At 40.3% G+C, this 262,386-nt stretch overlaps 1 protein-coding gene across 5 annotated transcripts; it reads left to right on the forward strand.

Moving 5' to 3' along the window:
* Positions 1-2,858: 2,858 nt before the first annotated feature.
* Positions 2,859-225,172, forward strand: SLC35F4 (solute carrier family 35 member F4). 5 transcript variants are annotated; one of them, XM_074365468.1, is made up of 8 exons: positions 2,859-3,236; positions 196,110-196,295; positions 200,532-200,829; positions 205,406-205,625; positions 214,656-214,781; positions 216,648-216,840; positions 222,305-222,394; positions 224,726-225,172. In XM_074365468.1, exons 1-8 carry the CDS (start codon positions 3,134-3,136, stop codon positions 224,965-224,967), a joined length of 1,458 nt encoding a protein of 485 aa, XP_074221569.1. In that variant the 5' UTR covers positions 2,859-3,133; the 3' UTR covers positions 224,968-225,172. The 5 variants fall into 5 exon arrangements, with proteins under 5 accessions (XP_074221569.1, XP_074221572.1, XP_010960670.1 ...); XM_010962368.3 differs by lacking the exon at positions 2,859-3,236 and adding an exon at positions 76,452-76,613; XM_074365470.1 differs by lacking the exon at positions 2,859-3,236 and adding an exon at positions 96,157-96,391.
* The last annotated feature ends 37,214 nt before the right edge of the window (positions 225,173-262,386 follow it).

Here is a 262,386-nt window from a genome sequence, read left to right on the forward strand (position 1 = left end):
ATCCAGCAGTCCCACTCCTGGGCCTATATTTGGAGGAAAATATAGTTTGAAAAGACACTTGTACCCCAGTGTTCATAGCAGTGCTACTTTAAATAGCCAAGACGTGGAAACAACCAAAGTGTCCATCAACAGATGACTGGATAAAGAAGATGTGGTATATATACATACAATGGAATACTATTTGGCCATAAAAAAGAATAAAATAATGCCATTTGCAGCAACATGGATGGACCTGGAGATTGTCAATCTAAGAGAAATCAATTAGAAAGAGAAAGAAAAATACCCTATGATATTGCTTATATGTGGAATCTTAAAAAAAAAAAAAAAAGGACACAGGTGAACTTATCTACAAAACAGAAACAGACTCACAGACTTAGGGAACAAACTTATGGTTACCAGGGCTTAAAGGGGGTGGGAAGGGATAAATTAGGAATTCAAAATTTGCACCTCTTGGGGGAGTGATGGAAATGTTAACTGTCTTGATTGTGGTGGTGGGTTCATTGATGTATATACATCTATCAAAATTCATCAAATTGTACATCTGAAATATGTGTAGTTTACTGTACAAGAATCATGCCATAATAAACGTGTCAAAAAATAAAATGATGTTTGAAAAGTTAAATCATTTTTTATGCATCAAAGAGTACTTATCACTAGCAGAAATATACTTTTTGTTGTTGATCAATTCATAACTGTAGAATTTTAATTCCATTAAAAGGATATCCTAGCTTACAGCATCTGCTTTCATTTACTGTTTTAGTCACTGTATTACTGGAGATTACAGAGATATTTGTAAATGCTCTGCTATTTTAAAATTAATTTCCAGGTCTGCCTGAGAAGTTTTATAAGTTCTTTTAGGAAACATAGACTTTTATGGGTATAGTATTTACATTATTTAAATTTATGCTGAACTTGCTGTTTGTATGAATGATGAGATCCAGTAAATACATTTCTACTTACCTCTCTGGAAATTTCTGAAAACAAAGCAAAACTAGGAAGAAGGCCACAACTTACAGAAGTGTAATTTAGAATTTAAGTACATTAATTATGATAAATTATAAACATAAATAGGACAAAACCACTTGTCTTTAAAATCTGTGCATATTCATATTCCTATTACATTAGAAGGTTTTTGCATGAGTTTCTTAATTTCTCTCTTGTTGAATTTATATATCAATATGCTATGGATTACCATATTATTAAACACATACTAGAAGTAATATAGGCAAGTTTATTTCATAGAACCTTCAAACAAAAGGAGCATCTTAAATTAATGTGATCAATCCATTTTACCATGCACAATGCATACATTTTATATAAGATGTGTCACAGAAATAAAAATAATTGAAGTAACAAAAGTGTTGATAATTGCTTCAGGGTGGGACAGGCCATGAAGTATAAAGACACAATCCTTTCATTTTTGCTTTAAATAGTCAGCTCCCCACAATTGCAGTAGGATTGCTTTTTCCTTTAAGTTCACTTTGACCTTTCGGTTCTTTCTGCCCTTCCATCTTTCCTGGCCTGGAAAGCAGGTGTGGGAGGAAATTGGGTTTCTTTATGAATTCTCCCAGCCACAGTCATCTCAGATTCACTCCACTCTCAAGATCCTATGCTAGACTTTGTGCCTGTATGAAAACCCTTAACATATTGTGAAATTTGATACTGTATTTTCATATGCTTAAACCTAATTCATCTTTTTAAAAGTTTGCGTATTTCTTCCCCCTTAAGGATCCATACACAGTGTGAAAAATGCGTGAAGGCAGAATGGTGTGGTAGGTTCTTTGGAGGTTTCTGAGGGGGTACTGTAGGCAACTTGCTTTTGTCCTCCCCGCCCCCTCCTCCAGCTTTAGAAATGTGAAATCTGGTAGAGGTGTCTTAAACTGGTTCTGGATGGCAGGTGGATAGAAGCTGCCATCATCTAAGCTGATGACCTCACACTTCACCCTCACTCCCACGCACCCTTTCTGAGATGTAACTTTGAGGATTATTTTTGCAGGAGGCTGTGACTATGAACTGTGAATAGAGGAATCATTCCCACTGCTCACTGACTCTAACTTGGTGACTCTCGCCAGAGCATTAGAGTCATACCTGAGGGGAGGTGTTCACTCTGAACACACAGCTTCAAGGACGTTCTAGACTCAGATGGAAGGTCTCTAGACTGTGGCTGAAACTTTCACCCGTCCAGATATTTAGAGTTTGAAGGGCTTCCCCCTGATGTTTTTGGCAATAAAGGAGAAAATCATTTCTTCTCGGGGCATTTGAAATTGGCGAAATAAACATGCTGCGCGCAGCTGCGGCTCCTAAGCTTTTGATGATTTCACTGGGAGGATGGAGGTTTCGGCCGGACATGGACTGTCAGACTTGGAGGCTTGATCTCTTAAAGTCTTTCTGTCCACAATACCTGAATAATCACTTCAAGTACCACCTGCTGGTGCCTTCCCCCCTCCCCCTTTTCTTTTCTTAAAAAAAGACTCCTCGTCGTCTAGGCAAGTTGAGAGAACTGAATAACGCCTGGGAACGCTTGCAGATCGGCAGACCCCCGGTGGTTTAGACGCTAAGCGTAGACGAAGCCTTGGGGGCGCCCCCAAGGTGTCATCTCCCCGAGCGACAGTGTGCACATTTCCCATTAACAGCCCTTGGCTCCGCTTGGGTCTCTCCCACCGTCAACCCTCCTTCCTGAGCCCGTGAGAGCATCTCATCTTCTCTTCTCCCACGCCCTGGACCGCGCATCCTTTCTGTCAGGTGGGGTTGGGGGATGTCTACACTTCAGGGAAGGGGCGCAAAAGGGTTAATGATGAGAGTCGGCTGCCAGGTGGGGCCGCCCCCGGCCGCGGTTGGCGTCGGAGGTGAGGGGGCGCTGTTCGGGCAGCAGTGCGCGGGGTGGCGGGCGGGAGAGCTGCCAGGCTGACGGAGAGGCCGGCCCGAGTGGGGGCCCTCTCCGCCGCCGCCGCCGCCGCCGCTGTGATGCGGAGCCAGTCCTGCGCCGGGCGGTGGAGTCAGAGCCCGGGCGCGGGAGCACGAGCTTCAACATCAGCACCGGCGGCGGCGGCGGCGGCGGCACCTGCACCAGCTCCCGGGCCCCGCGCTGCGCTCTTCGTCCCGCCGCGCCCGGGGCCGCCGCCCCGCGCTCTCTATGGATGTCAAGGCGGCCCCCAACGGGGTGGCCACCATCGAGGACCGGATCCTGCGGATCACTGGCTACTATGGTTATTACCCGGGTTACTCCAGTCAGAAAAGTAAGACGCCGTGGGGCTGCCTTGTTCTAGGCGCCGGAGGGGGTGACATGCGGGAGGGCGCGCCGTCCGGACACCTGCAGCCCTGCCTGCGTGGCTAACGCCAATCGCCGGGCAGTGGGGCCACCGGGGCTAAAAGTATGATCCTGTCCTCGGTGCTGAACCGTAAGAGAGAACGGGTGTCCGGACTGCCGGCGCCTAGGAGTTTGGAAACAGTAGCAGCCTTGTGGGCAGAAGCGCAGAAGGGACCGGGTAAGCACTCCTGACGGCCGTTGGCCGGCTCACCCCGAGCTTATTTACGACCGAGGAGGCTAACATGGCTGTTTACTTAGCGGCAAGTCAGCCCTTGGGGCTGCACTCTCCCAAAGCCCCTACTGGGTGCCAGGCTGCAGGCTAGACGCTGGGGACACAGGCTGGATAGGTTCGGGGATGGGGCTGGCAGGGGCAGCCGACCCAGACGTGGGTCTCGGCGCTGCTTGGGTCAGCTTGTTCACTCCAGGCTGTTCAGACGTTGCCAGCGCGGGAATTACTCCTGTTAAAATGTCTTTGGGAGGTTCTCCACCCTGGGCAGAGAACCTGTTCAGGTCTCGAGTCCCGGAGCTTGGAGCCAGAGACCCTTGAAAAGATTGGGGGTGGGGTGGGTGAGGGGGGCGGCGCGACCCGGCCACCCGCCCCCGCTGCCCGCCGCACGTCGCGGCCACCTCTGAGCCAGAGCAGGCTGCTCTGTTCGGTACTGGCTTTCTTCCGGGAGGTCATGCGGTACGAATGCTTTCACGTTTTTGGAGCAGTTTTGCTGGGAGAGCGATCAGGCGCACTCTACTCTGTCTCCCTCCCCCAACACACAAACCCACTGGCTATATCTGTTGGGATTAGATCTGCCAGAGACCCAAGTGAAGCTCGTTTTCCTCTGAATACGGGGAGTAGCTGCGGTTTAATTCCCATGCAGGTGGGATTTCGCTTTTTCTGTATCAGTGCATTTCTGTCGCAAGAGATGGAGCTTAATTGATGTCTTTACTGTTATTTTTAACCAGAAGCTTTGGAAGCTCCTAGATGCATTTCTGATTGATAGTTTTCTGTGGCATTTGAGGTACAATCAACATTACAGTTTCTCTGAAGCAGGTAATCCCTGACACATAGAGGAAAAGACACTTTTTTTTTTCATGCAACTTTCTCCCCCACTACACTCCCTCTCTATTGAGCTTTCTTCCATGGGCTGTCCTTACATAGATGTTTTCTAGTTTAATATTTAATTTGGCTTCAGGAAGGGCCTATCTGATTTGGATGGTTTCTGTCTAGCTGTTTTTAGCATTAGAGACTTACATTACTCATTTTCTATACAAAAGTAATTATATAGTGTTAGAATTTTCTAGAAAGAAAATAACATGCTGTGGAATGTGGTTTGAAGTCTTTGTACTATAGATTCAAAACTTCTTTTTTTTTTTCTATTGGCAAAGGGTTTCTTTTTCAACCCTAGAAACTTAAGCAAAGGCACTAGTATACAATGTGAAGATTTCACCTTTGAATATTTTCATTAGGAACCATGGGATGGCAGTTGCTTAGAGAATGTAGAAGCTGTGAAATTACAAGACTCAGGGTGGTATACCATTATAATTTTATAACAATGGGACTTTGGTTAATAAAGAACAAACCAAGAAGACTACTGGCAAAGTGACATTTTAAATAAAGACACATTCGTATATTCTTTTCGTACTTGCTGAAACAGCTGCACATGTTTCATTTGCCATGCAATAGCAGGACCAAAAGAGAGAAGAGCTTTGACTAAGACAGTCACTGAGGTTAGAAGGGATAAAGATGCACTTGGCATAGTTATTTGTGATGGGCACTTAGCTAACTTCAGGCCGCAGAGTTGAAGGCAGAGAATCTCATGAGGACAGAGAATGATGTGATGGTCAAATAACTTTCAGGATGTTTATGCTTTCAGAGGTAGAAAGGGATTGCCATTTCTCAAAGTGAGAGACTAGGAGAAGAGAGAGCTGGAAGAGGACCAGGCTGCTGAGCACCATGAAATAATCCTGCCCTTAACGCAGGCTTCAACTAGTAAACAAACACACTGAAGCAAACCAGTACAATATGGTCAATTGATTTAGCTGTTAGCGGGAATGAGCAACAGCTTGGGGGAGGTTGGGAAAGATATATTTCGGAAGAGGCTGTGGTGAGGAATAGGTAATGTGTGAAGGCAAGGTGACTTTCCCATTTTCTGAATGGTCATGTCTGAGGCCTTAAAGATGAGATGGTCTCTATATTTATGGCATTTACCTTTCTTGAGGGAGGTGGGGACTCACCACTGACAATATGCATTAATAATCAACCTCATGTTAATGCATCCTGCTGCCACTTCTACCAATCAGGAAGATGAGTACCTGGTTCAGAACAAATTCTAGTAGTCAGGCTGATACAAAAAGGAAATGTATATTGTAAACATAATCAGACACATATAATGTACATTTATAAACATTAATATAAAAGATATATATGCATTATATATAATACATAAAATATATGCATTATATATAAAATATAAGTATATATACATTATATATAAAAGATATGTAAATATCTCTGTATCCATATCTATAAATATAGATAGATACAGAGATACAGAAATGATTAGAGCATTTGTCTAACCTCAAGTTGCTTACGGTCTAGTAGGGGAAATAGATTCATTCATTCAACAAGTGCTAATTGAGCACCTCTTATGTGCCAGGAATACATCAGTGAACAAAACAGACAAAAGTATTATCCTTTTTAGAGCTTAAGTTCTAGTGGGAAGAGACAGACAGTAGCAAAGGAAGAAAGAAAGAAAGAAAGAAAGAAAGAAAGAAAGAAAGAAAGAAAGAAAGAGTAATATTTCAAGGTGATGGCTGCTTTAACAAAAATATCAACAGAGTTAAAAGGCTAAGAAATTCTGAGGGGGCTAGCAATTGTGGCAATTTAAATAGGGTGGTCAGGTAAGGTCTCACTGAGGGGGTCACAACTGAGAAAAGACCTGAAGGATGTGAGGGACTTAGCTGTGTAGACATTGGGAGAAAGATGGTTGAGGCAAAGGGAACAGCCCGTGCAAAACTCAGGAGGAGTGAGCCGAGTGTGCTAGAGAAAGAATGAAGAGGCCTGCATGACTGGAGTGGGGTGAGTAACTGGGAGAGTGGTTGGAGATGAGGTCACATGAAGTAGGACCTAACAGGCCATTGTACATCCTTTGGCTTGTACTCTGAATGAAATTGTGAGCCTTTGCAGGGTTGGCAGAAGAGTGATGTGACTTGATTTACCGTTCAAAAGGATAAATCTGGCTGCTCTACTGGGGGAGGGATGGAAGCAGAGAGACTAGTTAGTATGTTATTGTAATAACCTAGGTGGGAGATGATGGTGGCTTGAACCAGAGTGGTAATAGCAGGAGTGGTGAGAGGTGGTCAAATTCTCGATATTCCTAATGGTTGGATGTGGTATGTGTAAGAAAGGAATAAAAAATCATTCCATCTCTTCTGGTGTGACCAAGTTTGAGTTGCCAACAGCTAAAGTGTGGAAAGCTTCAAGGTAGAGAAGTTTAGGGGATGGGGGAGGGGGTAGGGTAACATTTTGTGAAGGTTAAATGTAACTGGAGATGTAGAATAATCCTGGAGTTCCAAGGAGATGCCTGGTTGGAGGTATAAATTAGGGATTTTCCAGCATTTGGATGTTATTTATAGCCTAAGACTAAAGAGAACTCCAAGGAATCAATGCATACAGAGAAGAACAAGTCCTGAACTCTGGGGCGTTAAGAGGGTAAGGAGGAGAGGGGCATGTCATACCCTGGAAGCCAGTGAAGAGTTTCAGAGGGAAGGGATTAGCTGAGTCCAGTGCTCTGAAAGGTCAAGTAAAATGAAGACTGATAACTGACCATGAATTTGGTAACTGAGTGTCATTGGCTATCTTGACAAGAATAGGTAAGGTGGCATAAAATGGATTAGAATGTGCTTAAGCAAGAATTAGAAGGAGGAATTGGAACTGTGAGTACAGACAACTCTTTGATGATTTTTGTGTAAAGGGGAGCAGAGGAAGTGGCAATAGTGGGGTAAAGAAATTGTTTTTTTAAAGATCTTTTTTAAAAATTGTTTTTAACAGCGTGTTTATGTGCACATGAGAATGATTCAATAGGGAAAGAAAAATCAATGATATTGGAGAGAGAAGGGTATCAAGTCGAGTGCACAAAGGAGGGGACGTCACTTTGGATAAGAACATGGATATAGGGCAGAGGGTGTGGATGAAGGGCCTGGAAGGTGGATAACCGAGATGGTGGCAGTCTGTTGAGGTTCTCTTCCGGTTGTTTTTGTTTTCTCCATATAGGAAGCCAGGTTATCAACTGAGAGTGAGGATAGAAGAGGAGGCGGTAGAGATTGGAGGAGAGAGAAGATTTGATTAGTTCAATAGGGAGAGTGAAGGGACTGGGGAAGTACAGTAGTGTTGTCTGGCTGCTTTAAAGGGCTATTTAGTTTCTGGTCACAAATTTAAAGTGAGACCAGTCAGTAGGTTATTATCCCATTGACATAGTGGAGGCATGGAGCAAGTGAAGAGAAGGATTTAACCAGAGTTTCAGATTATCCAGTGGGTCTAATAAAATAATAGGGGCAAAGAAGTTGTGAATGTATACAAGGAAGTTATCATTATAATGACTGACCATAGAATTTAAAGCTGGTAAATGAAGAAGAGAGGAAACCAAAGTGATTAAGAAGAGTGAAAAGGTGGTAGGATCAATTGATTGGAAATCTCAGTGCGATCAAAGGCTAATGGATGTTAGCTGGGAGATAAGAGGTGGTGGTCAGAGAGGGTTGTATTGCTATATGAGGCCATTCATTCCATAAGTTAAGTCAAAAGATAAATTCATTTACATGTAATTGCATTTCATTATTGGTGTTTTTTGGGTGAGCCTTCTTTATGTTTTTGAATAAGGAGGCAGTATATTGATGTGTAGTGAATTAAACTCTAGGGGCTTGGAAATTGATTCTGGTTAAACCTGCCAGCAGTTTGGCTCTGAGACCTGGGACACCTCTCTGTGGACATCAGTTTCCTGGTTTGTAAAAAAGAGGGTAGAAGTCACTGTCTTAGAACAGCCATGCAGTAGGTGGGCTTTGACAGCTTTCAAAAAAGCCCCACGCACCCTCCATGGAGGAGTCTCATTCCGTAAACTCTAGTGCTTACTTTGCCTCTTCACCCCACGTTCCATCTACGAGGCTGGCCAGTTTTCTCTCTTTGTTCTGTGCCTGTCGTACTTGTGGGGCTTTTGTTTTGTCTATACCCCATGGTTGACCAGAATCTGTGCTTGTTTTCTATCAGTAGCTGCAAATTTATATTAGAACTTCTCCTTGCTCTGATCCCAGCTCTGACCATCTTATCTCCAAAAAGAAGTCTACCAACTTCTGGCTCTCCGGCTCTCTGAATTCTCTGACTACTGCTATGACTTAGCATTTCTCAAGGTTCCAGCCTCAACTGTCTCTCCCCTACTTTACTTTCGGTGAGCAAGCTCATTTAATTTCACGGCTTCCCCATCTTTGATGTGTCTGTACGTCTAGGTCCACTTTTTCTGAACCCAGACCCATATTTCAAACTTTCTACTAGAATTCTTACCTGAATGTCCTCCAGGCATGTCACACATAAAACTAAATTCATCATTCTGTCCTTAAAATGTGCCTTTTCCTTCTTATTATGCTTTTAAGCTTCCAATGACTGTATCTAACCAATTGCCTGGAAACCTGGAGTTATCCTCAAGCTCTGCCCTTCCCCCTTCTCCTATATTCAGTTAACAAGTCCTATCTATTTTACCTCAAATATGTGGTTTTCATCCCTACTATCACTGCATTAGTTCTATTCATCATATCTTTCCCCCAGCCTTAAATCTTTTTAATCCAGTAGGCACACCTTAACAACATTTAATTCCCTACAATGCAGATCTGTTCCTCTCACATCCCTGATCAAATGCCTGGCATAAACCTTCATTTTCTGTGGAATAAAATCCAAATTCCTTAGCATGCCCCAATCTGAGCCCAGCTTACATTCTTCTATTTTTGCACACGTTTCCCCCTCTAATTACCAAAGTCATGCGTGCTTAGGGCAGAAAATCTGGAAGGCAGAAAAGCAAAGAGAGATTAAAACGAAATTATTCATAATTCCACCACGCAGAGGTGATTAGTGTTAACATTTTGGCTAACACTGTCCTTTCAGTCTTCTCTATATCCATAGACATATGCAAATGCCTTTTATTTCATACTAAACATTTCTCTCATTGCTCTATGTATTTTAATAACTTAAATTTAATGTATGCATAGTCTTCCACATATTTAAACACCTTAATCTACTTAAGTTGTTGAATTTTTAGTCCAGTTTTTCTTTTTAACTTCATATCCCATATGGCCTCCACAAACCCCAATCATAGTCTCATCAAACAGCTCATTGTTGTAAGAACATTATTGTCCCCATGTTCTTCTGGTCCTCAGTGCCTTTTATACTATGACCTGAGTGGCTTCCTCTCCCCGTGTCTCCTTCATCACTCTTTGGAAGCTCCTATTTATCTTTAAAGGCCGAGTTTCAATGCGCTGTCCTCTGTAAAGCTTCCTAATTGCCCCAGGCTGGGTTAATCCTCCTTCCGTGCTCGTGTAATGCTGTGTCCTCACCTCTGCTCCAGCATTTAGCACACTATTTTGGGCTGTTTACTTTTCACAAGACTGTCTCACCCACAGAGCTTGGGGAGGGCAGGGACTTACCTTTATTTATTTTTATCTTAGGCCAAGCGAAAGCGTACTAGAGTACATTCTGGGTGCTCAATAAAGTTTATCGTCCTAATGAATGAATGATTATAGTTTCCGTTGGAGAAATTGGAGGGTTGATTATTGTCACACAGAAAAAGAAAGAGTACGTGGTGGTAGTGATGGGAAGGGAAGAAAAAACTCACCAGCTATGAATGAATCAAACAGATGTGCCTATTCAGAGAATGAGAATACATCAAATCATGTTTTATGATCACTTTACCTTTTAATTATAGCTTCTGCATTTGCATCATTATTGCCATTATAATGTTTTCTGTACTTGAATGGGGAGAAAAGGCATTTAAAAAAATAAAATAGTATAAAGTTATTAGAATTATAGGAATTAAATCTGGTTCCTGCCCACCTTGTGAAGTGGTTACTATTGGTCTTCATGGTACGGAATTAATATAACACGTTAGCACTCTAACTAAGTCATAAAATTGTCTCATACTGGTGAAATGAATGCAATAAATATTTCTCCCAGTTTCTATTCTGTTTATACCTTGATAATAAGCTTTATGCTTCTTTGTATACGATTGATTGGTAGTGTTTTATAGAGTTATAAATAATTACCATTGATATATAGTAAGAAGTCTTTGTAACATAGTTTTAAATGATAGCTTATAAGGCCTATGTTGGTACTGAATATCATTGTATATGTTATTAATGTTGCATAATGTGGTAGCTTCTACAGTGTTTATTCTGAGGTGTACTTTTATTTAAGATACAAATTTACATATAAACTCAATATTTGTATTATAAAATACTACTACTACTAATAGCTAACACGTGGGTTTAACATTAAGTTTCAGACATGCTTTCTTTAGAAAACCTATCTATGACCTGTTTGAGGCCGTGAGGTCTAATGCCAACACCACAAGACCCTGCTTTGCTTCTTGTTAGCCTTTTAAACATGCATAACTAACTTAACCTCTCAGATCAACAATTTTGTTCCTGTAAAATGGAAATAATAATAGTTGCTTCACAGGTCATTGGATTGGGAGGCTTATGTAAGATAATGTATATAGAGTATCTGGCACAATGCCCAGCTCAATGTATGGAAGCTGTTCTGATCATGGAGGAAACCAGTAGAATGCGCTTCATGATTTCAAGAACTCTGCTCACTTTTTTCTTGTAAATAAATGGTTTACCACTTACTTTTTTTTCATATCCAACATAGTGCTTCAAATTGTTATTGAAAGCTGTGTTACAGTAATGTTAAAGATAGTTTACAAATTAGCCAAGTCCACAGTGGTTTTTATTTTTGGGTGTTGCCTTCCACTTCTTATCCATTTCTGGCTTACCCGGATAGCCCCTGGGATAGTTTAAAATGGGCTGGAGCCATTTGTGATGAGGTTATTCCCAACTGGCTGATCCAAAAGAGAGGAGACAAATCTAGGGCCTACCAATGACAGTACTGGTCTGCATATCTGGAGATGCAGACACCCAGACATCAAAGTCGAGGGGAGTGCAGGATTTAGGGGGTTAGGAGAATGGGGGCAGAGAGTAGGGGAGGGTGAGGGTGGAATCCCAGGTGAAGATGGGTAGCATGAGATGGGGTGGGGTTATGTAGGATTGGGAGGGCAAATAGGTGGAGAAGAACTGAAGGCTGAGGACTGATTTGGGACCAGTCTATTGGAAGTTTCATTGTTCCTTTTATATGTTGAGTCTTAAAGGGGCAGTTGCTTTTTGAGCTATTTTATACAATGGCAAACATTACAGATATGGTATTTTATGTTCTGCTTTTAAAAAAGACATCATTATGTCAAACACACATTTACATAGTCTTTGAAGTTATAATTTCGTTATGTTATGAAGTGTTTACTTAAAGACACAGAGAAATACAGAGAAAAAGGAAAATAATCCTGTCATCACAATATGACTACTGTTATTTTGGTTAATTTCCTTCCAATCTTTGTAATACATACAGGGCTTCACTTCTTGATTTGTTGACAAACATATAAACTACAGTATAGTCTTAATTCTGATATATACAATTTTGTACCCTGCTTCTTTCCCACTTGACATTTTAGGATAAGCGTTTTTCATTTTGCCGTATTTTGTCTGCTTGGAGAGGCTGGAATTAGACTCCCTTTCAGAGATCTTGGCTTAAAGAGTTTGGGCAAGCTGGTCCTCAGTTATTTGAGACTAAATGAAATGGAGAGACCTGGGGTGTTAGTGAGGGCTTGTTTGGTTTCCAGTCGCAGGGCTCCACTTGAACTGGCTTAAGCAAAAATGCAAGTGATTGGAAGGATGTTGGGAGTCTGCCAGGGATCTGAAGTGCAGGGGTAAGGTGGGATAAGCCAGCATCCAGTCCCAGAGGGTTGTGGGGGAATACGGAGCCCTCTTTCTCTGCCTTTCATTTCTTTTTTCTGGCACATGTTCTCCATTCTTGTCTCTCGCTGCAGGCTGGCTTTCTCTATTCCTTGTCCAAATGGTTGGAAATAGCTTCTGCAAGCAGTTCCAGTATTTACATGTCCTCTATTCAAGAGAGCAGACAGATTGAGCAAGACTCTCTTACTTCTAAATCCAGATTCGGAGAAAGGGACTCTTTGGCCCAATTTGTATCGAGTGCACACCCTTGATCCTATTGAGTGTGGTAGTGTGGGGCGGGGTCAAGTTATGCAATCATGGCTGCCAGAGGCTTTCTCTTCTAACCCTACTGACTGTAGGACAAGAGGTAGTTTCCAGAAAAAAGGATCGATTGGCAGGACAGTCAACTTAATAGCTATTTGGTTCACGGGGCTTTGCATAAGAAGTTTTTCATATTAAATCATAGGCTTCAATCAAGATCCAATTTTTTTTTCTTCTGGTTCTGACAGTCCCTAGCATGTATCTAGATGATATTTGGGGAGGTTATAGATAGTGTATTCCTACAAAATGAGAAAATCCAAGTGTTTGTTTAGAGTATAAGTCCCTAGGGAGTTCTGTTTAAAAGTACTCAACCAGCTCTGCAGACTGCTTATTAAGTTTTATTGAAGTGCTTCTGGTTACATCACATTTGGAAGATATATTTCTTTTTCTAGGTCAGACAGGGCAACACACCAGCTCCTTCAGACTCAAGGTATAGTAACTGAGGATGACATTTAACATCGTGTATTTTAAACAGGGATTGAAAATTACACTAGTCTGCAGTCTGAGATCTTCTATATTTAGTTCCGGGTTAATGCCAAGATGGCACTAGTGAGGGTCAATAATGGGTTTATGGTCCTGAAAACCAGACATACTAAGAACTCTTTCTTTCTTGTGAAAATTAAGACCTAAGGGTGTTAGAGCCGACAGGGTTTTGCTACTGATGCCTTGCTGCAAGTATGTGACTTTGGTATCTATCTTGTGCTTTTGTTCACACTTAGGTTTAATCTAGGCATTCTAGAGGAAAGATGCAGATTGAATGAGCTGGGAACCATTTGGAGCACCATCTTCCCTGCTGGAGTTAGGGTGGCAGATTCTAAAGAAATGTATACATCTAAAATGAATTATTACTTCCCAGGGACATTTTAGAACAAATACATTTAGAAATTGAGAACTTTTTCTTTCTTCTTAATTAAAAAAAAAAAAAAACAAAACAACTATGGGCACCCAAAGTGGGACTTCTTGTCTTACTCCTTTCTTGTCCACATCCACGTAACAATCATCGTGATCTTTTAAAAGAATTAATTGGATCATGTCATTCCTTTGGCTAAAGTCTCTAGTGGCTTCCCATATTTCTTGGAAAACTATCAAACCCTCAACCCAGCCTATGAGGTCCTATGTGGCTGGGGTCTTCTGAAGGCCCCACTCTTCCATGCCCTCCTGAGGCTTTGGTCACACTGGCATGTTCTCCAGGTCCTTTTCTTCCTCCAGGCTGCTGAACGAGGGCTTCTCTCTTCCTGGTGCTGTAACCGGCTGGCTCCTCGCCATCCCTCAGGTCTCATGTTGAGTGCCACTGCCTCAGGGAGGCCTTTCCAGCTTTGCACCCCTCTCATCTAGAGTGCTTTTCCTTTACAGCACTTAACTGCGAACTGCAACTGCAATTTATGTTGATTCTTGTGACGGTTTAATGTCCTGGCCACTAGTCTCTTAGCTCCCTAAGGGAAGGGATGGATCTGTTTTGTTCAGCACTGTGAACCCACCACACAGAACAGTGCCTGTTCACTCTATAAATATTTGTTGAGTGATGAAATCTCATTAAAAATTTAGAGTAGACTTAAAACATTTTTTATTTGGAATGATTTTAGACTTACAGAAAAGTTGCAAAGATAATTCAGAGAGTTCCTGTGTACCTCTCACCCAGTTTCCCCTATTTTTATCACTTTACATTACCAGTGTGTATTTGTCAGAACTGAGAAACCAATATTGGTACATTAACATTAATTACACTCTAGGCTTTATTTGGATTTCGCCGGTTCTCCCATTAAGGTTCTCCTTCTATTCCAGGATCCAAGCCAGTGTATTGCATTGCACTTAGTTGTTATGTTTCTTAGTAGGCTTTTCATGCACTGAACTTGAAAAGACGGTTTCAATTTTGTAGGAACTTCCTAGCCAATTTTTTAGGGTTTGGATTAGATCACATTTGAAAATTTAATTACTAGTTTTCAAGGTGATATTGGATTAAATTCATGTTAGAAATGACCTGTGACTTGACATGGTAATTACATACTATCTTAGAGGACTGTTCTATAGTGTAGAATGGTAGTTTTTAGTGTTTCTGCTTTTTAACATTTTGGAGGGATGCAGAAATCTTTGAAAATCTAAATAAAACTATAAATTATCCCCTCCCCCCCAAATGTACATATACACCAGACATTTTCACACAGTTCATTTTGTTACACTGGAAATATATTACTTCACAGGGACAGACTATAAAAATGATAATTCCAATGAATTGTATCTGTTTTTCTGTTTTATGAGGATGCATGCAAAATGTAATGATAATATCTAGAAAAACTGAAATAACTTTTGTTAACTAAAATAAAGATGAATTTCAGTATTATTTAAAAGTGAATTTTAGTGAGAAAGTGCTCATAGTTTGGATTGACTAAAAAGCTGAAATTTTGTAGTGGTTTTAGGCATGGGAAGATGCAGCTCATCTTTGCTATCCAGCTGACTGCAACTTGATTAAAATATTAACACTTTCTAGAAACTCTGATTTACAAGAATACAATGTAGCAAATGAAATCAGAGATCTGTAGCTTATTTTGCAGGAAGAGGTGGATTTGTATCAAGAAACATCAGATGTCTTGAAGACTTTTCAGTCTGAATTAATGTCACATCATTTTATTTGTACTCAAGTCATTGAGGTCATCTTAAAATTTTTTTTTATTGAAGTGTAGTTTCAATTTTAGTTTCAGGTATACAGCAAAGTGATTCAGTTATACATAAACATATATATAGATTTTTTCTTTTCAGATTCTTTTCCATTATATGTTATTACAAGAAATTGAATATAGTTCCTTGTGCTATACAGTAGGTCCTGGTTGTTTATCTATTTTACCTATAGTGTGTCTGTTAATCCCTAACCCCTAATTTATCCCTCTGTGCCCTTTTCCCTTTGGTAACCATAATTTGTTTTCTATGTCCATGAGTCTGCCCTTGGTTTGTAAATAGAATTTTTATCCTTTTTTTAGATTCCACATATAAGTGATATCATATGATATTTGTCTTTCTCTGTCTGACTTATTTCACTCAATATGATAATACTTAAGTCCATCCATGTTGCTGCAAATGGCATTATTTCATTTTTTAAAGCTGAGTAATATTCTCTTGTATATATATACTGCATCTTCTTTATCCAGTCTCTGTTGATGGACATTTAGGTTGTTTCCATGTCTTAGCTACTGTAAATAGTGCTTCTATGAACATTGTGGTGCATGTATATTTTCTAATTAGAGTTCCCTCTGGATATATGCCCAGGAGTGGGATTGCTGGATCATATGGTAAGTCTGTTTTAAGTTTTTAAAGGAACCCCTATACTGTCCTCCATAACGGCTGCACCAATTTTCATTCCCACCAACGGTGTAGAAGGGTTCCTTTTTCTCCACACCCTCTCCAGCATTTATTTTGTAGACTTCTGAATGATGGCCATTCTGACTGGTGTGAGGTGATACCTCATTGTAGCTTTGACTCATGTCATCTTCAAACAGTGACAGTTTTACTTCTTTTCCAATTTCAATTCCTTTTATTTCTTTTTTTTCTCTGATGGCTGTGGCTAGGACTTCCAAAATTATGCTGAATAAAAGTGGTGAGAGTGGACATCCTTGTCTTTTTCCTGATCTTAGAGGAAATGCTTTTAGCTTTTCACCATTGAGAATAATGTTAGCTGTGGGTTTGTCATATATGGCCTTTATTATAATGAGATATGTTCCCTTTATGCCCACTTTCTGGAGAGTTTTTATTGTAAATGGATGTTGATCTTTATCAAAAGCTTTTTCTGCATCTGTTGAAATGATCATATAGTTTTTATTCTTCAGTTTGTTAATGGAGTGTATCACATTGATTGATTTACAGATATTGAAAAATCCTTGCATCCTTGGGATAAATCCTACTTGATCATGGTATATGATCTTTTGAATGTATTATTGGAGTCAATTTGCTAGTATTTTGTTGAGGATTTTTGCATCTATATTCATAAGTGATATTGGCCTGTAATTTTCTTTTTGTGTGTGATTTTTTTGTCTGATTTTGGTATCAGGGTGATGGTGGCCCAATAGAATGAATTTGGCAGTGTTTCTTCCTCTGCAATTTTTTAGAATCATCTCAGAAGGATAGGCAATAATTCTTCTCTAAATGTTTGGTAGAATTCCCCTGTGGAGCCCTCTGATCCTGAACTTTTTGTTTGTTGGAAGTTTTAAAATTACTGATTCCATTTCAGTGCTGGTATTGGTCTGTTCATATTTTCTATTTCTTCACTGAGGTAAGACCTGCATCATCCATGCTGCCTTTGTCAGCAAAGAAGGAATGATGAATCCATATTTCAATTTTAAGGTTGTCTGAGCAGAATCAGCCTTCAAACAGATCTTGCAGTGTATCTAGGTACTTCCAGATTACTTGTCTACATAGACATTTTATGACATGTCACTCTGGATCCTTATTTTCCTGAGGAGCTCTGCTTCCAAAAGAACTTGTGGTTTTTCAGCTGCATTATGATAGTGACTTTAAAGCTTTCAATGAAAAATTGTATCATGTTCAAATCTATAAAATGAGCCAAGTGAGAAATGAACTTCTCCTTACTGAACAACCAAGGATGGGCTTCACTTTTCCCTCAAAGGTGAGACAAATATCGTTCAAAGACTTCAAGTCAAGATTGCTGAAAAGACATTAACGTCCAAGAAGTCAAAGAGAACACATTCTCTTCACCGTCCCTGAGGGAATTGACTTTCAAGGCAATAGGAAAGGGTTCTTGTTGGATCATTGGTCATATTTCAGGTGTACTGTGTGCAGCAAGATTCACTGAGACGCAAAGTTGCTTTCATCACCAAAGCAGCACAGCCTGCTTTCCTCCCCATGGGCAGTTTGTTGGACATTGCAAACTTTCACGTTTCCTAAAAAGTTCACGGAGTAGGTATTCTCCGTAGATGACACTCATATACATATAATAGAAAACCAGGAGTTGGAAGCATTATTAGATACGCGGTTATTTGCCAAAGGGAAATAGCATAGCTGCTATTATCTCCAATGTTTCCATCAAAATTATGGCAAAAGAGCAAATTTCAGGAGAGGGCTTTATTTAATAAAGGCCCTGCTTCCATTTTTATCCCCTCCCGCAGACCACAAACTAGTTTATTCTTTTCCAAGGCACACTGGTTACCAAAGTCTCCTCAGGATGAAGTTGGCAGCAAGAAAACTCACTTATATTGGCTTAAGCAATGAGGAAATGTATTCTCTTTTCCAGCAGGAAGTTGAGAGGGAGGGTGGCTGAATGAATGGCTTATGCTGAGATGAAGTACCCAGATTCTACTCTGCTCTTTCCTGTTTTCCATCTCTGCCTGTGTGCTGTTCTTTGTAGGATATTTTCTTAACTTTATTTTAAACTCATTTATTAAGTTTTTTACTTAAAGTTCCATTTAAAATCGTAATAGCTCTCCTTTGTTTTCCTAATATTTCTTTTAAAAATATAGCATCTTGTTTTTGTTTTATGGGTAGAATAGCTTCTCTTATTATTCCCTGAGGATATTACTGATACTTTTTTGGAAGTTTTCTTCTCTTGAATGGGTCATTTCCTCCAAATTGCATTACTTTTAAAATCAAATTTACTATTGTTAGCCAATATTCTTGGATGTTTTGTGATTTCTGTGTATCTGCATATATTCTAGAGTGGAGAAACTTTTGGGAAGTTGTGAGAATGGTTGAGGATGTCAGGATCTTTAAAGGGTCTTACCGCACTTTCAAGTGAACGGGTTAGACTACTACATTTTCATGGGTGACATGAGATTTTGGGGTCAGATATAAAGGATATTATTACTCACAATTCAGCAGGCAGCCTGAGCTTCATGCTCACAGTGGTTCTCTTTGCTCCAAAAGTTTCACAGGGACAGCACAGAGCAAGCAAGATGGATCCATACTATGCAGTAGGTTTGTGTCATAGCTGAGGACTCCTGAGCTTAGGAAATTCCAATCATTTATAATGATCTACAGGTAAACCTACCCAGTCTTTGCTCCAGAGGGAGACATTAGCAAGCAAACCTATTCTAGAGGGAGAAAAGCATCACTATACAGGGTCTTGAAAAAAGTAGTCCAGAACAAAAAGCTGTCAGGTCCTGTCGAAGATGTTCAGAAATGGAAGAGAGACCCATGGAGAGTTATCTCCCAGCTGGGGCTTGTCTATTATGACTTTACTGCCAAATAGCCAGGCTGTTTCCTTGGGAAACTTCAGTTTCATTTTTGTTACGATCTGTTCCTTTGCATCATAGAAGGCTTCTCTAATCTCCCAAGTGGCTGCTGGCATTCTGGGAACCAAGTGGGAAGGAAGCCTGGGCATCTCAGTGAGCAGTATGTACAGGTTAACCTTACTCCTCCCTGGTTTTGGTGTGATACCCCAGTCTGCAAGCGTGCCTGGTGTCCCTGCAGACTTTTATTTGGGCCTCTCCAGAAAATAAAGCTCGGGCTTTTGCCAGAGTGAAGGGAGGCCTAGCTAAATGCTCTACAGAGTCGGGGTGGGGATTAAGAAGTCATTAGGCTTCTTAAACAGACTTAACCAAGGCTACTGATTTTAGCCTCATTGTCATCTCTCTTACTTTAGTAACTGGTGTGTTTGGAAAATTCTGTGTTGTAAATTGGACTAATACCCACTTTTTCTACCCTCAATTTAGGTTTCCTCTTTCCAGCTTCTACAATTTTGTTACTTGTTTTCTCTCCTGATTTTTTTTGTGGAGTTATACCTTTAAAAATTCACTTATTATCATATTAGTGGAATTTTCTGAATGAACAAATAGATATATGTATATTCAATCTGCCATCTTTACCAGGAAGGATTATTGTACTTTCTATTTCTATTCTTTGAAATCTTCCAACTTAAACTTGACCTACCATAAACCAAGATAAATATCATATTCATAGTGGCAGAGTACATTATCCTTACTTTTTCCCAGTGGGAAGCTAGTTTAAGATGTCATAGCATGGGGGCAAGTAATATTGTGCATTATCTGTTTCTTGATCTGGATGCTGCTTTCATGGATGTGTTTATGAAAATATCCAGCACATTATATTGCAATAAAAAGTTTACATTAAAAATTATACATAACATGACTGTATATCAGAGTATTCCAGTTCACTTTTACCCTTGTTTTTAATATAACATTGAATTACAACTTTAAACTGTTTTTCAAAATTTCAAAGTAACATAAGTAATTACTCTTGTGCATTCCCAGTTCACTCACCCCTAGGTGCATTCACTAATCTCTTAACAGTATGAGGAAAGTGGTTCTCAAATCCTTTGATAGATATTAGGAACACCTGGGGAAAAAAAAATCCCAGTGCCAAGGCTGCATTCCATCCCAGTTAAAACAGATTCTCTGGGATGGAGACCCAGGTATCAGTACTTTTTCAAGCTCCCCAAGAGAGTCCAATGAACAGCCAGGTCTGTGGACACAGGTCTAGGGCAATGCTTCTCAAACTATCTGTGGCGAAGAACCAGTTTGTGTTTTTAAATTCCCTGCTCATCACAGATCAAAATTCTTGCAGAATCACCAGAAATGAACTAATAGAAAAGATCATCGTGCAAACATTGCAGCAGTGTCAACTTGTAATGTCAAGCTTTCTCAATGCTTACTCTTTTAAAAAAAAGTTCATTTCTTTTTTGTGACTTAAAAATAATGAACTTATTTTTTTAATGGAAGTACTGGAGATTGAACCCAGGACTCATGTATGCCAAGCATGTGTGCTACCACTGAGCTATTACCCTCCCCTCCATGGTTACTCTTGATGTCTCTATTTGTCTTGCCACAGACTAATCATAGTTCATGATCAGTACCAGTCCGCAGAGAACATTTGGGTAGCAATGACTACTCAAAACTCTGGAATACCCTCTCTCTATCCTAGCACAAGCTGGGTATCCATATCCTCTCCTCTCTGTGCAAAGAGTCTTTTTGGATATGGAGGAGGATTTGGACCAGGGCCTGTAGTGTGTGCTCCTACCCATTCTCCACATCACTGACATGCTGCATCCACTCAGATGCATTTCTGGGCTCTGAAAGCATGGGGGAAGACTGTTGTTAATAACTCACGATTTTGTTTGAGATTTTTCAAGTATTATTTCCCCTCAACTATATTCATTCAAGAAAAACTCTTGACTACTAAAATCTTATTAGAGTGTGATCTCAGGTATATTTGTACTGGATCTAATCTGTAAGGTCTATGTGCAAGTGAATTTCAGGGGAAAATCCACTGACTCTCTGAAAGAAAAATTCACTTTGCTCTTAGTGATTTTGCACCTTAAACTAAGTGCAGTGAAAACTCTCCTGTTACTTGGGCTGGAACCTGTAAAGGACAAGTGGAGTTTCCCTTTCAGGGGGTTTCCAGTTGTGTTTGTAGGACTAGATGAGACGAAGAGGGCTGCCATAATCTGCTACCCTTGGACACTTGGCCCCGTAGTCTGGCAAGGTGGACATTTACTCCCATCAGTTTATGAAGCACGGAATGGAGAACAAGATTTGGGATTGGTGGGACCATCATTCAAGGGAGGAGGTCAGAATGACTCAGATGAATCTTCTGTTGAGGACATCTCATCCCCTTCCCTTTGAGAGGTTATTCTGCTGGTGATGCAGTTGAATTCTGGTTGAAATATATTATCTTATTACCATGGTTCAAGATGTCACTGATTGTTTTTTTGTCCTTTCTAAACGTTGGTTCACCTGTTTGAGAGAATATGACACAATTATGCTTGTGAGAGAACCAAAGGTCACACCAGATGTTAATTCCACTCTCACTCCCTTGTGTGGTCTTTAATAAAGCTGTCTTCATGGCCTTACTACTCATCTGGACCTCTGTTACATTCTGATTATATTTTCTGGGAGTGTAGAATTTCACGGCAGCTTCCCCAGGTGTGACTTAGGTCTGTCCCCCAGAAAGGAAGCAGAAAGGAGACAGGGGATCTGCTCTGGGCTTGGGTCCCTTCCCAGCTCAGGTTTGGCTACTTGATAAGGGATAGAGGTTAAAGTGTCTAACAACTTGGGTATAGAGGTCTACCTTCTTCAGAGTTTTACACTCTGGGTAAAGCTCTCTCATGTGCTTTCTGGCACATGAAAATTTACTCGGGAAGAAAATCAGGAACAGAAATCTTAGCCTGTGCCATAACTTAAGAAGGATTTAGTTATCCTGTGGCTTTTAATTGAAAATTATACACAAATGTGTACTATGTACAGCCATGGTGGGACTGTAACCAATGTAAGGCTGAACTGTGTGCAGAGTAATCTTTGAGGACTGAATAAAGATGAAATGTTTATGAGACAAACACTCTGAATGAAATAGCAGGAGCCTTAACTTACAGCACACACAGGATTCAGGCTATGACTTCTGAATATGCTATGGCTGCTGTGTGATGTGACAGCTGTATAGCACTTTTCCACTCGACGAGGCAATTACATATTTAATTTCATGAAAACTCACAACCTCTTTGTGAAGTGGGTGTTATTATTGCAGTGTTACAGATGAGGAAATTGAGGTGTGGAGAGACAACCTTGCCCAAGGGCACAGCTGCTGGGTGTCAGGGTTTGAGTTCGATCCCAGAGCTGTCTGCTTCCAAAACCCATACTCTCCACTAGAGAGAGTAACAAAAAGTCAAAATGGTGACATTCAGATCATTCAGTGACCCAGCATCCCCACCTCCTCCTGAAATCATGGAAGAAGACGATAAACTTGACTTCATTTTTAGCAGTGCCCTTCACTCGCAAAGTACAGCTCAGGACCTAAGCGAGGCTTCTCCCTTTCCCTCAAGTCTGAATTTCACCTCGAATGGATGCTGTGCTTGGAGGCTGTTTTTAAAAAGACGAGGAGAGATTGAACAAGATGGCTTTGAGAATCAGGCCAGGGTGTGTGTGTGTGTGTGCACACGCGCACGCTCACCTGGGGTGTGTAAGAAAAAGAGGTGGGAGGGCACGTGGGGCTAGACACCTTTACTAGATTCAGTTGGTATCTGGAACGCTACGCTCTTCTAGGGAAGGAGGAAGGGCAGTGGAGAGAGGGGAGGAGATGGCTTCCCCACTGAGCTGGGCGTTTCAAGCTCCTGGCTCCATCAAGATTTTACCTGGATATTTGAGGGGCTATCTTTTTGGTCACACTGAGGAACCCATGCTCCTGGAATATAGCTTTTCTTCTTGAGAAGGATTCTCTATTTCTTACATCGTAAGTTAAAAAGAAATAAGCCTTAATAAAGGGGATGGAAGAAGAGAATGTTGTCCATTCCTGTGGCAAAGTATAGATCTCTGTAGCTTTGAGTCCTCTGTGCCTGACACGGTACCTGAGAACAGTATTTATGGATTTTTAACCATACATTATCCTTAGCTGTCAGTATTTGCTCTAATAGCTAATGAAATTTCTCTAGTTTTAACTTAAATCATTGGAATAATTAAAACTGTTGCTGTTGTCATTTTCGGAAAATGGAACATAATATTGACTCTGAGGGGCTATTTATAGTCCCACTTTTTGTTTTTTCCCTTATTGAGGTTTCTACAAGATTTGATGCAGACCCCTTCTGGTGGCCTTGGAAATGCAAGTGTGGGTGTAGTGATGCCTCATTCCAGCTGGCATTTGAGCATCATTAGATTCACCCATCTTCCTGGCAAACCATGCTTGTTGCCAAATTTTCTGCATGAATGTCTTTAGATGGATGGACCTTTCCAAGAGTCTCCACTGTGGCATTAATAACATCAGTGGGGTTTTAAAAAAATGTTAAACCAATTGTATTTATGCTTAATGGATAACTGTTTACCTTTTAATATGATATTCCTACCTATTCCTATCTCCAGTAAGTGTGCATACGGTCTCCAGTAGAAACCAAAACCAAAAGCTGAATTTAGGAGAAGCTACCAGGAGGTTATAACATCCTGCAGAGCTTTTGAAGTTGTTACGGAGTTTTGAGTATCTTGCAGAAATATTATATTCTAATTCATTTGATAATCTGACAGGTGAAGAGTACAAAGTTAGCTTTTAAATTATTTATTATTTATTATTATTATTTTATTTTTTATTATGAGAAATTTTCTAGATACACTGGCAAAAAACTCTAATGAGGAGAAACTGAACTTCAAATCCCTTCTGCTCCAGCCTTTTAGATCTTTATTTTGGGTACTCTGTTTTGAGGAGTTGCTGGTTGCTTAGGTGAGACGATTTTTTGTTCTTCAGAATACTCAGAAACTGAAATCTATGAACTTGTTGAGCTGATTTAGGGAGAGCAAGATTTGGCTCTGCCCTCAGGATGCTTGACCAAGGAGAAATAACAGATCGCCTTTCTTTGCACCCAGGATTGAAACTTTTTGACATGAGCGTATCCTTTTATCCTGCTCCTTTCAGGTTTAGCGGGCTTGACTCTTTGCCCTGTTTCGGAATGCTCTTCTGTGACACCATCTATGGAAGGGGCATGTGAATATGTGAAGGAAACAACTGTTTTGTGATTTTTTTTTTTAATGGCCTAGACAAGCCATCAGTCATGTTAGTTACTTACAGTTTTTAGCTTGGTTATTTTTCCACCCTTTTCCACGTTCTCAGAATGAGGAGTCTGTAGCCCAGCATTTCTGTTATAGAGAGGAATGAGAGAAATGCTACAGTATATAGAATTACCTATTGCGAAGAATGTGCTCTAACCAGAAAATAGATCTTTATTACTGCCAGCATCTAATAGGGACACAGCAATAACTTGGTATTCCAAATATCTCCTTTATGTAATTTCTAAATATCAAGATGCCTGACATTCTGTACACAATTTCCAAGCATTTAGCTGTTTTTTAAAAAAAATTCTAGTTTTCCATCCTTTTTGTTTCAGTAGAGTCACATTGCAGAATTTCAAGATAATAGGAGATATCTTGTGAAACATGGTTACTACTCAAATGATCTTTTTGGCTCCTTGTCCCTGTTGATTGATAATCTCCACAGCTGGATTTAACCATGTGGCCCTCACCTGTAGATTTTCCCTTTGCCATGATCCCTGGCACGGGTCCTCTATCTTTCGGGGGCTGGGGACTGGAGGGAACTGAGAAGCGGTAGGCCAGTGGCTCCCAGGTTCAGTGCCCTGTAAGTCTTACTCTGATTCCCGTGTCCATTCCAAGTACGAGGTCTTGCCTGTTTCCATTTAACTGAGCCCCTTCCATATCCCAGTGATGGTAAGTGGGTCTGGGTCTCTGAGACCCCACTGCCTCGATCTGTTTTTGGTTTTCTGCCTTGTATTCTAGAGAGGGGCGCTTTGCCTTAAACCTTGACTAACATATTCTTAGGGACTGGAGATCTGTCAATGAACCCAGCCCCTTTGCCTGGTCCCCACTACCTGTTGCCTGGTTTTTCAGATTGCAGAACGCTCACCTTGCATCTTCTATCACCTGGGGTCAAACATCCCTTGACTTCTCACTCAGCCCTGTGCTCTGATTGGTATCCAGATATTAGCCATACCTGCACAGCTAGTCGTTCCTACTTTGTGTACTGCTGTTAGTTGATAATATGGTTTCTTAAGTATTTTCTTTTTCAAAACTTAGTAACAAATAAGATTTCTAGACTGTAGATGAGTTCATTTGGGACAAGGAGTGTCTCCCTCTTTTGTTTATCATGGTACCCCCAGTGCCTGAAATAGCACTTAATTTGTAAAATTAAATACAAGAAGAACAAATGAAATCATTGTTTAGATGAAAGATTCTTTTTTTTTTAACTGTAATTATCTTTATTTGGTTGAAAACAAAAAAAGTAAGCAATCATACTCGATAAAATATATAGAATCCTGGTTGAATTTCAAAGCAAGAGAGAGTTTAAGTTTCTTATATTAATTTTTAACCATTTTAACAACTTACAGAAAAGTGATTTCCAGGTTAACAGTTTAGTCCTCCAAATCCAGAATGAGATGTTTCATTCTCCTTGTAACTGCAAATCTTAATCTTGTCCTCTTTTCCCCATTTTTAAAAATTGAAGTATGTTGATTTACAATTTTGCATTAGTTTCTGGTGTACAGCATAGTGATTCAACTATATATACGTATATATACTTTTTATTACAGGTTACTATAAGCCATTAAATATAGTTCCCTGTGCTATACAGTAGGCCCTTGTTGTTTATCTATTCTGTGCATAGCAGTTTGTTAGATGAGAGATTCTTAATGTAAAGATGTATGCATGGACACGTGTGTGTTTTTCTGAAAATCTTCGAGTTTCTTTAGATTCTCAGCGGCACTTATGGCCTTCAAAAATGGAAATAATCACAGTCTTAAAATGTGCAGGAAAGAAAGGAATACATGACTTACCCTTTTGAAAAGACTCATTCTTTCAGGGCGTTTGAATATTCTATATCATCATATTGAAAAATATCAATACCAAGTGATGCTCAGATGGTCTTAAGTGATATGTATAGGGTTTCTCTTTGGGGATGAATAATAAAGTGGACTGATGGTTAACCTTTAGCTCCTGGAAATGAATGAGAATGAGCAGCACTCAGATTAGGAGAGCCCTCTGACCCGTGGGAATCGAAGTCCACTTTCTTAAAGCTTCGTTGATGTGTTTCAATAATTATAGCTTATATATTTTTGCCTCCCCAGAAACACTCAATTTTCTGATAGTGAAATCTTTACCTTATTAAGTTGCTGTGTAACAAAGCTTGTTGTTCACTCTATTTTAAGCCTATTTGGTATCATCTCTGTGACAAATTCTATCCCTTGGAGCTTGAGTAAATACACTGTTACTTTGGAGTGTGTGAGTAGTGATTTATGTTGTATGTGACTGAGGACACAGCAGCAGGCATATAGGTGGCGCCTGATTCAATATTAACTGAATGAAAGAATATCATTAGGTTTGGGAGGTAGTGTAGTGAAGTGGCTAAAAACAGCATTTATTTTGGATCAATGCACTCTCGGGTATGAATTCCAGCTCTTCTGTCTCATTTATGACTTTAGAAATAGGAATATTAAAAGTCTTTTTCTCTCTGGATTACATGAGAATTAAATCAGATAATATGAGTGAAAAAAATTAGCACAGTGCCTGGGGGGCAGAGTAGGCACTCAATAAAAGGTAGCTATTAAACTTATTATTATCATTACCATCATTATTGGATCACTTGTCTGGATTGCTCGTAAGAGAGCAGACTAAGGTGCATGTGTGTGTATTTCATTTAGATCTTAGGTAATAAGTCTGGGAGCATGTTTTAGACTATTGAATATCTATCAAGTTCTTAACGATGGCTATACATCAAGATTGCCTGTGGAATATTTAAGAAATACAGACGCTTGGCTCCAATTCATGTCCTTGGGGCTGGGTCCAGGGCATATATATTTTTAAAAAGCCCAACAGGTGATTGTGAGGCACAGGCTCTTTCAAGAATCATTGCCATGGATATTATATAAAGAGTGACTGAAAAATTTGAGATGCAGAGGGAGTGAAACTTTCTAATATTTGACCTAGTTGGGGGCTAGATGGAAACAGAGAAGTGCTGGGGAGTGATGAGCCTGGGCTTGGGAGTCCCAGGTACTAATTCAGCCCATCTGCTTACGAGCTCTGAGGATGCTAGACAGTAAGCCTTGGAGGTCAGGAGCCACACCTGTCTTTTGTCTATCCCTAGACTGACCTTGAATGGGCTATTTAACCTCTCTAATCCTCCTGTGTTCTCATCTGAGAGTTAATTTAGATAATTTATGGGCCCCTGTATAATTTATGGATAATAGGTGCTCAACAAATTGTTCCTGTCCTGTGTGTGTGTGTATGTGTGTGTGTGTGTACATCCTGCATCCTCAAAAGTGACCCCTTGTTGAAGGAGATCATTGAGAAGACGTGATCGCTGGTTGACCCATAAGTTAAACTCAGGCAATTGGCAGTTCATCCCCGCCGCCTCCCCCTGGAAGGCACGTTCTGACCACCATTCCTACAGCAGGGGCTGTTTTCAAGAACACAGCCTTGAGATAGTAGTGTGCTGTTGAGACCATCTGGACTGTGCACATGACTGAGCCCAGTTAAGGTCTTCATAAAAACAAGATTCAGGCATGTGGGTGTGGAGAGCTATTGTCTTGACACCCAAGACAAGCCTCCCATGTAAATTCCCTTGCTGATCAAACCTGCCACCTTCCAATCTGGGGCCGGCTGCCTCTCTATTGGGTCTCTCCTGGCTCTCCGTGTGCAAGGACTGGTTTCACATTTTCCCTGGGACATTCCCAAGCTTGTAGCCCAACAGCCCTTGCTGTGTTTCTAATTCTTTGATTCATGCTGTTCTGCCACTCAAATTCTGTATTCCAGCCAGAAAGATTTATTCTCTAATCCTGAACTTGTCCCGTATTTTTCTGCTTTTTATTTAGAACTTTTCTCTACGTGTGCATATCTCCATAAAGTTTCCCCTGACTCACTCAAAGTAAGGTGACCACCCTTTTAAAAACATTCTCATTGTTACATTAATTTTGGCACTTCATCATGTGCTATATGTGTCTTTTTTTTTTTCTATTATTAGACTGATCTCTCAAGTCTTTTATTGTTGTGTAACTCTCCTAGCATTTATATACATAGCTCCTCAGCTAGACTGCTTTTAAACAAGCGTTGGACCTTGAAGGCAGGGACAATATTAAAGTGTATTACACAGAGCGAGAGTTCAATGAAGATGCACTGATTTGGAAAAAAAAAAATTGCTTGACACTATTTTCTTTTGATGCCTTCATTTTCTTTAATGGGTTTTTGATCAAGGTGTTTTTGTTGAATCTTTGACATACATATTGCTGGCTCCAACTGGAAGATAATTGGAGCACATAGAATGTGTAGGGAATATTCTAAATTTGGGGGCTCCTTGGGGTATAAGACGTAGGAGACATCCTCCCACTTCTTTGTTTGCCTACCTTGTGAATTCCCATTTGCTCTTGAAGCCTCACTCTGTCCTCCCCACCTTCTCAGAACCTCCCCAGCATAGAAGATATTTGAGTGCATGTGTGTAGGGTTGCGGGTGAGAAATATTCTGGGAAATGTCATATTTTGGCATTTCTTGAAGGCTTGGTGATTTAGTCACAGAGAGCACTCGTAGGGAAGGTGGATCTGGGATCTGGCACTGTAGCCCCTTCTGGGGAAGAGTGGCTTTGGAGAGGTGGGGATTGGTTTGGGAAACAGTAAAGTTCAAGAAATGAAGTGGTGGGATGCGAGGGCCATCTGGCTGTGACATCAGTCACCTCGCTGATTCGGCTGATCTGGTCAGCTACGTAGTGTCCCCTTCCTCTCTCTGCATTCATGGGCATCCCCTGCCCCTGAAGCTGTGAGATCAGTCAAAGAAAACCTTCATCAAGAGAGGAGGTCTGTTCTTTGGTCAAGGGCATATGAGTGTGTGCATTACCTCACTAGAGCATTAGGTGAGCTCCTCTTCAAGAACCAAACAGGTTCTCAAGAAGTCATGGGGTAACTCAATAAGTTGGGTTATCCAGTAAGGGGCTCTCCTTCCCTTCTTTGTAGCTCCCTTCTGTTCTTGCTGCTGCTGGAACAATTTCCTCAAATTATGAATTCCTTCAAGTCCAGGATTCTTAGATGGTTCCCTATTCCCTACAGCGCTGTGTCCCAGAATGTGGGGAATATTTCTGGTGAAATGTAAGAGGATTAAGGCGGTAAGTAGGCATGGCATTAAATTATCTAAAGTTACATAGTGAGGAACTTATTCCTTTAAAAATTCTCTTTCAATCCTTCTGCTTTTGACAAAGAGGAAGTATAAGACTAATCTAACACTTCTAATCTCCATTTCAATAAGGAGAAAAGGCCTTAAACCAAGTCTTCCTAATACAAGCAGACCATGCCATAATTTTAATAATATTATCTCCTTTAAAAAATTTATGGGAAATGATTTCAGTTTTTCATATCTGGCAGTGATATAAAATTTTAATGTCCTGGCCATTATTAACTTTCTTGGATGTGATAATGGTGTTTTTAAAAAGCCCTTTTAAATAATCATTGAGAATTCCCACAGATTAATGTCAGACACCAGACCCCAGATCCTGGAAGCTCAGAGAACACCAAGAGTGAACCCTAAGTTAAACTGCAGATTCTGGGTGATTATGATACGTCAGTGTATGATCATCCTTGGTGAAAATGTACATTCTGGGGAGTAATAATGGGGGGGTCATGCAGGTGTGGGAGCAGAAGGCATTTAGGAAATTTCTGTACCTTCCTCTCAATTTTGTTGTAAACCTTAAACTACTCTAAAAAAAAAAAAAGGTCTTAAAATAAGTCGCATATGAAATGACATAGTATCTGTGATCTGCTTCTCACGGATGAGTCAATTCAGCTGTGTGTTGGCTGGTGGAGGTGGGCTGGTGAGGGGAGTACAGAGGGAACAAGGTTAGACGTGGGCTGATCTCTTGTGCTGGGTACAAGTAGGTTTATTTTACTATTATCTCTGCTTTTGTTTATATTTGAAAATTTCTATAAGATGTTTAAAAGTTAAAGGAGTATTTCAATGTTAAATAAATTGATTCATATAGAAAATAAGTCGTTTACAGAAAAGCTAAGTCAAATAACATAGATGGTATGTGAATAAAATATTAGTCAAATTACTGAAGTCCACAGAATACTGGCCTACTGGAAAGAGTTCAAGTTTCACATTGGAGGATCTAAGGCCTTTTCTATCAGAATCCTCTCCTACCTCTTTTCTTGCCACTCCAGACACAACATCAGGTTACTGGGAGTTTCCTGGTGTGTCATGCTCTCACACACCTGTGTTTTTGTTTTCTTATTATTGAAGTGTAGTCAGTTTACAATGTGTCAATTTCTGGTGTACAGCATAATGTTTCAGTCATACATATATGTACATATGTTCCTTTTCAAATTCTTTTTCATTATAGGTTACTACAGGATATTGAATATAGTTCCCTGTGCTAGACAGAAGAAACTTATTGTTTATCTATTTTATACATAATAGTATCAGCAAACTCAAACTCCCAGTTTATCCCTTCCCGCCCTGTTTCCCCCTGGTAGCCATAAGTTTGTTTTCTATGTCTGAGTCTGTTTTTGTTTTGTAAATAAGTTCATTTGTATCATATTTTAGATTCCAAATATAAACGATATTATATAATATTTGTCTTTCTCTGTCTAACTTACTTCTCTTAGAGTGATGATCTCCAGATCCATCCATGTTGCTGCAAATGGCATTATTTTATTCTTTTTTTTTTTTTTTTATAACTGAGCAGTATTCCATTGGGTATATATACCACAACTTCTTTATCCAGTCATCTTTCAATGGACATTTAGGTTGTTTCCATGTCTTGGCTATTGTAAATAGCACTGCAAATAGTGCTGCTTCAACATTGGGATGCATGTATCTTTTTGAATTAGAGTTCCCTCTGGATACATGCCCAGGAGTGGGATTGCTGGATCTTAGGGTAAGTCTGTTTTTAGCTTTTTAAGGAATCTCCATACTACTTCCCATAATGGCTACACTACATTCCCACCAGCAGTGAAAGATGATCCCCTTTTCTCCACATCCTCTCCAACATTTATCATTTGTGGACTTTTGAATGATGGCCATTCTGACTGCACACACTATGTCTTGATGCAGACTGTTCTGTCCCTCAGAATTCCATCCACACATGTTTGCTTGGAAAATTCCTGCTCGTTCTTTAACTCTCAGCCAAAATAATGGAAAGGAAAAGAAAGGAACATTCTCAGAGGCCCTGAAGGAAGAATTGAAATCACTCGGGACTAGCTGTGACATGATACCAGGAAAAGAAGGGGCCAAGTGTAACTCCAAGGTTTTAATGGTGGAATGATGGCAACTTTGACTGACCACGTTAGCTGCAAGGGGGAGGTATTCTTGACAGATCATTGGTAAGTGAGGTTTTAGGCATGTCAAATTTGGGGTGTCCTCCAGGATTCTAGGGTGTGGATAGCCGAAAGTGGGCAGGTGTCATTTCTCTCCAACCAACTCTTGAGTGTTCAGTAGATAATTACATGGCAGAAATATTGTTGAATCTTTGTGTGCCCCTTTCTCTTTCCTGTCAGTCATATTTTGGGTATTATGCTGACAGACAGTGAGGCGGGAGAGGGTGTGAAATGCAGATTGGTCATTTGCTGCTTTTTAGGGGTGTTGACAAAGACTTGGAGGATGGGACAGTTAGAAACTATTAGTTTATGTACACGTTTCCAGTGTTACTGAATTTTAATCTGACTTTAGATTGCTGAGAGGCTGCTGTAGTTAACGTGGCTTCACCATGGCTTGTGTACTGCAGGTGCTATCTGGAGACATCCTACAGGACCTATCTGGACTTTGTGTCTTCTGAATAACTTGATCTTTTATGAGGAGCAGCAGTATCATTACAACACCTGAGGGAGATAGGGTGGGTCCTTAACCCAAGTGTAAGTCATCCATAGGGATGGTGAGTTACACTGTTCTGTTTTCAAGTTTCTGCAGCAAAGAGCAGCTTTTATACTGCTCTGTTAACACTTCAGCCATTCTACTTCGGGTTTTTTTGTTTGTTTGTTTGTTTGTTTTTTTGAGAAACAGCTCATTGTATGGACTTGATTTGATCTAATTTTAGTTGGAGCAAATATTATGTTGTTCCTCCATTGTGTGTGGACTTTCCATTAATAAAATGATGGAGTCATTGTGCCACGGCCCTTTCTAACACCCATCTAATTGTCTCCTCTTCCTTCATTGGCAGCAGAGACTGGGCGTCAGCTCTACTGAGATGTATTTTGCAATTGCTGTCATTTTATTTTGTAGGCAAGGAGCATGTTTTTCTGTGTATTTAAAACTGAGAAATACGCGATTACCACTTTGGGCCTCCTTGTGAGCACAGGATTTGACACAATTTGCACTCTATAATTTATGACATTTTTGTAGCTAGTTAGGGCTTGCACAAAACAGAGAGAACAAATCTACATGGAAGAAAGAAAATAGAAAAAGTGAATACATCCAGGTACTGCAGTTATTCAGTGACGTGCCAAGTCTTGCAGTAGTTTGTTTTATTTGAAACAGACTTTACTTCTCAGGACCCACTTGTTCTTAATTTTCAGCAATTCAATCCTTTTGACGCTGACACTTTGTAGTCTAAAGTTCTAAGTTGTCGTGACTGGGGACTTGTTCTCTGGGAAAGTGTTTCTTAAAATGCTAGGTTGGTCTTGTCTTACTTGGATTTGGGGGTTTGCCTCTACTGTTTTTTATAAGTTGGAAACTTTTAATGATGTGTGGTATTTTTTGTGTGTCATTTAATTCAGCACAAGATTTTGTAAATAGATTCAGATTTATTTTAACATATGAAAAGAGAGGGAACAAAAAGATCCTCATAGTAAAATTAAATGCTTTTTCAAACTGAGGCTGTTGCTTGGTTTGTGTTCTTGTTTAATGTGCATTTTTATTGTTTGGTGTGAAGCAAGTGTTCATAAAGGTGATTTGTGAATGTATGAAAAAATAATAAGAGACCGCAATCAGAATCGTGCATACAGTCTCTACGGTATATTTAAATACACTCAACAGCTGCCCTAACGAGCAAATTTAGCATTTATCCAAATTGGAAAGCCACTGAGAGTTTAGCTGTGGGCATGGTTGGAGTCTGTCTGTATTAGAATATTCATTTAACGTAGATTGTTGCTCCAGCATATCCCCCTGGATGGTGTGAATGCCTGTCAAAGGAGGAGTGCAATTCTCATTTTTGGGGATGCATCCGAGTCCACTTAGGGGAGCTTTTTCACAATACAAATCTCCCAGGCCTTCATCCCTGGAGATTCTGAGTCAGTTGTTCTGGGGCAGAGCCCAGGCACCTGCGTTTTGATTCATCAGAATCACCTGGGGAGCTTTCACAGCACACTGGTACCTTCACAGGACGCTGGTACCTGGGCTCCCTCCCAGAACACTGAGTCACATCCTCTGGAGGTGCGAGGCCTGGGAAATCAGTGCTGATGTTCACAAAAGAATGAAAAAACCTGACTCACTTAGCAGGGATGGTTCTTGACAAAGATTATTGAATTTTGCAGGACATTCGGAGCTAGGCATAGGGTTGGGGTTTCTCATGGTCATGGGAGACCATGAAAGAAGGTGAGAATTCTGTCTGTTTCCAGTGAGATTGCCCTGATACTAGGATGATGATGATGATGATGTTGATTTTGATGATGGTGATAATAATAATAATAATAACAATAACATAGTAGCTATAAGTGTTATATCAGCCTGGCTTCTATTAGCTCTAAGTGGAGGACTTTTGTGCCTGTATGTCTTTATGCATACATGATTTTTGTCTGTTTAATTAACATCATTCAGTAGATGTCTGCTCTCATGTTCCTAACGTATTCATCATTAACTAAGTGAACAAATTCTCCAACAATTATGGGTTCTTGGAGAGAATAAAAATACACTGGGTCTGTGTCAGCAGTGCTCACAGAAACCAACACCTGATATATTTCATAAATTTTCAGAAGGGTATATTTTGCTATGAAATGTGAAATTCCTTAATCAGTGAGTGGAATTTTATAGATTAATTTCCATTTCAGCATGCTATTTTCAGTGGCCATAACAGCATGTTCACTGCTGTCAGAGATGTATGGATAACCTGGGCTTCCTTTTCTCTCACCCCATTTGTAGACCAAGACCATGCCAAAATTGGAGTTGGTAAAACATTGGGTTAGGAAGGTCAGGACTTGAGTTCTAGTATTGTCTCTTTCTATTTATTAGTTTTGTGACCTTGGACAGGCCACTAGAAGGCTCTGGGTCTCCTTTTCCTCATGTATAAAAGATAATAATTTGTCTGCAAATGGAAGACTAGACCTGTTAAACTCTTGAAGCCCATTCCAGCTGCAAGTTCCTGAACTGAGTCTGCAGAGGGAAGAGGAGTGACTAAGGCAAGGTCAAGTCCAGTCGGGTGGGCTGGGAGGGAGTGGGCTTCTACAGGAAGGCTGTATATCCCTCCTCGTGCTGTCTTTCAAACCTTGGTCACCTCTCCAGCCTTGTCCTGGTTGCTGTGGTTTTCCATGTCTTCTGGTTTGTAGATTGATGGATTTACTAAATCATGTGTGATAAAGCCTCAGTGGGACTCCTGAGTCATTTGTGAGGGATTAAAGACAATTTTACAGAGTTGTTTGCTGGATTGGAGAGTTGCAGGGCTAAAAAACATGAACTCGTTAAGACATGGATATACATTTATGATTAGGAAGAATTTTAATGAAACATTCATGATTATTTCTTGCATTTCTCTGGAAAAATAAATTCAATCACAGTAGGGTTTTTTCACACAATTGCTTTATTAGAATGCATTCCTCTGCCTGGGTAATATAAAGGTATAGTTAATGTTTCTTCTATTTTGCAAAGATATTATTGGACCCACAAATATGCTCTGGTCTCTTGAGAAGAAAAAAGCTTCAAGATTTTCACTCTTTAAATTACTGAAGTAAAGGGAAATGATTACATTGTAATATCTCCACCTGCTGCTTGCAGATACCACAGAAAACAAGAACACTAGGTGGCTTATTTGCCATGGTGGTTTGTGATGCATAGACCTGCCGCCAGACTGCAAGCCGTGCTGGTCTCTTACGAACTGTCTACTCTGGGTCATTTCACGTTGCCCCTCCCCCCTCCACTCGCCACCTCTCCACCCTCCTCTGAGACCTGGGGTGCTGAGCTGTATGACTGTATCTTCCAGTGTCTTAGTCCGCTTGGGCTGCTGTAATGAAATACCATAGGCATTTACTTCTCACAGTTCTGGAGGCTGGGAAGTCCAAGATCAATGTGCCAGGCAGTTCTGTTTCTGGTGAGGGCTCTTCCCTGGCTTGCAGATGGCTGTCTGCTTGCTGTACTTTACATAGTTGAGAGATAGAGGGCTCTGGTCTCCTCCTCTTCTTGAAAGGGCACTAATCTCATCCTGGAGGCTCCACCCTCATGATGTCATTTAAACCCAAGTATCTCCTAAAGGGCCTACCCCCTAATACCACCCTACTGGTTAGAGCTTCAACATGTGGACTGGGGGAGGGGGGACACATTCAGTGTATAGTGACCAGGCTCTCTTGCCCTGCCCTGTGGAATCAAGCTGGGTTTGTTTAATGGAAGGGTTGGAGGAGAGTGAAGAGAGGATGTCTTCCGCTGCATCTGCCTTTAGGTATCCTCTACTCTCTCCAGCATTTGGTCCCTCTCCTTTTCCCCTTTAGGCCTAGGGGTTGTCGTAGCTCCATCAAGCTGTCCTACTGTCCTCCTGCCAGTCTTGACTCTGCCCTACTCCTTTGTAAACAGCCACTTGTTGAACCTTCCTCCACTCCCCACTTTAGAGCACAGTTGAGTTCCTGTTGGGACCCTGACTGATTCACTGCCTGAAGAGTTGAATCCAGAGGATCACTGGAGAACATCCACGTGACACCCGTACTCTGTTCCTTGCATTTGGCATTAATATTTATTTCTTTTATTTCTTTTTTTTTTTGTGGGGGAGTAGTTAGGTTTATTTATTTGATGGATGTACTGGGGATTGAACCCAGGACCTCGTGCATGCTAGGCATGTACTCTAGCACTGAGCTATACTCTCCCCCACTTGCTTCTTTATTTAGTCAGAGGAAATGGCTACTGAAATGATTTGGCTGAGAAGCCACAAGCTTCCTTGATTTAAACATACATCTCCATCTATTTTCTTGTTTAAAAAAAATAGTCATTGTATGATAGGGGTGTGACAAGATGAACATTTTATATTTTCTGAGCGGGTGATAAGTTACCATAAACATGATGGAAAGAAATTTGGCAGATTGTAGTAAAAGCCTTCAAAATATTTAACTGGTTGACCCAGCAATTCTACTTCTAGCAACCCATCCGAAGGAGATAATTGGAAGTGCAATGATAAGTACACAAATAATCCTGCAGTATTTTTAAATATAATAATTTATAGCAATATAAATAACTAACTGCTCAGCAGCATGGAAATGGGTTCATAAATTAAAGTGCCTCTATAGAGTTACTATACCATGCAGTCTTTAAGTTTATGAAGAAGTTATATAACATGAAAACAAAATCACAATATAAAATTCCACACACAAGATGAACTCAACTATTTCAATGTATATGTGTATGTACGTGTGGGTATAAACATATCTATGTGTCTGTATCTATATCTATGAATCCATCTATAGAGAAGAAATCAGAAAGAAAAACTACACGTTGAAAAATCTTCAGCATTTTCCCTTTGGCAGAGAGATGATGAATGACTTTGATTTTTCTTCTTGTTAGTTTCCATATTCTACAAATGTATATTCCGTTAAAGTAAATACTACTTTTCTGTAGTTAAGCACATACATTATTAAAAGTAAGAAAGTATATATATATTTTAACATGAAACCATCAGTAAAACAAGGGATATTTTAAAATAGTGTAGCCTGGTCATGATGCTATTGAGTAATCTTCTTTGGTGGCAAAACTGAGGAGCTGAGAGGTGGCATCCAAGCCTTTGGGACCAGGGACCCAGCTCTAATCCTGCTGAGGCTGGGTTCATACCCTAGAGGGGAGCATCTTGGGTGGCTGCCTTTTCTCACCTTCTTTCTTCCCTTGCCAGAGAGACCTGCTGGTATATTGTATTTTTCTACTTATTTCCAAAGAGGGGAATTTGCTCTGCCCTCATCTACCTAATGTGTTGGTTTTATTTCTGTATCTCTTATGGGAATTCAATCCCCCCCTTCTTTCTCTCTTGCCATAACTTTTTCTTTGCTAGGCATGGGTTTTTAAAATATTCTTTCAGATCAGGCTATGGGAAATTGATTTTTTCTGCTCATTCACCCTCATAATTATGCAAAACCTGATCTGACCTCCTAGTTTTCTGTGTCCTATGGACTTTCAGACATGGAGATACATAGATTTATAGGAGGCAGGGCCATCCTTATGGTTTACACACAGCTTGTGTGCCTAAGAGCTCTCCGGGTAAGATAAAGAGCTCTCCAGTGGAGAGACTGATGCACTGTACAGTTTCAGTGGTCAATACCTTGGTGTTCTGTCAGGTAAGCAGCTGTTACTTTGAAGCTAGAGTGCAGGTCCAGAAGGAATGAGGCACAACTGAAGCTTAGATGGAAAAGGAGGGAGAAGATGCTAAGGACATTGGGATCCTACTCCAGGCCTTACTTGAATATGAACTTCTAGCCCAGCAGGTTAAATCTGAGGAGGAAGCACTTGGAAAGGGGAGTGGTGAGATGTCAAAGATGAGTTCTGCCTGTTTTTCATGCTGCCTGGTACCAGAAATCATGGCTGGAGAGCAACCAGAATTGGGTGCTGTCTGGTTTAGTTAACATGGCATAACATGGTAACAGTCATCATTATAACTTCCATTTATTGAGCATTTGCTATGTGCCAGGCTGTGCTGAGAATTTATATACATTATGTCTTTTAATCCTCTCAGTGATGCTGCAAAGTAGATTTTATAACTCCTGCTTTGTGGGTGAGGAAACTGAGGCTCTGAGAAATGGAGGAACTTGTCTGGGCCATAGTAAGCGATCAAGCTGAGTTTCAAATGCAGACCCTGTGTGGTGGCTTACTATGAAGTGGGCATCCCTCAGTGGGGGTCCTGGGTTTGAGTCCCAGCTCTGATTGTAACAGTGACCTTTCACCAAAATTAACATCTCCAGTGATCAGATTCCTGGACAAGAACTCATCATTTTCACATAATTTACATTGCATTAGATGCATTAGAGTTTGTAAAATGCTTTCTAATAAATCCTCTAATTTTATCTTCATAGCAGTTCTGAGCAATATCTAACATAATACCTGTTATATAAACTTGCTTTATGATTAGACCTATAAAATTGATTCAGAGAAACCTTGGTAATCTCTGTACATACAGAGAAATTGCTTTGATGACAAGATCTTTAGCTCGACCTGTTCAGCCTGCTTACAAACCTGGACCCAGAGGAAAAATAAGAAAAGAGAGTCCCGTGACTGTTAACAGAGGTAGACACTCCATTGAAGCTGGAGCTTTAGGGTCCTTCACTTGCCTGGGCCCCTTCCAAGGCCCTGGGAGTGGCCCCCAAATGAATCCCCTCTTGCATGTTTCTCTTCATTCATTGCAAGTGGTGTTGGAAGTTTTGGGATCCACTTAAGGAGAAGGTGAGTTGGGGATTCATTTGGTTTGGATTTAACTACATCTTTTTCTTCTTCTTTTGTTTAGTTGAAGTTTAATAGTCAGTTACAATATGTCAATTTCTGGTGTACAGCATAATGTTTCAGTCATACATATACATATATATAATCGTTTTCATATTCTGTTTCATTATAGATTACTACAAGATGTTGAATATAGTTCCCAGTGCTATACAGAAGAAACTTGTTTATTTTGTATTTAGTAGTTAATAGGATTTAACTACTTCTTATTTTTTGTATATATGTTCCAGCTTCTTTGTTTCTGTTAAACTGCTTCTTCCCCCACCATGCCCTTCCCCCAACCCTTTATTTCAAAATTCTCACTGGTAATCAAGGTTCCTGTCAAATGTACTTCCCTTGAGAAGGCTTCCCCGACTACCCGCCTGGGAAGTCATCCTCGCTCACCTTCCTTCCCACAGGGCTTTGTAGCCATCTCTCCTTTCACTTGTAGCACTCATTTGCTGCCCATGGGATTTTTTTTCCCTCATGACTCCAATAGACTATAAATGCCTTCAGCATCCTTCCACACCCCCCTTTTATAATCCCTTCACTCTGTGGTTATACTTTCTAATATCATCTCTTTCTTCAGACCATAAATGCACTGAGAGCAGGCATCCAGCCTTCTCCAGCTTTTTATCCTCCTCCAATACCTTACTGAGTCCTTGCACACAGAAATCTTTTAGCAAGTCTTTGTCAGATTAATAAATACTCTTTTAAGCTTTAATGTTCAAAGGAAAAATAGAAATAGAGAAAAGTGTTATTTATTATAACATCAAATTGTTTTTTCACAAAATTATGTGCTTAGCCAAGGTCACTATGTTATTTATCTATTGCTATGTATTAAATTGTCCCCAAAACGTAGGGCTAAGACAACAACATTCAAGACAACAACATATATTATCTCACAGTTTCTTTGGGTCAGACATACAAGTGATACTTAGCTGGGCCTTCTTACTCTGGGTCTCCCACAAGGCTACAGTCACCTCAAGGCTCACCTTCCTAGCTCACCTGCATGGTTGTTGGCAGGATTGTTTCCAAGTAGGCTATTGAACGGAGGCCTCAGGTCCTCATGAGTGGTTGGCCTGAGGCTTCCTGTGGTCCCTTGCCACATGGGCCTCTCCACAGGACATCTTACAACATGGCTGCTTGTTTCAGCAGATCAAGCAAGCGACAGAACAAAAGAGAAAGAGCAAGTTGAAATCACAGTCTTTTATCAACCAAGTCTGGAAGTGAATTACACACCTTTGCTGGTATTCTATTTATTAGAATCAAGTTACTAGGTCAAACCCATACTCAGGGGAGAGGGAACTACACAAAGATGTGACTGCCAGGAGGCTGGGGTCACTGGGCCATTCTAAAAGGCTATGCTTTGGGTAGATAACTGTAGCCGTGTATGTTGCAACATTTTGTAACATATAGTTAAGTTATTGCCAGCTCTCCTATGAAGAATGGCTTTTGGAAATGAGAATACAGCAAAGTAAAGAAGAAAAGATAGAAAAAATAGTTTGAGGGTGGGTCATCTGGATCTTGAATGTCAAATTAAGGAATTCAGATCTTACCATAAAGGCAATGGGAGTCACAAATACATTTGAGCACAAGGCTGGCCCAGTTACAGCTGTGCCTAAAAGTTCAATGAAAAAGTTGTGTTGTGTCTAAAAGTTCAAATGAATTGGAGGGAAAACACACGGGAGATGGGGAGATTTGTTCCCCTGCAACTGCAGTCAGCTGGGTGGGAGGCAATGAAAGGAGGAGAAGATACCAGGGCTGTTGTGGAAGAAGAGTGGCAGTACTTAGTATCTATAAGGAGTATGGAGGTCAGAGTTGGTTTTTTGAAAAAAATCGACAAAATCAACAAATGCTTAACTAGATTAAGGAAAAAGAGAAGACTCAAATAAAATTAGAACTGAAAATGGAGATGTTAAAACAGATGCCTCAGAAATAAAGTGTGTTATGGACAATTATATGTGAATAAATTGGATAACCTCGCGACATGGATAAATTCCTAGAAACGTAAAACCTACCAAGACTCAATCAAGAAGAAATAGAAAGCCTGAACAGAATAATAAATAAGATGACTGAAGTAGTAAACAAAAACCTTCCAGCAAAGAAAAGCCCAGGACCAGATGACTTCACTGCTGAATTCTAACAAGCAAAGAGTTAATGACAATCCTTCTCAAACGCTCCCAAAAAACAGAAGTAGAGGAAGTACTTTCAAACTAATTTTATGAGGCCAGCATCAGCTGATGCCAAAGCCAAGGACACCACAAGAAGAGAAAACTACAGGTGAATGTTTCTGATGAACATGAATACCAAAATAATCAACAAGATACTAGCAAACCAAATTCAAACACACCAAAAAAGTTACATGCCATGATCAAGTGGAATCTACCCTTGGGATGCAAGTGTAGTTTAATGCACACAAATAAATTACTGTGATAGACCATGTGAACAGAAGGAAAGATGAAAACCACATGGTCATCTCAAGAGATGCACACTAAAATCTTTGACAAAATTTAATATGCATTCAAGATAAAATTTCTCAACAAATAGGTATAAACAGAAATTTATTCAACACAATAAAGGCAAGTTGTGAAAAGCCAACAGCTAACATGATAATCAATGGTGAAAAAACTGAAAACCCTTCCTCTAAGATCCAGTGCAAGGCAAGGATGCCCACTCTCACCACTTCTACTCAGCAAAGTAATGGAAGTACTAACAAGAGCAACTCAAGAAGAAAAACAAGTAAAAGGCATCCAAATTTGAAAGGAAGGACTAAAATTATCTCTGTTTGCAGATGACATGATTCTATATGTAGAAGACCCTGAGACTCCACAAAAATTTTTTTAGAACTGATATACAAATTCAGTAAAGTTGCAGGATAGAGAATCAACATGCAAAAACCAGTTGCATTTCTTTAAACCAACAGTGATTGATCCAAAAAGGAAATAAAGAGAACAATTTCATTTATGATGGGTTGCATGGTAGCTTGTATATTTCTTTTTTTATTGAAAAGAATAAAATAAAATATTTAGGAATACATTTAACCAAGGGGTGAATTATCTGTACACTGAAAACTATAAAACATGGATGAAAGGAATTGAAGAAGACACAAGTAAATGGAAAGATGTCTCATGTTCAAGGATCAGAAGAATTAATATTGTTAAAAAGGCCATACTATCCAAAATGATAAACCGATTCAACGTAATCTCTATCAAAATTCCAATGACATTTTTCACAGAAATAGAGAAAACACTTCTGAAACTCATATGCAGCCATAGAAGACCCCAAATAGCCAAAACAATCTTACAAAAGTAGTACAGAGTTAGAAGCATCACACTTCCTGATTCCAAATCATGTTACAGAGCTGTATGAATCAAAATTATATGATGTTGGCATAGGGACAGACACGCAGACCAATGGAACAGAATAGAGTGCCCAGAAATAAACCAAAATATATACAGTCAACTCTTTTCAACAAGGATGCCAAAAAATACTGTCCCCATGGAGCAGAGGACAGTCTCTTGAATAAATGAGAATGGGAAAACTGGATATCCACGTGCAAAAGAAATAGCCTTTTCCCATCTTTCTTTTCTTTTTTCTTTTCTTTTCTTTTCTTCCTTTTTCTTTCTTTCTTTTCTTTCTTTCTTTCTTTCTTTCTTTCTTTCTTTCTTTCTGTTGACATATAGTCGGTTTACAATGTGTTAATTTCTGGTGTACAGCATAGTGATTCAGTTTTATTTATATATATCTATATATATATAGGTAGATATATAGATACATAGATATTCCTTTTTATATTCTTTTTCATTATAGGCTATTACAAGATATTTAATATAGTTCCCTATGGTATGCAGTAGGACTTTGTTGTTTATTTTATATATAGTAGTTAGTGTCTGCAAACCCCAAACTCCCAATTTATCCTTCCCTCCCTCGGGGGAGCCATAAGTTTGTTTTCAGTGTCTATGAGTCTGTTTCTGTTTTGTAAGTAAGTCCATTTGTCTTTTTTTTTTTTTTTTATATTCCACATATGAGTGATATCGTATGATATTTTTCTTTCTTTTTCTGGTTTACTTCACTTAGTATGACGATCTCCATGTACTTTAGAGGAAACAGTTCCCCCCACTGCCAGAGTCACACCATCTTTCTTGCTTGCTGACCTGTCCTGCCCTCCTTGTGGCATTAAGCTTTAGACCTGCTTTACATCGCTTTGCACAACTCTGTCAGCTTGTATTCTGTCAAAAGAAAATAAAGTAGCTTTCCTCAGCAGTAGTATATCTATATTTTTTATGTTAGTAAAATGTAGTGGTGCTGCAAGCTAGCGACAGCAGCACACCTGTTGAGAGTCAGCCCACCCCATCACCACCTCCTACAAGCACACTCTGCTCCTGCTAGAGCGCTTCGGCTCAGCGTAACCCCTCTCTGGTTATCTTCTCCTTCTTCTGAAATCCTAAGTACAATTTCAAGATCTGGTCTAATTTTCATTTCCTACCCAAGCTCTCCTACTGGCTCCTGCCCCTCTGGGTGGTCTCCTGCTCTGAATTACTCTACCATCTTTTCCCTGTGTAACTCACGTGGTGCCTGCATGTCAAAGACTGTGTGTACATCCCTTCTTGGACACAATCACAATTCCCTGGATGGCCTGGTCTGTAGATTACATTTTGTACCCACAGCACCTCACATACTGCTTTTGTGCATAGCGAGTGCCCAGAAATCTGAATCTGAGGGCATTTTCCACTTATTGAAGATGGTACAGAGACATTTCCCTCAATGAGGCATTACCAGGAGGGCTGTTTAAGAACAACTAGTTGTGTAATACAGCTACGAAGTGTCCTGTGGTTGAGCTTGAGCTATGGGAAAATGGTTATTATTGTTGTTACATAATAGTGTCTCCTTTTCAAGATACTCTTGTGGAGCTCTGCTCACCTTGCTTTACTCAAATGGAATTGCTAAATTCTACCCTCTGGCTCACCTCCAGCTGTCCAGAGAACTTTGCTGTTTTCTGGAAGAGCAGTCCCCCAACTCGCCCTCCCCTCAGTTCTCTGGATCACCAGCAATGTGTGGAAGAAGCTGGCTGCCCAGGGGAGGAGTGGTTTTGGGCAACATTCTGTGAAACAATGGATTCCTTGTGAATATTTAAGAATTTGGCAGGAGGCACAGACTTCTTCTATGGGATTAAAAAAAAATTGGTTTGAAAGAATTCTGGGGGGATGTGTGGGAGGGTTAGAGGTCTATTACTGTCATAGAAGTGTAGTCTTTTTAAAATTTAAATATGGCCATTGCATGAATTTTCTAATCCCCCTCGATTTTCTTATCACCTGAGAATTTGGTCCAGTATGTCTACTGGATTGCCAAGTATTGTTATTTAGAATACACTCTTTCTGTTGGTGTTCAGATTCCTTACAAAATAGGCTGTGCTCGTAGCTTTTTCTAGTGTGGTGGCTTCAGTCCTGGTCATATCATACATGTATCATACTATGTAGGGAGCTTTAAAAAATTCTCCACCCAAATGTAATTTGGTGCAGCCACTATGGAAAACAGTATGGAGATTCCTTTAAAAACTAAAAATTCACTTGCCCTATGATCCAGCAATCCCATTCCTGGGCATATATCCAGAGGGACCTCTAATTCGAAAAGATACATGCATCACAATGTTAAAGCAGCACTATACACAGTAGCCGAGACATGGAAGCAGCCTAAATGTCCATCAACAGATGATTGGATAAAGAAGATGTAGTGTATATACACAATGGAATACTACTCAGCCATAAAAAGGAGTGAAATGATGCCATTTTCAGCAACACGGATGGACCTAGAGATTATCATAGGGAATAGATAAATTAGGAGTTTGGGATTAGCAGATACAGACTACTATATATAAAATAGATAAACAACAAGGTCCTACTGTATAGCACAGGGAATAATATTTAATACCTTGTAATAACTTAGAATGAAAAAGAATGTACATGTGTATAACTGAATCACTATGCACACCAGAAATTAACACATTATAAATCAACTATACTTCAATCAAAAAAAAAAAAAAAAAGAAAGAAAAGAAAAGAAAAAAATATTCTCTACCCTTTCCCAGACCAATTAAATGAAAATCTCTGGCATTTGGTTCAGGGCATGGGTATTTTTTAAAAAGCTCGCACAAGATTCAATGTCCACCTCAGGTAGAGAACCCCTGCTCTAGCTGGTTCCCTGTGATCTCAGCTGGAATTTGTGGGAAAGTGCCTGCTTGGTGGTGAGCGGCTGTATTGATTTCTGCCTGATTCGGTAATTACTTCTGCATTTCCTTTCTACAGAAATTATATGAGAAGAAACTTGGGAGAAGACATAATTAGAAGGGTTTGGGAGTCATCAAAGGGCTCCTTCCTGACCAAAGCAAATCTACATGCAGGTTATTAGCTGAAAGCCTAATGATGTCTTACGCTTCGTTTCATGCTTTGTAAAAATCACCCTTGCATTTTGAAAGGTGGTATGTCCAGTGCCTGCTTAAAAAGCTGTTTATTTGCTATTTTCACAAAAAGGTAAAGTCTGGGGGGAGAGACTACCTTATAAGTGTATATTAGACAATGCAGTTAACAGAAAAATCACTGAATTGAGCCCCATTTGGGGGATCTCACATAGGATTGTTACTTTTTCTCTCAAACATCATCAGTGGACAACCACCCACTACTTGCTGCTGAATTCTGTGTCCTCCTGCCTGTCATTTTTATAGACATCTGGAGAAATACTTGATGAAGATAGAAAATAACTGTCTCATGAGAAAAAGCAGTAATTATTTTCTTGTTACTGAACATGCTCTAAAGCTTGTAAAATTGTATTTTATTGCTTGGTGAATTGATCCCATCCAAGAAGCTGTTCTACAGGGGTACATAGGGAGTGTCAAACCCCTCTGATTGCTGTTATTTCTTTCCTTTTTTTTTTTTTTTTTCTGGACTCTTTTAAAAGAAGCACAGCCGGTATCAGAACAGACCCAGTCTACGCTATTAATTGTACTGGCTCTTAACACCCCACTTAGCTTCGTTTACTGTTCACTCTGCTTCCTGCTTTCTCCCTTTTAACATAGTCAAACAATTACGTCCTGTACATTTTTAAACCTTAAACTTTGTTTATTTTGTCTTTTATTTTTTTGCTTGGATGGTCTTAGTATTCTCCTGAAACCTGCTTCTCCCACTATCTTTCTCTTCTGTATAAATGTCAACTCCATCCTTTCCAGTTGCTTGGACCTAAGACTTTGGGATGGTCAAGATCTCACCTGCAAGCTCTCCACAAGGACTCTTAGCTTGACCTTCAAAATATATCTCGAATCTCATCCTTCTCATTCAGTTCCACCCATTCCAAGTCATCTCTTCTCTCTCCTGGAATAGAGCTGTACCCTCCCGACCGAGACTCTCCTTCTGCCCTTCAGTCTCAGTCTACTCCTAGCACAGCAGCCAGAGGGATCCTCTTACATATTAAGTAAGATTATATCATTCTTAAGCCCTACATATTCCAATAGCTTTCTGTTCCACTCAACGGGAAAGGCATGGTCCTTATAATAGCCTCTAATGCTCTGAATAATTTGGCACTTCTGTGACCATATTTTCTACTACTTTCTCCCTTGGTCACTCAGCTCCATCCAGCCACACTGACTTTTTACCCTTCCTAGAACAAACCAGACTCTCTTTTACCTCTGAACCTTTGTAAGGGGTGTTTCCTCTGTCTGGAGCACTCTTGCCCTAGGTCTCTCTATGCCAGACTCCTCTTTTGGGTCTCAGGTATTCAGCTTCCTGATAAACCCAATTACAAATTAAAATTGCAACCCCTTCAACATCCTTCCCTTCCACTTTTTCCCCAAAGCACTTATCATCATCAAACATATTATATGCTGTCTATCTGTCTGCGTGCGTGCCTTCCTATCTATCTATCTATCCATCCATCCGTCCATCCATCCATCAATCTATCTATCTATCCATCCATCTGTCCATCCATGTATTTATCATTTCTGCCTCTTTTGTAATCATCCACCCACCTACCATCTCTCTGTGTCCTCCAGCTGGACCGAGCTCTGGGAAAGCAGGGATCTCGGTCACTGCTGTGTTGCCGGGGTCTAGAACAGCGCTGACACTGTGGATGCTCAGGACTCCTTGACTGAACATTGAATGAAGGAATCATGTATGCTAATTTCCATCAGCATACTAGTGATTTGGCTTCTGACCTAATTACTAAACTTTTATGATACATACAAACTGAATTCCAGATTTTAAGAGTAATGTTTTGTTGATTGATTACAAATCTTTCAGGAGAGAAAAGTTCTTCCAGTAGGCTAGTAAAGATCATCTGAAAGCATCAAATGGTCCTCCAGACTTCCATGAATTATTGCCATTTGTTACAATATTGTTCTTTCTTTCCCCTGATTCTGGAGAATATGACATTAAATCAGCTGAAATTCCATACTGAGAAATGACTACAGGGTAGAGAAAAATTTCAAAAAGTACAAGGAAACAAAGCAGTAAAGGATACAACATTGAGAACATTATCCCTCTGAAGGGTGAGATGAGTGATTTTTATTTTTCTTTGTCTGTAGTTTAAAAACTTTATTCAATGAATATAAATATTTGAAATGACTACTAACTAAACTAATTTTTAAAAAATAAAATGGGAAAAGATACCATGTTTTAACAACACGTTTTCAGTTTCCATATATAAACATGTATCTATTGAGAGCTGAATCGATGTAGCGCCAGATTGCAAGCTGCCCAGAGCTCCCAAGCCTTTTAAAACAAGAGGCTCAGAGTCATTAGTTCATCCAGTCATTCGCTTTTGAGAAATATTAATTCAGTACCTCCTAGGTCAGGCACTGTGTCAGGCACTGGGGATAGAGCAGCAAACAAGACAGCAGGGTCCTTCAGGGCCTCTACATTGTTTAAATTTATGCCAGTTCCCTAGAGCATGATGCCAATATGCTACTCAGTGTAATAGGAGAACTACAGATTTTGCTAAGAGCTGTGAGGGTGGGGCAAGTTGTCGCAAGACCAGTGAGGTGTCATCTAAGCTGAGGTCTGAGGAGTGAGGCCGAGGCAGCTTCACAAGAGTGTTCCAGGCAGAGGGGAAGATAAAGCAGGCCAGGGAGTTTGGACCATAGTAAGTAAGGAGCAGAATTCAATGCCAGAAAGGCAGGTGGGGCCGAGTCGTGGAGGACTGGGCTGTGGGAAGGAGTGTGGATAGCACGCGAAGAGCAGTGGGGCTGTGGGCAGTTTTCACAAGGGCCTCGTCTCCTGTTGGTCACACCGTCTGACTTTGTTTTAAGGTCTCTCTGGGCCCTGAAGAGTGGTAATGTAAAGGGATACAAGTGGAAAGAGAATAACCTGTTGGAAGGTTTTAGTCAAAGGCCAGGAAGGGGATGAAAGTGTAGATGGGTATCTTAAATCCTAACTAGCTAGATGTAGGACACGTTTTGGAGGTACTGCTGAGACCTTGCTGGTAGATTAGACGTGGTGGGTGTGGGAGGTCTGAGGGTTGAGAGGTGAGGAGGTGGGGGTGGGTGAAGGATAAAGGTTAAACTAGGGATGACTCCTCAGTCTTTGATGGAGCAACTGGGTGCATAGGGAAGATCGAGGGGAGAAGGAGGCTTTGAAGGAATTAAAATAATTTTATTTTGATCACGTTATGTTTGAAATGCCTATTTCCATCCCACTGGAAATATCAAATAGCCAAAAATATGAGCCTAGAGTTAACAAAAGAAGTCTAGACTAGAAATTCAGACTTGGAGTACATCAGTGTAGGGGCTTTTTTCATGTCAGCGTATGGATTCATGGGAGCATGTAGGAGATGAACTGCAGATTCAGAGCAGACAAGGCAGGGACAAAGCCTGGAGGCAAGCAGACTTCAGAGATTTGGCAAAAGAGGAGATAGCAGCAAAACTGATGGAGAAAAAAATGGACCTTGAGGTAAGAGGAAAGTCAGGGGTGTGTGTTATTGTGGGAGCCAAGAGACAATAATGTTTAAAGGATGCGGGATTGCTGAAATGTGTGCAGGATTACTTTGAAGTCAAGTAAGATAACGACAGGTGTGTGGCCATCAGACTTCGTGCCTTGGTCAGGGTCTCAGTGAAGTGGTGACAAACCACATCAAGCAGCCTAGATGTTGTTCTTACCTTCATCTCACACAGCCCAGGGCTCACCCGAGTTCCAGGTGCTTTGCTGAGTCCACTCAGATAGCCCAGGTGGGTTACTCCTCTGATTCCTTGAGGATCTCCCTCTCTGAGGAATTTGAGGAGTAATAAAGGACAAAATCCAAAAAGAGAGCATGACATGTGCTCAACAGGGCCTGGACATCTCCGGCACTACTCTAGTGTGTTACAACTTCCTGGCTGGAAGATACTTAGGACCAGTGAAATAAAGGTAGCCAAAAACTCTCTGATATTCCTTGTGGCAAGAGGTGGGGGGTCCTGTTACCCTTTCCTTGAAACTGTGGGTCTCTATGGCTGCACTGACAGAATTCAGCAGAAGAAAAGTGGTGGTGGGCCAGTTTTCAGTCCTGGCTTTAGGAGACTAGCACCTTCCTGGGTCTCAGAACACTTGCATTAGGAGCCCTTTGATGTTATGTAAGGAATGTGACGACCCTGCTGGAGAGCTTCCATGCAGAGAAACTAAGACTACCAGGGGGACAAGAGGGGCCCAGCCCCTTCCAGGCATGTGAATGCAGCTGTCTTGTATCCTTACATCAGCCCAGCTATTAGCTGAATACCATTGAATGTCCTCATTTGATGTTTGTGGGGTAGAATTCCTAGCCCACAAAGTCAAAAGGTACAGAATAACATGCTTATTGTTTTTAGCCATGACATTTTAGGGTAGCTTGTCATGTAGCAAGATATAAGTAGAACCCTAGGAGGCCCCTTGAGCATTTAGGTCAGTTGTCCTTAAGCAGAAAACCTACTGACTTTTGCACAAGAACAATACTGTTTTTTTGTTGCTATTTGAATTATCCATTTTTATTTGCTGCTAGTCACATCTTTTTTTTTAGTGTATAAGAGGTAAAAAAAGGAAAATATACTTAAGAAACTGTTCGATAGCTAATAGAATTTTTAAGTGAACGTAGAGAATAATCTAGTTTACCTTCCTCCCATAGGTCTGCTGTGTCCAACTCCTTACACCTGCAGTACAATCACTGATGTTCATAATGCTGACCTTGATTTTCTGTACTTTGATTTGGAATCTTATTTTAGTGTTAAGCATTGCATAGGTGATACTGCAGGGCAATGATATAATCCATGGGAAAGTGCCAAGAGACCCAGTTAAAGGGTGGAAAGCTTATTTCATTTCAGAAGACACAGAAATTTACCTCTAGGCAGGTAACCACACAAATCAGTATACCAGGCTCCCAGACAGGGGCAGGCTTTCCAGCTCCCCAAGTTCCCCATGGGAACTTCAGAGAAGCATCGGCATGGCCTGAGGATGTCACTAGGTTCATACTTGGGTTTTGTTTTCCCCTTGGTTTGTGTCCTCTTGGCCAGGGTAGGACTACGGTGAGGGGAGGGAGGTGGTCAGGGCACAAAACTTAAGGAGGCACTCACTCTCAGGGGCATGCAACTGCAGAGTGGGTGCCTGAGTGTTAGCACCTCTTTAGATTTTACACCCTGCCCTCTCGCTCACCTCACTCAAGTCCAGTCCCAGCTCCCAGCCTCTCCCAACTGTTCTAGGTTTCCTATACGCTACCCACTCCCCATCATGTCCATGTAACTGGTGCAGAACAGCTCGAGTGTATTTCTGAGTGATAGCTTCACCACCAGGTGAAACTGAGGTCAATTTCCCAGACAGCTCTGGATGCTATGAGCAGAACCAGGCTTTAGGTTTGCTGAAAGTCTATTTCTGCACATTAATTTTTTTAATATTATAGTTGACTGGACTGTTTGATTTAACCAGCCCTCCCAAACATGGTGGAAGACAGAGTTAACTATACTTGAGATGCTCATGGTTGTTCACAGATAACCTTTAGTTGACAGGACAAGTTATTCAGTGAACTTCCCTGGAAAGTTCGTTTCTCCAGGCCCTTTAATATCTTGCTTTAGTTTTACAAAATGCCCTTGTTACCTGCTGTTGCCTGCAGTCAGTATGGTGCATGAACACACCCTTCATCTTATTCTTTAAACCTATTGGTTTTTTAAAATTTGCTTTTTCCCAGTGCTAGACTGAGCTATAAAGTGAATTTCAATACCAGATTGTAGTCACTACTTGCTAAAAGAGACACCTTTAGAGTCTGGATTCTAGTATAATTTTGGTGTACTATCATAAAATCTTAAAGCCTGGGAAGAGGTTGCATGTATGACTTTGAAACTGTGGCTGAAATAGCATTGTTAACCTTCGATTTAAAATTTAAAAAAAAGTCTTTTTATTTTGAGGAGCAAACCAGGTATGTGACGGATCAGGCAACAGTGGGAATCAGGAGTAATTAAGTTAAAAAATGTGAAGTAGGAAATATATAAAAAATGAAATAGGATTAATAACAGATATGGTTAATCAAGCTGAAAGAATTAAGGTCACATTAACGAATAAGATGTTTTATTAGCTTTATGGTGTAGCAAGTTTTCTCTTTCTGTTAATACACATTTGCAAGGCATTAGCTATAGCTATTAGAAATCTCAGTCCTTTCTCTACTTTAGGTTTATATCTTTGCTGAGTGTTCTTATTACTTCAATCCATTTAAATTTGAGAGACCGATGATCTTTATAGAAGCCAGTGCCTCGTGATGAGATCTGACACTAAAAATACCATTCTCAGGGGCTTACTCATTTTACACGCTAAAACCCAAGAAGTTTTATGTTACCGAAAAGGAAGTTTTCTATGCTTTCTATTCACACTCATTTGATAAATACTTTCAAAAGGGAAAAAACATAAAGTAGTTTGGGCTTCTGCATTATAGATACTCTGAAGAGAACAATTAATTGAAGTTCAGAATAAAACATTAATTACTGAGATGTCTATAAAGGTGAGTCACCTCTGATCATTGGTAAGAAACATACCTTGCATTGGCTTATAATTTATCTCACCTATTGGCTTTGCTTTCTGTGCTATAGAGAATTCCAACTCGAATTACATACAGTACACCACTTTTCCCTTGCATACCCAGTATCACACTTTGCCCTCAACTGCTGCCCTAAAAACTCTTCAGCCTACCCTTGATTACTTTATTTAAAACAAAGGGCACAGATGATGTGAAGATGCATGTAACTGATTAATAATAATAAGCCTATACTGAAAGTTGTCTATGTCATAAGCTAAACACTAGGCTGGTCTTTTATTTTCTTACAATTCCTTTAAAAAATTTTATTGAGGTATGATTGACATAGAACATTACATTCGTTTCAGTTGTACAACATAATGAGTCAATATTTGTATGTATTGCAAATTAATCACAATAGGTCTTGTTAACACCCCTCACTATACAGTTACAAAATTTTTTTCTTGTGATGAATATTTTTAAGATTTACTCTCTTAGCAACTTTAAAATGTGCAGTACAGGATTATTAACTATAGTCACCATGCTGTACGTTACATCCTCATGACTTCCTTTACGATTTCTTTGTGCGTGTGTTTGTGTGTATAGTTTTTCCAGAAATCTTTTCTTACCAAAAGGTCATAAACATTCTATATTTTCTTGTAAAATTTTCAAGTTTTGTTTTTTCATATATAGACCTAGAATTAATTTTTATTTATGATATAGTATGGACATTCAAATTTATTATTTTTCTCACACAGATAATCAGTTGTTCCAGTATATTTACTGAAATATTCATCTACATATTCTCCCAGTTACTTACAATTAAACCCCTCCCATACATCAGATTTTCAGTGAGGCATGTGTCTGTTTTGGAGTCCTCCATCCCATTAGATAACTTTCTAACTGTCCCCCCAATACCACAGTCTTAATTACTATAAGTTTATAAGAAATATTATCTGGTAGCATTAGTTCTCCTCCCTAGTTCTTCATAAAAATTACAGAATCAACTTATCAAATTTTATGAACAACTTTATGATATTTTCATTGGAATTGCATTTGGTTCACGGATTAACTAGGAGATTCTCATTTTGAACAGTTTATCTCTTTGTTTATTCATGTGTTTTAAATTTCCCCATAACGTTTTGTAATTCTCTCCATGTAAAATATCTTTACACACTTCATTGTGAATGAAATATTTAAATTTTATTTTCTAATCCAATATTATCCGTATAAAGGAATGTTACTGATTTTAGAATGTGGATCTTGTGTTTCACAACTTGGCCAATCTTTTTATCAGTTCTAGTAATTTATTCACAGATTTTCTTGGATTTTCTATATTAATAATCATAGCATGTACAATAAGGGACAATTTTGTCTCTTTCTTCCCAAGTCTTATTCCTCTCAATGTTTTTCTTGATTTAATGTACTGGCTAGGATGTCCACAGGATACTGATTTTCTGTCTTAATAGTAGGGATCCTTGCCTTGGAATTGAATTTAAAGGGAATGTTTCTAAAGTTTTACTATTAAATATGATGTTGCCATATGTTTTTGGTAAAAATATTATCAGGTAATCAGCAAAATTGCTGCAATCCTATGAAAGGTGTAAAACAGCAGGGTTACTGGAACAAGCTGTGGTCCTCACTTTGCAGTTGGTCTTGAGGCTGTAATTGATATTCATCACACCATTCTCGAGTTTGTTCATGCTGAGTCAGTTTTTAAGTCAATGACCCACATCTTCATCCCTTAGCGATCTAAGCCTTTGTCTATTTTTATTTTTATTTTTAACACCTGTGGACCGTAGTGGCTGAGATTTCCCTCTTAGTATGATCACAAGGCACAGAAATACCCCCAGGGAATTCCCTGGTTTCCAGACACTCCCCTTTCTGCTCCTGTTGTATGGTATCAATCCTAGACCTTCATCATGATCAGGGTCAAAAAACTCCCACCTTGATGGTGATCCTTTCTTTGGCTGCTACTAGTCCACTGGAATGAGGAGCTGGTATGACTGACTGGTTGTCGCAGCATCTGGTTCACACTGTGTCCTCCGGTAGAAGCGTCTCCTTCCCTGTGAACCAGGAGGTTCATGAGCTGATGCTAAGTTCACTGAGGTGAATGGTGACAGGGCCCAGTCCTACCTCCACCTGCTGGTGTCAGACCCATGCATTTCTAGTTATTAGAGGTGATGCCCCCTGATTGCCACCATAGCCTTGATGCCATGAGGGTAATTATTTTGACTTTGATGGTTAAATGCTACCATTCGGCCCCTGCCATCTTCAGATCCCATCAACACCACAGACATAGTGATGTTAAAGTCAGGAACCCTGTTCCATCCACCCCCTCCCGTTGATTTTAACCTACAGAGGGCAACCATTGCTTAGCTTCTCAGTGAGTCTGGTGTGCCTCTCACCTGCGTGTTCTGCCTTTGGCCTTTGCTGGAGAATACACTCAGGTGGTGCTTTCTCCTGCCTCACTTAAATCCATTCTAATATTTTCACTCCTCAGAGCCCTCTAATTCCTCCGTCAACACTCTGCTAGGACAATTCCAATACTCCACCTCATTTACTATAGACCACTGTCATGTTCAGTCTCCAAGGGGCCATGCCAGGCACATTTGGGGACCAGTCTCGGGGGATTTTGTAAGACTATTAAGCTCCCAAATCACAGGAAAAGGCTCTCATACCAATCAGTTCTTCTCCATCACAGCTGTATTTTTTGTTTCCTGATTCAAAACCTCAGAGATTCATTGTCAAATGTATTCTCCATTCTCCGGGTTCCTGCTTGCACACATGGCAGGCCCTGCAATTCTAAGAGCATGTTTCCTTGTTCCTACCAGAGCAGGGACTCATTTCTTTCCTTGGGCTGTGGTGCAACCTACTATGAAGGTGATGAGGGAAGATTGGTTATCTCTTAAGTGGGACAAGCTTAACCATGTGATTCACCTGTCTCAGGTGAGGTCTTAGCAGATCTTCAGGTGTGAAAAGGCTGTTCTCTAGAAAGGGGGAGAGTGCTACTTCTTCTAGGATGAGGAAACTCAAAGGATTCTAGGGGCACTAGGTTGTCAGGTCTTTCTACACCCAAGTCTCAAGGACTCACTCTGATCCCATCAGGTCTTTGCTTTAGACATCAGAGTCACATCAAATATCTCTTGTAGCTCTGTGTTTTTACTGGTAAATCCTGAACCTAATTTTCAACATAATTTGCCCTGTGGATGCAGCTGAAGCCAGTCAACCCCACCATTCTTATTATTCCCCCTCCCAACATACTGTTCAAGTGTGGAAACCAATAGTTCACTTTTCACCTGTATCTCATTTCCATCTTCTACAAGGGAGGCATATGATAGCAATGCTGATCATTGGTGAGCCATTAGTTCCAGAGCCCCATCCTGAGGGCTTCCTATAGCAGATCCTGATACCAATGCTCGTAGGTTAATTTCTTCCAGAAAGTGGAGCCTGCATACAGGCTTGCACTTAGGAAGTGGTAGCTGAGAGGTGGTTCCATGGAGCTGATGTGAGAATTTCAAAAGAATGAGAGGAGGGAAAGGCAAAAATAAGGTTTATTATCAAGGGGCCACTGCTGTGGGCAACTGGAACACAGTCATCCAGTCCTTCCACACAGTCAATAGAATGCAACTGAACTTGTGCACCGACACACGGAAGGGTAGAGCATTTTTCCATAAACATCCACCCCCGGTGCCTCAGAGATCACGGACTCTGTACTTACATGACCCTTAAAGTGAGTGTCTCCTTACCTTTTGTGCTCTAGGCACCTTACTTATCACATCCTTACCCCAGCCCTGCCTCCCAGTCTGTTAATATATCAAGTTAAGTATCTAGAAAGCAGGTATTTAAAAAAAAATTAATACATCAATGAATTCAGTGCAAGAAATTTACACCTACTAAATGTTAAAAGATACTACATGTTTCCCGGTTTTGAGGTGGTAAACAGATGCTTTGTTCAGGGGTCGGAGTGATGGATGCCCAGTCAGGCAGGCCCTGAGCTAGGTTCTGAATGGTGGCAATGTGAAATACAGGGAGAGTCATCTTCTGCATGACTGGGAGGGCTGAGAGAGTTGGGCTAGATCCTGAGCTGGTGTCTGAATTTCGGTACTTGACTTGGTTTTGCGAAGTAACCATCAGCAGGCAATAGTACCTTCTGCAGTGTAGCCATTTGGAACCATATAATGAGAAGCAAAGCAAAGATATTACAGGGCGCTATGAGGTTTGTGAAAATGGCATTCTACATGCATGGGGCTTAATAACTGTTGACAGAGAGACCATCATTGTGATTCTCCCTGGATGGCAAGGATGTGAAGTGTGACATCCAGCACATCCTGTTTGAGAAAAGGTAAGATGTGGCCTGAAGAGCAAGCTGTGGGTGAGATGCAAATGTCCTGCATTCGGCTGTGCCGGGATCTTACTTCTTCTCTTGACAACGTGGCTTTTTATTGTTTCTTCTTCTTCTTTTTTTTAATTGCTTCTTTATTGAGAGGTTTTGCCTTTGCTTTGCCCTTCTTTTCCCCTCTTTTTCCAACAGTCTTTTCCTTTATCACGTGTTGACTTCTCACCACTCTCTTTTTTTCATTTCTTCTTAATTTTTTTAAAATTGAAGTATAGTTAATTTACAATGTTGGGTTAATTTCTGGTGTAAAGCATAGCAATTCAGTTATACATATATTTATATATATTCCTTTTCATATTCTTTTTCATTATAGGCTACTACAAGGTACTGAATATAGTTCACTGTGCTATACAATAGGACCTTGTTGTTTATCTATTGTATATATAGTAGTTAGTATCTGCAAATCCTAATAAATCCCTCCACCCTCCCTCTCCCCCTCAGTCCTCAGTATCCATAGCTTGTTTTCGGTGTCTGTGAATCTATTTCTGTTTTGTAAATAAATTCATTTGCATCCTTTTTTTAGATTCCACTTATAAGTGATATCATATGGTATTTTTCTTTCTGTCTGACTTACTTCATTTAGTATGACGATCTCTAGGTCCACCCATGTTGCTGCTGCAAATGGCATTATTTTATTCTTTTTTATTGCTGAGTAGCATTCCATTGTATTCATATACCACAACTTCTTTATCCAGTCATCTGTCGATGGACATTTAGGTTACTTCCATGTCTTGGCTATTGTAAATAGTTCTGCTGTGAACAGTCTTCGTGAGCATAGACAGAGAAGTGTAGAAAGAGGGAAATTTAAGAAGTAAAAAAGAAAGAATTAGGCCTATATCTGGAGGAAACAAATTCTTTTTTACTTCTTAGATTTCCCTCCTTCTACATTTTTCCTTTGTCTATACTCATGAGGAGCAGTGTAAGAAAAATAAGTTATTGCTGGAAAGAGTGGTAACATTGCTGTTCTCTGCTAGTCAAGCATCCTGAGAGATGTAGTCGTATTTAGAGGGGATTAAGGTGAGGGAAGAAAAAGGTGTAATGAGTGCGGAGTAGGGGCTCCTCTGGGGGCTGTCATTAAGCAGATGCTGCCTGGATAGGCAGCAAGCTAAGGAGGCCACAACTAGACAAACATCAAAGGTAGAAATATGAAGGGTGACCTCTCAAGAATTGGGGCATAAGTTTTCCAATTATATTTCTTATGCACTTTGATGTTTTAGAGTTTGTCCCAGCCCTTGAGGAACAGTTAAATGCTGATACGTGGAGAGAAGTGTGACAAGAACCACAAATTTGATTTCCTGCACAGGAGTTAGGTGCCAATTGCCAATATCAAAGGCAAGACCCATACTATATATGGCAAAGTGTGTGCCTCTTTAATAAACATCATGGTGATGATTCAAGAAGCGAACTGTATAAATGGTTTAAACAACTTAATGATCCTAATTGAATCCAGATGTCTTAGGAGGTTGGGTGTTGACTGATGAAATTAATTTTGGTAGCATTCTAAATTGTCACTGAGATATTGGTCTCTGTACTTTTGATATTATTCTAAACCAGGGGTTGACAAACTTTCTCTGAAGAGGACCAGATGGTAAATATGTTTGGCTTTGTAGGCTATTTTGTCTCTTTTGAGACTAGTAAACTCTACAGTTATAGTGTGAGGAAGGCAGTCACAAATAATATGTAAATGAATGGGTGCGACTGTGTTCAATGAAATTTTACTTATGAAATAAGAGGTAGGGTGAATTTGGCTCACAAGCTGTAGGCTGTCGACCTTCTCTAAATTGTCACCAAGATGCTGGTTTTTGGCAAAGTACTCCTCAATCACATTGGTTTTGTAGAACAGGAATTTTCACAGTTTCCATGACAAGTATCTCTGGGGGTGGGACGGATGGTGCATGAAAGAAAATGTAGTCTCATTTAATTTCTGTTCACTCCCTCATGTTCTGGCCCAATTCCACCCCCACACCAGTGGTCCAGTAGGGGGACATAGCATCCTGTGCTCCACATGGACCTAAAACCACCTGTATACATTGGAAAACCATTGACTAAAAGCGTTATGGCACAAAATTCAGCAATTTTTTTTTTTTTTTTGCCCTGAGTCATAGCAACAAATAACATTTAATTTGTTACTTCATTAAATAACATTTGATTTAATGCACTCAGAGTTGGTGAAGAGTTAACAAAAATAATAACAATGATGATAGTACTCATAATGGGAAGTGCTCCTAGCCATGGATTCTTTGTCTTAGGGGAAGCAACAAGACTGAGTTTGCAAACAGCAATTCTGTTTTTTGGTACCCTTTCTTTACGTAGGAACGCTTCTGCCTTAGTGTTTAAAGAAGTCTTGCACAGAGCTGTTCAGAGTTTCATTTAGGTCTTCAGTTTTGCCATTCTGAGCTTCCTATTCTTAAACTTAGAGCAGAGAAATCGGTGTATGTCATTGCCTCTGCCAACAAAAATTTTGCAGTTAAGAGTAATTGTTTTAAGGACTAGCCATAAATCTTTATTAAATATATTTGATTGACTTAATCACACACTTATTAATAGCCTGATACTAAAAAAGGCCTCTGACCACCGCTGGGGGCTATCAAAATGCGAGAGAGACATTCTCCGCTTCAGGATTTACAGTCTATAATCATTAGTGAATATCTGAAGTTTACCAGGTGCTTACAACTGCCCCCTGGGCTTCTCTGGGCCAGGCAAGGCTTAGGGGTAACTGTAATATAAATAACACCTACAGTTAAAAACTGGATAGCTCTAATTCCCACCACTAATGCTAGGCTTCTAGCCCCTATTCAAAGTGTCCCATGATGATTTACTGGAGAGTGCTTTGACCCCAGGGCACTTACCACCGTGGGGGGATTATCAGTTCCGTCCTCCTTTCCCCCTCCCTGTGGTGTGGCTGCTTGCTGAGCCAGCCGTGACTGTCTCCCTGCTTCCAGCTACAACCAGCTGTGCCGTTCCCCTCTGCCCGGGGCTGTCCTGTGTGGTGAAAGCCACCAGTACCGCCATCTTACTGGGGCATCTGCACACTGGACTAAACTGTTCTTTATAAAATACTGATGTTATAAAATATCGTTGTTTGGCACGACACTGTGTGCCGCACGGTGAGAAAAGCTGCACTTCAGAGCGCTTTCTGAGAGGAAGCGGGGTGGGCTCCTTCTGGGTTGGAGCTGGGCCAGGGTATGGAGGGGCGGTTTTGCATGATGGTAGAAAACAAGGATTGTGGATCTAACTGCCTGGGCTGGACCTGGCCCTGACAATCAGGCTGTGTAATCTTGGGCAAGTTGCTTAGCCTCTCTGTGCTTTGGTTTCTTGGTCTGTGAAATAATAACAATGATAATATTTGCATTTCATAAGCTTGCTGTGAGAATCAAGTGAGCCGATCAATTAGAGCACTGAGAACAGCAGCTGGCAGGCAGGGAGCATGATACAGGTGCTGCTTGCTCTCACCGTGGTTATTATTGTCCCTTTAGCTCTCAGGGAGCATGGACAGGGTCTGGGTCTGAGGACCTCTAAGCAGTTTCATTATGTCATAGGATTATAATGTACATGTGTCATTATCTCTAACAGCCATGACTTGAGGAAAGTCTGTAGGCCCAGCTTTTACACGGGTCTCTTTCAAACCTCTGAAAGACTGTGAGTTGTTTCTATTTTTGCGTCCATTTTATAGATTATAAAACTGAGGTTAACAAACTGGCCCTGACTCATACACTTAGAAAATGTCAGAACCTGGATTCCAACCCAAAGTCATCGGGCCCAGGACACTTGACCATTGGGTGACGTGCCCCACTCTTTTCTCCAGGGGGTGGGAGAGATACCCCCATGGGGACAACCCCTTCTCCCCATTCTTTATCTCACTTTGTCATCTACTTCCCAAGTTCTGCTACCTGCTCTGCCCCAGGTCTCTCAAATGTTTGTGAATCCATTTTGTAAGTATCTCCCCAAGCTGCCCCTTTTCAAGGACTTAGTCAAAGTCCAGTGGGGTGATGCTAGTGGGCCAGGCTGCTGGAGTTGTGATGCTCTCTTCCTTTAGCCTCATTGGTAGTTTGAAGATGCTTAGTGGTTCTAGGTAAGTGGATCCCTAAAGGAAGGAGGGGAGAGGAAGGGTACAGTTGGGCTCCAGCTGGGCTCTAATTCTATCTGTGCTGCAGATTTGTACTTGCTTAAGATCTTGACATGGAAAAGAGTCCAGCAAACATTACACCACAGAAGCTATATTTAGGCAGTTTTAACAGGATAGCATGGCTCCACTGTATCCCTTAGGGACCCACCAGGGGATACACATTAGTGATTAGCAAGGTCAAGTGTTACCTTGTTACTCCACAAGCAGGCAGTTGGAATAGCAGGGCTTCTTCTCAAAAATTAATTTCTGCATCAAGTTCACAAGAAACTCAGATACTTGACTTACTATTATTTTAATTTGAGAGCATTTACTGCAGCCTTAACTCACTGTCATATGACCTTCGCCTGCCTTGTAAGAGCCTCTGCCTCAGGAGTCATGTGAGTCACGTACCACGTCGCCATGTCTGATGGAACTGTAGCCTCTCGTTTCTGCTTTGCAATGTCCTGTGCTTCTTCCACAGTTCCCTACTTCTGTATTTCTTTTCTTCACATCTTCCTTCCCCACCATTTTTCTCCCTAAAAAAAATAAATAAAACAGCTGTGAAGTTGCTTTAAAAGTTAAAGAGCTTTATGGACCTTTGGTGCCTGCAAAATACTGTGTGTCTTCATGCCTGTGGGGGGCCTTCAGGTGGTGGGAGGGTTATGTGTTGAGTACCTGTTAAATGCCAGGCAGTGCCTAAGGCCTCTTGGTATATATTTTATTGAAATCTCATAACGACCTTGCAAGACTGTTACTCTTATCCTTATTCCAAAAATGAGACTGTTCAGGCTTAGAAAGATTATGTAACTTGCTCTGAACCACACAGCAAGGAAATGGAGAATCTGGAAGTGTACTCACACCCTGAAATCTTTGCTGTTTCCACCTTATTTTTCCTCCCCTTTCTAAGCTACAGTACTGACCTATGGTGGGAAATAAGGAAGAATTATCCAATTCAGCTGATAAATGATACAAACTTGAATTTGGAGAAGCTCATGCTTGAGTTGTAATCCTAGATCCCCAGTCAAACTTCACGGAGTCCTCCCTACAGTTTAGCTCTGCCAGGGCCTCTGCTAATCCCACTGCCCTCTACTTTGAACTCAGTAAGTTTCTGGAAAATATCTGTTTTATTGTCTCCAAAACTGGAATTTGGGACAGAAGTTTCTCTTAATAAGTCAGTTTATCACTGGACAGTGTAAGAATCGCTAATACTATGCAAATTTATGCAAAGCATCTATCTGCCTTAGAGGAGATTTAAAGTAAGATGGGGCCACACCTTCCAGATGGGTAGTCTGAATGGTCACTTCGACGTCCACATGGGGTGGGATGAGCCTTTTTCTTTGAGCCTCACTGAAACTTGTGGAGTTCAGAGTCCTTGACCCCATGCTAAGGTCTGGCTCTTTTGCAGTGTTTTCTGAAACACCGCCTAGACCGTGAACAGACTGACCAAGGCCAGAGAGACAGAGCTATCATTTTTCAATTGGAAAAACTGCTTACTGTGGACAGTCTTAGAGCTGTCAGGCATTCAGAGACTTTGTTGCAGAAAGGCATGGGTTCACGTGAATCCAGGCAAAAGACATCAGCTGTTGATGCTAAGAAAGGTGAAAGCAGAGGGTAAAACTGAGGATAGTCAGCAGTGGTGGCAAGAGAAACGTTTGAGGAGCTCTGTGCTCCATAATCTCCATCCGCCTCCCTAAACTGTTTAAACAACAAACAGGCAAAAGGTGAAAATCATTCAACTAATTTTTTCGACCTTGTTACTCAAAGTGCAGTTGGTTGCCTGCAGACTATCAGCGTCACCTGGGAGCTTGTTAGAAAAGCAGCCGCTCGGGACCCGCCCCAGGTGTACTGAGTCAGAATCCTGCTCAGGTGGCTGCGCAGGCCCGCGCAGCTCGCTGAAGTGCGGGCGCCCGGCAGCCCTTGCGCGTCCTGGTCTGAGGGGCCCGCGGCGAGGCCTCCGCGCGCGGCCCCCGAGCAAGCGAAACTGGAGGAAGCACCAAAAAAAAAAAAAAAGAAGAAAAAAGGTTAGACTTAATTTTATCACCCAGATTCTATTTTTATTTACCTTAATGGGCTTTGCTGGTGACACTATGTTAAGGATAAGTGAATTAAGGGCTCAAAATTGAAACGGTGTTGTGAGTAGGTTTTCTCCGGGGAAAGCTGTGTTGTGCTTCCACCGAAACTAAGCAAGAGGAGGCAGTAGGGACCCAGAGGCTTAAAATGTGACCCTGTGGGTAGAAGCGCGTGGTAGCTTGCTGGCTGCCACCCCGTCACCCATCCCCACTGGGAAAACAAAGGAGCCAGAGGGGGAGGATGGTGGGTGCTCTGGCGGAGGCTCAGAGCCGCTGCCCCGGCCGCGTGACCTTGCTTCCCCGCTGATGCGCTGCGCGTCCTAGGGACTAGGTGTGGGACCAATGGCCGGGAATACTTTTAATGGGGTTCACCCAGGGTGAGGAGACCATGGCAGTAAAAGGCTGTGAGGTGACATTGGTGGGGTTGGGCGTGGGGTGGGGCGGGGAATAGGGGGCAGACGCTTTGGGTGTTTGGGAATGGGCTGCCAAGCGAGAGGCGTTGCTGCGCAGATGGGGTTGCAGTCAGAGAGCCCTCGAAGGGCGTCTCCAGGGAACCCATAAAGATGCCCACAGTGGAAATGTCAGCTCTTAGTGTCCAACACCAGAAAGAACGGCACAGTCTTACTATAACATTTGTCAAGTAGGAGTTTTCTCGCCCCTTTATTTCTTTCCTCTTACAGCTTCAGACCTGGGTGGGACACAGGTTGGAAATAGCCGATAATTTCTGGGAGAAAGAATTTAAAACAGAAGATGTTAACCAGACTCCCCTCCCCTGAGGTGGGGGAGAGGCTTTCTGCTGGTCCAGTGTAGGGGAGGGCTGTGGGTGGGAGACGTCTGAAGGATGACTGATCTGTTAATTACTGTATCTGACTAGACACTTTGAAATACTGAATTGGGATTGCAGTTGGGATTTTAGATGCTGGCTCATTGTCTAGGCATGACTGCAGATTTAAGAGAAGGACCAGACTGGGCTTAAAGAGATAGTGGGGAAAAAAAGGTTTTGTGATTAAACCCCACAAATTCTCCATATTCATTGTGCCAGTTACAGTGAAAAATTAGCAGAAAAAGAAACGCCAGTAAGTTCAGAGCAGAATTAGCTAGAAGATGACTTGGTGCGACGCAGCCTTTGATTATTTTTGTCACTGCCTGGAAACACATTTTTTATGGAACGACCAAACTGCGTAGAGATGGCCAGGGCCTTGTGCATCAGCATTTACCAGGGAGTGGTCATTTTAAGGGATACAGAGAGAAATCACTTTCAAATAATAAGACTTAAACATTTGTTTTACTGTATTATATTAATCAGAATAAACTAAATGCTGTGAAACTTGCTCAAAATCAAAGTGAATTCAGACAGTAAAAGGCTATTTTTCACCTCACTTCATTATCCAGTGTGGGCTTTGGCGGGGGTGGCTCCTCTGTTTCATAGTCATTCAGGGACTCAGACTCTTTCTGTTGGCAGCTTTAGGTTCCTCTGGTCCTTGAGTCGGCTTCCTTTAGCCACAGAAGGACAAAGAGAGGGCATTCAGGATCACGGAAGGTGCCATGAGTCACCTCTATTGACATTCCATTAGCTAGAGTCTGTTGTGTGACCCCACCTAACTGCAAGGGGTGCTGGGAAATGAGTAGTAGCTTTGTGACCAGGAGGCAGAGGAAATGGGGTAGGGGAGGGACTCCACACTGTCTGTCTTCTCGGATACTTTATGAAAAGAACAGTCTATCAAAGCCCTGATTTCACAGACACAGTATTACTGCTTGGGTTAAAACTAAAGCGGTAGAGCCAAGAACTGTAATTCATTTTCTGCTGACCACATGAATCACTTGAAGGCAGGTTCCTGTGGGGAAAGAGGTGGGGCGGGCAGTAAAAATCACTACAGATAAGGACATTGAAGAATGTTGTGGGGAAAAATGCCATTATGAAAACTCAGAGTGATCCAAGTCTATTCAACCTCTGTAGCTTTCTGCTTAGGTCATAGCAAAAGAGGAGCAAAAATGAATTAAAACACTCTTTCCCTTCAGGAAATTTTGCTCTAATTAATAAAAGCTTCATTTTTGTTGTTGGTTTACCATTAACAGTTATTTCTTGCAAGAGAAAAATAGAATTTTCTGGAGTGGATTTGTATAAATCCCTGGTTATTCTTTATTTCATTTTCATTTTTAAATTTAAAATTTATTATTGACTGATTATTTACAGTTACTTCTTGTGCAAGAAAGATAGAACTTTTAGGTGTAAATTTTTGTTACTCAATTTATGCTTTGCGTTTCATTTTTGGTTTTATATTGTGAGAGTCTTTTCTTTTCACTGCCTTTGTCTTTATGGTCACTTTCTGTATTTGCGGTGGGTCAGAACTGACTTTGAGCCAGGACACCTGGAGCGGAGCCCAGTCTGCCCCTCATTAGCTGCCTGACTTTGAGCAAATTTCCTACTCTCTCTGTGTCTCCATTTTTCTCATTTAAAAAATGACAGCGATAACAGTACCTACCTCATAAGACTGTGAGAGAATTCAGTAAGTTAAAATTTAGAAAGCGCCTATAATGTTGTCTGGCATATATAAGCCCTGTGTGTGTTTTTGGTGTTAATCTTTGACAAGTGATACTCATTTTCCTTTTGCAGTAGTTTTTACTTGAGATTAAAAACAAGGAGCCTTTCAAAAGAGAAACATTAATAAATAATAGCACAAGTCGTGGTGGAGTCCAGTGGCTGGAACTGTAATGTTGGTAGGCAGATCAAGTGTGGACTCGCTGTCTCATGTGATGATTGATCGCTTTCTTATAAATCAAGCAGTAGACTGGACTTAGAGATTTCGCAGATCAGTCAGCAGTGAATGAAAGCCCTTTCCTGAGAGTAAGTATAGTTATTTGCTGTACTTATTGGAGCAAAACTACCCTTAAACTGAAGAGGCTTGGTTTCTGGACAAACTGAGGTATAAAACAGTGCAAAGACAAGGACCAGTTATCTCCTGTTTACTGTCAGAAGCCACGAGGAAGCGAGGCTTTGGCTATACAGGCCTCCTGCATTGCTAAGAGCTGTGAACCCCTTAGTTAGGCAGAGCCGCCCCGCCGCCCCGCCGCCCCAGGTGCTACTGGCTGGTGCAGAAATCTGGAGGAGGAGGAGGAGGATGTTGCCTACCCAGGGGAGACGCTGGGCATATGGAGGAGCAGAGGGAACTTGTGCTCCACATGAGCAGGTGCACTTCCAGGAGAAAGAAGAGTAGAAGTCACCAGTCCCCGTTGTCACTCTTCCTCAGGGGTCAAGAGTGTGCATAGGAAAAATTTCTTTTCACGGAGGGGAAAAGCTGTCTCTCTCTAATAAAGCCCTAAACTGTTAGGGTGCTGTCTTGTTTGGTCTCCTTTGTAATCTTATGACTTACAATGTGTGCACTACTCTTCCTATTATGAATTAACTACGTGTGGCATCACTCACTGAAGTCTCCTCCACGAGTTTATTGTTCTTCCACTAATCCTGGTGCGGTCTGCTTCTCCACCCACAGACAGCTAGGGGCACGTTAAGGTATTTTCTCTTTATGGGAATTAGAAACTGTAGTGGAGCCTCTGCTTTAAAAAAAGGAATCAATTCATGGATGATCTTAGTTGCTATGGTGTAACTAGTGTGTGTGTGTGCGTGTGTGTGTGTGTGTGTGTGTTGGAATAGATAAGAGGTAATTTTCCTACGTCTTGGCACTTGTAAATCATAAGCGAATTTATATATTAAGCAAACTCCTGAAATTGTTCCTGAACCTTCCTAGAAATTTAGGTAAATCTTTGAAGTGGGACATAGTAGTCTTCCATTGTTAATTATACAAAATGCTGCCAATAATCTATTCTCCATATCTTTTAAAGATTTGCTTGTATTACTTATGACATGACTATTAATTTTTAATGTTTCTAAATTTTCAGTGCCCAAAATTATCAACTAGTAATAGCATGTGTAATTTCCTAAAGCTGAAAAAAAACAATAGCATAGTTATTTATGCTTGTTCGGTTAAACTTATCATTATCAGACAATGAAATAGCATGTCATATTTTTACAAACTGTTTAACAATAGTTATTAGTAGCAATTCCTCACAAAGCCAGGGAAGTAGTTGTTTTTTTTTTTTTTTTCTTTTTAAAAGTTTGCTACGGAAATGAAAACACTATTCCTGTTTACAAGATTACTTTTGTAACATGGAAGTTTTAACTTAAAAAAGGAGACACTGTCTTTATTTAGGCCAGTGGTAAGATTTATTTTCAGGATTCCAATGACATACTCAGAAACATCCATAAACTGGTAAGTATCTAGCACGATCATATTTTACTCTGTGTAGCCTTAGGAAAATGATTCCACACTGCTATTTTCTACTTGTCTTTGAAAAAAATAGAGATCATGATAGTCTCTTAGTGTCTTTGCTCTCTGGAATAGAGTATGCTAATTATTCTTTTGAGATAATAATGTGTATAATTTATTTGAATATAACTTTTGAGGTAGGCCAGTTCATTCTGTTGCAATAATTACAAATTTGGAGATATGATTGGTGTGTCTTTAGGACATGGTATTCCCATGTCCTGTGTAATCCCAAAATGCCCCGGTCTTGCAATGATAAAATGTCAGCTTCATTTTTAATGACCATGTTGTAAGGCACTGTCAACTCTCGTAGATACTGTGTGATTTCACTGGTTAACATTAGGCTTAAAACAAATGCAGCTGTAGTTTTAGGTGTGGGGCCAAATATTTATGTTGTTGGTAATTAACAAAACTTTTGAAGATTAAATATAAATACGTAAATTCTATTGCAATATTAGTTTGCATTTCCCCTTTTTTGGAAAGGAAGTGGAATAAGACAGAATAAAGTATACCAAAAAGGAAAACAATATTTTAAAAGAATAAAGTTGTAATTTAGGAAAAGTAATTTCAAGAGATTTTATTTGAATAATGTATTTTCAATACCAAAAATATGGAAGATGTAGTAAAAAAGAAAAAGTTACTCACTCAAATGTTCTATCACTTAAAGACAATGTGTTAACAATTCTGAGAATACTCCAAATCAGGTTTTCTAGTGCACTTTCTTTTTACATTGTTATGATTATACTATAAATACTATTTTGTGGTGCTGCTTGTTTTGTATAATATTATAGCATAAGCAATTTATAGATTGTCACAAACTTTTTAATGAACTTTTGTTTTCATTGGCTATATAATTATTATCAAATGGTATAAAATAACAGATAACTCACTCTTAGTGTGATTGGTGCTCTGATATTTACTGAGTTTGGGGAGTTTATCCTCTCTGTTTCATTTATTCTCTGGCCCTCTCTGCTCAGTCTGCTAAAGAAAACTAAGGCTTTGGTGCATTTACTGTAAAAGTTCTAAAGTTATCTGAGCAGCATTTCTGTCTCCAACAGAAAGAGCAGCATGAAACTCAGATGCAACATGGTAACTGCATTATTATAAGACAAATAAATGTGCACATTTCTCTGTGAAGTTGATTTGTTTACACTCAGTAGCTTCTGGATCCTAGGAGAAACTGAAACATTGTCTCTTGAGAAGGTGTGTGCTTTGGGCAACAAAAACTAAAATGAACTAGTGGGACTACCTTAAACTGAAGAGCTTCTGCACAGCAAAGAAAACAATCAATAAATTGAAAAGGCAACCTAAAAATTGGGGAAAATATTCAAAAACCATGTCTAATAAGAGATTATTATATAAAATACATAAATAACTCATACAACTCAACAGCAGAAAAGTAAATTATCCAACTTATTGGATAAAGAATCTGAATAGACATTTTTCCAAAGACATTTAAATAGCCAACAGGTATATAAAAAGATGCTCAGCATCACTAATCATCAGGGAAATGCAAATCAAAACCACAATATCACCTCACACCTCTTAGAATGGCTATTATTGAAAAGACAAGAAATAACAAATTTTGGAGAAGTTGTGGAGAAACGGGAACACTTGTGTACTATTCGTGGAAATGTAGGTGTAGTCAGTATGGAAACAGTATGGTGGTTCCTCAAAAAATTACAAATAGAGCTACCATATGATCCAGCAATCCTACTCTAGGTATATATCAGAAGTAACTGAAATCAGTATCTCAGAAAGGTACCTCCATGCCCATGTTCATTGCAGTATTATTCATAATAGCCAAGATACAGAAACAACCTAAGTGTCTGTCAATGGATGAATGGATAAAAATGTGGTATATAAATACAATGGAATACTATTCAGCCATGAGAAGGAAGGAAATCTTGCCATTTGTGACAACACGGATGGACCTTGAGGGCATTATGTTAAGTGAGGTAAGTCCAACAAAGAAAGACAAATATTGTATGATCTTATTTAAATGTGGAATCTAAAAAAGTCAGACTCATAAAAACAGTAGAATGGTGTTTACCAGAGGCTGGTGGGTGGAGGAATTGGTGAGATGTTTAAGATGATGTTTACAGCTAGTAGATAAGTATAGTGAATATAGTCAACAATACAGAATTATAAACTTCCAAGTTGCTCAGAGACTAGATATTAATTGTTCTTATCACAAAAAGAAATGGTAACTGTGTAATATGATTGAGGCATTAGCTACCCACTTAGGTAGGAATCATACTGCACTATATAAATGTATCAAACCAACATGTACACTTTAAACGTATACAATGTTACATGTCAATTACATGTCAATTAAAAAAATTTAAACCCCATTTACAAAGAAAAAAAAAGTATGTGTACTTGACAGTCCCACAGCTTATATAAATGTCTGCAGTATCCCCAGGCTTAGTACAATGTGAAGACAGTATGTGGTAGTTTATGAAAACCAGTTAATCTAAATGAAGTTTCAGGAGTTTTTAGATTTTTCCTCAATTTTAGCTGTTTCCTAGTAAAAGTTTAACTTTGTTATTAAGCTACCCACTTAGGATTGTTAATTAGGATCCTTTTAAGTTGAGAGTAGAAGGTCCTGTTGTGATTTGTGTGCAGTTTTCAAAATGATGTTACTGTCAGTCATTTTTACCCATTTGTGACCATGTTGGAGGCACTTGGGTCCAGGTTCTGTGATTCCTATATAGACAGTTAGGTGTTTATCCTCTCATGTTCTCTAGGTGTTTTCTTCGTTCTCCACATGTTCTTTCCTTGCAGGATTTATCAGTCAGGTTTTCTTGTTAATGATGCTATGTAATGACCTCAAAATCTCAGAGGCTTATGACAATGTACTTTTCCTTGCTCATGCGTCGATGGTGTTCCCCTGGACTCAGTTAGCATCAGGTTGTATTCAGGACTGCTCTGTGCATCTCTTTCAGGGTTCAGGCTGAATGAACAGTGGCTACCTGTAGTGTATTTCCTTGTGGCAATGGCAGAAGTGCAGGAAGGCAGTCCAAATGCACAAACACATTTCAAGTCTGCTTGTAGTACCTTTATTAATATCCCATTGACAAAAGTGAGTTGCATGGACAAGTCCAGGGTCAAGGGGTGGGGCAGTATATTCCACATATGATCAGAATGTGGCAAGAACATAAACTACTACTCCAGGAGAGTGACAAATTGAGACCAATAATTATATTGACTACACAGTGTTTAATATGTTATACTTGAGGCTTAGGTATTTTTTCCCCTCTATTGGTTTCCATTTTTATAAGGCAATTGGTCTTTTCTTGCATTTTTAAGTGCCTTTTTCGTCATAGACTCTTTCTTCCAGATAGCTTTACGTAAGTTTTTTGGGCATGGAATACTTTGCTGCTACTCCTCATAGAATGTTTGTGTTGGAAGGTGCCTTAGTGTTTCAGTTCTGTCATTTAGTAAATCAGAAAACTGAAGTCCAGAGAGGTTAGATGACTGATGTAAGAACACAAGGCTAGCCAGTGACAATGTATTTTAATGTGCAGGGTGAGGAGCAGGACATACTACAGTTCCTTTTTCCTTTTGACCCTTACGTCCTACCTCATCCCGTGCCAGTTCCCAGTGCCCCTTCCCAGGAGGCGTCCAGCTGGCCTGCCTACACTGGAAATACTAAAGCCAGAATAATAGATGGTCTGGGGCAGGCAGAGCATGAGTGAGTCCTGCCCGCAAGTTGGCTGGCAGGCAGCATCTACCCCCACCCTCCCCTCTTTCCCCAGCAGACGTCACAGAGCACCCAACTGCTGGGCTCTGAGCGAGAGGCACAGATCTTCTGAATGCCAGGTTGACAATCTCAGTGAGGACGTGTTTTGAAATGGTCTCATGAATCCTTGCAATTGCTGCGAGATTGTAGCAAGGTATTTTGTGTGGAAATTTGGATGTGGTTTGGAAAGCCTTTCTGTGTGGGAAAGAGTCAGGAAATTAGGAAGTTGGAGATGATTTGTGTAGGTGTAAGTGTACATGAATGTGCTTCCATATTTTAACTGAGCGGCAAGAACACATCTACCTTGTCAGTGTGAATAAAATTGTTAATAGTTTCATTTGTGTCGCCTATCCTTTGAGATTCCCAGTGAAACTGAGTACTTCATCAACATCAGATAATGTTTTTTAACTCTGTGTGTGTGTGTGTGTGTGTGTGTGTGTGTGTGTGTGTGTGTGTAAGCCCCTCAGCTTGATGCTTAACTGCTTCATTGGCTTCCTTCCATCTGCTGTGGCCAGGAGCCAGCTGTGTCTACTTATTTCATTCTGCACATATGGTGCTTTAGAATGACACTATTTACATGAAAGAAAAAAAAAAACACCAGTTTTTGGAAGAACCAAAATTCAGTTGGTTGTTTTTCTGCTGCCTGAGAGGTTCCTTCCATTACCAATCTGTTCTTAATGCTTCTGTTTATGTTTTTGATATGTTACATTGATGTCAATTTGAAACAATTTGCATAGATAAGAGGATAATACTTATCATTTCTAACTTGGACTGAAAAAAAAAAAGTTACATAAAAATTAAAATTCCCAGATCAGAATTAGTTTATTCTGCAGTTGAGGTGATCAAGAAAAGGCTTGAGAACCTGATTAAAATAACAAATGATGACTGTCAAGAATGAAAACCTGCAATACAAGGGTAGAGACTTTTACTCTGCAGAAATACAAAGCTAAGTATTTTTATTATTAATTTTATAATTACAAGTTCACTGCAGAAATATCTTTGTACTGTAATTTATGTGTCATTTTCAATACTGTCATTGTTTAGAAATCGACTGCATGTTTTCTTGTGTTCCTTTTTCAAAGGGGTGAGATTTGGTCTTTTCCATCGAGTGGCTTCTAGCCCAGTTGGTTTCTTAGTGACTTTCCTGCTGCTGTTTCTCACAGGATCTGTAGTGCTGTGTCATGGATGATTTGAGATTTGTTATTGTATTGGATCACCACATGGCCAGATGGTTAAGTGACTAGAATGTGTAAAGTTGGCCAGAAACCTTGATAACTTCACTGTGGTCAGCTGGGTCATTGAAAGTAAACATAGTGGCAAGCAAGCTCTTGAATCTTTTTTTTCCTTTCCTTCTTGGGGCCTCAGTGAATGCTTCATAAAAGAATGAAGTCTTTGAGCTTCTTTTATTTATTTATTTTTTGGAGGGGGAGGGGTAATTAGGTTTATTTATTTGGCTTTAGAGGAGGTACTGGGGTTGAACCCAGGACCTCATGCATGCTGCACATGCACTCTACCACTTGAACTATACCCCCCCCCCCCCCCCCCCCGTGAACTTCTTTTAGACTATCTAAGAGAAACTTGAGGGCTGAGTACACACATGAAAACCATGGACAAAATATGTAAGTTTGTTTGCCAAGATTTTTCTATTGATCCAAACCTGGCAAATAACTCTAAACTGTATCCATACATCCAAACTGACTAGGGAAGGATATGGTTACATTTAATGGAAATATTAACAACTAACATTTATTGAGCACTTAACAAAATGCCAAGATCTTGATAAGCATACATCATCTCATTTAAACCCTGGTAACAACCCTCTGAGGCAAGCAGCTCATTTTCTCTGTTAACACATGAGGGAAGTTTGATTTCCAGAAATAAAGCAACTTGCTCCAGGTTATACAGCTAGTGAGTAGTGGAACATGAATTCAAAACCCAGTTCTCTGAATTCCACCAATATCTTCAAGACTTCTGGTCTTTTCATTAACCTCTGATGCCAAAAAGTATGATAGTTGAATCCTTAAAAGGTCACTTTTTTCAGAAGTATGTTTCATCTGTGCATCTGAAGCACAAAATCTTGACAAGTTTTATTTATATATTATTTGAAGGGTACTGCAGTCGTAACATTTTCAGAACGTGCCCAAAGAGGCCTTTTTGTCCCAGGTGCAATGGCCAGAATGATGAATGAAATGGGAAGTCTTAATAAAGTCCAAGCCCAAAGGGTGAGTTACAGTGGACCAAGTGGACCCACAGATCTGGTGACATGGTCCTGGCTGCTGTAAAGAAGAAAGCTGGAAAAGAATATTTGTGAAATGAGCATAGAAAAGGAAAAACAAATGTGATTTTTCTCAGATACACCTTTCTCACTATTAACTGCATTGTGTTCTGTTAATCAGAGCTCCCTGCACATGTTCTTGGGATGTGGGAAGTTTAGCAGTAGATGGGCCTGTAGAGAATTCTCTTCCCTGATTTTCATACAACTTCTATTTTTTTAAAGTAATTTCTATACCTTGGTTTTGTTGGGTGCTTTAAAAATAAAAACAGCAATTTTTAAACTATGGCCTCATTTCATCTTCGGGGAGAGCAGGCAGAGGAGTTTCACACTGAAGTGGCTGGGTCATCTAGCACCAAGGAGGGAAGAACGAGCCCTAGGCCAGGAGTCAGGGAGCTGCCAGCAATGTCGTCTAGGTTAAATCGTCACATCTGGCATCAACACAGAAATATTTCATGTTGTGTAATCATGCAGGCAACTGAGGCCTAATTTTTCAATCATCAGAACATTTAAACTACTTGCAATCATTTGGCTAAATATGATTGACTCCCACAAATTAATCATTTTGATTACATTTCTAATCAATGTTTTTCTAGTTACTCCGCTGGTGCTAGGGGTGGTTAAACTGACCTTGATAACCGAAGGTAGTTTGATAAACATTTGTTACTTTGTTACTCTCTCACGCACAGGTGACCTCTCAAAGATTACTGGGGTTTATTGGTTTTACTTGAATTGCTTTGTCTTCAGAACTCTGTTCTTTTTAAGATTTTCGTCTTTCAATCCTTAGGGAAGATGGGTTCTGGGAAATTTGTTTCCTGGTGGCATGAGCTGAACACATGGCTTCTGTGACTAGTGCTACTGATTTCTCAGGGCCCAGAGGTAGTACTGGCTTCTGAGAAATCCCATTAGAGACTCTGGGACAACACGACAGTGAGTGTATGAAATCTGCTGTCACAAAGTAACTGGCGATTGCCACAGACACTTAAGGAATTGTTAGTCATTTTCACCTGTCAGGTCATGTTAGGGGGATTGTTTTTCTAGAGGTTCTTTTGCCATAATTTCTATTAAGAAAAGACAATTCTTTATACAAGCTATTTTTTTTTTTTTTAAGTTGAGTAACCAGCATCAGTGGTGGAAAAGCTATTGCTAAATATGCTAGGCTGGCTTTCCTAATAAAAAGTGTCCCTTAACTGTGGCAGAGAGGAAAGGCACAAGCCTTGGAAATGTTGCGGAAAAATGTGTTACAGCTTGGTGTTACAGCTCAGTTGTGACAGCAACCTGGATCTGGGCAAGAGACCAAGCAGCACTTGGAGAGTTGGAGAACTCAGGTTTATTACCCCAGCAGGCCCAGACGAGTCAACACTTCAAGCTCTGGACCCCATCTGTAGGTTTACACAGGCCTTTTATAGGCTGCCACTTTTACACTTTGCAACATCATATGCAAATAAAGTACAACTGAAGTTGACCAACCAGGAACAAGCTTTGTAGAAATAGACCAATCAGGAGTGAGCTCCATGCAAATGAAGTACTACAAATGGACCAATCAGAAGTTAGGGAAGTGGACCAATCAGAAATGAGAGTAATAACCAATCAGGAGTGAAGGAAATAACCAATCAGAAGTGAGCTCAGGGAACCAATAGAATTCTAGGTGTAAGTTAGCTGCTTTAGAGGCAAAAAGTGAGATAGAGCCTCTGGGCCAGGGAACCAGACAGTGCTGGGAGGAGAGCAGCAGCCCTGCCTAGGGGTCCTGCCGGTCTTTTTATGGGGCTTCCCACCTCAATAGAAGGCACACATGGATGTGAATGCTGGCTTCCTCTCTTACTAACTCTAAGGCTTTCTGGTTACTGGCTTCGTCCTGTACTCACTGGAAGACCTCAACAGGGTTGCTGCCTGTTGTATCATCTGTATCAACCCTCCCTGCAGGGTTGGTAGGTTATTTATGGTGTATGTGTGCAATGTATGTGCCTAGTCCACAGCGAGTGCTCAGTAAAACTAGTTGATATTTAACATACGCGATTGTCTTCAAGGAGGACAGTTGTCTTCAGGGAAGCACAAATTGTCTGGTTTTCATCCCAGAAATTATTGCTTGAATTTGGCTTTGAATATTACATTTACTTACATGATCTGGAAGAAAAAAAATGAGAAAAATGTCCCCCATCCTGGTAATTCACTGTTGGTGGCATTTTGCTTCCTGATAGTGAAAAAGGTGGCTGAGAGCATGTGTAGTAGAGCGTGTTACATAAGTCTCAAGTGCTTTTCTTTAGTTTTGCAACACAGTTTTTCCTACTTCTATGTGTAATTATGGGGATAGCTAGTGATTGGAGAAGGGGTTATAAAGCCAAAGACAACACATGCTATGCGAAGTGAAATTAATTATAAGACCGTACTGTGTAGCACAGGTGCACATAGGAAAACATAATTACATAATTTTAAAACTACTGGACGGTTGTATAAAGTGACAATCTGTAGTTTCAGGAAAACAGTAGGTAGCAGGATTTATGTATATGGAACTAACCTTTAGCCTTCTGTTCTATGTTGACGAGAAATATCCCCCTACCAGTTTCTCTACACATGTTACTGCAGTATTTGTGCAATTCCATTACGGTTTCATAGCACCTTTGGTCTGAAGTGACTTGCAGGCTGGGAAGCATGTTTTCAGCCCCACTCATGGGAAGCCAGAGGAGTCTGAGATTGCTCGTTAGAAATTGGTTTCTAGAGTTATCAAATGGAACTATGGTTTATGGACACAAATGGAAGTGAAGGGGGTGAGGTGAGGTTTCCAGTCAGGTAACTTTGCTATTAATAAGTGCAGAATGAGGGAAAAAAATCTGATGGAATCTGACTTGGAGAAACTAAAGTTGGGAGCAAAGTCATTAGAAGAATATGAGATAGAATTATACTCTCCAGAAGACTCCATTGATGCTATAAAAGCAGTTGGAGGCCCTGAAATGACACTGGAATTGTTTATGAAATGTGGAGTAATCTGTGAGGAATCCATGGGGGGAGAGCCTGATTTGAAATTTAAAGTTGGCCGGTGAAGTTTTGAGCATGTGAAAAACTAGTGCCTCTGTTTTTCACACTAAGAAATTTGAAGTGAAGAAATCCTATCCCCTAGAGTATGCAGGACGAAACAGTTTTTGGTTTCAGTCTTTCCCATGGCTTTATTTTAATTTTATTTTTAAAATTGAAGTATAGTCTGACTTCCCTTGGTTGTAAATGCACCATTGTAGACACAACAACCAGGTTTTACTATTCTGTACTGTGACCTACAGGATAATAAGTTGGCCTAAAAGTTCCAAGCGTTCACTGGATTGTGAAGCATCCCAGGACTCATATTCATTTGCTGGCCATGGAGAAAGGTACCTAAGAGATGTGATATGACAGTCCTTGTTAGTCACATATATGCAAATTCTCTTCCCATTAGCCCTACCCGGTGCCAGATTCCCCCACTTCAGTTTGGGGTGCTTGGAGAGCTTGCAAGGAAGAGAGAGACTTAACCCAAGAGGTTAAGCTTGTCTTGGCCTTTTTTCCCACCTCTCAGGATGCGTGATTTTATTCTTTGTTTTCCTGGGAACTTTGATCATGGGTTATGAGACGACCCTAATCTCAACGATAATAACTAAGTAGGAAATACAATATTCCTGGCTTCTTAATTGTAAAAGCCGAAAAAGCCATGCCCAGCATCCCCCACCCGCCCCCACACCCAGGGATGTCCCAGAACATCCCCTAAGTGCTGTAAGTTGGCCAATGACCACATGGCCCAATACCCAGACAGATGTCCTGTCACTGAGCCCTTGCACTGCCACCACTTGTCAGATGGGAAGAGCCTTGTGACCCTGTGCCCTTCCCTTTGAATTGCTCTCTGAAGTGCACTTGGGTGCCACTGCTGAGAGACATTCAATAGGCTGTCTGCTGACTAGTGCAGGCTTCCATTTCACTGTTCCAAATGGATCACCTGGGACCCCACCCGCTCTGTCGTCTGCAGAACTTATCTCTGGGTTAGTGCTTTTATAGTTTTATTTTTTTTCCCTGTGGGGTTGTTGTTGTTGTTGTTGTTGTTGTTGTTATTATTGTTGTTATGGTACTTTCTCTTAATTCAGAACTGGGGCCCTTGACAAAGGAGGCAGATGGTGTTTTTAAATGATTAATGCAAAGCATCAGTAAAATATTGAAAATATAGCTGCTCTTTTTTCAAAAAAAGGCTCACCCTTAGGCTATGGGAAATTATGGTCAAAATCCATTTAAAACTTATATTACATCAGGTCTTGTAAAGAAACAGGCAGAAAATTCATTTTCACTGCTTTCAAAACCCTACTTAGAGTGCTGTTACAGAATCTCTAAGCACCCAGGCAGCACCGGATCAGGTACCCTTAGTCCACGTTTCTGTAATTTTCACAGGGGTCTTGTAGTGGGTGATGACGTGGCCCTTCCAGCACCGGCTTAGTTATTCTGGTTGAGTGCCTGCCTGCCTGCCCTTGTGGTTCTGTGCAGCCTTTGTTCAGAGGTGATGTTTCTTACTAGAATCCACGAATTCACCTTCCAAAATGAAAAGGGCGGGTTTCCATTCGCTAAATGTTAAAAGAAATAGGTAACATGTTGGATGTGTGACACCGAAATTATGGAATTATTTTATGAAGTTTGGCCTGATTGCATCTGCTTGTTATTTCTATGGAAGGATGTTGAACATTCTGGCGTGTACTCTTGAGAGCATAAATTCACCTGGTTTGCATAGAGGCCCTTTGAAGGAAAACATGCACATTAGGTCCTATGACTGAGCTCAAAGAAACCATGAAATAAAGGATGGGTGCCTGGCCCTGTGGGTGAGTTGGGCCCATGACTGTTCTTGCTAATGGAAGCCCAGCTGGGCTGCTAGAGTCTATTATAAAGTACGGAGGCAGGGCAGCAGAATGGCTTGGGAGGAAACGTTGTGGGTTTTTCCTACCAGGGTTGCTCTGAAGTATTAAGGCTGATGTCAGTATTCTTGGGATGGTTTAACTGCCCTCCTCTCTGAAGTCAGGGGTGATATTTTCTACAAACTTAGGATTCTTTGGAGTAACTGGAAAATGAGAACCAAGTCTCTTTCTTCTAGAAGTATCCGCATGGTTGAGATACTTAGGTTTCTTTTTCCCTCTGTATAATTTATGGTGATTGCAGAACCAAACAAATGGAGAAAAATTGTGATAAGCCATCGATGCATGAGATGCTTTGAGAATTTTAGGAGGGTTTCATGGGGGATTGACTACTGCATGAGCATTGCTGACCAAAAATAAAAAGTTAACTTTGTGAATCCCCTTCCCCAGTTCATCACTGTTTACTGTTCTATGGGCCTTGCTGTTTTAAAGTTTTAGAGAACATCACTGCATTGTTGGGGAGATGTTTCTTCCTTTTCTTGCCTCTTTAACAAAAAAATAGGACTCTCGCTACATTCTCTTAGAAACAAGTTTCCTCTGGAGTTGGACTAAGACTCTAAATTGGGAAGGCAAATTTGTTTAAAAAATATGTCTATCCCTAAATCTTACTGGATAAATGGGAAAGCAGCATTTTAGTGTAGGTAAAGCCAACAGAATATCCTAAAGTATTCACTGTTTCACCCTTTTTTTGGTATTGTCTTTGTCTGGTTTTGATAGCAAGATAAAACTGACTTCGCAAAGTGAGTTGGGAGGTGTTTGTTCATCTTCTGTTTTCTGGAAGAGATTGTGTAAAATCAGTGTTAAATTTTTCTCTAAGTGCTTGGTAGAATTCTCCAGTGAAACCGTCGAGGCCTAAAGAGCTCTTTCTCTAGAGCTTTTAAATTATGAATCCAATTTCTTTAGTGGTAATAGGACTATTTGTATTATCTGTTTTATCCTGGTTATTAGTTTGTAATTTTCAAGGAATTGATCTATTTCTTCTAAGTTGTTGAACTTACATGCATAAAGCTTCTGTTATGTCGCCCTTTTATCCTTGTAGTGGCTGTAGGATCAGCACTGAGAGTCTGCTTCATACTGATACTGGTGACTTGGGTCCTTTCTCTATATTTTTGTCTGTCTTGCTAGAGGCTTATACATTTTATTGATTTATTTTTAAAGAACCAACTTTTTGTTTCATTGATTTTTCTGTTTACCTATTTTCAATTTCATTTACTTCTGCTATTATCTTTGTTATTTCCGTCTTGTATACTTTGGGTTTATTTTGCTCTCCTTTTCTAGTTTCTTGATCCATTCAAGACCTTTCTGTATTTCTAATGTAAGCTTTTTAGTACAGTAAATTACTCTCTCAGCACTGCTTTGCTGCATTCTCCATGTTTTGCTATGTTGTTTTATCATTTCTGTTCTAAGTATTTTTAAAATTTCCTTTGAGACTTTGTTTTTGCCCCACGGATTATGTAAAAGTGTGTTGTTTCATTTCCACACGTTTAAGGATTGGCCTTTTCTTTCTGTTAGTGGTTTTCAGTTCAGTTCTATTTATGATCAGAGAATACACATTGTGGTCAGATTTCAGTTCTTTTAAATTTGTTAGGTTTGCCTTATGGCCATGGTCATGGACTATTTTAGTGAATGTTCTGTGGATGATTTAAAAAAAATGTATTCTGCTGTTACTGACTGTAGTACTTTATCTGTGGCCATTAAATCATGTCAGTTGATTGTGTTTTTCAGATCTTCTACATCTTTGCTGATTTTGTGTCTCATAGTTCAGTCAGTTGGTTAGAGGACAGTGTTAGGTCCCCAGCTGTAACTGTGGATTTGTCTGTTTCTCCTTTCAGCTCTGTCAGCTTTTGTGTCATGTTTTTTAAGGCTGTGTTGTTGGATGAATACATGTGTAAGATCAATATGTCTTCCTGGTGGACGGATCCTTCAGTCATTACGTAGTGCCCTTGTCTCTAGTAATTTGTTTTTCTCTGAAGTCTGCCTTATTGGACATTAATATAGTCAGTCCTGCTCTTCAAAATTAAAGTTTGCATGGTATACCTTTTCCTAACCTTTTACTTTTGACCTATATGTTGTTGAATTTAAGGTAAATTTCTTACAAACAGCATATAGACGAGTTGTGTTTTATTATCCACTCTGCCAATTTTTTTTGATTGGTGTATTTAGGCTATTTATATTTGAAGTAATTATTAGTATGTTAGAACTTAAGTTGGGAAGGCAATTTTCATTTTTATTTTCTATCTAATATTCTCTTATTCTGCCTAAACTTTTTGCTGTACTAGAGCCTCTGTGAAGGGAAGAAGCTATTATCATAGGACCTTGGCCTCTCGAACCTGTGACTTCAAAGTAAATTTGAATTTCCTTTTAAGTACCCAATCATCTGATTATCACGCACTGTGCTCACATGTGTCCCCCAGTTATTTCTAAGCTCTCTTGTGTGCTGTCTCATGCTCAGGAATGAGTTTCCATGCTTTTGGGCTCTTGCCTAACCTGTCTTGGCTGCTGGTGACTCTTACCATATCTCCACTGTGCTGCACACAACTATCTTTGGTTATGTCATTCTGAGCTAAGAGAAGGGAGTCCTGCTCTTCCTTTTGTCTTAAATGTGGGACATGTTCTTCCCACCAGTTTCCTCCAGCGAAACAGTGACCAAGCCAAAACTTTCTGTGAACACCTGGTTAAGTTTTCAGAACTATGGGAGGGAAGGATAGCCATAGGGTAGCCAAAAATTACTACACAAAGTTGCAATTTCCTCAGAATACTGTTCATGACTGCCCTGAGTGCATGTGCACATTGTGTCCTGAATTAAGGGCATCTAGCCCAGGAGATACACAGAGGTTGAAATCTAGTCCACTCTCAGATCATCTTGTTTTGTATTTTGGCTGGGGCTGCAACTACTTGGAAGGGTCCCCTTTTTAAAAATCATACAAAAGCAGTGCGTGGGTTTAAAGTGACCCTGGTGGGCCCTTGCTAATACCCCTCCCTACCCAACAACTGGCCTCATTCAGTGCCTCAGAAAGCGCCTACCGCCCATTGTCCAGAGAGCCCTGGGCAACCAGATCTTTGTTAGGTTTAAGTCTGTTGCTGCCTGTAAGTTCTCAGACTTTTAAAGACCATACTCTTTTTTCTATCAAACACATCAAACACATTGACAAAAAAATATATCCCATGTTAATTTAATATTAACTGAATGAAAGGATTTTTGTAAGTTTCCTTTGGAAATTATTTGCAACTCATTTTATTTATGATTGGCAATGATTTCTTGGCAATTGTACATGTTCGAGAATTCTTGCAAAATGAGATAATCTGACCAATTATTTCCAAATGTAATGACATTTTAATGAATGGTAATTTTAACAATTAGTGCTGTTGACACAATGTTACATTTTGTAAGCATTTAATTAAACATCTATTAATATTGATTTAGCAGTTTTCTTATTTTAGAGCCAATAATTTCCCCCAAACTTTCAAACATTTTTATACATACATTTTAAAATGCTTGTGTCTGCAGTTCCCAGTGCAGAATGGGCTTTGTGGGCAACTGCCTCACAGTCCAGATCTGACTGCTAAGATCCTGTAGAGAGGTTATCTTTACCTCATCTGTACGGCCTGCTTTGCTTTTGTTTTTGTTTTTGATTGAACTATAGTTAATTTACAATATCCTATTAGTTTCTGATATACAGCATAGTGATTCAGTCGTATATATATAATCTTTTCATTTTTTTTCATTATAGATTATTATACGATATTGACTATAGTTCCCTGGGCTATACCCTAGGACCTTGTTGTCAATCTGTTTTATAAATAGTAGTTTGTATCTGCTAATCCCCAAATCCTAATTTATACCACCTCCAATTTCCGCTTTGGTAATCGTAAGTTTATTTTCTGTGTCTGTGAGTCTGTTACTGTTTTGTAAATAAATTCATTTGTATCATTTTTTAGATTCCACATATAAATGATATCATATAATATTTGTCTTTCTCTGTCTGACTTACTTCACTTAGTGTGATAATCCCTAGGTCCATCCGTGTTGCTGCAAATGACATTATTTTATTCTTTTTTATGCTTGAATAGTATTCCATTGTATGTATACACCACAACTTCTTTATCCAGTCATCTGACGATGCACATTTAGGTTGCTTCCATGTCCTGGCTGTTGTAAATAGTGCTGCTCTGAACATTGGGGTGCGTGATTCTAGTTCCAGTTTATCAACTCTTTGAGGTCAGGGACATAGCCTGTCACCAATGCCTAGAATAGTGCCTGGCACATAGTTGGCACACAGTACATATTTGTACATATTTAAATAGTTTTATAATAGTCATTTAAAATATTCCTGAGGATTTCTGGTAATTTTTTTTTCCTTTTAAAAATGGCTTCAAGTTTGAGAATCACTGCTTTAAAGATAATATTACCTACAAAGCTATCACTCTGCTCACCTATGAGACAGAACTTTGCATTGTTATAAGGAACCTCGGCTCCTTGGAGTGGCAGGCTCAAAACCGCCCAGTTTTTAGAAAGGGGTCTTTGCAATACTTTGGCCTAACTGAAAGTCCATTGGCTTTCCTAGCTCTAAACCAAAAGTTAATTTACCACAAAGGATAATCAAATGTCTACAGTTTCCTAAAGTGGCATCAAACTATTTGCAACCTTTAAATGGTACATTTTTCAGTTTTCACTTGTGTCGGGCTTTAAAAAACCCTAGAACTCAATAATAGTCAGGGTCACTTTGACAAAAAGGCAATTTAGAATTCTTGAAAAGAGGGGAAAGTTTAAGTTAAGAAATGCTTCAAAGACTTCTCATTAATTTCAAATATTTATGCTGAAAATTACTGTTCTGTACATGAGCTATGAACTTGTAGCTTCTTTAGATCGTGTCCAAGAGGACGATTTGAAACAGCTAGAATTTTAGTTTACTTTTGCTTATGCACAATGATTTAGGTAGATCAACTTGCAGATGAGACAAAGTAAGAGAGTCTTGTTCTTAGAACCACGTGGTAGGGAGACCAGAAGGATATGTGTTTTAGTCATTCATTGCCCCATGACAAACCATCCTAAAGTCTAGTGACTTAAAATAACAATTTATTATTACTCTTATGACTTTGTGGGTTGACTGGGTTTGGCTGGGAGATACTTGCTTGTGATCTCTCATGCAATTTTGCTCAAATAGGAGTGGGGTAGGGCTGGAGTCATTTGAAGGCTCAGATAGGTAAACAACAAAATGACTCAGTTACGTGATTGACAATTGGCTGGGAACTCTCTTAAAGCAGTTGACTAGAGTTATTGACATGTAGCCTCTCCATGCGGCTTGTGCTTCTGGGTGCATAGTGGTTGGGTTCGCAATAGGAGCATCCCAATAGTAAGTGTTCAAAGACTTCTTATGCCCTAACCCCAAAATCACAGAATGTCACTTCCTCCATGTTCTGTTGGCGAGGTAAGTCACTAAGACCGGCCTAGGTTCCATGGAAAGGTAATTAGATACCACCTCGTGATAAGAGTGTGCCAAGGTTACATCCAAAGCAGTAAATGAGATGAGAAATAGCATTGTGTCTGTTGAGATAACTTCCTTTGGAAAATACAAGTTACAGTAGCATGGAATGGTAGAGAAGATGTGTATTCAGAAAGTGGTATCATTAACCATTAAAGGATTATAAATCTGTACTTCGCAAACCTGAAGTGGGAACATTAATAATATATACTTGGAATAATATAAACTATACTTAGAATAATATATATGATATGTTATAGTTCATACTCTTAATATTTGTATAGCACTTTCTGTGCTTCTGGCACTAATTTAAGATTTTTGTAGGTATCAGGTCATTTAATCCTCATAACAACCCAATAGATATTATCATAAATTTATAGAAAATGAACCTGATGCAGAGAAAAGTTGAGTCGCTTGCCCAGAGTTACAAAGCCAGTAAAGAACAGCTATTCTGGCTCTAGAGTTTGCACTCTCAATCACGATGCAATCCTGCCTCTAAATATTTGATACTCTTTTTATCTTAAATTTGTTTAAATTGAAGTATAGTCAGTTACAATGTGTCAATTTCTGGTGTACAGCACAATGTCCCAGTCATTCATATATATATATATATATATATTCGTTTTCATATTCTTTTTCATTAAAGGTTATTATATGATATTGAATATAGTTCCTTATGCTATAAGAAGAAATTTGTCTTTATCTATTTTTATATATAGTGGCTAACATTTGCAAATCTCAAACTCCCAAATTTATCACTTCCCACCACTTTCCCCCAGTAACTATAAGATTGTTTACTATGTCTGTGAGTCTGTTTCTGTCTTGTAGATGAGTTCTAAGTTAAAAACTTATTCTCTAATGTGCCTTATTAGTTGTATTAAGGAGAATAGATATCTTTCTTTACACACTTTTTTGTCCACAAATGAGCTAGAGAAAGTAGGAGTGGCAAGGTATCTCCTGAAGTTGGGTATTTTGATATTAGCAGAAAGTGTTATCAAAGTATAAATTCCAAAAAAGTTAAAAGCATGACTTACACAAATATAAAATGAACATATTTCGAAAACTTCTGTAACACATTTATGATAGAACTAGCAAGATGGGAAAGTTGATGCAAAGAGGACTGGAGAAGCACTGAAGTGTTTACATTAAATGAAAGGAAGGATGTTTGAATAAGACTAATAATTTAGATTCCAAAAGTGGCTAATATTCTACAAGACAGTAGAACTACAACTTTGGGGTTCTCTTTTTTCCTTTTTTTATTGAGTTATAGTCAGTTTATAATGTCGTGTCAATTTCTGGTGTATGGCACAATTTTTCAGTCATACATGAATATGCATATATTCATTTTCATGTTTTTCACTGTGAACTACTACAAGGTCTTGTATATATTTCCCTGTGCTATACAGTATAAACTTGTTTATCTATTCTATGTATACCTCTCAATATCTACATATCTCAAATTCCAAGTCTATCGCTTCCTACCCCTCTCCCCTCTGGCAACCACAAGTTTGTATTCTATTTCTCTGAGTCTGTTTTTGTTTTATATTTAAGTTCACTTGTCTTCTTCTTTTCCTTCTCCTCCTCCTCCTTCTTCCCCTTAACCTCCCCCTTCCCCTCCTCCTCTTCCTCCTTCTTTTTTTGTTTTCAGATTCCTCATATGAGTGGTATCATATGGTATTTTTCATTTTCTGCCTTACTTCACTTAGACATTCTCCAGGGACATCCATGTTGCTACAAATGGCATTATGTTGTCATTTTTTATGGCTGAATACTAGTCTGTTGTATAAATATACCACATCTTCTTTATCTAGTCATCTGTCAATGGATGTTTAGGTTGTTTCCATGTCTTGGCTATTGTAAACAGTGCTGCTGTGAACATTGGGGTTCAGGTGTCTTTTTGAATTAGGGTTCATTCTGGATATATGCCCAGGAGTGGGATTACTGGGTCATATGGTAAGTCTGTTTTTAGTCTTTTGAGGCATCTCCGTACTGTTTTCCACAATTGCTGCACCAAACTGCATTCCCACCAGCAGTGTAGAAGGGTTCCCTTTTCTCCACAGCCTCTCCAGCATTTGTCATTTGTGGACTTTTGAATGATGGCCATTCTGACTGGTGTGAGGTGGTACCTCATTGTAGTTTTGATTTGTATTTCTCTGATAACTAGTGATATTGAGCATTTTTTCATGTGCCTATTGGTCATTCGTATGTCTTCATTTGAGAATTGCTTGTTTAGGTCTTAGATATAAAATATTTGTATCATTGGAATAATTCATTTTATTGCTATGAGACAAGTTACATCACTATTTTCTGCAATTAATTTCTCCCTTTACAGAACTGTGAATTATCCTAATCAATAGCAAGTAGCAAAGTGAAGGAAAGGGAACCCTCCTACACTGTTGGTGGGAATGCAATTTGGTGTAGCCACTATGGAAAACAGTATGGAGGTACCTCAAAAGACTAAAAATAGACTTACCATATGATCCAGCAATCCCATTCCTAGGCATATATCCAGAGGGAACCTTATTTCAAAAAGACACATGCACCCCAATCTTCATAGCAGCACTGTTTACAATAGCCAAGACATGGAAACAACCTAAATGTCTGTCGACAGATGACTGGATAAAGAAGATGTGGTATATTTATACAATGGAATACTACTTAGCCATGAAAAAGAATAAAATAATGTCATTTGCAGAAACATGGATGGCCCTAGAGAATCTCATTCTAAGTGAAGTAAGCCAGAAAGAGAAATAAAAATACCACATGATATCACTCATATATAAAAATCTAAAAAAAAAAAGACAAATGAACTTATTTACCAAACAGAAACAGACTCCCAGAGATAGAAAACAAACTTATGGTTACCAGTGGGGAAAGAGGGTGGGAAGGGATAAATTGGAAGTTTTAGATTTGCAGATACTGACTGGTGTATAGAAAATAGATAAACAAGTCTATATTTATAGCACAGGGAACTATATTTGATGTCTTGTAGTAGCTTCTGGTGAAAAAGAATATGAAAACGAATAAGTGTATATCCACGTATGACTGAAGCATTGTGCCGTACACCAGCAATTGACACAATATTGTAAACTGACTGTACTTCAATTAAAAAAAAATAGCAAAAAAAAGCAAGTAGCAAAGTGAACAAAGGTAAAAATCCATAGAAAATCAGATAACCCTTGGGCAGTGCCAAATAATGCCTAGTACTACAGGGGTGGTTCTTAGTAATCCCTTTGTCCCATGTCCAAGTCTTGGATAAGTTTTTTTAACAGAATAAGAATGAAAGTTCCCAAAAGACAGATACAGTGGGCTTTAGTTTTATTTGCTGTCTGGCATCTTCACGTATTCTCTTTGTCTAGGAAAACCATCAGTGGGTGAGTCTTGGAAAGAAGCAGGGTTTCATGCTTTCTCTGAAAGCCAACAGCAAAGCTGCAAGTGCATAAATTAGATGTGCCCAACTGGATACTCTTGCCTGAGACTTTGAAACTTGAGCGAGTGATATGAAGAAGTAATGCTGGCTTGAATTCATTTTACTAGTCGTAAGAGTTTGGCCAGCTGTGTCAGCAAAGACACCCCCCCCCCCCCAGGTTGTTCTCATGGCATGCCTTAGCAGTGGGGTCTAACCTCCCAAATATCTTGCTTTCAACCTACTTTCCTAGCTAGATACTACAGCTTTTGTATCAGTTCTGTGAGCCTCCCAATATCCTTTTAAATAAGTTTCATTTTTTCTTACGTAGCAGGAAATGGTTTCTGTTGCTGAGAGTCAAGAAGAGGGAAGTGTTTGTACACAGTCACACTCACCAGGGTTAACCAACATTTGTGCAGTTTTCTTCCCCTGCTGAAATAGTTCTCTTTGCAAGATGCTTTGTGCTCATCTGTGATGCATTTTTGTGCTTTAAGGGAAAATTCCCTTAGTCTTTGGTTACAAATATGGGCTGATCGTAGGTGTTTTCTATTTTTTTAAAAATCTGCCTTACTGATTCCATGTGAGTATGAGAATTAGTTATGTGATGATGAATATATAAAAGTCTGTACAAAATAGATACTTTAATGTACAATGGACAACTTTAATGTTTTATAAATCAGTATACATCAGAAATTAGTAATAATTTAAAAATGAAGAAGTAATAATTTACTCTTCCTGAAAATTAACTTTCCAAACAAAGTCTTCATTATCCAGACTTTTAAAATGATCTTTTAAAGTTTTCTTGGTTATAGCCACCACCAGTCTTTACCTATCCCTGAGCCATTTTACACCTTTGTAGGATTAATGAAATCACATTAGGATTTTCTAGAAAGTAAACAGTTTCTCCCACCAGGAGAACTCACACATATGTATATGTCAAAAATGGTAGAACACCTGCTTTTGGCCAGAATGAAATAATGAGGACCAGATTTATCCTTCTGCCTGAAATGGTTAAAACTTGGATAAAATATGTGCTACTGCTGTTTTCAAGATGCTGGATTTCAGACAATAAAGAATAGTGATTCCCTCAAAGATGGAAAATAAATGGATCAGGTACCACAATCATCTCAGCTTATTGCCTGGAGAGAATTTCTTGTCTGCAGTGCAAGAAGAGGAGATGGAGGAGAAGCAGTTAAGAATCTAGAGAATTGGGAGAAAATAATTTGGCTAGATTTCAAAGGGTAGAGTTCCAGAGAGGAGAGACCTATATAGAGAGAAGACTCAAGAGATCTGCAGATAATTCCATTTGCGTTTTCAACAAATTACATACATGTGAGGAAAATCCCCAGGGCCAGGGAAAGAGTCTTCCAAAAGGATTACAAGTGTCTGAGGCTCCCACAGGACTGGGAATAGTGTCTGTTCATACCAGCCAGACAGGAAACTCTCCTAATTCATGGGGCACTGGGAGAGTACTCAGAAGGGTCTTGCCTCACTAGTAGGAAATGATTAACCCTAGGCTAAATCCTGTTCTGGTCCTTCCTAAGACATCTTAAAAGCAAAACTCCCAACACAGGGGGAAAAAAAAGATCAAACAGTTTCCAAGTATCTGAACTATGTCCCAGGGAAAAGACTCAAGTATATTTGTACTTATACAAAAATATCCATCACCCAATATAAATAAAAAACAACTATAAAATTCACACAAACCACAAGAGACCCCCCAGTAGCCAAAGCAACCTTAGAAAGAACAGAGCTTGAGGCATAACACTTTCTGATTTCAAAATATATTACGAAGCTACAGTGATTAAAAGTATGCTACTTAAAATCTACTTTAATATACGGGTACAAATAGGTTAAAAGTAAAAGTATGTATTCAAGTACAAATATACTTGAGGTTTGAGGGTGTATGGGGACCAGAGCAATGGGTACCTGCATGTGGTGTAGAGCTTTCTGAAGGCCCGTGATAGTGGGATTTGAAAAGACCATGGCCTGAGGTATCCGGGGAAAAGAAGAGGGAAAACCCTACTCACGCACATCTACTCAGAGGATGCAGAGGAATACGTCTCCTCGGTTCCCTGTAAAGGCTCATGGGAGCTGATAGTCAAGAATCATGGGGCTGTCCAGGTACTGCCCGGCCAAGTGTTGGGGAGACCCAACCAGGAGAAAGGGTCTGGAGTCTTCCGTGATAGTGGGGGTTTGGGTGCAACTGAACACAGTCCCAAGAAGATTGTGTGTGCCACTGTGCAGAGACCACCTCTTCATCAGATGCTGCCAGTATTAGAAATATTCCATGTTCCACAGTACATATGGCCCTGTCATGTAAGCAAAGTCTCTTTTCTCTCCCCCGCTGCCTCAAGACTAAGGCAAAGCCACTGGTGGGGGTCCCAAAGTCTAAAAGGAGGAGTGAAGACAATGCTTGGCTACGTGCAGTGCTCAGAGAGAGGGAGCCCTGGTTATGTGACTGCCCCTTGCCATGGAGCTTTTACCTGCTTCCCAAAGTCACACACCCCTGTGCTCTGCTTCTGTGGTAGCCACAGCAGGATCCAAACATGCTTTCCTGTGATATCAGTGTTTATTAAACAAACCAGGACATGGCCACTTCAGATCCTGATGGGTAAAGGCCATACTGGACTCCCTATGCGACACAGGGCTTTCCATCTTAATGCTGAGTGTCCAGCCAGCCAGGGCTGAGTGCTGGACTCTAGGTGCCTGTACCATCCTCCAAAGAGCTGGATCTGGAGTGATGGAGGGATAAGCTTAATAAGGTTGGGGACTCCTCTTTTGGGAGAGCAAGTTACTTTTCTAGGTGAACTTGTAAGTCAGCAAATTGTCATGAAAAAGGATTAGAAATCAGACCAATAAAACCAAAACCATGAAAATGTAAGAAATTTTCTTCGGAATCCTCCACCCCCCCCACCCCCCACCCCCAACAAACTTCATCTCTCTAGAGTTGCTTTTTAGGGATGGCACTGACTCCATCAGAAAAGTGGAAGTGATGGCAGTAGAGAGGTGAGCTCTTCTGGAAGCCTAGAGTAGGAAGGTCTAATTAGCAATCTTGCTTCCCTACCCAAGTATCTGAGAAAAGTAATGGATTGCCTGGTTGTGAGGGAAAAAAAATATACACACATCAGATCACACACATGGGACATGTTTTTCAAGTGCTTAGTTTTAGGACCTCAGGATTCAGTGTTCCATGTTGACTTATTAAAAATTTGATGAAGGCCAAATTCTGTGCCTCAAAAAATTACAAATGCCCCATAAGTGTTATATGAGATTTTCATTGTGAGCATACAATTTTTTATATGTCCACTCTCATTTTTGAAAACTCACATCCTTCTATTTTTATCCTTTTCCTTATAATGTAGTTCAGTTTTCTTTGTATACAATCTCATTTTGCCTTCACCTGCAAGAAGCCTAAATTAAATATTAAACCAAAAATAAAAACCTAGTCCAGAAGCTGTAGGCATTCATAACTTTAAGTGAAATGATTTTTTTCCACTGTTGCCTTTTCTAAGATACTCAGCTCAAGTAAATCTCCACTTACGCAAAACAGGTAATGACTTGAAAACAGCAGGGTGGGACATTTGTAGACAGTCGTAACGAAAGGGAAAAGTTTCTAAATGAGCATTAGTCTGAAGGTCATCACACTTGGTTATGAGAACTTACTTGTCTTAGTACCAGGCATCTGAGCCTCTCTGCACCTCAGTTTTCTTATCTGTAAAGTGGAGATATTTACTACTAATTACATGGAGACGTTAATACATTATATATTTATTTATTTAGAGGTTAAGAACATCGAGTTTGCCTGCTTTTTAGCCATGTTACCCTTACCCAGAGAAACTGTCTTAACCTTCTTAAGCTTTGATTCCTTCTTATGAAAAATGGGGATAATTATATGTACGTCATGTAGTTTGTTTTTTTTTAAATATTTTTATTGATTTATAATCATTTTACAATGTTGTGTCAAATTCCAGTGTTCACAATTTTTCAGTTATTCATGGACATATACACACTCATTGTCACATTTTTTTCTCTGTGAGTTATCATAACATTTTGTGTATATTTCCCTGTGCTATACAGTGTAGTCTATTCTACAATTTTGAAATCCCAGTCTATCCCTTCCCACCCTCCACCCCCCTGGCAACCACAAGTCTGTATTCTCTGTCTGTGAGTCTATTTCTGTCCTTTATTTACGCTTTGTTTTTGTTTGTTTGTTTGTTTTTGTTTTTTAGATTCCACATATGAGCGATCTCATATGGTATTTTTCTTTCTCTTTCTGGCTTACTTCACTTAGAATGACATTCTCCAGGAGCATCCATGTTGCTGCAAATGGCATTATGTTGTCGGTTTTTATGGCTGAGTAGTATTCCATTGTATAAATATACCACCTCTTCTTTATCCAGTCACCTGTTGATGGACATTTAGGCTGTTTCCATGTTTTGGCTATTGTAAATAGTGCTGCTATGAACATTGGGGTGCAGGTGTCATCCTGAAGTAGATTTCCTTCTGGATACAAGCCCAGGAGTGGGATTCCTGGGTCATATGGTAAGTCTAGTCCTAGTCTTTTGAGGAATCTCCACACTGTTTTCCATAGTGGCTGCACCCAACTGCATTCCCACCAGCAGTGTAGGAGGGTTCCCCTTTCTCCATAGCCTCTCCAGCATTTGTCATTTGTGGATTTTTGAATGACGGCCATTCTGACTGGTGTGAGGTGATACCTCATTGTAGTTTTGATTTGCATTTCTCTGATAATTAGTGATATGGAGCATTTTTTCATGTGCTTTTTGATCATTTGTATGTCTTCCTTGGAGAATTGCTTGTTTAGGTCTTCTGCCCATTTTTGGATTGGGTTGTTTATTTTTTTCTTATTGAGTTGTATGAGCTGCTTATGTATTCTGGAGATCAAGCCTTTGTCAGTTTCACTTGCAAAAATTTTCTCCCATTTCGTAGGTTTTCTTCTTGTTTTATTTCTGGTTTCCTTTGCTGTGCAGAAGCTTGTAAGTTTCATTAGGTCCCATTTGTTTATTCTTGCTTTTATTTCTTCTAGGAGAAAATTTTTGAAATGTATGTCAGATAATGTTTTGCCTATGTTTTCCTCTAGGAGGTTTATTGTATCTTATGTTTAAGTCTTCAATCCATTTTGAGTTGATTTTTGTATATGGTGTAAGGGAGTGTTCTAGCTTCATTGTTTTACATGCTGCTGTCCAGTTTTCCCAACACCATTTGCTGAAGAGACTGTCTTTATTCCACCGTATATTCTTGCCTCCTTTGTCAAAGATGAGTTGACCAAAAGTTTGTGGGTTCATTTCTGGGCTCTCTATTCTATTCCATTGGTCTGTATGTCTGTTTTGGTACCAATACCATGCTGTCTTGATGACTGTAGCTCTATAGTATTGTCTGATGTCTGGGAGAGTTATTCCTCCAGCCTCTTTCTTTCTCTTCAGTAATGCTTTGGCAATTCTAGGTCTTTGATGGTTCCATATGAATTTTATTATGATTTTTTCTAGTTCTGTGAAATATGTCCTGGGTAATTGGATACGGATTGCATTAAATCTGTAGATTGCCTTGGGCAGTGTGACCATTTTAACAATATTGATTCTTCCAATCCAAGAGCATGGAATATCTTTCCATTTTTTAAAGTCTTCTTTAATTTCCTTCATCAATGGTTTATAGTTTTCTGTGTATAATTCTTTCACCTCCTTGGTTAGATTTATTCCCAGATATTTTATTACTTTGGGTGCTATTTTAAAGGGAATTGTTTCTTTACTTTCTTCTGTTGATTTATCGTTAGTGTAAAGAAATGCAACTGATTTTTGAACGTTAATTTTGTAACCTGCTACCTTGCTGAATTCTTCAATCAGCTCTAGTAGCTTTTGTGTGGACCTTTTAGGGTTTTCTATATATAGTAACATGTCATCAGCATATAATGACACTTTTACCTCTTCTTTTCCAATTTGGATCCCTTTTATTTCTTTCTCTTGCCTGACTGCTGTGGCTAGGACTTCCAGGACTATGTTGAATAGGAGTGGTGATAGTGGGCAGCCTTGTCTTGTCCCAGATTTTAGTGGGAAGCTTTTGAGTTTTTCACCGTTGAGTACTATGCTGGCTGTAGGTTTGTCATATATAGCTTTTATTATGTTGAGATATGTTCCCTCTATACCCACTTTGGCGAGAGTTTTTATCATAAATGGGTGTTGAATTTTATCAAATGCTTTTTCTGCATCGATTGAGATGATCATGTGGTTTTTGTCCTTTCTCTTGTTGATGTGATGTATTACACTGATTGATTTGCGTATGTTGAACCAGCCTTGTGTCCCTGGGATGAACCCCACTTGGTCATGATGTATAATCTTTTTTATGTGTTGTTGGGTTCTATTTGCTAAAATTTTGGTGAGGATTTTGGCGTCTATGTTCATCAGTGATATTGGCCTATAATTCTCTTTTTTTGTAGTGTCTTTGCCTGGTTTTGGTATCAGGGTGATGGTGGCTTCATAGAATGAGTTTGGGAGTATTCCCTCCTTTTCAATCGTCTGGAAGAGTTTGAGAAGGACTGGTATGAGTTCTTCTTTGTGTTTGGTAGAATTCCCCGGTGAAGCCGTCCGGTCCTGGACTTTTATTTGTAGGGAGGTTTTTAATTGCTATTTCTATTTCCTTTCTAGTGATCGGATTGTTCAAGTGTTCAGATTCTTCTTGATTCAGTTTTGGTGGACAGTATGTTTCCAGAAACTTGTCCATCTCCTCTAGGTTATCCAGTTTGGTTCCATATAGTTTTTCATAATATTCTCGTATGATATTCTGTATTTCTATTTTGTTTGTTGTAATTTCTCCATTTTCCTTTCTTATTTTGCTAATTTGTGCTCTCTCTTTTTTTCTTCTTTGTGAGTTTGGCCAGAGGTTTGTCGATTTTATTTACTTTTTCAAAAAACCAGCTTTTGGTTTGGTTGATTTTTTCTATGGTCTTGTAAATCTCTATTGTATTTAATTCCTCTCTGATCTTTATTATTTCCTTCCTTCTGCTGCTTTTTGGGGCTTTTTGTTCTTCTTTTTCTAATTCATTCAGGTGGTGGGTTAAATTGTTTATTTGAGATTGTTCTTCTTTTTTGAGGAAGGCCTGTATCGCTATAAACTTCCCTCTTAGCACTGCCTTTGCTGTGTCCCATAGGTTTTGAGTGGTTGTGCTTTCATTATCATTTGTCTCAAGGTATTTTTTAATTTCAGCTTTGATTTCCTCATTGATCCATTGTTTTTTAAATAACATATTGTTTAATCTCCATGCTTTCCTTTTTTTCTCCTTTGTTTCTCTGTTGTTGATTTCCAGTTTCATGGCATTGTGGTCAGTAAAGATGCTTGAGATAATTTCTATCTTCTAAAAATTGTTGAGGTTTCTTTTGTGCCCAAGTACCTGATCGATCCTGGAAAATGTTCCATGTGCACTTGAAAAGAATGTATATCCTATTTTTGGGGGGTGTAATGCTCTGAAAATATCCACCAAATCTAGTTTTTCTATTGTAGTATTTAATTTCTCTGTTGCCTTGTTTATTTTCTGTCTGGAAGATCTGTCTAGTGATGTTAATGCAGTGTTAAAATCTCCAACTATGATTGTATTCCCATCAATATCCCCCTTTATCTCTGTTAGTAATTCTTGTATGTACTTAGGTGCTCCTATATTGGGTGCATATATATTAACGAGTGTAATATCCTCATCTTGTATCACTCCTTTAATCATTATAAAATGTCCTTCTTTATCGTTCTTTATGGCCTTTGTTTTAAAGTCTATTTTGTCTGAAATCAGTACTGCAACACCTGCTTTTTTGGCTTTTCCATTTGCATGGAATATCCTTTTCCATCCTTTCACTCTCAATCTATATGTGTCCTTCTCCCTAAAGTGGGTCTCTTGTATGCAGCATATTGAAGGTTCTTGCTTTATTATCCAGTCTGCCACTCTGTGTCTTTTGACTGGAGCATTTAGTCCATTAACATTTACAGTAATTAATGATAGATGTGTGTTTATTGCCATTTTGAACTTATCTTTGCAGTTGAATTGGTATATCCTCTTTGTTCCTTTCTTCTTCCTTTTGTGGTTTGGTAATTTTCCTTTGTATTATCATGGATTTTATTTAATTTTTGTGACTCCTTTGTAAATTTTTGGCTTGTGGTTACCCTTTTTTGTAAATCTGTCAACCCATTACTATAACTGTTTTTATTAAACTGATAGTAACATGATCTCAAACCCATCCTACTGTTAAAAAAATTTTAAAAAGAAAGAAAAAGATATTCTATATTTCCCTGCCTCCCTCTCCCACTCTCAGTGATTTGTATGTCTTCTTTTATAATTTCATGTTTACTTTATTTGTAATTCATGAGTTATCACCTTTCCAGTTGTGTGTTTCTCATTTCTGTAGCATCCTGCTGCTTTTCTATTTAGAATAGCCCTTTCAATATTTCTTTTAGCATGGGTTTAGTGTTGCTAAACTCTTGCAGCTTTTTTTTGTCTGTGAAACTCTATTTCTCCTTCTATCCTCAAGGATAGCCTTGCTGGATAAAGGATCCTAGGCTGCATCTTTTTTTCATTCAGGGCTTTGAATATATCTTGCCACTCCCTTCTGGCCTGTAGTGTTTGTGTAGAGAAATCAGCTGAGAGCCTTATGGGGGTTCCCTTGTAACTTACTCTTTGCTTTTCTCTTGCTGCCTTTAGAATCATTTCTTTATCCTTGACTCTGGCCATCTTGATTATGATATGTCTTGGTGTGGGTCTATTTGGGTTCTTCCTGTTTGGGACCCTCTGAGCTTCCTGTACTTGGATATCTGATTCCTTCTTTAAGTTTGGGAAGTTTTCAGTCATGATTTCTTCAAAAGCCTTTTCAGTCCCCTTTGATCTTTCTTCTCCTTCTGGGACCCCTATTATGCGAAGATTGGGACGCTTTATATTATCCCATAGGTCCCTTATGCTATTTTCATTATTTTTTATTTGTTTCTCTTGTAGTTCTTCTGAATGGGTGCTTTCTATTGCCCCGTCTTCTAGATCACTAATTCGTTCCTCTGCATTATCTAGTCGGCTTTGCACAGCTATTAGATCATTCCTCATCTCTGTCAATGAGTTTACCCATTCTACTTGGCTCTTCTTTATAGCTTCAATTTCATTTTTGACATATTTTATATCTCTAAACACTCTCTCTTTTAATTCCTTCAGCAATTCGATCACTCCTTTTTTGAAATCTTGATCTAGTAGGCTATCGATGTCTATTTTGTTGATCTTTCTTTCAGGGGATTTCTCTTGTTCTTTTAATTGGGAAAGGTTTTTCTGCTTCTTCATCTTGCTCATACCTCTTTGGCACTGTGGTTTATGGAGTATCAGTTGTTTATTTTGGTCCTTAAGGATTTTATCTATCTGATGCCTATTTAGGAATAGAACTTAGGAAAAAAAGAAAAAAAATAAGAGAGAGAGAGAAAGAATTTTAAAAGAAGGGAGAAAGAGGGTTTGAAAACAGTGTATAATGAATAATAGAAGAGTGAGTTGAAGCAGAGTATTAATTGGGTTGAGACGTCCTTTTAAAACCTTTACAAAAAAAGGAGGGGGGAGATGAATAGATGTATTTGAAACCTGTGTCTAATCAATAGCAGGACATCAAAACCCAAGAGAAATAGAAATGAATTAAGAAGTAAAGATTAAGAGAGTAATATAAAATAGAACAGGTAAAAACAGATTTAAAAAAAAAGGGGGGGGGGATTTGTCGGTGTTCTCCTGGAGTCTGTGTGCTTTTAATGTGAAGTCTTTCTGTCTTCGTCCTGTTTTGGAAGCTCAGCTTGCTGTTTTCAGAGGCCCTCCGTTGGCGCCCTCTTCTGTGCTGCTCCCAGCACCTGTCGGCAAGCAGATCGCGCCTCCTCTTAACACTGGGTCAGATGCAGCTCTCCTCTGCTGTGGGCGGGCGGGTCGCTGCCCCTCCGGATGCCGCAGTCAGATGTTGCAGACTGGCCAGGTAGGAGGGCGGGTCGTGCCCCCTCCCAGCACCTCGGTCAGGGGCTGTGTTCCTGCCCGAAAGGGGTGGGGGGCGGCGCTCTCCCTCTACCTGCACCGCCGGTAGTTCTGCTCTCTGTGCGGCTGCGCGCTCAGCCCTGGTCGGCGCTCCGCAGGTGGGCTCGGGGAAGACCTGTCCCTGCTCCGAGCCAAAACCCAGCTCCTTGTTTGTCTTTGTGGAGCAAGTTCTCTGAGGGACCAGGACGGAAGGATCCTACCTGCCCCGGGCTGCAGGCCAGTCTCAGTCTGGCCTTTGAGGCTGCTAAGTCCTTCGGTGCGGATGCAGGTTTCGCCCCCGCCCCCGCCTGAGTGCTCAGCGCGGAGGATATGGCGGCTGTGCCTGAGCCCCGCCTCTCTTCCCCCGAAAACTTTCCGCGGGTTTTCAGAGATGGGGGTGTGCGCCCTTCCCCCGAGAGCACATCAACCTTGCTGTTTTATGGAGGGCCCAGGTTGTTCTGCCCTGTGCACCCACAGCCTCGGCGCGCAGCCCCTTGCTTTCCCCCGGGGCTGCCTCCGTGCAGCCACTTCCGTCCTCCGCCCGGCTTGTGCAGCCTGGCCCTGCCCGCCGCTGCCGGCCCGCATCTCAGGCTGGGTGTCGGGGGGACGCTCTGTGCCCGTTTAACTTAGTTCTGTTAGTCAAGGGCTGCTCTGTACAGATCCGAGCCTCGGAGGCTCCCCCTCCGTCCCGCTGGCCTCAGTTGGAGAGGGGAGACCCAGCGAGCGAGCGCCAGTCCTCCTTTGCCGCTCCCTCCCCGCGGGACCCGTCCCGTGCTGCTTTGCCTTTTGTTCTTTCTTTTTTCCTTTTCTCCTACCAGATTTTTTTGCGTCTTTCTTTTGAAGAGGGCGATGTTCTGTCAGAGTTCCACAGGTGCTCTGGTTGGCTGAGTGGGTCTGTAGATGTGGGTCTTGGTGTATTTGTGGGAGAGGGTGACCTGCGAGCGTCCTTCTACTCCGCCATCTTCTCCTTCTCTATGTCATGTAGTTTTATGAGTTAAATGTATAAAGCCCCTTGCGCCATGTTTGACACATAAGTTTTGAATATATTATAGCTGCTCTAATGAGGTTGTGGATCTTCCAAATCGTATGTATTAGGTAAACGGAGATAGGGGAAAGCCAAGCAGGTGAGACAATGAACATCAGATTCCAAATCAGGGGCTGAAAACAAAAGCAAGCTGCAGGAGGGATCGACAATAATAACGAAAGAAACGGCCGGGAAATTGAAACCATAGCTCTCATACAGATGCTACTGCAAGTCATGTGTGAGGCCTGGGAGTTTTGAGTTCCACTTCCTCCCCTCCCAGTTTCTTCAGGTAAATGTGCTGAGCATGGACGCTCTGTGAGGGAACGTGTTGTGGTGGTTGGTGTTACGGCCATGGTGGTCTGGGGAGGCCTTGGTGTGTCACCCAGGGAGACAGTCTTGGGCTCTGTAAGGCCTGGGCAGCTTTGGAGAGGCTGGCTGATCAACTATGTCTGCCCAATGTCCAGTTGGGAAGCAAAGTGCGTCTATCCACTATAAATTCATCAGTTGCAAAACCTGGTGCTTTTCAAACTATCTGTAGGTAAGGACCAGTTCTTTTCTTCATAATCCATCACTAACCGGTACGTGGTCCTGCCACACATGACTGGCCTGTGACTTGAGCCCCATGGGATTCATGCGAGTCTGCATTCTGAAAGTAGCTTCTATTGTCTTCAAGGGGTTAAATCCACTGACCACTACTTGGATGTCACAGCGATGTCGAATTGCTACGATCTTTCTAAATGTTTACTCTCAATTTCTATACTTACTTTGTCATAGGCTGATAACAGATACTTTGAGTGGTGCTGCCTTATCCTACTGTAATTTTACATGCAAACAAAAATGGTAACAATGCAAAATTTTAATGAAGATAAAAATTTCTGTCACAAAAATAGGAAATTTAGAGTGTTCGTATCAGTCTAACCCAACTGTCCTCTGTTTTGTATCTAAATCCTCTTGGCATTTGAGGAAAGAGTTTGAATAGTGATGTCAGGCATACAGACATACCTGTGTTTTAATCCCAGCACAGCTGCTTACCAGCTGTGTATCTGTTGGCAAGATATTTCCCTGAAATTCTTCATCTGTAGAATGTGGACCTTTAGACCTACAGCACAGAATTATGGTGAGGATTAAATACCTTGTGTTGATGAAGTACTGGTGCAGTGCCCAGGTAGGAACTAGCAAAGAGGACTGTTTCATATTGCCTATTTGGGAATTTACAGTCTAAACTGCAATGTTAGTTGACTCTAGATTCAACCGTGTGACTATACACATTGCCTCTCTCCCCAACATCCAAAATAGGCTTTCCATTTGAGCTTGGACTAGATTCATTATATTAACTTTTTTTAAATTGAAGTATAGTCAGTTATGATGTGTCAGTTTCTGGTGTACAGCATAATGTCCCAGGCATGCATATATATACATATATTTATTTTCATGTTCTTTTTCATTAAAGGTTATTACAAGATATTGAATATAGTTCCCTGTGCTATACAGAAGAAACTTGTTTTTTTATCTATTTTTATACATAGTGGTTATTATTTGCAAACCTCAGACTCCCAACTGTATCCCTTCCCACCCCCTTTTACCCCAGTAACTGTAAGATTCACAGACATAGACTCATTATATTTAGATGCAACAATTCTGACTGCATCTTCACTGAAAGTTCTGAATCTCTGCAGGCCTAGTTGTAAGTAAAAGATATACTGTAGCCAGAATACTGAAGCATGACAAAGGCTCTCAAAAGTTAGTATTAATAAAAAAAATTCCTTGGGCAGCTTATTAAAATGCAAATTCTCAGACCCAGCCTGCAGCATCTCTGACTCAGCTGTTCTTGAGTGAGGCCCTAGGATTTATAAGCAACACCAAGCCCTCCTGCCCCCAGATGATTTTGATGCAGGTGGTTCATGAATCATACCTTTAATAAAAGCCCACTGTGTCTGTGAAAGACTAGCATGAGAGATCCTTGTAATGAAACTGTCCTGTATCTTGATTGTGGCTGTGGTCACACAAATCCACACATGTGATAAAATTGTATAGAACTAACACACACATGCACACACATAAGGTCTAGACTATACTGTCCTGGAGAAGTAACCTCAGTTTTCAGATGTATTTAGAATTTGGGGCTTCAATAGTTTATATTCCTGATTTTTCTATTCTTCCAGAGAAAAACTCAGTTTTCTTTAATAAACCAACCAGTCAATTGCTGGGTTGGTCAGACTGGCTTCATTTGAGTGCTTTGATGTTATGATGTGGAGTTCTACAGCTTGAGCCTAAAAATAACATGCTTTCAATTTTCCGTGTGCAGGCACTCCATCACTTTGAGTTAAGTGGATAGATTAAATGCACTGTTTAAGTTCACTAGGGAAACCAAATGCTCCTAAAAGTGGATCGCTTTCTTCACTGAAATAGACTTTTGTTTTTGAAGCTTATGCTAGACACTCTTAGCTATCAATAATTTAATTCAAACGAAGAGTGTTCAAAGATTTGGGGTCTCTACCTACAGCAACTGTCATTTTCATGTGGATGCTTCGACTTGCAGTATAATTAACTTTTATAATTATGAAAAAGGTGGTCAGAGTTGGATATTTAATGAGATCAAAGAATCATTATAAATGTTTTTCGACAGCTCAGTATTGTGGTTAGGTAGAAGAATAGAACTCTAATCTTTTCAAGTTAAGTGTTGAAATTTAAGGATGGAGTGATTTCATGAAGTGGAAATGGCTTCGAAATAGTCCAGGAACAGGGGAAGTAGACGGGGGTATTGGTGGAGCAAGGCTGGCCGTGGGTCGCTCATTTTTGAAGTTGGGTGTTAGGTACGCTGAGGATCCAGTATACTATTTTTTCCCCCTTTTATATTCTATTTGATATATTTCATATGAAAATGTTAAAGAAAAAGATAGTCAAAATTAGAAGCAAGCTTAGTGATGTGTATAAGACAAAGTCCGATCTTTTGGTATATGTATTGGAAATGTGGGCTACACCAGTAGGTACTTCCCATTTTCATCCAAGGGCGTGAAACATTTCTCACTGAGGTGGAAGGCCCTGTCTCTCTTTAGCAGATCCCTGATGGCATGCTGTCCAGCACGGCCCAGAGCAGTAAGCATTTACCCTCTAAAGTTCTCGGCTTTACGACTCTTTTTATTGGAGTGTATCATAATGGCAGGCCTTTACTCTGAAAGAACCTTCAGAAGAGCAAGACAAATACTTTAGGGGGCATTACTGCTCACGTGTTTATTTCCTTTCTGTTTTACTTTATTCCCCAAGACTCTGAATATCCTAATAGAATGGATAATATCTTTTTTAAAAATAGGTCAGTTATTTAATAAAGTGGATTATCTCCAAAGCTTCCATGCTTAGGCCTTCTTTCAGGTTCCTTTCCCTGAGAAGGGCAGGGGGTAGATGGCAAGTGGGCACCCCAGCTGGCTGGTGCAGAGCCCAGGAAACGAGCTTAGACTTAGCCATGGCCCACATGCTCTAGACTGTACCTTCACCCCTTCCTAACAACCCCCTTGTATTTTTAAGGCACATCTTCTGTATCCTTGCATTTCTAGATAACGAGTGGTACTTGCATTATATCTATCCCTTGAGTCATTTTGGAATGACCTAAAGCTTTGGAAGACAAAGCAACCAACTCACCCCCTCCCTCCACAACACACACACACATATAAAACCTCACAAAACAAAGGAACAAAACACTTGAGTCACCAAACCTTATTCTCCAGCAAGCATTCCTTGTAGGCCTCCAGGGCATAGAGTTTAGGCAGCTTAAAGGGCTTCAGCTTATTTGGAGACAAAATGCTATTGGAAAAAATAGGAAAACAACAATTAAGTAACTTACCCACAGCACTGAAATAAATGGCCCAAAATATGCCAGTAAGTACTTGGAAAGTGCAATATATGACTACTAATCATAGTTTTAAAAGGTTTCTTAAAAATGGAGTTCTGTAGTTTTTTTTATAAATTATCCCAAATAGTTACGGTAGTCTCACAGAAGCCAGGTTATTGTTGTCTTGCATTTTAGATGAAAAATAACAATAACTGCTGTTTGCTGAGACCCTGCCCTGTGCTAGGGGCCCCACGTCCATTATTTTTTCTTGTCACACTGGAAATGTCAGGTGGGAATTCCTACCTCTGATTTACAGATGAGGAAACTCTGTGAGGCTGGGGAATGTAATAAACGGCATAGGCATGCTTCACACCCAGCCCTGGCCTGAGAACCCCATGCTACTGTCTACTAAACATCACTCCTCAAACCATTCCTGCTGGGCCCGGTCTGCAGTGCAACCCACAGAGGACAGTTTGATCTAGAAAAAGAAGATCTTTGGAGTCTGGCTTTTTTTCTTACAATAGCATTCGATACTACCTGTTCTAGGGTGCAAAGCCCAAGGTTGCTTGTGAAAACTGTGCACTTGCCAGTTAGACCCAGGAATTGTGTGATTAAGACAAATAATTACCCAAATCAGTGGTGCATTGTATTACTCTTACCACACAAAGAAAACTTCCCAGAATCAAAGGAGAGGGGAGAGAAATGTAATTAGCAATGTGTTAAACCTTGGTGTCCTAAGAGGTCCTTCTGTTCCCTGGGTCCCTAAGAGCATGGAATGGAGCTTTTCAGTGCAGACCCCTCTGGTGGATGGTGGTGGGGTGTCTCATGGAGACTTGGCAACACCTCGAAGTCTAAATGATTGCATTAACACCTGGGGCACCCTGAGAACCCTCTGTCCCAAGAGTCTATTCCCCATCCTGCTCTCAGAAGCCAGAAGCCCCACCTCTGGGCAGGGTGCATAAGCCATGAGTACCAGGACATCTGTGTAAGAAGAGACAATGACAAAGGAAACTTGATCATATTATTTTTAAAAGTTGCAAAGTAAGAGTGGAAGTCATTTCTTTGTGTCTAGCCTGGAAGAAAGCTGTCCACAACACAGCTCCAGGAATTCTCATATATTCCGTCACTGACAGCAACCTTAAATATGATACATATGAAAATTCAAGCATTTGTGAAACAAAGCCTGTCAATGTATACTAACGAATTTGGGATGATGAAGCTAGTGGAATGAGACAGACATCCAGTGATTATGAGAAATAAGTTATTTTGGCTGAAAGCAGGCTAATTAAATCTGCCTATTTTTTTTTAAACCACCTTTGCCTGGAATAATTATACCGGAACACGGGAAACCCAGAAGATGCTAGAACAGTGTGTGGCACCATCCAGCTAGGCAGGCAGAGTCGAGACCTGGTGCCGACAAGAACCCACACACAGTAGGGAAGTCGGATCAATGGAGGAAGCAGCAGATGGAGGCCAAGGTCCAGGTGTCTGGGTCCTGGAAGTCCCTGAGAGTCCACAGGGATGGGGAGCCAGGTGGACTTGCCCAGAAGAAAGGCTGTCTTAGCAGTCGGATTATTGGTGACTTCCTTTCCTGGGACACAGGCCATTTTACTTTGTGTCCAGATTTACACTTCCTGTGATACTGAGATGGATGTGGCCCATGTAAACAGGAGGTCAACAGAAATCTGTGAAGTCGGTAAATGAATGCAGGTGAGATGGTAACTGTCCCTCAGGAGTCAAATACATCTCACTGTCCTCCAAGGTTGGGATGTACCGGCATTTCTGGAGTAGGAAACTAATGTCATAGATTACCCAAACTTCATTTGCAGACATAAAATTGCAGACACCTCTCAGAACTTTTTATGTGGAAATTAGTTACATATATTTTTTCCTTGTTCAATGTTTCAGCATGTTTAAATCGTAGCCCTACTAGAATTTCTTTTCACCAGGCAACTCTAGTCCTTGCTGGTCCTTCCTCATTTATGAATATTGTAATCTAATAAGCCTTATCTCTATTTACTTTGGAGCTGAAGATCCAATTAGTTGCATTTGGAAAAGATTAATTCAACCGCTCTACCCTTAGAGGCAGTGAACACCAAGCTTCTGCACATCTGTGGTTTTGTTCCCATTGTTCTGCTACATTCTGCTGGATTGTTAGCATTTCATCACTCTTTGAGGCAGCCCAATGTAGCATAGCTTACAGTAATAAAATGTGCATTATGATACTAGTGGAGAGTTGAGCGGGAGTATAATATGTCAGAATCTGAGGTCTGAACTTGAGTATTTCAAAACCGGGAGCTTTGGCAGGTGATGCTAGCTACTCATGCATTTAACCTCTGACAGCTAACTGGGTCACTTGACCATTACTGCATCCTTGCTATTAACTCCTCTCCCGTTATCTGTTCACAGTTCTGGATGTTGCTAAGTGCCTTGTGGCTTTAAGTGCCATAATTCACAGTGTGGAGTCAGGAGATCTATCATCAGTTAACCCCAGAAAGGGAGGAAGAAAATAAACTGAGGAATCTGAGCAGGTGAAGAACAGGGAGTAGGTTGGAGGAAATTCAATCTACAGCCACAATACATCATCCCAGATATTCCTCATCACTGACTGTAACCGATCTGGGAGATCGACAGCCAGACGGTCAATAGAAGCACATATTACTTTGGACATTAGGTAGAATTGTTCCATAAGGAGTGCATTCCAGTGCAGAGATGAATGGGGTCCCACTTCCCTCCTCCTCCCTCTCCCCTTCCTCTCTCTCTCTCTCTCACACACACACACGTCATCTTATGGTATCTTTTACTAGAGCAAAATGTAAATCTAATTCACAAACTAGTAAGAACACCAAGTAAGCATCTGACACCTTGAAATATCTTCACAAAATCTTTTAAGAAGGAAGATACTAATCATTGCTTTATAGAAAAATATCTTTATGGTGTTTGTCACTATAACTTAGTACAATGACCATGGAGCCAAGTTTTGGCTCTTAAAGCTTTATAATAACTTCATGATTCTATTTTTTCCAAATGAAATTTTGAAAACTTAGGGCACGTTCTCATTTATGTTCTAGTCCCTTAAAATGTCCCACTGGTTAGCAGTAGCCAAAATTTGGGGAGAAATACTAGTATTTTACCATTTTATTTTATCAGAGACATCTAAAATGCTTTCTGCACATCTTGTGGGCAATGGCATTATTGCCATGCAGAGAGAGAAACAAGAGTCAGGTTCACAGTCAGATCACAGCTTGTTGCAATCAGAGAGGTCAGAGCTCCGGGTTTCTGAGCACCAGTCCAGGGATGATCTACCCACTTGCTGTTCAGTTGTCTCTTGGCTTCTGTCAGGACATGTTGAACGTGGGAGAGGCTGTTCTGTGCTTGTGGCGACATCGTGGGGGTGCACTGATGGGTCACTGTGCCGTCCCAATTAAGTCCTCCACCTGTGGATCTCCAAGATTCTACTGCGAGGACCCTCTGAGCATGGCAGTTGCTGGTATTTTAAGGGATTGAACTTTTTTTCCTACATTATTCTTATTTGGAAGAAAAAATTGTTACTGTGAAAAAAATAGACTTTTTTTCTTCCTCAAACTTCTACTTGCTGGTGAGAATAAAAAGGACTATTAATGCAGCTGGAACACGGAGAGATGGGTTGTAATTCTTCGCAAAGGCTTAGTTTCTGACTCTGAGGAGGTCACAGCCAGAGGCACTGTGCTGCACCGGGGCTTTAGAGAAGCCAGCTTAGTTCTGAGAAAGACAAGACACTTAATTTGACAACATTGTTTAGAACCCTCTATGGTTGCTTGTTTTGAAAGACGGATGTAACATTCCTCCCCGACTTTTTGTGCAGTGTGGCTTTGCTGTTTCTCCCATTAAGAGGCGGAGTCTGTTTCCCTACCCCTTGAATAATGGCTGGTCTTTCAACTTGTTTTGATCGATAGAGCGCGATAGCAAGAATGTTTTACAACTTCTAAAGCCTTAAGAGGCCTTGCAGTTTTGGCTTGAGACCACTTAGGACAAGGACACTGCCCTGAGGCAGTCATGCTAGGCAAGCCCGGCTGGCCTACTGGCCTAAGTTTACCATTGAAATTCTTTGTACCAGTAACCCACAAACTGGTTGTTTTGACTTACAGCAGCATGTTACAAATGACTTTTTTTTTTTTTAAGTATTAATAATATTAACTCCTTTCATTCATCTGGAATAATACTAAATTAGTAGGTGGAATTAGCAGTCTGGAGTGATTAATTTGGTATAAGTTTCTTTGAATTGTCAGTTTTGTCTGGAGTTTTAAAAGCTTAAGCTCATCTACATTTCAAATTATTTGTATCTCTGAAAAAATAGTTAACAGGTAAAAATGAGAGGGTGAGAGGCCAAGTGAAGAAGAACCGAGCAAAGCACCTGGCTGACAACCAGCATCAATTGCTAGATATGAGTGAAGCCATCTTGAACCTTCTGGCCCCACCAACTCTCCAGCTGAGTGCAGCTGCATGAGTGAGCACAGGTGGAACCAGCAAAGGAACTGCCTGGCTCACCTGCAGAATCATGAGAAAAAAGAAAGTGTTGTTTTAAGCCAGCAAGTTTTGGGCCCATTTGTTATGCAGCATAGCCTAACCAAAACACTCTCAATCCATAATTTTAATATTTAGGCTTTAAATAGAGTATTTTGACTTTGATGGCTATAGGACTGTGAAAAGAGGGAAAGCAGAACACAGTATTCTAGAAGACAAACATCTACAACAAAGTCACCAAAGCTTTATGCATCATAAATGAAAAATCTAATCCAGAGATTCTCAAATGCTCCTCCATCATGTTGTATATGTCACAGATATCAGTACTTGTCATGTAGCAGGTATTTCTAGGAAAGAGTTAAAAAACAAAGAAATCCATGCTGGTTACATATAGAATAATAATAATGCCTCATGGAGCAGTTAGAAATTATCCACACTGAGAGTAAGTACTGATTGACAGAGCAAGCTATTACTCAGAGCGATGCTGATTATGGGCACAAGGCTATATGAGGACTTATAACGAAGGTTCTTAGGCAGTGAAGTCACCTGGGAGTCATTAATTTGACATATGATACTGCTGGATCTGATTATTAAGCTAGTGAGAGGAAGGGTAATTAAGAAATTATCTACTTCAGGATTTTTTTCATTTCCTTTTAATGGGGTTCTCATTCTTTCTATTAAAAGCTTTTCTTTATCTAAATCTCATATTTTCTCTGTGGCATAAAGATGTACTGAAGAAAAGGACTGCTTTAGTTATATGGCTATATCTCTCTGGAGTGATTTGCCCTGTGTTGTCCCAGCTTAATATACTGATATGAACATGCTGTATCCTCCAATCCTTTTTACACGCAGATTGTCTAGGGAAAAATCTAGCCATGGGAAAAACTCTGCCAATTTAACATTACAGTAAATGTTACCTCATAGTAAGACAGTGACTCAAAAATTATACATATATGTGACTTCATTCAGTAAAATACTTCTGTATCTTTTGACTTTAAATGATTCTTATTGTTTCTAAAAAGATTTTTCTTATATGAGGATCTTGGGTAAGGAGATCTTGAATTGAGTGAAGATATAGTTGATTAAATAACTATCTCTAAGTTCCCTTCAAAGTATTGTTTGGATTCTAAAAATAGCTAGCTGGGTTAAAAAATAAAGATGGTAGCCATGGAATAGAGTGAGGCTAAACAGTTATTTTGGAAACAAAATTAAAAATTCTGTCCCTTAGAGCATATTGAGATTGTGGTCCACATCCTACGCTATATCATGCCTAGACTGTAAATTCATAATCACTGAAGCTGGTTGAAGAGTATTTGAAAGTTCACTGTACTAGCCTCTTTTTTTGTATGTGTTTGAAATTTTCCATAACTAAAAGGTTAAAAATGTTTAAAATCCATTGTTTGTAGTATAATATTGAAAATTTCCCCTTAATCTTATCTATATATCAATGGAAAATGTGTCCCAGTATTTTAAAACACATACCACTTTTAAAAAAATTTACAGAAAATTTATTTTAACATAGTTCTATTCTCTATTCCTGTCTTTTAAAAAATTTTTTTAAATTGAAGTACAGTTGGTTACATTGTGTCAATTTCTGGTGTACAGCACAATGTCCCAATCATGCATATACATACATATATTAATTTTCATATTTTTCATTAAAGGTTATTACAAGATACTAAACTTAGTTCCCTATGCTATACAGAAGAAACTTTCTTTAAAATCTATTTTTGTATATAGTGGCTAACATTTGCAAATCTGACTCCCAAATTTATCCCTTCGCACCCCCTTTCCCTAGTAACCATAAAATTGTTTACTATGTCTGAGCATCTGTTTCTGTAAAATATACCACTTTTGAAAATACTTACAAGCTTTTGTATGGCAAAGGAAATCATAAGCAAAACAAAAAGACAGCTATGGAATGGGAGAAAATATTTGCAAAAGATGAAACTGACAAGGGCTTAATTTCCATAATATGTAAACAGCTCATACAACTTAATAAGAAAAAGAAAGAAACCCAATCCAAAAATGGGCAGAAGACCTAAACAAGCAGTTCTCCAATGAAGACATACAAATGGCCAACAGGCACATGAAAAAATGCTCAGTATTGCTAATTATAAGAGAAATGAAACCTCAATTTAATTTGACTATCACTTCACACCAGTCAGAGTGACTGTCATTCAAAAGTCCATATAACGATAAATGCTGGAGAGGATGTGGAGAAAAGGGAACACTCCTACACTGCTGGTGGGAATGTAGTTTGGTGCAGCCATTATAGAAAACAGTATAGAGATTCCTCAAAAAACTAAAAAGAGACTTACCCTATGATCCAGCAATCCCACTCCTAGGCTATATCCAGAGGCAACTTTAATTCGAAAAGACACATGCACCCCAATGTTCATGGCAGCACTATTTACAATAGCCAAGACATGGAAACAACCTAAATGTCCATTGACAGATGGCTGGATAAAGAAGTTGTGGTGTATTTATACAATGGAATACCACTCAACCATAGAAAAGAATAAAATAATGCCATTTGTAGCAACATGGATGGACCTGGAGATTGTCATTCTAAGTGAAGTAAGCCAGAAAGAAAGAAAAATACCATGAAATATCACTCATATGTGGAATCTAAAAAAAAAAAAAAAGAGTTTATTTACAATAAATGTAGATACTAACTAGTATATATAAAATAAACAAGTTTCTTCTGTATAGCACAGGGAACTACATTCAATATCTTGTAGTAACCTATAATGAAAAAGAATATGAAAACAAATATATGCATGTATATGTATGACTGAACTATTATACTGTACACCAAAAACTGACACAAGATTTTAAACTGACTATACTTCAATTTAAAAAAAAGAAAGAAAATATGGGTTTTTTTCAACCAACATATGCCTCTAAATTCGATCTTGCTTCTTTTGTGTTTCTGGGCTGCCCCTCCCCCCCCAAACTTCCTAAATTCACTGGTTGGTTAAATATCTCTTTACTTATCTTTAGGTATATAAGCTGATTTTGTAGTTGTGAGCAGTTTTTTTTTTTTTTTAAAGAAAACTGACACTCCCTTATAGCAGAAATGTATTTTTAAAGTCCATACTAAGATTTCTGAATATAGAACTTTTATTTTCAAAGTGTATTCCTTTCAAATCCATAGGCTGAAGAGCTAGGATTCTGACATCACCTACACAAACCTATAACATGGCATTTGGACTGAGGCCCAAGAGAAACAGCGGCAAAGCCAAAGCAGCGTAGCTCCTGATGTTAGCAATTTCCGGTGATAAATTATTTATGTTCTACGAATCTGGAGGCTGGGGCTTTTTTTTTCTTTCCATATTTGTATACTAATACATGAACCCATTGCCCTTTCTGTCACCTTTGGTTCTGAAGCTCACTTCATATTCTGTTTTCCACAAACTTTAGCACCTTTCATTCAAACAACAGATGGCTTATTTTCAAAATGTAATGTGAATTTTGAAATGAATTTTTAAATTTTCCACACAGCCTGTGAAAATGGTTTTTGTGTGTTAGAAAAAAAATTTATGTTGGATTTTATCTGCCTGCATGGATGTTCTGATGTATAATGTTTTGGATGACTCTTTATTTGTACATAAGTTTTCCTTCCAGTTAAGGAAGATGAGAGATTTCCATTGCATTCCCATAACCCAACTTCGCTCAGTCTGGGCTTTCTTCATCTCAACTTGTAAAACCTGTTGCTCTGACAGAAGCTCTTCAACTCTATTTGTAATGCCATCTGCCTGGTTACTACAACTGAAAGGCTCAACTTCTGTTTCCAAAGAGTTGTTGGCTCAACATATTGATTTATAAATCTTAGGATGAAGAACATGTACATAGAGCAGTATGATTGAACATTTAGCTTGTCTTAATTACCCCCAACCAGAAATTTTTACTCCCACAGCATTTTGGAACTAAAAAGTTTTCCTTGTCATATGAACTATTATCTTCTATCATATAAATCTTGACTTTACTGCCCTTGTTTATTTTCCTTTAGATTCTAAGATCAGTCTTTCAAATAATTTGTCAAATGGAACCTGCAATTAAATTATGTCACCACAAAGAGGCGTACATGCTTTAATCATGACTATAGTAAGGCCTGAGCATAGAGGTGCTTTTTTTGCCTGAGATACGTTTTTCCTCGTCATTTTACCACTTTGTCCACCTTCTGTTATTTTTCAAAAAGTGAAATTCAAAATGGGAAAATTTAATATTATGAAACTACTAAACACTGAATTTAAATACACATAGAGAAAGATTTGAAAAGTCAACATCTAGAAATAGATAATTCCTTTTTCACTGATCTTAACTGTTAGATCTTGAATTTTTGTTGAATCCTGGTCTTAGCCTCAGACTTGCATGTGTTGCTTTTTTATAACTCATCTTAAATTTTACTTGGAATTGAAATGTTCTCTCTTCTTCTAAAAGGCTCTAGGTTCAATGATTTTAACCCCAAGTTAATCCTAGCATGACAATAAAACTTCATCAGCTGTTTTACCCAAATCTCAGCAGACCTGTAACTTCCCCCTGCTTTTGCCATGAGTAGGAATGTTTGCTGTATCTTGCAAAGATTGAAGGCAGTGCTCAAAACACAGATTAAGAAAGGTAGGTATTAAGTCTCAGGAGCAGGAACTGTGACTGCCTGATGGTCTTGGACAAGTTGGCTGCTGGGATCATTGGACCCAACTATATGTCTTCCCCTGGCTGCCGTAGGGTGAGAGAAACAGCCTCTGGTGGAAGAAATGCCAGAGTCTGCTTTAATGTCCACAGTGGAAGGGCAGGTGCTTGGGTTGACCCTCTGACCTGGACCTCTCCTGGTAGGAGAGAGGTGATTCCATAAAAGGCATCAGAGTACTTTTAATGCTTGGTGGTCATAACATGACAGGTGTTCATGACAGCTGTGGAATGTTTAGTAGGGAACCACTGCTGTGCTGTCTCCAAACACGGGGGCATGACTTGGCATCCATTTATTACAGAAGAGACTGTGTAAAGTAGAAAAGTGACCCCTCTCCTGGGGATTCTCATTTCCAGGTTCTGACCTGGGCTCTGCGGTGGGTCCTTGAATAGACCCAAAACTCTGGGTTGTTGTCCTTTCTGCAGTAAAATGAAGAGGTAGTGCTAAAGAAGAGAGATCTCTTCTCTCTTGTCAAGATCTCCCCTTCTATGAATCTAAGAGAAAATGTCCCCTACCCAAAAGACATCTCCCACTGCTACTTTAAATAGAATATTTTCCCTAAGCAGCTCTTCCATAACTGTCACCACTGCACCTAACATAAGCTGCATTCTGAAGAGCTTTGTATCTTTCACCATGCAGTAGGGCGTTTTGATCTGAAATTTAAAATTCTTTTAAAAGGGTGTTGGTGTCTTATGTGTATCTGTTGGCTAAACTTATAGTTGCAGCTGCAGTGTTTTTGGACAGACTTATGAGATAAATTTAGATACCTACCGCTGCAGAAGCATGTGGATCTAAATAATGAAACAGGGAGAAATGAAATAATGCACACTCGTATTGCTACCATTTTTCAGAGTTGCCCGTAGCTCAGACAGTGACATTTTTATTAAGCTTAGATTATTCACACAGAGGAGTTCCTCATAAGAACTAACCAAAATAAAAGTCACCTCCCTTATTTCTGTACAACTGGTGACCTCAGTTAAAATCTTTCCATGGTCTTGGTTGACATTCAGACTGGAGTTGACCTGTAAGTAAAAACTCGGTAGACAGCTAATGAGATGAGTCTCTGGAGACCTCGGCCTGAAGACCACCTTCCTAAGCAGCACTTGAGAAGATGGAAATACTTAGGTTGGTAAGGGATGGGCAGGATGTTTTTAGTCAGGAGACTTTGGCCATGTGCTCAAGGACATGTGTCTCAGGCCTCCCAGTAACTGGGACAGGGAGGCATGCGGAGAATCCAGCAGGACCTGTTTCACTGGAGTGTGTTTGGGGATGAATCTTTCTCCAACCCTTTTGACAGTCTTTCCCTTTCTCCCCTGAGTCAATAGGTCTAGAATTCTCCTGTTACCTGCTCTTCATTCCACCCCAAACTGTGATTTAAGGGCAAAGGGACCCAGACATTTTCAAATTATTCTAAAAGTGTTTAATTTGATGAAATCGAGTTGAGTTGAAACACATTGAGCCTTACCTCTTTGTATCTGGTGATGATAATCTGCATTTTTAAAAGAGAAATATTTTGAGCCTATGTAGTATATTGTATATTTTCAGGGAATTCAAAACCACTTGTGGTTGGTTGGTTATTTATTGAAGTCAGTCTCGCTGCTCCACACATATGAGAGGCATGTTGGGATAAGCTACAGCTCTCTCCCCAAAAGACTTAGAAAAACTGCTGTTCAAGGTATATATGTGGGAAGTGGAAATGACTTGTTTATAGTCACCAGTCTTTTTTCTACTAACTGTTAAGCAATCGCAAAGTAACATAATTTAACATTTTAGTCCAGAAAGGTTAAGGCAGTGAATTGTCTTTGTTTCATTGTAACATCCCATCAAGGTAAAAGTTGGGATAAGAAAGAAAAAGAAGAAGGAAAGGGAGAGGAAGGCGAGGGGGACAGATGGGAGGAAGAGAGGAAGCCAGAGGGAAGGAGGGAAGAAATTAATTAATTACCTGGTACTCTCAAACTTCCTGTTAAGTTCGGGGTTTGGTTTCTGTACTTTTTTTTTTGAGCTAATTTTAAAAAAATTGAAGTATAATAGGTTACAATATGTCGATTTCTGGTGTACAGCATAATATTCCAGTCATGCATATATATATATACACACACACACATATATTCATTTTCATATTCTGTTTCATTAAAGGTTATTACAAGATATTGAATATAGTTCCCTGTACTTTGACCTCAGTAGGATTCACCCACATTGAGACAGAGCCCACGCATGGCCTCTTCTCCAGCGGGCCCTCTGCTGCCCTCTGCAGAGGGCATGGAAGCCTCGCTCAGTGGTGCCCACAGTTCCTCTCTCCTGGGGCAGCACTTCTGCAGCTTGCACTACAGAGTCCTCTTCTTCTATTGCCACAAACGACTGGCTTGCCCCTGACTGCTGTCTGATCATTATTCTTCCTCCCTCTTTTAAAAGTGTGTTTTTGTTTTGTGTCTCAGGCACACAGCTGTGCTATCTTGAACCCCTCTTCGCTTCTGTCTCTTCTCCTCTGGGCAGCCCCCTACTGTCTGTCACACTGGGACATGATCCAAAGTCTCCTTTCCCACTCCAGCTCCTGCCATACCCTCAACCATTTGTTGAACAGCTACTGAGTGCTAGACACCAGTCTCAGTGACCATGAGAATGACCCATGCAACCAGTTAGCTTCATATTTCCTGGGTGATCTTAACTCTAAGGACTGTCATCTCTGTGCCATCTCAGCCACTCAGTCCCAGGACCATACCCTTTCTCTCATTGTCAGGACCCCCTTCTTGTAACATAACTCCTTCATTCCACTCTTTGACCCCCACACCCTATCCTTTTAATTTCATGGAGACCCATTCCCTTAATACTTCTCCTGGGCCCTAATTAGGGCATACAATTTACTGTCCAAAAGGAATCTTTTGCAAGTGAAAGTGGACACTACAGCCCTTACACCGGGATGTTCCTGGGCACGCAGGGATGCATGGTCACACAAGTCATCAGACAGTGCTGAGTGCTCTTCCTTTCCTACCCAGCCTGTGGTCAGCGACCTGAATTGGTTTCTCACCAGCCTCCATCTTTCCTCTTGTTTTCTCCTGTGTGGGCGTAAAACCCCACGTATTCCTGTTTGCCTTTTCCTCCCCTGCAACCCTGCAGACTGGTTTATCTACAGATTTAGTCCCCTAACTGACCCCTCAGAGCCAACCTTCAACAGTCTTCTCATCTTTTGTCACCTTCCTTTCTTATTTCTCCCCAAAATACTTCCACACTTTAACTATTCTTAAAAGAGATCTGACTACTCAATCTTTGACTTTTTTCCCCAAGCAAATGAGCTAGAATCCTCCCCTATTGAGAGAACTGAGCTTAACAGTTGCAAACTGCCTCATCTTCCCCCCCCCCCTTACATCTCACTATAAATTAACATCTAATATACCTATTCTTAGTCCCGTAAGTCTCAAAAATGTGGTTCTCTTCTTCTGCTCAGCTACCTGTGGGTTAGATGCTCCTCTTCTGGACTTACACCAAACCCTGAACACATCTCCATCATTAACCTCCCATGTGGTTTTACAGTTACCTGATTAGGTGTCATATCCCCTCCAGGATGGGGGACCTCTTGAAGGAGAGAACTGTGAATTATTCATCTCAGTAGCCTCAAGGGCCTGGCAAAGGCTTTCTGTAGATACTTGCTGAATGAGTGAACACACACATGCAGGCAGTATTTTTTGCATTCTTTCTTGGTGATCTTATTTATAAAGAGCAAGAAAAACAAACACTTAAGGGCAATTTATGCCATGGTTCATTAAACTAAACAGAGGCTGTATGCTTTCTCTTGTAGGCAAAGTCAGCAAATAAAATGGTTTTATTCTGTAAAGGGACAGGATTCACAGAATTCCTAAGTTCAAAGTTTATTTTTAAGACTCTCAATGGGGAAACACATTTTAGCTGGTCTGGCTGAACATCTTCAAAGAGTGAATGATAAATTAAACATTACTTAGGACTGGGGCTTTTTTGTTGTGTTTTGATGCAAAACTCTTTCATTTCTGGTTTACCTTGTAGATGCATTATTATCAGTTCTATGACCTGAACAATTTGGGGAGAACTCCTCCTTTTGGGATGAGTCAAAGAATGATACCTTAAAAAATGATCTAACTTTGGTATAAAGAAAAGTTGTCAAGTTGCTTCTTGACTCAGAGTAGGCATTTCTCCTCTTGAATGTTAAGTTTATATCTGTAAATGTCATGTCTTATACATGAAGACTTGGCTACTATCCCTTTGTTTGGTGTATTATGTGATTTTTTTTATCTCTCTGGGTGATGTTTGTGCCTAGTCATCATTTGTAGCAATATTTGTATATTGTGAATCAGATGTGGCCTTTGAACAGAGAGAAGCAGACCCCCAGGCACGGGGAAAGCGGGGCTACAACAATTTAATGAAGATTGAACATTTAATGAACACTTTACAATTTATACATTTAAAAGAATTTCCTATATTATTAAAATGATGTTCACTAATTATTTTTTTTTTAAATGAAGCAAATACTGCTTAACACCTCATCCATCCACTCATTGAGCACATACGATAGGTCAGATACCATGCTAGGCACTGTCAGAGGTAGAATGACTCAGAAAACTCCCCACCCTTCTTGTGTTCTACAAAGGAAGGCAGCTACAGAAACCGAATTATTGTATAGTGCGATAAACTCAAAGATGGAGATATATGCCCAGTTAGGTGCTAGCACAAAAGAGGAAAAACTTAATTTGGCAGGGAAGACTTGAAGGTAGAGAGCTTTAAAGGTATGATGGTGCAAAGTTGTGAACCAGTACAGAGCCTATTCAGGAACCTAGAAGTAATTGTCATGGCTGGTGCGGATGGGGAAAGGAGGATAAGGCTGTCAAGGGAGGGAAGAGCCATGAGACAGATGGCCTTCTGTGACATGCTAAGGACATTAAACTTTTTAGATAAGGCAGAACTGTTGAAAGGCTGACATGGGCAGGTCTGTGTATTTAGGAGGGTCACACTGGATATACTGTGGATTGCTTGAATGGACAAAATAATTAAAAGCAGGGAAAAGAGTTGGGAGGCTCTGGCAGTTGTCCAGATGATAGATTTTTAAAGGTTAAACCAAGGTAGCAGCTTTGAAGAGTAGAAGAGATTAGATAGACACCTAAGAGGGAGAAGAAGCAGAATTTGGTGACTGGACTGAATCTGGGGAAAGGATTAGATGAAGGGAAGGAAGAAACTCAGGATATTTTGGGGGCTTCTGGCTTAGATCATCCTATGAAGTATATATGCCATCCCTGAGAATGAGGAGGTGGTAGAAAATATAAAATCAATCCAAAACAACAGGGTATTGAAAATCCACAAAGGTGGGGAGTTACTGCTCTAACCACCTGCAACCAACTAGCCACAGACAAGACTATAATATTTTTTCGATTACCCAGTTGTGGATTATAAATAATGTCTTCACTTTTGATAGACATTTAGATGTTCTTTAAAAATTATGAAATATAAATATGCAATTGTTTTCTTGAGAGAAACTAATAAATGCCATAGAAATTCAATATATTCTTTTTCTACTTAAAAATCTATTTGTTAAAGCAGTTTAGAAATAAAATAAGGAAAGAAGATAATTAAATATGGGGTATAAATTCCTGTCCCCTTCCCCCCAGGGCTGGGGGGGATGAACAGCCAGGTACCATTACAAACCTGGTAATGGGACTTCACATGGGAAATATTATGTGTGGGAAATCACCTTCTTAATATCAATACCTTGAAAAACTCTAGGCTAATATTAACTTGAGCTATTAGCTAATGATTAGATTTGAGTTGTTTTAAAGTGCAATTTTACCTTTCACTACAGCATTCTCTGACCCCCATTTAATCATGAGTAACATAGTAATATCAGACAGAAGCAAAGGGAAGTGAATCCCTAATTGGAAGTGACCTTCAGGGCAAAGCTGTGCTCAATGGAAACAGTCTCATATTGTGTAGTCAATGGATGCTGCCCCCTGTTACAGCTCTGATTTTGCTTCAAGATAAATAGGCTCAGAACCTTGGAATTCAATAGCAGAGGACACAGCCTGAAGAGGAGGCAAATGGCTCTCAGAAATTGCAATGAAAAATGCTAGACCCTGGTAAATACTGTCCCATCCGGGGCTTTCCACACTTGAGATATAAAAGAAGAGCTGCAGCCTTTTAATATGCAGTAGAGATAATTGACAGTGATCCAAGATCTAGGATGGAACCTCCATATGCTGTGCTGTGTACCTGTTTCTCTAAGTGAATTCCAGAGAGAGAAACCTGCATTCTTGTTTAAAATTAGAAACTAACACAGTGTATTTCTCGCCTGCTTTTCCTGGTGTTATGGTGAATAAGTGTGAACCAGTTTTTAAACTCTTGACTTCACTGCTTGCCCTACGTTAATTGGGTAAGTGTTTTCCAGTAGTCCTAGAATAGTTCTGGGGTATGTGTATTTATTTACTTTTACAGTAGTGCTGTATACGGCTTAATTTTCTTCATTTGAGTTTGATGAATCCATGCCTTTTCATGCCTTGATTTAGCCTCCCAGTATATGTATGTGTACGTACATCTGTGCCCCCTTTTTATGGCTCTTCTTTTGTTTTTTAATTGAAGTATAGATGATTTAAAATTCTGACTTAGTTTCTGGTATACAGCAATGTGATTCAGTTACATATGTGTATATGTATGTGTATATATATATATATATATATATATATATATATATATATATATATATATATATATATATGTTACCTGTGATATATATATATATTTTACCTGTGCTATACAGTAGGTCCTTGTTGTTTATCTATTTTATATATAGTAGTGTGTATCTGTTAATCCCAAACTCCTAATTTATCCCTCCTCACTTTCCCCTTTGGTAACTATAAATTTGTTTTCTATGTCTGTGAGTCTCTTTTTGTTTTGTAAATAAGTTTATTTATATCATTTTTTTAGATTCCACATATAAGTGATACCATATGATATTTATCCTTCTCTGTCTGACTTACTTCACTTAGTATGGTAATCTGTAGGTCCATCAATGTTGCTGCAAATGGCATTATTTCATTCTTTTTTATGGCTGAATAGTATTTCATTGTATATGTACATCATATCTTCTTTATCCAATCATCAATCAATGGATATTTAGGTTGTTTCCATGTCTTGACTATTGGAAATAGTGCTGCTCTGAAACCTGGGGTGCATGTATCTTTTCAAATTAGAGTTTTTTTCTTTTCCGGATAGATGCCCCAGAGTGGAATTGCTGGATCATATGGCAACTCTATTTTTAGTTTTGTAAGAAAACTCTACACTGTTTTCCACAGTGGCTGCACCAATTTCCATTCCCACCAACAGTGTAGGAAGGTTCCCTTTTCTCTACACCCTCTCCAGTGTTTATTATTTATAGACTTTTTAATGATGCCATTCTAACTGGTGTGAGGTGATACTTCATTGTAGTTTTGATGGCATGTCTCTGATAATTAGTGATACTGAGCATCTTTTCATGTGCCTATTGGTCATCTGTATGTCTTCTTTGGAGAAATGTCTATTTAGGTCTTCTGTCTTTGGCTCTTCTTGACTATCACTATAGCCATCCCAGATTAAGTCTTGAAGAAAGGCTCATAGAGTGCCATAATCAAACAGTGTTTCCTTAAATATTATGTTAATCCTGGAAAAGAGCCTTTTGTACCAGTGCTGCTGCCATTGGTTTGGACCAAATTAAATTTCCATTTTTGTAGATCAAAAATAGTCTAATACTGACAATTTCATATGATCCAACCTCTAGTTTAACTCAGTGGTTCTTAACCATTTTTTCTTCATCACATGAATGATGGAAGTTCTCATGTCCCCAGACTTATCTTGGCATCATCATCATCTACCCAACTCTCAAGCCAGGTAACTGGAAGTTGTCAAAACTCTACCTTCTCCTTCATTTCTTTACAATCTACCAATTTCCAAGTCTTACTGATTCTTTTTCTTAATACCTTTTGAATCCAACTACTCTCCATCATCACCAGTCTCTTGCATCATTTTTGGTCTGGAATAAATGCACTAGCTTTCAAACCAGTCTCCCCACACCCATTTCTGCCCTCATCGAACTAGCTTTTCGCTGAAGCCAGAAAAATCTTTTAAGAATCTGGTAATGTCCCCCTGCTTCTTAAAGCCCTTCATAATTTCCCTGTGGCCTTAAGATAAAAATTCATATTCTTAATATGGTTACAAAGTCCACCATTACCCAACCTACTTCCACAGCCTCATCTTTTTTTCTTTTTTTTTTTTTGAAGGGGCAGGTAATTAGGTTTATTACAGCCTCATCTTGAACTCTTTCTCCAATAGCCACACTGGCCTATTTCAGCTCCTTGAACATGTGATCTTCTTTCCAATCTCTTGGTCTTTGAACATTCTGTTCCATTGTTCTCTTGCCCACTCATCTAACCAGTGCCAATCTTTCAGGTCTCGGCTTAAACTTTGCTTCCTCAAAGAAGACTTCCTTGACTACCCAGGGTCAGTTGGGCCCTCTGTCATATGCTCACAGGGTGTCTGAAGGTCTTCTTCCTGACACTCATCATACTCGTGAACTCAGTCAAAATCATTGTCACCCTCACACTGTGAGCTTCTTGAAGGCAGAGACCATTTCTGTCTTGTTTACTGTTGTATCCTCTGTGCTTGCCAGAGGGCCTGCCATCTGGTAGACTTTAGTAAACATGGATTAAATGAATAAATGACAATTTTATGAACATGTCCACCATTTGAAATAAGATTTTTAACTTTATCCTATAAAATTCCCATTGTCCTATTTGTAATTCCACCTTTTTTTCCCCTCTCCCTTTAAAGAGAAGACTAGAATTTAAGCTAGGACAGTGATATTTTTGACAAAACATGTATGTCCTAATCTTTTTAACATAGGTAGACATGGACATAATATCTCTAACACGTATACATGGTTATTATTAGTAACCAATGATTGTGGCAGAGTGCACAGTTGATTCAGCACTGTATTAAGGTTGACACTGCAGTTGAGAACAATTGCTTTAATCTACCTAGAACAGCTCAGGCGTGAAGCACTAAGACTCACTGCAACAGGCACATCAAGTTTCAGAGATGATTTCTTTAAAGGTGCCTTCATTAGGGGAAAACATGGAATTGAACAGAGCACAAGCCATGCAAGTCATATTTTTTTGTGCCCTGAGTACATTGCTCTTTGTGTTTGAGGTGGGAGAGGGGGCGTGAAGCAGAAGAGGTGAAGCATGAAAGAAGTTGAAGGCAACTCTGCTAACTTCTAGTTGGAGAGAAAAGACTGACTCCAAGGAAACATTTAGATGAAAAAATAAGTGTTTCAGTTAGGGTCTCAGTGTAACTGAAGGAAAAGATGCCACGGGCAGAAGGACTTAACTAAAGAGCATGTGATAGACTATTTTTAGAAGTGTGGACAGAGTTAAGGGGACCAGCAAGGGATAGTGAAACATCCAGTCTAGTCAGAGTGGAAAACTGTTGTAACCCCTTAGCCTGAAGCGGCAAAGGGAAGGAATGGCGTTGCTCAAATCCTGAGAGAGCTGGGGTCTTGGGACTGAGACCACTCAACAGGAACTGTGGCAGTGGGGGGACACAGCCGTTTCCATCCCTCGAGGAGCCTCTCATTGTCCAGACCCCATCAGGAGTCAGTGAGTAAGGGAGCCCACATGAATAGAGGCCAGCTGTCAGGGATACTGAGTCCAGCAGAGAAAAGCAGAGGATGAAATGGATCTGAGTAGGGTGGGGTCAAAGAACTGCAGTATAGAACTGGTGCTGGGTTCCATGGTAATAACTGAATATGCATGAGAGTCAGTATTCTTGTGCTAAATAAATGAATTAAGGACTTGTCGTGTCTTCTAGTTCCTGGCCTTCATGTCCAATTGTTGAGTAAAAGGACATCTTTTTTATCCCATATGTACTCCATATGTACTTTTGGGCAGAATTCCAGTAGTTTTTTTTCTTTCTAAATTAGTGTTTTGGCACTAATAGCTAGCATTTATTAGTGCTAGCTTAGTAATAAGCACTGTTCAAAGTCCTTTATATATATTAATTCAGTTAATTCTCAGAACAGGTTTCTGAGCTAGATATAACATTGCCTAATTAGTAGGCAATGCAGAACTGTACCTTATTTTTTATCCTTATTCCTTGTGGGGCTAAGGTACTGCTAGTGACCTATTGCTAATACAGAAGTGACTGTGGTCCAGGCCTCCTCGGGATGAGGCCCTGGCCAAGGAGTACTTCTCACTTCCACTACACTGCAGGAAGCATAGTAAATACCTCTGCATGGGGGCAGATGGTTACTAGATTATCATGGTGATCATTTCATAACATATGCAAATGTCAAATCACTATGCAGTTAACCTGAAACTAACATAATATTGTATGTCAGCAATTTAAAAAAAAATTGTTTATCACAATGGGAAAAAAAAAAAAAAGAAGCCCTGCTGGGCAATTTACATGCAGAGTGAGTTTCCACTGGAGTATTCCTAGGTAGGGAGTGACTTCAGGATTCAGGACAGGCTCTCTCTTAAGCATATAACATCAACAGTAAATGAGACATTTTGGCTGACTTCCATTGTCAATGTGCGCAGGGTCACAGAAGCAAGCTTTCTCTGCGCGGAAGGCTACGTTCGTGTGTAGGGAGGGTTTATCTAGCTAATGGTCTAGTGATCCTTTCTCATCTTGGTCTTCTCATGCTTCCTTCTCCTTAATCCATTCTTTCTTGTCTCCTGCAATTAGAGCAGTAGGAGCCAGTGGGTGAGGAGACATTCCTTTTTGTTAGGGGAGTAAATCATATTATGTCTTGTCAAGATACATGAGACCAGTGGCCAGAATCCTCGATGGGGGAGGTTCATCCAGCCCTGTGGGTCAGGGCATCTCATAATATTTTGTGCCAATCTTTGTGACCATTTTTCTGGGGTGACAGTCCAGCTTTCATCAGAATCACCAATCTTACCATCGACTCTTACCAGATACATGTAGAAGCTGAAGCCATAGAAGTTAGGGTCCCACATAAATGTTAACAGAACTATGACTAGAACCGGGCCTTCCAATGCCTAGTTCAGAGGTTTTCATACACCAGCACTTTTTCTGCGTACAGGAAACCATGGAGTGCTGGTTGAGAAGTCCTGGGACGTTAGAACACTTGTTCAAGGTCATGCAATGAAATTTGGATCCCTACATTTCTTCACATCCAAAAAAAAAAATTTTTTTTTTTAATTGTAGTTCTAAGTGTGCTGGAGAAAAAATGAGAAATACTGTGGGATCAGGGTCCTATTGTTTGGACCTTAAATGGCAGCAGTGGAAAGTTCCAGCTGGGAACCCGAAGGATCTTTGGGAATTGGTGGCTCACTGCATCATGTCCGCTGTCCCCTTTTCAAAGAATAAGACACAGCCCAACCTTTTGAAGAAGGAAATGAGCCCTCTGAGGCACCCATTTTCAAACTGGCGAAGTGTGACAATAAAGAGTGTTGGGAATAGAATGAAAGTGGTTTGAAAAGACATCTGAGGAGTATGAGAGCAGCTTGCTCAGAGAGAGTAGTAAGTTCAGCTTAATATCCTTGGGAAAGAGAAGTGTTTCAGGAAGGAGTTATGCACAGATTCAGCTGCTAATTACATGGGGAATAATATCTGGTAGTGGATTAGTTCTTTCCATAACAGCTCACGTGTTGGCAGTTGCCACCACCATTAGCCCTTTGGGCAGAGGAGGTAATGGCAGGGTCAAGAGGATTACTCACATCTATCTGTTTGGCCGCTTATGAGCAGCTTACCTGAGGACTGCTCACATCCAACTTTGTCCTGTCCTGTGCCGTTTGCCGTTTGTGCCTGCCAACCTGAGAACTGTCACTTGTTCAGGGTTAAGTAGTAAAAGACACTGGTTTAACTTAATCTGCCACCTACTGTATTTTCTAACGAGATGGTGAAGGAAGAAGGGAACAGATACCTAAGCACCTGCTCTGTGCCATTTACTAGGCTCTCACTTGCTCTGTGATCTCAGTAACTTTCTGTGAAGACGGCCCCGCTAGCCCCATTTGACAGATGAGCAGAATGGCACTCCGAGAGGGTTACAAAGCTAGTAGGTTTGAATCGGATTGATTTGAATTGGTCTACATGACCCCAAAGTTCCAGTTTCCTTTTCCTCTGCGCCACTTGCCTCACCAGCACAGCTGGCGGTTTATTTATATCTATGTACCTGTACACAAGGACAATACAAACTGTGGTTTGATATAAAGAGTATGGGTATGTAATTAATTAAAAAAAATAGAGTGATTCCCAGCAACCCACAGAAAAGGTAGGATCAGGACTCAGAAAATTGTCATCACCCTGCTTGTTTGTGGCACAGTCCCCTGCCTTCACTTTATAGCCTACAGCAGATTACTGTCATTTCATGGGCCCAAATGTATTCATCCATAAAATGGGAATTAGACTGAACCAGCTTGTGGAACGTTGTGCGGATGAAGTGATTAATAATAGAAAAGCACTTTGAAAAGAGAATGTGTTCTGCTGGTGCTCTGCTTTGCTGGTGCAGAACAAATTAGTTTTGAAATCTCTCTTAGTCGTAAGATGTTTAAATTAGATGAGGAGTTGACAGTATTTTTCACTGTGTCTGTTAAATGAAAAAGGCACAGAGCAAACATTTTGATAAGATATAATTGCCAACTTGTAGAGCAAGATTTTTTTATCCAACCAAATTAAAGGTGCCAAAAGTTGTATGAATTTTTCACATGAAGACCTGTCATATGGGAGGACATAAGCAGTTGAAACTGGCAAGAGAATATTATCTAAAATAAAAGAAAGTAAACTGAATAGAACATGCTCAGGTTTGATACCAGTTTTTGGTTCACCACCCTGTTTTCCAAACAGACCATCCTCCTCAAATCAAGTGCGTGGACACAGTTTTGTTTCTCTTGGTGGTGGTTTCATATTTGGTCTCCTTCACATTCCTGATGTTGAAGATATAGTAAGTAAGTTGTTCCATGCAATTGAACCTTTAATTTTACATAAGAGTCCCACACAATCTGTACTCAAAGAAAAGTTAAACTTGGGGTATAGATTTATATTGTAGAGGACTTTGTAATTCTTCTTAAAGGGAGTTTTTGAATGAATAAACTTTGTGTACCTCATTTTTCTAGTTCCCTGTGTCTATGTGTCCTTAAAGTAGATTAGCTTGCTTTCTATTAGTTGGTTTGTTTACTTCAAGGAAATAGAATTTATTCAGTTTTTCCCCTAAATAGGGCTGCCTCTTTTGATATAGTTTTCTTGGGGTAAGATGGCTTCCCTGGTGTGGTGTCTCTTTTAGTATGACTAAAGTTATCCTTTAATCTTCATTTATAATAAGAATGGCTCAAGCTATTTACCTTTAAGGCTTGGTTAAATATGGGGGAATATCTGGCCTGGTTTCATAAACCACACTTTTGTAGCTGAGATTAAGAGATCTTGGGTTTGGTTGTATTCACTTGCTGAACAGGATTTTCTTGAATATTTACTATTCATGTTGGGAGAGGGGGTCTAATGAGGGAGAATGTTAAGACAGGATTTTGAAGCCTTCTTTGTTACCATATTCCCCTCCTCCTTAAAAACTGCCATTTAGGATTTCAGTGCTAAAACATGGAAGTAATTGTCCTCAAATCCTCCTTCTTTTGTTCTTATGAAACAAACGCACTTTTTCAACAAATCAGGAAACTAGTTATTCATGGTTAGAAACAACATTCCTCTTTGTATATATTTATATACATACAGAAGAGGACAGAACACTTCTCAATTCATTGCATATAGTATATAATGAATTATATATACCTTTATATATAATATACATAGTCTATATATTATATATAAGCTATATATAATATATGTAGAGAAATTTATATGTATATAGAGAAATTTATATTTCTAGGTACTCTACAGGCTATTCTTTTAACTTTCTTTTTATTGAGTTATAGTCATTTTACAATGTTGTGTCAAATTCCAGTATAGAGCACAATTTTTCAGTTACACATGAACATACATACATTCATTGTCACATTCTCTTTCACTGTGAGCCACCACAAGATCCTGTATATATTTCCCTGTGCTACACAGTACAATCTTGTTTATCTATTCTACATTTTGAAATCACAGTCTGTCCCTTCCCACCCTCCATCCCCCTGGCAACCACAAGTTTGTATTCTATGTCTATGAGTCTGTTTCTGTTTTGTATTTTTTTTTTTTTTTTTTTAGATTCCACATATGAGTGATCTTATATGGTATTTTTCTTTCTCTTTCTGGCTTACTTCATTTAGAATGACATTCTCCAGGAGCATCCATGTTGCTGCAAATGGCATTATGTTGTCGGTTTTTATGGCTGAATAGTATTCCATTGTATAAATATACCACATCTTCTTTATCCAGTCATCTCTACAGGCTATTAAATGTTTTCCTCAAAGAAAATTAAAAAAAGGTCTATATGCTCTATACCCACAGATGATGGATTTACATCTTACTTAAAAGAGCTATAAATGCCTAAAGGGCAGTTTTCCTTAATCAGTTTATTGATTTTCCAGCTTTAATTAATACAATTTAAAAACTTGTTCAGTGGAGCAGGAAATCTCCTTTGTATTTTTGGTTGGTGTCTGCTGTCATCCTTCTGGAATTCATTTATAAAAGTAACATGTTCATGCTCTGAGGTCCTACCATAAAATCCTTTCTCTGTAGCTCTTTGAAACTTAAACCTATTAAGTTGCCTTCTAATGCTATTATCTACTTGAACCTCAACAGGAATTATGTTGGAAGATTTTGGAAATATTTTCTAAAATAGTATATTTACATACTTTTAAACATAATGGTGAGTTGGTAAATGAATTAAAAAACAAAAACCTTCCCTGGGACTTGGGCAAAACATCAGAAACTAAAAAAGTATGCCCATCCTTCAAAATAGTGATTGTACTTCTGTGAATTCATTCTCAGGAAGAAAATAATCACAGATGTGCCCTAACTAGATCTTTATCACAGTTGAGTTTGTAACAACAAACAGTGAAAAAATCCTAATGCCTGTTACTAGGGTATGAGCTAAATAAACCATGATGCATCCTTACCCTGGAACCATGACAAGGGAAAGCAATAATAGAAAATAGCAAGCTCATACTTAATGCTGACAAGTTGCCAGGTACTGTCCTAAGTAATTATTTATATTAATTCAAATAATTCTCTTTAAAATCTCAGTGAAGTAAACACTGCTATTATCATCCCTATTTTGCAAGCAAAGAACCGAAGCACAGAGAATTTAAGGACCTTACCTAAGGTCACATAGCTAATAAATAGTGAAACCTGGATTTGGACCTAAGCAGTGTAGTTTTTTATTATTTATTTATTTATTTATTTATTTATTTATTTTGAAGTACAGTCAGTTACAGTGTGTCAATTTCTGGTGTATAGCAATGTCCCAGTCATGTATATACATATATATATATATTTGTTTTCATATTCTTTTTCATTAAAGGTTATTATAAGATATCAAATATAGTTCCCTGTGCTATACAGAAGAAACTTGGCTTTTCAAAATCTGTTTTTATATATAGTGGCTAACATTTGCAAATCTCAAACTCCCAAATTTATCCCTTCCCACCCCCTTTCCCCTGGTAACCATAAGATTGTTTACTATGTCTGTGAGTCTATTTCTGTTTTGTAGATGAGTTAATTAGTGCCCTCTTTTTTTTCTTTTTCTTTTTTTAGATTCCACACATGAGTGATATCATATGGTATTTTTCTTTCTCTTTCTGGCTTACTTCACTTTGATGGACCTGGAGATCGTCATTCTATGTTGCTGCAAATGGCATTATTTTATTCTTTTTTATGGCTGAGTAGTATTCCATTGTATAAATATACCACAACTTCTTTATCCAGTCAACTGTCGATGGACATTTAGATTGTTTCCTTGTCTTAGCTATTGTATGTAGTGCTGTTATCAATATTGGGGTGCATGTATGCCCAGGAGTGGGATTGCTGGATCATATAGTAAGTCTATTTTTAGTTTTTTGAGGAACTCTGTTTTCCATAATGGCTGCACTACACTCCCACTAGCAGTGTATGGTCCTTTTTCTCCACACCCTCTCTAACATTTATCATTTGTGGACTTTTGAATGATGGCCATTCTGACTGGTGTGAGGTGATACCTCGTTGTAGTTTTGATTTTCATTTCTCTGATAATTAGTGATATTGAGCATTTCTTCATGTGCTTATTGGCCATTTGTGCGTCTTCATTGGAGAGCTGCCTGTTTAGGTCTTCTGCCCATTTTTAGATTGAATTGTTTGTTTTTTGTTAATAAGTTGTATGAGTTGTTTATATATTCTGGAAATTAAACCTTTGTCAGTTGCATCATTTGCAGAGACTTGTCTGCATTTCCTGTGACTTCCTAGAACACTGGCTCCACCTGGAGGTGAGATTTGCACACAAATAATATGAAAAATGAGTAACTGTAGTCTACTACAGGCCAGTTACTCAGCCTTTTGGGTTGTGAATGAAAGTTTTTCACTTAGATTGTATCAATGGTGTTCTGGTATGAGCAAAGAGAAATTCTAATCCCTCTCCACAAGAGAGGGCCAGGGACTCTCTTGAAATACGAAGTGAATGTAACTTAACCCCTCAGAGCAGGGAAATTTGTCAGAATAAGTGGTGAACCAAAATGATTTATTAACAGACAAACCATATTTCCAAACAATAAGTGAGAAGCTGTCTCAACATTTTTTTTGGAAGGTGAGATGATTATAAATTAAAAAGTGATAAACCACCAGATACAGGCAATAAATGTGTATGGATTTTTAAGTGGTTCTACCACCTATATATAGCACAATCGATGACAATTTAATGTCGAGACTACAGGGCTGGATCACAGCTCCTTGGTGAAAAATTAATGGACTTTCCATTATACTCTTCATAGCTTTCTGGACACACACCATCGTGCTCCACATCTGAACTTTGCTCACTCTAGAATACCCCTTTATCCAACCATCTTATTTTTATCTTTATATTTTCTAAAAAAATTTGTTCTAGGTTTATTGAGATATAATTGACATATAACATTATGTAAGTTTAAAGCATGTACATGACAATTGATATATACATATATTGAGAAATGAACACCACAGTAAGGTTAGTTAACACATCCATCACCTTGCATAGTTACCCCCTTTATGCTGAGAATATTTAAGATGAACTCTCTTAGCAGCTTTCAAGTTCACAATATGATATTTTTAACTGTGGTCACCATGCTGTACATTAGATCTCTAGAACACACTCACCTTGTATAATTGAAGTTTTGCACACGTTGACCAACATCTGCCTATTTCCCCCTTCCCCTCAACTCCTGGCACCCACCCCTCTACTCTGCACCATTCTACTCTGTGAAATCAGAAAGTGTGGTGCCTCCAGGTTTGTTCTTGGTCAAGATTGCTTTGGTTCAGGGTCTTCCATGATTTAACACAAATTTTAGAATTTTTTTTCCTATTTCTGTGAAAAATACCGTTGGAATTCTGATAGGGATTGCATTGAATCTGTAGATGCCTTGGGTAGTATGGACATTTTAACAATATTAATTTGTTTGATCCATGAAATCTTTTAATTTATCTGTGTCAGCTTTATTTTCTTTCATCAGTGTCTTATAGTTTTAAGTGTATAGATCTTTAACCTCCTTGGGTAAATTTATACCTAAGTATTTTATTGTTTTTGATGCTTATGTAATGGGATTGTTCTAGTTCTTTTTCAGGTAGTTCATTGTTATTCTATAGAAATGCCACTGATTTTTGTATGTTGATTTTATATTCTGCAACTTTACTGAATTAATTGATTATCTCTAACAGGTTTTTTTGGTGCCATCTTTAGCATATGCTGTATGTAAGATCATGTCATTTTCAAAGAAAGACAATATTTACTTCTCTCACCATCTTCATCTGACCAAATCCCTACCAATCCTTCAAGACTAATCTTCCGTAGGCTCTCATTTGAATGGCCTGCCGCTCCTTAGCATTGATTATCTCTTAAAAAGAATCTGTCATATTTGATATCATATTATATGAGTTCTTTTTTCTCCCCTATTTGATTGTAACTCCCTTTCTGTGAACTTTGCATAGTCCCTAACAGAGCCCAACTGAGTGCCTTTAACATGACAGTCACTAGATAAACATTAGTTGGATAAGGTAATAAAACAGAGGTAATATTAAAAATGTAATATTATGTGAGTGAAAATTATCATTGTGCTGTAAGATAATCAAACATAAATGGTGAGTAGTTTACATAAATGGCTGCAATTAATATTACTTTTATATATATCCAACATCAGCATTCATTTTTCTGTTGCTTATTCATGCTCTGACATTATAGTCAGCACCCATGTTCTTAATTTTCCCAAATAGCATGTCTATCATTATATGTGCCCTGATACCAGGTCTGGATCTGACTCTGTAACATCTGTAAAATCCTTTACTACCCGTGAACTCTCACCTTTGGCTGCAGACTGCATTTCTCTTTGAACTTCAGTGTATAAAAGGAAGTTCAGTATCAGTCCATCATAGTTAGAGTATATGATCTGCGAACTTTAGCATTTAGGCTTTCTGCCTTGAGTTTCTTACGTTATCCAAAAGATGGTGTGGCAGAAACTGAGTATAAGGTTTCATCTTGTCATGCCTTTCCTTCTTTCCTTCCTTCCTTTTGTCATTGTCTTTTATCTAACATTTATTGATTGCTTACTACAGACTAGACACTGTGCTGAGCCCTCACTTACATCAGTAAATAGGATGTTATTGCTCTTCTGTGGATCACAGTCTAGAGGACAAAGAGGAAATGAAAACAAATAAAAAGCCCCAGATGTGTTAAGTTGTCTCCACTTTCTCATCTCCTGTTCTGTCCTCCATCTATCCAAGTTGGATTTCTGTCCCTATATAAGTAGATACTGCTCTTTTTGTTTATTGATTATCTGTCTCTCCCCACTGGAATATTAGCTACATGTGAACATGGACTTTACCTTTGTTATTTGCTATAGTGTCCCTTGCATCTAGCCCATGGCAGGTGCGTTATGCCCGATGCATAACGTATAGTGAGGATTTGTACAGAGTGTTAGGGCTAGAGGCAGGAAGGATCAACTAACTCATTCCAAGAGATGCTGCCTGGACTCAGTGGTAAACTTTTATTTTAGGCTTAAAAACTGAGGTAGAGAAGGAGTTTAGGATTAGAGAGAGGGAATGCTAAGAGATATTCCAGAAAGAGGAAGTAGAGTGCAAAGATGTGAGATGGGGGAGAGCATGACTTGCTTGAGAGATTAGTGTAATTATCTAGTGTGGGCAGGGATGAACTGGTTACAGTGCTAAGAAATTTGAACTATATCTTTAAAGCACTGAAAAGTCTTAAGCAAAGTAATGATATACTCAATTTTTGTTTTCCAAAGACACCTCTGGAAATGTTATAGACAATGGCTTGGGGATCAGGGTCGGGGAAGTAAGGTCAGGCACAGGGAATTTTTTTGTTGGTGGTGTTTTGTTGTTGTTTTAATAACCGCCCCATTCCTAAAAGTATTTGGGCGTTTGAGATGACTTAGTACTCCATCAGGAGATCCTTGCCATTCTTGCTGTAGACCTGAAGTGAGCTAGTGGCAGTGGACTGGAGAGTGGTGGAATAGACTTCAGAAAAAATTAAGAAGTAGAATTGGGTAGACAGGGGGAGTGGATTGGGGATAAGAGCAAGAGAGAGGAGTTGATGGTGGTGTGGAGGTTTCCAGTTTGATTGGAGGATGATGCTGTTAGCTGAGGTCAAGAATTCAGGGAGTGGGAGGAAACTGGAGTGAGAAGAAATTAGTATATTTTGAAGAATGCTAAATTTGAAACAGAATATTCAGATGGAGAAAGAGGAGACACAGAAAAACAATGTTTTTCTTAATGCTGTGTTTTCATTTACAAAGATATTCTTTATTGCAATTGACTAATAAATAATATGTACACAGTAACTTTGATGTCATCTCAGCCAATTTCCCTGTGTATGGTTACTTTCCCTGGTACAAAATACACTAAATATTGTATTGCCATAACACTATTTTAACCAACTTTTTCTTCTTGTCTATTGGATTCAAGAATTAAAAAAATTTTTTAAATTAATTTGCAATGGTAATTAATGAGGAACCCTTTTCAATAAGTCACAGTGCTGCTTGGATTTCCAGGTATTTGTCACTTGAGGAACCTCAACAAGATCAACAAATGAATATTACCCAATAGGAAGAGTAGCAGGAAAGCCAGGTTGCAGTTAGATAACATACTACTTGTTATATCTAGATGGACTCTTGCCTACCTTGACACCTAAATATGGTTGCTCAGATTAAGAGGTGATACCAACTGCATCATAAAGAAAGCACACCTCCAAGATGCAGTCAACATTAATTTCATCCTGGTCGTCTTTAAGGGCTTTTTCAATAGAAACTATAAACATACATGGTTGTCTTCTGTTATTATCCCTGTCTGAGTAAGCAATATAAAGAACCCGTCATCTCATCAAAATAATCCATTGTACCCTGTAATTTATGAAGCTGTTTCATGGTGATGCCATGGTTAAAGAGAGCATCCATTCTGCATGGCAACAATTTGAGTTGTTTTTCCAAGATCTTAACATGATGCTCTTAGCTGCAATCAAACCTAATTTATTCCAGATTTTGCTTGCAAAGGAAATACTGGGTCCTGCATAGTAGTTAGGAACAAAAATAAACCAGTTCCTTTCCACACCCCCTCCACTTATCTCTCAATTTCTCTTGTAATTGCTGTGTCTCCTTTTCATAATTTTCTTTGTCTCTCTCTTTTCCTCTTTAGTAACCCCTCCTTCAAATTCCTGATAGAGGTTTGAAACATCAGTGAATGGGCCCTCCCTCCCCTAGACCAGTGACCTCAGGATGTTGTGAATGAGATCTATTAGAATTTTCTAAACATTTCTCAGGAAACTCACCTTGAAATGAGAACCACCTCCTCTAGGAGCAAGTCCGTAGCAATGATCCCACGAACTTGCAATGTGACAAGTCATCCTCTACCTTCACAATTTTAACCTGAATGAACAGCTGTTTCAGTCTTCATATATTGCTGAAAACATTTTTTCTCAAATGAGGGTTCTCTTGTTTATGTTCCTTAGAAATTATGTTTCAGTACACTGATGAATTTTTCTTTCTGCAAGCAAAAAAGGACTCTGTCATTAATAGCTGACTAATTCCTAGTAGAGAAGATAACCCCCGAAGCATTGATTGTAGCACCTGCCTATGTGGGTGTCTCATGGGAGGGTCCCCCCTTTTGATGGGAGAAGAAAGAGATGTAGGAGATGGTGGGTGAAAGGCTAATTAACTGATACTGGGAAGGGAGAGGGTTAGTTCAACAACACACAGACCCTAGGGGAGGAACAAAGGACACAGAACTTGAAATTCAGAAGAGCTCATTGGGCTCTAGAACATGAGAAAGGTGTTCAAAGTGAGGAAGACGTTTCGTGTTTGGAATAGGACAAAGAACACCTTTGTTCAAAGAGTAACTTTTTCCCAGGGTCCAATCACGAGTGATTTCAAATTCCACATATAACTGATCTCTAAACAGGGCCAGTTAGATCAAAATTTTTTTTTAATTCTAACTCAGATACTGTCCTTGGTAGCACTGCTGCCATATGTGGTTATGAGCTTATGCATTTTTTATTTATGATGTGGATTTTTAACCAGTGAAACCTTGTGTTAGCTTGCTTGGGCTTCTGTAACACAGGCTGGGTAACTTAAACAACAGAAATCTATTTTCTCACCGTTTTGAAGGCTGGGAGCCCAAGATCAAGGTGCCCACAGGACTGGTTCCTTCTGTGGTCTCTCTCCTGGACTTGGAGAAGGCAGTCTTCCCTCTGAGCCTGCCTGTGCTGATCTCCTCTTGTAGTCATACCGATCATACTGGATTAGGGTACACCCAAATGCCCTCATTTGAACTTAATTACCTACCTTTTAAAAGACTCTGTCTCCAAATACAGTCACATTCTGAGGAATTGGGGGGTGGGGAATTAAGACTTCAGCATATGAATTTGGGAGTGAGGAATATAATTCAGTCCATAACAAACCTAGATGGAAAATAATTCTTAATAAATCTGAAAATATGATTGATAAAGTCTTTAATCACTTTTCCTTATTGAGACCCACATTTTAGCATTGACATGAGGTTATCGATAGCCCTGAAAAATAAGTGAATATCCTTGAGGTGGGTCAGAGCAGGTCTTGTGCCAAAATGGAACTCTCCTTTTGACTTTTAGAGCCAAGATCAACGTTGTCATATAACTTTGATTCTGGGTGAGCTTCTGACTTCATGCTTGCCTGCCTGCCGCCTGTGCCAAAAGCAATTCAAGAAAAAAAAAGCTCTCACACTGAACATCCGTGGTTCTGAGGCAGGGAGAGCGCGAAGAGAAGAGGGAGCTGTTAAAAAGGCAGCCGGAGCCTTCTAATGGCTTTTGGTAATTGGCCCAGCTGTACTAATTTGATTTTTTTGAACTGAAAACCCCAGGATACTGCCCTGAACGACTGAGCTCGTGCTGGAAATAGCATCCTTTAAAGTGTGGCTCCAAGGACAGCCCGCATAGTATAAATAGCTTTAGGAATTAATTTCAAGATATGGGCCAGGTAAGTAACTGACTCCTTAGTAACATTAAGGCATTTTTCAAAGATGCACTGACTATTTTCATCTCTTGATAGATTTTTTAATTAAAATAGTGACCCAGTGATATGAGAAGTAACGCTCTTCATGATGCTTAGTTTCTGTCTAGAAACTGTGGTTCAACATTACTTATTGGGAACTCAAAAAAGGTATCTGGTAACCTCACCCATCCTAAAGAGAACCAGAACCAAGAAGTAACCATAACTTTGGTGCCTGAGCAGCAAACCTTAATGTCACCTGCAGGGAAAATAGTGCACTTTGTTTTCTGGAGATCTGCTCAGACCCACTCTCATAACTTACTCTTCATTTTCATGCAGTTCAAATGCACACGGTTATCTAGTTTTCAAGCCCAAAGACCCGAAGCATCAGATTATAAGGGCTTCTAATGGACAGTATGCCACAGCGAGTAGGGCCATCTGACTAATCACAAGGAAAACTTCAAGAATGTCTTTAAGGAACAAACAGTTTAAAAAGCAGTTGAATTTAAGGGTTGTTTAGTGTCTGGTGCAAAGAGCCAGCTCATGTCAAATGGCTTTTGAGTATATGTCCCTATATTATATCCTGGAATACTGGTTGGGATTTGTAGTGATGACCCTGAATAATTAAGGAGGGTTTGGCATGATCGGTATACTCTGGGTAGGACTATAAAGAGAGATGTGATCGCTTGGAAAGATCCAATCCAGATAAAATAGAATAAAAGTAGTTTTAGTACTGAAAAAGGTAATACTTTTGTGCTACTTGAGAAAAATCACCCATTTTTGATGCCTGAAGGCAAAGATTTACTGTAATTGTTCATTTCTAACCTAATGGCATTCTCTGCTCTCTTTAAATCCTCTCAAAGTTACCGAAATCAGTTTGGGTCTAATCTCTGGTGGTCAGGTCAAGTGACATAACCGTTCTCCAAAGCCATGCCTGCCTGTACTTGATCTCCTCTGTGACTCTGACTTTCTACTCAGCTGGGCAAGGCACATCCAGCAATAGATGCCACAAAAGACCCACTGGTGGGAGGCTTAGGGTCAGTTCAGCTGGTTTCATTTTTTCTACCATAAATGACTTGCATCCTGTAGAACTTCATGCGAACGGAATGATACAGTGTTGAGATTCAGTTCTCCATGGATTGCTCACATTGCTGTGCATGTCACTAGCAGACGCACTGGTGGCCTTTGTCTTGGGCTCTTTTCAAGGATGTTTGCATAGTGAGTGGCTTTACAATGCAGAGATGGTGGCTGCCTTGTAAGCAAAGAGCAGGCGTGCTTACTGCCCACTATAAAGGATGCACGCTCACCAAGCTGGGGGTCCCCACTGCGTGTGCAGCTGTCACCTTGTGGGAACTGGGCTTGGAGAATCTGTGCAGGAAAGTGCTGAGGCTTGGGCTGCTGTAGCTGTGACACAGCCTTCTGTCACTGGCCCGGGAGTCCCGTGACTTTTACCAGCATCCTGAAGACGTGGCAGGCGAACCAAATTAGCTTCCAGAAAGGGCAAAATCTCTGATCCTTTTCAGTTCTTAACACACAGGATGTACACCAGCTTCTTTCTCTCAGCGTATTTTATGAACTTCACATTGTTGTATTCATCAGCAATTCTTTTCTTTTTATTGCTGAGCAGTATTTCATCGTTCCACAATTTATTTCTCCAATCTCCTGGGTTATGCCCAGTGTTTTGGCTATTATGAATAAAACTGTTATGAAAAATTTTGTACAAGTTTTGGTGAATGTGTTTTCATTTGGAGGTGAAGGAGTAGCTACCATGGAGTAGAATTGCTAGTTATAAGGCAGGCATATATTTAGTTTTTAAAATAAAACAGCCAAACCTTTCCCAAGCAGATTGTGCCATTTTTACGTTCCTCCCAAAATGAATGAGAGGTCCAGTTGCTCTATTACTGCCAACATTTGGTGTTCAGTCTTTTTTATTTTGGCCATTCTGGTCGGTGTTGTAGTGGCATCTTACTGTGGTTTTAATTTGCATTTTTCTGATGACTAATGATGTTGAATACATTTGTTTGGATTAATTGACCATTTATAGATGTTATTTTCTGAAGCACCTGTTTTGGTGCAAAAAGTTATTTACCAAGTTCTTTATTATTTCTGGTCATTGGTTCGATACATTTCTCTCAGTCTGTGGCTCACCTATTAGTTTTCTTAATGGTATCCCTTAGTGAACCAGAAGTTCTTAATTTTGAAGTCTAATTATCAAATGTCTTGTTTATGGTTGTTTTCTGTGATCTGTCTAAGACGCCTCTCACTGTCTCCAGGCCACAGAGAGATTCTGTTTTCCTCTAAAAGCACTTCTGATACCACCCCCACCCCCCAGCCTACAATCGTCTCTCTGGACCATCATCCCCACCTTGGACATTTCTTTGAGAAGCGTGTAGCCCTTCAGCTGCTCCTCTTGGAAATGAGGGTGGAGGAGCCGGAGCAGCCATCAGCCCAGTAAACCTTCCTCAAATCTCCTGGGATCCTGGTGAATACATATTTCTCTGTCTTGTTACATGTACATATCACCTTTATTCCACACCCTGGCCCCATGAAATGTATTATTAGCCCCATTTTACAGATCCAGAAAATAAGGCACACAGAGATGAAGTAATTTGCTCAAAGTCACCCAGCTCCACAACTGGAAATCCAACTTGCAGATTTTATTCCAAAACTGCTCATCACTACTCCCGAAGCCTGGGACTACACTGTTCACTATTTGTGCTGAAAATTGTTACAGACACCATGCTGCCTCACTCCCACCTTATTCAGCTATCTTTCCAGCCCTCTGATACTTCCCAGCTGTACTGTTCATGTTTCTTAAGTTAGTTTGTCTTACAAAACCAAGTGACATATTGAAAGTAGTCTTTGAAGATTAACTGGGCTCATGCAATAAACTGCTGACTCAAATTTGAAATACTTTGTTGCCTTCTCTTAAAGGAGTATCTTAGGCAAACTTTAGTTTCTGTTTTCCTTAAAGAACATTTTAAACTAGCATGGTGCAATTGTGCAAACTGTTTGGTGGGAGGAGCTGGTGTGCTTAAAGTCTGTTTCACAGGAAGGGATACAGCTTTGCCAGTGGCCCACTTTTCTGTCTTACCTATTGTTAAGACAGTTGCTATTCCAACTCTAAGTGGGGAAAAAAAATCTTTCTAGATCTTTCGTATGCTGGATAAGAGCCCAAATAAGGATATCTTTATTTATTTTTCTCTTACATTTCTAACTTTTGAAAGCATATGGCGAGTTCTCTTAAGTAGATTTGAAGCATAAATGAAAGCAGTTCACTGTGGTCAGCAGTTTTCATGTGGTGGGGGGTCTGCTTCCTGTAAAAACAGCTTAGGAATGAGTGTCAGACATTTATCTATATCTTTCAGGGAACTGGGAGTCTGTGACCACTGGCTGTGTGGCTAGTTTATAGCCTAAATTGTTACCTGTTTCCCGGCCCTGTAGCTGCTCTTTGTTTCCACATCTTCTCATCTCCTAATCAGTGACTAGTGAGCCAGCCTTTTGAGACTTACGGGAGGCCTGGGAGACTAAAGCAGAAGCCTTTTTACTTCTTGGGACAGGGACACAGAGGCTTGTATGCAGTCTCAGGCTTTTGTGCTTCCATACTAGTCCGTCATCATCACTGGCTACCAGCTGGGGCGCTGTGTGGAGGGGCGGGGAGTAACCTCTCATGCACTCGTCCTCTGCAGGGGTGAGGCAGTTCCGGTGCTGCAGGTCGCAGGTGCTAGAAGATGGTGCAGAGCCTATAAAAGGAGTGGGTGGGTTACCTACAGTAGCTACCTACACTACCTAGTAGTGTCCACTGCAGCTTCTCTAGCTTCAGACTCTGGGATTAGAAAATATTTAACATGAATTGGTAGAAGTCAGGAAAGTTTAGGCAGGTTATCACTAGATCTGCTTGTTGTTCTTCACGGAGGAAAAGAACTGGAACTCGTTCCTTCCCCACTGTAGCAAAAACAGGCCTTGTAAACTGCTCTTAGTCTGAGGCTCACTCCCTTTAAAAACACCTGGATAGGAAGTACAGGAAGATCCAGCAGGTGATACCTCGCCCTCTTCCCCTCTCCTTCCCCCAAACTTTTCTTACACAGATGTCGTGGAGGGTGTGTGCTTCTGTGAGTGGTCATATAATGGGTGATTTTAATGTTTTCTTTTTTAACTGAAATATAGTCGATTGACAACTTTGTTGGTTTCTGGTGTACAGCTTATATATATTTCTGGTGTTCAGTTATATATATTCTTTTTCATATTCTTTTTCATTATAGGTTATTACAAGATACTGAATATAGTTCCCTGTGCTATACAGTAGGACCTTGTTGTTTCTGTTTTATATATAGTAGTTTGTATCTGCTAATCCCAAACTCCTAATTTATCCCTGCCCTCTTTCCCTTTTGGTAACCATAAGTTTGTTTTCTATGTCTATAAGTCTTTCTATTTTGTAAATAAGTTCATTTGTATCATCTTTTTAGTTTCCATGTACAAGTGATATTATATTTTTCTCTGACTTACCTCACTTAGTATAATAATCTCTAGGTCCATCCATGTTGCTGCAAATGGCATTATTTCCTTCTTTTTTATGGCTGAGTAGTATAAACTGTATAAATTAGACCACAACTTCTTTATCCAATCATCAGTCAGTGGACATTTAGGTTGCGTCCATGTGTTGGCTATTGTAAACATCAGGGTGTGTACGTCTTTTTGAATTAGAGTTTTCTCTGGATATATGCCCAGGAGTGGGATTGCTGGATCATATGGTAACTCTGTTTTTAGTTTTTTAAGGAATCTCCATACTGTTTTCCATTGTGGCTACACCAAATTACATTCCCACCAGATTTTAATGTTCTCTTTAGTCTGCTCTATACCTCTGCGTCTGCTGGGGAATCCACTCTCTTCCTGGAAGGCCTAAATCAAAAATGACCCCTACCTGCTGCCCTTGCCCACACTTCCTCCCACTAAAGGATTCATAGTTCACACCCTAGCCGCAGAGTTCTCCATGCATACGGCCATCCGAGAAGCTTCTGTATCAGAGTTTCTTGGAGTCTGTCTTCCTTGGGGGCAGTGTTGTGGCATCTTTGTGTCCACTAGCAAACCCAGCCTCCACTAAGCTTTGCACATACCATGTCCCCCAGAATGAAGCATTTTGAAACTGCTTTGGAGTTTTCTTGCTTGCTGCTTGCTTCTCTGAGTGACTGCTGTCAGTTGAAAAAAAAATTAGACTTGCATTTTTTTGGCCATCACCCCTGTTTTACTCTTTGTGTTATCAGTTTAACTGTGGTGTAACAAATTACCACAAAGCTGATAACTTAAAATAGCATACATTTATTATTTCACAGTTTTGTGGTCAGGAGTCTGGGCACAGCTTAACTCGGTCCTCTGCTTGGTCTCCCAAAACTGCAATTCACGTGTCAACCGAGTGGTGGTCTTAGCTCAGCTGGGGAACAACTCACTTCTCAGCTCTTTCAAGTTCTTAGCAAAATTCCTTTCCTTGTGGCTGTAGGAATGAGGGCCCCGGTTTGTTGCTGGCTGGGGGCCTGAAGCCACCCTCAGGTCCTGGAAGACTGAAGGTCACTGATTGATCATCTTACCTAGATAAAGCCTGCGTGATGTTGTGCTTGGTGAGGAAAACTCAGCCGGGTAGAAGTGGATTACCCGGAGTTCTGGGAATACCCTGGGTCAAGTTCTGGGTCTCTCGTCACAGTCACACATGTAGAGACCAGGATGTGAGGAAATTGTTAACCCCTCTGTGCCTCCCTTTCAGGCTGTACCTGCCACAGAGGACTTTGCCATGACAACCTCTGGGGAAATCAGCTTAGTATATTCAGTGTCACCCAGATTCTGGGATCAGAGAAATCACTTTTGAATCCTGTCTCTACTACTTACTGTCCAATGACCTTGAACAAGCTATTTAATATCCCTGATCTAAAGTTTGACCAACCTTAAAATGGAGACAATAATGGTGCTGGACTCCTAGGACTGTCAAGAGTTTTAAATGAGGAGGTCGAAATAAAGTGATGTACACGCAGCTGGCCCATAATTCTATGCTGGGTGCTGTCAATTTTAGCTCTTGTTTTTATCATTGAAAATTTACAGTTGTGGCGCATGCTAACCAGGCTTTAGGGTGATGAAAAGAGTCCGGGTGGGCGGTCGGGAAGACTTGAGTTGAGAAATGGAATATTTTCTACTCTTCTAAGTATTTTTTGCTCCGTAAGCCTCTGCTTGTTCTTTGTGTTTAAGCTGAAGTGTGTATGTGTGTGTGTTTGAAAGTGTGAGGAGTGGATGACAAAGGGGAGGAAAGGCGAAGATGAAACAAGGCCCCAGTGCGGCTTGACCCTACGCTGAAGCAGAAACATACATTAAATCAGCCCAGGGAGGAATGGGGTGCACACGCCACTCCCCTACCTCCCTGGGGAACCAGCATCATTCTTATCCTCACTGCTGGGTTAGGCTATATTCAGTCCTGGAGCCTCATCTGTCACTGTGGCCTCCTGGTCAGCATGACAGGCCTGGAGCTCAGAAGGCTTGGTTTTCATAGCAGCACGTCCCTAGGAGCTGATACATTTATCGCCACACACGGAGGGAAGCATTGTTCCATCCTGAGTTCTGTGTAACGCATCATACAGACCCGGGCTGTCCAGCCTGACTTCACCAGTGCCTCTATGCTACCTGTTAAATGGATGTCTCCCACCATTCCAGTAATAGAAGAGAAGATAACGCCCTGGGACCCAGTCACTCTAGCAATTTGGAATTCACAAGCAGTATGCTTGCTGAATCTCAGGCTGACCTAAATGTGTATTGTCTGTACTTCTATCTCTGTAGCTGTCTTGCAGTCAATGGCTACTTGATTGTTAGTGTCTCTCTAGGTGACGGGCAGAACTGAACCATCCTCATTCTTTTCTGAGCTTACAGCCATTAATAATTCCATCAGGGTTTATCAAATATTTTACTTCGCGTGCAGCGTCGTACTGCTATGAGAAATTTTTTTTCAGTGAAAGCTGAATATCCAATTTTTATATGAGATCTCCCAAATATTTTATGTCGGCAACCAACTGAAAAAAATAAAACACTGTTTGGGCTCTCTGAGACATGCCTGCGAGATGCCAATTTGCAATCTCTCACGTGTGCCTTTGCTTTGTGGCCCAGGATGGTTTGTATTTCCTTGTCATGGAGTAAGAAGTGATACTGACCTGTCACCCCTAACGAGGCCCTGGCAGCCTGATTTCACCAATTTATGGAGATAGGCATGTTCTTTTTTTAGTTACCTGTGGCGCTTTTTTGGCTAGAGCCCCACTGAACTGCAGGGTTGACGCTTGTCCCAGATGTGTCACTGACAAACCAGAAGAATCTGAACAGTCGCGTTGAGGTGTCAGGTATGCACAACTGCGCCCTGGCTCTGGGGTCCCTGCGTGGTAAAGACAAGGCTCTAATGTGATGCTCCTGCCAGTGCTTTCAGAGCCTGCTGAGTGAACGACAGCAGTTTAGGAGGCTTGGCGGCAGGAGGATCCCTGTAGGTGAGGCTAACGCTGTGCTTGTCTGGTCTTCCCCTGAGCCCCCTGAACCTGGGCTCCAGAAATGGAAGGCTGATCGGAACTTGGAGAAAAATGTTAATTCTGTAATTGGTAACAGTTAGTGATTAGTTTTACTGAAGGACGAAGGACCACTGTGCTGCTATTAGCTTTGTTGCTGCCAAATTGTCTTATGTAATGTTGATGCTAATGAGGATTGTTCTATATCTCATAGAGTGAAACTGCACATCAGGAAGGTCCAGGGAGGGGACACAAGACACACTCAAAGGGAGTGACTGAATGGAGAGTATAAAGGGACTAGTCACAAAGGTTTGGTCGGGGATATGGGAAATCAGCAAGGAATGGTGAAGCAGGGAGCTGCTTCTGCCCATGGGCATGATGCTAACCAGGGAGCGAGTGGTTTCTCAGAAAAAGAAGCTGTAAGTCTTCGAGAGGGCCACTGAATGGGAGATGTGGTCTTAGAAATGCACAAGCACTGACAACTGTGGCCCAGAGTAATGACCCCTCTCCCCTTCTGCCTCCTTTCTCCTGCCAGAGCTTCACATTGGCCAGTTCCAACCAGAAACTTGAAGGCTTGAGAGCCTAGTTCACTCAGTCCCCAGAGGTCTGCCCCTGGGCGCACAGCAAGATGGGAGAGGGTGGAGTCTGGAGGGGGAAATGCAGAATATCCAGCCCACCTTGCCAACTCTTAGAAGATGCTCTAATCGCAGCATTTCCCTGGTGTCAATGTCAGCTCATTTCTAGTGGGTCGTAGTTAGTATGGTGCCCAAATTAGTAATGAGCTATATAACCTTTCTGAAGAAAGACTAGGGAGAAAAGAGGCCTAATCCAAGTTACAGAACTCTGACTGTAGTATGAATTTCTGTGCTGTTTTTGAAGGATGCATTTGGAGCTGTTGGAGTGAGTGGTGGCAGCCAACACTCCAACAGCTCCAAAGGCATCCTGCACTGTGCTTAAAATGATGCTTTTGATTTGAATGGCTTTTAAATCATGAGTACACTTTGCAGCTCGCCACAGGCCTCACCGCTCCCTAATGTTATACCAATTGTTTATGCTCTTGCCTGGCTGTTGAATGCCCTTGAGTTTGTGAACCTAAATCTAAATCTCACAGCAGTGGTTCTGAGTGTGGCCAGTATTCCCTGAGAACTTGTTAGAAATGCAGCTGACCAGGCTCCACTCCAGATATACTGAATCAGGAACTTTGACAGTGGTGGCCAAGCAGTCAGTTTTACCAAAGCTTCAAGGGCAGCCTGATGCGCACTGAAGTCTGAGACTTACTGCTCTGGAAGTTAGAAGTTATTCTCCTGTCATAGAGACACATTCACTCTGGGTCCGGAACCTTCATATTTCTTCCCCTCCAGTGGCCCCATATCTTGACTCACGTTGTTTAGGAAGCTAGTATCAGTAGTACTGGGATTGATTCTTACTGATTTATGATTGCTACAGTTATTTACTGGTTTAAGATTGTTGTATCGCCCAGACCATGTTAAAATGCCCATGAAATGTGGGAGTGGAACCCCAAAGCCATGTTGGGTCATGTTTGATTTCCCTGGGTTGGGCTGGTAAAAAATACTGTAATAAAATAGATCCTGGAAACTTTAAAGCTGGAGAGTATGACCCAGTAGGCATGAGGAATACGCAGGAGTAAATTTCCAAAAATTTGAATACACACTGCCTTGTGGTGGGGCTGCTGTCTGCCTGGTGAACCTAAGCTCTAGAAGTGTTTACTTGGCCAAGCAGCAAAGAGAAAAACAAAACCTAGCCTTGGTTTGGTCCCTGGTTCTTCAAACCATTTTGTCTTAGATTCCTGGAGACAAATTCCTTGGATTCCTAATTGTCTTAGCAGGCTATTAAGGCAGCAATAAGACCATCAAATATAAAAAGGCTTTTCCCAGTTTCTGCTCACTGCTGCCCCCTAGCTGTGATCTTGGGGATTGGCTGTGAGCCCCAAAGGCTCTTGAGGGAGTTAAGTTGCCTGAAAGGGAAATGACATTGTGACAGTGACTGGGTGACCATGGACAAGTCATTTCACTTCTGTGGACCTGGATCTGTAAAAATGAGAATCCTGAAAGGGCTGCTGCGGTATTCTGTGACTATTCACAAGGTGACAGGATTGGTCTGCCCAGTTTAATCTTCAGTGAAACCATTGCCTCAGACCATCTACTATGCAGAAGAACTGGCCGTTCAAACCAGCTTGTGTTGGCCAAGTGGATGCATTAGTTCTCTGTTGCTGCATAACAAATTATCCCCCAATGCACTGTTTACAACATATATCTATTATTTCACACAGTTTCTGAGAGTCGGGAATCTGGGAATGGCTTCATTGGCTGGTTCTGGCTCTGAGTCTCTCATGAGGTTGGAATCAAAATGTTTGATGGCTTGAATGGGCTGGAGGATCTGCTTTCAGACTTACTCACATTGGCAGTAGGCTTTAGTTTTTTGCTACATGGGCCTCTTCTCAAGGCTGCTCACAAATTACAGCTGGCTTCCCCCAGAATGGATGCATTGATTAAAAGAAAAAAAATTGAGCAACCAGGACAGTGCCATTTATACCCTAATCTCAAAAGTGACATGCCCTCAATGCTGCTGTATTCTGTTGGTCATACAGACCAACTCTAGTTCAAAGTGGAAGGGGAGTACATGAGGGGGTGAACACCAGGAGACAGGGACCATTGAGGACCATCTTGGAGGCTGGTTACCACAGGGGACCATGTAGCTGCTGATGGATTGCTTCACAAATTATGATTGGTGCAGGTGTCAGAACAGCTGTGAACTATAAATGTAGATCCAGCAGGAGCCAGTCAAGGGCCAAAACTTTTTTGCTGATTGTGATGCCTTCGAATCTATTCCAGATACGGCTTTTGGATGTTTTGTTTACACACTACAGTAACAGCTTGGACCAGTTATACATGTATATACGCATGCCTGAAGGCAGCGGCCTGCAAGGGTTCATCAGCCAAAAAGACTTTGCAAATTGTGTTTGGTCTACCCTTTTTGGCCACGCCCATTCCCTCTAGTTGAGCACCATTTTTCTAGGATGCTCAAGCACATTTGGTAATCCCTCACAAACCAACAAGCATCTTCTGAGCATCTGCTTGTTAGCGTAGTCGAGCGGAGACATTGAGTCCCCACCATTTCCAGTGGACCTGACTCTTGGAGATGTGGGGTTGAGTCAGTAGGTACTAATCTGCCTACAACTGGGCCTGCAACTAACTAGGTCACACTTCATGCTTCTTCAGCGGGCTTCTTGGAGTTACTTTCCTCTTTTTTAGTAGATCTGCTCCATCATGAAAGTAATTTTTTTCATGATTATTTTGCCAAAACATTTTACTCTTATTTTGAGGGAAGAGTTTATTAAGCAAAGGTATTCGTTGTAATTTGTTACAAAAATTGTTTATTATTCTCAAATTTAAGTAAATGATGATGTTAAAGCTCAGGTCCATGCCCTCAGCTATATGCTCTTTAATTTACAGAGGAAGAACTCAGGTTGTGGTTAAATGCCTAGGCTCCGGGACTAGATCACTTGGGATCAAATCCTGACTCTGCCATTTACCAGCAATGAGATCTTGAACAATATGCTTAATAGCTCCTCTGCATGTTTCCCTGTAAAATGGGAACACTAACAGCACCTCACTCATAAACAGTATCTGGCTCATAGGAAACACTATGCAAGCATTAGCCACTGTTGTTATTTAATACTTATTTTTCCCTTTGCGGCCTCTGGGTGGCGCAGATGCAGCTCACGGTAGGAAGTCACACCAACTGCCGAGACCCCTGGGATGCCTCCCTGGCTTGGGCTACCTGCAAGGGCTCTTTATTCCCCTTGCTGCAGGTTCCAGGGACCCTGCCTGCGTACCTCCCTTTAACTGCTGCCCCGCTCCCTTTGTCTCTTGGGATTCCTTTCTACTCAGGACCAACTGGACAGGGAGAGGCTTCCAGTCCTACCCCTTTGCGGTCCTGGAAGCCAGGCACACCGTTCCTGCTCATTTTATGGATTTTCCTGCTAACTCCTGCAGGGAAACGGCCCCACACCTGGGGGAGGCAGAAAGCCAAAGAAATCTCCCTGAATTCTTAGGACTTAACATATTCTGCCCCATTGCCTCTTGGCTTGCTGCACGGTGGTACCCAGGAGCTCAGCAGTCCTTTGTTTCCTAAGGGTGGATGTCAGACACTCTCCTTGTCTCCGCTGCTTTCTCCTTTCTGCTTGAAGGTTCTGCTTTCTAGATCTATAGACCTCAAATATTCACGTGGGGAACAGGGAGTAGAAATTAGCGCATGTATTATATATATATATTTATTAGAAATATATTGAGTGTTTTGTGCTGGGCACCCTTCTAAACTCTTCTAAGAGTTTGTGTGCCTATCTTCTTTGCACTTGGGGTTGGGGTGGTAGGGACAGGTGACATCCATATCTATAGAGCATTGCTGTGACCTCTGCATTTTTCTGGAGAACCTCTGCAGCCAGAGTCATATCTGGCTGTGTACGGGATCTCAGTTTAGGAATTAGTGTTTAAATTAGGAATCAGTGATGTGCCCTTACATGTAAAAGAAAAAAAAAAGCAAAAATAACAGGACAGGTAGCCCCTGGGAACCTGGTGGATAAAGGTACTGTCTTACCTGTCTGCTGTTTTATTTTTACTAAAGGAAGATTCTTCCCTCTCTAATTAATTGCTGAGCATCTCAAATACATGCAAACATGCAAAGAAATTTATTGCAGACCTGACAAATACCGCTGTCGCTGTGATAAGCACTGAATCAAAGTTGTTTCAACACAGATGTTTCCATTTGATAAAGAGGCACTTAAAATAATGAATTGGAACGTTTAGAAAGCTTACATATTTGGCATCAGTTTTATTAATAAAGTATTAGGAGAACAAATATTACATAGTAAATCATAGCTCACTGCTTCTCTGAAAAATAGTATAAATTTCTCCCTTCATAGAGAAGCTTTCATCTAGTGCATTTAATGGATAGTAAGTAAAAAACACTCTTATTGGACAATAATGATCTCTATTTAGAAGAGGGAAAAATGGAGTCACTGAAGAGAAAAGCAAGTTGCCTGAGTTTTCATAATAGCTCTTTCTCATTGAACATTTACCATGCATCAGCTTTGCATCTATTCCCATTTGATTCTCAAAGAAGTTCTGGGAAGAGGTTCAGTAATTGAGCCTCAGAGCAGTCAGGTAACTTCTGCAAAGTGACAGAGTAACTTACCCAAGTTCTACCACTGTGCTACATGTAGTAAGTGGCAAACACAGAACAAAGCCTTTCTCTTTTGGCATCACACTCTTATGGAGTGTGCTATCTAATAAGCAGAGGCAAGATGCACAAACAATGAAGTCATGATGGAATGTGATCATTGTGCAAAGTCATTTATTCTGAGAAAGTCACAAGGGCACAGAATGGGAGGAAGGTAAGTTCTTACTGGGGGAATTGGATAGGATTTGGCACATGCCATTGGGGCAAAGAATATCCAGCATAACAGGAAAAATTAAGGCACAGAAATGGAAAGTTAAAAAAAAGTTTAAGTGAAATTGGTCATTCAATTTGGCTAGAATGCAAGATGTGAAAGGTAATATAAGATGTAAGATGTAAGAAGATGAGGTTGGGAACACAGGTAGGGAAGAGGTGGAGGGGAACCTGGGCTGATCTGTGCTGAGACATGTAGCATTTATTCTGGAGGCAGGAGAAGCTCTTGAAGACTCTTGAACAGAGGAGTGAGAGGATCAGCCCTGTGCCTTAGGAAAATGACCCTAAGAGCAGTGTGGAGCAATGCCCTCTTCCTTTATTCCTCAGGGATGCTCTTCGTGGATTATGGGATTAGGTGATTTTATGCATTAGGATATAAATGAATGGAAAGAGTGACACTAAAGGGATAACCATTCCCCTCTATGAAAATGATCATTTTTCAACGTTGGCAGTTTATTGTGGGCGATAAATGAGGAGATGCTGTTAATAACTGGTCGTGAGACTCAAGCACGAGGTTAGAACTGTTGGTGTAGAGTGTGAGTCTTTAGGTGTTGGCAACAAGAACAAAGGGTTGTGGGAGCCTGTGGAGTGGACACCGGCAGGAATACAGCTGCCCTCATCCTTTCAGGCGGCTGTAACAATACCATAGATGAGGTGGCTTATAAACAATAGGAACGTATTTCTCACAGTTCTGGAGGCTGGAAGACCAATATCAAGGCACCAGCAGATTTGGTGTCTGGTGAGAGCCCACATCCAAGTACATAGATGGCTGTGTTCAGTGTGTCCTCACGTGGCAGAAAAGACAGGGAGCTCTCTGGGGTCTCTTTTATAAGGGTGCTAATCCTATTCATGAGGGCTCCACTCTCATGCCCTAATCACCTCCCAAAGTCCCCACCCCCAAATACCATATCATTGGGTACACTGAATTTTAAGGAGACACAAAACATTCAGTCTATAGCAACAGCTTTGGATGAAGTGGTACAAGGGCTGAGAAGGTGAAGAGAGGGTGCTAAGCACGGAGCCACAGTATATGGCTGTGCTTGGTACCAGCTTTATAGCTACTCTGTGTGAACTGCATCCCCTAGAGTGATGTCACACATGTCCTGCTGCAGCCCTGAATGCCCCCCCCCCTCACCACTGGGTTTCACAGCACTTCTGGATATCGAAGCCCTAATTTACGTCCTTGGATCACTTGGATATGAAAATACCCTGATGATTTGTTGCTCTGTTTTTCAGCAGTCTGCCCCACAGTGGGCTTGATGAAGACACACGCCTGTCAATCTTGTGTTCCTCTCCGGTTCTTGGCACAATGCCTCCCTCCTCCCCAAAGAGAGCAGGCACTCAGCTGTTTGTTGGATAACATGCAATTCTAGAAAGAGATTATTTATAATCTATTTTTTTTAAAAAAAAAAGGAGGAAAAGAGTAGGGAGGTGGTTCAGTGACAGCTCAACCTTTCTGATAGATAGTAACATACACTGAATTGACAGGGTGCCTTCAGACAGTGGAGAGAGAGGTTTCCAGAATGGCTCAAGTTAAACCCTGAAGAGTTTGCCAGCTCTAAATGTCATTAATTTAGAAATTTTGGCCACTACAGAGTAAGGAATCAAGGGCTGTGAAAACACCTTAAAACCCCCTCTGGCTTGGTGACGTCCTGGCACCATCAGCAGACCTCTATATAAACTACAGTGCTGGAAGCTCAGAAACCTTCCCTGCTTTACAGCTTCCTCTTACGGGTTGAATGACATCCCCCAGATATTCAGTGTTGAAGTCCTAACCCCCAGGATCTCTGTGTGACACATTTGGAAACAGGGTTGTTGCTGATATAATTAGTTACGATGAGGCCCTACTGGGGTAGGATTGGCCCCTAATCCATTATGACTGATGTCTTTATGAAAAAGGGAAATTTGGACACAGACACACATAGACACACACAAAACCCTATGTGAAAATGAAGGCAGAGATTGGAGCAATAATTGTACAAACCAAAGAACATCAAAAAAAATTGCTAGCCACCACCAGAAGCTTGAGGAGAAGCATAGAATGGATTCTTCCTTAGAGCCCTGAGAAGGAACCAATGCAGGAGACACCTTGATCTCAGATTCTTGCCTCCAGAGCTGTAAGACAATTAATTCCTGTTGTTTAAGCCACTCAGCTTGTGGTGCTTTGTTCTGGCAGCCCTGGTAAATTAATACATTAGCCAAGAGTGGCCCCGCCCTGATAAGGTGGCCACCCCAGAGGGACGTCTCTTGTGCACAGTGGCAGCACACACCACCTGCACCCTGGCATGGGTTACTTCAGAGCCATATCTGCAGGATGTAGCCAAGGTCTCAATTAGGAATCAGACAAGCTAAATATATTTGTGTTTCCACCAGCTTTACTTGGTATCTAAACTTATGGTGATGGAAAGTGAATTCAAAGCCCAGAGCTGAACGGTTCTCACTACAAGGCTGGACACAGCCAACAGCCTGGGTGGTGGTCCTCAGGGGCCTCCCCTCCTGCCCACCAGCAATTCTCTCCACATTAACCTCAGGTACAAAGTGAGCGATACGGGGCCCCCATTCCTCCCCAGTCACTTGGGTCTTCAATAGAGGGAACAGCCTTGGTTTTGCTGGGTCCTCTCTTTGAAATAGTCCCCTTGTGAATTCTTTCCCTTGTGAGACCTAAGCATACTTGTCATACTAAATTCCTCTTTCTTGCCTTATTTTATGGCGCCTTCAGGATGCTACAAGCACTTCAGGGCAGGGGTTCTGCTATTATCTCTTCTCTAAAGCGCCAGTACACTGAACCTATAATTTATTTAACAGGAACTATAAAAGGCCTTTGAAAGTAATCCTTGTAAATGGCCTTGCAACTTTGGTGATATTGAACTTCTAAAGGAATATGTACAAGAGGTGCTTTCATATATTGAAGGTAAATCCTTCTAACAGTCTGAAGGGGTTGCCTGCCATCTGAACAGGTTACCCCATGCAGGCAGAAATGCCTAGAGAAGTGAGGCAATCTTCCATGAGATGGCATCAGTGCTAAATAAAAAAAGGAGAGAGGGCTTCATTAAACGGGTCTGGGTTAGAATTGTTTGCAAGGTGAACCATCAGCTTTGGTTCAATATCACAAATCACTTCCCCTCTTTTCACACTCATAATGACAGAGCCACAGCAGAGAAGAGATTTGAGTACATCTTAGAGTCAATCAGGACTCTCAAACTCAGCAGTGCTGACAGTCTGTGCAGGGCTGCCGTCCTGTGCATTACAGGGTGTTCAGCAGCATCCTTGGCCCCCATCCACGAGATGCCAATATCACCCCACCCCCCACAATTATAACAATCAAAAAAGTCTCCAGTCTTGACTGAGTGTCCCGAGAGGCAATGTCACCCCCTATTGAGAACCCCTGATCTAAAAGAGGGAAGAAATAAGCTTCAAAAGCATTGATTTTTGGATTTCTCCTGGGAAGAAATGAGGACACTTCATGGTTGGTTTCTGGTTACCAAGAGCAAGGTGCCTGACTTAAAGGAGGAAACTGGGGAAGCCAGGAAAGCACGTGGAAACCCCGATGCCTGTCCAGGGGGTTTCTTATCATTATTGCTTGTCCCTGCTTTACTGACAGGCATTAAAATAGTAGCCCTGTGGAGCTCGTAATTAAGCTTGTAAAAGCATCTGGAAAATTCTAGTCTCATCCACACTAAGCTTATGTATCTGACTTTACCCACTTGGGAAATGAGGTTAGGTCCACATCCCACTTGAGACTCATGTTGGAGATGCAGAGACCCCCTCCTGCCTGGTGCCAGAATGCCTTTCTTTCCTCTTGCAGCTTCCTTCCAGGGGTCCTCCAGGAACTCGGGCTGCTTACACAGTCTACTGCATCAGTCTGGTTGACTGTTTCCTCCAGGAGAAGAAACCTGCTCTCTGGCTGTGGCTGTGCAGGCCCTGTCCCCTACTCTGCCCGGCCAGGGTCCTACCTGGCTGCTCTTTCTCTTGCCGCAGCAGAAGGACAAACCTCTCTCCCTTAGTGCTGCACTCACCTTGAGCCCCCGAGCCCCCCAGGGTTCTGGTCTCTCAGACCTATGGAGCTTTAGGGAAAAGGGACTGTCAGCTCACATTCACGTACATTCACGTACAGAAACATTTTGCGAAGCCACAACCACGGAGCTCGAGTGGCTGGTCTAGCTACGCCCTGTGCCTGGACCTCACCCCTCGCTTCCACTGTGAGGACGAGCCCTGCTCTCCTCTGGTTCAGTGGGTCATCCTGGTTCCTGTTGCTGCCTGCAAGGTAGGGCTGGTACTTACAGGTGTTCCTGCAAAAGTAAACCGTCTGATGTTGATATTATTTGGCAAGCTCTGGGATATTTAGTCTTATTAAAGCATTTGTTCATTTATTCAGTCAGTTCGCTGAACTTTTTTTTTAGCACCTACTATGTGTTAGGTCCTGATCTAGTGGTGAACAAGCCTGAAAAACTCCGTGTCTTCCTGAGCTTGTACCCTAATGAGAGAGACATGCGATACACAAGTAAAAACATAAAGGAAGAAGATGATTTCAGACTGTGATATGTGTGGAAAGGAAATTAAGGAGGTAATGCATGGAGTGGACCCAGAGGGTAGCAGTTACTTTAGGTGGAGGCTTTAGAGAATCACCTCTGAGGAGGTGAGTTCCCAGCCTCAAGGATTGTTAGTTCTTACCATGCAAGTAGCTGAGGAAGAGTTCCAGGCACAGAGAACAGCACATGCTAAGGCTCTGACACACAAAGAAGCATGGTCAGTTTGAGAACAGTACAGGGAGCAGTGAGGGGGAGGCGTGCCCCGAGATGGGGCTGGATGGGTGGACAGGGGTCAGATCACGAAAGTTTTGAAAGTCTAACAAGAGTCTGGATTTAAGACCAGGGAGCCCCCTACAAGGATTTAAGCAGGGAATGTTGTGATCTGACCAACATTTTTTTTAAATTGAAGTATAGTTGATTTACAATGTGTTAGTTTCTGGTGTACAGCATAGTGATTGAGTTATACATACATATATACTTTTTCACATTCTTTATCATTACAGGTTATTATGAGACATTGAATATAGTTCCCTGTGCTAAACATTAGGACCTTGTTGCTTATATAGTAGTTAGTATCTGCAAATCTGATTTATTTCTCCCTTCCTTAACCAACATTTTAAAAAGCCCACCCTGACTGCTAGGTGGAGAATGAAGTATAGGAAGGAGGGAGGGCTGGGAGTCGAGAGACATTAATATAGCAGACAAGGCAGAGATGATGGATGTGTTAATGAGGGTGGGTGTAGAAACAGAGGGAAGCGGGTGTATATGAGGCACATTTTTGGCATAATCAACAGAACTTGTTAATGAATCTGCTGCAGGAGATGAGGGAGAATAATGTTAACTGGGTGGGTGGTGATGTTATTTGTTGAGATGTGGATGTCTGAGGGTGTTTAGGACATTCTAAGTGGAGATAATATTAGATAAATCTGTATCTTGTGAAATATGGTAATCATCACTAGGGTGATATTTAATGTTTCAAACAACTATAATCTCCTGGAAAAATGAAATTATCAGCTGAGCATGAATTATCTGTTGTTTATATAAAATCATCCCTGAAGGTGGGGTATTTTTTTCATGAGCACCCAGTTGTCAGTGCAGACACTTACCAGCAGTGGTGGGAGTTGAGCATAGTTAAAAAAATGGTGATTGCAACCAAGGTTAATTAGGAGTTTATCTAGGTGAGGTTAAAAATCATCCCCTCTTTTTACCTTAGTGACCTCATTGCTATTTCATTTATTAATGGGCAACTGTGGGATAAAGTAATAAAATGAAGGCAATTAAACTCTAATGATGCTCCAAGGTCATGCAGACATTCTAGAAACAGAGTCTGTGTGTTTGTGTTAACACAGTGATTGTTTGTGTTTATAGATTAGAATTGATTGTGTAGTTCCCAGTGTCATGTCCAAATAAGAAAATCTTTCATCATTCCCATACACTGTTTTAGTAAAACAGAGGGTCATAAGTCTGGACGTTACTTACAGGCATCTCTTTTAAGACTGCACTGTTTCTCAGTTAATCTAGACAGGAGATTGTTGCTTTTTTTCATAAGGATGTCCATGCCTTTCATAAAGAACATCCAAAGACATTCATGAATTTTTGCATATTATAATACATACATATACACATACATAATATATGTATATATAATGTGTATATATGTATAATATGTAGTATCTTGCTCTATTAGTAGCTATAGTCTTAAAATTCTGTAGTTGGCTTTTTTTTAATGAATCAGATCATGTTTTAATTGTACCACAGACTATTGACACACACAAAAAAACAGATGAATCACTTTCTAATAATTCCTAGTTTTTAATATTTTGTGGGTTTGGAGGCTTAAGTATTAAGTTTTATTGAAATAAGTCATGATTATAACTGGCTAATTGTAAGCCATCAGCTAGAAAATCTATCTGCATTTCCTCCTTTGTTATTTTGGAGGGTGTTTTTGTTTTCTGGCTGGTTTTGCTGTCTAGGGTCATCCTGTTCCACATGCTCACCTTAAAGATGAGGAAACTAAGACCCAGAAAGATGAGGCTCACCTGGTGGTCCAGGTCCCTAGCATCCAACTCTGGGGCCATCTCTGTTGACTTTGGTAAGATTTTCAGTGAAACTGAGAGACAGGGTTGTTCATTACCACCTTATTTAAAAAACAATCTGTTTTTAAACTTAGCATGCCCGTGATCATCTTTCCTCTGAGCAAATAATTAAGATGCAACATGTGCTTCCAATATTGGACAGAGAGAGGCTTACCTTATATAACTAATTGCCTTCGTCTCGTCTCTAAGCCTAGTTAGTATTTGTTTACAGGACATCTGTTTCTTTATAACACTAGATTGATTTTAACTTGTGTGATAATGTCTTCTAGCAAGAAAAATGAATTTTTAAAAAGACCAGGAAGCCATTATATTTATTTGCAGAGTCAGCCTCATTAACCAATTAATTCACAGCTCATGTCAACTTCTGTTTTCTATCATTTTATAAATTCCACAGTATATCATCTGTCTGCCTTCAGTAAGTCTATGTGTGTTCTATTTTTATGTTATATCATTTGTAAAACTTCTGATTTCTTTTGAGTTTCAATTGGTTCTTTTTAAGGACTGAGCTTAAAATATTTATCTTTTCTAGGTCCTGTTTTGATAGAGATAATCTAGAAAACTGACAGGAGGTGAAATAGCAGAGCTCTGTGTGATCCTATTTGCTATAGATTCTTGGTTGTTTCACTTAACTCCTCTGGGTCTCAATTTTTCCATTTGTAAAATAGAGATAATGCCTCACTGAATAAGGAGCAAATAAAATATCCTTTTAACGCTCTCATATAGTATTTGGCACATTTCGAAAGAGTGTTACTGGAATTTGTTGGGTGGGAGGGACTAGTATCCAAACAAAGCAGAAGGGTTACTGTGAGTCACAGTTTAAAAGGTAGAAAATGCTTAAGTCTGCAATTGTTTCAAGTCCATGTGTCCATGTGTTCTCTTGGCTTGAAGCTTTCTGACATTTCTTTTCCCTTTCTAAGGTCTGGAGGTGTTTTGTTTTGGTTTTGGGTTTTTTTTGGGGGGGTTTTTTTTTTTGGCTTAGTAGTTTTTCTGATTAGGGTTTAGATGGACAGAGATGGATTTTTTTTTTTTTAAATCTTTCCCCTATTTACTCAGTGGGACTCGTGAAATTTGAGTTGCCAAAATGGTGGGAACACCACACAGTCAAGATGTTGGAAACACATGGATCTATCTGGAACATTTACAGCGCACATCAGAAGATAAGGAAACTAGAGAAGACCCGTGGAGAGAAACTTTAACCCTCCCTCCCCTCTCGTGCCTGCCTTTCTTGATTAGGATTCAGTGATTTATTATGAGGCATGAGTTGTTAAGGTCAAAGGAAGGGTTGTATTGAGAGGATGGGAGAGAACATTTTTAATACAGAAGAAAGGGCTGGCCTTTGTCAGCTTTGAGGAAAAGATTTCTTCTTCTAAGCTGGACTTCGGATGATGCCTCATACCCCCCTGGTGTTGATGGGCACCATGGGCTAAAAAGAGTTTCTTAAAGTTCTTCTGGATAGATCAGTCTGTGTCTAGGAGGCCAAGTCTCTAAGGCAGGAGGTTTACTAGTAGAAATAGTAGTCATTGAATGTACTAGTAGATTCACGATGAGTAGACCTAGCAGACCAGTACATTTAGACCACTGTCATTTATACGGTCAGTCGGGGCAATTACCTGCCCTTTGCCACATCCCCTAATGAACTGTTAGGCCTCTCAGCAGGAAGGCAATAATGTTTCTGGAATTATTTTAATATGGAAGTATGAGAGCCTAAATATGAGATCATATTTCAAAGTTTTATCTGACACTGATGAAACAAATCCATATGTCTTTTCTTTAACTTCTATTTTGGTGAACAGTAAAACTGAACATGATCCTAAACCAACATAAAATTTGATACATGCAAACTAATCTCAAGCAGAAGACACCATGGCAATGTGGGGGTGGGGGAATGGGGGTGTCTCAATGGATCTTTTGTCTTGTTAATTTATATACAAAGATTCAAGAGGATGAGAACATGGTTTCACAAGAGAAAAGTGAGAAGTGAGGTAGCTTGTGTCATTACTGAGGGAGGATGTATTTTGGGCGGGAAATAGGTGGTGCAGTGACTTGGGGGCCTCTCTTGTTATCTCCTGTGAGGTCAAACTCTGTGTAATAACTTAATCTTCAGTGTAGCTAGTGAAGTGGTTTTTTCCAATTGCTTTTCAAGTGCTGGCAGTGGCTGGCAATACCCAATTAGGTCACTGTCATCAATTTCCCTTGCTTGGAGCTATTGAAATGGTCCTGACCCCTTCATTTACAAGTGACAGACCCCTAAGTCAAACTGGGTTCAGAAAAGAACAAAAACAAAATTCATTAGCTCATGAAACTGAAAAGTCCAAGGGAGCTATTGAGTTCAGGTGAGGCCTGATGCAAGTGCCTAAACAGTGATGACCCTCTCTCCATTTTCCTTTGTGGCAAAGATGACCCCAGTAGCTCTAGGCTCCATTCTACCAATGTAAGTAATCTCAACAATGAAAGTGTCTTTCCCATAAGGTTTCAGCAAGAGTCCCAGGGCCAGCCCTCATTGGCTGAACTTGAGTCTTGTGTGCCTACGTTACGGAGTAGACTGGTCGGCACTGGGTCTTGTGTCTAGTTCTATTCTTGACTTGGAGGCAGCGGGAGGGGTGTCTAGCTCCACCTAAACCATATAGACCGACAGTTGAACAGAGGTGGTCCCTCATGGGAAAATCATAGGCACTTATCATGGAGAAGAGGTTTGGGGCAGGCCAGAGTAGCATGTGTTCCCTCCAGCCACCTGCCTTTCTTTGCAGTAGCCTTTCTCATACCAGAAAGGCTGGCTCTTGCTTTAGTCTCTGACTCTGTAAAGCACCACACCAGCTGGCTTCATGCCTTAGTCTCCTCAGGAAATGCTTGTAATAACGTTCATACTAAATTCTATTAAAATGGTGATCTTGAATACGTACAATAGTATCGTCTAATGGTGATCATTCCTTTTAGAGGTGACTTTTACCACCTTCATCAATTAGCTCAGGAGACAGCTCACTTTCAGTACAGTAGTCCTGGCCGGAACCTTCCTCGTGAGGGTCTCATTTTACATCTTCATGTAGTTGCATATGTTTCCGTGGAATATGCATCAGGCCTTTTTATAGATTAAAATGTTTATTATATCAGTTAAGGTGAGAATTTCATTATTTCTTGTCTCTTTACTGCTTACTGCCTACCTCCTACCTGTGACTGAGGATCAGAAGCTTACAGCCAGAGACTGCACAGGAGGGTCAATATTTCAACAGTGTACTTGGCATTGTTTTGTCTTCCATCATTTGTGCTATTTGTCAGATCATCTCCAGAGCCTTTGGAGGTAGGGGGTGGGGAGTGTCACCTGAATTGTTCCATAACTTGAAGTAAACATATATATCACATCTCCTTCCTTGGTGTGTGGTGGTGCAAAATCAAGAAAAGGAAAAGTTATTTTTTTTTTGTTCTCTACAACAATATCAAGTTCCTGAGAACTTTTCACATCCTACTGGCCAAGCTGAATACAGCCATAGGACAATAATAGGGTTGTTTGAGGATTCAATAAAATAAGGACTTAATAGAATCCGTAAGATTAAGGGCCTGTCCCTGGAGTTAGATGTCCTCAGTTTACGTTCCAGCTTTATCACCTGTATGAACTTGGGCTGGTAATTCACCTACATGTGTGCTTCAGTTTCTGTAGCTGTAAAATGGGCAATTGCACTGAGTTCATAGGATTCTGATGACGATTAACAAGAATTAATATATATTAGGCAACTTAAAGAATTCTAAGAATTTGTTTCTCCTACACAAATTGGCTGATTGTGATGCTCTGAACCCTCAGTGGTGGGTTTCCTGTACCCCTGTTCTCTTGGGGTCATGTTGCCCCTCTTGGCAGCCCTCTTGGGCAGGATCCCTTTTCAGACTACCAGGCCAGCTCCCTACCATGTATCATTCTGCCCAGCCACTGGATGAAGGGCTACTTGCTCCCAGTGCTTCTCTTTATACTCTGCTGTCACATAGGGACATCTCCTGTCATAGAATTCCACCTTTGAACTTCTCTTGGGGAGATTCTGGCTGCAACACTTATGAATCCCAGACCGCAATAGATACGTGCCATGTGTCCCAAGTGGTCTCTGTGTTGGCTGTCCACCTACAGTGAGGGAGAAGCACGCCCCTCCACAGCCGCAGGGCAAGGGGGCGAGGGTGCCACAGCACGTCACCAACTCTCCAGAGCATCTCTTTTACCAGTGGGCTTAGATGATGTGACTTTTCTTTAGGACCTGGGGGAAGGGCAGTTGACATCTTTTGTATTGTTCTCTGCCTTTGTGGCCTCATCCAAAACTTAAGGAGGAAGAGTTCAATTTTAGGATTCTACTTTAGCAGTTGTTATTGTCATCGGCATCCAGAATCCTGTAGGAAAAGAAGCACTTGTCTTCTTTTCACTTCATTTTCAGAGTGCCTGGACTTACTACTCCCTCCTAAGCAAGACACTTGTCTTCTCTAAGCCTTGGTTTCCTCGTTTATAAATTGGGGTTGATATCACTTGCTCTGTGTAAGGTCCAGTGAGAAAATGTATGAAAAACTTTTTGTAAACTAAAAAGTACTTTTATGTAGAATGAATCAAGAGATGAAATTTTGCTTAGCTAGAGCCTGATAACTTGTTGTCTGGTTATCCTGTGTTTTAAAAAACACCCATCTGTGTTTTGCATTTTGTTGGCAGATATAATTTTTCTGGAAAATAAAACATTTAGAATCACTTTGTATAATGTAGAGACAACAAGGAGGGCTCTGTTGGCCTAGGTGGTTCATAATAACTTGTAGGGTTGCTGGATTTTGCACATAAAAATACAGAACACCCAGTTAAATGTGAATCAGGTAAACAACGAGTAATTTTTAGTGTAAGTCTGTCTGACATACTACATGGGATTTTATCTGGTAATCCCGCCAGTAAGTATCAATGGACAGAAATCGTTACTGGGTTTATTTTTGTTATTTCTAGATCCTAGCACAATGCATATCTCGTAACAAGTGACTAATACACGGTTCTGGAATAAAGCAGTCACTGGAGTATTTATTTGGAAAACTGTTGGTCACGTGACAAATTCCTTTTAGCAGCCCTCGTGAATTTTGGTTTGCTCACTGTTTAAGCAAAAATAACACTAAGTGCTTCATTGATTAATGGAAGAGTAACATGAAATGGGGTATATGAGTATTCTTTATAAAGTGTGAAAGCAATCTACAAATGTGCTACAAATGTGTTATAAACGGGGTAGAGCTACTGAGAATGGCATATTCAGTGTAGTCTCTGCAATCAAGAGTGGAAATAAGTTTTCAAAACATTTCAGGAAGATCTACATGATTAGTAAGTAAAGCCAGTGTACAGAAAACAGTCCCTCTCAGGCTGTTCTCATTTCCTTCTGAGACAGATGGGTTTCTGCAGGGAATTAAACCGTGCCTAACTCCTTCTGGTTCCCTTAAATCCTTCCATGGCCACCTCCCTCCGTTCCCCTCATGTCTCAGGCTGTGTAATTCGGTGATTGTGATGCAGTCATTAAGGTTTGCTGTTGAAGTTCTGGATAATTTTCTTGAAGCATCTGTTAAAAGCATACAAAACCCACTTAAACATGTCAGCAATAAAACCCTCAATGGAACTAAAAGCTGTTTTACATCACCTGGTCTAGCCAGGAAGCTGTGAGTGAAAGCTCGGTTCTCCTTTGCTCTGCTAACATTTTCACATGCCATTGATGTAGTGCAGTTGAGTAGTTTTTAGGTGCCATATGTGTTGGTGTAATTACATACACTAGCATAAATTGTTTGATGCAATTTCTCAAATTTATTTAAATTTGTTCTCAGAAATCAAAACAGTTCATTAGCTTCCAAGAATACATTTGTAATTCCTGGGAAATAATTTCTTTTGGTATTTCAAATGTGGCATATTAAGTTACCATCCTTGAGGTCTTTCTGAATTTCGGTTTCACAGATGCTTATTTATGAAGCATCTGTATCCTTTACTGGCTCCATTTCAACTTCATCTCCAAATGTTGGAGGTCATGGGGCTCAAAACTGTTTCCTCTTGTAGCTCTCTGTGTGTGTTAGCTGATCTCACCCAAATGTGCAGCGATTAAAAAAAATCCCTCAGTGACGATTTCCGTGTTTCCCCAGCTCAGTGTTAACTTGTGAGCAACAGATGGTGCAGTTCAACAGACGTTCTAAATAGATAATAAACAAATTTCTTCTCTATAGCACAGGGAACTGTATTCAATATCTTCTAATAACCTTTAATGAAAAAGAACATGAAAACAAATGTATGTATGTATGTATATGTATGACTGGGACATTATGCCGTACACCAGAAGTCGACACATTGTAACTGACTGTACTTCAATTAAAACAAAAAACAAAAAACAAAAAACCCACAGACATTCTGACATCCCATGCCTCCCCACATCCCAGTGGGTCCTCCTCTCTCCAATATTTGCTCTTCCTCCATTGTTCAGTAATATTCACCCAGGTGCAAAAGTCAGACATTTGGGGTTTATTCTTAACACTTCCCCACCCCCCCCTCACCTCCTGCCTTGGACTGGATAATCAATCGCTCTCTCCTCTCTTCTGGCTTGGACTGGATAATCTATCACCAAATCTTGTCAGCTCTATCTCCAAAATTGTTTCAGCTCTTGGCTACTTATCTTCATCCTCACTCCACCAATCTAGACAAAGCCATCACCATCTCTCCACTCCATTATTGTCCACTCTCCACACAATTACCCTAGTGATCCTTTTAAAATCATAAATAAGATCAGTGAACTTCCCTGCTTAAACAACCTAGTAGCTTTAAATTACAATTAGGAAAAAAATTCATAAAGCTGGTGGTTCCAGCTTCATTTCACACCTGTATATTTCTCACTCACTGCATTCTGGCCACAGGGAAATGTCCTCAGTTTCTCCAGTGAATCATGCTGCACCCTGCCACATGACCTTTGCATCAATATGCTTCCCTCTCTGTGGAACAGCCAAGCTCCAACGACTTCACTGCTTCTTATCATTCAGATCTTTCAACTTAAACATCATTTCTACACCCAAGAATGTCTGCACCATAAGGATAGGGACCTTGTCTATACTGTTTGCTGGTATGTCCCCATCATCTTGCACACAGCTGGCACACATTAGGCACTCAATAAATTTTGCACAATGAGTGAAAAAAATAAGAAAGGAATGAATGAACTCTAGCTTAAGTCTGGTCCCTCAGTCATGCAATCCTGGGACATCATTCCCTGTCTTTCATCTATACTTATCACAGTTTATATTTTGTTAATGAGATTATTTGTTTGGTTTCATCTCCCAGTCTAGACTCTTGAGAGCAGGGACCATGTCTGGTTTTGCGTCCTCTTTTATCTTCTGAGCCTAGCACCTTCCTAGCACATGGAGGGTACTCACTGCCTGTTGGCTGCTGAATTTTTGGTCCTTGTCCCCTGGGCAGCCCTTGACGTGGCTGAGCCCGCCATCCTTCTGGAAGCTCTCTCTGTCTCTACTTCTGACGCCAGCTCTCCGGCTTCCCCCTTCTCTGGTCTCATTTTTCTCACTCTCATGCATGGGATCCTTTTCTTCTCTCAGTTCCTTGAAAGTTAGTGTTCCGACTGGGGCAGAGTCATACTAGGGCATTCTGCTCAGCAGTAAAGAGGGACAGACTACTGACACACACAGCAGTCTTGGGGCATCCGAAGGGCATTAGGCTGTGGAGGTTTTGGGGATGAAGAAGTTATGTATCCTGACTGTGGTGGTTAGACACATTATAAGTGTGATAAAATGCTTGATGAAGTCACAGGATGTCTCTACAATTTTTGCAACTTCTGTGCAAGTTTAAAATGAAGTTTTTTTTATTTTTTTTTTTAAGTGTTTTCAGGGCTCTGCCAGAGGTCTGCTTTTCTTTACTTCCTTCAGGCTCTCCCTGTGAGTTCTCAACTGCTCCTGTGAGTGTAGTCGCTGCATTGATGCTCCCAAGCTCCATCCCTCTTTCCTGGGCTCCAGTTTGGGACATCCAAGTGCCTAGCAACCCTACAGAGCTACCTGTGCTGGCTGTGGGTAAATGGATGCATATATGGTGGTAATTTCTGCAATCACTAAATGAGAAAATTCTGTTTCTTTTCTATTTATGGAAACATTTTAATCTTGAGGGTTCTATACAAATTAATCACCTTTCATCAAAGTCAGAATGTATAAAATTGTGTCACAGACTTCCTGTGTGATTTGCACAATGAACTCAGTATTTTTCCATAGAGATTTTTATACTGGCTTCCTTCTGGTTGTACCAGGGAAGAAATACCGTGCCTCAGTTATGTTTACGTGTGTGTGTGTGTGTGTGTGTGTATAGACATAGATCTATACATTTCTGTGTCTTTAGAAAGTTAATGCTTCAGTTCAGCAACCTTGCTGCACTTTAAGTGGAGAGCACTCTTGATTTCCTCTTTTATGTTTCATAGTTTCCCTCTGTGCCTAACAATTAAAAGAAGAATTTTAGTGGAGGTCAAACACTGTTTGAATATGTGGTAACTGGTTTCCCAGGGAAACAGCGCATCAGTGCTTGTAGCTTCCGGCAGCATGTCCAGAAGGGCATCTGGACACCAACCACAGCTGAGGGCTTGCTGTGGAACAGGAGACTCAAAACCAGCTCAGAGGCAGCCCTGTGAGGAAACAATGTGCAGGAGTGGTGCCCTCAGCGTCCTGCAGCATTTCTGAGCGCGGCTCACCTCTTTCAGGAGCAAAGGCCCTTCCCCTGGGCAGGTGCCTTCTCTGTGCTGGGGGTTTCCATGCTCCTCATGCTCACTGTTACCATCACTGTGTTTATTCTCTGTAGAAATCCTTAACGTCCAACCAAAATTCTCTGTTGCCTACATATGGTCTTTACCTATAAGATTCGCAGTTTGGAGATGGAAATTACCTTAGGGGAAATTTGTTAGATTCCACCCTTCCCCCCGCCCGCAAAAAAACAAACAAACAAACAAACAAACAAAACCTTTAAGAGTTGCTTAGACTTGACTTATTTAGGTATTCATTTATTTGGAGCCTGAACTCTCTCATTACTTCGCTCTTATTTACTGAGGTCTCCGTCTTTGACTTCTTTAACATTTCAGTAATTTCCTTAGCGGCTGTTCTTTTAACAATGCAGATTGAGAAAGTACACAAAGTGAAACTTCTATGTTAGAGACTAGCATTTGAAGAAATAAAGGAATACTAAAGGAATTAAATAAAATGTACATTTTCCTACATAGCTGAATTGAGATCTTCAGCCTAAATGACATTCCACGTGAGTATGGGTTGAGTCTAACCCTAAAGAATGAAGGGAAAGCAACATTAATTGTTTAACATGAAACTGTCAGTCCTTTTGACACACAGATGTTAACTGATACTGAATCTTACAGACTAAGACATTGAAGGCTGGCTTGGGTTTTTTTTTTTTTAAGAAAAATAATTAAAATTCTCTCTTTACCAACACCATCTGTATTAGTTTAGACATCAGGTTTTTAAATTCTGGATTGGCAAGTTAGTGTTAGGGACTATTTTAGAATTACTAAGAACTGTTTCACAAATAAGGTATTCAAGAATGAGTAGTAAGGTAAATTCTGTAATATTACTCCTTGACTTCATCTGAGAGGCTGTATATTTCACTCATATTTCTGTGATAAATTCAATAAATGTTGAATTCATTTCAACAAAGCTCAGCTTAGCTAAACTGTAAATGTAATAAAGTAATACAAGTTTTAACTAAAAAATTCTTAATTTTTAAAAAGCAGCTGAATTATTTTAAGTAGAAAAAGCAATTAGCTAGCCAAGTTTTGCATGGTCCTGATTTAAGGAATAAATGCTATGGCTAAATAGCATATTAACTGGTGATATTTGAATGCTTACAAAGCTTGGTAGGCTAAACATTCTTCCTCAATCTTATTTCTCTACTCTAAATGTATTTACCCGATCTTTGGGGGGACTACAAAGCTTTTAAACTCCAATCTGGCCTATGTCCAGTTGATTACAAAACATAAAATACTCGAATCCCAAATAATGGAGTTTTATGTCCATCCTAAAACAAGTTATGGGGCCTGAAGTCTTCCATTACTTCCAGTCGGCCAAGGTGGAAAAATAAACACAGTGCTTTCCTAACCGCTGGTTTTACATACAAAAGGCAGTGTTTGTAAACCCTCTGCTGCATTTGCCTTTGGATGGGCTTGTGATGTCATTTGCTGTAATGCAGAGGATTGAGAAGTGGAGCATTGGAGGACCCTGTTGTCATATTGTCTATTCTCTTGTCTTTAACCAGGATCCCCCACCTTACATTTCTAGGAGATAAAAACTTCATATTTTAATTTAAAAATTTCAAAGAGGAGAGTTCTACAGTCCTTTTTTAAGAAACACCACTCTCCTGAGTCTCAGTTCTTATTGTTTGGAATTCCTTCCTTAAATTGGTTTAATGTTAACCAAAATCTATACTGCCACATTTGAAGTTAATATTCTTGCCTGGAGAACACATTCAGTTTGAATATAAGTATGAAATTCTACCTCCATTTATTAAACCACAAACGGAATAATTCATGTTTGAGGATCTCTAAGGTTTCAAGCAGCTTTATTAGTCCCATGCTATAGAGTGGTGATTCTTGAACTTTTAGGGGCATGGTTTCTTGTTGAGTAGCCAGTTAAAGTTATGGAACATCTCCCCAGCAACATGTACATACGCACAACATTTGGGGGCCTCCTGGAGTCCCCAGATGTCCCTGGACCCTGGATAAAGGGCCCCTGACAGAGCACTGACATCTTTCCATGTGTGAGCTCAGATGTGAGTTGTAGAGGATAAAGGCATTACTGAGACTCTCTGCATGACAGGATTCTTTAAATAAAACTTACCAAGTCTTTTAACATTTTATTTTAAATCTTGGCCACGTGATCAATCTGTTTCACTCGTGTCCTAGTAATAAACTCTAAATGTCAGATAGAAACACTTAGGGCTAGTCTTAAATCTTCTCTTGGATCCCACTTGATGTGATTTTATTACTGAAATGCAAAAAGAAGGTATATCTCATCATAAGACAGTATCATTATTCACCCAAAGGACAAGCAGACTGTACCATACCTGGATGGCATCTTTAAAGTCTCTTCTGTTGCCTACACATCAGGTAAAAGTTTATTTTCTTTTTTGGATAACAGAAACACATAATTAAAAAAAAAAGAAAGAGATTCTCATGATCTGTAAGTAGCATGCAGTGTGCCCCAGGTTCCCAGCTACACTGCTTGGCTAACTCCTCTTGGGCAACTCCTCTTGGGCTCCTGCTTGTCTGAGCCCCAGGGCTGGTTAGATGTCTCTGCTGTGGCTCCTACAGACCCACTCTCCCTTTCCTGTCACAGTGCTTGTCTGTAGTATTGCAAATGCCCACTTTCTTTCTTTTTTTTTTTTTTTTTTCATTTTATTTTAGAGTTATAGACAGTTTACAATGTTGTGCCAATTTCCAGTGTAGAGCACAATTTTTCAGTTACACATGAACATACATATATTAATTGTCACATTCTTTTTCGCTGTGAGCTACCACAAGATCTTGTATATATTTCCCTGTGCTATACAGTAATAATCTTGTTTATCTATTCTACATATACCTGTCAATATCTACAAATTTCGAACTTCCAACCTGTCCCTTCCCACCCTCCTCCCCACTGGCAACCACAAGTTTGTATTCTATGTCTATGAGTCTGTTTCTGTTTTGTATTTATGTTCATTTTTCTTTTTATTTTTAGATTCCATATATGAACGATCTCATATGGTATTTTTCTTTCTCTTTCTGGCTTTCTTCACTTGGAATGACATTCTCCAAGGACATCCATGTTGCTGCAAATGTTATGTTGTCATTTTTATGGCTGAATAGTATTCCATTGTATAAATATACCACATCTTCTTTATCCAGTCATCTGTTGATGGACATTTAGGCTGTTTCCATGTCTTGGCTATTGTAAATAGTGCTGCTACGAACATTGGGGTGCAGGTGTCCTTTTGAAGTAGGGTTCCTTCTGGATATATGCCCAGGAGTGGGATTACTGGGTTATATGGTAAGTCTATTCCTAGTCTTTTGAGGAATCTCCATACTTGTAACTGCCCATTTTCTGATCTGCATCCCCCCAAATACTTTAAGCTCTGTGAGGGAGATGCATTCTCATTCACAGTTATTTTCCCAGCACCTACAATGTTACCTAATAGATGCAGGGTGTTGAGTAAATGTTTGTTGAGTGAATGGATGAACAAATGCATAACACATTGTGGGTAAAAGATAGTTCTGATCAGATGGCTCTGTCATATTTTTTTTTAAAGAATAAGGGCAGGTAGAATGAGCTCAGATTTCCAGTATGGGATTTCCCTGCATGGAAGTCTGACCTTTAAATCAGCATTTGAAAGCTGAGGCTCAATCAATTATCTGATTTAATACTGATGCTTTTGTAAAGCATAGAAGACCACATTTGCATAAAGTGCAGACAATGGCTCTGGTTCAGGTTGGGAGTGAGAGAGTGGGTAAGGGGAAGAGAGAAAAGGGGCTAAGGCTTAGCCAGCCATGGCCAGGAGAGGAGTGGAGGAGGCTGCCCTACAACGGAGTGGGATGAACGAAAGGGAACCGTGTCCTTATCCAAGATGAGGGTCAGGCTGCGGATGACGGGTACAGGGGACAGGGTATAGATGGCAGCGAGAGGCAGGGAAGCAAGCGTGGTCCAGAGCAGCAAGTAAAGGGAATGGGATTCGAGATGAACAGCAAATACTGAGAGTAGACAGCTGAGAAGTGGAGCCCAGAGAAGCCCTGGGATGCAGTGGTGCACAGCAGGGTCTCTTCTGAGAAGAGATGAACAGCCCATCAGATTCATCTGCTTTCCTGGAGGTGCTTAACTCCATTGGTCTTCTAAGAGAGTACTTACTTGCCCCCCTTTTCACTGAAAGGGGCAAGAATTCTCTTAGTGTGGTTTTTCACAGGAGGAATATATGCTTCACAGAGTTCAAACGTTCACACGTTTGAGTGCCATCTGAAAAGGCTTTTAGTCTTCACATCTTGATATGTGAGCTTTCTAGCACATTTGACCTCAAAATAGTGAATCTACAGTATTTCCTGTTCATAATTCTGTAAAATTATTTTCTCTCCACCACACTAAGAGGGTACATGGTATGAGAACTCTTATTGGTGATGCTCTGAGTGGATCAAGAGAAATCCTATTAAAATAAGAGAATAGGTACAAGTGACAGTTTGGGAAGTTAAAAAATTCTGGAGGTGGATGGTAGTGATGGCTGAAAAACAGTATGAATGTGCTTAATGCCACTGAACTGTGCACTTAGAATGGTTAAAATGCTAAATTTTATGTTATCACAATGAAAAAAATATAAGAAAATAGCACTAAGAATTTGATGTGAGGAAAAAAGGTAGGTATTTCCCAGTTTGTACATAGAAAAATCACAGAATGACAAAAGTAACATTCGGGGTCAGAACTCAGTCAGGAGCTAAACTGGCCACTAAGCCCTGGGAATCCTGGTACAATGTTCGTTTCAGCAAAACCTGCGAATCCAGCCCTATCCCTTCCCCATGCATAACTGAGATTTGAGAAGCCTCATAAGGTTGCTTTGTAAAGACGACCAATTTCACAGTGTATGTGGCAGAGTTTTAAAACTATGTCCTTTGATAAGTTTGTCTATTATCCTATTGAATTTTCTCTTGAAATTACACTCCTTAAAGCAGCATTTAACTCTGCAGAATATGAGCAATTTTTATATTTGAAAGGAACGTTTCTGTTTCTTCTTCTTTCAAGGATTCTCATTTAAAATTTTTTTACTCCAGGGTTCCAAATGCATTGATCTTTCCTGAAAAATATCCTTCTGTGTGTCTAGGGGTGATTCTGAAAATCCCTTCTTTAGAAGAAACGTGGGGCTATTTCTCAATTGTCATGGTGCTGCTCAGACAGAATAACTTTTTAGGGAGGAGAGGGTGAAGATTCATACTGGGTTTCATAAGCAAAGTATGATTTTTAACTTGTACTTAGCTAGAAACAGAGTGCTAGTTCTTACGAAGTCACAAAGTCTTCATAAAATTTAAAATTTTTACACTGAAATTTCCCATAGAATGTCCAATCCCACTTTGTCATGTAATATAGGTGGGAACACCCAACTCTCGGAAGGTTGAGTGACTTCCCAAGGTCACCCAGGCTCTTCCCTTCATGCTGCCTTACAGGCCCTTCTTATGCACTTGTTTTGAACAGGAATCATGTCCTGAATGGCTGCCACACCACCCAGAGGTCATTATGGGGAATTCTCTGTTCTCAATTCTTGACCACCACTCACATTTTCATGGAGAGAGAGAGAGAAAATCATATGCCATTTTCTTCTGCTGTGACAGCTCACCTCCTTATTAAAATGATTTCCTGAGGAATTCTCTCTCTAACACGCACACACATACACATTTTAAACTCTACTTCCAATTCCTTTTCCAACTTGTTGGAAAATTATTACAAAAATCTCTGTTGTTCTATTTCTCTCTCATTCATCCTTTTTTTGGCTGTTTGTTTCGTATTCCTTGAGAAATAACAACTGTATTCCTGAAACCCCACCATTTGTGAGCTAAAAGAAATGTTTGTCACCACTGATAGGCAAGGAATTGATGCTCATGGGATACCTGTGTCAGAGAAGGCTGTCCTCAGGTTGGATGGGAAATTAAGTCTTTGGGAAATACACAGAAGTTTCCCTCAGAATCCCCTCTAATAATTATCTACAACTTCTTCCTCTTAAGTTAAATCTACTTTTCCTCAACCACAAACTTTCAAGATAAAACTGTCTTTAGTCAATGTCTCTTGTTATGCTTAATGACTTGGGTTCCCTACTGCAAGTATACAGTATTTCAATAATACTATGCACTAAAAATGGGTTTTTAGTACCAAACTGCACTCAAAGCACAATTTATAACTTTGTTTATATGGGGAAATGCATTTAGAGTTGGAAAAACTCCAGCTGATGAGTCAGATTCCGTCTGTGGCATGTACCTTGGGTTTAAGTAAAATTTAGACAGTAAATGTTTTTTGAGAGCCTTCTGGGTGAAAGGCATGATTCTGGGTTCTATAATGTTCTGCAAATTAAATGACAAAAGGTACATTTTCTTATTTAATCCTTGCATCAACCCTGTTAGGGAGATACAGCTTTCCTCCTTGCCAGTGAAGAAACGGGCTTGGAGAGGAAAGATCGCTCATGAGCACAACACTGGTGAGAAGCTGGGCTGACTGTCTAGCTTAGGATGCCTGGCTTCTAAGTCTGGGCTGCACAAATTATGCTCCAAGGAGACCGCACCAAGCTGGACCTTAGAAAATCCTTGGGAGCTGTGCCGTTGGTGGCTTCCAGGGAAAGATAAGAATTTGTGCTAAATATCAGATGGGGAGAAAGCTTCTTCTGACTATTGCTATATTAGAAATGCTTCTCAGTGAAAGCTATTCCAAGTTACTGAGTGATCAAAAAGTGTCATTGGAGCAACTGAAACTCCTGGAGGACAGGGAAACCCTGGGGCTTGTGACAGAGTGGCGCGTTGGAGAGGAGAGTAGGGGATGGAGGGAGAGACACAAACTGCTGTCTTCTTGGGGAGTGTATGACAGACTCTCCTTTTGCCCCTCAGTGAGACTTTGTAAATATCGAGCCTCAGATATTTCACTTTGATCTAAACCCCCGATGGAGCCAGACACACAATAAATTATATAAATTGCTCTGTTAAGATTTGCTGAAAAGCCTGGAGAACTGATTCTGTTCCATGCACCTGCTGATCAGACCAACTCAGCATGTCTGTTAATCATCTCCATCCAGAAGACAGAAACAGGGACACAAAAACAATTCCGTCCTTGCTGCCCAGATCTTAAATGTGATCGCTCCTTAGAGTCAGTTGCATCTGGTGTCCATGAGAGATCAAAAAGTAATCTCCAGTGCAGGCCATTCCATCTTCACATTTCAAAGATGCAAATGTGAGGAAACTCTGGATGCATCTGGACTTTATTGGCTTTCCTGCTAATCAACCAATTTCACAAGTATTTACCGAATAGTGTGTGCCCAACATCCTTTCACAGAGAATAAGAGATTCAAAACAAGCAGAAATTGGTTCTTGTCCTTAATTAAGGCATTTCTAATCTTGTCAATTTATTTTTTGAGTCATTAAACAAATACGTCTTGAGTGTGTGTGAGGATAATGAGGTATGTACACCTTGAAGTTATTGAACATAGTAGAGCATAATTAGGTGCTACACTTAGTTTCTTCTCCAGGGCCAGGCAACGAAACAAAAGCTCATGAAAAGCTGCTAAGTACCAGAGGGACTGGGGACACAAAAATGGGCAAGGCAGAACCCATATTATTAAGAAGCTGACAGCCAGGGAGAAAAAGAAAGAAAGCATAAATTACAATAGAGTAAGATATAATTAGGTAAGTGCAGCAGAGGGAGGGCAGGTGGTCAAGGAATGCCCTTGAGGGTGGCCACACTTGCACTGAGTCTTGAAGCTTAAATATGAGTTCACAGAATGTAGGTCCAGGGGCTGGTTGAGGATAAATGTCAATGGCATGGCTGGAAAAAAAAAAGGCAAGCTTGTGACTTGCTTGCAACAGCCTCAGAAGTCACAGCTTCCTCCTTCCTCTCCGACTGCCCCACCAATTCCAGCTACTTCAGTTGCCCCAAACTTTGATCTCTGTCTTCTCTCCTCACTGGAACCTCAGTGCTCTGCTCAGATTGAGCTTTCTGCACCAAAGGGAGAAAACTGCCCCCAGGCAGAAGCTGGAGCTTGGAGATTTGGGGGCCAGCTCTGTGACCTTTTCTTAGAGATTGCACTCCTGCGCCACCTGTTGGCTAGTGCCTGAAAACTTTTGTTTGCAGTGGGAGGGAAGACTAGTCCTATATAAGTTACTTTATCATGGCTGTAACTGTCCCACAAATCTTGAATAACCGTTCACTTGACCCTGATGCAGTCCACCTTCCAATTTCTCAAGCCTCTGCCCCCATTCCTATTCATTCCACTTCCTCTCTAGTAAAACTGCTTTTATGAGTCACTTGTGACATCCTGATTGCCATGGTCAATGGATATTTTTTCTTCCACTTTCAGTCTCCCTGACCTCTCAGTATTGTTGGAAATGGTTAACTGGTACCTCCTGTTTGAAACTTTTCCCTTGGGCTCTCAGCTCTGTGACTCTGCTTCTGCCTCTGCCTCCCTCTCCTCTGTTTTGTTGACTGGCCTCCATGCTCCATCACCTGATAACAGGTGTTCCCCAGGGGGCTTATCCTGGACCCTCTGAGCATCTACTCTGTGTTCATAGCTTTAGACTGTTAACTGCTTGTCCTGCCTTTCACTGTCTCTTTTATGCTAGTGCTTCCAACTTTGTGTGACCAGTCCTGTCTTCTCCACCCAAACTCCTCTCAGACTTCTGCAGCTGCCTTGTAGATACTTGTATCTGGATATCTCACCTCAAAATTGATCTGGATTCTGTCTCCCTTTTAACCTTATCTGATGCTCCTCTTTCCTTTATCTACTGTGCCCCGTCTACACGGACCTGTGTTTAGTTCCTAAAACATCCCAAACACTTTCCTGTCTCAGAGTCTGCACATGCCATTCCTGCTTCCTGAATCACTCCTCCTCCTGCTTTTGCACATCTATCTTTTTCCTCACCTTAAGCTCTCAGTTTACCTGAGAGACTTCCTTTGATAAACTACCTAGACACTACAGGCATACCTTGGAGACATTGTGGGTTTGGGTCCAGACTGCAGTAAAGTGAATATCACAATAAAGCGAGTCACATGAATTTTTTTGTTTCCCAGTGCACATAAAGTTATGTTTACACGATGCTGTAAGTCTACTGATTGTGCAATAGCATTATGTCTTAAAAACAGTGTATAGACCATAATTTTAAACTACTTTATTCTTTAAAAATGCTAATCATCATCTGACAATACAGCATTGCCACATACCTTCAGTCTGTTAAAAACAGAACAAAACAAAAAAACAGTATCTGTGAAGTTCCATAAAGTGGAGCACAATAAAACGAAGTAAGCCTGCACTGTTATTTTCCATCGCTACTTCTTGCTTTCTTCATAGTACTTAACAATTCGTACTACCTGTCGATGTATTTGCTTACTTACGCTGTATTGAAATGTTTATGTATTTGTTCACCTGCTCTAAGCTTCACAGAGTCTGAGGGCAGGTCGTTTTTCTCAGTTAATCTCTACCTGGCACTTAGCACGACAGTTACCCTGGCACACAGCAGGTACTCACCAAGTATTTGTTGGATGCACGAGCAAGTGCATGACCAGACTCACTACCCTTTTCTCCTAGAGAAAGATCCTCCAGTCCAAGTTTCCTGTGTTAGGCACTGATGTTGGAAACACAGACATGTAAAGCACAGTCTTCCATAATCCTGCGACCTTTTGTTCATATATTAATATAGTTTCTGAGACAAAGTGAACACTGATCTGAGAGAAACTGAGGGGTCCATTTGGGTAGGGTGGGGCTTTAGGGAAAGATGCTGGTTGCAGGATTTTTAAAGCTGAAAACCACAACTGATCTCATAACCCCAATTCACTTCATTATGGCTTAGCCTCATCATTGTTGAGTCCAGAGGGTACAGTGGACCGTCTAAACCACAGGCAGTCGTCAGCCTCTTTTCCAGCTGGTTTTGACTAGTTTCCCAAAAAGTAGTTGCCCTGTAAGTGGTGTTCTTTCTTCTGGGGTCTTAGAATTTCTCATACCCTCCGGGCTCAGGTTTCTGCAGATCCTCATTTTCATTAAGCCCAAGATTTATCAGTCTATTAGCACTTTCCATGTTTGGTAATAATTCACCTATTTTCCAGCCTCTTTGCCCCAATATACCATGATTCAAGGCAGAGAGACTTGGTCTTCCCCCTCTTTGTATCCTTGATAGCTTAGTTCAATGTCTGTTACACGGGTGACCCCTCAGTGAAGGTTTATGAATGAATAAACGCCAAATCTCCCTTAGCTGAGACAAACAGTAGCCAGGAAAATTAGTCTCTGGGCTCTAGCTGTGTGGGTCCAGGTTTTCTCTCTGATATCAAATAACTTCCATCCTCTCATGGCAGCAGCTCTGTGCAGTCCTGGGGGCTGGGAGCATGTGGCAGTCAGAACCAACGAGGGCATAATGTGGGGGAACTGGAGGGGTAAGGATGGGGAGGACATGGACTCAAGGAATGCTTAGGTGATGCCAGCAGGACCCTTTGACTTTTTCCAGTGTCTGTGTAGTAGATTTAAGTCATCTTCCAGACTGCATGAACATCAGAAAAAGTGTCTTCCACTCCATTAGATAAATTTAGGATTGCGAGAGAAGAGCATACCTAACAAACTGTAAGAGCTGCATCCACAAGAGGGTTTTAAATGTACTATGCTCAACTGTCAGTGCCAGTGCATTAAGCATTCTAACACTTGCGAGGCTGCTGTCATTTGCCTCACGTGGGTGAACACAGTATTCCCAGGGACTGTTTTACTCTTGTTTGCTTACCAAAGGAACAGAACAAATACTTTAATATTTATTCCTTATCTTTGACCAAGAAATGACCTTTATAGTGAGGATTTTGATTGAAAATTTGCAACCACCATGGGAGCAGGGAGGTGATTAATATGCCAAATCAGTTCCCCTGAATTCTGGGGTTGGAAGATTTCATGGATCTTAAAGAAAGTTTCACATCTTCTATTAAATTACAAAGCCAAGTGTGATTTTTATGAATCTTTTGCACTGTGAATAAAGGATTATCTTTCTTCTAACAAAATTACCCCAAATTATGTAGCTTTGCCATCTTTTCTTCCTTCCTTCTATCCATCCATCCATTCTGCAGATCCTCATTTCCATTAAGCTCAGAATTTATCAGTATATTTGGGCTTTCCGTGTTGGGTTCTAATTCACCTGTTTTCCAACCTCTTTACCCCCATATACTGTGAACCAAGGCAGAGAGCCTTGGTCTCCTTCCTCCGCCACCCATCTGCATATGTGTCCATTCCCATCTCTCACATAACAGATTGGGGATGGTCTGTCTACCAGTTGGGTAACATGACTTCTGTATTTTCAAAATCTCTGCATAGAAAATGTTATTTCTCTTTGCATCTGTGTGCTCTCTCCACTTCCTGCAGTGCTTTCTTGCCCCTCCCCACACCTTCCTCGATAAACGCCAGTCCTTGTGCTGCTATTACTGCACCGAAGGTAATCTTCCCAGAGCCAACAATGACTGTCACGTCACTAAAGTCACACTTTGTGCCCTGCTCTTCGTCCCTCACTCTCTTCCTTGGCTTCCCTATTTGTTATGTCCTTCTGGGTTTTCCCCCTGCCTTTTGGGCTACTTTATTTTAGGTTCATATCCTTTTAATTGTTGTTTTTTTAAGGTTCAGTCCGAGTTATCTGCATTTCTCAGTCAGCATCCTCTCTCTGGATGGTCTCCTCCCCTCTGACAGGAGTCTCCCAGGGCTGCTGTAACTAAGTACCAGAAACTGGGTGGCTTAACTAGCAGAAATTTATTGTCTCATAGTTCTGGAGGCTCGGAGTCTAAGATCAAGGTGTTAAGCAGGGTTGCTTCCTTGCTGAGGTCTGTGAGAGAAAACCTATGCCGTGCTTCTTGCCTGGCTCTTGATATGCTGACAATCTCTGGCTTGTAGAAGCATCACCCTTGTATCTGCCTTCATCTTCACATGGTGTTTTCACTCTGTGTGTGTGTGTGTGTGTGTGTGTGTCCAAATTTCCCCTTTTTATAAAGACACCAGTCATATGGAATTAGGGCCCACCCTAACATCCTCATTTTGATTCGCTTACCTCTGTAAAGATCCTTTTTCAAAATAAGATCACGTTCTCACATACTAGGGGGAGTTAGGACTTCAACATGTGAATTTAGCCAGTTGTTGGGGATGAAGGAGGTGGACACATTTTGGTCCATAACCTCTGCTGTGGCTTCAGTGACTTGTCCACATACTGATGACTCTCAAATCTGTGAATCCATCTGAAACCTGTCTTCTAAACTCTAGAGCTGTGTGTCCAACTGCTCACTGTCCATCTCCCCTTGGCTGGCTTTCTTGCACCTTAAACTAGCAGGTCTAAGACTGCATTCATCATCCACCCCCCTGAACTAGGTCCTCTCTCTAGCTCAGTGAATGGTGTCTTATCACTTCAATTGGACAGAAACTGATAGATATCCTTGACTCCTTCACCCTCATTTCTACAACCACATCCAATCATTTTGCAGGTTGTCTCTATTCTATCTCTGCAATAGCTCTCAAATCTACCTCTCCTCTACCTCACTGCTACCACCTCTTCAAGGTCACTTCTGTCTCTCCTCCAGACCACTCCAGTGTTCTCTTAATAAGTTGTTCTATCTCTGGTTTTACTCCTTCTCAGTCCATGCTCCACACTGCAGAGAAATCTTCTAAGGACCCAAATCTGATCATTCTGTTTCCCTACTTAAAACCATTCAGCAGCAGTGAGTGTCCTTGGAAGTAGTCACTGGTCCCAGATAGCAGGCATTAGGCGTTGAGCTGGACATTGACGGTAGAGTAAGTGAGGAAGAGGTTTGTGTGAGTGTGGAGCTGGGACGTAACTCTTGGGGGTTCAGGTTCTAGGACTGTGTCAGCCACCCACCTGGTGGGTGTGGACACCATAACAGTGTGGAAATAACCTGATGCTGGTTGTTTCGCTGATCCCATATCCCCCGAGGCAGAAACTTGCAGTTTTATTTAGCTTGGGGTTTAAATCACAGTGGAGCTGCCTGAGCAGCTGCCTCTGCCAGCTCATGACTTGCACTCCTCCCAAGTGACAAATGTACCTGCTAACCACATTAGCTGTACCCTGGCACGCTTGTCTCCTCATTTATTTATTTCTGCTCATGAACAAGGCATAAGTATTTTGTGAACTGATCCATAGGCTCATAGTTTGAAAGCCAATTCCCAAATGAGAAGATACTTGCAGACCATTGGCTCCCAGATTAAAAGCTGGCTTGCCCACCCATTCGGCATATAGCACTCTTTATACAAATTACTGTGTACTAAGCTTTTCCCCTCCTGGGCCATAAGAAAAAGAGGACAGGCGTCGTGCCCGCTTATCTTCCTTACGCTTAGCCAAGGGCTAGGCACATAGTAGGCATCAATAACTTAAATAACAGAATTAGGCCAATAGCATCAGGTCTTTTGGTTTATCCTGAATTGGCTTTTGACAATAATGAAGTACGAGGCTGCCTTACTAATGCCTTATCAAACCCATCAATCAAGAAACTCACCAGGTCCATTTGGAAGGGAATGTATTCTAGGGGAGCCTCAGGGAGGAATTTGTAAGTGAAGGTTTCTGCAGTCAGTAGGGAATACTTTCCAAGATTTTCAGAGCAATAGTGACATTGCAAGAGGGTGGCAGTGATGCTACAAGGTACATAGGAATCTTAGTACCCTTTATGTGCACCTCTGTATGGGGAAAGACCCTGGTTCAAATTACAAGGAAACCAAGACTTTGGGGAAAGAAGAGACAAAAGCTCATCCAGAGGAAAGCCAGTGTGAATGCTTAATGGAAAGCAAACGGGATGATTCAAAGCAAGAGCAACATATAAAAATCCAGAACTAGAAAGCAAATTAGAATCAGTTACTTATTTGAGCAAGAAGTTATTATTTCAAGCATAAACATTCTCACTGCATTTAAATGCCATTATATTATTTATGTTTTAAGAAGTGTATTTGGTATTATAAAAAGCAAAATGTTGTGTAGTCTAGTTTTTTTAATGAACCTCTATAATGTTTTCCACAGTAGCTACACCAATTTATAGTCCCATCAACCATGTATAAGGGTTCCCTTTTCTCCACACCCTTTCCAGCATTTATTTTTTGTAGACATTTTGATGACAGGCATTCTCTCAGGTGTGAATTGATATCTCATGGTTTTGCATTTCTCTAATAATTAGCAATGTTGAGCATCTTTTCCTGTGCTTATTGGCCATCTGTTTGTCTTCTTTGGGGAAATGTCTGTTTAGGGCTCCTGCCGATTTGTTGATTGGGTTGTTTGTTTTTTCGATATTGAGTTGCATGAGCTGTTTGTATGTTTTGTATATTAACACCTTGTCCGTTGCATAATTTACAAATATGTTCTCCTGTTCCACAGGTCCTCTTTTTATTTTGTTGATGGTTTCCTTTGCTGTGCAAAAGCTTTTAAATTTGATGAGGTGCCATTTGTTTAATTTTGCTTTTATTTCTTTTGCCTTGAGCAACTGCTCTGAGAAAACATTGCTACAATCTTTATGTCAAAGAATGCTTTACCTGTGCTCTCTTCTAGGAGTTTTACGGTATCATGTCTTACATTTAGGTCTTTAAACCATTTTGAGTTTATTTTTGTATACGGTGTGAGGGAGTGTTCTAATTTCATTGATTTACATTGAGGCTGTCCAGCTTTCCCAACACCACTTGACGAAGAGATTATCTTTTTCCATTGTATATTCTTGCCTCTCTTGTCCAAGATTAACTGACTGTAGGTGTGTCAGTTTATTTGTGGGCTCTCTATTCTCGTCCATTGATCCATGTGTCTGTTTTTGTGCCAATACCATACTGTTTTCATTTCTGTATTTTGTAGTGTTGTCTGAAGTCTGGGAGGGTTACTCCACCAGCTTCGTTCTTTTTCCTCAGGATCGCTTTGGCAATTCTGGGTCTTTTGTGATTCTATATAAATGTTAGGATTATTTGTTCTAGTTCTGTGAAAAATGTCCTGGGTAATTTGATAGCGATTCCTTTAAATCTGTAGATTGCTTTGGGTAGTATGGCCATTTTAACAATATTAGTTCTTCCAATCTAAGAGCATGGGCTGTCTTTCCATTTCTTTAAATCATCTTCGGTTTTCTTAATCAATGTTGTATAACTCTTTCTGTATAAGTCTTTTGCCTCTCGGTCAGGTCTATTCTGAAGTATTTTTTTTAATGCAATTTCAAAAGGGATTTTTTAAAAAAATTTCATTGCTAGTGTAAAGAAATGCAACAGAATTCTGTGTATCAATCGTGTATCCTGCTACCTTGCTGAAATCATTTATCAGTTCTAGTAGTTTTTATGTGTAGTCTTTAGGGTTTTCTATGTGTGGTACCATGTCATTTTCATGTAGTGACAGTTTTACCTCTTCCCTTCCAGTCTGGGTCCCTTTTATTTCTTTTTCTTATCTGAATGCTGTAGCTACGACTTCCAATACTATGTTGGATAGAAGTGGTGAAGTGGGCATCCTCGTCTTGTTTCAGAATTTAGTGGGAAGACTTACAGCTTTTCACCACTGAGTATTATACTGGCTGTGGGTTTGTTGTAAATAGCTTTTATTATGTTGAGATATGTTCCCTCTATACCCACTTTGGTAAGAGTTTTTATCATGAATGGACATTAAATTTTACCAAATGTTTTTTCTGCACCTATTGAGATGATCATGTAGTTTTTGTCTTCTTTTGTTGATGTGGTGAATTGATTGATTTACATATGATGAAACATCCTTGTGAGCCTGGGATGAATTCAGTATGATCATGGTGCACGATCCTTCTTGTGTGTTGTTGGAGTCACTTTGCTAATATTTTGTTGAGAAATTTTGCATCTATATTCATCAAAGATATCGGCAGTTTTCTTTTTTGGTAGTGTTTTTGTCTGATTTTGGTATCAGGATGATGGTGGCTTCATAGAAAGATATTGGAGATGTTCCTCCTCTTCAGTCTTTTGGAAGCTTTTGAGAAGGATCAGTGTACGTTCTTTGTTTGGTAGAATTCCTCAGTGAAGTCATTGGTCTTGGACTTTCGTTTGCAGGGAGTTTTTTAAAATTACAGATTCTATTTCACTTCTAGTGACCTGTCTGTTCAAATTATTTCTTCTTGATCCTGTTTTGGTGGGCTGTATGTTTCTAGAAACTTGCACATTTCTTCCAGGCTATTTTGTTAGCATATCACTGTTCATAGTAATTTCTTACGATACATTTGTGTTTGTATTTCTGTGGTATCAGTTATTTCTCCTCTTTGTTTCTTACTCTATTTGGGTCTTCTCTCTCTTCTTGGTAAGCCTGGCCAGAGGCTTGTCAGTTTTCTTTATCTTTTAAAAAAAAAACCTGATCTTAGTTTTATTAATCTTTTCTATTGTTTTTACCTTGATTTTGTTTATTTCCTCTCTGATCTTTATTATTTCTTTCCTTCTGCTGACTTTAAGCTTTGTTTGAGCTTCTTTGTCTAATTCTTTTAGGTGGTAGGTTAGGTTGGTTGAGATTTTGTTTCTGAGGAAGGCTTGTATCACTGTGAACTTCCCTCTTAGAACTGCTCCTGCTGCATCCCCTAGACTTGGTAAAGTTGTGTTTTCTTTTTGTTTGTCTCAAGGTATTTTCTGATTTCCTCCTTGATTTCATCATTGACCTGCTGGTTTTTTAGTAGCATGTTGTTTAGTTTCCATGTGTTTCTTCTTTTCCCATTTTTCTTTCTGTAGGTGATTTCTAGTTTCATACTTTTGTGGTCAGCAAAGATGCTTGAAATAATTTCTATCTTAAATTTGCTGAGGCTCTTTTTGGGACCGAGTATGTGTCTATCCTAGAGACTGTTCCATGCACACTTGGAAAGAATGTGTATTCTGGGTTTTTTTTGGATATAGTGTCCTGTATATATCAATTAACTAGCCTATTTTCTCATGAAGGACCTCTGTTGCTTTATTGCTTTTCTGTCTGGATGGTCTGTCCATTGATATCAATGAGGAGTTAAAGTCTCCTACTATTGTCATATTATTGTCAGTTTCTTCCTTTGTGTGTGTTAGTATTTGCTTTATATATTTAGGTGCTCCTATATTGGATGTGTATATATTAATGAGTATAATATCACCTTCTTGTATTGATCCCTTTATCGTTATATAATACCCATCTTTCTTTATGGCCTTTGTTTTAAACTCTAGTTTGTCTGATATAAGTATTGCTACCCATACTTTCCTGTCATTTCTATTTACATGAACTATCTTTTTCCACCCCCTCAGTCCCTGAGAGGTGAACCCCTGCATGTACTGGCAATGGCCACTGCCACCGTAAATGGATCACACCCCAGGTTCCCTGGGCTTCTCTTTGTGGCTAGACTGAGTCTTTTCCCAGGGCCAGGTTGGCCCAGATCTTGCAGCAGGCTGTGGTGTGATATAAGCAGGGTCAAGGTGTTCACTCCATTTAAACTGGGGAGTGTGGTGATGCAGCAGTTGCCAGTGCAAGGCTCTCTGCTCTGATTATTGGCAAGCCAGTGTGCATGAACTCCTTGCATGTAGAGCCTAGGCTTATCTGACCCTTCTCTCTGTCCCAGCATTTCTTCCATCAGGCAAAGGGGCTTTGCTGGACAGGACCCCAGGACTGGGATGCCTAGATTGTGGTTTGACCATCTCACTCCCCAGGGGGAGACTGTGCCTATGTGGACCTTCTCTTCCTTTCAGATCCCTCCCAGGGAGCACAGGTGCCAACCCAATGCCTTTTCCCACCATCTTACTTAGTTACATGGAGAGCTATCTTGCAGCTCTGGTTGTATGGGAGTTCTTTTGCCAGTTTCCAATTAGTTTTCCATGAGAATTGCTCCATGTGTAGATATGGTTTTAATGTGTTTGTTGGGGGAGGTGAGCTCTATATCCTTCTACGCCATCATGATCACCTCCCATAATTGTGTAGTCTTAACGCCAGCAACTTACCAACTAAGAGAAAGGGGTGTATATTCAAAGGTACAGTTTCCAGGCTACATTTAAATACCCTATGTAGCTGAACTATAGATTTATACTAGGCCAGGATAGCACTTTTATTTTCTTCATATAGCACATTTTCTTATCTATTTTGCTTCAGTGTGTTGAGCTGATCTCTTTGGGATATGTTCTCAGATGCATTCTAAATTTCTTTTGGTTTTTATGGGTTACAGTGAGTATTTCAGAACCATCAGAACAGGCCTTTTCACTGTATGGCCAGTGACTCTCTACTTATTGGCATCAGAGTGACTATAGTGACATGGAGTAGAAGTGAGGTTGGTGCAGCTTAAGAAATCACCCTCCTCTACCTTTACCTGGGCATCAGCCAGCTCTCTTCCAGGGGAAAACTTGCTATCAGGTGTTGAGCAAAAGTAATGGCCAGCTATACCACCTTAAGAATGTCTGCCATTGGGTTCTTAGAGGAAAGCTGGAACAGATTCCAAAAAATCGTCCTAAACACACTTACTGGGTTCTTCCCTGAGAACATCACCCATAGAAATATCTTCACTGTAAAGAGAAGTACTGAGTGAAGACATAGGAGGGAAAGGGGAAAAGACAGGTGAGGAGGGAGCTTTGAAACTGTAGAGTTGGTATCAGACACAGAAGCCTCAGAAGTTGTTTATGGCTGGTTAGCAAAAGGGAGATTAACTGGGTTGACTTCAGAGGAGAGGTGCCCAGAACCTTGGAAAATGTACAGGAACTAAGAGGCCTTCACCGCCTAGCAGCCAGAACAGTCTGCCAGGACCCTGCTGTTCCATTACTACTGGCACCCTGACCAAACACCCTGCCACTGCTACTCAGGGAACTTTAACCATCCTGGCTTTCTTGAGATTCAAATTCTGAATAGAAGGGTCTGATCAGCTGAAACCAAGCCATGTCTGCGTGCTATTGCCAGGGGCAGGGAGAGTTATCCGTTTCCTTTAGCTTCCACTTTGAGATATGAGGCACTTTCCCACCAAGGCTTATGTAATGGAGGGAATAAGTCCCCCCTAAATGGGAAGGAAGTTGGGTGTTGGGCAGTTAAAAATAGAACAGAGGACCAAGTATCCACATTAAAAAAATACATTCAGGGAGTTGTTAACTGGGCTTATAAGTGACTTTAAAAAATCATTATTGTTTTGCAGTAGAAAAAACTCTCTTATCTGGAAAATTATTTAAGATCAAGATTATCACCCCCAAATTTTAAATGCAATTTTGTGATATTCTACTGATTCATATCTAGGATCAACCAAATAGATTCAAAATTCTTTCTCAGGTACCTGGAGAACACCTAAAACTCCATTTCAGATTTCTATGACTGTCCTGCAGAAATCATCGAGGTTAACCCATAATCTACCGATGACAGAAGGTGTGGAGAGTCACACGGCTGAGCAGTCAGACACAGACTGGGTGTGGGCGAGAGAAGAGGTAGCTGGAACCAGGAAAGCAGCTTTAGACTTAATAAAGCATGGGTGTGATGAACACCTCAGCTGAAGGAAGGGGGTCATTCTTGCCAGCACTGAGAGCGAGACAGAGGGACAGAAGTGATTTAAACAATCAAATGTAAAATGATAGCTATGTGACATGATGGAGGTGTGAGCTAATGCTGTGATGGTGATCATTTTGCAGCATAGTAGTGTGTCAAACTGACATGTTGTACACCTTAAATTTATACATGCTATATGCCACTTATGTCTCAGTAAAGCTGGAAAAGATTAAATTGGACATAGGCTTTGCAGAGTCAAAGATTTTTAAGCACTATGAGATTTCCAAACAACATCAGTCGTGTGAGCCCAGTAAACAGAGGACCATACAGGAACAGTACTTTAGCAATGGTGTAATTCTCTACAATGGAATCTTCTATGTGAACTGTTTTCTTACTGTGTGGAATTCATCTGTTTTTTCCATGAACGTGGGGTTGAACTGTAAGAAGCCTCATAGAGGAAAAAGGGGACAGGTGGATCAGTGTGCTCTCTGTGTGTTCTACATGTGTTCGTTCTTTTGGAACAGAAGTATATCTGAACCCCTGCCTTTTAACAATAGCTTTTTAGAGCTGCTGGAAGAAGGAAAGGAAACCAGAGAATTCCTTTGAATTTTGACCATAGGATGCAGTTATAAAATAAAGTGAAATGGAGAAGTCCAAAGTTAAGGATGGCATTTTTTTCGGGGGAGAGAGCCAGAAGAAATGCATCCTGACTTCAACCTCTTCTTTAGAATACAAATCTAGAACATATGTTTGACAAGTGTAAAGGTTGCTTAAGAATGGAGCTCCTCTGGCATACACAGGCCCCGGGTAAGGGGTGCTATGGTTGCACCACACAAGGGTGAGGTCATGACCGGGAGGAGGAACTAAGACTGGTTTACATGCACAAGATACTATTATTATTGTGTTCTTTCTGTTTTACCATGGGAATGCCTAAATCTTAGCAGGAGGAAAAGGGTTTCACAGCAATACATGTTACTAAAGGGAATTTCCCATTTCTCTCTTTAGTTTAATTTTTTTAATTGAAATCATAATTAAAAGATAGTTTACAATGTTGTCAACGTTTGGTGTACAGCATAATAGTTTAGTCATACGTGTCTGTACATATATTCATTTTCATATTCTTTTTCATCATGTTACTACAAGATATTGAATATAGTTCCCTGTGCTATACAGTATAAACTTGTGTATCTATTTTATGTATATTAGTTAATATCTGCAAATCTAGAACTCTCAAATTTATCCCTTCTTACCCCCTTCTCCCCTAATAACCATAAGTTTGTTTTCCATGTCTGGGAGTCTGTTTTGTAAGTAAGTTTGTTTGTCTTTTTTTTTTTTAGACTCCGCATAGAAGTGATGTCATATGGTATTTTTCTTTCTCTTTCTGGCTTACCTCACTTAGATTGACATTGTCTAGGTCCATCCATGTTGCTGCAAATGGCATTATTTTATTATTTTTTATGGCTGAGTAGCATTCCATTTTGTAAATAAACCACAATTTCTTTATCCAGTCATCTGCTGATAGACATTTAGGTTGCTTCCAAGTCTTGGCTATTGTATATAGTGCTGCTGTGAACACTGGGGTACATGCATCTTCTCTTTAAAGAACATGTTTTTACTTGAACACTTTGCAAATAGGTGCCTCTCCTCGAGGGTCTAGCTATTCTATACATCCTGCCTTTTCCTGCCCTTTTGCCTTCATGAGACTCTCCTTCCAACCCATCATCCCTCTTCAAGATACCTCTTTTACTCTCAACACCTAAAAGGGCAAAAGCTCTACTTGGCTTTGTTGGAAGCTGCTCTGGGCTCTCTTCCCATCCAAAACCTGCCCTGTTCTAGGATCTGCTGGACTCCCTCATCCTCTAATTGTCTAGCCTGAAATTAATCTCTACTCTCTGAACAATAATTATCCTTATCTTCTGTACCACTGAACTATTTCCCCTGATATTCTTAGGTATTCTTGTGAATATATATCCTTTTATCTTCCCCAAAAGATTGTTAGCTTCTTGTTTGTGTACAGGAAGAGCCCAACAATACAGGTTAGCTGAAATGGGAAGGCAACAAAGTACACTGAAAGAATATGGACTTTGGAACCAGACACATCTGACTTTTAATTCTTATCTAGACTATTGGAGATTTACTTTCCTCATCTACAAGATGGGGATAGTAAAATCCACCCCACAAATCCCCCCCACAATATTGCTGTGATATCTGGAGATCATATGTAAAGCTCTTAGCACGTGGTAAGTGCTAAATAAATGCTAGGCATTTTTAGTTTTACATCATAAAAATAGGGAGCTGTGATATCCTTTTCAGTTTTAAAGTTAGTTATAGGCAGAGAAAATAAATCATGTTCCACATAGCAGAAAATGTAACTATTATATATTTTTATTATATAAAAAATAACAAACTTTTCTTCTAAAAAAAGATTTTAGGTAAATTTTAAAGATTAGGTTTTAAAAGGTTTTCTTAAAAGTCACTTTTTAAATTTAGTTTTTGTTGAAGTATAATTTATTTATAATATTGTGTTAGTTTCTGGTGTACAACAAAGTGATTATTATACATACATATACATATTCTTTTCCATTATGGTTACTACAGGATGTTGAGAATAGTTCCCTGTTCTATACAGTAGGGCTTTGTTTATTTTATATGTAGTAGTTTGTATTAAGTTACTTTAATAAGCATTTATAAGTACCCAAATAAATGCATATAAAATAGAAAAAAATGCATTTTACATTTTGAAACTCTAGCTTTTAGGTAATGGGCATTTGATTGTCATTTGCAATAAGATATTTAGCAAGTCTTAAAAAATTTAATATGAAACAAACAATCTGTATAAAAATATGGAAAATAATATAATAAAAAGCCAGGTCATTTTCAATTTTTTTTTAATGAAATGAATCAAGAGGGTTAAGAGATACAGAGAGTGAGTAGTACTTGAAGTTAAAAAATGGTACTGTGTTGGGTTTCAGCCTTTAAAGGATAAGATGATACAGACTGAAATGGAAAGTTAGTATATTGCTTGTGCATTAACTATCCACCATGCTGCCCTTTTTCAATAATTCTAGTGCTAAATGTTTACCTAAGAAGAGAGTAACTGATAAAAAAAAATTGACAGACCTCTAGCTAGGCTCACCAAGAAAAGGGAGAGGACTCAAACAAAATAATGAAAGAGGAGAAATAACAACTGATGCCACAGAAATACTACTAAGAAATTACTATGAACGGTAATATGCAAACAAAATAGACAACCTAGAAGAAATGGACAAGTTCCTAGAAACATACAGCCTGCCAAGACTGAATCAAGAAGAAACAGATAATTTGAACAGACCAGATGAATCTGTAATAAAAAATCAAAATACTCCCTGCAAACAAAAGTCCAAGACTGGATGGCTTCACTAGGGAATTCTACCAAACAGACAAAGAAGTTATTCCTACCCTTCTCAGACTCTTTCAAAAGACTGAAGAGGAAGGAACACTCCCGAAGTCATTCTATGAGGCCACCATCATCCTGATACCAAAACCAAAGACACTGCCAAACAAAAAGATTACAGGCCAATATCTTTGACAAATATAGATGTAAAGCTCCTCAACAAAATATTAGCAAAGTGAATGCAATAATACATAAATGTATTATATACCATAAGCAAGTTGGATTCATCACAGGGTCACAAGGACAGTTCAACATATGCAAATCAATCAATATGATACACCACATCAACAAAAGGAAAGACAAAAACTGCATGACTATTTCAACAGCTGTAGAAAAAGTATTTTACAAAATTTGACATATGTTCCCCCTATGCCCATTTTGGTTAGAGTTTGTATCATGAATGGATGTTAATGTAATGAGTATTATATTGGCTGTGAATTTGTCATAAATGACTTAACAATGAAAAGCTGAAAGTCTTTCTGCTACATTCAGGCACAAGATGCCCACTCTCACCACCACTATTCAACATAGTATTGGAAGTCCTAGCTATGATAGTTAAACAAGAAAAACAAATAAAAGATATCAAAATTGGAAGGGAAGAAGTAAAATTGTCACTATTTGCAAATGATACACAATGAAGAAAAGACAGTCTCTTTAGTAAGTGGTGTTGGGAAAACCGGACAGCCTCATGTAAATCAATGAAATTAGAACACTCCCTCAAGCCATATACAAAAATAAACTCAAAATAGTTTAAAGACCTAAATATAAGATGTGACACCATAAAACTCCTAGATGAGAACATAGGCAAAACATTCTCTGACATAAAATTGTAATAATATTTTCTTAGATCAGTTTCCCAAGGTGAAAGAAATAAAGGGAAAAACAAACAAATGGGACCTAATCCAACTTATATGCTTTTGCACAGCAAAGGAAACATCAATAAAACGAAAAGACAACCTATGAAATGGGAGAAAGTATTTGCAAACAATGAAACTGACAAGGGGTGAATTTCCAAAATATACAGACAATGCATTCAGCTTGATATCACAAAATAACCTAATAAAAAAAATGGGCAGAAGACCTAAATAGACATTTCTCCAAAGAAGACATATAGATGGCCAACAGGCATGTGAAAAAATGCAAATCAAACCACGATGATGTATCATCTCACACCAGTCATAATGGCCATCATCAAAAAGTCTACAAATAATATATATATGTGTGTGTGTGTATATATATGAATATTATTCAGCCATAAAAAAGAAAAATATTGTCATTTGCAGCAACATGGATGGACCTAGAGATAATTATATACTAAATGAAGTCAGACAGAGAAAGACAAACGTTACTTATCACTTACATGTAGAATCTAAAAAAGTAAAAATCAACTTATTTACAAAATAGAAACAGACTCACAGACACAGAAAACAAACCTATGGTTACTAAAGGGCAAAAGGGAGTTGAAGGATAAATCAGGAGTATGGGATTAAGAGATACAAACCCCTATATATAAAATAAACAATAATGATTTACTACTGTATAGCACAGGTAATTATATTCCACATCTTATAATAACCTATAATGGAAAATAATTTGAAGCTATACACCTGAAAATAACACAATTATTATGAATCAACTATTTTTTAATAAATAAAAAAGGAGAGTAACTTTACAGCAGATTCCTTTTGGATTTCTAAGAAAATCCAACCAATACTGATGACAATAAATATTCCTTTACTACAAGGAATAATTGCTGTCTTTGTAATTCAATGGAATATCAGTTAAAAAATAAGGTGAAATACAGCTTTTCACATAACCTTTTGTTGAATTATTGATGTCTTGTCTCTTTTTATAAGACAGAATGTCACGGTGATAATTATGGCTCCCAAACAACTCCCAGTCAAAATTCAGGACCACAATTCTGTCTTTGATGTTTTGTCAGTGATTATAACATCTTCATGGAGATCATGGATATTTAAAAGAAATTAATAGAAGTTTAGTTGAAAATTGTCAAAGCTAGTTTTATGCTTAAAATATGATCCATCAATTAAAGAAGCTTAAAGCTAGACGATCATGTGGTCCAATCCCTGATTTTGTGATTCTAATATTATTGTAGAAACATGGATATCGGATGCCTTTTATCTGCCCCTCCTCCACCTGCCTCCGTCCGGCAGTAGAACTCTAAGGACTACAGAAACAGACTTTCTTGCTCTTTGGCTTTGATTGACCAATGGGGAGACCCTACAGGACATCAAAAGAAGGGAGTATTTTCAGGATCCCCCAGGTGGATGCCTACTTTAATGAAAAGTCATAACTCATATTGGTCAACCCTCTCCTTTCAGATTTTTCTAATCACTCCCTCCTCTTGTCCCTTCAGGCTCAAGTGCAGTAAGAGCTGTTGCTAAACCTGGGTACTGCCCTACTTGCTCTGCTTTCTCACTCATAGTGGTTCTCAGACTTTATCTTGCACTGGAATCACTGAGGGGCTCCTTAAACCCCACTTATAGTTACCTCCACAGCAAAGTTTCTGATTCAAATGTCTGAGATGGCTGCTGCTGATCTGCATTTTTAACAAGTTCCCAGGTGATGCTAGAACCATTGCCCTACAGCCCTATACCTTGACCACTGTTTTATAAATTATCCTAGTTCTCTCTTCCTTCTGGAACCTTGACAAATATGAATGACTAAAAAAAATTAGTTGAAAATAGACAAAGTTTGTTTATGATTAAACATGATTTTCAGGTGCTTGTTTGAAAAAAATTTAAACCAAAGAAGAGAAAGCTTTAGGAATTTAGGAAATCATTTTGTCCAATAAATTTCAGAGCAGAAAAGATGTAGACAAAGAGAGGTCAAGTGATTTACCAGCCAGTTGTTGTCCTGATTTTCAGAAATTTTTCCAGGATACTATGCTGCCTCTTATACAGTAGCTCTTATCCCTCCCACCCCACTTCCCTCTCCCGTCGCCTGGATTGTGTAATCACCATCTGTGTTTCCATTATCTCCATCTTTAGGTTTGGGCACCAGAGGTGCATGTGGTATTTCAAGTAAACATGCACCAACAGTTTGCAGCAACTCAGGAGAAGACCTCTGGCTCACTTTTCAGTATAGGTCTTAGCTGAACAGAATGTTTCATTGATGTTTTGTGCTCATGGGAGATAAGAGTCAACAGCAGGACACTTGTTTAAACATTTGAGTCTTGTCTATCCATTTGTCGTCCAAGTCATCTTGCACTCACCCACACAGAAACTCCCTGGACACTTTGCTTCTCTCTCACCTATTTTCCAAAGACCTTTTCCCAGTTAATCTTTATCAGCCTGGCTTTTCAAATTGTTATCTGAGAATCCCATACCTTACCTTCCATCTGTTTAGGCATTTGTTTTTCTCAGTAGTTGTAGTTCTTCTTTGCCCTCTTTGCTTTGAAGTTTCTAAGTGAAAACCCACGGCACTGTCTGCCCAGCTCTAGCCATACTTTCCTGGGAGCTGCAGCCTGTTGCAGTGTTCTCTGGCCACAGAAATGGGGCCAGGAGTCAGTAAAAGATACAAGCTCCTTCCTCAAGATTTTTGACTATAGGCAACTAGATTTCTCCTAGGAGGCTAAAGCTGTGAGATTGGAAAACTAAGAGCTTTGAACAACCACATTTTTTGCAAAGTGGCAGCTAAACAAGAAGAAATGAGAGATGGGGGACTGCTCCACTACGCCACACCCTGGGTTCCAGCTTTTCCTGAGGTTTAGGGACATCCTCGGCCATCTTATTAAAACTCCCCATTTTTACTTAAAACAATTCAGTTTGGATTTCCATTACATGAAGTCAAACATTGTGATTGAAATTGATAAACAGGAATGACCATTTGTGCTACTTTATCTGATCACTACTAGTTATAATAGTATGCATTTCTTGAGTATGTTCTGTGGACCATTTAATCCACACGACACTCCTCAGATTTGGGTAGAACAGGAGAGAAAACTGAGGTTAAGGGAGATTACATGGCCATCCCCTGCCTCAGTGTTGTACAACTATACATGGCTGAGCCCAGATTCCTACCAGGTCTCCCCAGATTTAAACAACCTGTATTCTTAACCACTGTGTTCTGTCTGGATCTCAATTAGACCAAAATTCCTTTCCAAGTAACAGGCAAGTGTAGAAGAATGGGGTTTGATGCTCTTTTGTACTCAGAATTCAGCATCTTAGAGTTGATCATCTTATCATTAAGTTTCATAGCACGCAGTTTACACCTCTGAGTATTCGCTCCTACAATTTTCTCTGACGCAGCATGAAACTCTGCCTGGCAAAGTCCTGCTCATCCTTCAAAGCCAACTTTGATATAACCTCCCATGGAGTCTTTCCTACTCCAGGCTGAACGAATCACTCCCTTTCTTCTTGCTTTGCAGTTTGCATTACAGTTAATTGGTTACGTGTCTGGCTCTAATACTAGGTTGAGAGCACAATGCAGCCATGGACTGTGTGTTCATCATTTGTCTAACTCCTGTTCCTGACATAATCCTTGCCTTAGAATAGGTGCTTAATAATTGCTTGTTGAACTAAATTGATTTGGGGAGCATGCAGAGCCCAACCAGAGCAGATGAAGGAATCATATTCTTGTACCTGGACAATTATGAAAAATGGCACAAGGTGGCCCTATCACTATGGCTCGGGTGAGGATATGTCTTTACAAGGGGCAGGGAGACTCCCTGGTGTGACTAATGGGAGACTTTCAACCCGTCACTCCTAATTTATTCTCAATACCTATCAAAGTCTGAACACTGTTCACTAACTGAATTTGCAATACCCAGGCACTCACTGTGGCATGTAAAATACAAAATAGGTATGATTTATTTATGATCCTTGACTGCATCCCAGGTGACATTCTGAATATGTATTTTCACCAGGGCTGGCTTTATATTAATTGAACAGTATAAGACATAGGCTGGTGTCTTCATTTCCAGGACTGGGGACAGCTGTTTCAAGGACCAAGCCCTGAACATGCCTCTGGGCATGGCTCTGAAGTTTAAATTTGCCTTTTTAGGACAACGGTTTGAATGTCTGCAGTGGCTCAACTACTGTCAGGTCTCTTCCATGAATCAGCAAGCGGGAGGCAGCTGGCAGCAGGCAGTCAGCTTTGAGCTATATTGCATAATGACCAGGAGGTACAGAAGCCAGGACGTAGCACGTCAGGGAGAATGAGAAAGAAAGAGAAATCACTAGTTTGGCCTGTGAATCCAACACTTGCTAGCTACACGTGACTTACTAACTTTTTAGTAACTATGGCTAATATTTTATCTCAATCTCTTTTCAACTTGCTACCCAACCCATGTTTGGATTTCCTCCTTTCCACCTACAATTGCTGAATAATCACAGAGTGATCGCTGGTATTCACCTAAGAAAACATGAGAACACCTCATGTAGAAATAAATTATAAAAGATACTTGAAAGATAAATTAAAAATGACTCTTGGAGTATCTGAGTATCAGCCCCTCTTGGAGAGCATGAATAAATGAGTGTTCCCTGAATTTTAGACAGCCTCTTTTCATTGAATTTGAAATATTCAACTAGAAACAAAGCTGTGAGCCACAAGATGGTGGAATAGAAAGACCTTGAGCTCACCTCCTCTCATGGGCACACCAAAATCACAACTATTTGCAAAACAACCATCAGTGAAAAAGACCAGAACTTACCAGACTAGATCTACAACTAAAGATATATCAAGAAGGAACAATAATGAGACGTGTAGGAGGGGCAGAGTCATGATATCGTCAAATCATACGCCAGGGTGGGTGATCCACAAACAGGAGAATAATTACAACTGCAGAGGTTCTCCCAGAGGAGAGGTCATACTTTGGGCTCCCCAGCCCAGGGGTCCTGCCCTGGGAAGAGAAGCCCCCAGAGCATTTGGCTTTGATGATCAGCAAGGCTTACTTTCAGGAAGCTCAGAGGACAGGGAAATAAAGACTTCACTCTTAAAGGGCTCACACAAAATCTCGCACACTCTGGAACCCAGGGCAGAAGCACTTATTTGATGGGAGCCTAGGCCAGACCTGTCTTCTGATCCCAGGGAGTCACCCAGAGAGGCAGGAGGCAACTCCAACTCACTGTGGGGACATAGACACTGCCAGCAGCCATTTTTGGGAGTTCCTTCTACCACATGGACACTGCTGCTGACAAACACCATTCTGGAATCTTTAGCTTATTAGCACCAGGACCCAGCCCCACACCAACAGTCTACAGGCACCAGTGCTGGGATGCCTCAGGCCAAGCAACTAAGTAGACACTGACAGAGCCCCACTGAGTAGTGGACAGGCTGCCTTAAGAGCCCCTCAGCCCACAGCCACCTCTGGACATGGCCTTGCCCACTAGAGGGCCCAGGACCTGGCCCAGTGTACCACTGCATGGGCACTAGACCTGAGACCCCCCAGGGCCCTTCAGCCAGAGACCCCGGGTCCTAGGCCCTGCCCACTAGTGAGCATGCCCTAGCCTCAGGCCAATTCCACCCACCAGTGGGCAAACACTAGCCACAAGAAAACAATAATACCTCAGTCTACAGACAGGGCCTGTCCACTAGCAGGCCAGATCCTGTCCTGGGACCAGCTGGGCCAGGCCCTGCCCACTATGGGTAAAGCCAGTGTAGCAATATTTACATCAGACAAAATAGACTTCAAAATAAAAACTTGTAAGAGACAAAGAAGGACATTACATAATGATCAAGGAGTCAATCCAAGAAGATATAACAATTGTAAATATATATATACCCAACATATATATGTAAATATTATATGTACCTAAATACATAAAGCAAATACTAACAGACAAAGAGAGAAACCAACAGCAACACAATATTAGTAGGGGACTTTAACACCCCACTCACATCAATGGGCAGGTCATTCAGACAGGAAATCAATAAGGAAACATTGGCCTTAAATGACACATTAGGCCAGATGAGCTTAATAGATACATATACAGAACATTCCATCCAAAAGCAGCAGAATATACATTCTTTTGAAGTGCACATGTAACATTCTCCAGGATTTATCACATGCTAGGCCACAAAACAAGCCTCAGTAAATTTAAGAAAACTGAAATCATATCAAGCATCTTTTCCGATCACAATGCTGTAAGACTAAAAATCAGCTACAAGATAAAATGGCAAAAATCACAAAAACATGGAGGCTAAACAGTATGCTACTAAGCAACCAATAGATCACTGAAGAAATCAAAGAGGAAATAAAAAAATACCTGGAGACATATGAAAACAAAAGCACAACAATCAATAATCTATGGGACTCAAAACAACACAAACAGATGTTAAGATATATTGTGTTCATGAACTGGAAGAATTAATATTGTTAAAATGACACACTACGCAAAACAATCTACAGATTCAATGCAATCTCTGCCAAAATACCAAGGGCATTTTTTACAGAACTAGAACAAATAATTTTAAAATTCATATGGAAACATGAAAGACTCTGAATAGCCAAAACAATCTTGGGAAAGAAGAACAGAGCTGGAGGAATCATGCTACCTGATTTCAGACTATACTGCAAAGCTACAGTAATCAAAACAGTATGGTACTGGCACAAAAATAGACACATCGATCAATGGAATAGAATAGAGAGCCCACAAATAAACCCATGCACTTATGGTCAATTAATCTATGACAAAGGAGGTGAGAATATACAATGGAGGAAAAAAGACAGTCTCTTGAATAGGTGGTGCTGGGAAAACTGGACAGATATGTGTAAAAGAAGGAAATGAGAACATTCCCTAACACCATATACACCAAAACAAACAAAAACAAACCCTCAAAATGGATTAAAGACCTAAATAAAAGACCAGAAACCATAAAACTCCTAAAGGAAAACATAGGCAGAATACTCTTTGTCATAAATCATAGCAATATTTTTTAAATGTCTCCTAAAGCAAAGGAAATAAAAGCAAAAATAAACAAATGGGACCTAATTAAGCTTAAAAGCTTTTGCACAGCAAAGGAAACCATCAACAAAATGAAAAGACAATTACTGAATGGGAGAAAGTATTTGCAAATGATATGACTGATAATGGGTTAATAGCCAAAATATATAAATAGCTCCTACAATTCAATATCAAGAAAACAAACAACACAATTAAACAAATGTGCAGCAGAACTGAACAGACAATTTTTCCAAGGAGTAAATGCAGATGGCAAACAGGCACATGAAAATATGCTAAACATCGCTAATCATCAGGGAAGTGCAAATCAAAACCACAATGAGATTTCACCTCACATCTGTCAGAATGGCTATCATCAAAAAGAATACAAATAACAAATGTTGGCAAGGATGTGGGAAAAGGAACCGTCTTACACTGTTGGTAGAAATGTTAAGTGATGTAGCCACTGTGGAAAAAACAGTATGGAAGTTTCTCAAAAAACTAAAAATAGCCAGCAATTCTACTCCCGGGTATATATGCAGAAAAAGCTGAAAACTCTAATTCAAAAAAATATATGCACCCCAATGTTCATAACAGCACTACTTACAATAGCCAAAACATGGAAGCAGCCCAAGTGCCCATCAACAGATGAATAGATAAAGAAGATGTGATACACACACACACTAGAATACTACTTAGCCATAAAAAAAGAATGAAATTTTGCCTTTTGCAACAACCTAGATAGACTTGGAGGGTATTGTGCTAAGTGAAATAAGTCAGACAGAGGAAGACAAACATTGTATGATATCACTTATATGTGGAGTCTAAAAAATAAAAGTGTTGAATATAACAAAAAAGAAACAGACTCACAGATATAGAGAACAAACTAATGGTTACCAGTGGGGGGGAGGGGCAAGATAAGAGGGGATTAAGAGGTAAAAACCATGTATAAAGCCACAAGGATATACGGTACAGTGCAGAGAATATAGCCAATATTTTGTAATAACTATAAATGGAATACAACCTCTAAAAATTGTGAATCACCATGTTGTACACGTGAAACTTGCATAACATTGTACTTCAACTATACTACAATAAAAAAATAAAAATAAACATAGCTGTGGAAGTAGGGCAAACATTTTGGATGTGTAAAATTAGAATCTTATGTATTTTTGACACTTTTATCACAACAGTATTAACACAGCATTAATTCAAGCACAGTACTCAGTATGTTTTGCTTCTGTTGATTTTTGAGTAGCTGTACATTTTTTAAAAGTTGAGATTAAATAATAAATTTTTGTTAGGTCAACTTGACAGAATTAAAAGATGGTATTGCTAACTCCATTTTTATATTCCTCTACTTTTTACAAGATTAAGGAAAAAAGAGAAAGAAAGAAAAGAAAACAAGATATACTTTTGTTATAGATGGAGATGCCTAGACCATGGAACTAACACTTGCATCTAAGTTACACTGCTGTTCTGTTAGGTTCCCTGATGGAGATGATGGTTCAGGAACTCAAGCTTAGGTCCTATTTGTTTGTTTATTTATTTTTGCTTTTATTTCTATTGCTTGGGAAGATTGACCTAGGAGAACATTGCTTAGATTAAAAAAATATATATCAAAATTATAAAAGGTGGGAGAGGGGAGCAAGAAAATAATAGATTTTTTTTTTTTTGGACATCACTACTTCTCATGGTTCTGCTTTGATTGCTTCAAGTGATTACTCACATAGTACATAACACGATGTATTCAAAACCAAAAGAAAGCCAAGATATCATTGCTATTTCAAGATTTTGCTTTTGACAGTTTCTACCTCCTTTCTACCATTTCAGAAGTACCACACCAAGACATAACATCCATGACCCAGAGAGAATGACAGTCTCTGTTCTCAACCCTCTATCAGTGAGAATAAAGAATATACACAAACACCCCAGAGAGCAGTCAGAGCAGTATACCTGTCTTAGAATTGATAGCTATCAGTGTCCAAGCTGATTCTGATACTCTTCATCTCATCATCCCAGTTGAACCTCATCAAAGTCAACAGGTATTGTTTGAGGTCACACTGTATATAGAACATTTCCCCTAGTTCTTAGAGACCATTAAAAAAAAGCACAGGATAGATATGTACAGACACAATTATGGACATATATATACACTGGGTTGACATACATACACATATTTCCTAGTTCTGACAACTGAAAAGATCCACATTCAGGGGTATCCCAGTAACAGTGAGCACACTCACAGTCAGATCTTGGTTTCCAAATACCATTCTCCAAATAAAGTTAATAGAGATCCTTAGAGAAATGACTGATTCCAGGAATGGAGCATGGTAAATAAAAGATGAGCCCAGAATATCTTTAGTGCCAGAAAGTAAGAAGAGCTTAAAAACAAAACAAAACAAAAAACCCCAAAAGAATGGAGATGTGTCAAAGGAACTCAGAAGTCAATCTGAAAGAACTCCCAGTGGTGAAAGCTGGAATTATTTGTGCAAAAGAACGAACAGTCCAGGTTTGATCATAACCCAAAGTATAAAATATATATAAGCCCATACTAATATAAATAAATGACTGAATGGATAAAGGGAGAAAAAAAAGACAAATCTTCTCTTGAGAAGAATTCCAAATACTATGTGTAGACATTTCCCCTCCAGAATGTAAAGCTTAACACTTCTTCATTCCTCACCACGGAGTATGGGCTGGAATTAGTGACTCACTTCCAAAGAACAGAGTATGGGAAGGGGAGAAGGACAGTGGAGAACCCTGACACACGCTGTCTTGACCAGGTGATCAAGGTTAACATCATAGGTAATAAATCATATTGGCAGCATATCAGGGCTGATATCACATAATAAGAATACTTCACCTTTGTGGTGTTCCTCCCCGAAACACATAACCCCAAAATAAACATGAAAAGAAATCTAACAAACTCCAATTGAGGGACATTCTTCCTACAAAATACTTCAACAGTACTTCTCAAAACTTGTGAAAAATAAAGACTGAAATACTTCCGTAGACCATAGGAGGCCTAAGGAGACAAAATGACTAAATGTAATGTGGTGTCCTGGATGGGATCCAGAAAAAGGTCACTGGTGATAAAACCAGTGAAATCCAGATGAAGTTCGAGTGTGGGATACAGTGATGCAAAGATGGTTCAGGATCCGCAAATCAGTCAGTGTGATACACCGCATTAACAAATGAAAAATGAAAATCAGTCATCTCAGCAGGTGCAAAAAAGCATTTGACAAATTCAACATCGATTTATGATAAAAACTCTCAGCAAAATGGGTGTACAGGGGACATACCTTATCATAACAAAGGCCTTATATTACAAGGCCACAGCTAACATCATACTCAGTGGTGAAAAGCTGAAAGCCTTTCCTCTGAGACTGAAAACAAGAAAAGGATGACCCCCTCTTGACACTTCTATTCAGCATAGTATTGGAAGTCCTAGCCAGAGCAGAGGAAACACCACAAAGCTGGATTTTAGTGATCAACCTGATGGAACAGTGTAGAGTGGATTTAACAGGAGAAGCTGTTGGCAGTTTTATGAGTTAGGAATTCAACAGTCAGCCTCAGGAAGAAAAGGGAGGAAGCAGGCATAACATCACTTTGCTTTCCCAGAGGTAAACTATTCCACTGTGATAACAGTTCTAATCAGAACAGATATGTCAACCCAAACACCATCTTCTAACGTTCATTTCCACTTAATGGGTTTATCTAAAAAGATCCTTTATCTTAAGGACACAGACTTCGCCAACATAGCATTTTCTTATTAGGAGCCTCTTTTGTAAAATTAGCAATGAGTTCGGTAAATATTCCATATATTTTACTGCCAAGGCATTTAAAAATCTGTTTTTTCCTCCAGGAAGTTCTCAAACTGGCATGAACTCTTTCTCCCCAGGTACCTCCAGATCATCGGTTACTCGATGTAAACCAGGAGCCAACTGCCCCAGTTCACACAGTAGCATCAGTAGACAACTGTCCCCTCTGTCTGTCACTGAAGATTCTTCTGCTCCTATTCTTGAACTTCAGAGTCGAGGATCCTCTGGAGTTTGTGGACACAGAGCCGAGAGGCAGAACAGATCAGGTATGTTGGTGACTTCCCCTTAAATAACAGTACGTCTAAGTAAGCTTCTAACCAGCAGTGCAAGATCTGACCATTGGCACAGAATGTAGAGATGTTATATGGACTCTCAGAGGAGGGTGTGGGGAAAGTTTATCAAGTAGAAGGAGAAGGAAGAAGGGAAATGTAGAGGTACAATCTGTTAATGGTGTCTGGTGTAGCAGAGAAATAATACCAAAACCTATAGTTGAAGGGCTTAACACATGGTTGAACAATGACTTCTAATGACGTTTATAAGGAAACTAATTTTCTCATTTTTAAGATGTCAAAAGCTAGCATCTTTTAACTCAACCCTGGGGTTTAGCAATAGCACGCTGTGCCCATTCTGAGACTAAAAGCACCAGTAAAATCACAGACTCTGCTCTTGTCTTCATCAAGACTGCTAGTCCTTGGAGCCCATCAAGTTTTCCCAATTTTATGTCTCCTTCAGGACACTTCACTTGCCTCTTTGATCAGTCAAGATCTCTAGCCTTTCCTCACAGCCGACTGACACTCTCTAACTCCTGGGTTACTTGGGTTACTGAAATTACTAGATAAATCTCCTGACTATATCCATGAGTTTCCCAGCAAATGTATCATTTTAAAATGCAGCAGGGTCCACTAGGCTGCTGGCCAGTACTGTTACTTTTTGGTGGTAGACATCTGACTGCCTTCCCAGAGATGCTACCAAGCCCCGAGTCCATACTTACTTCCTCTTACATATGACCACACTTCTACCTTCCAGAAGAGACCAAAACAACTGTGTGGTAACAGATACTTTCCTCTCTGCCTCAGATGTCTCTGTTCTTTTGTTTGCTGATTACCATCATTGCAGAACCTCATTTGACTTTTGTGTTTGTTGCCCTTCTGATGTTAACTCCTTCTCCTGTATCCCTCATCACCTCCTCTCCCTCTCTTCCACCTGCATTTTCAGTCTCTCCTCCTCCATTTATTCCTTCAGCTTGGCCAGCAACGTATTAAAATCCTTTGCATCCTTAAAATCAATAGTAACAACAGCAAAGACAACAAAATGCTCTATCCAAAATAAGTGAGTAGTAAAAGAAAAAAAAAAGACAATGAAAACCAAAAACCTCGTAACTTTGAGAACATTGGCTTTAAAAAAATAAACAGAAGAGAAATAGTAATTCAGGGGAATCAGTTACGGATAGGGGTAAACAAAGGTATAGAGGAGATGTGAAAGCCTCTTCTAGGGTTCTACTAATTTGAGATCTTTTATATGAGAAAAGATATATTATCAAAAAATGACAACATTTAAAAATGATATCTCAGCAACTATGGACCCCAAGGCTAAAACTCTTAAAAAAAAGTTAAGAAAATGACATCTTAAATCTTCAGAAAGTTTTAATTGGCTTTAATAAGTTGCAGTAATATTCTTATTATCCCAGTTATCTGCAGGACAGAATGTTCCAGTTAATTAAATATGGTTAATAAGGACTTGCCCTATCTATCATATACAAATTACAGATCTCAAAGACAGTACCATTAAAGACCAGATGGGACATAATTTACTCTTTCTGTAATGATTCAGAAGGCATTTGGGGATATTCTGAGGCACCAAAAAGAAAAGAGAAAAGGAGAATAATCTGACGAGCAGCTCACCTGCTTTCAAGAATATTATGGTGCTTAACCTCAAAATGAATCCCGTGAGATAGATGTTATCACTGTTTGACAGAGAAGCTAAGAATGAAATTAAGCATATTCTCTGAGCCAGACAATGGCAGGGGTAGGACTTCCACTCATGTTTCCAAATTCCAGTGACCTTTAGCATTCTTTTGTATGACTCCAATTAAGATTCATAGAAATGGATGGAATTCCTGATAAATCAATTTTAATGACATATACAAAACTCTAAATCTAAGCAGGACTAAAGAAGGTCATGTTTAAAATGGTCAGAAAAATAAAAGAGCCCTGGAGAGGCAATCTTTCTCTAATATCTATAGATGGTAAAATTAAAGAATTGTCGACAATTAAATCTAGTTAGCAGAAGGAAGAATCGGTCAGTACGACGGAGGGATTTAGGTAACTACTGACGTCATGAAAAGTCCTTTCCGTTACATGATGGTGGTCACGGTGCAATCTTCAAAGGTGACGGTGAAGGCAGCTACCAGCTAAAAGGGGTATTTAATATCTTTGTAGAATCATTCCTTCTTTACAAGATGGCCCCTGAGAGTGATGTGATCTGAAGTGTAGTAGAGTTTTCTCGTTCTCTTAAGTATCACTTCTCTTAAGCCCCATGCAAGACTGCCATTCCTGCTAGGAAGCAGAACTTTTCCTCCAAACCATTTCTGAAACTTCCAGTGCTTAAATGGAGAGCTCAAGCCTGAAACCTAAACAGAATGAGTATTCAGAATAAAAAGTTTGGACCCTGGAATCATGCTGACTTGGGCTCAACCCTGAACAATCTTTAATACAAGTCTCAGTTTTTTCATCTGCATAATGGGAATGATAATACCTCCGTCATTGGGAAGGCCTGTGTTCCCTTCCTAGCCTTCCAACACGAGTCTCTTACTCATTTTAGTGTTTTCCCTCTACTGTCTGTATAAGCCACATGGTCATAGAGGGAGTTTGCGGAAGGGTTATTAAAAGCCAGTATTGTCCATACACAGCCAAGGGTGCTGGCCAATTCAAACTTCCAGACTCATCTCAACGTCCTGCCTTATGAAAGTTTCTCCTGATCATTTCTCACTTCACCTCTTAACAAGTGTTTCTCTCTTGCCTCCATATGGCCTTGTATCTGTTATGCTTGGCCCTTATCACACTGTATTAGATGTGTTTTCTGGCCTTCCTTTAGGTAATGAGCTCAGGTCTTTCATTTTTGAACCACTGGGACCTGACTAACTAGCTCCTGGAAGCCTCCATAGCACTTTGTTGAATAAATAAATAAAAGAATAACAGTTTTCGCCTTCTGGAGGCCTAGGCCCTGAGAACTCAGCACTGTTGGTAAGACTTGGAAGTCATGTAGTACTTGCTGTGTGCATCCTCACTTAGTTTATATTCTCCAGTGAAGAATTCACTTTCAAGGTTTGCTACCACCTTTCCCCCACATAATGGTATCAGAAGGCCTTAGCTGGATGAAAGCCTTTGCCCCCAGTGGGGCAGTCACATCTGGGTCATTAAGCAGTGGGAGCACATTCAGCAGGACAGCCAGCAGGTTCTAGAGAGGTAGAGTGAGAAACCCATCCACCATGACTCGCAGTGTGTGGGCTGCACCACTTTCTTAACCCCAGGATAAACCTTACACTTAAAGGAGGTGCCTGGAGACACAGCAGAGTCTTGCAAGCAATTCTGCCTCCTTTCCCCCAGGGTCCTGCCATCTGGGATCTCAGCATGGGGACTCAGGGTGATGCCTTCTCCTGTTTAGCTTCCTGATAGGTACATAAATTGATTGTGTTGAACTTGTTTTCTCTGTCAGGGGAGAAGGCCTTTAAGATGATCACTTTCAGAGAGCTTTGATGATTTCAGTGTGAAAAAACTGCTACTAAATTTTCTTAGTAAACATAAAAATACAAAGCAGAACTCCCAGAAACATATTAAATAGTCATTTGTTCTGAGGTGGGAAGTGATCTTGTGTAGTCCAGACTTGCTCTGTTTTGGGGATGCATTCTTTTCAATTTAATAGTGATCTTAGTTGCCATTTAAAAAAAAAACAAAAACCTCAGCGGACTATAACAACAAATACTTGTTTTTCGCTCACTTTTCATGTCAGCAGATACAGGGCTGCTTTGGCTGGGTTCTCTCATTCTCCCACGTAGACTGAAACAGCATCTCCTATTTGGGATTTTCCATGCTAGTGGCAGAAAGGAAAAGCGTGAGGTAGTGGGACCCTGTGGTGCCTCTTAAAGCTTCTGTTGGGAGGTGGCATACCTCCCATCTTTTCACATTTGATAAGACAAAGGCTCAGTGAAGGCCAACCAATGCCTTTGGAGCTGAAACGTGTAATGCTGTTACAAGGGAGTGGGTAGGAGACACTGGAGGACAGCAGAGCATCCACCAAGTTCCTGAGCATTGTCATGGCCTGGATAGGGGTCCAGATGCACACTGTCCCTTTACAGAGATTCCAGAGAGAAAACAAGCCAGTTATCTGTCTCTTTGAATGATGGTAGGAAAAAACAAAAAACACTGGTGATTCTACTGTCTGCCTCTTTGATTGCTGTTTTCTAACTTGATTTCCGCAAATTTGTATTCCTTTCCTGTTTGCAGGGGATGATGGAACACAGGCTCATCCTGAGAATGGCAGCCAAGAAAACAGAATCAAGGCTCGCTGCCTCTCCTGCACGTCCGTGGTTCTGAAGGCCGTCTGGGGACTTTTGATCATCTTGTCAGTGTCATCATCTTGGGTTGGAACCACACAGATTGTAAAAATTACTTATAAGAACTTCTACTGTCCATTTTTCATGACTTGGTTTTCAACAAACTGGAACATCATGTTTTTCCCAGTCTATTACTCTGGTCATCTGGCCACTGCTCAAGAAAAGCAATCTCCAATGAAAAAATTCAGGTAGGTTTCATGTTAAATAGCCAATAGGAGATTCTCTGAAATAATTTTATGCAAATACAGATAATTTCATGTCTTTGGAGTATAAGCTGAGCGAAGGATGTGGAGAGGCAGGATCTAAGGTTGGTGATGAACACATGAACATGAGGAAACAGAATCGGTGCCCTCCCCACCAAGTTACTGAACGTCTAGAACCTGCCAGGTACCTGCTGGCGCTTTTGTATATCTTATCTTATTTAATTATCATTGGTGGTAACAGCCACCTTTTAAGGCGATGTTAATTATTCCCATTTAACACAAGAGGTAACAGGTTTGGAAAGATTAAGTGACTTGTTCAAGGTCACACACTTAAATAATGGAAGCCAGATTTTAATCCAGATCTATCTCTGAAGTTCATGTTTTAAAAGAATGCCCCACTGTCTTGAGCCCAGAAAAAAAAACTGTATTAATAAGATCATTATGAAAACATTTGCTCAATATTCTGGACACAGCCTTGGGGTGGTTTCAAAGATGCTGTTCTTTGCTGGTTGGGACACAGAGAGCCTTGTTGGTTGGTTTCCTGGCCGTGAACTTGATAGTGCCATGGTTCTAGTGGCTGCTCTGAGCTAAACCTGGCTTCTGCAGCCCCATCTTGGAGAGCCTGGGAAGACGACAAAGCCATGTCATCCAGCCCTGCACAGCACGCAAGGGAGGCAAAAGCAGCATTTGGGTCAAAGTTCCTCTGCTAACAGACAGCTTCTTGAAAATAAGAGCCAGCAGTAAGGAATAACTCCCCAGACACTCATTCTGATCACCAGTAGTCAACCTTAGCGCATGGCTGTGGGAGAGTGACACCTGCTTATCGCGTCTCAGCAGAATGACAATAAATTTGTCTTGCAGGAGCCAAAATAACCTTTCTTTCTTGCCCCTGTGCCTAGTGAAAGGAAGAAATGACTGTTATAATTGGTGCATTGTAAGACTGCTCTTAAAAACTTCAGACCCTGCAAAGGGCTTATCTTCAACTTCCACTCCATCTCCAGCTTGGAAGTGCCTGGGAATTATGAAAGTCACACTGTGGGCAGATTTTCCATGTGTGTCCATGAAAATTCAATTCTCATTCAAGAGACAAAAACCAATTGAAAAGTGATAAATGTTTTCCATTTTGGAGGAAAAAAAAACCTTTGGCTAAAAATACTTCCTATTTATTCCCATCAAAATAGACGTGATCTTGGGGCATAAGATCTTTTTTAAGAGCAATATTTAATAGATGATTGCAGGGGACATGATGATCAGAATAAAATTCTCCCTGTTTGAAAATACCTCCGTTTACCCACAGGGTGTGGCTTCTACTCACATGTTCCTGTGGTTTAGACATACATATTGATAAAAAACAGCAAAGGGTCAGTACGAGGAGGAGCACCTCAGAACACCTCACCGCAAGCCAAGCCAGCTTTACTTAAGACAACACATTTATAACCAGGGGCTCCTGCTGACAGAACTGCTGTCTAGGGAATGAGCTTCATCTTCGCCGTACCTCTCATGTTGAACTAAGTCTGACCTGAGTGAAATCTGTGACTTGACAAGATACCTCCACCTGTTAGTACCTAGAGTGAAGCTGACCGTTTCTGAAACTGAATCAGAGAGCCTTCATTGTCAAGCAGAAAATATTGTCTTTGAAGGGAATAATCTCCAGTGGCCCCCTCCGTGTGAGAGGTAACATTGCCAGAAAATCCTGAGATCCTTGATCTTTTTTCCCTGTAGACTCATTAACACCATCTGCCAAAAAGGCTCCCCCAAAGTTCTTGCGGCAGGACAAAGGGAAAACAGAGTTAGCGTGTAAGGCCGGACACAGAGTTTGTCCCACAGCGCCAGCCCCTCTGACTGTTTTCTCCTTTTGAATGGTATGAAAGCATCCAGTTTTTTTCTTATCACTAACATCAAAAGAATTTTCAATGAAGTTTCCAATCTAGATGGTACGGATTCTTCATGTGGAACTAGTTTCTGATATTTCAGTCATTCCATTTATATACTATCAAGAGAATTCAGTTGGCTCAGGTGAGAAGAAAATTTAAGAAGGAAAAAAAAAAAGAGCATAGTTCTGACAAGGGTATTTTGTTAAGGGGAAAAAAAAATCTCTAGGAAGCATGAAACTAGAGCCAAAGATATATTTGCCATATATCAGGAACCTACGAAATGTGCGTAAGATGCCACCTGAATCCAGAAAGGATTAAATACCTGTAGTGTAACTAACGGTGAACAGCACAGGTACATCACTCGCGTCCCCCGGCTTCTAGGGTTCTTTCCGAGTTTTGCCACCTGTCAATTCACTTTGTTGAGAAATTCTGATCTCATCATCCCAAGGAAAGATCTACTGTTGTTATTTGTTTCTCCATAGTAATCTATCTTTTTTAAACAAAATTTCACATTTCCTGGCACTTACTGCTTAAACAGCAGTTTTCCCCAGGTGAACTGTTATTTGAATGGAGAGCATTTTTAACTCTTGTAACAGTGACAAGGGGGGAGAAGGTTGGCAGTGAGAGGAGAAAGGGGCAAGGGTAACAAGGAGGAAGCCAAAAGCTAGGGGACAGGATGAGCCAGGCCAAGAGTCTCTGCCAGGCAGCAGCGCTTTGCCCGGGGGTAGGGGTGGGGGCCGTCCCCATCGCTGTGCCCCCACTGGCTTCCCCGAGGGGCAGAGTGTTCCCTCGTAGGAATCCAGAGTCTTCGCTGGACAGCACTCTACCCAGCATGATGGTGGGCTCTGGGAAGGAAGAACCATCACTGGCTAGGTCCAGTGATAAGAAAAGAAATCCTTTAGCCAGATACGGATTTGTTGTGGTTCTTAATAAATATGTATTTTAAAGGGCATTTAGTAGTTGTCAGGATAAACCCTCGACTCTCCACTCCAGCTGTCCCTGGCAGAACTTCTCATGGAGCAAATCCCTTTGTAAGGACAGAAAACAGAACTTGTGCCCAGATGCTCTATGGAAACTGCTGCTTGCTCTGTGTGTGTGCCTCTGATTCCAAGGATCACAATAGTAGGGCTTGGAAAGGCCATCCGTTTTCTAATGTTGTAAATCAACTAGACTTCAATAAAACAAAACAGAACACAGAGGCCATCCATTTCCCTGTGTGCACAAGTATGTGTAATTTATGTTCACTTTGCAAAACCTTTGCCTCTGGCTTCTTTTGTCCCTTTATTGAAGTTTTGTCTCCGTCGAGTTAAAATTTAGCTTTGGGAAATCCCATTTTCATTTTATGAAAATCTTTCCATTTTGGTTGTCTCCCACATGAAAGTCAAACTGTGACATGCGTTTCCATGTGATCAAAAACGCACGTTTAACCTTCCCAGAAGCGCCGGCCTACAATCCCCTGTGTTCTCGGCTGCTTGGAAGCAACGTTCACTACAAGACTTGATACTGAAGGCCATACCCATGCCTGAAACCTCACCACGTTGTCACAGGGGGCCCTCTGCGGGGTCAGTTTTTTCAGACCTGTGAGGCAAACATGGGCCGGAGGTTACTCTGGTTTGCAATACTTGGAGGCACAATTATTTCTCTTCAGAAAAAGCTGGATGGGAAACCAGAAACTAGTCCTATCTAGAGCTATATACATAGATTTATAAACATTATAAAGTCACAACTATGGATAACTTGTTGCTTTGAATGCAATAGTTACACTACTCTTAAAAATACGATGCCTGGTACAAGATAGCCGCCCAATAAAACCTTGAATGTTCATGAACAACTGAGTGGAAAAAATTAAAGCTGAATCTTCCCAGCCTGTTTTCAGTCCATAATCAAAAAGGCCCTGCTATTCCATCACTCCCATTACTGCCTATATGTATTGCTAGCTTCAGTACCTTGATTAAAACTGCCCTTGGGGCTAAATCATCAGTTTAGTCAGCAACCAAGCAAATCAAAGATGATTTAACTGAAATGACTATTTTTACACAACGAATTCAGACAATCCCTCCAGCATGGCCAAGTCTTTGTATAGAAATACAACCTGAGTTTTATTTCTTTTACCATTTTGGCATTAATCACAGACGCTTCCTTCATTTTTTCTGCCTTAAAAATGCTAGAGGGAAAAAGAAATGAGTCAGTTGGGCAGATATATGAGAGAGGAATAATGCTTTAGGAACAGTAGAATCCCAAGCTGTGTGTGACCCTACAGGACATGCAAGGCTGCGTGTTGTCTGTAGCCTACTCAAACTGTAGCAGCCATCTGGACTCTGCTGCATTTATCCATTGAGAAAAATCTTCTGTCTCTTCTAGTAACTAGTAATTCCAGCAAACACTCATTTTTCAGTTTCTCCAGGCTTCTCTGAGAATGGGCAGCAATAGCACATTGGCTACCCCAGGAATCTCAAGAGAACAGGTAGCAAGGCTTAGCCCCGTGCCCGAGGAGATGTGACTCTTCCATGGAACCTCTGTGCTCATGGCCTGTTGGTGGCAGAACTGTGTTCAGTAGGCTCCACAGCTGAACGATGTGGGGTCTTGAGGGTTTGTACTCTTGCCCAGAAATGGCTGTGAACAGTTAGTCAACCTGAGAAGGTGTGTTACAATGAATACCTGACTATTAACCTCTCTTTCTTCCCTAGGGAATGCAGTCGAATTTTTGGTGAAGATGGTCTGACATTGAAGCTCTTTCTTAAAAGAACTGCTCCCTTTTCTATTCTATGGACTTTGACTAATTACCTGTATTTACTGGCTTTAAAGAAGCTGACAGCCACAGATGTCTCTGCTCTGTTCTGTTGTAACAAAGCCTTTGTCTTCTTACTGTCGTGGATCGTGCTGAAAGACAGGTTCATGGGAGTGAGGGTAATGACACACTCGATTTAATACATGAAGCCCCATTTAATCATACATCCTTGGCATCTGGAGAGCTGCTTTGTTTTGTGGAGTTTCTGTGAAATGCTTCCCATTGGTTCTGAGTTCAAATGGGAATTGCATTAGGATACTCAGGCAGTTACAACATCATGAGAGGATAAAGAGATTGTTTCCATTGGGCAGTCAACTGATTTCAACAGGAGGCACTCGGATAAGGAAACTAAGTTCTTTTTTTTTTTTTTTTTTTTTAAGAATTAATGGTGTAATCAACTCCTTTTGTCCTCAGGAAAGAAGGGTCTGGGAAAATTAGCCACAGTAAAGATTATGATTTGCTTTTTTTCCCAATCAACATACGTTAGGACAACTTCCCCATGTTCTTCCCTCCCCAGAAATAGATTTAATTAATATTGGAGTAAGTAGATAAGATTGCCAAACAGTAATTAAAGTCACCAGAAGTGGTACAATGCTGTTAAAAGTGGCTGAATGTCTAGTGTGACTAATCTAGAGATGGAACTAAAAGTAACAACTTGTACTTTTGGGTACATATCCTTAATTGAACCCCATTAAACTTCCACCAACCACTTCAGTTCTGAGTTTATTCCTTTCAGAAGTAACATGGATTTAAAAATAAATTTTTTTGTATGTTTGTTCTATGTTAGATTGATTGAAAGCCATGCAGATTTAAGGAGCCAGATCTCATTCATACAATCTGGCATGCCACCATGATGAAAATATTGAGTAAATAAGTCTTTAGAAGGAGGTCCAAATGAATAGCCCTTTCCCAGAAGATAAGGATCACACAATTACTGTTCTCTGCAAGAGAGGTCCAAGATTGAATTTGAAACATATTTTGCTATCAAAATACTGCTCTTATTCCAATGATTTCAGTGTCCTTGCCCCACTAAATGCTGAAATTAATGTCTGTATTAGAGAAAGAGTTTGTAATAGCTGTTGTCCTGAACACTTTTTCTTAATAGCCAATTCTGGTTGTATCTTGGGAGATGCTGCTCAGAAATTCAGAACTGAAACTTGACATGAACAGGAAGTAGAAAGCTATGGTAGAAGACAGGATGGGAAACTGAGTCAGTCCACGATACCATCAGACGATACGCCAGATGCGCCACCATGCTCACCCTCCACTAGCTAATCTTTTATTTTACACCCAGAGGGCTTAGCAGCATGTTCTTACACATGGAGCACTGGTACTTGCTATCCGCCATCTGGTAACCTGACAAGTCCTTGAGAGCCAAGACCTTCTTTACATGCTCACTGACCCTTTCAGTTTGGGCTACATAATTTGTGGGGCCCAGTGAAAAGTGAAAATGCAGAGGCCCTTGTTAAAAAAATTGTGAATAATTTCAAGATGGCAACAGCAGAGCATTAAATGATGGGCAGGGCCCTTCAAATCATGCAGCCCAGTGCATCTGCACAGGTCACACGCCTGTGAAGCCAGTCTGCCTCTATTTCTAACACCTAGAATGATACAAGGGACAAAGTAGGGACTCGATACATCTTTCAGGATATAGTAGATAAACTCATGCTTACAAGGTCTTTCTCTTTGCTGTCTACCACCACCATGGATCATCCGCGAGAATTTGGAGGGCTTTGTCAGAGGAGAGGAAAAGAAAAGAAAGATTTAGGGGCTTTTTTGCTCTTTCAGCGGCATGTGAATTCCCAAAGGAAATCGATACATTCACTGTCAGATTTACCAGTGAGAAGATCAGTTGTATTAGAGTGAATGAATGCATTTAACCATGGAACTCACTTATGCAAGAGGTCATGTTTTTTTGAGGTCTTTCAGGGGAAAAAACTCGGCTGTGTAACTTATATTTAAATCGCAGTTTTAGGAAATCTGCCTAGATGCTACAAATCGTTGCCATTTTAAAACTGGCACCTGTAGTGGGTTGAACGGTGGCCCCCAATAAGGTGTTAATTGTTCAGCAGCCAATAAGTACTTGCTAATAATACATAATACATAAATTATATAAAATTATCCATGTATACATAATACACAAAACATAAAATTATGCATGTAAATACGTAACTTAAGACATCATAGATAACAACATGGTAAGCGTCACTGTCAGGCATGCTGGGAGAAGTCAGATTTTTTTCTTTTTAAATGACAGGAGGCACTTCATTTCTCACTGTGAAACATTAGGATGTGTTTAATGCCATGTTCTAGAAGAATGTCAAGTTGTAATTTTAATAATGCCCATAATCAGGCCATGGAATGTAAGAAGCACCAAAACATATTCAGCACTTTGCCTTTTGACAATATCAGCAATTCTTTTCCTTCTGAGACACGTTGGAACATGTATAACTAGGTCATTTGAGAAATTAGAGGAGGGGAAACAGAATATTGACAACATAATGCAGCTTTAATTGCCTCCCTCCATCGATAATCTAAGACACAGCCTGCAGACTCTGTCCCCACTTGGACTACTCTTTTCTTAAATAGTTAAAGGGTTGCTTTCAGTCATCAGGTAAAAATTTATATTTCTGACTCATCCTAAGTCTTTAGTGGTTCAGAAAAAGATGGTTTTTGGATTCTAATTCTCATCAGCATGACCCCAAGAATGATCACCCTTAAGATGAAATATGTGGCCTCCCCTACTTCTATTTTTCATGTCAGAATAACTCCATGAACAGAATGAAGGATGCTTTAAATTATAATATCAGTAAATATGGGCTTATCTGGAGCACCAGTTGGCCAGAATTAGCAATGCTCACATAAAAACAAATTATGCTATGAATAACTTGTTAATATTCAGTTTCCTTGGAATATGGATTGAATTACAGATAGAAAGGTAATTATGCATTTAGTTTTCTATTATGAAATCTTTTCAACCAAGTTGCTGGTAAACTTTGTGTTAAAAAAAAAACACAACTCGTAAGTAGATGCTTACAGCTGATATATGATCATCCTGTGGGAATTACTAAACTTTTTAAAAAATGTATTTTTTTTAATTGCAAAAATGTTGCTAAGTGAGAATCCGGCTCTTACAGATTTGAAGATGGGTGCTTCCCCATCCCCAGGATCCTGTCCTGTTTAGCTATAGTTCTTGAATTCATTAGAACCAGAGAAATCATCTTAATAAAAAAAAAGGTTTTCCTCAAAAACAAAAATTGAGCCACTGCCATGGGTTTTCTTCTCCATAACTGGTGTCCATTTCACTCCAATGAGAAGTAAATGTCAGACTAGAAAATTTAAACCCTTTCTTTCTGATCTTATCCCTCTTCTTTTTTAATATAATTATGGAAATTTTTCTTTCATTTTCGAATGTCCTTGAACATGTTTAGAAAATTGGTGGGCAGTGAATGGTTCAGCAGACCCTTTCTTAGAAGATTTAGGAAATGAATTTGTGTCCCTTCAGCTTGGTACCCACGTGTTTTCTAGGCATAATTGGGTCCCTATGCGGTTAGCTTCCCAAACTGTGGCTCTTGTGGAGACTTTCTTTGATCCACCAACAACCGACCGGAGTATGTCAGTTACACAGAATCTTTGATTGCTTATTAAACTGCTCTTCTCTGAATTCAAATTGGGCTTCAAGGTGCTCTAAATCAAGACACTGGAGCTGAGCTGCTACTGATGTGTGCCAATATTACATATTTAGATAAGATTCAAGATGATCTTTTGTTTCCAACCTGCCTTTAGTTGACATTTATACAATAACTGCACATTCATGTGCAGCGCAGAACCTTCTATCCAGACCCTTCATGCTTCTTGGATAAGACAGTAGAGGATGGGTAGCTGGACTCAGCCCCTTTTCATCCCCCTCTTGGCAGGAGAATGATTCAGTAATACAGGGAGGGGAAGGCTGAGTTGGAAAGGCTCTCTGATTTTATGCCCACAAGGAATCCATAAACCCTTCGACAAGGTGCAGTCAATAGGTCTAGCCTACCCTCCATGCACACTCTTGAGTCTTTTCTTCTGTGATTTCTTTTTCTTTAAATTGTAGTATAGTCAGTTTACCATGTGTCAATTTCTGGTGTACAGCATAATGTTTCAGTCATACATATACATAAATATTTCTTTTCATATTTTTTCATTATAGGTTACTATAAGATATTAAACATAGTTCCCTGTACTATACAGTAGAAACTTGTTTATCTGTTTTATATATAGTAGTTAGTATCTGCAAATCTCGAACTCCCAATTTATCCCAGCCACCCCCTTTCCCTGCTGGTAACCGTAAGTTTGTTTCCTATGTCTGTGAGTCTGTTTCTATTTTGTAAATAAGTTGATTTGTGTCATTTTTTTTTAGATTCCGCACATAACTTATATCATATGGTATTTTTCTTTCTCTTTCTGGCTTACTTAGTATGACTATCTCCAGGTCCATCCATGTTGCTGCAAATGGTATTATTTCATTCTTTTTTATGGCTGGGTAGTACTCCATTGTTTTATATATATACACACATACATATACCACATCTTCTTTATCCGGTCATCTGCTGATGGTCTTCTGTGGTTTCTTTCCCTCTTTGCCATCCTGGTCTTCCTTTGGGATCATTTTAAGATCAGTTTTATTCATATAAAAACACACGTCTGTGTGGCAGAGGGGTGGGGATGGGAATCTTAGTTTGAGGCTCTGTACCTCTTGGGTTTGACCTGTCTCAGGGACCCCCACCCCCACTCTCCATCACACACACACAGTTTCTGGACAACTATAGACTGCCAACCTCTTTCATCTCTCACATTTTTAACTCCTGTCTAGTTTCACTGGATCTGAGTAAAATAGATGATTCTTCACAGAATCTTATATGTAACATGTGGACAAGTTTAAGGATTCTGTGTAGCCATGGTTCCTTGGAAATGGACTCTATCCAAATACCCTCAGAGGGAACACAGATGATCATCAGTGCAGGTCTCATTGGCCAAGATGTTAATGTATATCCCACCTTCAGCTGCTGACATTTAGTCTTGAACTTGAGTATGGCGCTGCCAGCAGTGTAGCTTTGAGGTTCTCCGTTTTAGAGGCTGACGTAGCCTTGGGATTCAAGGGGCCATTGTGAACCAGTGAAGCTCCTCCATGCTCCACCCAGCTTCAGAAACGGAGTAAACCACAAGGCAAAGTAAGGAAAGATGTTTGGGTTACAGTTAGAAAGAGAAGCAATTAAAGGTTCATCTCAATACCCTCAACCCTAGAAAAGATGCTGTTATGAAAATAATAGTTCAGGAAATCATCTGTCAGTGGGAAACAAAGTGACTATAATAAGGCTGGCAAACCTGCCCAGAGATTCAGAGAAGGACTGGGCCCTTGTGAGGGCCTGAGTCAAAAAAGGAAGAAAATGAAGATGAAGGAAAACAAAAACACCCGAAAGCCAGATATTTCTCTAGTCTCTATCTGTATAAACTAATTCTTTGAGAGGAGAAAGAAGCCTAGCCTTCAGGCAGGGCCACAAGTGGTACAGAGCTCAGCGAGATCACCAGCGGCCTGCTGTTAAAACCCTCTCTGGGCTTTCAGAACAGGCTCAAACAGCCTCATGGTCACCCTCTGACTGTCCTGAGAGTTGACACAGAGGCCCTCAGAGGGGGCCGAGCCTGCAGAAGAAGGCAGCTGGCTCAGGCAGTGGTGTCACTCAAGTGGCGTGTGGGATAATGCACTAAATAAATCCTCTTCCTTAGGGTACTCACCCCAGACGGACACACCATGATGTGAAAGGACCCAGAAGTTCAGAAAGTTAAAAATGAGGCCCTGAAACAACAAGGTCCTACTGTGTAGCACAGGGAACTATATTCAATACCTTGTAATGGCCTATAATAAAAAAGAATATGAAAAAGAGTATATATATGTACAACTGAATCACTATGCTGAACACCAGAAATTAACACAATATTGTAAATCAACTATATCTCAAAAAAAAAAAAAGGAAAAAATGAGTCATTGGCAGTTTTATGGTCACTATGGTTATTGACAGTCCACCCAGATCAGACTCAAGGAATGGTAGTGGTGGGTTTTCCATCTTATTTAGACACTTCTGGTTAGTGGTGGGAACTAGAGTAGGTTGTGAGGAAAACCACGTTTTTCTGAAGCCAAGCAGGTGGCAGCATGAGATGGTGCATTCTCAGCAGAAGAGCCCCTCATACGGATGCAGCTGTGCTCGGAAGCATTTTTGTGGCTGTCAGCGTGGGGCTGTGCACATAGGAGCACTTCTAACACCATGTTTAAAGCACTGGCTTCCTTTAAAGCAGGCACATTTCCAGTGTCCTGAGCCCAAGAAGAATCATTTTGTGTTTTTCTGTTGAGAAGACAGACTATTAATCCTTTAATGAAAATGCATGTGGCTCAGGCCTGTGCTTGGGTTACCTGTTCTCCAGAAATCTCAAGAGCGGTTAATCGCTCTGCAGTTAACCAACGGTGCCAGGCAGAGCCACTCCAGGACCATCCGAACAACCACTCCAGATGAACCTTCCACCTAATGTTTCCCTGCATTTTCTAGATTAGCTGACCTCCCTTCCCTTAGTTCCAACTGTGTAGATAAGAAACGCTGAAAAAAAAAAACCTTTAAACATGGCTATAGAAAATGTGTTCTATCAGACAGTTGTGAAATTTAAATAGAAATGTGGAAAATAATTTAACTTATCTTCCCCCCCCCAGGAAACCTTTATAATCTATAAATTATTAACCTATAAATAACTGTTCATACCACAGAGAGGAATTTTTCTAACATCACAAATATTCAGACTTTCATGCTTTTGGAACTAACAGCGTTGTCTGGCCCCCTGAAGTGAAAAATGATTCTCTCCATGAATGCAATTCAGAGAGACATGGGTGTAATTGATATGTCAATTTAAGTGGTCTAGGCTAATATTTTCACAAGCACTTGAATATAAAATTTAATGGAGATCTCTAAGGCTCATCATGGTTATAGTTCTGAACTGCTATAAAATTATGTAATCTTTGTCCATGTCCAATTTCTATCTTGAGAAAACTTATAATAGAAATCTAATGCATATGTAATTTTACTAATGTCTGACTCAGAAAAGGAAAAGTTCCCAGCTGGGGTCATATCCTGGGGATAATGGTATTAAATGTTCAACACTTTCCAGACAGTGTTTTCAGTTTTTGTTCCTTTTTTTTTTTTTTTGGTATGGATTGTTTGTTTTCAGAATTCCCTAAGCTAAAAATCATATACATAATTGCCTCAACCCAGATGTTACATATGTTATAGAATAATTGTAATAATTTAAAATATGAAACAGTATATCCTATTCAAGTTCATCAGGATTAACACTGTGTTCTATTATTCCTTGAAGAAACCACCTGTTTATTTGATCAAGGAGACACAGCTGATGCTTAGCAGAGAGAAAACAAATATTAATTCAGTATTATTATCCTACAAGTCCAGCATTATGAAGGAAATCTACCTGCATCTGAATATTTCAACCCATGAATGTTACTTAAACACAAAAACAAATCAGAAACTCTCAGTGTCTAATGTGTGACTTTTCATGTCTCTGAAATCAGACTGCCCAAAGAATTGTTACAAATCCCTGGCTGAACTATAAATCCCCAAATCAAGGAAAATGATAACCCTCACAGAATTTCCAGGTCTAGATAACCCCTTCACCATGTTTATTTATGACTCTATTCCTGTTTGGAAAACTTCCTTGACGCCTCACAGGGTGTGTATGAAATCCCACTCCCTGCAGTCTGAGGCACACTGTAAGTGGCACGCACGCCGGGGAGCTTTAGAGTGGGATGCTCACTCAGCACGAGCAATGCCTCCCATCAAGCAGCTTCCTGGATAACGCCTTATGAAGACAGTTTTTCACTGCTGACATGTCAGCGTCTGTTCTCAAGTACTCATGCTGTTTTTCATAAAAGATGCTTTAGTATGGAGCCGGCTCTGAAACCAACACTGCCCTTGCCTTTGCTGGGCCTTAACAAAAGAATTGCTTTAAACGGTGTCTGAATTATATGTCATTGTTATCATATTTCGCACTGGCCTCCAGCAAGTCTACAGTTACACGTTAAAGATTGACATTTTGTTGTAATGAATAATTCAGTAATAATATTTGAAAGGGCCAAAAAAAAATCACGTATGTGAAAAAGCTGTATACAGAGGAACTGATTTACTTGGGAATACTCAGAACTGAAGCTTAACAAAATTAATCACCATGTATATATAAATTTCTCACAAAGTTGCATTGTGATTTTAAAGTCAGTGGGATTATTTCACAAGGAAATGACATAGTGTTCCCTATTCCAGGGTTGTTATTTTACTGTTTACTGTAGCTTTAAAATGTTTTCCGGTAGAACTAGTTCGAGATAATTAAGAAACAGATGCAAACCAGCATTTCACTAAGGAAGTGGACTCCTGTTTTGAATATACCAAGGATCATACTAATTTACAGTAAACCATTATGATTTAAACAAATTATTGATATTTCACTTGATATAGTTAATGCTGAATAGAATAACTGAATGAAACTATCTTTCTGTGGTTTAATTTGCATGTAAGCAAAAGGAAGAACTAGCCTCCTTGACTTTCAAGTGGCAGTGCAAACTCAGCTTGCTCCTTATAAATCACCGAGAGATTATTTTCTTTCCTTTTTCTCATTTTTGTTTTTCTACTTTGGCCTAAAATTTGCCTCTTAGATGCATCAATACTTTGTGTCCCTAATCAAGTTCTGGTTATGTGGAGACCTTCAGAAACATTCATTGACCCAAAGTGCTAATTAAAACGTATGTTGAACTACTTGAAGAAAATGCTAAGAAGTGACTTCCTATTAATTTCACCAATATGGGTATTAATCACCAGGAAGTTGAGCTAAAAAATTAAAATAAAATTATTAGCCCTTGACAAGAATGTGAGCAGCTTTTGTATTCTCCGTATGTCTCATGAACATACAGATTTCTTCCTGGTACTGAACCCTCCTGTATTTAAACAGTGAAGTACAAAAGGTAATTTGGTTTGAGGAAGCATTTACCCATGAAGTCTTCAATTGCTTACTCTGGGATATGGAAGCATCAGTTTAAAAGAGATTTTTCTTTGCGTTCTATCTGACAGATAGTTGCTGCAATAATGGCAATCACCGGCATCGTCATGATGGCGTATGCAGATAATTTCCATGCTGATTCCATCATAGGAGTGGCATTCGCAGTGGGCTCAGCCTCTACATCTGCATTATATAAGGTATTTTGTGCACTTTCTTATGTAGTCAACTGTTATTTCATAAAGTAAGGAAAGACAAAGAAAATCTTGTCTAGGAAAAAAATGATGATTTAAATAATAAGAAGTACCAATTACTGAGTGCTTGCTACAGGCTGGGCAGTTGCCAGAAATTTTCACCTGTGTTAACACATCTTTATGAGGCATAGGTACTTATCCCCACTTTCCAGATGAGGAAACTGAGGCTTTGAAAGAGTAAGATCTTTCTGCCCAAGATCATACAGTTAGGCAGTGATAGAGCCAAGATTTAAATGCAAACTGGTCAACTCCAAAGCCTGTGCTTCATGCCTGCGCCCTTTCCAAATCATTAACCAGTTGTAGCAGGGGCTAAGAAAGACTTCTCTACATTTCTTTAACTACTGATGGTCACTATTTCAAATACAACGAGGTGTTAAAGAATAAACTATCACTTGAGAGCTTACGATTTGCTACACATTAACTCCATGCCATGTTAGTAGCTAAATGAAGAGTTCTTTTTCCTCTCTGATGAATACTCTGGATCTGTACTATACACTCACAGTTCTTTCTCCACTGGAGCTGCCTGTCATCAGTGAAGACTCTATTCAGAGTCACTGTCCCTGACTTCAGAAGTGAGGACGAAGAGAACAGATCTAAAAGGTTATTCACCAAAGCTCCGCTTTCAGAGCCAGCTTCCTGGATGTAGCTAAAGAACTGCTCCTCTTTCACCTCTCCTGGTGTTTCAATGAGAAAGTTCTCTCTGAAAGGCAGAAAATGCCCTTCGCATCCCTCCTGGATGCCTGTTCTGATGATTCACCAGCACTGTGGCTCAGAGGACATTGCGTCTATTTCCATATTGACAGCCCTGGCCCATTGATTCTGTGACAAGCTTAACCACCATTCACTCAGTTGCCATTAGTGCCTAACTTGCCCTCCACTGAGACTCCACTGAGATGTCTGATGTGACCAAAGACTAGCGCGTGCCCAAGTTCTCTTGATCAAGTCTCTCAAGAGAAAAAACAATATGTTTAGTTAAAATTAAGAGCAATACCTGGAATTGCCATACGCCTGGGATGGCTCTTTCAGAGAGAGAACCCCCTGGCCATGTTACAGATATATTCATTCTGGGGCAGTAATATTTGCTGACATGCACAAAAATCCATTGTGCACCATAGAAAAGATCTACTCTATGCTACATTGTTTGAAGATTAGAAAAGGAAGCAGAGGGGTTAAAAAGCCAAGAAATATGGGCTTGAGACCTGGCACCTCCCCAGCCTGATGTATGGTGTTAGGTTAGCCATTTACATCTCCTTGCCATCTTTCTATGAACCAGATTTATAATTCCCCTCCAAAAAAAACTTTTTAAAACCTGGAGAATAAACACAGTATCTGTGAAAATATTTTAAGCTCAGAGAGGAAAGTGCTTATAAATCCAAGACATCATTATTATTTCTCTCAACAACATAATGACGGGCTTTCTCTGTCCAATTTTGTTTTCAGTACCTGTCAAAATAAGGGTGATATGAATCCTGTGCTTGAAGGGAAGAACTGATGGCATCTCAATCCTAGATGTTTCTGGGCTTGTCTGTGCTCATTTCTCATCCACCCTGGACCCATAACTGATGGTGGTGGTTAACACGGTGTGCAGCCTCCCTGCGGAACGCCACGTGGAGTTCATTTGATGGCATTAGCTGTTTCACGTGAAGGCTCTAGGGCATTGGAATTCCTTATCTCAGCAGCCCACTTAATGCCATGGAGACGGTGGGCCAAGGAGAAGTAGAGCAGTAACTCTGGGCTGGTTCGCTGCGGAAAGCTTACCTTTCTGATCCAGCAATGTCTCTGTGTGGCTAAGGTATTTCTGTCCCATTCTAGGTTTTGTTTAAGATGTTTCTCGGAAGTGCCAACTTTGGTGAAGCGGCACACTTCGTCTCCACGTTGGGTTTCTTCAATTTAGTCTTCATCTCCTTCACCCCAGTCATCCTGTATTTCACCAAGGTGGAGCACTGGTCCTCGTTTGCAGCTCTGCCGTGGGGCTGTCTCTGTGGCATGGCAGGGCTGTGGCTGGGTAAGTGGCCCCAGGTCTTGTCTTCTACTCCCTATGTCACTTGCTTTTTCCTTGGGTAGTTAAATTGTCATAGTAGGATTATTCCCCTGGGTACCCGTATCCTGTTTTCCAAACTTACTTAAGGTTGGTTAAGAATCGAAAGATTCTTTGCAGCCTACAGATTGATGAGATTAGCGCTATCCAACTAGTACACCTCCCAAGGGTTAAAGTCTGAGCTGGAGACCCATGCCTCTCTGATCACCACTGGTCCTCAAGTAGCCTGGTCCATTCTTCATAATGTACCATACGCTGTCACTGTGTCTCATGTGTGGCATGGTGTGGCAGGAGAGTGAATGGTGCATTCAAAGAACTCAAAGTGGTGGGAACACCTAGTGTAGGAGCAGTGGGGGAGGAAGGAAGGAGATGCCATTCAGGAGGGAAGCAGGTTTTGAAGGGCCTGGAAAGCCACATGGAGGGGTTGGATTCCATTTTTCACAAATAATTCTAAAATTTATACGAAATCACAAAAGACCCAGAATTGCCAAAGCAGTACTGAAGAAAAAGAATGAAGCTGGAGGAATAACCCTCCCAGACTTCAGACAATACTACAGAGCTACAGTAATCAAAACAGCATGGTACTGGCACAAAAACAGACATATGGATCAATGCAACAGAACAGAGAGCCCAGAAATAAACCCACATACTTTTGGTCAATTAATCTTTGACAAAGGAGGTAAGAACATACAATGGAGTAAAAGTCTCTTCAGCAAGTGGGGTTGGGAAAACTGGACAGCTGCATGTAAATCAATGAAGTTAGAACACTCCCTCATACCATACACAAAATAAACTCAAAATTGCTTAAAGACTTAAACACAAGACAAGACAGTATAAACCTCTTAGAAGAAACCATAGGCAAAGCATCATCTGACATAAATCTCAGCAATGTTCTCCTAGGGCAGTCTACTCAAGTAATAGAAATAAAAGCAAAAATAAACAAATGGGACCTAATTAAACTTATAAGCTTTTGCACAGCAAAGGAAACCATAAGCAAAACAAAAAGACAACTTACGGAATGGGACAAAATATTTGCAAAAGATAAGATTGACAAGGGCTTAATTTCTAGAATATATAAACAGCTCATACAGTCTAATAAGAAAAAACCCAATCCAAAAATGGGCAGAAGACCTAAACAAGTAATTCTCCAATGAAGACATACAAATGGCCAACAGACACGTGAAAAAATGCTCAATATCACTAATTATCAGAGAAATGCAAATCAAAACTACAACATGTTCTCACCTCACACCAGTCAGAATGGCCGTCATTCAAAAGTCCACAAACGATAAATGCTAGAGAGGCTGTGGAGTAAAGGGAACCCTCCTACACTGTTGGTGGGAATGCAGTTTGGTACAGCCATTATGGAAAACAGTGTGGAGAGTCCTCAAAAACTGAAAAACAGACTTACCATGTGATCCAGCAAGCCTGCTCCTGAGCATATATCCAGAGGAAATCTTAATTCAAAAATATATATGTACCCCAATGTTCATAGCAGCAGTATTTACAATAGCCAAGACATGGAAACAATCTAAATTTCCATCAACAGATGACTAAAGAAGTTGTGGTAAATTTATGCAATAGACTACTACTCAGCCATAAAACATGATAAAATAATGCCATTTGCAGAAACCTGAATGGATGGCCTACAGATCGTCATTCTAAGTGAAGAAAGCCAGAAAGAGAAAGAAAAATACCATATGATATCACTCATATGTGGAATCTACAAAAAAAGGACAAACTTATTTACAAAACAGAAACAGGGATAGGGAAGGGATAAATTCAGAGTTCACAATTTGCAGATACTAACTACTATATATAAAATAGCTAAACAACAAGTTCATACTGTATACCACAGGGAACTATATTCAATATCTTGTAGTAACTCACGGTGAAAAAAAGAATATGAAAACAAATATATGTATATTCATGTATGACTGAAGCATTATGCTGTACACTAGAAATTGACACAACATTGTAAACTGAGTATACTTCAATAAAAATATATATACAGGGAAAATAAAATAAAATAAAATAAAATAAAATAAAATAAAATAAAATCCACTTGACCCTTACACAGGGAGATGACGGGCTCACATCTGCATTTTAAACAGTCCACTCTGGCTGTGTCTGGAGAATGAATCTGAGATAGGAAGCCCTCATCAAGCAAGAGAAAAAGAACAGGGTGTGGTCGCCCTGCTAAGTAGGCTGTGCCTAGTTGATGACCAAGAAAAAGTCACCTGGAGTCTTTTTTCATCTTCTCTCTCCAAACAGCCCCTAACTCTGAGGCTGTCTCCTTCACCTGAGCAGCCAGGAGGCTCCCACTTTCAAGCTGTGCTGTGAGGGGAACTTCAAAATAACAGGCCTGCTCTTTTCTCACCAAGCAGCTGAACAACAAACACCCAATGACTCAGAGTCTCTTTACTCAGAATCAAACCATTTTCATTCTGCTCCTCCTCCCTCCCGGCACCCGAGGGCAGCCTTCCGACCCTCTGTGCCTGCTCTGCAGTTTCCCACCGCACTGACCTGCAGCACTTCTGCCAGCTCTCCGTTGACCTTCTTTACCGGGTGACAGACAATCCGAAGAGGCACTGCAATTCCTAGAAGAAGAAGAAGAAGAAAAATGCCCTTGTTCTCATTCCCACAAAGACATTGGGTCATCTTCTTCTACTTTGGCCCAGGCCCACAGGGGGAGCTCTTAAACAAGACAGGAAACACTCAAGAGAGGGATCAAACATTAATTGTTGATCCTTTGAATTTGACTTTTGAAAGCCAAAAATGTGTAGTTAGGACCTCTCGTAACCTGTGCTGAGTTGAGTAGCAATCCATCAACAGCGGTCTTTTCATGAAACCAAAACCCCCTAATTAAAAATACCTGGATCATTTCCTGGCCAAGAACAATTTAATCGGGAATCATCATAACCAAAATCTCACCGACTCTTGGCCCCAGCTGTGCACACACGACCTCCAGCTCGCTGCAGAGTGGCCCTCCACCAATGTGCCCCCTTGCCAAGTCTAAAACACACTTCTAAGCAAGCCTGCTCAGGCTGGGTGTCACCACACTAACTCTGTAGTTCTCCACCAAGCAGCGTGGGCTCCACGATCCACTGGGTGCCATTAGAGCTGCCCCACCAGGCCCACCCAGTGCACCGAGTCCTCTCTGTGCCAGGGTTGCTCTGACAAAACGAGGAGACAGCCTCTCTCCTGTCTTACACACCCCAGGGTTTTACAATCTTCAGTGCTCCTGCTCTCAAGTTTTTATTTTCACCTTGTCTTCTCCCTAGGAATCCAGCCAGAGTAGGGCTGGGAGTCAGATCTAAGTGACAAACAGCAGGCTGTACTCTGAGCTGTCCCCTTCCCCCACGTCACCTGCAACTACAGCTTAAATTTGCTTAGGTTCACCTGGCCTTGCTCCTGCTCTCGGGTTGGCCTGTCTTACAGGGAGTGCCTTCACCCAAATGCATGTTGGCCTCATCCATTTCCCTGCCATGTCTGAGGCCCACTTCGGCTCGGGCAGGGAGGGCCCCATGCTACAGATAATGTATTGAATTACAGTCTTGTCCTTAGGTTGTCAAAAGAGCTTCTAAGCGTTCTATCTCAAGAACGAAGGAAAAGCAGATAACCCATTTCAGTGAAGCCACCTGGTTCTTGTCGAGTGTGAAAAGCTCAGTTCTCAGCCACACACCAACACTTCCTTTCAATCTGCTAACATATCCAGTTCAGCCAATAAAGTGAGAGTTGGGGAGTTCAGCAGAGTCTGTGCTGAGTTTCATAAATTCCCGGAAGATTCTGTTAGAATCTGCCATGTTTGACTCCGAGTCTGAGCAGAGAGTTGAGGGGCTGGAATGTTCATCCCCACTGTAACTCCACCATGAAGGAGGAGTAGTTACTGACTTAGGATGGCCTCTGCCTTGATCGCCACTGCTGTTGTATGAAAATTATGAAGAAGCCCAAGTCTTGTGAAAATCCAACCACTGTCTCTTTCTAACAGGCACAAATGACTCCAGATAACCAAGTTAGTGAGCTTAACTAAAGCAAGAACTATAGATAACCAAAGTAGAATGAACATTTTTCTAACTGGAATGGTTCTAGAACCATCTTTGGTTCTACAGAGATACAGGCAACATGGCTGAGTCACTTCCACAGAGATTCTTCCTGAAATGAGGACTTTTTGTAGTTAACACTCATTTCTCTAACCCCTAAAACAAACATCGGCTTGAACTCTGTTAAAATAATACTATGTAATTTATCATTGTTTTTCTTTTCAAAAACAAGTATTTTTGATCAAGATGATTATTTTAACTTGATATGTAGCTTAAAATGTCCAAAGATATGAATTAAAGGGTATTGAGTTATACCTTACACTGGTTCTATAGACTTGCCCTGGGGTTATCTGTGCACAAACCAGGATGTGGAAAAGGTCCCTGGGGTTCAGTGAATTACACTAAATACACCTTTGTTTGCCTATATGATGCTCCCCTCAAGAGAGAGGGAATAAAACAGCATAGGCCATCCTTGGACAGATCTTCCATTAGGCAGCAACACGAGGACCTTTCAGCCGTCCAGGATTATGGCATGATATAGTAAAGTAACAAGGGAGAAAGCTCCAAACTTTAATCAGTCACCTGCTTTTAACCTCTGGCCCAACCAACCTTTATGGTGCCAATAACGTTATAGTGAATTGATAATTTCACCCCTTTACATTGCTCCCTTATCCCCTTTACCAGCCAGCTGGCAAGAAATCAGGCAGCCAAGGTGGCAGAGGAGGAAAAAAGAACATGACTATTTCATGTGCGATACATACACACTCATCTCCAAAATTAGATGATTAATTGACCAATGGTACAGATAGTTTAGAAGTCATGTTGAGCAAAAGCATTGACTATTTTACGTTAAGAAGGAAAGAGCCCAGTTTATCAGTTCCCCTTTATCCTGTATACCCTTCTTTGAAGATGTGGTATATTTATACAATGGAATACTACTCAGCCATAAAAACTGACAACATAATGCCATTTGCAGCAACATGGATGCTCCTGGAGAATGTCATTCTAAGTGAAGTAAGCCAGAAAGAGAAAGAAAAATACCATATGAGATCGCTCATATGTAGAATCTAAAAAACAAAAACAAAAACAAACAAAAACAAAGCGTAAATACAGGACAGAAATAGACTCATAGAGAATACAGACTTGTGGTTGCCAGAGGGGCGGAGGGTGGGAAGGGATAGACTGGGATTTCCAAGTTGTAGAATAGATAAACAAGATTATACTGTATAGCACAGGGAAATATACACGAAATGTTATGGTAGCTCACAGAGAAAAAAACCTGACAATGAGTGTGTATATGTCCATGTATGACTGAAAAATTGTGCTGAACACCGGAATTTGACACATTATAAAATGATTATAAATCCTGTATACCCTTTTCTTTACAGCCTTCAACATCCTGGTGAATGTTGGTGTGGTGCTGACATACCCAATCCTCATCTCCATTGGGACAGTGCTCAGCGTTCCTGGAAATGCAGGTACTGGGACGGTTTGACCTGTGCACGATACGTCTCCTGCTTGTGTTTGTTTTACACCCGAGTTGTTTCTCTGAGCAATTGTGAATTATGTCCCTTGCCTGGGAAGACGTTTTTAAATAACATGAATGTGTCAGACAACAGAATAACGATGCAGCAGATTTAAAATTTGCAGCTACAAACACTGTTTTTACTTGGTTGTGCTTTTAGAATTAAATACCAAATGTATCATTTGGGTTCCATGTAATCTCCCTGACAACCTAATTTTCTGGTATTTTTAGAGGAAGTCCTGTGGAAACAAAAGGCATCCCAGCATAGGACTCTCAAAGAAACGTCACTAATGAAAGTGTAAGAAATGTTCAGGGTGTTGGCTCCCCATCAGACTATCCATGGGGAGCTGTAGAAGCTTCTCCCGGGGGCATGGCAGATGGCCCTCTGGAATGGATCTAGGAAAAAGCAATTTGACTCATCACTTCAGGGATAAGAGGAGAAGCTATTTTTTCAAGGAAAATCTTTCTAGTGAAAACAGTCATTAGAACAAATAATGAAAGTATGTTATCTGGATGGCAATGCAGTCCTTTGAACCTTAAAATTCTATGCTTCCAAGTCTTAGGTAGCCATCTTTCTTTGCCACGGGACAATCAGCAAATGTTTGTTGACTACTTACTATGTGATTAGGACTATAGACGAGACTGCAGAAAAAAGATATTATTCCCATGAGAAACTGAATATGGAAAACAAGACCAACATACATGAAATAATTTAGAGCTCTACAAAGTAACTTATTAAATGCCACATTTGTAACAGACTCTGGCTTACAAGATATCTAGAGGAAAGGGATGTCAGGGGGAGTGAGCAGAGTTGTCAAGGAATTCCATTCATTCATCCATGAATTCACTCATTCAATAAATAATTTCTGAGCACTCAGTTATGCCAGGAACTGTGCTAACACTGGTGACAGATCCTGAATAAGACACAGTCCCTGCTCTCAGGACTGTAGTATAGAAGGGAGGTGAAAGGAATTGAGTAATTCTGATGCAGAGGGAGAATGGCTTTGATGGAGGTGTGTACTGAATGCTCTGAGAGCACATGGGAGGGGCATCCAAGGAGGCATCCTGCAAGAGGCCTTGAGGGAGAGATCTAACAGAAGGTTTAGCTGGATGAAGTGGGTATGAGGAAGCAAGAGCATTCTATGTGAAAAAAAACAGTATGTATATGACTACTGCTATATATACTAACGTGTATATGATTCCACTACAAGATATATGCCCCCCAAAACTGAAAACAGGGACTCAAAAATATCCTTGTACATAAATGTTCACAGAAGCACTATTCATACTGGCTGAAGGTGGAAACACCCCAATATCCATCAACAGATAAATTGATACAGAACTTGTGATACAATGGGATATTATTCAGCCATAAAAAGGCATGAAGTGCTAACAGATGCTACAATATGGCTGAACCTCGAAAACATTATGCTAAGTGAAAGCAGCCAGACACAAAAGGGCACATACTGTATGCTTCGCTTTATAAGAAATATCCAGAATAGGTAAATCCATAGACACACAGCAGATTGGTGGTTGCCAGGAATTGGGGGGTGGAGGGTGTGGATAAGGGGCTGGGGAGTCACTGCTTAATGGGTACTAGATTTTATTTGGAAATTATGGAAATGTTTTGGAACCAGATGGAAGTGGTGGTTGTACAACATTATGAATGCACAAAATGCTACTAAATTCACTTAAAAATGGTTAATTTTAATTTATTTGAGTTTAACCTCAATTAAAAACTACTGTATGTAAATTAGATAAACAATAAGGTCCCACTGTATAGCACAAGGAACTGTATTCAATAGCTTGTAATAACCTATAATAAAAAACAAAATATATATATAACTGAATCACTATACTGTACACCAGAAACTAACACATTGTAAATCAACTATACCTCAATTAAAAAAATTTTTTCTTAAAAACTAGCATGTGCAAAGACCTAGACATTGATAAGCTTGGCTCTCTTAAAATATCTTCAGTGGTCCAGTGAAACTGGAGAAGCATGGAGGGATGCAGAGGGAAAGTGCTAAGAAATAAACCTGCAGAGGTTAGTAACGCAGATGGCATTTGCCCTCAAAGGGTAAGTATGATTTAGAGAGAAGGAATGGAAAGCAAATGGAGGGAGCAGTATTGATAATGACATGGAAAAAGGAAAGATAAGCTTGAAAGAACAAGAGGGACTTCTGGAACTCTCTAGAAGTAGCCCTGACTTTGGTCATTGGTTTTCAGAGAAGCTTAGAAGCAGTCATAGACCGTGACTGACTTGGTGTTCCTTCCCCAGCTGTGGACCTCCTGAAACAGGAGGTGATATTCAACGTCGTCCGCCTGGCAGCTACCATCATCATCTGCATTGGATTTCTGCTGATGCTGTTGCCAGAGGAGTGGGATGAAATTACCCTGAGATTCATCAACAGCCTGAAGGAAAAGAAGAGCGAGGAGCATGTGGAAGACATCACTGATCCCAGTGTCCACCTGCGCAGCAGAAGCCGGGCCAACGGGACCGTGTCCATACCACTGGCTTAAAGAGGGACACGTTTTGAATGCACGTGTATGTATATTCTGTGAATATAATAAAAAAAATTCTCACTACCTGTACACTCAAACGACAGTATTAACTCTGAATTTGGATAAATCATATGTGAAATAATGCTGACAGTAAAAGTTTACATTTATATGCTTATCAAGGAACTGGTGTAAATAATCATAATAAATTTTTTATTAAAACATTCATCCTTGTTCTACTTCTTCTGGTTTTTGTTGCGGGAGAGGGGTAGGGACGTTCCCTCTAATTTGCCTGAAAATATGAGATTCTATTAAATTATGCACTTGTCATTACTTTTTTCTCACCTGGAACTGAGACCTTTTTATTCAATCAGAGAAAGTTGCATAAGAGGAAAATACATGAAAAGGATACACACTTTATATATACTTAAGTCCAATAAGGGGTTTCAATTTGAAAGCAGAGAAGTAACTGAACAAATATCAACAGATCATCTACATACAAGACTTACACCAGGAAATATGAAGATGTGAAGATACAAAATACCCCATCTGGACTTTCAACATGCTTAGAGTAGCACAGAGCTTAAATGAGGTTACTAACCTCTCTCGTGTGAGGCAGACATTTGCAAATGGTACAACGGTTATAGAGACGTCATCCATTATAGAGATGGTTGGCCATCTCTAAATCTTTCACCACCAAGATTTTTGGAAGAGTTGTTTACATTTGCTGTCACTTCTTCAACTCCCATTCACTCTTCAACCCACTGCTGTGTCTACCTTCTGCCCCATCATTCCTCTAGTGAAGTATATTCACCAAAGTCACCAATGACCTCTTTCATGCAAAACCATACTGACACTGTTCAACCCTTACTTATTGGCTCTCCGTAGAATTTGACATGAACACTTCTTTTTCCTTGCAATATTCTCTTCACCTAGATCCCATTACAGTTTCCTGGTTCTCTTTCTGCTTTACTGGCTGCTTCTCTGGACTCTTCCTAGGCTGGTCTCAGCACAGTCAGTGTTCAGTCCTTGTCTTTCTTAGCATCTCACTCCACACCGTCTCCCTCTGGGGTCTCATTTGCTTCCATGGCTTTAAATGTCATCCATGTGGTGTTGGCCTCATAATACTTATCTCCAGCCCAGATTTGTCCCTGGAGCTTCAGATCTGACGATCCAAATGCCTTCTGCAAGCTCACTTGAATGCCTCATTGTTTACTTCACATCCAAGGACAAAGTTGAATTGATTATCTCTTCTTCTCAGACCTATTCCTTCCTCTCCCTTGTTCCCCGTCTAGGTTAATGGTACCATCATTCACTAGCTGCCCAAGAGTCATCATGCACTAGATGCCAGACATCAGACTTAAACTTCTGCCTTCCTCACCCTCCACACCTAAAACGTACGTCCTGTTGATTGTTTTCCTTAATATTTCTTGAATCTATGTACTTCTCTGCTCCTATTCTAGGACCCCAGCATTTCTTTCCCCAATGAGTGAAATACTCTTTACTGGCCTCTCTAACTCCTAGTATTGCCTCTCTCTAATCCCTCCTGTGTCCAGCAGGATGACTTTTCTAGTACGTAAATTTGATCACTCTGCTTCCCTACATAAAACATTTTGGTGGCATCTCATTGTCCTCAGAATAAGATCCAAACACCTTTGCATGCCATTCAGTGTTCATCACTGACTGGCCCCTGCCTGCCTCTAGAGATGCACCATCCAGTAGAACTTTCTGTGATGATGGAAGTAGCCTGTATCTGCACTGTCCAACAGAGTGGCCACAGCTGACTGCTGAGCTCTTCAAATATAGCTAGTGCAACTGAAGGACTACATTTCTAATTTTATTTACTTTTAATTAATTTTAAGTTAATTTTAAATAGCCACATGTGGCTTTTGGCTACCATGCTGGATAGCACCACTTCCACCACCCCACTCCCTGGGGTCCCCTGGAATGTCTTTGCTTTAGTGACACCATACTTCTTACAGTTTTTCAATCAAGACATGCTCTCTTTCTTGCATTCTTTTCCTCTTTCATCACCTAAATAACCCTTTCCTAGGCTACATGACATGATTTATTCCTATTTCCTTGGAAGGTCTTATTTCCCATGCTGAACAATGTGGCTTCCTTAAAAGCCTCTGCTTGCCCCATTATAGCACTGGTCACCCTCTGTGGTAAGTGTCAGCCTACTCATCTGTGTTCCCAGTAGACTGTGGGTTCCTGGAGAGCAGGGACTGTGTGGCATTCATCATTTTGTTTCCAGCATAGTGCCTGGCACTCACAGACACTCAATAAGTGAATGAACGGATTGCTTCACACTGGAGTTGTGTCCCTCCCCGAAACTGTACTAAACTGATCTTCTTTAAGGACAGGCATTCTCATAGATGAGACTGATTCAAGAAAGAACTGAAAAGAGTTAAATGTGCCATAGCCTTTGTTGTGTTTGCACAAAATACCAACTTCCTGAACTGATAAAGGGTACTTCTTCCCTAAGAGGCTGGTTAGGTTAGGGCATCTAGCACTTTAAGATAATCTGCATTCTCTGGGAAATTTAGTGCAAGAAGCTAAGCCTTTCTTGCATTGATTTGACTATTCTTTTTTTCATTCAACTGGTGACAAAAGTGCAGGTGAGATGGTTACAGGGCAAGAAAGGGGAACCTGGGCTATCGTACCTGCTGGCTGGGCATCATAGTCAATAAAAACCATACTGTTTTTTCATTTCCCTGTCATTTCTTAAAAAGGCAGTTAGAGTCTACTGGCAGAGACAGATGACACGATATTAATTAAAACAATGACCATAACACACTTCAAGCTTCATGAAAAATGGTAGAAAATAAATGAAGTCTATTATTAGTAAATATGAATTAATTCATTATCTAAGTAGAGTTGGTTTTGACTATTTAAATGTCATAATGGTACAAACATTGCTCTTGTGTTGTTTTTAAATTACTGTTAAATAGCAGTAACCACTGACTAGCCCACTCCTCTTGCCATTACTTAGCATGGCATTTAAAAATTGCATCTTGACATCTTTAAGAAATGAGTTGTTTTGCTCTTTTGGATGATTCATTTTGAAAAATGGAGTCAGCTACCCTGGACAGTACTAATTCAACCTATAACTGATCACCATAATTAGCTCTATTTTAAGAAAACATTTCCATTATGGTACTCATTCACTTATTCATTAAAAAATTATCAAGTTCAACTTCTCAGTCTGAAGTAGGGTATTATGTTAGATTATCACCCGCTGGCCTCTGCCTGCCTCTGGAGCAGCGCTGTCTGATAGAACTTTCTGTGATCATAGAAGTGTCCTCCCTCTGCACTACAGGGAAAGGGATGCAAATATAGGAAATTGTCCCTGCTTCCAGGAGCTTCAGCCTTTATAGGTAAGTTGTTATCATGGCAATTAAAACAACAACAATCACAACTCGGATATCTATTTAAATTACTTTGGTAACGTGAGATACTCCCTTTAATTCAGGTAAAGTATTCATGAGTAAAGATAGTAATAACTTTCCTTGCTACCTCTCATGGTCCTTGTGAGAGTCAGATGAGACAGTGTGCTTCAGTCACTGAACAAATGTGGGTGATTCTCCTCTGTGCTTCTGATGTGTCTCCCATGAGCCAGGTTCAGTTGGGTTTGGAGGATGCTGACACAGTCCCTCCCCTCGAGGTGGAAGTGCCCTGTCAAGGTTCCTATTATCTTGTCTCTATCCAAACTGGGTTCCTCTGCAAAGTGCAGGAGGCAATAGCTTCTGTGGGTGACTGAATGGGCAGCACAGTTCCAGGATTAAAAGTACCCATGTTTAGCCCCAACCCTCTACTTCTTAGACATGCGATTTTGGCTAATTACCAACATCTCTATGCCCCTTGATTTTATCCTCAATAAAATGAGGATATTAATACCTATCATTTGAGGCTGTTGAGTATACTAAATAAAAACATACTGCCAGACAGTCTAGAAGTAGTCATTGTTAGGGTTTCTTCTGTCTGTCTACCTCCCTCCGGGTCCTTCTCCAGAGCACTTATCCACAGCACTATGCTGAGAAGAGTCACAGAGCCTGGTGCCAAGCAGGGAATTTTACCCAAAATAAACCAAGGAGACAAAAGAAGCCTGGCACAAGGAACACTCAGAGGAAGACAAAAAGGGGGCGCCATTCCCATTGGCCGGTTCCTGACGGCATGCTGCATCACAGCATTGTTGCCCAGCCAGCGGAACTAATTGCCTGACAAAAAGACAGACGGGCGACTTGGGCTCTGAAATTAAAATCACTTCAACCACGTCCTGATCGCTTCACAAACAAATTATAGGCAAATCAACTTTGCTCATCCAGGCTTTGCATGCCTGTTAATTTCGTACAGGCGCTTTGTCAAGATCCACCAGAGGACAAATGATTTGGAGAAGGACAATGCAAGTGATAAAAGAGTAAACAGTCTACTCTGCCAAGCATTCAAGTATCTCTGATACTTAAGGACAAATCCCCCCTCTTACTTATCCATAAACCCCTGTTACAAGGGCAAAGAACACTACCACAGGCCATGCTGATTCATCAAGGCTAGAACAAGAAGTCTCTATTAATTCTAGTTATGTTTATTTCTCCCCCTGCCCCCACCCGACACAGACCTGAAGCCGGTGGAGGGAAAGTAACAACAGAAGGGGATGGTGTAGAGGCTAGTGTCAAGAACCCAGAGGCAGAAGCAGCAGACACCCTGGGCGCTGAAGCTCTGAGTAGCCAGGGTACTTCCACATGTGCCACCAAAGCAAAGGCTGCTTTGTCATTGTTTGCAGAAGGGAGAAACCCGAGGGCTCTTAAGAGCAAGAATTCTAACCCGGGCTCCAGACATGGGCTTCCAGGGTTGTTCCAAAAACCCCTGTCAGAGTTTTAAAAATAATGTGGATTTAGCTGCTTTATTCTGGAAGAATCGATTGAGAGAATTTTGGAGGCTCTAAAACCACAACTGTTCAATACACTAGCCACTAGTCACATGTGGCTGCTGAAATATGACTAGTCCACATTGAGATGTGCTGTGTCAAGCACACTCGAGTTCAAAGACTTGAGATGGAAAAGAGAAAGTAGGCTATTTCATTAATAGATTTATACTCATTACATATTGAAATGAGAATATTTTGGATATGTTGGGTTAAATAAAATATATTATAAAATTAATTTCATTCATTTATTTTTGCTTTTTTAATGTACCTACAAAATTTTTAAAAATTATGTATGAGCTGCATTTGTGGCTTACATTATATTTCTACATGAGGCAGAAATTCTCCAAAAGGTTGAGAATAAGTTGCTCAAAGAGATCAAGAGGAAAATTTAGAAAAAGAAAATAGCTTTGGAAAGAAACAATTATTTGGTCAGATTCTGTCAGTCAAGACAAAATAGACAGAGTGTTTTTCATGTCATGCAAGTTCAAACTGCCAGCAATCAGCAGGGAGAGGGAAAAGACAGAGGCAAGGACAGCAGTGTGAAATTGCAACCAACTAGAAAACTCTGAGAAGAACTGGAAGAGCAAGTGGGTTGAAACGAGCAAGGAACCTTCATCCAGCACCAGCTCTGACTGATGCAGAAATGAAAGAAACTGCTTTGAATTCTAGGAAGTCAGAGGACACTGATGACAACTGAAAAGGAATAAGTTATTCTGAAAAAGACCACATGGACTTTTAGATACTACAATCAACTTGCAGAAAAGAAGCCGGATTTCACTCTTTACAAAGCAATGATCAAGTCGCCCGGCCTATGACATTCATAAATAGCTAGTAATCAAAGTGAAAATTAGGAATTTATTAAGCAGTTTCTGATATCAGTCATAAGATCAGGACAGATTTGACCTATAGGGCATAACTTAAATCTGATCAATAATTAAAAGAGGCTTTCCAAGACAGAGTGGCCTCCAGGGACTGGAGAGTTAGCGAACCATCAGGAAACTTCATAAGACTGCATGTACCTAGAAGTCACCCATGTTTTGGCTCTGGTCCTCAGCGCTGAACTCAGAAAGTCAGTCTTGTCAGTGACCTACAGATGAGCCCAGTCATTCCCAAACTGTGGTACTGATGCAGCAGCACCTGAGATCTTGGAAGAAAGGCACATCCTTGTGCATTATCACAGAACCACTGAAGCAGGATCTCTTAGGGGTGGGGCCATGGATCTAGTTTTAATAAGTCCTGCTTGAAATTAACCAGGCACATGCTCAGGTGATACCAGTGATTCCAATGCACGCTAAAGTTCAAGAACCCCTAGACTCATGACCACTAGACTATAAACAGAAAATGTATTCATCGATTATCATAAATTGAACTGTCATATGGAACAAAACTCTCACATTAGTATGGCTAGTACAATCTTTCCCTGAGAGGCAAATCTATCTAGGAAGCCATGCATTCATGAAAATGTTGCTTGGTGAGCCTAAAGTCAAAGTAAGGAGAGTCACATGTATGATCCAAACTCTTCCCTTTTGTTTTCTATTTCAACTCCCACTCCTTTGTAAGGATGGGTTCATCCCTGCTGGACAATGGCAAGAGGTGAGGAGAGGAACTGAGGAACTGACTGGTACAATTGCTCCCACTCCAAGCCAGTTACACAGTCCACCATCAGAATGTGTTCTACCAAATCCCAGACTGAAGTTCCCTTCAGTTAATAAGATTAACAAGTAGACATTATTAGATTTGCCAGCACTTGATTTATGGACACTGGTTATGACCAAAACAGTCAATACAGGTACACATGGTACCCGGAAGTGTCTAGCAGATAGACCATTCTCTTAAACAGCTTATTCTTTGCTACACAAATCTTTTCTAAACTCCTTTTCCCTCAAGGGAAAAGCTAACAACTCCAGAGTCAATCTTTCCCTGATTACTTCCCCTACATATGGATTTTCTTGTTATAATATAATCAGGGGTGCAATTTACCTTGGTAACTGAAAGTGATGCATTGAAACTCAGCCTTTGCCAGTATCTCTGGTCTACTTTCATCAGTGTCCTTGGCTGACCTGACGCTTAAAGTCCCCAAAAGGCAGAAGTAGGGACTCTCCATTTTCTGTATCTTACTGGTTCTATGATTTGTCTGAGCTCATTCAGCCAAATTTTCCATTCTGTTGTATTTTTATCTGCAGGAATTCATCTTAGTGTTAAGATATTTCCAGTTTTCCTCCCCTTTCATAAAGCTTTCTAGAGAACCCAACTTTGACTTGTAATTTTTAAACTTAACTTATATTTTTATTTTTAGTAATTCAATTTTGTCTCCTAACACCAGTCCAATTCCCTCCTTCTACACAGAAGTTTCCCCTTTCCTTCAACAACACATACACATGACCCTGAATCACTGACCACTGCTGAATGGACCCTGCCATATTTTCTGTTTCATGTTGATCATCTACTTCTGGTTGGTAGGTTTCTTCTTTTGGAAATGTTACCATCGTTGATTATATTTGAGCTGGACTCTGAAGCTATTTCTATTCCTGGCCTTGAAAGAGTACTATCTTCAAGATGTCAGTGCTATGACCTAATTTTAGTAATGGTGTTAAGTTTTATCACTTAACTTTGAGCTTTTCAAGTCCTCTCTGGCACATCTGTATCTCCTCTTTGTCCTTATTTTCTCTCTTTATATCTACAATAATAATAAAAGTTCACATTCATAATATTGATCCTGTGGTTCAATATGTTCCAAAGTGCCCTCTGAATCATCAGGAAAAACTGCTGTTCAAAAACAACTGTTTTGTAGTTAGTATATCTGAATGGACTATGACTCTTAGAATACTGGCAATCTGTCTCTTCCAAATTAGAACCACAAGTTACCAGGAATATTTATTTAATGAAAACAATATGTTCCTGAACTAGAAAAATGACAGCTCAAGTATAATGATAGAATATGATCAATCATCTATTATTTTATCAAAAAGTCGTATCATTTCTGGTATCTGTTGACAAACAATCAAAATCTCATGGAACTAGATAGTTTAAGAAAGCATTTGTGAGCTTTTGAAAACAGAGACTCTGTCCTGTTCATCTTTGTGTGCCCAGCAATTGCTCACAATAGGTACTCAGTGGGATTAAGGCAGAAAGGAATTTAGTAAACAAGTATGTACTACTATATTTTTATAGGAGTTGGACTCCATCTCTCATTGTGTTGGCAAGAACCAGTATCACTGGGAGGGAGAGAAACTAAGGATACTGGTTAAATAAATAAATTTTAAAGATGTCAATGATCTTGTCAATGCTCTGTTTTTTCCTAAAGTGTCTGACTGAGGAGTGGCCCCAGCCTGATATGGAGGAGAGGCGTGTCCTGGATCTCTTTACAGACACCCACCTTGGTTTTGTACTAGAGCCAGCAGGTGATAAACTAGCCCAGACAGAGTTCTGTTTCAGATATGATATTTTGTTTAGCCACTTCATTAAGAGTTCTGACTAGAGGCATGAAAAGATGAAAAAGGGAATAATAATTCACTTGGATTCACTGGGCTTCTCATCGTAATCCAAATCAATGTCCAGAATCAAGAGATCTTAGTTGGAAAGGTCTTCAAGGAACTTTCATCGCAGCCCTGCCCAATGCCCCAGTCTCCTCTAAGCTGTCCCAGAGGAGTGGCCAGTGAGCCTTTGCCTGAGCACCCCAGGGGAAACGTGACTGCTTTAAGTAGCCCATCTCTTTCAGGTTCTTGCTACTGTTGGAGTTCCTCCCTGTAATGAGCTGCCATTTGCCTTTCTGAAACTTCCACCTGATTTTTAACTCGGTTTCCCCTAGTCACACAAGGAAGTCATATTTCTCTTACACAGAGGCATGTCATATTCCTCCAGGATTTTCCCTTTAAGCCAAATAATCATATCCCTGTGGGCATCCCACTTCCATTTCTAAAAATCCTTTTTTCAGTTTAACATACCCATCATCTCACACATTTACATTTTTGGTGAAAACATTTAAGTTGTATTCTCACAGCAAATTTGAATTATACAATACAGTGTTATCAGCTATGGCCGCCATGTTATACATTAGATCCTCAGAAATTATTCATCTTATAACTAAAAGTTTGTATGCTTCTTACCAACTTCTCCCTATTTCCCCCATCCCCTAGACTCTGGCAACCACTTTTCCGCTCTCTATTTCTGTGAGTTTTACTTTTTTTTCCCCTTCCACATATAAGTGATACCATGCAGTATCTGTGTCTTTCTCAGTCTAGCCTCTTACACCATACACAAAAAACAACTCAAAATGGATTAAAGACTTGAATGTGAGACATGAAACTGTAAAACTCCTAGAAGAAAAGACAGGCAGTAAGCTCCTTAAATATTGGTCTTGGCAATAATTTTTTGGATTGGACACCAAAGCAAAAGCAACAAAAGCAAAATAAGCAACTGAAACTACATCAAGCTAAAAGGCTTTTTTTTGCACAAAAAGGAAACCATCAACAAAATCGTAAGACAATTTAGGGAATAAGTGAAAATATTTGCAAACCACATATCTGATAAGGGATTGCTACAAAAAATATATAAGGAACATACATAACTCAATAGCAAAACAAAACAAAACAAAACAAAACTCCACCAAACAACCCAATTAAAAAATTGGGCAAAAAAAAAAAATTGGGCAAAGGACCCAAATAGACATTTTTCCAAAGAAGACATACAAATGGCCAACCAGTACACGAAAAGGTGCTTAACATCACTAATTGCCAGGGAAGTAATAATCAAAACTACAGTAAGATATCACCTCACACCTGTTAGAATGGCTATTTTCAAAAAGACAAAAGATAACAAATGCTAGTGAGGATGTGGAAAAAAGTAAACCCTTGTTCTCTGTTGATGGGAATGTAAATTGGCACTGTCACTATGGAAAACAGCACGGAAGTCCCTTAAAAAATTAAAAATAGAACTACATATGATCCAGCAATGCCACTTATGGGAATTCATCCAAAGGAATAAAACCATTATCTCAAAGAGATATCTGAATTCCTATGTTCAATGCAGCAGTATTCACAATTGTCAAGGTATAGAAACAACCTAAGTGTCCCTCAATGGATGAATGAATCAAGAAAATGTTTTATTGTATATTTAAAATACAATACAATACAAAAATACAGAAATCCTGTTGTTTGCAACAAGTGGATGCACCTGGATGGTGTTATGCTAGGTGATATAAACATCCTTTCTAATGTGAGATGCCCCCAACCTGAACTCAATACTCATTTTGTAGTTTAATCCGCTGACAGTGCAGTGATGGTATACATTTTCTTGCCAATGCTACTCATCTCCACTACTCTTTTATTTCATGTGTATTATTCAACTTTCTGCATTAATTACCATCTCCAAATCTCAGTTTCCACATCTTTACGATGAGAACAATAATACCAATCCTCAAAGAATTGCCATGGGCATTAGCACCTAATGCTCATTTAGTACATAGAAAATACTCAATAAAAGTAAGCTATTATTATTAGCATTAAAAATCAAGGACAAAAAAGGATTCTTTTCCCCTTTTATAACAGCGTCCCCACCCTCCAAATACACTTAATTTGAAAATGGAGAATGAAATCCCAGTAATGGTCATGAGAGAAGATTCTAAGTTAGAAGGCAAAGTGTTTGATGAGTATATTAGTTAACCAATGATGCATAATAAATTACTCCAAAATTTAGTGCTTAAAACAACACATATTTATCATATCAGAGTTTTGAGGTGTTAGGAATCCAGATGAAGCTTAGAGGACCTGCTACAAGCTCACTAACATTGGCAGGACTCCGTCACTACTGGTTGGACAGAGACATCATTTTCTTGTCACATACCTGACTGTCTCCCAGAGCAGGTCACAACATGGCCTTGGCTCTTCTCAGAGCAAGTGAGCAAGATGGAAGCCACAGTCTTTTTGTAACTTAATCTCAGAAAGGATAGCCCATCACTTCCACTATTTTCTACTTGCTAGAAATGAACTAATAAATCCAGCCCAGACTCAAAGCAAGGGTTGGAGGGACTGCAGAAAGGTATGAATAGCAGGAGGCAAGGATCCCACCAGGGGCCATCATGGAGGCTGCCTACCACAGAGAGGTTGTATCATTTTGTCAATCAGCAGCTGGAGGGGGAGGGTATAGCTCAAGTGGTAGAGCACATGCTTAACATGCTTGAGGCCTTGGGTTCAATCCCCAGTACCTCCTCTAAAAATAAATAAACCTAATTGCCTCCCCCCAACCAAAATAAAATAATTAAATAATACAATAATAAACAAAATATTAAAAAAAAAAAAAGAAGCGGCTGGAAAAGAGAAGTGTGCATGCACGTGTGCACACCCCCCCCCCCCGCCCCAGCTGTCTATTCCCAGACTCACATCTTTGAGTGATGAGGAAGGTGGGGGAATCATTGACATGGCACTATAGAAGGCCAGAGTGGGAAAGGATCTTAGATCTTATGTAAGTCAGCCCCTCACTTTACGCTTGAGAAAACCAAAACTCCGAGGAGAGAAATGCCTGTCCAAGATTCCATGTTAGCTTATGGCAGATCTCTGGTCTGGGCCCTGGCTGACTCCTGGTCCAATGCTCTTTTCACTAGACTTAACTTTCTATCTCAACCTGGGCAAAGGCATTAGTTTTCACAAAAGCAGTAGTGTCTGTTCTCTCTTCCCAAATCAGTGTATCACATTTGCTGTTGAATTTCAAGGCCAGTGCCTATAATAAATGGCAAACTGGTAAGCAGATGTCTTTGGCTGTTTCCCCTCCAACCATTGTTTTTCTACTATCTTTGTTCTTATTTGGATGAGAAAGTAGAACAAGGGTCTGCTGTTACAGATAACCAGGAGAGTTTCATGCCCAGAATGTAAGTAAAGCACCAATTCCCTAACACAGCACATCACTTATAAAATTAAAATAACAGAAATTCTGAAAATTAACCAGAACTCAGAACATCAGTTTTAAAGTACCCATTTGCACAGTGGTAATTTATAAAAAGTCTTGCAGTTTGTGAAATGAATGTTTTTCTTTGATGTGAATGCCTTGATTCATGAAACCTTCCAATTTAATTTCATCATCAACTATCTTTTAACCAAGGTGCATGGTTAACTGAGGAGTCAATTAATCAAATAATAGCTGACTGGCCAAAAAGTTACCTGTAAGTTTGGCCAACGAAAAATAGCTGTTGCATTCTTTCCTCTGTGTGTTAAGTGCAACACAAATAATTCATGATGCTGCTGGCAGGTGCAGCGGGTTAATAAATTGTGAAAATAGCTCAATGCTACTTGCTCATATCCATGAAATCTGACTTGCTGCGGTTGACGGTGGGGCTAGAGAGAATCAAGAGGACGATGTCAGAAGCAGTGTGATTAAGTCGGAATCTTCTAAATCTATGGCTGTTTTTACTCTAACATATGACTCCTCTTTTTCTACTGGAATCCTGCCGCTATGCTCATGATTGCAAAGGGAGGGGTGGTTTAATTGAAAACAAAATGATCTTACTGTCAGCCAGTGAAGCAGGGACACACAATCTAGTTTGGCCAGTCTTCACTTCTAGTCCAGTGAAAAGTTCCTAACCACGACAATCCATGGGTGACATCTCTTGTCTGTTCAGCATGTCTCTTAAGTACTCTCTCCTTGGTATGGGGTCTTGGTCCAGGCCCCTGATCAGAACCTCCTAACTAACCTCCCATCAGCAGATTCCCTTATTCCCTGCTCCTCACACCCTCCGTCTCTCCCACCACCCCTGGGTCCTCAGTCCTTTTCATCTGCCTCCCCATATCTTTTCCTTCCTCAAAGTCCTGCCTTTCCTGGGTCTTCCCCTCATTGTGAGTGATAAGTAATTCTGCATCTTTCTCTGGTGCCCCTGAATAGAAAGAAAAGGGATCAATTCACATCCTCACTGTAGTAAAGGAGAGGCAAAATCCCTCAGACGGAATGTTTGAAAGACAACCAGCACTTTCTAGCTATAATGACCAAACCCCAGCCAGCACATCTCTGCAAAGCATTTTGGTAAGAATATCCATCTTCTTCCTAGTCTTGTTAGATTTTAAGGGTTCTCCTATCTCCATGGCCTTTGTAAGTGACAATCTCCATGTGGAGATAAACAGAAGGGATAAAAAAGTCTCCATCTAAGACTCCAGGCTGCTGAGTCACTTACATTTCAATGAGCCTCATTCAGCACGAGAGGGTCTATATTCAGGGAACTGGGCAGAGGCTGATGCAGGAGGCTAGACAGAGGGGAAGGAATAGAAACAGCTCCTCTCTCAATCTCTGCTCTTCTCAGCATCCCTTTCCCTGCCATTGCCTTGACAAACAAAGAGGGAAATAAAGAACATTATAGTTCAGGCTACTCAGTGAAATGGAATCAAAATTGACCACTTCACTAAGGATGAAATAAATCTTAAATTCTTCAGATGACCAGAGTATTGCCTTCTCTCCTTCCCAATTTTAGGGAAAATGGGCACTAGGGAAAAGAGGAAGGTCATACTCACTGCAGAAAATAAACTACATATCTTTGCCTACCTGAGGGTAAGGAGTAAATTCCAGATGAAAAGAGTGTTGTATGAGGACAAAGAGGCAGACTCTGCGGGGAGGAGAGGAGTCTTCTCCAAGGAAGCCTTTGAAATAGTCTTTAAGGATAAATGGGGAATCTGTTCAGAGAGTCTGGACATAAAGAACGTAAACTACACTAAGGATGTATTGTAATTTTTCTTAAACTACATTAAGGGTCATTCCTAGTGAATGTGGTGGATTAAACTGATGTCAGAAATCTCCCTGTTCTTCAAATGCTGCATTACAATAAGCTCGAAACCAGAAAAGATAAATCTTCTGGAGTCAGAAATAAAGAATCAACTATAAGTTAGAGGAGTGAGAGGAAACAGGATCCAAATAGTTCACCAAGTTGTCAGATTAGCCCAGAACCTCTGAGGCTGGGATTCTAAAACTCAGAGAAACGTTACTACAGGGACAATTCAACCAGAGGACACTTCATGACCCAAGTCACGCAGGTCTTCAGAAGGAACAACTGCTGCTGAAGCGAAGTTCATACTCAAAAACTGCACGGCACATGAATAAAGAGGTATCAATCCAGCAGAGGGGAGAAGATGCAACCAAGAACTCAAAATAAGGGAATCATTTTGAAAGACTCCCAAATAAAAATTTGCAAAATGTTCAAAGAGATAAATTCAGAGCAGAACCATCAGGAAGGCAGGAACAGAACAACTTGGAAACGTGCACTTTGAAACCAGGGGACACACTGAACACTAGGGCTCAACCAGAGAAGTAGAACTGATAGGAGATAACATATTAAGAGACTTACTACAAGGAACTGGCTTATAAAATGGTAGGGGCTGGCTAAACAAGTTCAAAATCCATAGGAAAGGCAGTTAGGATGGGAAGATCAAGAGAAGCCTGGAAGCCATGGGCATGCACCAAGATGGCTGTGCACAGGTGGAATTTTTTCTCTCTTTGTCCTTCCTCCTTCCTCCTTCCTCTATCCGCTCCCCCTCTCAAAACCTCAGCCTCACTTTAAAGACTTTTCAACTTTATATTCCTTCTACCTTAATTACACTCTGTCAATATCCATTCCCACACATATTCTCCAGACCTCTGTCCATATAAACTAGAAAGATCATGCAACTCTTTATGTGTGAATTGCATCTCTTTATGGCAGGAGGGTGGAGATAATAATTAACTTCACTCTTGGAAAATATGTACTAAAATGTTAGAGTGTGCAAATGAGGGACCCTGAACTTGAGCTTCATTTGCCCCATAGAAAATCTATCTCTATATCTCAGGAAAAATAATGAGAGTCTAACAGCGGCTGCCTCTTTGGAGGGGAACACGGGACCAGGAATTAAATTTAAGGAGACGTACATCTTCTGTGTCTGGTGGAAAGCAGAAGTAAGGGCAGCCACTAAAAGAATATGAAAAGTATGCATAACTTTCAAACCAGGGGAGAGAAGAAGAGAGAAAGAATGAAGAAGACGCAATTGATTCAATCCTATTAAGTAGAAAAGACGAATGAATCAGCATAGGTCGCTCACTGATTCGTGCATTTACTCACTCAGCAGAGTTTTAAGTATCAGTTCGATGCCAGACACTAGGTCCCTGTTCACATTCATTGCAGAATATTCAGGAAGTGCCTAGAAACAACCTTCAAGTGTATAAGTCTCTTGGTCTATCTTGTAATCTATTAAATGAACTATATTTTCAATAGTTGACCTGCTCTATAAGCCCACAGGCTGTTTCTGACTCTCTCATTCCCCAAACTTCCATTTGTTCCAAGATTTGGCTGTGTAGCATAAAAATTGGCCACAGGGGCCCACACTCAATAGCTACCACAAGGCAGTATACTTCCTCAGCTCAAGCATAACTTCCCAACCATGTGTCTCAAGAATGACTGATTGCTTCTTTTCTTGTAGCAGGAGGGTTTAAACTCCAAAATTCAAACAATGAGAAACAGATTCTGAAACTTAGAAAATATTTGAATGAAGTACTTTTTCCCATTTTCTGAACCAATATAATATGAAAGAATTATAGACTTTTGGACCTGGGATGGATGCAAGAGATTTTCTTCTCTTAACCTCATTTTAGATATGAGAAAAGTGAGACTCAGGGAGGTTTGCATAAGATTGCAGAACCAGTTAGAAGAGGGCAGCCTGGATATCAAATCTTTAGTAATTCATGGAGAAAGCAAAGAAATCTCATTTAAGGAACCCCCAAAAAATGAATGCAAGGAGGTCCTGGGTTCAAACCCCAGTACTTCCATAAGTAAACAAACCTAATTACCCCCCTCAAAAAAACAAAAAAGTGAAATAAAATAATGGCTTAGTACCTTAAAAAAATTGTTTAAAAAAATCAAAAGAAGGTCTGTCTTCAGTGGCACCTGCATGATTTTCCCCTATAGGATGAGATTCCCTTGAGAATCCGAGAGCTATAAAACAGCACAAATGTCAAGTTTGAGCCCCTTACATAATAGACTCTAAGGCCAGAGAGGTTAAGAAGCTGGTTCAGGGTCACAAAGCCATCTAGTGGCCAACCTGGGACTTGAATTTAAGGCTCATGAGTTTAAATCTAGTGCTCTTTCCAATAAAATATGCTGCCTTGTACCATTCTACAGAAAGGTTTCCATCACATCAGAATTACAAACAAATTCCCAGGTAAATAATAAACTCAAAAAATCTTTTGGACAAATATTTTGCAGTCCACTGGGCAAAATGTAGTATGAAAATACAAGCTTTGGGGTCAGGATATCTGAATCCTCCGTACACTTCCTGTGTGACCTCTTTGAGCCTGTTGCTCACCTGTGAAGCACTCTCAGGGCTGTAGGCATGAAAAGTGCTTTACAACTGTTTCCTTAGACTCCCAGGAGAACTTACTGAGAGTTGACTCTGGAATAGAAATCAGCCTTGACTGGAAAAATCAGACCAGCGATTACTCAAAAGTAACCTGACCACTCTGCCTGGAAACCTAGACCCCCACAGCAGGTGATGTGACCACTGAAGACTGACTGTGCTGGAGGAGCTGGACAGTCAGTGAGGCTTGAGTCGGCTCCACACCAGCTTCACAGCCCACCCTCTGCTGGTGTGCTCAGCAGGCAGTGCTGGCCCCTAATCACCTTGAGTAACAGGGTCAGACAGGATCCAAAGCATGATTCTAGGCTTTGGGGGCACAATTTCCAAAGCTTTAGACCACATGCTGCCTCTAGACTTTGCAAGCACGCACACACACAACACCTAGCATGCCCTTGGGCCCCTGGGTAAAAGGAAGGGTGGGTCCTATGACATGTGTTCTGAAACCAGGACTAAGCTTGCCCTTGTCCTCAGCACTGGGAAACGTCAACATCCCCAGGAGGAGTGTCTGAGCTGCACCCTGACAATCACCCTTTCTTCCGGAGGCAGAATAATACCCCAATCCTGTTATGAGTGGGAGGTAAGATTTGTCCATTTCTCCAAGGCAAAATATGTGACGTCCACTTCCAAATTGTCGCCCTGCCCAACCTCAGTCTATTTTCTGTAGCCCTTCTTATCTAGATTTCCCAACTGTGCAGGTTCTCTCTGCCCTGGCAACCTGACACTTTTTTTTTTTTTTTTTTTTTTTTTTTGGTCAAGTGGGATACTGCTTCCCTTTGCTCACTCGGCACGAGATTCACCCCATGGAAAATGTAAATTTGCAAATCAGGACCAGAGGCGGTGACTGTACCACTGATGCTGCGTGCCTGTGAAAGAGGCGAAGGGGTCCTGCAGCAGAAGGAGATGTGCCAGGAATATATGAGGCTGCAGACTCACCCTGAGAATGCGTCATAGCCCAGAAGCAAAGAGGGAGGCCTCGGGGAGGCGCTGGGAGCAGCTCCCGCAGAAACTGCTGAGGGTGTGGGGATGCTCAATTTTCAGGAAAGACGAGGCCTGTTGCAAGAACAGAGAGAAAGGAGTCATCTGATAGGAAGGTGGGGCTAGTATGGGGGTGCAGTGAAAGACTATGTACATAAGGTGAGGTTAGGCAGGACTGTGGGAGACCAGCAAGGCCAGAGGCAGCAACGCCCAGTTTGGGGGATTTGGGCCCCAACCTTGTCAGTTTCCTTTTGCTAGCCCTTCCCTTCATCTCCCAACCTCCTGTAACAATTGAATTGCCCAGTTTATTGTCTTTCCTTCTTAGAGCGTGAGCTCCATGAGGCATGCATTTTCTATCTGTTTTGTTGACTATTGTATCTCCAGTCCCCAGATCAGTAGGTGCCTAAGAAATATTTTGTTGAATGAATGAACAGATTCAATAATATGCAGCAGGTTGAAACAATGTCCTTTTGTCTCATGGATAGAGTCTTTAATTTGGCTGTGGAAACAAACAAAACACAGTTCCCTCTGGTGGCTGGATTTGCAATGCAAGAATATTTAGGGAGGATGGATAAAACTTACTGTAAAGACTGGAAAGGCTGTTGTCTTAGGAGGCACTGCCAATTCCTGATCTTCACTTCTGTGTCTCCCTCCATAATTACATAAGGTCTAATTCCTGTGATAAATCCCTGTCCCAGCATTCTCACAGGGACTCTAATTCTCCCGCCTAAGCCTAGATTGAAAAAGTTACTGATACCAGAAACGTTTCTGGGGAAGCAGAAGAGTAAGGATGGGAATCTGGAATTGGTTTTCTGATTCACTAGATCTAAGGCATTCATGGCCATTTCTATTGGTAAAAGGTACACATGGCATACAGTGACAAGACAGTTGCCTAAGGTACTCTCTGTAGTCACCTAGAGTCAAGAACCTACAGAAGGTAAAGGCTTTGGATGACTAAGTAGTTGCTGTTGGAGAACATGTTACTGGAAATAAGGTATAAACTGTGGGGTGGTTGCTTACTTGTAAGTGAGGTGGAGTGCTTGGAGAAAAAAACTGATGAGCTTAGGCTTTGCATTTCTAGGTAAAAGTTTGTATAAGTTATCAGAAAGCTCCTATGACTTCTCTGAAAGAAACCATATCCCCATAGACTCAGAGCTGAGATTTCCGAAAGCCAAACCTAGAGTCTAATTCTGCAGATGGAGTGCCTTTCTGCAAGACAGAATATAGGCAATAAATCCAAGGTAAACATACAGTGCGACCTCCTCATGGCCAGAGTGCTCATGTCTGGAAAGCAAGGGGTGGAAGCAGAAGAGTCTCCTCTCACTGTTAGATTTAATAACCCACTTTAGGAGTCCTGACTCTCTATGTTGATGCTGCAACCTTGAGCTTCATGGTTCTGAAAGACATCCTGCCCAAGGGAGAAGTGGTTCCACCAGTGAACACAGTCGATGTTCCATTAAATTGGAAGCTGGGATTTCCCTCTAGTCAATTTGGGTTCTTTGTGCCAATGAACCAATTGTCAGCTCTGCAAGGCTGATTATTGGCTCCATCAACTGCTCTTCCTTAACCATCTGGCTTTCGGTTGACTTTGGCCAATGGGAGGCATTGGCAGAAGATTCAAAAGATGGGAGGAGAGAGACATTGAAGTATTTCTTCATTTGACTCCCTCCCTGCTGGGCCATGGGCTGATGGGGCAGCATTCCTGTACCAAAAACCTCAGCTCCCATTAGATGGACCTCTCACACAGCTCTAAGTCTCCCTGAGTTCTAGAAAATGCGGCTTTCCTTTGACCTTTTGGCTTCCTGCTGTAGTTAGATCTTGAGTACTTAACCCTACTCACACCTGTATAAACAGTCCCTTCAGTCACCTCTTTTGAGTATGTGGGCCATCCTGCCAGCTCCCTGACTAATACAAAGCAGTTGCGATCTGAATCTCATTCAGGTCACCTTAATTTTCTCATTAGCTCTCATAGTTGTTAAGTTGATTGCCTTGGTCTTTCTGGGTACATAGCTATACCATCAACATTTTGATCAGCAAAAGGAAAATTTTTTTTTTAAGTAACAGAACAGTATAAAAACAGACAAATGGATCAATGGAACAGAAGAGAGAACTCAGAATAAACCCACAGGCTTTTGGTCAATTAATATTTGACAAAGGAGGCAGTAATATACAATGGAATAAAGACAGTTTCTTCAGCAAATGGTATTGGGATAACTGGACAACTGCATATAAATCAATGAAGTTAGAATATTCCCTCACATGTACACAAAAAGAAACTCAAAAAGACTTAAACATAAGACAAGACATGACACTATAAACCTCTCTTACAAGGAAACATAGGCAAAGCATTCTGTGACATAAATCTCAGCAATGGTCTCCTAGGGCAGTCTACCCAGACAACAGAAATAAAAGCAAAAATAAACAAATGGGACCTAATTAAATTTACAAGCTTTTACACAGCAAAGGAAACCATAAGCAAAAAAAAAAAAAAAAAAAAAAAAGACAACCTATGGAATGGGACAAAATATTTGCAAAAGATGAGGCTGACAAGGGCTTAATTTCCAGAATGTATAAACAGCTCATACAACTTAATAAGAAAAAAACAACCCAATTCAAAAATTGGCAGAAGACCTAAACAAGCAATTCTTCAATGAAGACATACAAATGGCCAACAGGCACATGAAAAAATGCCCAATATCACTAATTAACAGAGAAATGCAAATCAAAACTATAATGAGGTCTCACCTCACACCAGTTAGAATGTCCATCATTCAAAAGTCCAAACAATAAATGCTGGAGAAGGTTGTGGAGGAAAGCAGACCCTCCTACACTGTTGGTGGGAATGTAGTTTGGTACAGCTGCTATGGAAAACAGTATGGAGAGTCCTTAAAAAATGAAAAATAGACTTACCATATGATCCAACAATCCTGCTCCTGGGCATATATCCACATATTAATTCAAAAAGTTACATGCACCCCAATGTTCACAACATCACTTTTTACAATAGCCAAGACATAGAAACAACCTAAATGTCCAACAACAGAAGTTGTAGTATATTTATACAATAGAATACTACTCAGCCATAAAAAATAATAAAATAATGCCATTTGCAGCAACATGGATGGACCTGGAGATTGTCATTCTAAGTGAAGAAAGCCAGAAAGAGAAAGAAAAATACCATATGATATCACTCATACATGGAATCTAAAAAAAGAAAGAGAAATGAACTTATTTACAAAACAGTAACAAACTCACAGATATAGAAAACAAACTATGGTTACTGGGAGAAAAGGAGGTAAGAAGGGATAAATTGAGAGTTCTAGACTTGCAGATACTAACATACGTAAAATAGATAAACAACAAGTTTATACTGTATAGTACAGGGAACTATATTCAATATCTTGTGGTAACCTATAATGAAAAAGAATATGAAAACAAATATATGTATGTATATGTATGACTGAACTATTATGCTGTACGTAAGAAATTGACACAACATTGTAAACTGACTATACTTCAATAAAAAAGTAATAGAACAGTTATACAAAGATTTCTCATAATACAAAAAGCAAAAATCACAAACAAATTTGAAAGACTAGACTTCATCAAAGTTTAAAAAACTACTGCTTTTCAAAAGATAATCTTAAGAAAATGGAAAGGCAAGCAAGCCCAGACTGGGAGAAAATATTTGCAAAGCATGTATCTGATAAAAAGACTTTTCTTCCAGAATACATAAAGAACACTTAGAACTCAAAAATAAGAATTTTTCCTTAGAGAAAACCGAAAAAAAATTTAATGTGTAAATAAAGATTTTAAATGGATAAAAGATATGAACAGACACTTCACCAATGAAGACAGATGGATACAAAATAAGCAAATGGAAATCCAAATTAAAATTATAATGAGATAACACTACATCCCTACCAGAGTAGCTAAAATTCAAATGGCTGAAAATATTAAATGTTGGCAAGAATGTGGAACAGCTGGGACTCTCATATACAGTTGGGAATGTAAAATGGTAAAACCCCTTTGAAAAACAAGTTGTCAGCTTCTTAAAAAGTGAAATATACATTCAACATATGACTCAGCAATTCTATTTTATGCACTTACCCAAGAGAAACAAAACTACACAAAAAAACATGTACTTAAATGTTCCTAGCAACTCTAGTCATAATAGCCAACAACTGGAAAAAAATGCAAAACAATTCCATCAGCAGGTGAAGGGATAAACAAATTGTGGTATATTCATACAATAGAATGCTACATAACATCAAAAAGGAATAAACTGCAGGAGGGTATAGCTCAGTGGTAGAGCACGCGCCTAGCAAACATGAGGTCCTGAGTTCAATCCCCAGTACCTGCATTGAAAAAAGTAAGTAAATAAAAAAAAATTAACTCCCTCCAAAACAAAATAACAGATAAAATTTTTTTATAAAGGAATAAACTACATATGCGTGCAACAACATGGATGGGTCTCAAAATCATTATGTTGAGTTATAGAAGATGGATGCAAAAGGGCAGGTACCATATGATTCCATTTACATGAAACCCTAGAAGAAGCAAATCCAGTCTCCAGTGTGACAGAAGCAGATCAGCAGTTGCCTGAGGCTAGGGGTGTGGGGAATGGAGAGAAGAGTGACTGGCACGGGGCACAGGAAACTCTCTGGGGAGATGGAAGCACTATACATTGACTTAGGGGGTAGTTACATAGGCATATACATTTACCTAAACTTGTTGAAATGTGCACCTAAAATTTACAGATTTTATTTTTTGTAAACTATACTTTGGCAAAGTTGATCAGAGAAGAAAAGCAGAACAAAGCGTTGTGATCCCAGCATGCTCAAACATCCCTCTTCACAAATCACTCTTGGACTGCAATCACAGCTGTTCCGCAGCAGCCTCTGGAACTGGATTACAGCCAGTAAACACGCTCCCAGATGCTGGAACATCAGTCACGCTGAAGAGGTCATATTTCAGCTCTTGTTTGGGGGATTTGATATATTCCCTGACCTTAAACAAGCCACTACCACCTACAATGGAATACTGCACTCTACAAAGAACTGGAGACTGATCTATTATCTTACTCTCTTACACAGTTTAACATCAATGCTTTTTCTCCTGCTGTCAGACAAAATACAAGGCTGTAGGAAAGCTATGCAAGATAAAAATTACAAATGAGGAAGTGTACTCAGATTTGTACTCAGATTTAAAGGTGGCTGATCACCTCCTGAGACAAGTCATTCCAAACAATCTTCAAATTCCAGTAAAAATAGCTGTAACTCAAGCTCTGTCTCTACCCGAGCTTCACCAATGCATACAAGAAGCAAGCAATTAGCAGTTTCCAAGACAAATCTGTTGCAAGAACTCCCTACTCTCTCCTTGCTACACTCAGCCCTATCATAAGCATCATCCTGAGGCAACAATTTGTCTTTGACTAAATAGGCTTTATTTTTTAGTTATTACCAATTTATCCTTTCAGGGGTGAGGCAAGAAGCAAAATCTCTGTTAAATAGACCATAAAGTTTGTCACTAGTCCAAGAACTAGACATACCAACAACCTAGACAACATTATCTAGGGCTTTTTAAAAAATTTACATGGGATCTGTCCTGGAATCAAGAAAATGATATTAAATTGGCACAGCGTGAGGCCACAGAGAGGATGGCACTTAAGAGAAGAGGGTTGGCAGAGAGGTTGATTAAATGCATAGTATAGACTTCTCCAGAATGCTAACACCTGAAAATTCAAATAACAGATTTTTTTGCTCTATTATTCAAAGATACCTGATGTTCATACTAAAAAGACAAAGGTATTTCAAGAGAGTAAAGTGGTGTCTGAATCAAAGAAAAGCTTTGATTTAGTCTAATTTAACATTGAATATATTTATTTTACTCTAATTCTTTGAAAAAATAATGTTTTATGATAATAACTCTGCATAACCCAAGATATTCAATTTATTCATCTAGGAGGTCCTTAGAAGCAGGGACTATTTGACTCTTATTTCATCTCAATACCTAGCACAGGGCCAAGCACAAAATGTGCATTCAATGAATTGTAATTGAAGTAAAGTGAAAACATGCAATATGGCTCCATCTTTTTTAAAAAAAGAAAAGAACTCCATATATTCATATAAACATGGAAAAATGTGGCAAGATGCACGCCAAACTTTTATGGAAAAGTACCTCATGGATTTGAGGCAATGGGGGAGAATTTAAATTTCCTTTAAAACTTAGCACAGTAGTCAAAATCCTAGACTCAGGAGTCAGACTAGGTTCAAATCCCAACCCTCCCACTTGTTGTGTGTGTCTCTGGGCAGGTCCTTAACGTCTGTGTGCCTTGTTCTCTTACTGTGGGTGGAGGTCATAAGGCTTCCGACCTCACAGGGTTGGGATCAAGATTCTCTCAGTCTTTATATAATACACCTTACAGTGCTTGACACTTAGCAGAGACTTGATTAATTTAACTATTATTAGTATTTTGATTTGTTATAGTGATCAAGTAGTAGTTTTAAAATAAATAAAGGGAAAATATTTTACAGCAAAAATTTTAAAGGAACCAAAGTATAATACAGGAAGAAGAAGGAAGAAGAAGGAGGAAAAAGAGACAAATGGGGAGCAGGAGAAATTAGGCATTGATTTCATCCTAAAGAAATCTCGCCAAGCCATGTCACTGGGGACTCTCTAGGTTTTTTTCTCTTGATCTGGCCAGACTCCCTGAGAGGTATCCTTCATTTCCTGCCTCAGAGAAGCTTGAGCTCTGGGGGTTAGCAGGGAAAGAGAATCAATGCTCCCAGCACTCAGCATATTAACTTTTAGTTGATCACCCTGTTTCCGATACAGCACTAACCTACAACAGTTGCTGGTGTCCCCATTATTCTGAAGAATAAGTTTCTAGTCTTTTTCTGGGAGTGGGGAAGACCGAGGAAGGGCAACTAGGTTTCTAACTGCCTTGAAAAGACTCAGAAGCTTTCCTGCTCTTTCGCCCTGCCCTCACCGCCACTTCTCAATGTACCTTGTACCTCCAACTTTCTGAGTCACTGAGTTGCTCAAAGAGGAAAAAAATGGGATGCTCAGGATCTTTTTGGCTTTTGGCTTACGGTTTAGCTTTCTCAGGGGTGTGCCAAATAAGTTATCATTCACCAGGTACTGTCCAATTTGTGGCTTTCTCCTTTTCCTGTCTTGAATGCGGTTTTGCTTTTTAAAACATACCCTGACTGCCATTTTAGTGACATTTCAGAAAGAGTAGAGAGATAAATGCATATACGCAATCCACTTTTCATCCAGAAATCATTCACAAAGTTATTTTCAAAGGAGAAAAGTTCAGCAGGATTCAGTGACGGGTTGTCTATAAGAGGTGAAGAAAGAAAGAAATCAGGTATAATTTCAAGATTTCTAGTCTGGGTGATCAAGAAAATGTGATGTCATGTAGAGAGACAGAGAAAACTGGAAAGGGAACAGATGGGGTGAGATGGTAGCAGATGGTTCTGTTGGGTTTAGACATATTGAAATTGATGCGATGGGAAACATTCAAATGGAGATGTTATGTAGACAATTGGAAATGCAGTAATGGAGTGTAGGGAAGGGTAAAGGCTGCACATGTAGATTTGGGAATAAACTGTATGTTCGTCTATTAAGGTAAGTGAGAACAGGAAAATATTGAAGAAGCAGGTGCTTAGAAAGAATAGCAGGACGAGGAGGGAGGGTATAGCTCAGTGGTCGCGTACATGCTTAGCATGCACGAGGTCCTGGGTTCAATCTCCAGTTCCTCCATTAAACCAACCAACCAACCAACCTAATTACTGTCCTTCCAAAAAAATTTTTAAAAATAATAAATAGCATGTTTAAAAAAAGATAGCAGACCAAAGACCTAGTCTTGAAGACTATCAAACAAAAGGGCAAAGAAAGGAAGCTTTTTCACTGGGGAAAAAAAACAGAGATATGGTTAGAAATGGAAAATAACCAGTCTCGTGCAGTACTGAGAGACCCGGTGACAGTGTGTAAGCTTGGGCAGCCACCAGGCCAGGAAATAGCTGAGACCAGACAGAATTTCAGCACAGAGCAGGAGGCCTAAAAAAGGGCCATTTTACAGTATTAATATCATAATTAAGCTGAAGAATATGGACTCTAATGCGGCCTGTGACACTAGTACACTAGACTAAGGGAAAAGGACAGGTGAGATCAGAATCCTACAAGTCAAGGTCAGAGCAGAGGCCGAGACCTGGTGACTCCATCCAGGCCAGTGTGCAGGGAAGAGAGAAGAGCAGTGACTGGTGGAGATTCTGACAGGTAGGTACTGAATGTCTCAGAGATACAAGTACAGGGTTCAGAGACCCAGACACGGGGGAAATCAGGGCAAGTCCCTGAGCGAAAGAAGGAAACACAAGAGCAGGAGCTCAGACGATGAGTTACCATGGTCAGAGGTGGCACCGCGGCAGAACCAGCTTAGTCAGGTGAATCACAGGGTCTGAAGTAGGATCTCTGAAGAGCCTCCCTGTGGGAACATGCTTTAATCCTGGATTTGAGCTGGGCTGAGCTAAAAGATGACAGCTAAAGTAAGGACAACTAATCTATTAACATTTAATATACTATAATCCAACGAGTCCATCTTGGGGTTTACTATAGAAAAATACTCACACCTGTGTCCAAAGAAGCATATTCAAGGATGCTCACTAAAGCATTGTTGGCAATCAAAGAACACGTCCATCAATAAAGGAATAACTGAGTATGTGTAGCCATACTGAAATAATGCACAGCAACCAGAAATAACAATGTAGTTCCTAGTGACTGACATGGGACGATCTCAGTACATATTGTTGAGTTTTGGTGGTGGGGGGAGTGGCATAATATTATAAACTATGTGAAACTGTTTATGTCTTTGAGAGAGAGAAAGCAAGAGAGAGAAAGAGGTCTGCCAAATGTAGAGGGTTCTGCAGGGAAGAAACCTGTCATTCCAGAGCATTACGTCTTGACAATTTCTGTACTGCAAAGATGCCAAGTCAGGGAAGAAGTAAGAAAAGGTGAATGGATTTGGGTAGAAGGAAGTCATCACCGACCTTCATGAGAGCACTACCAGCTGAGCAGCAGAGGTGAGAAAAAGATTGCAGAGAAAGGGAGATGTTGAGAGAGCAGTGGGAGTGGTCTCTCTGCCTTCGAACTTCACAGACAGGGGAGGAATGCTGAGGCTGGCATAGACAGAAAGGTACCATGAAGGATTTTTAGACTAAGGGCGATCCAGGCATACTTGCAGTTGGAAGGGAAAAGCCCTTGGAAAGAGAGAAAATGCAGATGCTGAAGAGAGCACAGAGCCAGAGGGCAGTGGGTTTGCTGAATGTTAGGGTCTGAGAGGAACCTCAGAGCCACCCACCCCCCTTATTTTACAGTTGAGGAAACCGAGGCCTAGGGCAGTGTGGTGGGTAAGATCATGGTTTAGAATCCAGACTCCAACTCTTAGTAACTTAGTAACTGCTTTGAGCCACCAGTTCCTCATCTGTGAAACATTTAAAAAAAAAAAAAAAAAAAAAACCTGCCTGTTTCATAGAGTTGTGAGGCTTGACTTCCACCCCTATGATGTTGATAAACACTTATAAACACCTACCATGCCTGGCCCTCTTCTGCTTCACACATATTAACTCATTAATCTTCATAATAATCCTATGAGGTAAGCATTTGTGTTCCCTTTTTACAATGCAGAACTGAGGCACAGAGAGACATTAAGTCACACAGGTAGAAAGTGATAGGACCAGGATTTGAAGCAGACAGGCTGGCTTCTGCGTCCAAGCTCTTAATTATTTCGCTACTGCCGCTAAATCAGGTCATGTGAAGTGCCCGATACAATGCCTTGCATGTGGGAAGAGGTGAACAGAACAGTAACCGTAACTGCTGGCTAGAGACAGAGCTAGCACTGCTCGGCACGCAGGATCACTCCTTTACATGACACCGCATTGGTCATCTTGTTCGGAACCACCCTGGAGGAGGAAAAGTGACAAAAAGAAACAGCCACTGTCCCCACAGAGGAAATCAAGCCCCAAATGTCTCAGAATGACAGAAAACTCAGAACTTTCCAAGCATAGGGGCCTCATGGCCCACAGGTCAAACCCCATTTCAAGGGTGTATTCCAACCTCTTTCGTTCTACTGGAATCCGGCTGAGTCAAGTATTGCTTAATACAGGGGGATCATGATTCACCATTTGGTAATCTTTCTGGTTATGTGGAGATTCTTCACTCAGTTTGATAGTTGCAACACAACTGATTTTTCTATCTTCCATTCTGGTACCTCATCCTGAGTGTTCAAACACAGGACAGAGTAGCTCTAAATGATGCTGGCTTTCCGACAGGCTGGCCCACCCAGCTCAGCGGCAGCTGAAAATCATCTCGATTTAAAGGCAGTGAAGTGTACTGGAGCACTCCTTCCCCTTCTAAGTGACAAAGTCTCCACCTGGACAAAACAGATGTCCCCTCAGGGGTCTTGGTGAAAGGGCCAGAGATGGAGTAAAGGTTGCAGCTGAGCAGCTGGGGTAGGTGCAGCACAGACCAACCACGGGAGGGGAGTGGTCCTGCAGCTTTCTGGGTAGGGGACAGGCCACGGTCCTCATGGTACATTCTCGCCAACACGCATTTGGTCTTTCAAAAAGCAGCTGGGAGCGTACAGCTCAGTGGTAGAGCAAGTGCTTAGCATGCATGAGGTCCTGGGTTCTATCCCCAGTATCTCCCTTAAAACTTTTATAAATAAAAAGCAGCTTCTGTATCCAAGATTCTCCTCAAATGGGAGGACTCAAAATGCTTCACTGGAGTCTTCACAATGTACGTGACACTAGAGACAATTACAGACCTACAGCTGCAAGCCCCAAAATGGACATGGCTTTCTTCTTTGTGCCTGTAATAAAACTCATTAGGAGCTTAATGAGAATTTCAGGATTTTTTTTTCTTTATGTTATTCCAAAGATCTAGCACTGATTAAAAACCCAGAGTTCTTTCCCCAGAGCCTGGGACAGAAGAGAGGGGCAGTCCAGAAAGGTAACTCGTTCTTCCAATAAACACTTACAGGGGCCTGTTACACAGAAGGTTCTGGATTATGCAGGGGGTGGGCATGAGAGTTGGTACAAAGACGAGGGTAGGGAATAGTCGCTCCTCTTCATGAACTTATGATTCACTACACAGTAGGAGACAGAGCTAGGACTCTAGCCCAGTCACAGAGCTTGAATTCATAGCCCAGTGAATCCACGCTTTGTGACTCTGGTGAGTGACTTAGTCTCTCCAAGCTTTCGCTTCCTCGCTGGTAAAATGCAGACAGTGATAGGCTGTCATCATCATGTTGTTGTAAGAAATGAAATACTGCATTTAAGAACTTTCGTGTAAGTCTCCAGTACCTAACTGGAACTCATTACATGTTAGTTACTATTGTAAATAACTCAAAGCAGGTAAGAATCACATTAATCATGGTATTCATAAAGATAAAATGCAGTGTTCTGAATAGGAATGTACTTTGGAGAGGTTTGGTCCCCTGTAAGATTTGAAGTTGCAGAAAACGTTTGACAAGAATGAAAGCTATAAGCTCTCTGCAAATAAGGATACTTCTCTCTTCAGTGCTACCTGAAGTCTCTAGATTGCTACCTGTCCTAACCCCAATGTGTCCTGGAGCTAGCCACCCTCAGCTCCGGATCTGACTTCGTAGCCTTGCTTTCTAGGGTCATGTCCTTCTGAATGCAAAAGCAGTTTTCCTGGATCTTAATCTTCTAAACAACGTCCCTGCTTCCCCGACCACAGGGCTGCCTATGCCAGTTACCCACTGTTCACACTGCATCCTCATTTAGCCTTAAAATCTTTTCTTCTTAAGAAAAAAAAAATGCTTGTTTCATGCAGATTCTTTTCCTGCCCTCCAGGAACACAGTAATAACAGAAATGTGACCAGAAGTCTGGGCAACTACTTTCCTCTCTTAGGATATTTCCGTGTGTCCTCTGATGACCTTGCAAGATTGAGAGGTGGGGGGAGTTTGTTAGGAGTCCCTTCTAGGTGGGGTAGCCCAGCATTCACATGCTTCAAGCCCCTGTGCTTGCCCTTTAGGGCACAGCACATTATCCCTTTTTCAGAATGGACAGGGCCATGAACTTTTCCCCTGGATCCGGATGTCAAGGGAGGGGCGATGACAGGCACTGCCAGAGGGGACTGCCTCAGGGCTCCCAGGGGAGCAGCCCAGCAGTTCAGCCTTGGGTGCTTCCCGCAAGGCTCCAGCTTCAGGACACATCTGGTTGCTGTAGGGCAGCTCACCAGGCCCGGCAGGGTGCTAATGAGAGCAGAGTACGTGGGAATGTCATCCAATCACTCGGTGCTTTGGGGTCTATTCTGGGGCTAGACCAGATCTGATTGCATAATAGGCCCATTTGACATAATTGGAAGTGGAAGCTGGCAGTTTCTTTGCTTGTTTGGAATCCGTGGTGGCTGGTACGCGAGACAGAGGGGCCCAGAATCATCTCGAATCAATCTGGGAAAGTGCCGGAAAGGAGGGGCTGCCCCTACCACGTGAAGGTGGGAGCCGCGCCAGTGCCGTGGGCCCCACACCATCTCCTGTCCTGACCTCCTGATGCCTCTTCAGCCCTCAAGAGTCCAATTGTTATCTCCATCCTGAACCTGAACAGATCAGGTCTACGGAAGAGCTAAGAGGGCACAGCCTGCCACTTCTCCATTTCTTTTCTTTCTTTCTTTTTATTTGATTTGATTTTATTTATTTATTTTAATGAAGTATAGTCAGTTTACAGTGTTGTGTTAATTTTTGGTGTACATTATCATGATTCAGTTATATACATATATAAAGTCCATTTCTTTTTAAACGAAGGGCTGTCTGAAGTCTGAGATTTCTCTGTCAGTTCAGGCTCAAGACCCTGGTGTGGTCAGATTTATCATGGCCACATCTAATTAGCAACGTGCAGGCTGAGGGGGCTCCATTATATTACGGTTAAGAGCACAGGCATTGAAAGTATCACTGCCTGGATTACTCGCTGATTGCAAGGGTGGAAAAGCAGCTTGGCATGGAGGAATCCGCTGTCATGTCCTGAGCCCACCAATCAACCTTGGCATCCAGCCTCCCCGTGGATGCAGCATGCTGTGCATGGGGCCAGCTAGCATCCATGTCACTAAAGGATTGAACCTGCATCTAATGAGCCTTTTGAGCTAACTCCCAGTTACACAAAACCCAGGGTCTGGAGGGACGTGTTAAATGAAACCAGGGGGAAACAATCTGAACCAGAATATGACGCATACCATGGGACAGCTGATTCTTTTTCTGCAAGGGAGCGGCATGTAAAAGATGGGGGGGATTGCTTTGGATGACAAGATTTGACATTTTAGAGATATACCAACCAGGAAAAAGAAAAAAAAAAAAAAGAACAAAGCAAAGGGCTGTGGATTTGGACAGGCAGGGCTTACTTACGTTTGGTCTTTACCACTTATAGGCATGTAGCCCTAGAAAATTCACTGAACTTCTTGGAGCCCTATTTCCTTACCTGCAAAAAGGGAATACTGCATTCTAGTCACAGAGCTGCTGTAAAGATTAATTGGGAAAACGCATGAAGCCTTTAGCACAGGGCCTGGGCATACTGTGCACTCAAACACAGCAGCTATCAGCATCATCCTAGGGAGCTGCTTATTAACTGAGCTTTCCTATGGAGCACCCTGCAGCCTGATGCTACCGGGCCTCCCTGCTTACCACTTACCAGATTCCCCACATAATGATGCCTAACCTGTTGGCAATATCGCCTCCCGTATACTACTCCCATATATCACCCCTTCATATACTACCTTTTCCTGAGTTGAGGCCAGAAAAGGCACCAGAGGCCTACTAGTGCAGAAATATGAAGAACGTGTTGAACAGACACTGTCGGTACCTCACCCTGTCTCCTGGGCCTTTACCATTGCAGGGCATGCCACCAGCACTCATCACACTGTCCCAGGGCTTTCTCGGACTTCTAGAGCCTGCTCTGACCTCAGGAGTGTGGCCAGCTGGAAATGCCAGGGAATTAACACCCCCTTGCAGTTCTCCCCTAGTGACCCCACACAGTTGGGGTATAGATATCCCAGCTCCCTCACCCCTCTGCTGGGATATCTATGAGGTATGTGTTCTACAGTGTTCCCCAGAAATCCATGGCAGGATTAAGTTCTACTCAGACACATTGAAACAAACTAGATAACACCCTCCCCCGTTAACTTTCTTCCCTTCCCTGAATTACCTCCCCACCCACCACCTGTGTGTTCTAGGATCATCTCCCAAATAAACCACTTTGCACTGGAAGCTTTGTTCAAAGGAACCCAAATTAAGACACCACATAAATGAGTTTGGATTTTACCCTAAGGCAGCAGGAAGCTATTGAAATACTAGTTAAACTGCAAATATTTGTATCATTCTAGAAATCCAAACCCAGTTCCGGACTTTCCACCATCAGTGCTAGACTCTGAATTCAGTAAGAGTAATTAGTATGGTGTCTCACTAACGTCAGATACTGCCCATGGAGTGCCTGTCACAGTGGACTGCCTCCAGCTTCTCCTTCACAGCAGACTCTCCACCCTGCTTCCCAACAGAAATAACTGGTACGGAGGCTGGAGTAACCCCAGAGGCCTTGCCACACAGAGCCTGTGCACTGTAGCCACCTTAGCTGCAGACAATTACATAGAAATTTACTGCTGCTTTCCACTTCGAGATGTCTGAAGTTTACGTGTAAAGTCCTGCAGAGGACATCATGCCACTTATAGCAAGAAACTTCTAAAAGGCTGAAGATCTAAGGAAGCATCCGGCTACCTGCGGGTCTAGTGCCAGGGGACCTGCCTTCCCCGGGATAAATGAGCGAGCCCAGGGAAAGAGCTGTGGGAAGCTGCGCTGCTCTAACAAAGGGAATCCTAAGCCCCCTGTCCTGCTTCGGGGGCAGCGCCCGTGAGCATGCTGAGGAGACCAGATCAAGCCATAAGCAGTGAGACCAGGCTGCTGGCCAGCGCAGCGCCAAGGCTTGGCATACTGCTCTTGGAACTACTTCAGAAAGTGTATAGGTCCAGGTGGGTGTTATGATGGAAGATCCTTGGGAAGATCTTTCCAGTAGAACCTGAGATCATCCCCACAGCACTTCTGGGTAATATTTTTTTTCCCTCCTCATGAGGAGCAGATGGATTAAACAGACTGAGCTTATTGTTCTATTAGTCTATTGTTGTAAAACAAGATACTCCAAGATTTATATCTAGGCTACAAACTGGTAGCAAGTAAATAAATTTATGATTGAGAAATCCTTTGCCTCTATCCTTTTATTTAGCAATTCCACTAATGTGCTTTCTGTTTGTATTTTTAAAAAGAAGGAAAAAAAAAAGAAAAGCAGCAAAGTGCCCTGTAAAGATCCTCACAGAACTCATAGTTAAGACTGGGTATCATCATGGCCACATAATTTCTGCCCCAAGGAAAGTAATAAATGAGGCCAGCGTGGTCACCCGACTGCATTGGCAGGAGCTTAGCCTCCGGTAACAGGATCTAAGCTGGATCAGGGTTCCTGGGCGACCCGGACAGGTGAAGAGTCTGTCAGGTAGAGGGACAGAGCAGTGAGGGTGCATCTCAGTATTGCTGGGTATCATATTTGATGGGAAGTAAAGGTAATAAAGGAGGGAATGAGGGAGAGGGAAATCTTTGAGCAAAGTCTCTTTAATTGGTATCCTCTAAATTTCATTTCAGTACAATCTTTAAAGAAGCAAAGTATAGACTGTCCCCGGAGAGGGAGACATCCCTGATTTGGGCAGACCCCAGAGCAGATGGACCTTAAAACACATGGCTGACAACTGAGATTCCTGAGCAGGGGCACTAGCACTGGCCAGGTAGCATTTAGTTCAGTGACACCAGCTCAGGCTTCACTTGAGGCCACCTGGGCCCACCCTGAACTTTAGGACACCTGGTTCACCATGCTCCCCTCCACCCAGTTCTTATGCTGCCTTGAACGCTAGAAGCTCACATCTTCATCTCTGGGTTCACGACTTAAAGTTCTCAAAAAAAAAAAAAAAAAGAGGAACTCTATAATTTGTTTTTAGCAGACATCTGTAAGAGCCTCAGGAAAAGAAAAATGCGTATTATTGGATTTAGGCCAATATCCTGAGTGACTATTTAGACCAGATAGAGACCATGTATTAAAAGTTACATTTCAGTGTGAATTCTTGAGATAAACATCTATGGACTAAACAGTTAAGATGAAATCTTGTTGGAAGGAAGGAAGGGGAGAAAGAAGATGATTTTCTAAAGATGTCTTAAAAAGGATTATGTTTATAACCAAAAGTTGGTATTTTCCCAGTGAGAGATAAAATAGACAAAAATTCTTTGACCTAAGTTAAATCTTTTAGCAATGCATTTTAAGAAACTCACACACTGGCTCTCTTCAGAGTAGCAGGTATGTGATGGTTTGGTTTTAGCATTTAATTCAGTGATGCACTTGCAGATTATATTTAAAAGGCAGAGATATAAATTTTATTCAGTTGATCTCATTTAATACTTTATACGAGAAGCTTCAATTCACATTTTTTTCCATTTGCTTTGCTTCAGCACTTCCAAACCAAGCAGGTCTGGTTCCACTGTCACCCTCACACCCGAAGTATGGATAAATAAAGAAAGAAATAATCACTGGGAGGAAAACTAAGGTTTGGGTCATACATCAACGCTGCTTAGTTGGCATCCAAACACATAATTCACATGGCTGAAAAGCATCCCGTGATTGCTTATCCATTACAGATCAATTGCAGAAAAGGCTATGCCTTTATTAAATGCATAATTTAGGAATCCTGTAAACATTTAGGATTTAAACCCCACTTACTAAATGGCCAAGGCATAGTAATTAACCCGTGTGTGAAATTAAATCCAACCCTAAGGAATATTTATAAACATGTTGTTTTTAATCCTGTCTGAAGGTTTTCCAAGAAAATACTATGCAGAAGGTTCAAATAGCTTGTAGTAAGTTATGGTGAAAAAGAATATGAAAACGAATATATGTATGTTTATGTATGACTGAAGCATTGTGTTGTATACCAGAAATTGACACAATATTGTAAACTAATTATACTTCAATAAAAACATATATATATATATACACAAAAAGGGCAGTTGAATCAATCTGACTCCAGACCACCACCATCCTATTCTAAGGAATATCACCTTAGTGTTCATCATCTGTTTAATATAAAATATCCAAATGGATAAACCCATAGCCCATTAAAAAATAAATTTGTTTGTCCAATATTAGGATGTTTACATTTTAAATTTTACTACTCATTAGTATCCTCAGCCATTGAGCATTTGTATGGCTTTCTGTTTGTAGCTGCTTAAAGCCTATTGCTGCTGCAGTCACCATTTTCTACTAGATTCACACAGTACCTGGTGAGTTACCTTCAGAAAAATCTGCCTTTCTTCATGGCAACCCCTGATCTCCAAGAGCCATTTTAACAAGGTGGGGGCCAAGAGAGTGTGGGAAGTCCGTCAAAACTATGGCAAGAGCTATCAAATCACAATTCTATGAACAAAGGTAGGCAATGTTTCTGTTAAAGCAGGCAGATAGCTAAATATGAGCAGGGAAAGGGGGGCATGGATCAAATGGCAGGAAACCATACATCTGGTGAACAACGGGGGTCCTTGGGCAAAGAAAAGCAGGAACCTCTGGACCAATGAGAAGCCACACATTTTGGGTTGACGAGTGTCCTGGAGGCAGATAAAGAAAGGTGGGAAAAGGCAGCCATCTCTGGCATCCAAATGTAACCTTTTGCTTATTATGCCCTCATTACAATGAAAGTAGCCTTGCAGATTAGAAGTACCGATCATGCACCTATGCTATGACACTTCTGATCAAGACTAAATAAGGACAAAAATCCCTCCTTCCTTCAGGAAGGTGGAGATAGGATGAAAATCAGGAAATATGACCCCAAACGCCTCCCTCCCCAATAATATTTCACTCATTCATTTTTATACCCTAATAAGAAGTTTGCCAAAGAAACTCAGCACAGCTACTCACCCAAGTCCCTCTGCTCTTTCCTTGAGAGTGTATTAGCACCTAATAATAAATCTTTGCCTTACTGTCTTGACCTCCATATCTCATCTTTGAATTCTTTCTGTGATGAGACAAGAATCTACTCTCTAGTAACATTCCCACCCAAGAAAAAAAAAAGTTGTAATCTTGCTTGTTCTGGTGAGATACTGTAGTATAAACTGGACTATAAAAGGTTGCAAGGAAACTTAGAGAGCACCTGACATGCTCTCTGTTACCAAATGCAGCCCTCCGTCATTCAAATGCAAAATTTTCTCTTATTAGAGAACAGGAAAATCCACATATCGCTTATGAATGTTCACTGAATTTCTATAGAATTTAAATCCACTAAACAAGATTCCTTAATGGTTTTACCCAAGATAAGAGTGAACCAAGAACAAAAGCAGAGATTTCTTGCTGCAAAAGCAGCCTCGTAACATTTGTTTTCCTCTCCTTCCTGCCTTTGGATCTAAAGGCTGAAGAGGAGGTTAGGAATGGGGTTCACAGGTACTTGGCTTACTCTGTGCCTTAAAGGATGGTGTTCTGAGAAAGATCTGAGCTCTCACTTGGCGCTTGCGCAAGGATGTTCCTTGGGAACTCCACGGTCAGTTTGCCTGTGGAGCTGCTCCAAGTTGGGGCTTCTATCCATTACATGTGGAAATGGCCCACCCGGCTATTGGTGCCTGCTTCTCTCCATCTCTTTCAGTGCTTCATCACCTTCTCTTTTCTCTGTGCTCTCTGTCTTAATAAAGTTTTCTCTGGGCAGTATCTTCAGCTCTAGAAAGTTTAACTAATCCCTTCTCCACCTCATCTTAATAGATTTATAAACTTAGATTCGCATTTCATATTCATGAATTCTGACTATTACAAACAACGTATTTTATCATCTTTATACACTATAATGCATATTCATAACCCTTCTTGAACTGGGGAAGGATCATTATAAAGTATCACTGAGAGTCTGAGGAGTTGGCAAGACTTTATGAATAAGAGCTTTTTAATGTTTTCCAACTCTTGTGTTTAAGAAATTATATTTTATATGTAACTCTATAGGTGAAATTAAATTCTCCTTTTCCTCTTTTAATGAAATTGAAATTATTTTTCACAATCATTCTAATGAAATCCCTTTAGCACATGAAGACTTAAAATAATAGACATTAAGCACATTTGTTTTCCTAGTTAGAAAGGTCCAATTAATTTAATTTATTTTTAAAAGGCCCTTCCTTCATTGGTCTTTTCTTTGCTTAGGCATAAACTCTTTTAAACAGGAATATGTCTATGTTAGTGGATTCTGACCAATGGGTAATGAGCACCATCCTATTACATGCAGACATGTAGCAATACTTCCTCAGGAGGAGAAGAATACTGGCTAATGTTTATATCAAGCTAGCTATATGTCAGGTACTATTCTAAAAGCTATAAATGGAATCAGTTGATGCATTCCTTATCCCCATTTTACAGATGAGAAAATTCAGGCATGGACTGATTAAGTAATCTGCATGAGTTAACAAAGCTTGGAAGTGGCTAAGAATAAAGAGGAACAAATGTGATACAAATCTCCATTCCTTTAATCATTTCCTCAACAACTAACAAAATTCCTCTACAAAGACTCATATTCTCCACAGATATCTCTTTCAAAGTTAAATAATAAAGAAAAAAATCAGAGTTGAATCTTTCTCACTCTTCCAGATCCATGAAGTTCATGGTTTTCAGTGCAATTTCTAGTTCATTTGTTAGTTTGTAAAACTTTCCCTTGCCCTTAGAAATGCTTAAACTAATTGCATCCAAAAATAAATCTGACTAGATACTATTCAAGCATTTTAATCTTTATAATTAAACCAGTCTCTAGTTACCAGAGGTAATTTTGTTTGCAAAGACTATTAATATATGAATCTTTCTTACAAGTCTTTCTGCCACAGAGAAAATTTTGCGTAAAATGCAAAGGGAGTAAGTAGGAGAAAATTAAACTCAGACTTCTTTTTAGATGAACTGTATTGGCTTACTAGAATTTCCAAACCCATATTAGCCTCTTAGCAAATGAATTTTGCAAAAATGAAAAATAGATTTCTTTGAGCTTCTCTGTATCTCTGTAGTGATATGATGAAAACATAAATAATCTGTGGTCAGGAATAATTAGAACTTGAAAGTGAGTTCTAAGTATAAAAA

This window comes from Camelus bactrianus, chromosome 6, assembly GCF_048773025.1.
Source record: "Camelus bactrianus isolate YW-2024 breed Bactrian camel chromosome 6, ASM4877302v1, whole genome shotgun sequence".
Classification (NCBI taxonomy): Eukaryota; Metazoa; Chordata; class Mammalia; order Artiodactyla; family Camelidae; genus Camelus; species Camelus bactrianus.

Bases quoted from the DNA above. Each gene is read 5' to 3' on its own strand.
- SLC35F4 (XM_074365468.1), top strand. From the start codon at position 3,134: ATGGATGTCAAGGCGGCCCCCAACGGGGTGGCCACCATCGAGGACCGG. The intron at 216,841-222,304 runs GTAAGTGGCCCC...TTTTCTTTACAG, and splicing joins CATGGCAGGGCTGTGGCTGG to CCTTCAACATCCTGGTGAAT. The intron at 222,395-224,725 runs GTACTGGGACGG...TTCCTTCCCCAG, and splicing joins CAGCGTTCCTGGAAATGCAG to CTGTGGACCTCCTGAAACAG.